This window comes from Varanus komodoensis, unplaced genomic scaffold (assembly GCF_004798865.1).
Source record: "Varanus komodoensis strain SLA01 unplaced genomic scaffold, ASM479886v1 scaffold1, whole genome shotgun sequence".
NCBI classification, from domain to species: domain Eukaryota; kingdom Metazoa; phylum Chordata; class Lepidosauria; order Squamata; family Varanidae; genus Varanus; species Varanus komodoensis.
In genome coordinates this window covers 52,983,909-53,242,838 of record NW_025335268.1, presented here as the reverse complement: position 1 = coordinate 53,242,838, position 258,930 = coordinate 52,983,909, and the positions used below count along the sequence as shown (strand labels likewise).

The 258,930-nt window shown below is 41.0% G+C and overlaps 4 protein-coding genes across 12 annotated transcripts in view; 1 reads left to right on the top strand and 3 right to left on the bottom strand.

The window, feature by feature from the left end:
* Nucleotides 1-62,601: 62,601 nt before the first annotated feature.
* MCM9 (minichromosome maintenance 9 homologous recombination repair factor) lies at nt 62,602-97,522 on the bottom strand. Its single transcript, XM_044425766.1, has 12 exons — nt 97,213-97,522; nt 95,256-95,572; nt 93,761-93,842; nt 91,643-91,843; nt 87,422-87,547; nt 83,856-83,975; nt 73,759-73,933; nt 69,120-69,322; nt 67,735-67,938; nt 66,342-66,424; nt 64,990-65,135; nt 62,602-64,531 (listed from the first exon to the last, which is right to left on the bottom strand). The coding sequence occupies exons 1-12, from the start codon at nt 97,520-97,522 to the stop codon at nt 63,082-63,084; spliced, it is 3,417 nt and encodes a 1,138-aa protein (XP_044281701.1). The 3' UTR covers nt 62,602-63,081.
* ASF1A (anti-silencing function 1A histone chaperone) lies at nt 75,985-82,015 on the top strand. Of its 2 annotated transcripts, none has more exons than XM_044425780.1 (4): nt 75,985-76,368; nt 77,588-77,703; nt 78,927-79,103; nt 81,607-82,015. In XM_044425780.1, the coding sequence occupies exons 1-4, from the start codon at nt 76,260-76,262 to the stop codon at nt 81,817-81,819; spliced, it is 615 nt and encodes a 204-aa protein (XP_044281715.1). In that variant the 5' UTR covers nt 75,985-76,259; the 3' UTR covers nt 81,820-82,015. The 2 variants fall into 2 exon arrangements, with proteins under 2 accessions (XP_044281715.1, XP_044281724.1); XM_044425789.1 differs by lacking the exon at nt 75,985-76,368 and adding an exon at nt 76,907-77,035.
* Nucleotides 97,523-104,965: 7,443 nt separating the features above from the next.
* Nucleotides 104,966-191,677, bottom strand: FAM184A (family with sequence similarity 184 member A). 5 transcript variants are annotated; one of them, XR_006414282.1, is made up of 19 exons: nt 190,869-191,677; nt 161,715-162,569; nt 157,362-157,497; nt 151,336-151,517; nt 149,827-150,024; nt 145,207-145,329; nt 140,611-140,772; nt 139,765-139,886; nt 139,454-139,604; nt 128,160-128,372; nt 126,723-126,876; nt 124,164-124,291; nt 121,900-122,084; nt 121,206-121,352; nt 112,018-112,135; nt 110,665-110,769; nt 106,868-107,067; nt 105,987-106,078; nt 105,263-105,327 (listed from the first exon to the last, which is right to left on the bottom strand). XR_006414282.1 is itself a non-coding variant. In XM_044425722.1 (18 exons), exons 1-18 carry the CDS (start codon nt 191,040-191,042, stop codon nt 105,246-105,248), a joined length of 3,435 nt encoding a protein of 1,144 aa, XP_044281657.1. In that variant the 5' UTR covers nt 191,043-191,677; the 3' UTR covers nt 104,966-105,245. The 5 variants fall into 5 exon arrangements, 4 of the variants coding, with proteins under 4 accessions (XP_044281657.1, XP_044281680.1, XP_044281670.1 ...); XM_044425722.1 differs by lacking the exon at nt 105,987-106,078 and having other exon boundaries at nt 104,966-105,327; XM_044425745.1 differs by lacking the exons at nt 105,987-106,078; nt 106,868-107,067 and having other exon boundaries at nt 104,966-105,327.
* Nucleotides 191,678-245,452: 53,775 nt separating this feature from the next.
* Nucleotides 245,453-258,930, bottom strand: part of MAN1A1 (mannosidase alpha class 1A member 1) — a 60,804-nt gene continuing 47,326 nt past the window's right edge. For 2 of the 4 annotated variants that reach the window (XM_044425690.1, XM_044425711.1), the window contains exons 8-12: nt 257,172-257,287; nt 254,463-254,682; nt 252,234-252,406; nt 246,328-246,443; nt 245,453-245,927 (exon numbers count right to left, since the gene is read on the bottom strand). In XM_044425690.1, the coding sequence (XP_044281625.1) occupies nt 245,804-245,927; nt 246,328-246,443; nt 252,234-252,406; nt 254,463-254,682; nt 257,172-257,287 (749 nt within the window). In that variant the 3' untranslated portion in view covers nt 245,453-245,803. Of the gene's footprint in view, nt 245,928-246,327; nt 246,444-248,214; nt 251,961-252,233; nt 252,407-254,462; nt 254,683-257,171; nt 257,288-258,930 lie in introns of those variants that run through there. The other 2 variants (XR_006414275.1, XM_044425699.1) reach the window with 2 other exon arrangements.

Sequence of the window (258,930 nt, the reverse complement as noted above, 5' to 3'; positions counted from 1 at the left end):
TCATCCTTTCAACATCTCCACTCAATCATTCTCAGAATATAAAACTTAAATAGAGAAGGAAAGGATGCTGCCACAAACAGTATCAGCTCCAGTGGGCTCCTCTATGGACATGACAGCCCAGGTACTGATTACAGTCCTGTTTGCCAGTCCTCCAATAATCTGCTGCTCTAGGGGTACTCTAGGTGTGGGCTTTGGCCCCAGGCCTGGCTCTAAATACACCATTTGTCACCACTGCATGAACAATATGATGTAGTTCCATTCACAAGACAGACTTGTCTCGTTTTCTTTTGTGTAAAAAGCTGCCTGCAAAAAGAAAGCACTGGCTATTTAATTCAGCCAGTTATAACCACAGCAAGCATAAAGGGGAGGACTGTTTAGCAAGTTTGCATAAACTGAACCTACATCAGGGCTACTTCAAACTAACCAAACTAATCTTGCCTTAAGGAAAAGCATGGTTGTTGTCATAAAAAGTGGAAGGGAATCACTTTAGCATGTTAGTAACCTGCCATGATAGTGTTCTTTATAGTAGCTGGCTTTACCACTGTGAGTGGCTCAGGTGTGAAGGATACTCCTTCCTGTTGTGAATTTGTGTGTGTGTGAGAGAGCGAGCGAGCGAGCAAATTGTATGTAGCCCCTGGCATCCCAGCAGGCATTCAGGGCATCCCTTGGGACCAAAAAGATGGCATTGGTGTAACAGGAGAATCAACATATCGAAGTTGTTTGAATACCATGGTAATCACACTACAATGACAATATTAGAATCAGGCCACAAATGGCTTCCAGCTTAAAAAGAAATTTAGGTTTTTTCGTGGCAGCATCTGCCAGAATTACAATTAAAGTAGTCCTGATGCCACTATTCTCTTGTATTTTACTTATTTGTCTCAGGAATGCACATCCAAAAGACACTGGAAGTGAGGTAAACATAGCACTGTGCCAAATTATTCACAAATTATTACTTCTAATTTTTTTCTTAGACGTGTCAAGATACAAGCAAGGTCTGGTATTCACTCATAAGCATAGAAAGATATACTCTCTCCCTGTCACCCACCCATGCAAGAGCATTACTAAACCTCTTAATAGCCAACACTATGGCAGAAAGCAGGCAGGTTACAGTCAGTGCAGTGAACAGTGTGTTGAGTCCTCACACAACTGAAATAGCCTGAGCTGGGGGCCCAGTAGAAACAAGCAGAAATGTAAATTCAGAAACAAAACAGGGCACAAAGGCAACAAAAAATAGTTCCCCCTTTGCAAACATCCAGGCAAGTTGCAGGCATGTCCTGGTTTGTATAATTCAAGCTGCTTTTGTGTATGCGTGGATACAGTGGTGTCTTGGCTCACGAACTTAATCTGTTCCAGGACTCTGGTCGTGACCCAAATTGGTCGTGACCCAAGTTAAATTTCCCCATAAGGTTCAATGTAAATAAGGTTAATCCATTCTGTAACGATTTGTTTTTAATCAGAAAAATGTGAAGCAAAGTGACAAAGAACAAAGATCACGGCTATCCCTCCCCCCCCCCCGAGCATGAGCACAGCCAGCACCCAGGCCCCCCAGCATGACCTGCACCCTTCATCCCAGCACGTGCCCGTCATCCTGGCCCACTGGGGGGGGAGAGACAGGTGTGATCCCAGGCATGCTCGCGGGGGGGAGAGACGGGTGCAAACGCAGGTGTGCTGGGAGGGGAGATGGGCACGATTGTGCTGGGGGGAGACAGGGCCGAGATCGCGGTTGCACTCGTGCAGGAAAGACAGGCATACTGTCGGCTGTCTCCCCCCACCCATCCCTAGCATGATCTTGGCTGGCTCCCCACTTGGGGGGGGGGGGCGGAAGATGGCCGCGATTGCGGTCACCACCCAATGCGGAGTTTGCGACCTGAGTCAAAATTTTAATGAAATTTTTGTCATGAACTGAGGCTTTTGTGAGCTGAGGTACCACTGTATAATGTCTCTGTATTTTCTGCTGTACTGCACACATGCATGACTCTATAAGAAATTTCAGAACACCAGAAACTAGCTAGAACAATCAAGATACCCTGACAGTTCATCTCTGTCAATGCTAGAAGGCTAAGGTGCTTTTTGCACCCTCTTTTATTCTTTGAATTGCAACTTTCACATAGATGCCTGAATAGACATATTAATCATCAAGTCATTAGCTAAGACAAAAAGGAAGGCATTGGACAGTGTTTAAGAAACACTAACATAAATTGCACAGTATTTTTTCAGTTCCCAAAATACTCTTTTGGTAAAGTACATTTTAAGGCATTTGCATTGGTGAAACCAGTATCTTACAGTTTAGATGTCCTGGATGAGTATGTACTGCTCAAAAAGTGTTACACTAAAGTTACTACAGTCTCTTTTGTGCTATGTGCACAAGCATCAATGAGTCTTAGGCTTGGATATTCCTCCCATCCTTTCCTTCTTCAACATGGCCACAAGGCGAGGAACTGTTCAGAATCTTTCATTTTTAAACTAACCAGAGTTCCTGAATATATCTAAGAGGAACTCACTCTCAAAAAACAGGATCAAAGTGAACTGGCTTGTTACCAAACTATAGTTTAAACTATAGCGGATCCACACCTCCTCTCCTACCTCTCTATCCAGCTCACTGTCTCACCCCCATGTTCTCCTCTCCAATGTTGCAATTGTGACTTCAGAAGAGAAGCCGCCCTGGAAATTTCAGCATGGCTGAATGGTGGGGAAGGTTAGTGGGAAATCCACAACCACAGTCATAGCATTGTCTACAGCTGCAGAAGAGGAATTCTGCACCATCTCCAAATGCCATCTGGTAGCCATACGATTGCTCTGTAAATTGATTTATAGTTTGCATAGGTCCACCTAGTAAAATATAATGAACAGAATATACAGACCATGGTAAAATAAGTGGAGATGTGAAAAAGCCAAACTTGGGCATTCTTAATGGATTATAACTACAACATTTGTAACTTCACGCAAATGTATGACTGCTGACATACATTAGAATGTATGTATCAGTATCAGAATGAACGGAGAAAGAAAGATAAGCATATCAACATATCGATCCCTAGACGAGTTTAACTGCAGTGGAACCAATGGAAAGCAACTGACCTAGAAATGCAAAATTATGCAATTGCATATGCTTTACTGCACTTTGGATTTCACTGAGCAGATGCAGTGACCATGCTGTTGATAAAATTCAGAATGATGCCTTGCCCTCAATGTCTTGCTTTGATTAAGAGAAGAAAAATCCAGACTGGATCCACCTGACCTTGAAAACAACATTATCCACCAAGAGAAGGTGACTATAATCTTTAAACCATTCAATATGCCCAGAAAAGTTGAGCTATGTCATAGCTGTATATTCACTATTTCTTAACCCAACCCCAGGCAATCTAACTGAACAAGCTTATTTTCTTAGATCCCATTTAGGATTTTTTTTAAGTGCAAATGGTAAGCTTTAATGAAAAGGAATATAGTAAAAAAAAGGAAAAAATACTTTCACTATAGAATTATTTTAAAGGAAAGGCTTTATCTGTCACACAACATAATCCCTTCTCCAAAAGGCTACAAAGTTACTCTGGAACTCCTCCTGGATGCAAAACTTGTTTTGTCTATACCAGTACTTTGAAGCAGGGCTTTTTATGTCTTCATGTATTTCAAATACATTTTTGCTGATTTTAGATGTTAGTGCAGGCATACCTCGTTTTAATGCACTTAATGCTTTGCAGATACTGTGATTTTTTACAAATTGAAGGTTTGTGGCAACCCTGTGTCAAGCAAGTGTTTTGGTGCCATTTTTCCAAGTGAGCATTGGCTCATTTCATGTCTTTGTGTCACATTTTTGTAATTCTTGCACTATTTCAAACTTTTTCATAATATATTTGTTATGGTGATCTGTGATCAGTGATCTTTGATATTACTTTTGTAACTGGGGCAGCATGAACCATGCCCATGTAAGACATCAGCTTAATTGTGAAATGTTGTGTGGGTTCTGACTGCTCTACTGCCCTGCCATTCCCCATCTCTCTCCCTCTCCTCAGGTTTCCCTACTCCCTGAGACACAACAGTATTGAAATTAGGCCAGTTAATAACCATGCAATGGCCCCTAAGTGTTCAAGTGAAAGGAAGAGTGGCTGAACTGCTGCAATCTCATGATAAAACTGTAATGGATGAGGAGTTTTCTATTCATTATTGTTTCTTATGGATGAGAAAAGAAAGTGGTTTATTTTATGAGGAATGTACTCCTGGTGAAGATGCTGCAAAGATTGTTGAAATGGCAACAAAGGATTTAGAATATTACATAAACTGAGTTGATAAAGCAGCAGCAGAGTTTGAGAGGAATGACTCCAACTGTGAATCAGATTTGACTGTGTAAAATGCTATCAAACAGCATTGCATGCTACAGAGAAATCTTTTGTGGAAGGAAGAATCAATCAACGCAGCAAACTTCACTGTTGTCTTATTTTAAGAAATTGCCACAGCCAACTCACTCTTCAACAACATCAAGGCAAGACCCTCCACCAGGAAAAAGATTATAACTTGCTGAGGGCTCAGGTTAGCATTTTCAGCAATGATTTTTTGAAATTAAGGTATGTGCGTTTTTAGACATAATGCTATTGCACACTAATACTTGTAAACATACACTGTACAGTAAACAGTATATTGTAAACATACCCTTTATATGTACTGGTAAACAAAAAAATGTGACTCGCTTTATTACAATATTTGCTTTATTGCAGTGGTCTGGAACCAAACATGCAGTATCTTGGAGGTACGCCTGTCCTTCAAATTATTGTTTGGTTCCTTCCACACTCTCCACTCAACATGGTATAAGCCAGTGGGGACCCATGTCACATGTGCTTATTAGCATAGGAATAAATGTTCCAGTATGTGCTTGTGAGCCATTCTCTAGCACTTTCAGCATTAAACTTGCCATATAGCAGGCGTCCCCAGCCTTTTTGAATCCATATGTATATGTGAGAATTTCAGAAACTGCTGCGGGTATCACCACAAAATATGTAATCAGTGGATCTCCACTTTGGTGTCCACCTGTTAAGTCTGTGGCTCTTTGACCACATTGTGTTCACAAAAACTTTTGTGTTGTGTCTACTGGACAGCATGTCATCCTTTAATGAGGGACTATCTAGTACAGCTAATTGCTGATGGTGCGATACAGTTAATGCTCCAAGTTCTAGCCTCTTTTCAGCCAGGAAGCTCGGTGGATGACTTTGGCCCAGTCACCGGCTCTCAGCCTAACCTATCTCACAGAGTTGTTGTTGTTGTGAGAATAAAAATGAGAGGAGGAGACTTGTGTAAGTCACCTTGTACAAGTCAAAAAAGGCAGGATATAAATATAATAAATATAGTATAATATATAAATAAAGCTTCTTTCACATATTTTAGCAATGTCCTGTAGTTGCACATTTTGTGGGAGATGTTATTACACAGATATTATTTGTTTTGGACAGTCTTCAATATTCACTGAGGCATATACTCTTAAATTATTTTAAATTTAACAAATGGAACAGGAAATGGATTCTCTGTGCTCCTTTGACACCTAAAATACTGATACTGCAAAACTGGAAAGAGAAACCCTTGCCTCATGTAATACAATAGCTTAAAGAACTTATAGCACTTTGGATATGTTAATAGATGGCACAGAGACACCAGCATCACATGGATGTTTATTTGTATATTTGGCCTGTGCTTGAAACTTACGTATAACTGCTAGAAAGTTGTATGCAGTTCATACAAATCCATGTGCATCTTTTTTTAATGGAAGCCTGTCAACAGCATGCAAGGGAACCCTTCATGGGCACCAAGCTCCCCTGTTAGGGACTCCTACCCTACAGAGTAGTTCATTGTGTTTTATTTCAGATGTGTAAAGTGGCTGCCAGTTACCCGAAGCTTAGAATTGTAGAGAAATTTCTTGTACTGTATATTGTATTATTTTCTTACATTTTTGCTGCTAGCTTATGTTCCTTTTGCTATGGCTGCTATATTTATTTTTATGAAACCTAAAAGTAGTTGTGAGAAGCTTGTTTTGGCACTTAGTCATGTGGCCATGAGAGTTGGTTATCTTTTTTTAAAGTGCTAAATAGGATCTAGTTTATCTTTCTTATACTTTGCTTCTGAGCATATTTTGCTTCTGTGTGCCATCAAGTATAACTTATGGAGACACTGTGAATGAAAGCCCACCAAAATGCCCTATCCATGACTGTTCTGCTGGACATAAATCACGTCAGTTTCAATCAGGCTTCTTTCCAAATAAATGCCCTGTAATTGGGATCATTACTTATGTATTGTACTGAGTTATGGATTCAGAATATTAGGATTAGCTGCTACTTCAGTACATGGAAATTCACATTTGTGCAGGCACAAACAATTCCCACTCTCTTTTCTTCCCGTGCTAAACTACTCAGCAATGAGATGGCCTTCATGCATGGGGATAACCACCTTAAAAAGATAAGCTATAGAAATTCTCTCCTGTTTCCTGGGCCTGTCAAAACTAATACAAATTGAATTCCCCTGGCATTCAGAAAGCCTAATGTATTGCTTATTGAACCATCTTCAAATGAAGATGGGTTGTTGCTTGTTAGTAATGATGTAACAGCAGAGCCTTAGTGAAAGCACACTGAAGTAGTGTGCAGTGCAGTCTCTGCACATCTGCTGAGACAAAAGTCTGATGAAGATCATTGACCTTATTCTCTCCTAAGTGTGCAAAAGATTTTGATATTAGGTTCTAATGAATTACAAATTATATTAGTTATCTTTAAAGTGTGACCTTAAAGTTCCAAGAAACAGCAAAAGCATAGAAAGGTGTTATTTGCTGCAAAGATGGCGCACTGGCTGTTTTGAATCTCTGATAAAGCAAAGCAGGGTACACATATATTGAAATCCATATGAACTGGCAGAAATTATCAAAAACACTCAGGAACAGCTCTTTTCCACTCATAATTCTTGCTTCTGAAAATGTTCCTTTTCTGGTATGCTGACTTTTGCACAACCATGTAACACTGTGTTGCTAACAATACAGAAAAGTACATTTCCACAGAGATAAACGACTGGATCTTGAATGCTGCAAAATGCATCCCTGCAACAGTAACACAGTTTGGAGGCGGGGGGGGGGGGGGATGTTTGAACCCTGCATACTAACAATCACACATCCATTGTCCTCTTGATTTATCATCTGGAAAGTTCATAAGATTCCTATGATCCATACAAGTCTGGTAGATAGTTAATATAAGAGAATTTATTTTAGTTAAACTGAAATGGTACTTTCGTTAACCATCTGTGGGGAAATGCTACATATAAAACTGCTGTTGCTGTATTCCATGTGGCCCTTGAAAGACTATAATGTCCAAATAGTAAGGCTTCCTAAATACTAAAACTATAGCATTTTAGTATTTAGAATATATTATTCAGTAAAGGCCTAATCCCCACCAGATTTTGAATTAGAAGTTATACACGAGTTATGCACAGCATCTTTGGGAAACACATGTTTAAAAGAATAGTCCTAAAAGTGAATTTTGTGTCTGGTTGGTATAAGAGTGAGGAGGTTATTGCTTTCGTACTTCTTGCCTAACATGGGCCTCAAAGATGACACTGTGCAAAGTGTCTATAGCACACAAGAAATAAAACTTACAGAAGGTTTAGGCTACACATCGTATCATTGCTCATCATTGGCTATGCTGCATAGAGCTGAAGGGAGTTGTGCATCTGGAACAGAACCGTGACAAACCTAGGAAGGACTTTTCTTCCTTGTCATTACGCAGAAGGAGGCAGCCTAAGCTGAGGGCAAGGAGTAGCAGAGAGATGTTAGAGGACAGGGCTGAGTGTGCCATGGATGCTGCCTGCTCCCCTAATGATCTCCCATTGCCTTTGTCAAGCTATGGGTCTGGTCAGCTTTATCGCCCACACACACACACACCAGAAGATTCACTCACTCTCACTCTTTCTCCGAATCATTCCCACTTACACTCAACACTTTGAACAGGCTGGCTCGCCTGCCCCTGTTGCTCTCCACAGCCTTCCTCACTTCCTCCTCCCACTCCATCAGGACAGCTCAGTCTGGTTGCCAGCTGCTAGAGTGACCCGTCCCCACCCCTCACTAGGCAGCTGCAGTCTGGTCCACCCATCCTTCGCCCCCCCCCCCCACTTCTTCTTCAGGTGCCTCAGAGCTAGCCTCCAACCATCTCTACTTCCTAAGGATCTCCCTGGGCCAATGTTGGAATCAGAGGCATTCAGGGATACAGGAAGCTGGAGATCATTGCTCCAATTTGAAGCCATTGTAGCCAAGTGAAAAAAATAAAAAAGTCATTAAAAACTCCAATGATCAGTAGGGCAATATGCAGATGGAGGAGTGTTCCTAGGCAGAATATTGCCTAACTCAGGGGAGGGTGGGTATAATAATCCTGTATTATTTTTCTCTTTAACAAGTAAGTATATGTGTTGAAGATAAAAGTCTTATTTTGGATGCTAAGAGGCATTTGAGCTAATTTCCCTATTTGCAGGAGCACAATACATAAATCTGCCATCTCTGCATTTCTGGTCAACGGCCCCTTTAGACTTGTAAAGGTTGTTCCATGTACATGCAAGTAGTATGTCCCTGTGAACTTTGTTTCCGACAAATGGCATATCATGGTTCTACCATTCAGAGTGTAGCAGATTGTAATCTCCCATAGAGATCGTAAAGAAAAAATGTACCATACGGTAATATAAAATAAAGATCGCCAGGGTTTGCAACATTTTAGTTCTGAAACAAGGGGGGGGGTCTTATGAAAGGTAGGTAAGTACTATAAGCTTGGTGGGGTAAGCATCCCTAGGCTTTTAATCACAGGATGCAGTTCAGAAAGGGCTGAATAAAAGCCCTGGTGTGAGGGCTAAATTAAATAACTTTGACACTTCTGAAAAATGTATCAGAACATGAGATGGAATATCTCAGAAAATGGGGTACATCTCCAAACAATGGTTAAAATGGAAAAAAGTTTGTTAAAACTTTTAACAGTTTGTTAAATATATGAATTGAATCACTTGATCTTGGAAATAATAGTATTCAGGCAGAGTTGAAATCTCCAGTAGGATTCCTAAACCAGCTAGAGAGAGATTTTATTGCTGTGGCTTCTGCAGTAGCCTTTATTTGTTGCATATAGAAGAAACAAGGGAGAATAGACTGCCTGCTGCCTATCTCAAACATTTATATTTAGGGGTAAAAGAATTTAAATGTTAGCTATCACCCTTAACAACAGCCTTGTAAAGTAGACTTCTACATCCGTTTCTAGTGGCCATACTGAAACAAAGGGAGGGAAAGGATTTGGAGGGGAAACATGGCCAAGGCCACATGTACCCAAGGGAGTGAGATCACATGCCTGTAAAATCCAATCAGAATCCCTGAGTTTAAGCATCAACTTTTACATTTGGTTAGGAGGTTCTTGGGTGGAAGAATAAATTATTGCATCCAATCATAGCTCCACAGTTCACACAATAGGACCTGAAGTTTTAAAAGCCCTGCATGTGGGAAACTTTTTCTCTTTCACCTGGGGCCAACCTGGGCACAAGTGGGATATCATCAACAAGTAAGTATACTTTAACATGCCCCTCCTGTTCCTCTAAATGAGTCTCATTTTAAAAATGCAACCTTTGTTGTTCAAAGCGAAGACATGATAATTTCCCTACCTGTTTATTCTCCCTCTCTCTTCACAGGATAGCAAAACTTAACAGATTGGCAGTAGGCAAGTTAATACATGCTTTTCTGGGGAAATAGATAAAATATCAAGCCCTGAGTTACTTAAAAAATTTAAAAGCCCTTGATTTTTTTCCCTTTTCCATAGAAAATTCTCCAAAAGCTGCTCCTCAGGTACGACTCCATGGAACTACAGGAAGTTTCCAACAATGAACAGCAAGGCATGTCTTTGATTTTAAACTGTTGCATGCATGTTTTGAGTTTTCAGAGAGTTGTTGTTGTTAACATAATCTGCACTACTATAGATTTATGTTCAAGTTTATTTAACAGAGACAGTTTTGCAGTGAGGATCTGATTATTTTAAAAATCCAGAGACAATAGTTTCCAGATCTGCAAAAAGCCATGTGCTTTTTGCTAATTCTGTTTCCTGGAATGCAAGCGCTTTATCTCACACACCTACCATGCATGTATGGCAGATTAATTTATGAAAAGTTCAGGTAGAGTAATGCCATAAGGGAGGTGGTTATCTTTTAAGGGGACTTTGGAGAAAATATGCTAAATTACAAATTGAAATGCTGGGTAATTTGAGTGAACTTTTAGTTTTAAGGTATTTTTTTTTAAATCTGAGAGTGAGGGAATTTGAAGGGGGCTGCAAAGTTAAAGTATTAAACAGTTACTCTGATTTTTAAAAGAACTAGCATTTAAGACAACTTACCCACAGGTACCATTCAACACTGCAGCTTTGGCTTCAGCTATAAATTTATCCCCCTTCCAGATACCACAAATTATACATATATATTTATAATTTAAGCTAATTTTGCCATATCCCTGGGCTATTCAGTTTTCCCCATCACGACATCCATTAATGTAGCCTTTTTGACTGAGCTGAAGATGTAACTTCCAGCTCTGGTTTACATTACTTAAGATTAGCAGTACAAATACGCTAATTGTTCCTTATTATTTAGTTTAATTCAAAGGAACAGTTGAAATTTCCATGAAGGGAACAGTCATTTGGTCCTTGTAAAAACCAAGCCATGATTTTTGTCTGCACCACTGTGAACTGGTAATTGTGGATTCTTCTGCTCAAACCTAACTACAAACCCATTTTCCTGAAATAGAGATAAAATAGTTTTATTCTATGACTTAACACAGATCTTTCTTTTCCAGTTCAGGATACTTATTTGCAATTTTCCAGTATCCTTATCCACTTCCTCGCCTATCAGTTCCTCGGAACAATGCAATTCTCTCGAGAATAAGTATTACAAGTCCTCGAATTTGTAGCAAAGGTTATAGTGGGAAGCCAAATCTGGCCCTTCTGAGTTCCCATAATGGCCGTGCTCCTTCCTGTGGCCCTGGCCATCTACAACTGAGACGGTTCCTGACTTTTGATCATTCCTCCCCATTCTAAAAGTTTGAAATGGGGATCTAGGGGTTATGAAATCACTGAGGTTTACCCTGCATACAGTATAGGATGGGATACAATGAGTAATGTGTCCCTTACTTTCTCATGTTGGAGATACTATGAATATTTGAAGCTTCTTTGCAATTTATCTTGCAAAATAAAAGAAATGTTAAAATCCTCCCCCAGTTGGTTTTACCAAGTTCAGCCTGCATCACTAAAGTAAAATGTTTGAAATGAAGCAGACAAAGAATGGCTTTGGACTGAATGGCTTTGGACCCTTTTTGAACATCCTTAATTGAAAAGCCTCCCTCCCATCCACATTCTGGTGTTTGACTGCATACAAATTTGGAATGACTTTTAAGCAGTCTGTATGTTTGACCTCCATTTGCTCTCAAGACCCTCATACCAGATGTATTGTTTGTGGGCTGGGGCAGGTCTTAATATGCCCTGCAGTCTTTAGAGCTCAATGAATAGTGTTCCTGCAGAAAATGCTCCAGACTTGGCTCAAAGGGTGCAATGCAGGGAAGATAGCATGCAGAGTCTGTTTCCAGCATCCATCAGCGATAAGGATACTGGTAAAACCAGAGAGAGGTGTGGGGGATAGGGAAAAATAGATTTTGTAGAGTAAAACCAACATTTTTGTTGCTGTTTCTGAGATGTTATTGAAGACAGCCCTAGCAGTGTTAGCATCTGGCATCTGGGGGAGCAGGTAAAGAAATATTTTACATACAGTCTGCAGGATTCTCATAACGTGTAAAACTGAAGATTGTCATGTCTGTTTGTAGGAAGCAAATTCAGGGTTCAGGAGACTGAAACACCTGGAGGGTCTGTGATGAATCTGCCCAAGAAAGCTACAAGGAAAAGCAAACATATAGCTTTACAACCCTCTGATGATAACATAGGTAAACTCCTTTTGGGACATGTGGGTCTAATAGGAAGACTAGCAATGCAGTTGTTATAGCAGACATCACTGTCAGTAGCTCCATATTGGAGAAAAAACCCAAGTCGGAAGGACACCAGGCCACGTGGTGGAAGGTGCTGTGACAGGGAGAGAAGAAGGGGATTACACATAACTGACATGGATGCTTTTCTTCCTTCCTTTGTTTTCAGACAACAAAAATGCAGTACAAAAAACTCCTAAAAATTGTGCCTGTGCAGAACATCAAGATGGAGCAAGCACTAAACCTGAGAGGAAAGGCCAGGAAGAATCCCCAGCATTTGTGATCCCAGAAGCTGGGCATGACATATGCACTCGTCTCAAGCAGTTTGAACTGAGGAGTAGGGTGCTTGCTAATTGTTGTGAATATATTAAGAATTTGATAGCTGTGGGTGATGAGCTCATAAAGAGGGGAAGGGAGTACGAGATGTCCATATACAGGTTTTGGGCTAAGCTGCTTGACAATGATTATGATGAATCAGCTGTTGCTGCTTTTTACAGTAATATTAAAAAACATAAGTATTCCATTTATGGTAGCAGGCTCCTCAAACATGCACAAATAGGTTGTAGTAAGCCCCAGCAAAGACTTCCAAAAAGGAAGAAGAGACTCAGCAAGGGGCAGCAGTACTGGAGAAGGAGAGTTGTTAATATATTAAGGCGGTCTAAAAAGCCACACCCAGCCAGTAAATATCTGGGGCATCCTAAACGAGTGATACTTCGTGGAATGACAAAGAGGCTCCTGTGTACAAGGGCGAAGCTGTAGCTTGGAGATGGGCCACGTGCAGCCCTCACTGCCACCATCCCCACCACCCTAGAATCTGTAGTTTTTAATCTGTTAAGAAAAACATCGTTTAATTTGTTAAGGAATCTATGGCACTATAGAAGCCAAGTGGGTTCTTTTTAGCTTGCAAATGTGCTAAATGTGGCTCTAGCAGTTACAGATGCCATTTTTCTTTAAAAAGTGTAATCATTTTTGTGGTCAAATGCAACTTGTAAGAGGAGTCCAGAGGTTGAGAATGCCCCGCTAGACCTCCCAAGCTTGCTTACCTGCTCTGCTTCCTATAGTGGGCAATTCTGCCAGTAGAGAAGTTTTGGATTGTTTCATAAAAAAGATAGGCCAGCATACCTGTCTGGCACAATTTATATTACTGTTTTGCAAACAAAAATAAAATGTGAAGCTTGTTTCATCTTATTGGAAGCCTCTGGATGATTGCTTTGAGACTAAAAAAGGAAACATAAATGATTTTTGGGATACCTTCACAGATGGGTATGAATAGCATCGCACAATATACAGCATTGGGCTAGTTCCATTGTGTCTGAGGCTGGCCTGAACAAGTTTTTCCATTCAATACTCTTTCTAAATCATAAGAATACTATTCTTAAATGTTAAGATGTGTACATGTTGGAAAGATTCACAGTGTTGGTATAAAAAACGCACACAATGGGAGCAATACCACAGAGTCAGGAGTCTGCTGTTGTGTGAAAGTGGTTATTGCAGAAAGGTGTGTTTACACATACCCTGTCAGTCAGGTAGGGCAGGCTGCAGGACACCTTTTGTCTATAATTGTAAGAGGGAGCTGCATCCCACTCCAGTTGCTTTTTACTATCCTGCCCTCAGAAGATAGGCTAATAGATTTTATATATGGAGAAGACCCCCTCTCCCTTTTCAGAGCTTCTGTTAAACTCCTTAACATCCTGGTTAGTCAGTTACCCATTGCAGGGTTTGGACATGGCATTACCAAAGAAGAAGCAAAAAAACCAAAACTGCACGAGCTTTTGCTTAGTATTTTCAAAAGAATTTGATTTAAATAGACATACAATGCATCTCAAGATAATGGGGATGACAGCTGAGGTGACTTGTGTGCCTACTCCATCAGCAATCTGATGTGCAGTATGGAGAGGCAAGCTTCCTGGCTAGGGAAGAGAAGTTTCCAGTTTCTAGTCCAATCTATGCATTAAAGAAATGAGAGAGAAGTTGAGAAATAATTTTAAAGAAGAACCACCAGACTAGCTCACTAAATGTCGCTTATCAAATTCTGACCTTGCCAACAAAGGGAGGGAAAGATCCATTCTGCGGCCTTCTTGGCATAGCTAGTCTAGTGCTGCCTCTTTGCTTTTGATGCACAGAGAGAAAATTGCACTTCTGAGAGGAGGAGGTGGAGCAAGGCCTGCCAGTCTCATGCATGATGTTTATCTTTCTTTTAATACACATCAGACTTGATGTCACTTCTGAGGACAGAGGGATCTTCTTTCAAAACTTCAGTAACATAATCATATCTTTAGGCATGTTATGGGCTGCTGTTTTTTGCAAGTGGTTCAGTGATACCAAGGCTTTTCTCAAAGGAGAGGGACTGTTTTTGAGGTAAGGGCTCTGAATACCCCTGGCCATCCATAACAGGACTGTCACTACCCTGGAAGATCCTTTTCTGCCTGAGCTCTGTATTTGCTCTTTTAGTTCCACCATAGTCAGGTGCTGTTGGCAAGTCCCCTCCCTTCGACCTGTCTGCTTGCTGAATCCCTACTTGGGCTCTGATTGCATAGCCATGGTAGCCATCCACATCCATATTAAAGGGGGAGAAGGACTCACCCCTCTTTTGTTTGTGGGAGTCTACCCTGGAGCCAGGCCTGGGCAACATCCCACAGTGCATGGTGATAATGGGCCAGATCACCATTCAAGCAGAGAACCAAAGAGACACAAATAGCCCCATGTTTCCCTGGCCACCCACAGTGCCCTATGAAGGTCCAAAAATAGGGCTGCTGCTCTGATAGACTTCTTACCCCAAAGCAGGTTCCAAACAATACATCTGTAATTTATGATCTTCCCCAGTTTTTGCCTATGAAACCACAAACCAAACTACAGCAAACATTGATGTTTAAACACAAATAAATGCAATGAGAATTTTTTAAAAAATGCTTTAACGACTGGCTTGCAGTGTTTTTTGCTGTGGCTTGTTGAAAACTCAGCTGTCCCTTTCTTTCAAAAATATGTCTTGATTTCTCAATGCTTTGCAATTGTACTGCTGCCTTCCACCCTTAAAAAAATCTTGGTCACAATAAACAGACAGATCTACTGAAAGCACAACAGCTGACTCTCATCACGGACTACAGTTTGTGCTCCGCAGGAATGAGAAACAGTGATTAAAGCAAATGGATTCAATAGCTGAATTTCCCTCTTTGGCCCCTGCTCTTTCCCCTTTATATGCATAGTATATGTCTGATTCTCTTTCCTTCCATGCAATTAACTGCAGGTTGTGAAAAAGAAACAATGGAAAGCAGCTGGGAAATATGCTGGGGGTTTCCTTTCAGGTAGTAGTAGTCCAATAGCACCTACTTTCATTACTGCACCCCAGGAGTTGACTGGCCCTGAGTGCATTATATGCCTATTTCCAGATGTTTACAGCTCAACTGCAAAGTCCTTCTGAACCAAACATTAACACAGTGATACATACATCCATCATTTATTTATTATAAACTTTATTACTAACCCTAACCCATTTACTGCGTTTTAGAGATCTATAAAAGGGGATCCAGAAAGGAAGTTGCTATTTTTTTTCTTGTGTGATTCAGGGATAGGCCACCTGGCCCTCTCCAGATGTTTTGGACTTCATGCTGATGGGAGCTGTAGTCCAAAACATTTGGAAGGCAACAGGTTGCCTATCCTTGTTACTCTACCTACAGGAGTTTCCGCTGCAAAAACAGCTGGAAGCAAGCAGGAAGTTGCTCTCATGGAACAACAGGGTGGAGCTGCTTTCAATTGCAAAGATTACATAATGGTCCCAAAATAGCAACTTGGACCCGTGTTTCACTTTTATGACTTGATAGGCAACACCTCCCCCTCAACTAGTATATGCATACTAATCCTAATAGCCAGCAGGAGATGGAAGTTATAAATGATGGGCAGGCAAGGTTCAAGAAGGGAAATGTTTAAAAGGCAGGATTGTCAACTAGCCCCTTTTTTGGAAGCCTAGGCAGAAACTAGCTAGCTAAACAGCTCTCCTCACTGCTGCAATAGTGTTGTGGTTGCTCCACCTTCTTTGTTGCAGTCTTGAGGATTCCCTGTTACTTGATTGTGGCCTTTTAAAATGTGGAACACGCCAGGGAGCAAGCCATTGTTTTAAGCTGGTTCAAACTATTTCCAGTGTATTACAGTAGAAAGGGTTTTATACTATACTTTATCATGCTAGACTTCATGTTTTTAATTTCCGTGAACCACTCAGAGTGCTTTGGCTAGCTGGTGGTATAGGAATGTAATAAATAGTCAGTGAAGAGGAAGAATGAAATTCACAAGGTAATGAAATGACTAGGGGAACCTGCCTGCAACAAATGTGGATAAGATAGCGGAAAAACTCTTGTGGGGATCCTTTAGCCCAAAATCAGTGAGGCTAGCCTATTGGCCACCTGAGAAGCAGCAGTTTCCATTCCAAAACCATTTTCTGAGCAATTTGTCCCATTCACCCAGCAACTTCTACAAAACACATTTTGAACTGCATGGTCTCAGCTGGCATAGAAACCATTGTGGTGGCACTTGTGCCTTGACACCCACAGCACTGCTATTGTCTGTGTGACATTTCACACTGAAAACAAAGGCTCCATTTGGCATTTGGCAGCCAATGGGAATTTTGTACACAAGCCATTACAAGGCAGCTTTGCAGATTCCCTAAGACTTTCGTTTGAAATACAGTGTGTTGGAAGGGTGCCCTATGAATGTAAATTGCGTGTGTGTCTCAGATACACTCATGCACAAGCCATAGGCAAAAATAGAACCCCCTACCCAAATAAGATTAACTGAAACCTTCTGCGAATTAACTAAAGCCACATTCAACTGTTGTTTCCATTACTTGGTCCTGTAGGGGAGGGAACAGAAATAAAGGGGGCCATATGATTTATACGATGTAGCCTATTTGCATTCTGAGTCTTCCTGAACCATCAATTCATACCACATGAATCTGCAGTTGTTACTCATTTATTACAAGGGTGACAGAGGTCTATTCCTTTCTTAGAACTACCCCTTTTATTGAGGGCATATCATGTTTTCCCAGCATAAAAAGACACAGTATAGTTTCATAATATGGTAGCAGAACCGGGCAATCATCCAAAGAGATTGACTGACAGGAGAGACAGGATAGAAACTACTTCTTCACACAGTGCACAAATAATTTATTGAATTCACACACTCAGGTGGTGCTGATGGCCACTGGCTTAGATATCTTTAAAAATAGAGACCAGTTAGTGTGGGCAAAGTCTATCAACCAGTATTAGTCAGGATGGGTGTATGAAACCCTGAACATTCAGCAATAACATCTATCTGAATACCAGCTGCTTTGGAGGACAACAGAAGAAGAGTATTATATGATCTGTTTGAAGGCTTGGAAGGCATCTCATTGGCCATTTCTGGGAAATAAGACTATGCAAGCTTTTGGCTTGATTCAGCAGGGCTCTTCTTAGATTCACATATCACTGGCGGATGAACTGGATTCTTCACAGAATTGTTTTGGCAACTGCCATGTGGAATTGGCTGCATGAGTCTGAGGCACCTGTTCTGCAGTGCAGCCATCTCCAATCTGGTGTCCGCCCAGATAGGTTGAATGAAATTTCGCATAATTCCCAGCCAGATTCCACTAAAAGACATTCTTGGCTGAAATCTGACTTGCTAGTGCTGCAGTTCAGTTTTGGGGGGTCCTTGGCCAAGACACGCCTAAGTGGGCTCCCTCTCTAGTGAGGCTGCCTTCTCCCCACCATGGTCATCGACTGCTACGGTTCCTCTTTTTCTTTCCCATCCTTGCTACCACTCACTCGCTTGAGAGGCAGAGAGCAAGCGGACAGTGACACCTGCTGCTCCTTCCCATTACCAGTGGTCAAGAGGAGTTGCAAAGCCAGGAGGCTCCTGGCAGTGAGCCCTTGCTGGAATATGGGCCTACACAAGTACTGAACCATGCCTACTGTTAATGCTGGTCCTGCTAATACCTGGAGACTTTAACCTTAACCCAAAGAGGGTTTTTGCCAAAATGACAGAAAACACGTTTGCAGCAATCCTTCCTTCCCAACACTTCTCTGTCATGTTGTGGACAATTTCTTTATATGTTTTAAATGTTCTATGCCTCTCTATTAAGAGGCTAGCTGTCCAATATGTACAGGAAAGATGGCATGTAACTCTTGCCAGATAAGGGTTAGCGCAAGCATGGACGTACCATAACAGAAACAGTCCATGTTTTAAAAACTTAGTGTCTGGGGGAGTTCTTACAGGGATTCAAGGCAGCAGAAGCAGCACATGTGAGACCAGGCTAAAGCTCCCTTCTGCAGCCTGCATGATGAGTGGGTGTGGAAGAGGCTCATTTTACGAGCAGCCCAAGATGGAATGGATCGTGACATGACAGGAAAGTGGGAGAGAGGGGGCTCCGTCCTTGACCTCCTCATGTTTTCAAGAAGTGGAGCTCACGTTGCAGCCTGCTAATGGCCATCACACACAGCACGTTCGGCAGCACGTGCTCATCGTGGAGCATTGTTGCTCTGCAGGGCTTCGAGTGAAAAGTAATGCCTGAGAAACTTAAGTAGGGCCAGGGCAGAGTAAACAGCTTTCTAATTATAGTCCCGCGTTCCTGGTATCAGAGGTGGCAGAGTTCTTAAGAGGTGTGGAATCTGCATTGGCGAAGCCGAGTTGCTTGCATACCCCCTCCTCTGTAGTACGGCATGCAAAGGCACTGAAAGAGAAGTTGTAGTGTGACTGGAGATCATCACTCCTGAACTGGTCACACGGGACAAGCCCATCTTGCTATCCTAGAAGAGAACAAACAGATACCCTTGCTGGCCTTCCAGAAAACTAGCAGAGCTATCCCAAGTTCCCTCCATCATCAGTCTCTCAAGGAGAGAGTCTCACGCAAGCAGCTGGAGAATATTTGATCTGATAAATTAATTACTGATATACTGACTTTTCATCAATGATTTCAAGGCACTTTGCAAAATATCAACTGCAATATCAGCAGAGGGAAGTGCTCAGGTACCAGTGCAGGGTCCTAAACTAGTCACATAATAGCAAGTTGTGAGTTAATTAACCCACAGTTTGCTGCACGTGTGAGCTCATTACAGTCCTCATTACCATTTTAATCACAATTTTGAAAAAGCCAAGACATAGGTTGTTGATCATGACTTGGAAACTGGGATAAAGAACCCAGTGGTTAAACAATACTTTCTTGCTGGGTCAATCGCTGGGTTGTTTAGCTCCAAAGCAACCCCATGTACCAAGTTTACACATCAGATTCAACAAACTATATTGATTTGGTTGTAGTTGATCGGCTATTGATTAAAAGTGGAAATGGCAGGTATTCATAAGGCAGCACACCCATTCACTTGTGCCAAATTGTGGGTTCCACAACCTACTCATCATGTTGTTTATAACCCATGAATTTGCCATTATATACAAACCAGCTTGTTGCTCTTAAGGGAAGGTCTACACTTGGGCTCAATACTATTTCTTTCTCAGGTGTCTCAATATTACTCGCTATCCCTTGATGGCACTGCATAACTCTTGTCCACCCAGTGGGTAGCACATGGGAAGTTGGATATTGCTGTGATGTCATGCAGCTTTGCTCTCCGTCTCCCTGGCCTTCTCCCTTTTTGTCTTTGTGGGCAGTATCAGTGACAACTTAAACTGACTAGTCCAATGGTTGTTTGTACTTAAAAGGGACTTTCAGTTCATAGTCTTTTTGTGGGCAGACTTGTTATCCAAACAATTGGCCATCAGACCAGCTTGAAAAATGCACATTTGACAGGACAAAGGGGTTGATGCTATTAGCACTTCATCTTTTGCTTGCACCTGCATAACTGTTTGCAGCAGACTTTAAAAAAATACATAAATCCAGAAAGGAACTCTGTGCGGTTGTGCACAGCTAATCAGAAAAAAGAAACAAAAAGCCAGAAACAAAAACAAACTGTTCATTGCTGCTTAAGTGCATACTTGAAATATCCCAGGAAGGAAAAAGTAAAAAGAGTAAATTGCCTAAGAAATTAACATCCAGAAGGAAAAACAGCAGCTGAAATAATAGTGCAAAATCTGTCCAAGGTGGGACAGCTGATGCTGTGGATGGTAAAGATGAGAAAATGGTGGAAGTTACATGGAAAGCGCTCCCCAGAGAGGTCTGCCTGGTGCTGACGTTATATGCTTTTCGGCGCCAGGTCAAGATCTTTTTATTCTTCTGCACTTTTAATGTTTAATCTTTTATCTATGTTTTATGCTCAGTCGTGGATTATTTTGTATTATTTGGGTATATATGTATTTATTGGATTTTGACTTGTAAGCCACCCAGAGACCCACAACTTATTGGATGGGGTAAAAATACCCAAATAAATAAATAAATAAAAACTTAATTGAAAGGAGAAAGAACGGCAGAAAAGCTATGAAGCTTTAGGCTGAACCATTCACACGGGGTAATAGTGCATCACTTGCCTATAACAGAAACATTTGTGCAACAGTGCAAAAGACAGAAAAACAGCTGCAGATCTGATCAGGAAAATGTTGGAATAGAAAGGTGGACATCACAGGAATGCAATGAGTTCGTGATTATCTTGTGTGGATTCAGAAAAAGGAAAGTTTTACAGTAATTTCATCCCGCTGCTTTCTCCAACTGCAGCACAATATGGGTCCTACCATAGGCAGACCAGCCTGGGAACCTGGAAGATCTGGGCTTTAGTCCCCACTAGGCCATGAAGCTCACTGGGTGACTTTGGGCCACTCACTCACTCTCACTCTGATCTACTTCAAAGGGTTGTTATGAGGATAAAATGAAGTGGAGGACTATGTAATCTGCCTTGGGTTTCTTGCAAGAGGAAGAAAGGAGGGGTATCAAAGTAACACAAAAATGATGAAGATGCCATCCTTCTAGGAAACCATTTTCTTGCTCTGCACAGTATAACTGTAAGGGTAGTCTCTCTTACTGCTTTGAGATTGTTTAAAAGTGGATTGTCAACAAACAGAGGGCGATTCCACCAGCCCTGCTGAACGATCACATGCTTGTTTTCTCTTCCCTCTCCTTCCCTTTTACCTTTTGTGTCCTCTTTCTTTCACCTGTATCTGCAGATAGTGACAGTCTTGTTTTTTATTGACTCTAGATTAATAATGTGTCAGTCGATACATAATGTCTTATATGTAAGTTTTAACACAGAAAATGAAGAAACCTAGTTATACAAAAATGTACAATATAAATTGTCCTAATGAAAACACTGAAAACATAGATTTTTCAATATGTGCAAATTAGAGTCAATATTACAAACTGCCAGCTATGGATTACTGCTAGAAACTGTTTCAGCCATAGAAAGCAAAGATAGTCACATTGGTCCACAAGGGAAAGACTCCAAAATTCATTGTTGAAACAGAATTTCTACTTGTGATCCTTAACAGGTGCTTTAGTCTACTATCTTATGCATGTTTAGGCAGAAAAAAATCATACCAACCATAGCATTTCCCAGCCAGCCATGCTGGACCAGAAAGGGTCCTTATAGTGTCTATTGTGAAATGCTATTTGCATGTATTTAATAATCTATATGTTTTGTACTGCTTATATTAATACAACATAGGTACTATTTGTATGCAATTGGGTTTATCTGCTGTAGTGCTTGTTGTGATTGCATTCTTACAACTTACATCTGTATGTGCAGGGCTGGTACAGTGTTTTAATCTCTCCCTCCCTCCCTCCCTCTCAATGTGTGTGCATGCATACACATGCACACCTGGAAACTTTGGAGGAGCATATGAGAGCCTTCCTTCTACCTCCAGTAGTGTCCAGCAGCCAGAGTCCTTAAGAAGGCTCACAAAACAGATCATCAAGGTAGCAATCTTCCTTCACTCTCTGTCCCTACCATCTAGCCTTCAGTGGTAAACTCCCGCTGGACTTGTAGGTTCACAGGATTCCCCACATTTGGCAAGTAATCCAAGCTTTCAGCAAAATGCTGACAGAGAAATATGCAGATTCAATTCAACTCAACCTGCCTTTTATGTAGTAGCTTTCAGCACAGCTGGGGATTCCTCATTTTTGTCAATTTACTTATAATAGGAGGACAGAAACAGTCTGAAGACACCACGGATCTCCTTTCCTGCTAGCAGGAGCCTAGCCCATACTGTGCCACCATTCAAATGCTTGCAACTGGATTTGTCACTGGATCGTGCATTTGAGCAGCTTCACAAAGGATTTCGTATGCTTGCTGCCATTTCACCATGTATCTGGCTGTACTCTTCTTCGTTCAGTTCTTTGTGAGGGAAACGCCAGAAAAGCAGCTAAAAATACTTTAAGGGCACAATCCTATCTATGGCTCACTGGGGAATGTTGGGAAGTACAGGACTTTTTTTCTCCTCTCTAAACAGGTATAGTCTTGCACCTTAAAAATATAAAAGTAAACTAGAGTTACACATGTTCCAAGAATAGCTTTACAGACTGGAATCAGAGCTTCTGAGTACACAGTATAAAAATCTGAGTGCAGCACCCTTCAGAATCCAGGAGGCACATTTGAGAATTCAACTGTGTGGAAGTAATATGCAAATTGTAAGTTTATCTAGCATGGAGGAGACCACACTTGCTAAAAAGACCAAGTGAAAATGTCATCCCTGCCAAATGATTATATAATTTCAACAGGCAATAAATGATCTCAGTTGGGACTTGACAACACAAAGCAGCAGATGGGGAGAAATTATGTTTGGCTTGAGTTCTCTGAAAGAAATCAAAATAATGATAAAGTCTTAGCCACACATATTTTTACTGAAAACCTTTGTGTGTTATATATAGTATACAATTTTGCCTGCCACATGTCAGCCTCAAGGCAATTTCAGAAGATTTATTGGGCTGGTTCACATGATCCAATAGCCCACCATGATTTACTTAAACCATGGCCATAGTGCGCATATTCAAAATGGCCACCCACACATTCCAGTATGTGCAGGAGACCATTTTGAATATTCATGCTGTGGCCACAGCTTATTGTGTCATCAGCAGGGATTGTGTGAGAGTAAACACCTATGGGGAGAAGAGCATTTAATTTTAATAATATCAGAACAAATGAAAAGTGTTAAATAAAAGCAAGTATTTTATTGACTTTTGCATTTTTAAACACTATTTCTTTTTAAATTGTGTTTTGGTATTAGATAGGGAATGTTGAGAATTCTTTCTGAAACACCAGTAGAGAAATATTGTGAGAACAAAACTTGGCCACAAATGTAAAAAAAAAATAAAAGTAATCTTTGATCAGTAAGTAGTAAGCTGTTATTTTTGGAGTTATTAAAATGGCAAGGTTTTTTTAGGGTGAATTCTTTAAACTGAACAATGCCTTCTAGTAATGATGATTTTCCCCTTTACCCACTAAAGAAGTTGGGGAGTATGTAAAAGCAGATGTAAAAATGGAGGGTGGTTTGGAAAAGCGAATGGGTCTGATGCTTGTTGTATCATGTGAACCTGGCAACTTGTGGGTTGAGGGGTTTTATTTTTACCCTTCCCCCAAGAGATTGTAAAAACTGACTATCAAACTGTCCCATGGGCCCCAGTTCAGAAACACCAATTTCCCAAACCAAACCCCCCTTTTAAACTTTGTAGCTAACTGTCAAAACTCCCTTTTCCCTAGAAAAGAGATTCTCCCTAAAAGGAATAACAGAAGGGGAGTACACATTTGCACTAGCCTGAGCAGCTACAAAGTCCAAAATGTTTATCCTGATGGGAACTAAATGGAGGTGGGAAGGATGAGGATCTCACTGTGAAAGGGGTACAAATCCCTTCCAATACTTTTTGGAGCAAAAGATCCTGCAAAGTTTTACTTCTCTTTACTTGACAGCTTGCTTTCTGACAGCTGTCAAGAGGAAGCAAAATGCAAGGGACAATGTGGAACCTTCTCTGGACAAGGTCCAGGGTTCATACATGCTTCTTCTTGGCAACAGGCATCCTCTGGACATTGCCCCAGCTGAGGTTTGAATCCCTGCAGTTGTGCTATTGTGCCCCCCCCCCCACATACACACACAAAGTTTGACTTCGAAAGGACTGCCCACACCTGTCAAAACAGGAATTCTGAAAACCAGCTTAACAGCGGGATTCTGTAATCTCCAGGGACAAAAGGTGCAACATGCCCAAATGGCTTGCAATTGCAGCAGGGGTGGTGGGGAGAGGCTTCATCCCTCACACATTCCCCACTATGATACCCCATGTGAGAATCTAGTGGGAAGGAGGGAGTCAAGAACCCACAGCTAGCTGGATTGACTGCTGGACTCACTAGGACTATTTACAGCACAACCAACCCACTGTGACTCATTGCCTATGATGGATTAATATGACATGCAAATGTGTCCAGTGAGTTTTATGCGCAGCAGTTAATGTTTTACTATTACACAGGATGGGGCCTTAATTTTGAATAGCAAAAGTGGGCTGGATCCAAAATTCTGCAAGTGGATGTTCAACTTGCTCAGCTGGGCTTTCCTGATACCTACAGCTTTTCATCACTGCCCAATTCCCGCCAGCTTCCCCTCCAACTACAACCTCTCAAGAACTGTTACATGACTGGGTCCCACCACAAGCAGCTGCACTGAAAAGGCAGGGAAACACTAGAGTGCAACTGGACTTTTCTCATATAAAGCTCTGGGCTCAATCAGCTAGGAAAAAGTCTTCTTCAAATAGCAATCCAGTTAAGAAAGCTACTTCTGATGTTCGGTTTACTTTCTAACTCTCTTGATCAAGATTACATTTCCAGTTCCATGACCAAAGAACTTCCTTTTCCAATTTGCAGAATTACATCAGGGTATTATCCAGGGACTGTGTTCTTACTCTGTGTTGTCTCAGAAATGGAAATTAGTTCCATTTAGGAAGCCACTTGCTAAAAGATTGCAGAGTGTTTTAATTCTGCACATCAAATGCAATGCCCCCTTTTGAGTCTATGCACCGCACTACATACAAAACTTTGGGTGATATAAAACTAATATATTTGACTGAAGAGCAATGTTCATTATTGGTTCAACTGAATTTCATGGCTGTTTTCTGCACAGCTCTGTTGCCGTTTTAAGAGGATTCCAGCAGCCACATCATATTCTCAAAATGAAACGTTCCATTCACAGAAGAGGTTTTCAGTCAAATCCAATAATGTTAGAAGCTTCAAACTCAGATGGTATTTTCCATGGAGCCCTTACAAAATGGGCCATTCTGTGATCTCAAAGCTTTATGGCCATTACTTGCTTCCCTGCTGTATTAAAGTCCCTGCTTAGAATGGCCATTGACATCTCGATGTTCCCCTCAAAAGAAAATGTACGATAACAAAAAACAGATCAGTATATACTTTGTATATGCTAATGTATGTATATATGCAAATGCAGAACTACTCAGAACAATTTCAATAGAAAGAGCATATCCCCTATAGTCAGATGATTGTGATCGGGCAACCCATGCCTCCCCATCAGCTGTCCAGTAGGGGCTAACCACCGATGGACCCACTTCAAGGCCCTTCCTGTGGAGACGGGGGCAGCTTCAGGCCTCCGCAATGGGCTCTTCAGATTCTGAGGAGGAGACATGGGACTAGGCTGGGCAGATGCCTTTGCAGTTTCAAGGTTACCAAGTGAAGCAACTCAGGTGGAGAGTGAGAACCAGCCCACCTTGGAAAAGGAGGGAGACATATTAGAACTGGGTGGGGAGGATATGGAGGGGAGTTCCGTGACTCTGTCAGGTGGCAACAGGTAAAAGGAGGGGGCCGATTACAAAGTGTCTGCCATTTCTACTATTGATGGACCTACTTCAAGCAGCAGGAGCCATCCAGAGGAGGGGAATCTTTCTGAAAGGGAGGGGATTTTTCTGTTTTGGACTGAATTCTTCACATGGGCAGATACTTCATCTCTGAGAATGTAACTTTAACTTATGCTGTTTTGTAACCGGTTGAGCTCTAATAAAGGGCTGTGCTTCTAAGGTTTCGTCTATGTTTGGAGAGGGGAAAGGGGAAGGGAGATACCTGCTCCTAACACTTCCCTTCCCTACATCTTTAAGTTGGACTTGGACTAGGCAGCCCTTTGGGGAATACCTTCAAATAGAGGACTGTCCTCTGACAGCTCTTTAGACAGTAAATTAGAATATAAGGCCAACTTTCCTTTCCTTCTTCCAAGTAGCATTCCCACACATAAGGACAGCTTTTTATCACTGAAAAAAAACTAGGTACTGATCCAGATTTTGCTCAATGTAAATACCAGGCTGTCCCCAGATTACGAACAAGCTCCATTCCTGAGAAAATGGATATTTGTCTTTAAGTCAAATTTGTATGTAAGTCAAATCATGCACAGTCAGCCCTCCACATTCATGGGGGTTAGGTGTGCAGGACCCTGTGAAAGTGGAAGAACCTCAAATATTTCTAGATACACACCCTCCCTGCTCAAACCCACCAGTGGCTGGAGACATTTCCCTCTCCAAATGGGCCGGGCATGCTTTGAAGGCATGTTCTCTCTCCCTTTGCTTCCTCTTTCTCTATGGTGATGCTTAGCAGGCCTTCCTCTCTACCCTTTCACTTCCTCCCTCCCTCTCTATGGTGATTCTTTGGAGGCCTCCTTTGTTTCTGTTTCACCTCCTCCCATTCTATGGTGATGACAATTTCCTGCAGTAATTAAAAAAATAATAGGCTTTATGGCAGTTCATTGTAACTTGGGAACTGCCTGTACTGCTGAGAGAGGTGAAAAATCAGTTTGTTCACCAGGAGTTATGATGCCTACGTAGCATCAGGTCCTCATCAAAGGAGAAACTGCGATTTAAGCTAATGTACAGACATTCAAAGTTTAGGAGTGTTCAGGAAACTATTCGGGTTTTGTGTTGTTACAAAAGCCAGTAAAAACAGCCTTCATGTCTCTTTCATTTGGCTTATTTTCCACATTGGCAGAGAAACATCTGTACAGCTACCCAATTTTTCCATTGCCACACAGACAAAAGGCATTCTTTTTGTTGTGGTGGTGGGTTGCTCAGCCTTCTGTTTTTGAAATATAGGTGTAATCTAAGTGCATTTATGAAATCGAACTGCTACGGCTGAGAGATTCACCTCTAAATGGGTTTGTATTGATAGCGTCTCCCCTGAAGAGCACCATAATTCAACGTGCAGGGAACTGTGTTATCTGAAGAGGTCAGACAGTGGGTCTGCTTGCCTTCCCCCTCCGCCCCATTTCCTGTTACCAAGTCAGGAAACCATTACCATTAAGCAAAAGGTACAAATAATATTCTTCATACCAAATGACGTGTTTTATGACCAAGGTTAGGAGAAGCCTGCACTCAAGCAGAGTATAAAGGCCTCATTAGGAGGCATAAATCATTCTTCTCACTACTTGGAAAACACACGTCTTCAGTCCCAGTTTTTAAGGAGCATTGATTCCTGTTCTACATATGCAACAGAATAAGACAGTAAGATTCTGAGTTGGCAGAGAGGATTGTACATCTTCAAACAATTTAAGAACAGTTCAATTAAAAAGAAAAAAAAAAGTATCTCACATGTAAATAGTTCCCTGCAGGTAAAAACATCCAATGCACACAACCTGTTTCCAGATGTTTTGAACTACAACTCCCAGCAGCACTAGCCAGTATGGGCACTAGTAATATATTATGGGGGTTGTAGTCCATCACATTTAGCAGGCACTGGATTGTCTGCTCCTGCCTTGACCATTGGGGGAAATGCGTTCTGATGCTCCAAACAGGTTCAGCCCAAAATATTTTGTTGCACGAGACAGAGAAGCAAAGGTTGCCACCTGCTCAAGGCAAGATGCAGACTACCCAAAGCCAACCAACCTATTTTTGTACATGACACGGAAAATCCTACAGACACTTCTCCCCAGCACTGGCAGTAAAACTACAGTCATAATACAGCATATAACTAATGATCTGCGGTCCTTTCATGTCATTCAAACTCTTGCTGTCTGTGGAACCCGCTTCACTTTGCCTAAAGGCAGGGCTAGCACTGTTGTGGCAGTGATTTAATATAAGGAAAGGATTAAAAATGTCCTTTTCACCTGTAGTGTGACACAGCACAGTCTCATTTACTGTGGCAGGACTGTTTTACCTCACTTTGCAGTATACATGGCCCCACCAGGCTGTGGTATTCTAGCGCAATTGGCTCTGTTCTCTTATTGGATATCCTCACTAGAGAAATATTTTACAGCCGACATGTTAAGTGTCACTTCACAGTTTCAGACTTACTATATGAAAATGCAATGGTACATTCTGAACCATGTGCTAAGGGAAAAAGCACACTTTACACCTTGAAACTGAAGTTACACATCTGCTCATTTGATCCACAACCCTTCTAACTCTAATGAAGTTGTAAAAGCATTTTAACTAAATTATGACAAGCAGAGCAAAGGGCAAAGAATACCTTATTCAAATATGTTCAAATGAATGCAACACCTTACTTTGTCTCAGTAACTTCCTCTGGAACATATTCAGTTGAGATGCCATTGACAGGAAGTTGTGGTAATCTTGTGCAAATTAAGAGAACCATTTCAGAGCCCAAACCACACACTCCAATTTGCAGGAGCAAATCAGCACTAAGCTGTGCAACATTATCTTTAGCCCCGCTTTGGTTGCACTTTACATACAAATTTTAAACTGACACATTAACAAGGCAACACATATCATGGTCTCCCTACAATCTGGTAAAAATCTGCATTGTTAATAAACATTTTGAGTAGAGCTTTTTTACAAAACTTTAACATTTCAATATAAGGAAGTAATCATACTGAAGAATAAGCACATGCTATCTTACCCAAAAGTTTCAGGGGGGAAAGTACATTTCAAAGAAATTATAAAGTCTATCCCAAACCTCTTTCACAGGGCTAGATTAATCCCTATCCTTTAGAAGGGCTGAACAAACAACAGCTGTGCAGTCCTGTGCATATCTACTCAGCTGGGATCAATGGCACTTACATCCAAGAATGCAGATAGGCAATTGCAACCCAAAATGACACAGTTTGTAGAATTTTAGCAGAGATGTTTGCAGCATGGCTGTCCCACTGCAGAACCTCATCCACGATTAGCACAGGTGGAACAATGCAATAATTTTTTTCTACCCATTGCTAACAATCTGTTTGCTGACTCCTAGTCAGCTGTACTTATGATGATCTTCCATAGCCTGTCTGTGCCACCAAATAAATGATCAAGGCATGGTTGACTCTTCAGGTTCAACAGTGCTAAAATACAATCAATATAAGTTTGCTCTGCAGGCAGTATTAGACAACATCCAGCTTTTGTAAAGAGAAACAATTATTAAACTGAAAAATAACTGAAGCAAAAGGAGGTCAGTGGAAGTAGCCATTTGAACAGGAAAATGCTGAGGTTTTCTATATGAGATTGCTAATAGTTGTATATACTTTCAGTTTCTTTGCAGAAGTGAAATCCCAGCTTTACTCAAAGATCTTACCTTCCCTGCTTTTCTGCTAGATAGCCTCCAGGTGGCCCCACACTATAGTGGAATATTGCCATTATACAAGTAGGAAAATGCCTCTGCTGTTGGTTTCAGAAATAATATCTCATTTCCCTCATTCTAAACAACCTAGGAAGGTGCTCTTAAAAATCAGAATCCAGACCAGATGATCACCATGACATCTAAACCCCCATGAGTAAAGAAACACAAATGCATGATAAATGAGTTATGGAAAAGCTTGTTGAGAAGCCTGCTTACAGGCAGTGTACTGGCACATTTTGAAACAAAGGTCTTCATCACGCTAGTTGTCATAGTAATACCCCACAGGGACTCCACAAATGCAGGCAGCTATGTTTAACCGCATTAAAACAGTCCTAGCAGTTTCTATCACCAGGAACGGGTCTTTCATGAAGCAAATAGGACTTCATTGCCCATTCAGAACAAAGCCACCCCAACATATTATGCATTACAATAGGGATAGATGGTCCCCTGTACTGTTACTGGGAAAATCAATTTCCGCTAGTGCTTTACAACAGAGAAGTGAGTGGAGGGAATCACTGAGAACTAAAACCAGGATGGAATCTTGAGTGGAGCAGAGGGACTTAAAGGAGGCAGCTAGCAGGAAGACACAGGAGTGGTCAATGAAGAAGGAAATTCTTCATCAGGATGGACTCAGAGAGTCTATCCTACATGGGCTACATACATGACTCCATGGGTTAATTCACCCATGGAGGCTTTGTGCATGTACAAGTCACACTGGGGATGTGTCAAGTCAAGAACCCTGGCAAGGGAGAATTGTTGGTATGGTCAATAAACCACCCACAACCCATGGTCTATTTCGGGCTGACCCTTGGTGACTTCTTGTGATGTGCTAACAGGCCCAGTACAAGGAATTAAGATTCAGAACAAGTTAATCAATGAGCAGAATGAGTTAATGCAGTGTTAGCATTTTAGAAATTGCTAATACTATTGATTAGTTAGTGATGCATCTGAGTGTTAGCCTATTAAATAAATGCACACTTGGCTATTTATGTAAAGCTGATCTGGGTGGAACTGAAGATTGGTCTATCTCAGGGGTCCTCAAACTTTTTCAGTAGGGAGCCAGTTGAAAGGCGGCAGCTGGTGTGGGCCAGTGAGGCGGTGCCGGGTGCACACATGGCGGCGGGCACGCGCGGTGGCAGCTTGCTCGCTTGGAGATCCCCCAGCGAGTCCAAAACCATCTTCGAGTGAGCAAGCCACCGCCTCCCCACCCGCGCGGCAAGGTGGCGGCAAGCGCGCGTGGAGGCAGTGGGTGGTGGCGTGGGCCGGATGAATGGGCATGGCAGGCTGGATCCATCCCATGGGCTGTAGTTTGAGGACCCATGGTCTATCTCATCCTGCATGCTAAGAATACAAAGAGAGTCCTACTGGTCTCTGTAAATCAGTAGGTGGCAGCTGATATTTTGGAAAAGTCCTGGTAAAGACTAGACTCAGTGATCTCAGAGGAGGGCTTTCTCGGCGGTGGCGCCCCATCTATGGAATGCGCTCCCCAGAGAGGTCCGCCTGGTGCCGTCATTATTTGTTTTTCGGCTCCAGGCGAAGACCTTTTTATTTAAACTTATTGTAATTGTTAAATTATTTGTATTTATAGGATTTTAAATTTTTAGCCGAAATGCACCGGGGGTTTTAAATAATTTTTTTATTGTTCTATTGTTATTTATTTATGTATTTTGTTTCTGTTGTGAGCCACCCTAAGGCTTCGTTGCGATGGGGGTGGCATAAAAATGTTTTAAATAAATAATAAATAAATAAATCTCTAGGAGCCAGAGTTTTATAGGGTCCTCTAGATGTCATGGCATTACAGCCTAAAGTAAATAGCCTTGAGCCCATTAAATCAACCACATTATTCCAGAATGAGTTTCTTGCAATACTTTCTCATATGTTTGCTTGTAGTTTCATGCCAGACAAGTGGTAAGCTCTAATCCTAGACACAAATCGGGGGACAGTCCCACAGAACTCAGTGGGCTTACTGCTGAGCAGATGACTAATGGATTGCCATAATCACTTTAACTATTATTCATCTGAAAGTGTGTGTAGATGCCTATAGTCAGTATCCATTTTGCACAATTATATAATTGCATTGTACTCCTGTGAATGACTTCTGGCACCACACAGTGATGAGTTCCTGGGAGAGCTACCCCACCAGCAACTGCTATTGGTGCTGCACCAGAGGTTGCCAATGCGACATCATTTCCGTTAGTGCTAGAGCTGAACTGGTAACTAACTGCCTTACAATTGATTAGTCAAGTAGAAATTGCATTTACTGTTCCCAAAGGTAATCTTACTACTTTTTATGCTGACATCTTTTATTGCTTAACAAGGTTATACTGGTTATAATTGCTCTAAAATGTTGACTTATAAGAGAATTAAGCTAAAAGGTGATCACACTGAAGGTTGAATAAGCTTTGCTTAAGGGAAAATACTAGCATTGGCTAGTGGTTTCTTTTGAGTAGACTTCAAGACAGAGTGGAATGTTAACTTAATCTGGGACTGTATAAGCAAAGGTTCGCTGCCTGTTTATGCTATTGGCATTTGTGGGTTTATCTTTGGTAGAAAGTAAGTTACACTTTCTTCGTTGCTTTTGTGGGAACATTTAAAATGTATTTCCTTTCAAGGAAGGCTATGTACTTGCCATCATGTACCCAGCTGGCCATAACAAAGATAAAAATGACAAGAATTACAGCACTGAAGAGATAATTCTTCAATCTTATACTGCTATAGCTCTGAAATGATCATGATGTATATTCACCTTTGAGGTAACTAAAAAAAGAAAGGGAAAACTCGGCATGTTGGCTAATGAATGTTGCACCATCAGAGGCTATTGCACTAATTAACCAATGTATAGCACTTCAGTACAGAAGTGGAGTGTAGCTCTACAGGATTTGACACTAACGGTCTTACCATACTTTCATACACAAATGTATAGAAAAAACAACATGCTAAGTCTATTGTGAAAATGGATTAAAAGACATGAAGTAGGTTGAAAATTTGTACTTTGAAATAAGTTTATCTGCCTTGTGGAGTAACTACCCCTTTCCCCCTGGTCTCTTCCCATCATGTTCTATTAACCTTATTTCTGTTGCCTCTTTCCCCATTACAACCCCATTGCTCTTTGACAATGACATGCAACATTGCAGAATGAAATACGGAATTTGGAAAGTAGCTGGCAGATTTATCCAGCTACTGCAAAACATTTTGAAAAAATCCCTTGGATAATTTTACAACAGGATATCCTACATTCTTTTGTGTGTGAATGTAGGATATGTTGCTGTAAAGTATATTAAAAATACAGAAATGTACAAAATTTAAGAAGAATTTTATAACCTATACTATAAGGATAAAGCTTGTCTCATAAGCAACTGAATGGGCCCTATTAACTAGGCCTATATAATACTGTTCAGGGTAGCATTTATTTCTCTTTTCATCAAACTTTAAGACGTGCCTACATTCCTATAATTGATTACGGTGAACACTGCCCAGTCACACATGTTTAGAACTGTAAAACAACTCCTGCAAATCAGGAGATTATGGGGGTATTAATCTCTGTGCTGATTAGGTTTCTTGGTACTTCGTTTTATCCAAACTGCAGCTTATTGATCCAAAGGGAAGGAATGTCAATACATCATCGATAAGCAATTGTTTAAAGCATTATGTCTAAGTTTCTGTTTATGTGGAGGATTTAAGTTGTGTAGTAAAAATAAAAATCAATAACTAAGCAGGGAGGAATGTGGGCTGGAGAGAAGTGAATGGAAATGGAGTGTTAAGCAGAACTAACAATGCTTGGAATGTATGACAGATGCAGTTGAATTGGGTCTTTTGCTCAGATGCAGGAAACGTAGGTCTGGCACATTTTTGGTGCATTGACTATTTAACCTTTGGTATTTAAGCTAAACAAATTTAAGATTTCTATCAACAATAATTATCTTTCTGATTAAAAATAAGGCAACTGTAAGCATATAGGATGCAGTAGAGTGTAAAGTGCCACCATTTGTATTTCTATTTAGAAGTATGTTGGAGGTTGTTATCCCCTATATACCAATGTAGCTCAACAGTGCCTCCTGGAGCATCCAGTCAATTGGCACCTTTCCATGCAAGTAGAAAGGGGCTTAGCTCACCTTAGCTTGCTTTTTCATCCCACCCCAAAAAAAGGGGGCAACTAAAACCTTATGCTGTTCAGTAGAATAGGCTGTCTGGTTCTAGCTACTGAGATGTAAGTTCAGTCATTAAGAAGGTGGGAGAGAGAAATCCTATGCATCTTTAGACAGAAAAGAAGACCTGTATCTCCTAGCATGCCCCAGCCCTAAGGACCTTTCTGATTTGGAAGCTGAACCACTGACATCAGAGAAAGAGGAGAGCACATAATTAGACAAAGCAAGCATCAGTCTCTGTGAAGTGGTTGCCTTTTATTGAACTAAGATCCCCCTAAACAAAGGGTTAATTTGTTCTTTCTAACACTTTCTATAATTGGATGCCAACATGCAGTTCATCAGACAATCCACTCTAAAATTCACTCTGTGCAGGCTCTGGAACACAAGACTCTACTCAGGTAGGTAAAAATCAATAAATTCCCTTTTGTATTTAGACATGTTATTTTAAAAATGATTTCTCATGAACCTTCCTCCAGCATGAATGACCACATGATTACAGAGCTACTGTATCCTTTTTTAGAACAGTTAAAAGGGGGCTGTTAAGCTTTTCTGGGCTTTTAGAAAGAAAGTCCAAAACACCTGCCTTATTCTTTCCTGGTTTGCAGGGAGGGGACCTTGACAATTGAGCCTGTACCATCCAACTAGCTGAATAGGCTAAGGTGTTTAAGGAGGCTCAGCCTGATTGGTGACAGCCTATTCATATTTCTTTCTCCTGGAGAACCTTGTAAAGAAGGGATTCACCAGGAGGAAAACTCCTGACCTCCCTGTCTTGTAACAGAGAAGAGTATAGTTAACAATGGGCTCTGCTAGCATAGAAAACATCATGAGAAGCTCCAGGGACAACACTGCAAAGTTTACAGTTTAACAATGTTCATATATATTCAGCAGTAAAAGCCCCCCTGAGTTCAGTGGAGCTTGCTTTGAGAAAAGTGCCTGCAGGATTGCCACTTAGCTTCTTTCAGATGACAGTGCAATGGAGACTTCAGGAGTCTTTTGTGACATTAGGTTTATTCACAGATAAAGAGCAAGGCCAATGAGAGGCAAAAAGGTGCTTTCAATGACAGCAAAAACTCCTCAGCTGTTAATCCTTTATCAGGCCTCTGAAGAGAGCAACAGCACCTCAAGGATGCTTCTGTTTCTGAGAACTCACAGCCTTCTTTGCTCTTCTCTTTTCTCCAAGTTCAAGCTGTCAATTGGCGCCAATTTTGTTTTCCCTTACCTGGAAGTATACCCTTTTTGTGATTCACATTCCAAAAGCTGGGAAGAGAGTCTGCAACAACAAGAAATCACCTCCTATCATCTTCACCCATTGCTGAAACACCAAGCAATTATCTTGGATCGCTAGCAAACCATCTGCCTAAGAAATTCTCAGGATGATCCTTGGAGAACACCGGAAACAGACCCCAGAACATTGGAAAGCAGCTTTCCCCAGATATGGAACAATTCTATTCCTGTCACATTGCCAGAATCCCCCTCTATAATGAGAATTAGAACTATATTTTACTAAAATTAAAGCAAGGCTAATAGATTCCCACAGGAATTTATGTAAGCTCCTTCCTGCCCATACATGATATTTCCTTAAAAGGCATACTTAGGATTGCCTTATCTAGAAGCAAACCCCAATGAAAGTCACCCAGGACGAGGACGAGAACCCAGATCATCTGAGTCCTAGTCCCACACTATTAACCACTATACCACACTGGATCTACCACTCAGAGATTTATCTTATATTATTGATTCATCTGAATGTTTGTTTCACTCCTTCCACTACCCCTTTACTCTCCTAAACAGATCATCTTTTTTAATAAGTTGCTCACTTCAAATGGATCCCCCCCCCTTTGCCCGCTCTGCATGTGTGCATATTATGGGCCAAAAATGAGAGATGAAGAATCTTAAATTTCCCCTCCCAAATTTCCACTGTGGCTATTGGAATGAGTCTCTGTGCTTACACAAAAGCACTTTGGCTTTAAACGGCATCCTGGGAGGCTTGATCTTCCACTGCTTTACCGCTTCAACTCCTGGCAAATAGATGGGGAAGAAATGGAGGTAGTGACAGATTTATTTTCCTGGGCTCCAAGATCACCGCAGACAGGGACTGCAGCCAAGAAATTAAACAACGCTTGCTCCTGGGGAGGAAAGCCATGGCAAATCTAGACAGCATACTAAAATGCAGAGACATCACCCTGCCAACAAAAGTGTGTATAGTCAAGGCTATGGTTTTCCCAGATACAATGTATGGCTGTGAAAGTTGGACCATAAGGAAGGCAAAGCGCCAAAGAACTGAGGCCTTTGAATTGTGGTGCTGGCGGAGACTCCTGCGAGTCCCTTGGACAGCAAGATGATCAAACCGGTCAGTCCTAGAGGAGATCAACCCTGACTGCTCTTTAGAAGGCCAGATCCTGAAGATGAAACTCAAATACTTTGGCCACCTAATGAGAAGGAAGGACTCCCTGGAGAAGAGCCTAATGTTGGGAACAATAGATGGCAAAAGAAGAAGGGGACGGCAGAGGATGAGGTGGCTAAATGGAGTCACTGAAGCAGTCGGCGTGAGCTTAAGTGGACTCCGGGGGATGGTGGAGGACAGGAAGGCCTGGAGGAATGTTGTCCATGGGGTCGCGATGGGTTGGACACGACTTCGCGACTAACAACAACCCCTTCATCTGTCCCTTTTTTAAAACATCAGCCAATCCTCCTCCTCTAGCTACATTTTCCATTTAATTTCCTGCATTCATTTGTTTGCAGTTGAAGTGTTATCAATGCAAATTTATATGTATGAACATTTGGATTGGAGATCAGTAGATACCTCAATAGGCACAGACCCAGTGCATATTGAGGTTAGAAGAGGAACTTGACAGCAGCAGTTCTCAACCCAAACTCAGGATGGGTTTGATTTTTTTCTTAACTGGCAGTATTTCTCTGTTAACTTGTATTCTGGCTGCTTTTGGGCCTGCCTCTAGAACTTGTGGCCCAGCACCTATGTTTCCAATGTCTGTCCTTATTTATTTCATTCCAATTCTTCTACTGTTTGTGTCTTCATTGTGTGACTGGCTGGAGACCCACTTTACAATGTTAATGTTGCTTCAGTTTGAATTCCAGAGGGCCCTCCTCAAGAGATGCGCACAACTGAAAAGTACATGCTGCCCTCAAGCACACTCAAAACGTGTCCATTAGTTCCTGTCAAGCACCCTGAAGGACAGCATTTAAGAGCAGCTTCTTACATAAGGTTTTGTTCTTAGGAACTGAGATGCAACTTTTGGGACCAGGCTGCCACTCCTGAAGGTTACACTCATGTATATAAATGCTTCTGTAATACTTAGAATTGATGATCAGGGAAGGATAACACTTCTGTTTTTCTCTTTCTATATGTTTAAAGAAACCAACTGGAAAATATCTCTCTCACTCACACCCAGCCTCCAGCCTTGCTTATTTTGTACTGAGATATCTGTCCAGAGCAGAGCACAAATCATTCTATGGAAAGCTACAGAGCACTACTTCATACATTACATTTGTCCGACAAGATTATTAATGTATATGCCACAACATATGCAGCATTTAACATACTATCATATAGCTAGAATTACCATTGTATTAAGATAAATGCAGAGTGAAATTTGCTGCTATGCAGTATATGAAACTGTCCTCTATGGTGAACCACTATTTCAGCTCTGAAAGGTAAATGTTCACCTTCCATTTTCATTTGCCCATAAATATTTGGATCTTGCCTGTACTTGCAATGTGGGCAGATTCACACTTGGCATTTTATACTGGGCACAGAGTTAATACAGGAATAGGTGAACACTTCTTAATGCATATTCTATTCTGTCTTCTGGATATAAAATAATATTTAGCTTTTTGGTTTGTTTATTTATTTAAAACATTTGTATGCTGCCCAATTGTGCTACAGCACCCCTGGGTGGCTCATTTTATTGCTATTGTTGATTATTTTATGGAGTGTTGTTACAATGTGTTATTTATTCTTATGCTGTTGTTTTTAAAATTGTAAACTGTCCTAAGAGCTGTTAGGCTAATTTGGTACAGTATAGGAATGTTTTAAATAAGAGTGGCCTGCAAGCCAAAAATAATAATCAAAAGCACACTCTCAAGTATACTTACCTGAAGTAAACAATGAAAACAGCAGGACTTGTTTCTGAGTAGAACTGCCCTTTAGCTGAATAAAACGAAGCCCAGCTCCCCAGTAAGACAGATTCTGTTAACTAAGAAATTGTCACCGAGATGCCAAAAGGCCTGCATAAGATCGCTCAGGAAAAGTTTGTCACAGCTTTCTTAAATCTCCGTCCACACATCTGTTGCTAATGTGAAACCCTCACTGGCTTGTGTCAGAATCCTGGGATCTCAATTTGAGAAGAGCGAATAAAACTTGGGTTCGGGGGAAAGATCAAGCGTCCAGACCATCTGAGGCTTTATTGTATTAACCCAGGTTCCTGCGGTACACTCACGATAATGCATTACTGGGCAGGCAGAGGTGAACTCTGCTGCAAAGCTTCAATACCATTGCTGGGTATTTTATAGGTACACAGGTACAGGGCAATTGATGACAGAATGCAGACATTGCAATAAGATTCTGAGGTCATCACATACAGAACAGATAAAGAAATGCCAGTCAATCACACTGTAACAATGAGATTACAATATGTCTAATTGCCGTGTATTGACACTTTAGTTCAGTAGCTCGAACCCATCTCCAGGTCTGCTTAGACATGTAAATTCAAGCTACTGAGAAACTATTCATGATAAGCTCAGACTCTTATCTAGACTCTAAACATTCTGGGTGACCAGGGCATATGAAGCCCTGGGCTAGGAAGATACTTCCTTGTAAAACTGAATTCCAACAATGATTATTTAATCATTGTGAAGGTATACAATGTAAATTTGGACTAAATGGCCTGTGTACTGTAGCTTGCAGCTAAAGGTGAGAGAAAGGAGCGGGGGAGGAAGGCCATTTGAAACAGTGACTTAGCTTGGTTTGAGAAGCACAGGATTTGATCCCACAATGCAAAAATCACACAGAAGTAATATTTTTCTGACAGGATTTATCCAAATTTTCCCAACACTTGAATGTACACTTGATTTTAAAATGGCTTTTGCCTACTTCCTGTTCCACATAACAACTTTCACACAAGTGCCCAGTATTAGATGAGGGATTTACAGCTTAATCCTGTACAGATTTACTGGACCTAAACTCTTTAGTTTTCAGTGGGGTTACTCTCTTCTAAGTGTAGGATTGCAATCATAAAGCTGTGTGTGAAAATGCTCACATAGGCGGATGGAGCTTATCACCTTTACAGGGCAGCTTGTGTGGCAACCCACTGGTGTGGTTATTGCAGGAAATACTCAGTTTCCACTGAGAAGCACCAGCTGTGAAGGCGAGGCAGCCCTATCAGTGGATGTATATGCTAATCTAGTTTGACAAATCTGCTAGATCTCCAAGACAGAAGTAGAGGGTGTAAACAGAAAAAGCCACACATCCTTCTGAACATCGCTAGCATCACCAACGATTTAGCAAATATGCCTCTGACAGTTTCTTATATCAAAATACATAAACAGCCACCTACATGAGTGAATGAAGAAGCAATGAGGCCAAAAAGAAAAGAGAATGGGATATAGAAATGGAGTACGTGGAGGTAGGCTGGGAGTAGGGCAGGGAGAAGAATCCTTTCGTAGGTCATTGCCAGAACAAATAAACAATCCCCAAAGATGCATACTTAACCTAAAGGCCCAATGCTTCTCTTCCATTCCAAAGGCTGTCCTTGAGTCTAGTTGCCCACAGGAGACTTGGTGGCTTTTGAAGAGGACTAAAAAATGAATGGGAAAGAGATTTCATTTAAATATCTATAAACCTATTTTGAAGTCAGTTTATTGACAGTTCCATAAAACTGTCTGTCAGGCAGCAACCCAATCTGGGTGAGAAATCTGTTCAATTAAAAAGGAAAGATCACTCCAGATGGAATTGGCTGGAATAAAGGACAAACAGCTTCTCAGAGATACAGTTTCACTCTTGGAGGGGAAGAAACTAGGAGAGTAAAAATAAAATAAAATAATGCATGCTAGTGCCAACAGTTTCTGGTTTATTTTGTGTGGGTTTTGTCTGAAGTCATGACAGATTTTGCAGCCAGCTGAGCCCCATTATCCTCAGGAGAGGGAATAGCCCTTCACATGCTAGCATCTACAAAAGGAAGGCAGGATGGCTAATTTGATATTTCTCCTCCATTAATATTAATCTTTTCATTCGAGTGACAGCAACTGTGACCTGTCAGATTCGCCTCCCATCCTGCTTTGTATTTTGGGTTGAAAAAGCTATGTTGAAAGGGCAGCTTCTGCTGATCTGCCTCACCTTTATTCTGCAAAAGGCTTTTGTCTAACCTTAAAAAAGGAATTAGGAAGGCCAGAGCATTCTGCCTTGCCCTCTGCAGAACCCCCATCTCTTCTCTGAGAAGCTGCATTTGGATCTGCCTGGAATTAGTTCCCTTTCATTCAATTTCATCATATGCATAAACAAAAATAAAGGTAATGAAATGCAGTGAAAAAATTCAATAGACTATAGAATACAATTTAAAATTTATGTTTAGAATAGAATTTAAATAGACAATAGAGCACAGAGGGTCTCTTTCAGCCCAAAGGGCAAATTCAGTTTGGAAGGAGCTCTCCAGGGCTGTATTCCAGTGATGGGCAAGACTGGAGGCAAAACAGATGAGGTTAAAACCACCATCATATTATAATATAGTTTTTCTGCTAGAAACTAAACCTTAGGAAAGGCATTTTGGCCTCTTAGGATGAGGAGAACCTGCCACAAGTGGCGGGTGAGTGAGAAGGCGTTTGGCTGTCTGGAGGGCCTGCAAGGGGCTCTCTCCTACTCTTGAGACGGGCAATAAAAACATGTTGCAAATGTTGTCTTCCGGAGTGAGAGCAAGCCCTTGAAGCCATCTCCACAGGCTTTCATCATAAAAGGTGCCTTCTTCCTCATGCAGCTTGCTGCAAGTGCAAAACTTCATAGTTGTAAAACCACAGACACGCTCAATGTGAGCATCCCCTTTATGAGCAGGCTACTGACGATATACCTTTCTGGATGTATGACTGAAGCTAGAACAGTTTTGGACAGGGACCCTGAGAAGTGCAAAAGTGCTTCATAACTGATGGAGCAGGGCCTGCGCTGCAGCATAGCATAGCCTTATGGATAGGACCAGCCCCAGGTTTGGGCGCAAAGGGTCCTCAGGTGCCCTCACGCCCTCCAGTGGGCACCTGTGAGTCGAGACACACTGTGCCCAATGCGTTGCTACATAAAGGGCTCTATGGGAAATCAACAGGGTGGCTTGACCAAGGGTCTCTTTCTGGCCCAGGACAGGCAGCAGCAGTAGGCCCCAGGCCCCCCACCCCCACCTCCCATTAACGGCAGGTGCTGATGCTGCAACTCTTGATGAAACATGATTCACAGGTAAGGCCTACTGTATCTAATGTGGCTTTCTCCTTCGTTAAGAAGTCCTGCTCCATTTATTGCTAGGGAGGCTGCTTAGGCATTCCTAGAAGCAGAGAAACCAACCTTCGTTGGTTTGCCATGTCGTTTGCTTTGCATGGCAATTGCTTCTGCTGATTTCTGTCTCTAGGTGCAAATAGCATAACTTGCATGGGGATGCAGTCCATCTCATCCTACTGTGGAAACTAGTCTCCAGATACCCTTTGTGCTGGCCCACCTCAGCCTGTTGCCCAGGACTTCACAGCTGAGGGACACTGGTGGCTCCTGCTCATCTTGAGGTTTCAGTAGGAATGGAAATGGATTGAAGAACCCTTCAAACAGAGGAGCTACAATCTTGTGTACATATATACTCAGATGTATGCCCCAATTAGTTGAACAGAATGTACTCTCCAGAAAATGTACACAGGACTGCAGGCTAAAAGTGATGTAACTTTTGTGCTTTCTACATGTGAGTCATTCAGAGTTTGTGTGTGTGGTGTAGATCTGACAGAATTTTAAATAAATATTTCAAAAACCCATTTTCTGTAAAACCCTTTCTTACGGTCAATACAACTAACCTTTGCTTGCAAAATAACAATTAGATTCTTAATCAACATTAGTTTTGTTGATTTTCAAACTAACCCCCTACCTTAAGCCTAAGTCAACAATTCCATTAAAAGAACATTTCCTGAGCAAGGTGCTGAGCTCTATGAAGGGCACAACTGAAGTGAAATGTAACAACAGATGCACCAAGAAAAGAAGGGCAGCCCTTGGGAAGAGGATGTCAGCTCCCAAGGCCAGGGAAGGGGGTGTGACTACGGTTCCATATGCTAATAGATCCCTTTGTCCATGTAACACTAAAAGTTGCAGTACATCTCTGTCTGTGAAGAGTGAGTCAGTGATTTGAGTCACAGGTACGTCAGTAAACTTGATTTTTTGTCTGAGTGGGTAGAAAGTAGAACTGGAAGATTATCCTGATGTTTTGTACATTTTTGAGTAGCTAGCAAGAGTTCCAGGCCCCACTGAATCGCTGTCAGTGAGGAAGCAAACTGAACGTAGCATTGGGATGTGTGAGACTCCTTTCAGTGTCATTGTGAAGACATCTACCAAGGTTTTATGGAAAACGTCTCTAAGATTATTCAAGAAGAAAGCACAGATTTGTTAATTTTCCTCAACCAAACACGGAGCAAGCAACTTGTGGCCTACAGCTCCCACCAGATCTAGCCAGTATATCCAATGGTGAGGGTTGATGGGATTTGTAGGCCAAGGCACCTAGAGGGCCACAAATTGGCCACTCTTTATCTAGACATCCTGGTGCCCTCTAAATGTTTTGGGCTACAACTCCTAGGATTCCTGAGCACTAGCCATGCTCGCTGGGACTGATGGCAGCTGCAGTAGGACATCTGGTCGGCAACTTGTAAGGAAGACTTATCTAAGTTCCCCTATCCTTAACACTAACAGCTGGTAGTAACCTTGTAACAATAACATACCAGCCAGCTTATGTTTGAACAAATCCTATGAGACTCTAAAAATTGTACCTCTTCTGTATGCCCATTATCCATTTATGCACTCAGAATGTCCCACACACTTCAATCACATGTGCAGCTCCCAACTGATTTGTATACCATCCACTCAACCTATTCACACATTTAAGCTGTTTAAACAATGCCAGAGACTACGGTATCTCAGTAAATGTTATCTACAAATTACAGACCAGATCCAATGAGCTTATTGGTGCAGGGTCCTCTTGTATTAAGTTCCTTTTGTGTTTAGTTTCACTTTTCAATATAATGATGCATTCAGATGACATGAGAACACACATTCAAGGGCTATGTATGAGCTGAGTGTAGGTGGTTGTTGAAACATGGCTTGTTGTGTTGTCTGAACCCAGCTGTGCTTACAAGCTATGGCTCTTTAACCGTGAACATCCTATGAAGAGGGTCCATGTTTTATTGTTGAGCTGTTCATCACAATTCATTACCTTGGCTGGGTTAGGCAATACAACAACCCACATTTCAATAATAAGCCACACTCCACCCCTAAGTGTGGGCTATCTTTGTCTGAACACAGACATTGGCCCAGTTTGCACTATCACAGGGTGGTTAATAAGTCATGGGAGGCATGTTAACAACCCTGAATATGGTGGTCAAATGCAGGGGTGATTAGCTAGTTATAATTATTGTGGCAAGGGAGAAAGAAAAAGATACACCCAACTGAATGCAGAATTCCAGAGAATAGCTAGAGGAGATAAGAATGCCTTCTTAAATGAACAGTGCAAAGAAATAGAAGAAAACAATAGAATAGGGAGGACCAGAGATCTCTTCAAGAAAATTGGAGATATGAAGGGAATGTTTCATGCAAAAATGGGCATGATAAAGGACCAAAATGGCAGGGACCTAACAGAGGCAGAGGAGATTAAGAAGAGGTGGCAAAATTACACAGAAGAACTATACAAAAAAGAGCTTAACGTCCCTGATAACCACGATGGGGTGGTCACTGACCTCGAGCCAGACATCCTGGAATGTGAAGTCAAATGGGCCTTAGGAAGTCTGAGCAACAACAAAGCTAGTGGAAGTGACAGTATTCCAGCTGAGCTATGCAAAATCTTAAAAGACGATGCAGTAAAGTGTTACACTCAACAACCTCAGATATGCAGATGATACCACTCTAATGGCAGAAAGTGAAGAGGAACTAAAGAGCCTCTTGATGCGGGTGAAGGAGGAGAGAGCAAAAATTGGCTTGAAACTCAACATTAAGAAAACTAAGATCATGGCATCCAGTCCTATCACTTCCTGGCAAATAGATGGAGAAGAAATGGAGGTAGTGACAGATTTTATTTTCCTGGGCTCCAAGATCATCACAGACGGGGACTGCAGCCAAGAAATTAAAAGACGTTTGCTCCTTGAGAGGAAAGGTATGGCAAATCTAGACAGCATACTAAAAAGCAGAGACATCACCCTGGTGACAAAAGTGCGTATAGTCAAGGCTATGGTTTTCCCAGTTGCAATGTATGGCTGTGAAAGTTGGACCATAAGGAAGGCTGAGTGCCAAAGAATTGAGGCCTTTGAAGTGTGGTGCTGGAGGAGACTCCTGTGAGTCCCTTGGACAGCAAGGTGATCAAACCAGTCAGTCCTAGAGATCAACCCTGACTGCTCTTTAGAAGGCCAGATAATGAAGATGAAACTCAAATACTTTGGCCACCTAATGAGAAGGAAGGACTCCCTGGAGAAGAGCCTAATGTTGGGAACAATAGATGGCAAAAGAAGAAGGGGACGGCAGAGGATGAGGTGGCTAAATGGAGTCATTGAAGCAGTCGGCGTGAGCTTAAGTGGACTCCGGGGGATGGTGGAGGACAGGAAGGCCTGGAGGAATGTTGTCCATGGATTCGCAATGGGTCGGACACAACTTCGCGACTAACAACAACAACAACAACAACAATTGTGTTGTGTGAACACAGCCAGGGTGATTTGCTTCTGTGGTTAATAAGCCATCCCAAATCCTACAACAATTCATGGATACTGGGTGGTTTGTTGGCCATAGTTACAAGCCATCCTGTCTGAGTTTGCATGACAAGGAAGCTACACTCTTAAGCATAGTTATGTCATCCTCCCAGCATGTCCGTCACACACTTGCGGGTGGGATAAGCTAGTGTGGTTTATTTTCTCTGCTGAGATCATGCAAACTGGCCCAGTGTCTCTCAGTTGCTATTAAGGAATGCATTTCACCACAGCTGCAGTTCTATATCCACTTTCTTTGGAGTAATTCCCACTGAATTCAGTGGTACTTACTTCTGAGGAAACACAGACAGCATTGCACTGGCAGAGGTCACAAGTGATCATCATTTTTGAGTTTCCACTTGTAACTGGGAGCAGATCATGTGCTTCCTTCATTGAACTTATACATCTCAAATTGTCAATTTTCCAGTTCACAAAAGGACAGAGACAAGTTTTGTGAGTCGCTTGCGTGTCACACCAGTCATGTGAGTAGATGACTTGAACACTGGGTGGTGTAGTCACACTCTTTACCTTTTACTGAAACCAACTAACTTACTTTACAGGGTTGTTGTGAAAATGAAAGAAACTCACAGCCCTAAGCTTTTTGGAGGAAGAGAGAAATCAAATATAACAATGCTGTAATCTCTGTGCAGACTCTCAGTGATTTATGGTGAGAGTACTGTTTTTAAACAGTAAAAATACAATAGCAGTATGCTTTACTTATGTTGCCCAGAGAACTTGGGTTATGGAAGGGCATAAAAACAACAGAAACACCTTCATTATTTAGAAAGGACTTTATTTCATGATTAGGATAGAACTGCGCCAGTTTCTTTACACACATTTTTTTCTGAAGGGAGATTTACAAAGGGAGGCTTGCATCAAGATCTTCTACATTTCTCCCTGCTTTGTGCCAGTTTGCAGTTTTTCCACTGCTCATTCTGATGCTGCTTCTATGCTTTAAAAAAAAAAATCACTCTACTTGCTGCCTATGTAATTCTAGCCAATCAGGGATCATGTCGCCCTCTTAATGCCATGGCAGCACGGAGCCAATCAGATTCAACTGTGTAACAATATCAGCCCTGGCAAAGGAAGCTCTTGTGTTGTCCTCACTTTGAAAGGAGGTGGGAAAATGGAGAGAACACTTTGGCCTGTTACCAAGACAACCAGGCTGATGATGCCTATCATCCCACTCTGTACTTTGTTTATGTTGCCCGCTACCAAAATAAAAATACAGGGAGTGTTGGCCCAGTTTCTTGGCAACCAGAACAATGCACTCCCTCTTCCCTCCCAAAACATATCCACAAGGACTTGTACTCCCAAATAGCCAAAGGTGGGAGGAAAAAGGAAAGCAAACACGTGTGCCCATCAATTCTCATTTCAGCTTGGCTCTACTTCTCGTCAGGTTCTGATGTGATTCCAGTGAGAATGATGGCACAACAGTCTAGCAATCCGGATAGAGAATTTAGAGCAGAAAGCAGCTATCCCTCCTCAGTAGGCCCCACAAGGATCCAGACCGTGTTCTGGCTGAGATGATGTGCCCCAAAAGCCAGAGCAAGACGAAGTGAAGTGGGGTGAGGATGCACACGGGTAGAAACAAGGCTGAGAGAGGTGTGATGAAGCTGATGCACAAAAGAGAAGGGCTGGGTGAGCCGTGCCTGTGGCAGGGATGTATGGACTTCGCGGAATCCACGTCATCTTCATTTTGTGGATGAATAGGTTTCTTTTGTTCTACCATGCATGCAGTGATAGAATTTGAATTTTAAAGTGAAATTCTATTTGTGTGAATTTGTGTTACTACTGATGTGCACTTGCATAAATGTGCTAAAGCAAATTAGCACTAATGTACACAAACTAATGGGAATTAGCACATTTATGCAAGTGCACACTGTGCACTTATGCTAAGGCACATTAGCACTAATGCCATCCAAAGTGAGAAACTGGACTACAAATCTGTAGAAAAAGCCAAGTAGCTGCAGAATCTGCAGGTCAGATTCATAGAAATCCAAACACATATGAACCTGTTGTGGCATCCCTGCCATCCCTGCTGCAAGCAGTCTCTTTGCTGCGGACACTAATGCCCCACTTTAGCTTAAGCCGACTCTGAGTGAGAGCAAGAAAGACAGCTGAAAAGGCAAATGTTCAGACACAAAAGTTCCAGCCCAGCAGGGATTGGGCTAAGGCAGAAGGGCTCCTAAAGGTCCCAAGCAGAGTTCAAAACATGGCTAGACAGATAACATCAGAGCAGCCCGGTTGGCTCAGGCCACGGGCCCATCTAGGCCAGTATTCTGTCCACACAATAGCCAAGCAGCCACACATGGGAGGCCTGCAAGCTGGACCTGAGTGCAACAGCCCCCTCATGCCTGTTGCCCAGCAACTGGTATGCCAAGGCATACTGGCCTTGCTACTGGAGGCAGCATATGGCCATCAGGACCGATAGCGATGGATAGCCTTCGCCTCCATGAATTTGTCAGTCCTCTTTGGAAGCCATCCACCTGGTTGGCGGTGGATCACCACCTCCTGGGGAAGTGAATTCCATTGCTGAACCACGTGCTGTGTGAAGAAGTACTTTCTTGTTTCTGTCTTTAATCTCCCACCAATCAGCTCCGCAGAATGACCTCAGGTTCTAATGTTATGGCCAAAGAAGAGAAATGTCTCCCTATCCTCTAACATGCATAATTCTGCACAGCTCTATCATGCTTTGTATGACTTGCTTTTTTTCTAAGCTAATCTCAGCTGTTGTAACATTTCCTTATAGGTGAGTTGCTCCAACCCTTCAATCATTTTTGTTGACCTTTTCTGTACTTTTTCCAGCTCCTCAGTACCCCTTTTTAGGTGAAGTGACCAAAACTGAACACAATATTCTAAGGGTGGTTGCATCATACATTTTATACGGGCAGAATGAGAGAGGACGTTTTGCTTTCAGTGCCTTCCTTAACTGGAATTTGCCTTTTTCACATCAGCAGCACACTGGGTTGACATTTTTACTTAGCCACAACCCCAAGATCCCTTTCTTAATAGGTCACTACTAACTCCGATCCCATCAACCTATATTTGACATTGGGAATTTTTGCCCCAATATCTATTACTTTACACTTGCTAATATTGAGCAGCATTTGCCATTTTAATGCCCATTCTTCCAATCTGGGTGGATAATTTTAGAGTTTCTCACAACCGCTTTGGGTTTTGTCCCTGATAACTAGACGTATTACATAGACCAGAAGCACAACCAAGCAAGCAGAAGGAATTACAGGACAAAGTCTGAGAGACAAAGTGGAAGAACGGCATTGCTTCCACCATTAGGCAGGCACTGGATATGGTATATCTTCAGACACTGCTGAGCCCTGTCCACTGCTCTCCAGCCAGAGCCTGCCTTATAAGGAACTGCTTTTTCCTTCTTTCTTTGCAAGTGAGCACTGTTCCTCACAAGAAACTGCTGACCTGCCACTTGACGTGACAGTGCTTCTAGGATCCAGGGGGTTGCTTATTCTCTGCCTCAGCGATGGAGTCCCACCCTCTGAAAGGAATGGACTTGCAGCCATCTTCCCTGAGAGACTAGGCTTCTCCTGGTCTGCTGGCACTGGCTATCTGGCGCACTCTTGGGTTTTGGAGACTTGGGGCCTTCCTCTGGGGCATGGGTGGGGCATGGTGGCTAAATTGCCACGGAGATTCAGGATGTGCACACATCTGAAGGAGGCTCCTGCTGTGGACCATTTGGCTGGCTCACTCAGCAGGACCATCTTTCCTCTACGCTCAAGTTTCCTCCTCTTGCCAGCTGCCATGGCAATGGAAAAAGAAAGCACCTGCCACCTGCTGCTCAGAGTCTCTGGGCAAGTCTACACGCAGTGGGGGTCCACTGTGGTGATTCATCACATGGTTAGTTGAACTGTGAAGCACCCATGATGCACCCAGCAAACCATGGCGAGTGCCTCCTTCCCATGATATCCCAGGAGATACAGCAGGAGCAACATGTGCCTCTCCCTGGCAGCTATGACCACGCGCTGAGTTCAGCTCACTGGGTGTTCCTTTCATTCTCCCCCCACCTTCAGAGTGCCCAGCAGCCCTTGGAGGGGCTGCCCAGACCTGCCTTTTCCATTTTCTTTCTGTGCCCTCAAAGTGGCTTGTTTGCTGCAGTGCCATGGAGGCAGCTTCCATGCTTAGCCTGGATGAGGCAAGAGGAAAGCAAGGAGAGGAACGGCTTTCCAGCTAAGGCTGGGGCAACAGGATGTGGGAAGCCCATTGCAAGGCCACCGAGCCAGCCCCCTGCAACTTGCCCTAGCTGAGGCTGAAGGCTGCTCTAGGGAATTAGCCCTGTTTGGACAATGGTGACAATGAAGAATTTAAATTAATCTTTCTGGCCTCTTTGCTGACACCAAAATAACTAACTAACTAAATGACGACACCTGGGCATATCAGTCCCCCAAGAACCACTGAGTGAGAGCAGCAAGGGATTTCTGCCACTTCGCCCAAGAGGCTTGCTGGCTGTTGGTGCTCACCCAAGTGGTGTCATATTGGTCAGAAGACATGAGAGCCCACCACGGGTGAAACAAACCCTGGAATAGTTTGTGGGTTCTCATAACTGGTAATTATAAGCTGCTCTTGCAGGGTTCCTGCAACACAGCAAACAACTGATGACTGTTCTAGTTGGCCGGTCGTTGTATTGTGGAACCCAGTCATGATTCCTAGTACCTTGACAACCTGCTTTCTTTGCTCAGACAAATCGGGCACAAGTGAACTTTTAGGTATTCAAATTCAGGGAAGTAATTTAATGTTCTTAGCTATCCAGGTTAAGTAAGGACCAGTTCATAGTCTCACATTCCTCTGTATGATATCGATATACTACATTTTCTGAACATTCTCCTTTTTTTTTTTTGGCAAGTGACAAAAAGTGAATTAGGAAAATCCCACTCTAGAAAAGCTGCCAAGAAAGTGACGGATGCAGAAACAAGAGCATTGGAGTGGCACACATTTTAAGTAAAGTCCATCAGCATGATGTTGGCATGAAGAGCATGAGAAAGAGAGAGGGAGAGAGAGAATGTTAATTAGAGTGCTTGTTTTAGAGTGCTTGTTTTAAGAAGATGGAATGGTGTCTTGATCTGGAAGTTAAACACATTTTTTTACTTTTGCAAAATGCTTATTTTAGTGAAACTGCTCCTGTAATAACCAGAAAATAGCGGGCCACTGTGGTGTGGTAGTTTGACCAGGACATGGGAAATCCAGGTTCTAGTCCCGGCTCAGCCAGGAAGCTCACCTGGTGGCTTTGGGTCAGTCACAAACTCTCAGTTGTGAGGACAAAATGGAAAGGAGGAGAAACTTCTAAGCTGCCTTGGATTCCTTGCAAAAGGAAGAAAGGTGAGGTATAAATGTAATGTAGTAATAATAATAATTCTAAAAAAATATTGAGGTGGCTTTGCAGCGAAATTTGAAGATGTCCTCTAATCATTGGAGTCTAACAGACTTCTAGCATAGTGCAGTAGCCTGCAGTCTAAATAAAACAGAGCCACGATATATTTATGACATTTACATTTATGCACAAAAATCCAAATTAAATTCTCCAAAGCAATAACAGTGGTGATGTGAATTAAACAGGCTTTCAGACCACATAATGAACTATGGACATCCATGCAGCAAGGATGGCGTGCATTAATTTATTTAATCATTAGGCAACTCAAACACAGCTTTAATCACAGCCTAACACTTATGGTCAATTACAGGTTGGCCTGAAGACAGAGAAAAGGCAGTACTTCTGCAAGGCACGCCATTGTGCCAGCTCTGCGGAGGTCCTGCCAGACCCTCCCTGAACTAACTGTGACTGCATCCTACCCCCTGCCATCCCCACTTTGCAGATCTAAAGGTGGACGTGGCCTCTGAGGCAGAAATTCCTGCTTTGTTATTAATACTAGAAACTACGAGCAATGGAAGCAGACAAGGCTGTGCTGAAACATGTTAGTTCTGCTGCGTATTCATCCACTGAAAAACAGATGAGGGGTGAAGGAATTAAAGTTAAATATGAGCATTTAGCTTTCCTTGGTCTGTTACAATTTGATTTTAAGAGTTCATTAAGTGACTGGCTAGGTGTAATAACTAATAACTGACTTAGGTGTAATCCACACAGGCACCTTGACAAACTTGCTTCTTGTAGTGGCAGCTCCTCTGGGGTTCCTGATATATGAATGTTATTGATCACACAGAAGGGGCCTATCTCAGGAGAACGCCGGAGTTACACCTCCTTCAGCACCACTAGCCCTAGGTTGCTCAAATTACATCTGAAGGAGGTTCACCCTTGCTCAATTTTAAATGGACTCATAAGCCTATTTTACCCTATTAACCATTTTTTCCACCAGAGGCTATGCTGATATGCAATTGCCAACTGCTGCAGCTCCATTTTCTTATGAGGCCACTGTTTATGACTTTCTGTTTTCCTGCTTTTTATTACCAGGGCTGTTTTAACTGGCTGTGAAATATTTATTTGCACAACACCATGCATATGCCTTGTCATACTGATCTTTGTAGAAGTGCCTTTACCAGTGACGGACTGAACCGGCCAGTGGTGGGGCCTACAAGAAAACTTGCATGGTAGCCTGCTCATGTTCCCCAGTGCCCTCTTCCAGGCGAAAGGGGCTGGTGATTCCCCCTTTGCTTCCGCAGCAACAGCCGGCTACAGCCACTGAGCATGCTCAGGCCTAACCAGGCTGGGTTTTCTTGTGGGATGGGGGTGAGGGTGTTGTTCCTTGTTTAAAAGTTTCATTTACGAACTTTTTCATGTGCTTACAACCCTTGGAATTTTCGCAAGCCTTCTGATACCTTCCACTTGGCTGTGAATGGCACCAATTTGGCTGTATAAGATCTGTATTTGGACAACAAATTCATTTTTGTTATATATGCAATCGTGTCTCTTTCCATGCTCTGGAAAATATCACCTGCTGTTTGAATAAGTTGTCCTGTCCCAGGCCCGGCCTCCCACCCATTTCCAAACAGTTGGATGAGCTCTCTCTAGCATGAAGAGACTATAAACTGTTCGCTGGCCTACAGCTTTTAAACATTACGGCAGGCGTGCAGAAGCCAGGCCTGCGGGGTGCAAATTTGGCCCCATGGGGTTCCCTATGGGGAGCTCCCTTCCCCTGGCCTCACCACTTTCCACAATTGCCCATCATACACCCCATTCTAAAAGGTTTCTAAAAGGTTGCAGGGCCACGCTTAAGGCTTAGCACTAGCGCTAGGAGTTTACGCTGCATAATACTTAACAATTTGAGGTCATTTGCCCTGGCCCCTTTTGCCTTCAGTTTTGTCCACCACTAGAATGCCCCTCAGAGCTTCCCTGAGATGGGATTCAGGCTCTTTCAACTGAAAGAGATTTTGAACCCCACATTAAGGCCTTCACATTGAGCTAGCACAATTGAGGAAGTGTTAATTCTGCCACAAATATATGAAGCAGCCCCCAAAGCCATATACAGATGTATCAACAACAAGCTTTCTCTTCACTTCAGTGGTTTCAGAATGAGACAGTATAGATTGAAAAGGACATGTTCTAAAACCTTTAGACAATGTCAAACAGTGGGGGCTGCAGACATTCCCCCATGTTACTTAATGTGCACAATAGAACGGACAAGATTTGATGCACACTATAAATTACCCTGCACTTATTATGTCAGCTCAGGTTAGATTCTGCTTTTCAGCTTGAACTGGAAAAATAAGATCTAACTAGAAGTAGATTTCCCTCCCCTCCCTACCCGTCCGCTGCTAGAGGAACTAAGGAGGCCTTCCTTTATGAAAAGGACTGGTTTTGCTTTTCCTCCAGCAACCATTAGCACAATGGGTTGTGGGTGGCAAATAGCTTTTAAGTGAAAAGGGCCTAAAGCAAAAGTTCATGTACTTGCTGGAAAAGGCCAGGAAAATTTCTGACACAAAAATGCTTTCCCCAGAAATGGAAATATCAACCTCAATCCAGAAGCAAAGAACCATCATATTTTACTGCCCCAAGAATGGCTCAGTGTTGCTATTAATAATCATATTTATGTATTATTATATTTATATCCTTGTGCAAGGAACCCCGGGTGAATGACTTGGTGCTCTCCATTTTATCCTTGCAATACCCCTATGAGGTAGGATTGATTCCAGCGAGCTTCTTCACCAAGAAGGGACCAAAACCAGGACTCCGAAGTCCCAGTTCAGCTCTCCTGGCTGCACAACACATGCTGTGTTACAGATATGTGACAAAACACATTTTAAGTATTTGCATAACATCACCATTCACACCAATAGCGACTTCAGTCTTCTGAGTGCCAATACTTAGTGGCCAAAATTATACCACCTGTACACAAGCAGGGCTATTAACAGACTGTTAAAAGATCTCTGATAGTTGCAGAAATACAAGATACTTCCAGAAAACACCCTGAGAGGCAGGGGAGCCTCAAAACATCCCAAAGAGGCACAGCAGCTCAGTGGCCCCAGTGTGCATGTGTGCGCGTGCATGGATGTGTGTGTAGTGGTGGGAAAAGATTGCAGACTGAGACGGAGCAAGGGGGAGAGAAGAGAGCTGCTGGAATCTCAAACATGGATTCCATATTAGGGAAACAGAATGGTGCGCCATGGAGGAAAGCATGGCTGCCTGCCTGCCTCAAACAGTGAACACAACAACTCCATGCTGCAACATTTTGTTGCAGATTCAACTTCTGTATGCACTAACGGTGGACTTACATGCTGGATTGTGATGGCTTTGTAGGCTAAAGTGACTACAGAGGGGAGTATCGGGACACTTGGAGTAACCCCATGGCTTGCAGTGCAAAAACAATTTTGGAATCTCTCCCTGCTCCCTTATGCAAAGGTGAAAAACACACACACATTCCAAGGTAGCCCAATGAGGACTGAGCATGCTCAGTGGCCACAGACTGCAGAGTATTGGTTGGGCAGGGGAGTGGGATGAATGGAATATGTTTAAAAATGGTATGTTTGATAGTCCAGCACAGGACTCCACACTGCTGTTTTGTGCGATCATATGTGTGCATACATGTACATGTGCATCAGGGGATGTTTGCCAGTGCTGGAACAAGGTGTATTTGCAAACCATCAATTAAGGTGGAATCTCATAAATGCTGTTAAATTGCTTGTGGGGGGGGGGGTGTCACACTCAGATTTCTACAGGTCCCTGTGTTGCTTGCACAGCTTGCAATAAAATTGCTCCAGGGAAACTGCTTTTCATTGTCTTTCTTTCAGTCCAACCGTTTTTATTTCCCCATCCCCTCCCAATCTCAGGAAGCAGGAATTCGTCAAGGTCTACGGTGGCATGAAGACAAGGAGAGCTGAAAGTGATCTGATGTTGGAGAAAGTGCTACAAATTTACTTGGCTCAGCACTTTCTGCCTTTTGGCAAACAGGATCCTTTTACATAGGCATAAGCAAAGTAGATATTGTTCAATGACACTTTCTCCTTGGACAAAAGGGTGGGAGGAGGGAATTCTGTTGTCTTGTACAGGTTTACTTGAAAGAATCCCTATTCAATGCTTGAGATCAGAAAGTGGAGACCAGCACCCTTCTGGGTTGTTCTCTGAAGTTTGCATCCAGTGTTGTCCTACATCAGGTGTGATTTTTTTTGTTTGGTTATTTAACAGATTTATGAGCTGTCTTTTGAAATTCACTATTTCCTCAAGACATCCTATGGTATATAATAAAATTAAGAGGTATCTAAGATATCAGAAAAATATGCTATGGGTTCAGACTATTAGAAAAATATCAACTGTTAAAGTAAGATTACAGGTAAAATTTTATTTCTACTAAAAGTTTGGGGTGGTGGGGGTTATTTTCTAATCCATAACAACTCTGTTAAGTAAATGTTCTCCAATCAAATCCTATAGTTTGTGCCAACTTACCAACACTCAGAGTGCTTAAATTTGCTCCTGTTTTCTTTGGAAAATCTATGGGACATGTTCATCCTCCTGGTTCATTGTCTGACTTGGGACATAAAAATAGATTCTGCAGATAGTTTATGCCACACGTCCAGGTTTCTTTCCAGAAAGAAAACAGTAAATGGCAGGAGGCTGAAACTTGGTTGTGCGGAGTTCCTGCCCTGCTTGCGGGTTTCTATGGGCAGCTGCTTGGCACTGCGTGAACAGACTGCTGACAAAACAGACCTTGGGAATGACCTAGCCTGGACCTTCTTTTATTCTTATGACTGTTGGTTCATCTAGTTCAGAACTGGCCACTCTGAATGGTAACAGGTCACAGGCTTCACCCGTCTATCGCAAGCGTTCTGGGCTCCTCATGGACAACACAGTAAGCAAGTGGAAGGGGAGATTTCTGGCCTAGAACTGGCAGGAGAAGCCATGGCTGCTTTGTCTCCTGCGGCAACAGAAAAAAGCGGAGGAGTTCGATCTTTGGCTTTCAGCACCGTCTCAAAGACAGGGAAAAGATGCAGGTAACTGTGCAAGAACAATGCTGGTAATTGTGCGCTAGGCAAGAACAATGATCTAGATTCAGAACTCTTCAGCAACTTGCTCACAGACAACTGTGTGACAAACTAAAACTTCTAGCTAAGGGACACTGAAGTCATCCTCTCATCAAAATTAAGAAGCAGTTTGATGGCAGAACAGGAGGATTGCCAAGTTTTTCAGTTGGCCCCTTCAGTGCAGCCTTGAACAAATATCTGATCCATAGCCACAAGCAAGCAATGATGTCCTGTATGATGCAGAGTGTCATCAACCGACTCCTGCTCAGCAATGGCTGTCAAAAGGAACGAGGGCAGGCTTTTCGATCACTTGGCAGCCTAGAGAGCACATGCACATCTTCTAGTACCTTGGCAGATGCAAAGGATAATGCTGCTGAATCTCCCCACCTCACTCGCTACCCAGTTCCATAAGTCCCTCCAGGACCAGTCCAACACTAATTTATTCTGCAGGGAGTGGTCAGGAAAAATAGACATAGCAATTGCGGGAGAAGTGAAGTTAGGGGAAACTATGGCACCATTGGATTTCTTTGGCAGTGAAATCTTGAAAGACTCTCCAGATGTTGACCTGACAACCTCTGGACAGTGCTGTGCAATGACCACTGATGTACAGATTTTGCGCTTCACAGATTGTTTGGTGCCTTCATTCCATCATCTGCGCACGGATGGCTTGTTAAAAATATCCCCATATTATGTTTACAGTGGATATGTTTTCTTCCATAAATGTGCACTTCAGAAAATGTGAAAATTCCCCCCAAACCTGTAAGGAAATCCTCCATGTACAATTTTGCACCTCAGTCTATGGTGAAAATTGTACAATTTCATCTCCTATATATTGTAAACATCAGAAACAACCCAGGGTGCAATCCTGTGCATGCTTAGACAGAAAAAAAATGCTACAGTCCCAGCATTCTGCAGCCAGAAATTTCTCTCTCCAAAATATACACACTCAAGATTGTGCCCTGAGGCTTGTGGCACGACAAAAGCTAACAAATTTATATGCTTTCATACACTAAAATGTACCTCAATAGGCACAACATTGTAGGCGATGCAAGCTTGCATCGTAATATACCCACGGGTCTTTCCTGTTTTTGTTGCAACGGGCCCACACTGCATAGCTACGCTTCTGGAACTTGAAGCTTGAACTCGAAACATTAAAGCACCCTCTGGTGGCCAGAAACTAACTTCTTAAGACAACTCTTTGTTTCCTGCCTCTGTTTTCATCAGGAGCGGTGAAAGGATTTAATGAATTAAAGATTTAATCGCTAGATGCGATTGGCTTGCGATGGATCAAGATTCTCTTTTGACGGGAGGAAGATAAAGGACCACCTAGTTCATCCCTCCTTTTCCTTCCATTTATGCCTGGTCCCAGGCAGAACAGCCCTGCGGGACTGTGGGAAAGCGCCGTTACTTCCAAAGTACTTGCAGGCCCACCCAGACCAGAGCAGGAAAGGAAGAGTGGCTTGCTCCTCTTTCCCTTTCTTCTTTACAAGTTCACGTTTTGAGATTTTTGTCTCATTGCTTTCAAGGAGAGGGAAGTCACTGTGAGCATTCTGGGTCCGCACCTGGGGAAAAAAGCTTTGGATCGGGTGGATATGAACTTTGCTTTGCTCTGCTCCTGGCATGTTTTTAATGAGCCTTACTGAGCAGAGCATTGCCAGCAGGGCTGCTACAATGGCAGAAAGATCCAGGTGAAAGTCTCCACACAGGTGCACAGCCCACATGTATGATGCACAGAGACCACGAAGAAGTGGCCATCCCGATTTCTGCCCCTCACACAGCGATTTAAAGGCACCGAGGGCAGTTTCATGCTGCCTGTGCATGAGCAGGATGTGTTGATACTTCAGCTCTGTGAGTGGCCAGCTATTTCTTTCCACAAACAGCAGCCACCACTCGTAGAATGGCGCTTGGGTGCTTCTGGAGCAGAGCACCTGCTGCTGACTGGGGCAGGCTGGCAAGCCTTATGTGGGCTCTGCCAAGCTGCCCAACTCCATTTTACAAATGGTAGGTACTACTTGGTAGGTACTACTTGCAAGGATGCTGATGGAGCTGGCTTCACCCTGGCTACTGTGCAGAGCCTCCATTTGTGAAGGGACAAGTTGAAATCTCTGCTCAATATTCAGGACAGGGGCATGAATATGAGCATTAAGGCAGTTTTGATAACTTAGTGTTCAAAAGGGCCTCTCAGACAGAACATAGGTAGCAGTCAATTTTACCATTGCCAGTGCCCAACTCCCAAAAGTTTCTGTGCCCACACTAACAGTATGGGAGAGAAGTCCACTTGTATAACTTTTCCATAACTTTTTGAGGCAGGACAACAGAGAAGGATGCATCTAGCCCGAACAAATATTGTGTAGCTCGTTCCAGTGCATGTTTGCCCAAGAGTGACTCTCACTTTGTTCAGCCTCTAAAGCAAGCTGTGACTTGTTGCTTTAAAAGTGCAGAGGCATCTTATGGAGAGGCTACGTAGGAAACGCAGTGAGACAAACTGTGGGGAGTATCAAGGACACACAGTGTTCTTACACAAGTTCTGTCGAGGAAGAACAGTAGCATTTCAAGGAGATTGTTTTGCAATTCTCATGTGTAACAGAAAGCAATCTGGTCTGAAAACTGATAATACAGGAAATATTAGTAACCAGTGGATAAAAAGCATAGTATTTATTATTAATGAAATTAGTGATCCCATTACAACAAATACCGAGTGGTAAGTGCATTCCCTACGATATGCAATACTGTTCAGTGTGGTTGGGAGACCCAGTTGATGATTTATTAATTCACTAAGAATTCTAGCTTTGCCTTTCAGCATGACCCCATGTTCTCTGCTCACAGATCCCCCCTTCCCCATGTACCTAAATAGGCTGCTTCAAGGAATGGATTGCTGTGACTGACATATATCCATCTACTTTTAAACCAACAAGAAATCAAGCTTTCATACTGAATTTCACACAACCAGAAAAAGCTTCAGGCCAAAGCCTAGGCAATAAAAGGAAAGCAAGGGCTGTCATTCATAAGATTTTTCAAAGACAAAGCCACATTATTTGTAGAAATGCATCTGAATGCTTGACCTGAGAGTTTTCCCCTTTTTCTTTGGAGTATATTTATGCATGTACCACAGGGATGGGCAACTTGTGGCTCTCGACTATCAGTTTATAAAACCCACCAGCTCCAGTTAGCAGATCAGTACTGATGGGTGGAACTTGCAGGGAAATTCTGGAAACCAACTGGGGGTCGCAAGATGCTCACCTGCCTGGCATCCTTGAAGAGCAGCTGCTGGACTGCAGGCCGGAAACTGCAACTAGGGCTGCCTGATTGAAAGCAAATGATGCCCTCTGCCCCCTGAACTGTATTACCACCAGATACTGGAAATCTTCAGTGTCTGCAAAATCTTTTCATTTTGTTTGCTATAGACATTCCAAAATAACTGCCCTAATTCTAACTGGAGAAGCCTGTGGAAGCGATTAAAACCATTAGAATGGGTGATGGCGCTGATGCCTCTCCTTGATTTTGTATGAACAACAGATCAGGCTTTTTTGCTTAAGGGCCTTCTACCACAAGTGCATTATCACCAGTTCTCGAAGTCTGCATGGCTTTGGACACAACAAGAATATGAAATCCTCTTGAGGTGGATGTGCTCCGGTCCGCTGTTTGGCAAAGTGACAATGTAGAGTTGCTGGGAGTATCCTTTTATTTGAGAAATTTCTAAGCTTTCTTTCCAAGGTTTTGCAACATGTAGCACAGTAATCATCATTTTAAGTTGTAAAACACCCAGCTAACATTAAAATGCATATGAACTAGAATAACCAGACACCAATCTAGGGCTCAGAGTGCTTGCCAGAGCCAGGGTCAGTCACTGGATTGCCAGCTATTTGTTTCACAAATGGGAATTGCAAATTAACAATGGCTGGAGGCCAGTGAGATTAGATCAGGCTGATTGCTAGATGGCCCAGAGCCAATGACAATTTGGAGTGACTTGAAGATGCAAAGTTCAGTAACCTCAATATTCAGGACATAGGCCCACTCAGAACTAAGTCCAATGAAATTCTATGGGACTTGCTCCCAGGGAAGCAGGCAAAGCATTCCAGCCAGCCAGTTTAGTTTCTGTTATTGTAAAGATTGTAAAGCGCTTTGCAAATAAAATGAATATGAAAAAATAATTTCAGTAACAGAAAACTCAAGCTTAATCTCTCCTATAGTTAACCTATGTCTTTGTATGTTTGCAAGGGGGAAAAGGTTTTTGGTCCCCCCTGCCTGCTAAATTCTGGCACGAATTCTTCTAAAGTTCAGAAGTGTCATTAAAATAATATACTCCAAATTTGCTGGCAGGTGAGCACAGAAGTTTTGGGCTTTCAGGTAATAAGTATTCATTGCATAGTGTAGCTTAGGAATCAAAGCCAATATCCTAAAATACATTCCATGACTGTGCCAGTAACATCAAATCATATCTTTAAGTCAGTAAGCAATTCCATGGGTAGTGATCTTACTTAGAATCAGGGTACTCTTTCACTGATTGTTGTACCGTATTGTCACTGATTGGTTTCTTGCAAGAATCAAGGAAGCACATGTATAATAAATAAGCAAGCCCCATTTGGAAAATTACATAATTTATGGAACTCATGATTAACTGTAGATTTAATTTCTTCATGTCTAGACTAGTGTGTTCAGGCTGCTAATTCGGAGACACATTTATATGAAATATAGATATAATACATCAATTAAAATAGCTGCAGTCTTCTCTTTAAAATCACAGAATTGGTGTCTTTCAAAGAATCAGCTCCCACCTGCATGCATTTTAAAGGGAAAGGACTTTAGTTGGAATATGCATGCATCCTTCATAATGAATGCAACATGTGTCAATTTTGTAATATACTACTCTAAACTCTCATGTAAAACGCTTTGAGAAAATGAACTGCTAAATGAAAATTTATCTTGTTACTTTCTTCTAGTGTCTTCCCTGGAACATTGGATAAAAGTATGTGTAAATGTCAAGTTTGTTCTTTTCCATGACTGCTAGGAACGAAAACTTTTTTTTTCCTCAGTAAATCAAATGTGTATTTCAGGAAGGAGCATATTTCATTGAGTTGATTTTTACTACTATTCATGGGAATATGTAACTGATCGTTCATGTGCTTATTCTAGAAGTACTCTAAATAGTATTAAAGCTAGATTATGTCTTGGTTCAGAAACTTATCTCCTGGACAGTCCATTCATTTGGTGAAGGATCAGGCATCTGTCCCACAAACCTAATGTAATATATGATCCAGCTCCCATTATGCACATGGGCCCAGTTAATAACCTTCTTCTCTTGTTGCAAAGTGGGATGGCAGGGGCAGAAATGACTCTGTCTCTGCATGTATATGCTATTATGGAGAGCCAGTGTGGTGCAGCGGTTAAGAGCATGGGACTGGGACTCAGACGATCTGGGTTCTAGTCCCCACTCAGCCATGGAGCCAACTGGGTGACTTGGGCCAGTCACAGACTCTCAGCCCAACCTACCTCACAGAGTTGCTGTTGTGGTGATAAGATGGAGGAGGAGATGTAAGCTGCCTTGAGCCCTTTGTAGGAAAAAGGCAGGATATAAATCAGAAAATAAATAAATGGAGGGCCCACATCAGGTTAATTTAAGTGCAGGAGAAGAAAGGCAGCCATCTGTTCCTTCCCCGTGCAAAAGGAGCAGCTGATTAAGCAACCAGGAAAGCATCCATAACCTTTAAAAAAGGCGGAGCTCTTACTGTTTCATAATAATCTTTTCTTATGCATTCATCTTTACCAGTAACCTAGTCTTTGCTCTTGCTCTGTCTTCTACATAGCAAATAAAAGCCTGCATGCAACAAAGCAGCATCTTGTTTCTAGCAAGCACAGGAAGAGCCTTCTTACTACTGGTTACCACACAACAGTGTGAGAGTTTAGGTCTTCATGGTGTTAAGCACTGAATGGAAATTCCAACTGACCCACCTTGACCACCTCCAAGCCCATAACCATCCCCCTTCCATACATGTTCCTGGGTTAAAGGGCTGCTGTTCCCTGTGATCATGCAGCAATACTGACGGGTAAACAGGGCAACATGCGCACACGGATCGAGGTTTTAGGTGTGCCTCTTCCTCTGCTGCCACAGCAGAGCAGAGCATAAAGCTAGGCTGCTGGTTGTGCTTCAGTAATTCAAACGCATTGAACATCAGATGAAAAAATGATTAAAAGGTTGTATAATTTTCTTTTGGATATGAAAATGGTAGATGAACAAGTTAAAGAAACTATAACATGGGCACAAAACTTTGGATATAATATTGAGTTACAGAAATGGCAAAAGCTGTGGGAAAGAAATATTAAGATAACCCTAGCAACCTTATATAAACATTAGAAACATTAAAAATGTTTTATAGATGGTATTTATCACCAAACAGATTAGCAAAAATGTTTCCAAATATGTCAAATAGATGTTGGAAATGTAAACACAAGCCTGGTACTTTTTATCATTTGTGGTGGGCTTGTGTCAGGCAAAAAAAATACTGGGTTAAAATACACAAATGGCTTGAGGAAATGCTGCAAAAACCTTTAACATTTAAACCTTAAGTTTTTCTATTAGGTATTATCCCTGATGACTTCAATAAACAAGCTATATATTTGACTTTACATATAATTACTGCAGCGAGGATTGCATTTGCCCAGCATTAGAGACTCAAAGAGCCACCTACTGAAGAGTTGATTTTAAAAAAGATTTTGGATTGTGCGGAGATGGACAGATTGACTTTGTCTTTTAAGGAGAAGGAAGATACATACTTCTATCAAACTTGGAACACTTTTTATCATTGGTTAGAGAAACGGGACTATGCGTAGAATTGAATATGGTTGTTGAGTATAAAAAAGAATGAGATGTCGACCCAGTATGTCCGATGACCTGAATAATTGTTGTTTTAGTTTTGGATTTATATGCACTTTTAATAAAATTACATGGTTATGTTGTTATCCTTTACACAACCACTGATTATGCGTTTCACAATACAAATAAGAGCACCTTTCTTTCAACACCTGTACAATATTTATTTACTTTTTCATTCATATAGATATGACATGGTTTGTATTTACTAAATAACTGGATTGAAAAATCTGCTAATTGATATTCACTGAAAGGAAATTACAAAAATTGCAAATTTTAATTGAAGTACACATGGGACTTAGGTCATTTTAAGATCTACAGTGCCTAGCCATTTCTGTTTCTTTCTGTCTGACAAAAAATGCAAGCTCTTGGTTGACCAAAAATGCATGGAGATAATCTATTTTCTTTAAATAATAGTGCAAAAAAATATGTTGAGCCCTTTAGCAAAACAAGCCAACAATGCCCTCCCCTGTAATTTTCCAGTTAAATATGAACAATAACTTCTTGGGTTAGTCTGCACCATATGTTATTATCTCCATCAAAAGCTGCATTGCAACAAGAGATCAGAGGAAATGCTCATGTTGTTTATGCCTAATAAATATGATTTGTTGGATGGTCTGAACATCCCTATTACTTAAGTAACATAGTTTGAAGACAGCATGAAAGCCATAGACCTAAAGTCACTTAGCAATGGATCAGCCCGAGATAAAGAAATAATAAAGAACATAAAAGGACAATAGTGGAAAAAATCACTTACGACAGTTATTTTCTAAGATATGAGTTTTGTTAATTTATTTGGGTGAGGGACCAAAATGGATCTAACGGATTCAAGCATTTGTGTAGTAAGCTGACTGAAGAAAAAAGTGGTGGCAGGGGATTGTGCTACATTATCAGGGATTATGTCTCCCTCACTTTTACTAAAATACATCAGCTGATTGGTCAATGGAGTTAGACATCGCGAAAAGAATTAGCTGCAGCAGCATCTGACCTACTACAGTCTTCACAGTTATCCTCCATTGTAATCTTGCTAACTTCAACATAGTTATGTTATTTGAGGCCAGAAAGGATTGTGTTTTAGGTATCTGGAATTTAGAAGTCTCCTAATTCTTGCACCTGATACAATATTTGTAAAGAAGCTCATTATTTTAGGTATAATTAATCTAGATGTTATTACAGCATTTTGCCAAGTCCAGAAAATACACTGTCACGGTCTCTTTTGAGGAGCTGGTCAGAGGCATAAGTAAATTAAGATCTGGGGTTCTCGTCATCCCAATCGAAGTCTAACACAGCATCATCTAAATCAGCTATTGAGAACAAAGATTTGCCTGTACCCATGCTGCCTTCTGTCAGTTCAAAGGACTTCTTTGTGAGGCCTACGCTGTCTGTTTGAGCCTTGAGTGGCTGCCTTTTTCTGTCCTCATTACTGGGGACATGCACAGTGACGGGAGGCTCTGGCTTCGATTCAGGTGGTGGCACAAAGGCAAACCTAGCTAACCTAGCCAATGTACTAGAGCACACTTGTTTTGTGTTCAGACCATCCAACTTTCCCCCTCCTATTCCTGCCTTTTTTGTGGGCGAAGGAGGAAAAGCTTTATTTTGATGCTTGGCCTCTCGTTTGTCACCACAGGATTGTTCCTCCGCACTCTTATATCCTGTATTAGCATTGTGTTCTTTTTCATATTGCTCTGGACATTCTTCTCTTAGGCTCTCTCCATCTGATACATTTCTGGTAACGGTTTGGTTACTCTCAAACTTGGGCAATTTGGCGTGATCTACATGTTCAGGAGAATGAGCAAGCTTTGGCTTCTGCTTAAAGGAAAACTTCGCTAGTTTAGCAGGTGCAGGTCCTGAGTTCTCAAGGAGTTCAGGTTCATTGGAACTTTTTACTATGCTTCCTTCCTTTGTTGAATCTCTCTTTCTCTTCCTGTTTGAAAATACCATTTTAGGATGCCTTAAAAACATACTGTGAGATGGGGACGCATTCATGTCTGCTAAAGAGCTTTCTTGGGTGACTGCTGGCTGAGCAGATAATGAAGCTGGAGAACCCTTTGCCTTGGGATCTGGTGTACTTGCACAAAATCCACGAGCCTTTTCGGTGTTGATCTTGTGCCATTTCTTAGAGGCCTTCTGCATAATCACTGAGTCAGGTAGAGTAGAACATGAAATATTTGCATCCTGGTTGCTGGCTTCTGAAGGGACACTTGTGGGCTTGTCTACCCCCTCCGGACCAGAAGCAACCTGTCTACCAAGATTTCCTGAGGCTACTGTTTTCAGTGATTCCACCTTCTCAGCTTGCTTGGCTTCCCTTAAGCAATTTCTCTCTTTTGAACAGGGTTTGTTGCTTGGTGCTTTCAAAGTCAAACTGTCTTGAGATGTAACTGGAGACTCATAAATGCTCTTCTCACTCCCACCCACTATACTATCAAACCAGTCCAAGCTGCTCTCACCGCTGCTCTCACCAGGTTTGTTGCTCTGCTCTGTTACTCTGGTTTCTTCAGATTTTTGGCTGCTTAACAAAACTGGATGCATATCAGCTGCAGGGTTTGTTTTAGCTGAGACTGGTTGCAACTCAGTATTATTTCCCACTTTGTCTGAATGCTGGGGATGAGACAGCTGCTCTGATTTCCCAGATGTGCCATTCTTTGGAGATGTTGCTTTTGACTGCAGAACCTGACATGAATTTTCATTCCGTAATCTACAAATCAGAACAACATACTTTACAAAGGCAAGCTGCAATTTTTTAAAGAACCTTTGAATGCAGAATGGGCAGCACTTCAAAGGCAAAAAATAGTAACTACAAAACTTTTCACAGCTGAAAAACTTTACAGGACTTTTTACTTCATATATAAATAAACATTCTTAAACATTCTTTACTCATGTTTACACAGAAGTTAAGTTTGCTGTCTTTAGAAGGTCTTTAGAAAGTATTTTTGGGATTGCTAGTAAATCATGGTGATTTTGTATATAAAAAACAAGTAAATAAAGGTAAGCAACTTCCTACTGAGGCATTCATCCTTCAGCATCAGATCCCTCCAGGACATTCCCTAGGGTTAGTGGTTGTCATGGGGCATTGTCTGTTCTTGCAACCTGTATGTGGCCCGAATCCACCCTAACTGGAAAAACCTTTTGTTTTCCCTCCCTCATGTCTATTACCTGTCAAGCCTTTTCAGCTCTTTATTCAGGAGGTCTTGCAGGTCCAACCTTTCCAGAATTAGTCCACACTGCACTCGGTATTGCTCCACTGGATTTTCAGGAAATGATGTGTGCAGTGCATTGACACCTCCAAGAAGTGTTCCACCCTACAGAAATAAAGGAAGTATGGTGTAAAAGACTTTCATTGGATAGATGCATGCAACTCCAGGAGTAATTGGTGTAACTGCAGTATGGTGACTTGCAGATTTTCTAGCATCAGATAAAATTATTTGCCTCTGAGAGCCTGTACCCTGAGTGTATATAAAGAAACATTAAGAGAAAAAGCCTTGTGGAAATTCTGGCTTCTTTGGATTGGATTCAAAAGTAAGTTAACTGAGGGTGCAATGCTGTGCATGTTTAACAGAAAGAGGCCATGCAGTTCCCCTCGTGTCCCAACTAGAACTGCTAAGACTCGCAGGACTCTTTTCTGTCTAAACGTACACATGGTTGTGCCTGTAAAGAAGTTCCAGGAAGACCAGTTTCAAGACTTCTCACCGCTTCCCCTTATAGGCCACTTGGGAAGACTGGGAGATCCTCATAAACAATGTGGGAGGACCAGGAGAGAGAGGGGCATTTTCCTTCCTTACCCTTGAGCAATACCCCACCCCACATCAATTATACTTTTTAATAACTACTTTTTAAATATTACCTGCTATTCAATATGTAATTATCATAACATAAAGATATGCAGTTATCTTAATTAATAACCACAGAAAACCTCTGAAACCTTCATTTGGAATACATCATAATTATCCAAAGATTGTGCTATGGACACAGTGTATTCACACCCACCCTTTTCCAAAATGTACATGACTAGAAATACAGCACTTGAATGGGAAGAAGGGAGGGGAAATTCAAGAAAAAAGGGAGACATCTGCAAGTATGAGGGGCACTCCCAGTTTATTGGCCAGAGTTAAGAGACTGGGAAACCTTATATCACTAATGAGCCACAATGGGACAGTTCATACAACATGGCAATCCACCCTGAAGAAGACACCGTAGGTTGGTTGTTTGCTTGACAACCCATGTTACTGTTGGCAGACAATGCTAAATGGAAAGAGAAATGTGCCATGAAGGCATTTGGGTATGACTTAAGGCAGAGGCATCTTATTTCCATACTCAGACATGCATAACAGAGGTCAAACATCTGAACAACACCTAAAAGACTGGTACACAGTAGCAAGGCAAGGCCTCTTTGTACAGTTGCTCTCTAAAATGAAGTAGGCGAACCAAGTAGTGCTCTGAAAAGGGGCAGCAGCTGGAGCTTGTGATCATATCTTTCCCAGAGTTATAGTCTGTAAAAGGAAACTTACTTGCATAGAAGATTCCATCACTGAAACCACAATTATTGCATCTTCCACAGTTACAGTCTCTCTAAACATCAACCGAGCATGTGCTAAAAGATCGTTAAAGAAAGAAGTTCAGCCAATGTTGCTGAAGTTGATAAGCAAAGAATGACATTAAACGCATTGAATCCAGGGGCCATGACTCAGAAATTTTAGGTAGGATTGTAATAGCAATCATTATCTTCCTAACTAATCCTTAAAACATGACTTTAGTGTGAAAGATTGCATAGAACTAGAAGTACAGTGGGAAAATAGATACGCTGGGTAGCCTTTCAGAAAAACTGGCAGCCATTTGTCATATACACCAATGTCTGGGTATGCTGCTGATATTTTCTACTTCTTAGGCTAGACGAATAGTACCGCAAGTCTGCTCTTTCCACAGTGGCTTATTTTAAAAGCTCCCTCTGGGTCAAGCTGTGATTGTGGATATCCAGATCTGGTTGAATCTGCTCTGTGTATATCAGGTGTCATTCATTCTACCATTCATTCATCAACAGTGTTGGATTCATTTTTCTGGGATGTGGAAAAAACTGCAATTTTCAACTATAAGTTTTGTGGCAATTTACATAATTTTCATTAGTATGTAACATTTAGCAAACTTCCCCCCATTCCATCCAGTTCCCATGAACAGACCACACACAAAAAAATGCTGAATGGAGCCTGAAAAGATATTGGAAAGTACAGAATGTGTGTTTTTTACAAAATGTTGTATATATTTGTGTATTTTTGAAAAATGGCATGTATGTTTCTATGGTGCATGTATCAGGGAAAACCTTCATAATTTACAACAAATAAATCTGCATACATTTTAAGAAGGTAAAAAATGGTCTGAATGTCCTTGGACCACACGACCCAAGAAAAGCAGTCTTCTGTGGAATCTGCAGGTCAAATACATGAAAGCTCATTTTCATCCATCTTGAATATTTCCAGCATCCTTAGTCATCATCCAGCAAGTCCTCCCTTTGGGCCTGTTATGACTGGCTCAGAAGCTACAGTAAGCTTTATACATGGTGAAGCTTGGGCAACTTAATACATCTTGGAGTTCCACGTGGTAGATTCAATATTTAAAAGCCTTCTAATCCATGATCCAGCTTGCACACGGGAAACCAGAATGCTCACTGCCTGGAACATACAGGATGGAAGGGGAACACCTCATGTGCATGAGCTGGTCCAGGATAAGAGACTTTTGCTATATATACACCACATGGTGTGCCAATACATAGATGTTTTTGCCTCTGGATGGAAGTGTCAAGCCTGTTCATGCACTTAGGAATTAAGCCTAATGAGTGGATAAACTGTGGCTCCAGAGGCTTCAGTGAATGTTTTGTAACTACTAGGATAGAAAAGGCCAAAGTCTCACCTTCAGCCAGTCGTATCAAACTCTCCAATAAGCGAATGGTAGTTCGGGCAGCATTTCTGCAATCACTCTGCCTTTGCATCTGATAATAGCGGAGAAGGATCAGGTTGCTTTCATCAGTCAATACTGGCTGTAGGCTCTTTACAAGGCAGAAGTATGTCTTCATTTTTTCCATAGTCCACAGCTTTTCAGACATGTTTGGGCAGCCTGCAAAAGAAGAATTTTTGAAAGCAGTCAGATTGCTCAATAAAATAACATATGCAAATTTTCAACAAAGTTTAGGATACAGATTATTTGGGCAGAAGTGCATTGGAATGTTGGAAAAATCCAGTGAGGCAATAACACTCACATTTTATCTACTCAATCTCTCTCATTTAATTAGTCTTCAGATATTTTGTACATATGTTCATACAACCGCAAACAGGACTTTTCAGGTGTGATCCCAGTGTTTGTTCAATTTAGTGGGAGCAAGACTGTAATACATCCATCCGAATTTAGCCAATAACACTATTTGGGATATCCCAGAATATTCAAAGTTCTTCTGTGTTACCTCTCTCTCTTGGTGTCTCCCTCCCTCTCTCACACACACAGAGGCAGAAAGTGTTTTGAACTGTCCAATATTCTCACGTATGAAAGTGCACAAGGCTTTAGGCAGCCTCATCCACCTGCACTGCCTGAGTTCCACTGCTAAAAGTTACATCTTGAAATGACTACAGAGATTTTTTGGTGCAAAACTTCGAGATAATTTCATAGATTTTTAAAATGCCAGTGCTGATTGTAAATAGCAAGGTCAAATTAAATCTCATATCACACTGCATTTAAACTTTTGTCACAACTCTTTTACTATTGGAGTGGAAAAAAACCCACACTTGCTCATGCCAGTACTGAAAATACGAATGCTTTAAAAAGATGTGTAAGTGCATGCATTTTCTTTCTGAAGAACACAAGAATACTTCTCTTGGCAAAAGTCTTTTTAAAATAGCAGCAGACAAATGAAATTTTAGACACAGGAAAACATACTAGATCTTCCTGGCTGGCAATATCCAAAGTTTGCTTTTAATCATGTTTAAAAGTTTTATTTATTACATTAAAAGCCTGTTTCTTTTCCTCCAAAGGTGCAAAGGCAGCGTATCTTTTCCTCCTCCTCTCCATTTGATCCTTACAATGACGTGTGAGGTTTGTTAGGAGGGAGCAATCTCAAAGCACCCCCGGCGCTCCAAAGACAGTCGGGTGCGTGTACAGCGTCAGCTACATTTTATAGCAACCTTCCCCAAAGTGGCGCCCTCTAGAAGGCCATGCTGACTGAGGGCTACGGTGTTGTGGTCCACTTCTCAAAAGGACAACAGACTGAGAAAGCCTTTGCATATAATTAACTGAAACCAGATTACCTTTATTTTCCAATACAAAGGAAGAAATGATGCGATCCCATTCTTCATTTCTTGTATCCAGCAACACCAAAACAAGATCAAACCTGCTAAGTAGGGGACTTCCGAGGGCTATGTTCACAGAGACAGATTCATTAGGGTCATATTGGCCCTTTGGATTGGCTGCTGCCAAAATACTTGTCCTTGTGTTCAGTTTGCACACCAAGCTGAGAAAGAAAATCTACATTAGCTCCAGCGGCAAACAGAAACAAGCTATCAAAAATAAAATAAAAAGATGTTAAGCACATGCAGGAGTCACATAAAAGAAAAAGAAATAGCAAATAATAAAAAGACTTTCAGTTAGCAGTGAACCTTGCAGTAAATTCTAGACACATTCTTTCTGTCATTTCTGCCTCTGACCATCCAACCTCCAACAGCATTCAGCTACCTTTTTATTTTGAAAGGCAAATACAGCTCCTGGTGTCCAGCCATCCTTCCTTCATATGACTTCCAGGGCTAATATTGAGCATGGACACGGGGCATGCACACCCAGTTGTTTCCAGCAGCCTCCCCAGCATAGGTGCATCACAGTGGAAAAGGCGCAGGCTGGAAGGGAGCTGCACACAGTGCCGCATTGGTGCGCCCCAGGTAATGCAGTGCCAGGTGAAGGCAGAGGCAGTCCTACTTGGCAGGGCCGCTCGGTGGGGAAGGGCTGGCCCCAGCACATCAGATCGGAGCCGCAGGGCTGCACAGGGCAGAGGACAAAGGCGGAGCGGGAGCTACACCCATGGTTTAAAAAGCAAACATGTTTTTCTTGCATGAAGGAGAAAGCAGCACACAGGAGAGAGCGCTTGCTCCTATTTGTTTTCTCAGCGTATGTGTGGACCAAGAGGCAGGAGGGTCTGAGTGAACAGTCAGCATGCAGGGTTAAAAGTTTTTAAAAGCCAAGTGCATTTGTATGAATGAGAGTGCTACCGTGGCTGCTGTGCCCCCCACCGATGCGTCTACATTTAAGACTTAGAAAATGGTTCCCTCTTTCTTTGGAGCATTTCCCTTTTCTTTGTTGCACAAGTCTTTATATGTCTACTCAGAAGAAAGCCCCACTGAATTCCACTAGGAATGGTTCCTAGGTAAGTGTGTATAGAGCTGCAGCCTTGATTCCTCCATGTCCTAGTTACGGGGGCACACGTTGTTTTTGTTTAGATGGGATGCTCTTTAGAAGTGGAAAGGGGTGTATTCTGGATGCTCAGACCTTGTGTAATCCATGCTTAAGCTTGCTTCCTCAGTGGCACGGGGGGCTGTGCAGGGTGGGGAAGGATGATCACCTAAAGGCAGGTATTTTTTGATACTCGGAAATTGGTGCCCAACGCTTGCCAGAATTTTGGATGTTTTTCTGTGTGGCTTTAGGGATATTATCATCATCAACATCTTGGGGTCCTGTTTTGCAATACACTGCTCCTGAGTTCCATTTCTGCGATTTCTGGGTGGATGTGTATGCCTTTTTGGGGGGAGGCTGAATGACGGGGTGCCTGTGCGTACTGTGCGTGTGTAAAGGGGGTGTTTGTGTGTGTCTGGCAATGGGATTACCTGTGGCTGTGCACAGAACCTGCCATGCTTTTCCCTGAACAATCCAGTCCTCCTTACTTCTTACAAGATATGCGTAAACTTCAATTTTGTACTGTGCTGGTTCTCAGCAGGCCTGCTCTGCTGGATGCTTTTGGATGGGTTTACAAATACATGGGGCTTTGGATGCTCTTGGTGCCTGCGCTTGTCTTCCAAAGGCTGCTTTTCTATGGGGCTCTGCAAATATCTATTATTGTTGTTGTTGTTATGTAATAATAACATCCCCTCCCACTCATCATCTTAAGAGTCTTTTCATTCACGGTGGAAGGGGAGTTGTTGGTGGAACAGGAGAACGTGGGTCCGAAGGAGGACTTCTGTGCGGCTGAGTGAATGCTTTGTGCCTCAGTTTACTCAGCTCTGCCTCTGGAAGCCCCTTGGCTCCACCTCTCTGGACCTGCCTCTGCCCCACCCACCAGACCGGCCAGTGGTCTCCACGGAGTGTATGCACGTGGAAACTGATGAAATCCTCCACAGGGAAAACTCATGCGGCATTGAGGCCACGCTAACAATTTTAAATTGGCACAGTCTCATGCAGGGATGGGCAACTTGTGGCCCTCCAGCAGTTTGGACTACACTCTCATTTCCCCTGATGGATGTGAGTTATCCCACAATATCTGGAGGGTCACAATCGCCCCTCTTTAACTGGTTAGCTTTTGATCTGTCTGACCAGTATTTTTTTTCCAGATAGCTAGAATATAAGCCTGAAAGACTAGCACAGACACCAGAAAATTCCAGATTCAGCCAGGATCGGCCCATAACTCATCTAGTCCCATCCTAACTCCACAGCAACCTAGCAGGTGATAATCTGGCTTCAGCACCTAGCCTTACCCAAAGGATCAATAATTAAATAATTCACCAATAATAATTAACTAACCGGTAATTAAATATGGACAAACCTAAAACTTGATTATGTGCAGATTGTCACATACAAAAACATTCTCTTATGCTCTTCTCTCTGACACTCATATATATTACTCGATGCCTGACCATACATACTCTCTTCCTCTCACATACCCAGTTGCAAACATGCAGATCACTGTATGCAAACTCAGAGTTTTAGTGTACAAAGAATGTGTAAAACAACCCTGTTCATGAGTAAATCTGTGACAACATTTTATCACAGTGTATATATTTTTCCTCCCCATTTCACTTGACCTTGACCCAAGGTTTGTTTTCAGAGCTCCAGAAGGGTGTTTTTGTCCAAGGAGTCACAGCATAGGACTTTTGCTGCAGACATCTACACAGCTGTTCTAAATCTAACTTAGAAGTAATCTATTTCTAGTTGGTGCCATCCTAGCTCTTTCCTCATGCATCAAGCGGAAACAAGTGCAGCACCAATAATCTTAGCTTTCATATTGGTACTACGTAACATGGGAAAAGTATTTTGATCCCTTGCCAGTAACAACACAGATTCAAAAAAGAAATCAGTGTTGATCCTGCTCCATAATGCCTTCAGGATTTCTAAATATGGAAGTAAAAGGTTGAAGCCCTAGAACACATACTTGAAATGGAAGAAGGGTCTAAAATTCCATCTGTAACACTAAAATGTTTCATTGCTCTTCTGACTAAAAATGGCTTTTCCCTGAAAATAGTATCCAGTAATGGTTATTTTAAGGCGGTGTTTATGTCCAATCTTATATTGGTACATGGAAGACATAAACAGGAGATCAAAGAATGTTTTTCCCCCATCAGTGCTGCTTTTGTGTACACCATTCAGAATAAACACCAAACAGCACAATCAACTCTTGAAGTACAATCCTATGATGGGGCTAGCCCTAGTAGGTATATTTCAGATTACAGCTTTTTGGTGAGTATACATTTCACCAGTTTGTTGGGATAGTAGTGAGACAAAGAGGGAGAAAACAGCCAAATCAACAGAATGTATTTTGAACATGGATGGTTTGTAATTTTGAAAATCGCCGGAAAAAATATATTTGTACTCATCACCATAAAGTAGCGTATTACAATGGGTAAAACTTTATGAGAACAGCTTAATCAAATAACAAGGCTGGGATTGTCACAAAGGAGGAAGAGAACAGAAATCAATGTCAATATTTTTGTATTCCATTGGGCTTGTATTCCACACATCCAGTTGTGTCCTTCCATCATGGGGCAGACAATGTTGGTGGACTGAACTTCCCCTCCTTTCCGCAGTCTTCCATACAGGCCCCCAATTTGCTTCATATTTTGGGGATTGTTTTGAAGCAGGTCTGGAGCGTGTGTGTGTGAAGGCATGCAACAGGGGGGCAATGGGAAGGGACACTTCCACCGTGTGAGCAGAAGTCCACTTATGTAACTTTGAATTTAGCCCTTTGTATTCTGCTTCACGGGTATTTCTGAGCATATGCAAATTTCGTTGGATGATCTGAGAGTACTCATGCCATGTTCACTTTTGCTGAACAGGTTGCAGGTTTGTCATTTCACAACCCCACAACACCTGTTTCTATAGAAGCAACAATGGGACTACACAAACATGTATGAACACCACAGGAAATGAAGCCATGCTTCCAGACTTCACCTCTCTCTGAAAAACAATTGGTTGTTTCCAGATTCAGCCAAAAACTATGGTAGGCAGAAAAAAGATCAGTTCACCTATAGCCCACATTTGGGGATATGTGTGCTGTCCCCCACTTTTGAAATATTTTGGTTGGCTTAAAACACACAAAATAAATTGATGTGCCTGTCGTATCTTACTTGTGTGTGAAAGTATGGAATACACACAGATGAAATTTTAGCAAATTTTGAGTTGAGTTGAGATTTGCGTGACCTGTTGGGTGACACAACTCGGAACTATTTTCTTGCAAAACTACGTACACAGGCCTTTGCTTTTTACCTAGAAATTTCACTGAATTGTCTTTGACATCAGCAGGCACGCTGAGATATCATACTACATTTATATAATACCTTTCTTACAATGTAAGGTTTGGTATTCAAAAACTTTCACAGCATTTTGTCATTTTTGAACTTGCCTAGTAAAGGCGAATGTTGCTTTAGACAGACACAGATGTAAGTTCAACGCACCAGCTGATAAGCCACTTACCCAGCCTTGGCTACGCTGATGGTCTGTTGCTCCATTGCCTCGTGAATGCTCGTTCTGTCATGCTCCTTGATGCTGTTAAACTCATCAATGCAGCAAAGCCCTCCATCAGCCAGCACCAGTGCTCCAGCCTCCAAATTCCATTCTCCAGAATCCTTCACAGCAGTCACTGTCAAACCTGCAGAACAAAACGTTCCTTGTGAAATGTGTGCAGAGCCACATTTGTGCTTTGCAGAGCCACTGTGATGGGGGGAAGGATTGCTTCCCACCAGCCCTCTGCAGGCTGAATGTCATTAGTAGATGCAGATACACATGCTAATATAATCACCTTGCCCATGTTCCGCAGAGGGCTGTGCCTTTCTCCACAAAGAACAAGAGACTTGGATATCACTGGGAAGCAATCTTGTTCAAAGTTCCATCTGAGTAAGACTTACTTAGGCTCAGACCTAAAATATGCCAAGGTGACCATGCAATTTACTATGGATGAACACAGATATGACAAAGGAACATCTTTATCAATCCCCACACAAAATCTATGTGGAAAACATTTTAATTAACAAAATAATGATGATAATTGCTAAACATACCTGCAGACATTAATTTTTGAAAGGTAGGCAGCCTACTTGAAGCATGAGCAAGAGGGAAAATTGGGGGAGAAACCAGGAAGTGCCTCACCAGCAATGTACGTCCATCTTTCTAAAGGTAAAGACTGGAAGAAGGCAGGGTGCCTGCATGGTCTCTTTTCATACGGTACCTACTTTTGGCCTAAATCTGATATCTGTGATATTCCATAACATACACAAGATGGAACCCTGCACATCTTCTCCCTGGGCTTCTGTGAGTAAAAAGGAAGGCTTTGCAATCAGTGCATCAACGATGGGGGAGCTACAGCAACACCACATATGCTATGGGGAATCCATGTAATAATGGGGCAATGCAGGTGTGGAAAGTAACCATCTTGTCAGGCCACTTAATTGGCTTCCTTTGGAGGTTACTGGAATTACATGAGAGCAACCACACCCCAATGGCTCCCACACCCTTATGGATAGTGTATGACTCACACCCCCAGTTTTGGTGTAAAGTGGTACACAAGGTGGCCCAGAGCATTTTGCTGCCTGAGGCAAAGGATGTGATGGTGCCCTCTCCCATCCTATGTCCAAAACCTAACTAGACTGACGACTGAATCTTTCTCCACCTTGGTCCTCAGCTGGATCTGAAGGCATCAAGTTAGTTTACCGGCGGCAGGGCAAGCCACATGGTGCATTGCTCTTTCCTTCAACACCTTGCTACTGTCCCCAGGCATCTTCTGTCTGAGGCTACCACTTACTCTGCCCGTGGAAGAGCTGAACCTGGGCAATGCAAGCATCAAATCCACTCCAGCAGCAACATGCTGTCAGCTTCTCCTCCGTGTCCCATCTTCTCATCTGGTGCAAGGGGACATTTCAACTTTCAAATGTCAAAACACTTGAAGCCCCAGTGACTTCTGTTAGACTAAGGCACAATTAGGCACTCCGAGTGATGGCGGAGGACAGGAGAGCTTGTAGGAATGTAGTCCATGGGGTTGTGATGGGTCAGGCACGACTTTGCGACTAAACAACAATTAATTTCACTGGGCTGGGCCTGTTATCTCATGGAATACTATCCAGCCCTTAGAACAAAAGTAAATGGGATGCACGCAATGGCTGCTTTGCACTAGCCAAAGGCAGGACACCCCTTTTTGTACCCTACCTAATGCAGCTCTCCACAACATGCCTTGTACACCAAAGGATCCGCAGACCTACAGAAGTGCCTCTTGCGGGGTGATCCTGGTGCAGAGGTAATTTTTGCTAGGGGAAAAGCCACTGTGGGACACAATGCTACCAGTGCAGTTCAAAAATTACACAACATAAAGCAACACCCGAAGGCCAACACTGTTAAGGAATCACGAGGCACGCAAAACACCTCAAAGCAAATCCCTTTCGAAGCACTCCTCCTTCCGCCTCTCCTCGCCTCCTCCCTGTGGCTCCCCGCCAAGATGGCCCTGCAGCCACTTCTTCCCCGCCGCACTCTCCGCAAGCACCTCTGGGGCGCCTCTCGAAACCCTTCGCCCTGCTCTGGTCCAGCAGGTGGAGCACCAGCTAATATTTCCCAGTCGGTTCCAGCCACGGAAGCCCATCTTGCTCTGTCAGGGAAGCCTCGGCGGCGAGGAGGAGGGTCATAGCTCAGGGTGCAGCCAATCCGCGCTGGCGCTGCCACTTAGCCGAGCAGAATGGGCTTGTAGTTGAGTGTTCGCAGGAAAGCTGCAAAACCGTGTGGAGCGCGGCTTGGTGGTGTAAAAACACGCAAAGGGGCGAGCGAGCAGGAGCGGGGGGCGAGAGAGAAAGTTTCCCAACTCCCCGCGAGCTCCTCCGCCGGCGCTGGGGGTCGCCCGCTGCACGGGGAGAGCCCGCGGGACTTTCTGGGGCTGCAGGGACGCGCCGCCACTATTGTTCGCGGCTCCCCCCTCCCCCTGCCCGCCGCCAAACATGGCAAAGGTTCAGGTGAACAACGTCGTGGTGCTGGACAACCCGTCTCCCTTCTACAACCCGTTCCAGTTCGAAATCACCTTCGAGTGCATAGAGGACCTGTCCGAAGGTGAGCGCCGCTCGGCTCGGCCCGGGGCGAGGGGCTTCCCGAGCGCGGGGCCAGCCCTTTCGGGGGGCTTTGCAGGCTCAAACTTTGCCAAGGCCTGCTAGTGCCGCCGCCGCCGAGCAGCTGCTCTTCCTCCGGCTCCTCCGCCGCCGGCTGCACGAAGTGGGAGGGCTGGAGGCTGAGGGGTGGCGCGGCTAGCTGCTCCCCGGAGTGCCGCCTCCGCGGGGGGGAGCGAAGGGAGGCGGGCGGGAGCGCGGCGGGGTCTTCCGCCGCGCGGGTCGCTTTTCAGGGGGAAGCCCCGTTAAGTTGCAAGGAACTTGTTTGAGTGCTGGGAGCAGCCATGTTGCCAGCATTGTGGCGATCCGGGGCTGCCGGGGCGCGTACGGGGGGGGGGGGGGGGCGTAACGGGGCAGCGCTCGCACGTTTCGAAATGGGGGGGGGGGGGGCGAGGGGGGTGGGAGGCGAGCCGCGTTTGAGCGGTGCAGAGAAGGCGGGCGGGCATCCGCAAGTTACGTGGTTTCTCTCCGTCCGGGGCTTGGAGCCTCCTTTAAGCTACGATTCGGCGGAAGGCGTATTATTGTTAGTCATATGCATAGTAAGAATGCTAACGTAGAGCTGGACATTACACACGTTTCTCTCCCTTGGTATCGCTTGGAAAGTATCAGGAAAGGTACTTTTTAATGCATGCATAGCTTCCGTGTGCCATTTTCCTTTCAGAGCATTATACAATTTGGGGAACTCTCTCGTAAATTACTGCCCATTCTTTGGGACCTCTTCCTCCCCTGCTATACATTGGGATATGCTGTGCCGGTAGTGAAGTCAGCAGTGCTTTCCCTCCCAAAACCAGGGCAGGCAGACAACTTCTGATGACAAGCCTCAACAGTGGCTCCTCCCCAAGTGAATTACCTGAGCGCACTTCATGCCACCAGATACTAGAAAATTAAGCAGTAATTGAACAGGCTCCTACAGTTCCTTAGAGTAACATGAAATTGTTGGACATTGGTGCCTGTCATAAAAATAAATGCACCTCCTCTGAAAATTACAGTAATTTTCATTAAGTACTAGTAATTTTCAATAATTGTGGTTAAGATCACTTTCTCAATTTTCCTTTGGTGTGAGACCAGGGGAGTGAGGTTGTTGGGTGCAATTCTGGTGAATTGTTGCATTTCTTAACCCAAAGTACTTAATGCTACTTCATTTAAGTGTTCTTCTTCTGATGCAGATTTGGAATGGAAAATTATCTATGTGGGCTCAGCAGAAAGTGAAGAATATGATCAAGTTTTAGATTCTGTTTTGGTGGGTCCTGTTCCCGCAGGAAGGCACATGTTTGTATTTCAGGTAAGTCTTTCTTAAAATACTATACTATATATTGCTATGTGTTTATCTTTAGATGCTGCTCTTAAAAATTCTAGTCACAAATCCTGATGTCAGATGCAATTGAAGTTCAGGGTTGTTCTGTGTTTAAAGAGGGTAGCAAATCCAAGCTTTAGCCTGAGCTTCAGCATCCGTCATTTTCCACATGTTGATTTTAGATCAGAAACGTGTGGGTGTGTGCACACACCCACACAGCATAAAAACAGTAAGTGATCTGGCTGCAGAACAGAGAGAGATGCTAAAGAAGAAAATGTTCTAGCAACAGAAGACAAGGAAATTGGTATATGGAATAAATTGGTATAAATTGGTGTAACTTATCAATTAGAAGCTGCCTTACTTTGATGTGTTTAGGGATGTGTGTTAGAAGAGAGAGAATACTCACAAAAGCATATCTATAAGCTGCCTTTATCCAATCCAGGGTACAATCTGGTTAATTTGTTTATGCCTGCTCACCCATTAAGATCTTCAGAGGAGGCCCCCCTGTAAATCCCTCCACCCCTTGATATGCAATTGGTTGGCAGCATGCAGGATTGTCTCAGTGGAGGTGCTTAAGTTTCAGGACTTCCTTCCCCATAAAGCCATCTAACCATCCTAAACTTTTAAAGTAGGGTATCTATTTAGGAGATACTTGGAAAAACATGTCAGTCTAACCCCCTAAATTCTGTGATGTTTGGGTCATTTTGAGTACATAGCTATTTTGTTTTTTACTATTTTATATTTATCACTGATATGTACTAGGGCCCTGTAAGGCCAAGAAATGCTCAAAAATATAGTACAAATATAAATAATGCGAGTGTACTGGTTTGCTTATCTTGCACTGGATCTAGAATAGTGATGTTCACTGTTTCAACAGACAGGAACACTGCTTAAGTAAGCCACTATTGGGTGATCTTTGCCCTCAGGTATTTATTTTGGCCATTGTCTACTTTTGAAACAAACTTGAAGTCCTCACAGTAGTAAAAGATTGTCTTTAGAGAATAATTGAGGAGTCAAAACAATTGGATAGTTCTGTTGAACCTTGAAATATCTGTTTCTCTGGATGTATATTTGTACTGGCTTCTCTACTTGAGGGAGTTGAACAATACCATAATGCTCTAATTAGACATGCATAATAGCTTCTTTCCTTTAAAACAAATGGTGGGAGAGTTTTAGTTAATCTCATTCTAACTTTGTTGTTGTTGTTGCAGGCAGATGCTCCTAATCCAGGACTTATTCCTGATGCAGATGCTGTAGGAGTAACAGTTGTGTTAATCACCTGCACCTATAGAGGTCAAGAATTTATTAGAGTTGGCTATTATGTAAACAATGAATATACTGAAACAGAGCTGAGAGAAAACCCTCCAGTAAAGCCAGACTTTTCTAAGGTAGGTACCACTGGGTGCAATCCAGTGAACTGATTCCACTGCTTCTATTGCTCCATCAAGAGGGAGTGATTCCTCCTCCTCCCTGAGTATCCACAAAATTTGCTACAGAGGGCTTGGAGACCCTCCGAAGTAAACTTTCCAGGAGTATTGCAGACTCAGAAGAGAGAGGAGAAGAGCAAGCAAACTCCCATCCATTCTGCTTGCCTATTTTTAAATTTACTTTAACTGAAGTATCAAAAGAACTCAAAATGATTAGCAAGTCACACTTACGTAAACAAAAATTAAATGCCTTGTTCCAAGAATTCTAAGAGGGAAAGAATCCTGTCAATTGATAGGAGGTGTTCTTGGATTATCAACTATTTTTTGCTTCCTCTTTAGTTATCGGTTGTTATGACAACTTCGTTTTCCCCTTTAGGGGGCTGGGCAGAAGATAGATCAGGACATATGAGTAGCTGTTTTGGTGATTTGGAATTGATTGGCAAGAGTTACCGACTCCTATTTTTCTAAGAATGGCAACCGTCCACACCCCCATCCAAAAACTATTTTGTTGAAAAAGAACACTTGACAAATGTGTTCCTCTAACCCCACAGCAGTGCTGTTTGCATAAAAGGGCTGCTGAACTTGGTCCACATACCAGTTCACATGCACCTAGAGGCATGCTCTTCCTCACTTCTTGGTGTATCTGTCCCTGATTGTGCCAATATTTTGCACCTGCTCTGTGCTTGGGCTCATGGGACCTGTTGATGTTATGTGCTTTCAAGGCTTCTCCAAGTTAGGAAATCCTATGAATGAAAGCCCTCCAGAATCTACTTTGGGACAGACCTTTTGTCTCTCATTTCACGGCCTCCTGAACTGGTCTTCCCCAGCTTTCTAGGGAAAGTGTGATTCTGATTATAATACAGCCAAAGTTTAGTTTGTGTTAGTGATCAGCCCCAGGGCCTGTGTGTTAATGCTGGGTTCAGCTGAGAAATGTATGAAAAAGTGACACTGAACATATGTAAAGACTCATGTTTCTTTTGCAGAGTAAGCACAGACTGTCCCAACTACTAAGATATTGTGCTTTCTGTTTTAAAACTATCTGTATACTGGTTAGTGTTCGTTTTATAAAAGAAGTGTCTGCATGTATATAAACTATCAATAATAAACTATGATTAAGATGCCTGTTTTCTAGGCTTCAGAATAAGATTTTCACGCAGGCTTAAGTTTTTCATTTTTTAAGTTTTAGCTGAGGACTAAAACTTCATTTAGCTGTAATGAAGTCCTCCCAAGCATTGCCATTAACTGAATATTTCAGCTGGCAAAATTCAAATGTCCGTATCTGTCAGAACAGTTAATCTTCCTGTATTAATTTTATTCTGCTTGCTTCAAGCAAGAGCACATTGGTTCTACTGCTTGGTTTCATTCAAAATGACATGTGTTGACATTCAAACAGTAAAGCTACATGTAACTTGTGAAAATAAGTTTTATCAAGTAAAGTGTAGACACTATGGTGGAAACACTTTTTCCATCTAACTGTTAACACAGTTATGAAATGTTATGTCAGTTTGGGAAATAATATGTTCTGTCACCAAGTAATTATTGAGAAAATAAGGTCACCTTTAAGTAACTGCACAAAATTATTTCGTATTTGTTTAACAGTTGTCTGTACCTGGTGTTGGAATGGTGGAACAGAGTAATCCAACATTCCTTAATCTGTTGCCTGCTAGATATGTTGGACTGCAACTCCCATAATTCTTAAAAGGCTGCAGTCCAACACAACGAGGGTACTGGGTTGGGGAAGGCTGCTGTAGTCTGTTTACTTTTTGACCCTGTTTAGACAACAACCATGGCTTCTGGCAACAATTGGTGGGTTAATGGTTAGGCCCACATTTGGACATCACGAAAAACAACATATGAATGCCATATATGCAGGTAATTCCTGGAAACCGGAAGCTGCTCATACTTTGCACACATTCCTGCAAACCATTGGTCAGTTAACCCATGAATTACAGCCTAAAGCTGCCATTATGTCTGGTATTAGGGGTACGAAGATCTAAACCACAAACTAAAATAGCCAAGGCAATTTAACACTAAGTGAAAAGTCTGAATCGACAGTGGAAAAAAAAAAGTAACGGGACTAGAGGGCAATGGTTAGCAGGTGTGTGTGTGTATTTTATCCAGGAACAGGGAAAGGCAGCACTCCCAGGGGAAATCTTTTGGGGTGAATACCTGCACTGGACTGGACCACCCATATTTCTCTCTATTCTAACCATATCTGTACAAATTAGTTCCTTTTTAACTGCATCACAGAGCAGAGCTGAGGGGAAGAATGGACCTATTCTGAATTCTGGCTTTTAAACTGTTCTAACAATTTGTCCACATCTGTTCTTAACCTTCAATTCGATAGAGCTACAAGGACAGCAGTGTTTAGAATATCGGCAGCTACTGAAATTATAAGAGGGTTTTAGGTACCCAGTGTCTAATTCCACATGTTAATGAACGAGTGCCCTTGTTTTCCTTCTAGCTCCAAAGGAATATTTTGGCATCTAACCCCAGGGTCACAAGATTCCACATCAACTGGGAGGACAACACTGAAAAACTGACAGATGCAGAGAGCAGCAACCCAAATCTTCAGTCACTCCTTTCTACAGACGCACTGCCTTCTGCTTCAAAAGGGTGGTCAACATCAGAAAACTCCCTAAATGTCATGTTAGAATCTCATATGGACTGCATGTGACAGCCTCCCCTTCAGTGCTATGTACGTGTTATGCTGTAGACACACACACAAACACCCATCATCAGAACTTGCTTCGTTGGAACTACATACTCAACAATGTGCAAATCTTGTTTTGAAAAAAAATCCCATTCCCTGTAGAAAGTTTATAAGGAAAAAGTATTTGAGTGGATGTATAAATAAACCTATTTTTAAGTAATTTTCTGAGTTTTTCTTTGGTTCATATTAATTTAATTTGCTGTTATGGTATGCATGATTCCTTTCCCCTAGATGTAAATACAGCAGCGGGGGAGGATGGGAAGTTACATCTTTTTAGCTGCTAATAATAGGCAGATTTTTCAACACGTCTGTAAGACTGGCCCCTGCTTGGAAAGCAGGGAGCATGGCATGATCTGCAAGGAGGCCTGTATGCATGCATGTGGTGGCAGGGTTGCCCCAAGCCAGCACACCACCTGCCATGCAGCGCCACTGCTGCCAACAGCTGGCATGTGTGAGAGCTGCAGGGAAGCCACTCATGGTGCGCAAGCCTTGGAGAGTCTTCTATAAGGCCTCCAAATGTGAGACGGAGTGACTCCATAAAGAAAGCCATAGCCTTGAACTTGGAAGAGCTGAGCAGGACTGCCATGGACAGGACATCCTGCAGGGCTTCCATTCTGGCCATTGTCCTGCCTGGAGCTGTAGCTGCTGGCTTGCATCGCTGCACGTGGGCAACTACTGGGCTTGCTTTGTGGTGGCTCCACTTGGAAAGGGAAAGTGACCCACCGGGCTGCCTGGGCAGAGGCCTAACTGTAGAACCTCTGCCCAGCAGTGGAGAACCAGTCATATGGCATGGGATTACCCTGGCCCCAGGTAGCCACTGGTTATGAAGTGACAGCCATTGTTAGAAAGGTGGTGTTAGTTCTAACATAGCAACTACATGGTGGCTTGAGCAGGTGGTGGCATCTTCATTTCAGTCCCCCATTCACTGCCTGAGACAAGATGCTCAGTGTGCCTTATGGCAGGACCCTTAAGGGACCCTTCTCCCTTAACCTGAGTGGCATGGAGTGCTACCATGGGAAGATATTGAAGAGAAGCAAGCCATAAATGTCCATAAGTGCAGTTCCTTGCAGGATGATTGCCGTATTCTAACTCCACAAACACTACAGTATTCCTTATCAAGCAGTAGATGTGAATGTTTTACATAAATCATGACTTCCTGCTAAGTGACAAATCCTTGCAGGTGCTCCAAAGTAGAGGTTTATAGAGTCCCCCGAGGGTCACCAGATGTGAATAGTGTAGTGTGTTTGGCTGGTTGCACAGAGTGCAGAACTAAATTAGAATTTCTTAGATGCCATTAATGCAATAAAAGATCCCAGTATGAGTGACTACGTATACACAGAAATGATAGCTGGCTGTGGGACCTAGCAAGCTATGTTGGACACCAGAAAACATGCATAATACTTAGGTCCTTCCAAAAAGCAAACCCAACCTGGGCTGGAATCCTTGAAAAATTACAGGAAACAATGCTTTTTACTGTATCAGGCTACCAGTGCATCTATCGCAGTTGTGTTTGATGGGCATGGACTTTCCAGGGTCCAACCTCAGAACTAGGAATGAAATGCTTTGTGGGGAAAAGGGATAACCTACCAAGAGTGGCTACTGCCTCAGCACTTGCCCTTTCCCCCATCCCTGTCTTCAGCCAAGGAAGAGATGGGGTGCACAGAATAGATGGTATCAGTTGCACAGTGGGAAAAAGACCTAGTTGATGGGTGTTCTGGCTTGTAGAATTGGGGGCAAATGCTTTGCAGAATGACTGTGGAAGTCCAGAAATAACACAAGGGAAGGGAAAATAGAGTTATAAATGGAAGGTAGGGTCTCAAACCAGTGAGGACTTGACAAAGGGGATGGTGACCAGCAAAACGCAGGTGTCTGGATAACAGAGAGATGTTCTGAAATGTATTCACTGCTCCACCTTCCACTGAAACCCATGTCAAAAAATTACTAGTCTGGCACCAGGTACTGGGTGAGGAACTTGGTTCTCACCAGCTTATTTCAGTTACCTGCTCTTGTAGATCCAATTCCTGCGGTAAGTACCGATCGTGGTGTAATCTTTGCTGCATATTTCAGAAATTGAGATTTCCCTGTTCCAGGATCTCCAACCAGCAAAAGATGTGATTCACCTTACAAGGAAACACAAATGTAACTTTTTTTAAAAAAATGTACATTTTGATTTAAGTTAAGTACACTGTAGGGTCAAGAATTAATGTAATTGAATGGATTGATTGCAAAACTTAGTCATGACTAACTCTGGATCTTACATGACATCCATCTACAGGTATACCAACATGCAATATCCAATTTATGTCAAGTCCAGTAATTGAAATACTAAGGTTTTGTTGAGTAAGGATCGTATTTTTCTTAGGTATAGTGACAGGTTGTTTGAAATTCATTATTAGAATAATTATAATATTTGTGTTGATAACATTTTTTTAGCTTCATCGTTAACATGGGAAAGAGAATGCATTGACCTCTGTTAAACTATTACAGTTTTCCCATCTTTTTGATATTATGCAAGAAGAACATGTACTAACTTGTGTTTTCTAAATGGAAAAATAGCTACCTGATAAAAATGTAGAATGAATAGCCTGTGTTTCAGAAAATCTTGCCTTAATAGCCTTCTACAAGAATGACACTCTAGTGATATATAAGCCCATAAACAAAGCCTCTTAGGATTTTGACTACCTACTCCAGTGGTAACACGTACCATTTCACATGTCATTAGTTTTGCCCTTCAACAGCACAAAGAAAAGCGGTTTGCTAAAAGTTTACAGTACTAGGTCTTAGCAAAATGTGCAGACAGCTAAGAAAGGAAAAGGCTAGAATTAAATCAGATCAATAAAAATTATGGGCTATTAGTCATACTTTTTTTTTCCATGCCTGGTTTGAACCTCTTTTAGTATGTTACTAATTTCCTGGACAAATTAATCTTAGTAAAGGTTTATAATAGTAATCAGGAATATTTATTTACTTAAAGCACCTGCAGCAAACAATATCACAAATGAGGTACTGTGAAGAGCAGGATATAAAAGCTATACATTTTTAGATAGATAGTTTAGGTGGCAAGATTATTTCATTTTTTTTTACTGCCCTATAGCTAAAGGCTCCCTGGGAGGTTAAAAAAAGTTAAACACATATATACAAAAAACCAGAGAAACAACATATGAAACAAACAGTAAAATTTGAATTTCAATCAAATCAGTGGAGAGGTATAGCAGCAATACATCATAAAATGTAGTACAGGCAGTCCCCAAGTTATGAACATCTGAGTTATGAACAATTTGTACTGATGAACAAACAGCCGTAAGGCCTATTATCTTTAAAAAAAAAATACTGCAGGAAATTGACATCACTGCAGAAAGGGAGGAAGTGAGAGGGGAGAGAGGGAAAGCCTCCAAAGCATCACCAGAGAGTGAGCGAGCGAAGGCTTCCAAAGCATGCCTTCCTGCTCTTCCCACCCAGAGAAGGAAATCTGTTCTTGCTTGCTTGCTGCAAAGAGGCGGCACTGGTGAGCTGGGGCGGGGTAGATATATTCATGTTTTTTCCACTTTCCTAGGGGCCCTGTGCCCTAAACCCCATGAATGTGGAGGGCAGAGTATATGTGATCTGACTTACATACACATTTGACTTAAAGATGAATTTCTGTTTTCTTAGGAACAGAACTCATTTGTAACCCAGGGACTGCCTGTATTAAAAGTTAATTGTTAAAACATTGGGAAAATAAAAAGGTTTTCACCTGACACCAAAAGGAAAAGGAGGGGGCTCCCAGAGAAGTGCCCCAGAAGGCGTCCTTAACACCACGATAGGTACACATGGGACTAGGTGTTCCTTCAGATAACCTGGCCACAAGCCGTTTAGGGCTTCAATGTTAATACTAGCACTCTGGCTTGGGCCTCATCTTCAACTGGGAGCTAGTGCAACTGAAAGAGGCCTGATGCAGTAATTTCTCATGAGCCAGTTCCCATTAACCACCTTGTGGCTCTGCTTTAGATCAGCTGAATTCTCCAGACTGTTTTCAAACACAGATCCACGTACGGCACATTGCAGTAGTCCAAACAAGAGGTTACCAGAGCGTGGATTACCGTGGCTAGGCCTGTGTCCAAATAGGGTCGTGGTTGGTATATCAGCCTAAGTTGATCTTATCAGCCTAGAGACCTGCATGGAAAGTGTGAGGACCAGCCCTGCGGCATCCAACCTGCAGCAGTAGCAGCAGCACTGGCAGTGGAGGGAGACTGGAGGACGCTGATACAGCACTAGCTGCTTTGTGTGCACAAAGCTGGCTCACCCCGTGGAGCGCTGTGGATAGTGCGCGAGCGCAAACGGAAGAGCTAGCAATCTCAGGCAGCCAAACTACTTTGCATTAGCACTGCAGACTTCCTGGCTAGTTGTGCCATTGCCACACAAAATAAATAAATAAAGCCTAAGTTGATGGTCCATGCCATTGAGCCCACCTGCGCCTCAAATAACCATTCTGGACCCAGCAGCACCCCCAAACTATGAACCTTGTCTTTTAGGGGGAGTGCAACCCCATCCAGAACAGGTTGAATACCATCCAACTGAACAGCCAAATCACTCACTATCAGGACCTCTGTTATTGACCCTGTTATTGCATTATTAACCCTCATCCAGATTTAAATCCAAAGCTTTATGAGCTTTGGTATTGCGTCCTGAGATGCACAAGCCTCATTCCCTTACACTAAGTTTAGACCCAGTGGCCCCTTGTATGATTCTTTCTGTTGCTTCAGTTTTCTTCTCCATTGCCTTCTCCCCATTTTTCTTTTGTTTGTGGTGGATGTGCATGGTTCATGGTGACAAAGCCAAAAAGGGAAAGCTTGCTTTTACAATTTCCTTTTTGGATCTTTGTTCTCAGACACTGCCTACCAGTAGTAGAAGCAGGTGTTTTCAGAGGCTTGCCTAGATGCTACTTACAATGTAAATGCAGGAATGGAGCCAAAATTGTCTCTGTCCTTCCCTTGCTTTGCCTGGCTTTTGCTGGAATAGGCAGAGGGCACTAACCTCAAAGTATAACTCAGAATTGCACTGCACAATTCTAAGCATTTTTAGGCAGAAAAAAGCCCTAAAACTTCCAGCATAGCCCAGCTAAACTTGCATAGGATTGTGTCCTTAGAAAGTAACAAAATAGTTGATTGAGAAATGCAGTTATTTATTACACATTGGAACGATATAGTCTAAGTTGCAGCACAACGTCGTTTGTTATTGGCTGCATTGTGAGAAAATATTATTGATGTATTATTTAAGAGTATATGTATTTTCTTTTCATTATTATAAAGCATATTTTAATTTTAAATGTGGTAAAGCGCAGGTCATATTTTTTCTTTTTGTCTGAATTTTGTTTGTGGCTGTTTTAATTTATTCTTTGTCTTGTACAACATGAATCAAAACCACTTTGAATAGAGGGAGGATACAACTTTCAACTTTACATGAAGGCTTTGAACAGGGTGACTTTACCAAAGGAGGAAAAATAATCTGATAGTAGCTCTTTTGCTGCTGCATTTCAGGCTACTGTCTTATGAGTATAGTGATGAAGAATGGAGTTTAATATACTAACCTCTAACGCGGGTGCCTGCAGCATCTGTTCTCTCCACGCCTCCTGCGAGCACCATGGCTACAGCCAGCTTCACGACATACAACCCAAAAATCTGAGGGCACAAGCTGGCTAAAATTGCATTCCTCCCTGGAAAGGTTGTGGGGGGACGGGGTGAGGGGGAGAGAGAAAGTAAGTATACAGGTACTCCTTAGGTTACAGATGAGTTACATTCCTGAGAACATCTTTAGGTTGAATTTCTATGCAAGTCAGATCACATGAGTAAGCCAAATGTTTGTCTGTGTATATATTTTACCTTTCTATGCATGCAAAACACTTAAACACTTCCATATTCACTAAAACTTCTTAAACACAATACAACACTGTAATAATGAGAATAATACAGTAATAATAAAGTAACTTCAGATACTGAAGAGTAAGCTAGAGAGAGAATCTGTATGTATGCATGTATGTGTGTAGGTATACAGTATTGATGATGATGATGATGATGATGACTGTTTCTATCATCATCATCTGGGCATCTCTGCTTCTGCCCTTTCCAGAAACTGTTTTGCCATGGCAATGTTTCATCCTTGAGGCCCTACACACGCCCCAGAACTCACTGGCCTGGGTATACTTGAGCTGACAGCGTGGGAAAAAAGCATGATTACTATATCTCTAGGGAACCAGGCTGCCACTGATGATGCTCACCAAACACATTGCAGTGTCCTCGTGATACGTCATGTAGTTTCTAGAGATAGCTATGACTGTCTCTAGTGAACCTCTCTCTTTCTACAAGAAGCCATGAATATCTCTAGGGAACTACATGGCCACTGATGACACATCGCCAATGCTGTTGCGTAGTTCCCTAAAAATGTTCACAACTTTTCTCTAGAGGTATTTCTACAAGGGTTATGGCAGTCTGCACATTTGTAAGTACAGATTAACTGTAATCTGGGGACTACTTGTACTAGCCAAAAAAGTTAGCACTGATGACACATGCAGTTTCCAAGTGAGCTGCTTACAGTTTACTGATCATCTGTTATCTTTGGTGTAAGTGAGAGATAATTACAGTCAGTGGCTTTTAAAAAATCAGATGTGGCTTCTTTTTAAGCTCCATTTTATGTGGAGTGGTCTTACATGATGCTAGAAGGAAAAAGGCCAGATTCAATGCTTTGCAAGAGGGATTCAAAAGCACAAAATGCTTTATAAATTAGATGTATTATTGAATTATGCACTACAATTCACATCATTCTGTCCACTGTTTGTACTGACTTCAGTACACTTCAGTAGTAGCCCTCATGGATGAAGCTATGGCTTTGGGAAACTGGATATGGCATTGGGAGCTTTGTTGCATGTGAAGAGTTCCCCACCAACAAAAGTTTTCTATATTCATTTCAGTGGAATAATGATTGCACTAATCCAGTTTCTCCATTGAAAAGAATGGGCCTGTCTTCGTAGATGAAAGTTTTATGGGCATATTGAATGCACATGCTACTCTGATTGAAGAAATAACAAAAAAACTAACTTTCTAGCTACTTTCAAGCTGATATGCCTTTCCAATCCATCAACTTGGATGGACATGGTTTGCTCCATCAGTTAAAAGTTACTATGACATTAAACTAAACACCACATACTGCATGTTAAGCATAAACCTAGCTTGCCTTCATTTTTCTGATAAGACCGAAGCAACTCTTGTCACTCGTTTTAGTATTTTCTTTCATGTCCCCTTTTCTGCCCCTTTCTGCACTATCCCTTCATGCTGATTTTTCGGGCAGAGAGATATAGCAGAACGAATTCTACCTCCTGATAGACTGATTCTTGTAGTGCACCAGAGACCAAATTTTCCATGGTACATCCTGTCACTTTTAGCAATGCAAAACTCAACCTCCATGGCTGGACAAAAGAAAACACCTTTTATCTCTAAAACAGGTCAGTTCTGCCCTGAAGCAAGAATATACAAATACAGAGCGACTTTACATTCATTGCATTTCTATTGCAGAAAATTAATATGAAAAAGCATTAAAATGGGCTAACTTTGTGTAACTAAAAAGAGGAGGAACAGTGATTGACTTATGGGACCCAGTGACCATGCAGAGAGAGATTCTTGCAGGACTCTATAGTAACCCATTTACCCTACTCCTGAGCAACCCCACCAGCATTCACCAAAGCAGTACACCAGGGTATTGTAGGGAGCAGGAGTCTGTGTGTCCCTCCTGGATCTCCAGTCAGCCTTCTCTAGCTGCATGCTGCCCATTAGCCATATTTCACAAGAGTGCTTTTAAAGGCAGGTAAGGCAGTCTGTGGCCTTCCAGACTCTGTCCAGCTTCCACCATCTCTAACTATTTACCATGCTAGCTGGAGCAATGGGAGATTCCTACCCTTTTACAAATACAAACCTGAATGCAAAGATGCCCAACATGCCCTATTATATGGCAAATCAGTAGGCCACTGTGTTTTTGATGTCATGCTTTTAAATTGTAAACATGGCAGGAAGGCTGCTTTTTCCCAGCAGCTATGCAAAGTCAAATATGATCTGGTGACTTAATACAGACTCAAGGAAATTGCACCCAGTTTCCTGTGAGTTTGAAACAATGTAAGCATAGCTCTTTCTACAACATTATTGGAAAATGGCAATATTTTGCAATGATACAGATTCAGAGCAATGGAAGAGACTGGGACTCTAGGCCCACGAATCAGCAGGCACTGATGCAACCCAGGCACAGATGTGTAGCACAGAAGCTGTAAAATGCTGTCCAAAAAGCCCCTATCCATATTCCGCTCTCAATTACATTCAGTGCAGCTTTGCATTAGTCTTCATGACCACAAAAGGACATCTTAATCATTCTGCTGATTCTGCTCATCCCTTATTATGCAGGGGCTGGGGAAAAGGGAAGGAGGTCCTAAGTCAGGACCTTATTCTGGTACTGCCAAGCACAGGTTTTGCTTGCAGTGGCTGTATCAGAATCTGTTCTTTTAGCAGGCCCTAGATCAGACCCATACAAACTGTGATCCACAGCCCCAAGGAATATGTAGCTATTATGTCTCCCGTTTCTTGTGGTTTGTCTGGGAGTGCAAAAATAGGTGAACTGTCAAACATTTGAGGGCACAATATGTGGCTGGTGGTGAGCTGTATTCAACTTTGTGGTCAGAAGCTACACAGGCCTCATCGCAAACTGGGAAGCCCCGTATTCCCTCCACCCAAACCTGCATTCCAATGGAGGACATGGCCAAGACAACAGTGGTCACCCCTCGGTTGGTCTAGAATATTCCTACTTTATATTAGCAGAAATGTTCTAGGAGAAAGAGATTATAGGTTGCTTCATAACAAATTTGTCCCCTTCTTTTAAAAGAACCAAGTGTATAGCATCATGAAGACAATTGCATTAAACACGACAAGCAGCTTAGATATTTCAGTTTAATGAGGGATATTCAAGTGCGTAGAGAGGCTAATCAACAAACGAGCTTTTCTGCACTATTATTTAAGTGCGCAGAAACTCTGCATAAACCCCACTGTAGCAAAGCAAAAATTGTGCAACGGAGCTTAGTAGAGGACAGACTTTCTCCATTAATGTTCTTTACATTTCAATCATCACGTCACATCAAAATGAAGTTGGTGGAGGAGAAAGACTTGCTGACTGCATAGGCATTCCTCATACATAAACTATTTAACTGGGGAATGTGCAGCAGTCTAAGCAGACTGAAAATAACATAATGGAAAAAGGCTCACGACATGGAAAGCACGAGAGCGCGATGAAAGAAAAGCTCTTCAATAATATGCAAAAGCTCTTTTCATTTAATTGAAGGCGCCTCTGTCATTTTCATGCCTCCATTCAGTACAGAACTTGCGAAGAATTGGTTATGAATTTGTTATTTGGAGAAAGCATTGCAGTTTTTTTAGTCGCATGTTTTAGTGCTTTTAATTCTAGACTCACAACCAAATTGCTCCTGAGAAGAAAGGCTTGCTGACAGCATGCAGGAAATATGAATTAAATGTGCATTTGTCAAGCCAACAACTGATAGTGCAGAAAGGCCCTATGAGAGAAAACACTGCAGACGCTCTTAATGAGCTATCTTCCTAGATACTGCCCGAGAGGGGCAATGGTTGAACCCTTTCCCTGCTGCAAAACCAGGTGAATCAGCAAGAAATACAGTTCAAAAGATGGTGGCAGTGTGTTGGTTATAATCACAATATCGCTATCAGCAGTTCCTTAATCTACTGGCTATTTTATCCCTTTTGCATACCTGCTAAAGGATCAGTCTTATGCTTTTCCCAAAACTCTTCAAACTCCTTGCGGACCTCCTCATCAATTTTAACTCCTGCCATCTGCTCGTTGTTTACATGAATATAGTTAGCTTTCAAGACAATCTCTACATTGCAGCGTGATTCCTGGCAAAAGGGCTTCCACCTCTGCATGACTACTCCATAAACTGTTATGTCATCACCTGAGGATGAAAACAGGAGCGGTCACGATCATATTGCCATATACGACAGTCTAAAAGTATGACGCTCCCTCATGTTAAATACTGCACATATATTGATTCTTCCATTTCTCAGCCAAGATAACAAGGTGGAGAAAGGACTGGAGCACAATTCTGTCTTTTCCCTGCTGCTGGAGCACCGCTGTCTCCCACCAGACATCTCTCCCACCAGGTGATGGGACACCTTAAAACGACTGATGGGCCAGGCACCTGAAGTGTGTGGACCAGAACTCTCTTGAGTTCTACAAGAAGTTCAGAAGAGTCACATTCTGATGCTTCTTTCAAACCCCAAGCCCCTCAGGAAATGAAACTTCCGTCCTTTTGATGAGAGTAGTGAGGCTCAAACCAGAAATCCTGACAGAAAAAAGTTGGCTTGGGGTAGCTAGTGGGCTTGTGGCTATCTTACATGTTTTGGCCTACCGTTTCCAACATCTCTCACCATTGATTTTCCTGGTGAACACGGATGGGAATTGTATGCCAAAACTTCTGGAACATCACATCCTTATTTTAGGGGTAGCTCAAGATTAATTAACAGTTCATTTTTAATCAAGCCACTGAACTTTACTCAATTAACAGGTTTGCTTAATCATGTCAATATTGGAACCCTATTAAGATACACAGACATATTTCTGCTTCTTGGGAACTCACTAAGATAAAGCGCACCACCAAAACCAGAAGCTTCACTTGTACAGAGGTTGGAAAAGCGGGATTTCCATGGATGCCTATAAAAGGTGATTCAAAGAGTGTGTCTAAGGGCATTAAAATGCTGCATACAAGGATGCTTTTCTCCTTTATCCTATATAGTAGCACAAAGAATATGAACAAACAACTGGAAAGATAATGTGTTACTAGTCTTAACAGATGGATCCAAATCCTGGGAACATGTTTTAGCATGGAGGAGGATGCGGGGGGGGGGGGGGGGATATGTGATCTATGGGTTGCATGCAGCCCGAGGCCTTGTTCTGCAGCCCTCTTGCCACTCAGAGCCCACCCCCCATTCTTCCCCACTTGGGTTCCAGTGATGGCGCAGGCATAATTGTGGCAAGCTCTCCCGAGGCTGCCAGCCCATCCTGCTTTCTCCTGGACGTTCAGAAGGAGAGTGGGCTGGGCTGGTGGCCTTGTAAGAACTTGCCCTGGCATGCCCCATGCTGCTCCAGCTGCCAAGCACAAAGGGGCTCAGGAGTAGGAGTGGGCAGGGCGTGCTGGGAAGAGTTCATGGCTCAAGTACAGGGGGCTCAGTGTGCCAGGTCCGAGGAGGAGGGGGGACTTGGGGGGCTTCACATGGGAGAGTCTCTGGGTGGGAGAAACAGGGAAGAGGGTGGTCATTGTGCTTGGGCTGTGGTCTGAGGAGGAGCTGCTTGTGATCCCTGCAGCGTGGGCTGTCATTCGATTAGTCCTAAAATCGTCTTAAAATCAAGCAAGGGTTTTCTCCCTTGTTTAGTGGCTAAATATATTAATTGTATATATTAAATAAAATAAATATTTTGCGAACACTTCTATTTACGATATGAAAATGTAATTCATTGTGTGGCCCAGGTTCTGTGTTGAAGTCCTCATGTGGCCCTCGAGGTACCAAAAGTTGGACCGCCCTGGCCTAAGATGTACTCTGGAGCCCACAACATTATCTCGGAATAGTCTCTTGCAACCTGGAAACTTGAAATGGAGAAGTTATATGAGTTGATGTTTTGGCATAAGGTGATGACATTTCCCCACTGTATGACCACACATTGATTTCAGCACCAACAAAACAAGATGGCATACACCTGTATACTATCAGGCAAGAACCTCAATTGCAACACTTTAGTAAAACATAAGCCTCTCTTAAAAAATGGTCTCCCCTAAAAAGAAAGTATTTTCAAAAGAAAATCTGCCAATGCTCACCAGATTTGCAACTGTCAACTAAGTCATCTTCTAGGACAACCATCATAGAACGAGGGATGCTTCCAACAGATAGTCTTTGAACCTAGACAACAATGAGAACCATATTTGTTTGGTTTCAAGATAAACAATGCTCCAAAGTTGAGTCTAGAGCCTTGCAGAAATTACCAGACAGTCCTCTGCTACACAACTGTGTTGGCTAGTTGTGGCCAATTATTAAAAAGCTTTCTTGCTGGGTTATCTAAAAGGATTTTTATCTACATGCAGGAGACCAGACAAGTGCCTGTTTGCAACTCTGCTTTCATCTAGTCTCTATCTGAATCAGATTTGAACAAGTACTACAAAAGCACTTTCCCAAACTATGTGCAGCCTAACCCTAGGCAAGTTTTCTCAGTAGTAAGTCCCACTGTGTTCAATGGGGCTTACTCCTTAATCACCCTGTACAGAATTGCAGCCTTAATTAGACACGGACTGTTACAACAGGAAGGTTCTTTGATACATTAAATCAATTAGAACAAGATAGAGCGGCAATGAGATACTGGCTGGACCATTACGGCAACGATGGCTGGGTAGGGGGGTTAGGAATAAACTTAACGGCCACCTGATTGGCAGTTTGCTCTTATACCTCAGTATCATGTATTGTGATATCAGTCTCCATATCAATGTCTTCATAAAAGTATGCTGCACATTAGCAAGCTATTATAAATGTCGCAATTATGCAAAGGGAAGAAAAACTGTAACATCAGATTGCAAACTGTACTGAGGCTTCTGATCCTGGAGCAGGGTCCTGATGGGGGATTGAAGGCAACCGTTTTCATCCGTCCTCCCTCTAGCTGCAGTCCCCTATGCCCCTCTCCCTTCCTGTTCTGATGGGTTGGACTTCCACTAAAACTGGGGGATACAGCACAGGGTCCCACTAGAACAGTGGGAAAGGGAGGTGGCAGAAGCAGGAACAATCGGCAAAGATCACTTCTTCCCGTCAGAAAGAGCATTCTGAACTGACTCTGCCCAGGAAATACTCCTGTCCATGGAAAAGAAGCTGGATCAAGCCCACTAAGTGTTTTGGTAATTGTGGTACCCCTTTGGGCCTCTGGAGAGGATTCAGTACAGTCTCATAGTGGCTGTTAATGTAATAGGATATTGTACAGGTAGAATAGTAAAGCAATAAATGTTGCCTACTTTTGCATCCTGGTTAGTATATTGGCTATGGCAGATACCAGTTCAGAGAACCCATTTATTTATTTGTTTAGTCAGCTTATATGAGCCCTACTGTATGGTCATAATTCTGCAGCTCTGAGATAGATGGGCAGTAATGGACCACACCACTAAACCATGTTCTACTTCTCTCTGCCAGTTATCCAGAAATTAAATTGCATGACACAGAACCAATGTCAAAAGGGGAAATGATCTTTCATTGCGCCTAACATTTATCCATTAATCCCCTCATCACTTTCAGGTCCCAGAAAATTCCTAATTTTAACTCAAATATGTTTGAAACCTGCTCTTGTATCTTGATTTCTTGATAGTCTCTGCAACTGTTTGGCGCATGGGATGTTCCAGACAGGCAAGTGAACTTAGAGGAGTTGCAGCCTTCTTCATTAGGGCAGGCCGACGGACGGCAGAATGCATAGTACTGTTCAAAGTCGGCCTTGACCACAAAAACACGCTTGCACTTGTTACAGATGTAATCCCGTTCAAACTCCAGCACCTTTGTCAGGCTGGTACGAATAACAGTGCCAGTAACTGAAAGGAAGTGTCCTACATCTCTAGTTTTTGGTATGTGTTCTCTGGTTAGCTCTGGACAGACAGGTAAACCTGGTAAATTGGAACACAGAAAACATTTACCACACCACTTATAAGAACAGTTCCTTTGATTACATTGTTGATTATCCCACCCACTCTGAATGATCTATTATTATGCAGTACAAGGTAGCAATGCATTCTCTGAACAGAGACGGCACACACACAGTTGTTGGTTGCAACTTGGGCTGCAGTCCAACCTGGCCAAAAATGCCACTGAATTCAGTGGGCCATTTCTGACCCACTCATGCAAGAGAGACCAAAAATAGTAACTTTCAGGAAAACAATTGAATACATGTTTTGTACATGCAAGGTATCATTTGCTTCATATAATTCACTGAGTAAAAGTCAATTTCAAAAGAAAGAGCCATGCCAGTGCAATCCATCCTAAATACATCTATTCAGAAGCAAGCACCATTGAGCTTACTGGAACTTACATTTGCCAAACTGTTCTGTTTACCTTTGTGTATTTATCAACTAACCCAACAGGTACTATTTCATATAAATTACATCAGATGTGCCTGCTGAAGCATTTTCTACCTGTATGTCTTTGTCCAAAACTTAAATAAAAAGATTCACTGGATATGACATAGAAAGAGCTATGAATGTGTAATTGGCTAAAATATGGCAAACATAAGTACATGTGTCTAACAAGAATAAAACACTTTAAGACAGCAAACAAATGCAGATGTGCATTCCAGTGCTGAATTCCTACAGTTCCCTGTATTCTTCAGCATATATAGGTTCCTACAAGAGGAAAATGATTGATGGAATTTTAATATAACAGTAGATCACAAAACAAGCTGTTTTTAAAAAAGCTAAATCCTCCTCCATCACTTAGAACCTAGAGTGGTGTGTACTAAAAATTATTCTGTATTTATGTAAATTTGGATCTATTATATTCTTAACAAAAACTGAGAGTATTAAATTGTGTTTTCCTACAATTTAGCCTGCAGCATCTATTTTCTATGAATAGACCTAAACTCGATGACCTTCTTAAAGTACAGCTACAGAGCTTCAATGAGCTACTGCACATCTTTTTGGCATGATTGTCAGACAAAGCATCAGACAAGAAAGCAATTGGGATTTCAAAGTACAATTTATGCATTTGGAAAATCAAGGGCGGCCTTGCTCCGCTGTTTGTTAAACACTATGCAAGATGAGAGATATGGAAGCCACCAAGGAAAGAATACAGTCAAGCAGAGAGAAAATAGTGAGATCATGGACTAGATAATAAGCATATTAGGATCAGAAAATAAACTATAACTCAATCACACCAGTGGGAAAAAGTTTGTAAAATCTAGGAGTTGGTGAAATTTACTAGGAAACACCTCAGAGAGAGGGAAAGATGGAAATGTGTTTGTTTCTTTGTAGCAAATCCATACCTTACTCACTTAAGCAACACATCCAATCTCCCTTCACACTTTTTTTGGCACTGCATAATTCAGGATGGGCAGCCAATGGCCTTGTAAGTGTTGGACTTCATTTTCCACTAGCCCCAGTTAGCATGACCAATGGGTAAGGTTGGCAGAAATTGTAGTCCCAGAGGGGCACACGTTCCTCACCCCTACTAGAATCATTAATCATTTTTAAGAAGAAGTTATTGAGCAATAGAACCCAAACATAGGCATGCCATTTCATGACATTAGCCTTACCTGATATTCTGGCATGAAGATGCTGCTTAATGATGAAGTCATGAGCTTGAGAAATAGACTGGGAAAGTGTCACGGCTGCCCTGCGCAATGCATTATCAAATATGGGGAGCACTTCACTGGGAAATGCATTAAAATATTCACCAATTTCCATGTTGGTTTCAAAAAGTGTCAGAGCATCAACTATAACTGGGTAATGAGCAGCAGCATCCTTTTCTCTTAAAATCTGTAATAGGTCATTTTTGTGGTATTCCAAAATATATGACTCAAATACTTGTCCAATTAAAGCAATCTGTTCAGTATTTAGAAGCATCATGAATCTATAATTGAAAGACAGGGAAAATTATATTAATGTTAATTACAGTATCATGTTTTTGGTGAACAACAGTTCTCAAATCTGTCTTCCAGGCACATCTGGATTTATTTCTGTACTTAATTTTGAGCCCTCCACCTAAACTTCAATTACATGTTCTGTTTTAAACAGTTTCATCTGTGAAATCTCTACATTTTTCCACTACTGGACAATTAAGTTACAGTGTTCATGCATAGAGCTAGTTAATATTATTTTCCCACCAACATTTAGTTACACATAGGCAAATCCAAAAGCAAGTCAGGTGTTCATTGGATTGCTCAGATCTAAAACAGCTTTTCCCCATCCCGTGGCCTCCAGATGCTTTGGATTTCAACTTGCAGCAGTTCTCACAATTGGCCATATTGGCTGGAGCTGGTGGAAAGAAACTGAAGGTCAAGCTGTCTGGGGGGCACTAGGCTGGGATACAAGGGCCCTGCTGTTTGAAAATGAACAAACTTAGAAGGTGCATTTGGTTTGCTGCCTTTTTACATTCCTAGAAATAGTTTCAGAAGATATAACAGGAAAGAAATCAGTCAAATGTCAAACATTTGTTGAATACCTACCATAACAGGTAACCTAAAGAATTAAGGGCCAGAAGAGCTAATACAATAGGACTGGGCCAGATTGAAAAGGACAAGGCTCTTGCATTTTTAAAGGCTGTAAAACAGGGGACTGCAGTGGGTTTAATTTGCAAGCTAATGCCTGCTGACGTGCCCTCTTTTCTACAACAGATGCACAAATGCAGCTGCCCCGTCATTTTCTGTGCCTGGCCAAACTACATATGGAGAAACTACATAAGGATGACTACTACAATAAAGGGTCATCCAGTTTAAGGGCAGAGCATATATTAGTTGAGCAGATGGATGGATGGATGGATGGATGGAGGCAGGCAGCGATCCTGCGCCTGTTCAGGCAGAAAAACGCCCCACGCTGCCCAACATCCCCTCGCCAGGCACGCTGGGCGAACTGCAGCGCTTCCACCGCGCGTTCAGGAGCCCGTGCCGCTCTCCAAGCAGCGCCAGCGGGGGCGCGGCAAGCGTCTTATGCGGTCTTCCGACGCACGCCGGAGGGGCGGGGAGGCCCCGTCGGCCGCATCCGCTGCACAGAGCAAGGGGGCTTCCTCGCCTCCCCGCCTGGGGTCTTCTAGATGCGTTGGGGCTGCAACGGCCGGTACCCGCTCCCCGCAGGCGGCATCACTCGCGGCCGAAACGCAGCGGCCACCAGCCAACCTCTCCTCCCGGGCCCGCCCCCGGCGCTCATGGCGCCAAAATCCCGGGGATTTGATTGCTCGCGCGCCGAGACTCCGCCTCGAACGAGACGCCGGAGAGGGCCGAGCGGAGCAGGGCGGCAGCATCCAGCAAGCCCTTCTGGCAGTGGGGCTGTGATCCGTGCGCGTCCGTGCGAGGCAGCCTGCTGCCAGGGTGGCGGGGCTGGGGTGGTGCCGCGAGGCAAGGCCAGGGGGCTCTGCGGAGGGCAGTCCCTTGTTTCCCGCACGCAGCACGCCTTTCCGCAGGAGGAAGTTACGAGTTGGCGGGCGAATGCCAGGCCAGGCGCGGGAGCGGAAGCAGCGCCACAGGTTCCTCCCCACCGGCTCCTCTGCGCGCGGGGAGGCTACCCCTTACCTGGGCGAGCGGGCACGAGAGACCCTTGCGGCTTACCTGGTCTGCGGTGCGGTGCGGAGCCGGCCAGCTGGCCGTGCGGTCTCTGCCGCGGGGCGGGGGAATGCCGCTGGCTGGCGGCGTGTCTGGATCTCCGCCTTCTCCCCAAGTTGAAGCTGATAGGTTAAGCCCGCTGAAGTTTTGGTGTCAGCCTGTTGTGGGTTATTGGTGGTTTTACGTTTGATTTTTTAGAATCTGCTGTAAGCCACTCTAAAAGTGTTAGAATAGGGGTGGGAAACTTGTGGCCCTCCGGTTACTTTTTGGGACTGCAACTCCCGTCATGTCTCATCATTGGCTATGCTGGCTAGGGCTGATGGGAGGTGTAATTGAACATCTGGGGGGCACGGCTTGCCTATGCCTGGTTTAGGTCGAGAGCCGTACCTGTAGGTGGGTGTCGCCCTTTTGATTGAAAGCAAGCTGATGAAGTCAATTATATTGGTTGACTTGTAAAGAATATTAGAGCAGCAATAAGTTTGTATGTTATCATTTGATGTAAGCTGCTTTTGTGGATCCTTCCAGATTGGAATTAAATAAAGTCTGTACAGCATTGCTTGCACTTGGGTGGGAAATAAGGCCTACTGGACTTTATGCTAAATATGCTTATGATTTCAGTGTAAGAAAAGATACTGTGCTTGCAGTTTTAATGAGGTGGGAATAATCCTGTATTACTGCTCTGTGTTAAAGACCCAACAAAGAGGTCCCTTGTGAACAAAAAGTGGAGATGATAGAGTGCTGGGTAAACTCTTAGACATGGGTCCTCAAACTATGGCCCATGGGCTGGATCTGGCCTGCCTGAGAGGTTTTGGGCTCACCTCGCCACAAGTCTAACGATCTAGTAACAATCTGGTGGTGAGAGAGGTTTTGAAGTTCCAACATCCTATTCGATTAATACTTTTATGGAACCAACTCAGTGCAAACTTCTGAATTCTCCAGATTCTTCATCAGGTAGATGGAAAACAAAGAAAAAAATAGAGGAAAAGTGTTGGGTGCTGCAGCCATTTAATCTACATTTGTTTCAATCTGCTGATGGACTGTGAAAGGAGACCAGAGACATCTATCAAATGCTGTGCTACTTTCAGGTTGCACTGAAGACCAACAATGGTTGATCCCCCATTTTAGACATTTTCAAAATTTAGCTTGTTACTCAGATCCATTTTAATCCTTAGATAAAACACACAGGTTCCTTGGCAGGTAGAAAACACGTACTTTTTAAAAAAAGAAAATGTTAATAGAAGACACATTGGGTATTTTTTCCTAGTAGCAGAATGGGACATCCTTTCAGAGAATTAGGTCCCAGGTATACAATCTCTGTCCATGGAAATTTCCTTCTGTTGAAAGGCTAAATCCTTTCCTTAGAGAATCCAGTGTTCTCTAAGTCACACAAAGCTAAATTTTCAGAACTAAATGCAGATTGTAAGGGCTTCAACATAGCTATTTTCTCTCTCTCTCCCCTCCCTACTTTTTACTGTTTGCCTTGTTAAGATCTCTGAAAATTCTGGAAACTTGGCCACTATTTTGTGACCTGTGAGTTGGCCTAATAAAGTTTTGAGAATTTTTCTTTTAATCAACATGCCTACCTTTGTTTTTTCTATTTTATACCTGTTTTTAAAGAAATGTGTTAAATTTTCAGAAATGGTTACAAGTTCATTTTTATGCTCTTAAATTTGGCTGATGAGGAAAAAAGAAAGTTTACATATTCATATTCTGAAAAAATAGTGGCAGAAGAATTAAATGCTGCTTCAATGGTATTCCATTCATACACTTGTTTTGTTTGTATTTCAAATTAGTGCATTGTAGGCCAATTAAATTGTATCAAATACTAGTGCTCCATTCCAGTTGGGAATAAACAATATATGATCAAAAATTTCAGGAGCAATTTTTAAAACTTGTCCGGTCAAAATATATACCCTAGTTCTTTTTTCAATTTAGCACTTTTCAAACTTGCAAACATGCATATTGGTGAGAATCATTTCATATGTGTTTGAGAGTATTATTATAATAATAATTTCATTTCTATACCACTCCACAGCTGAATATCTCTGGGTGGTTTACAGTCCATAAAACTGATGATAAAATACAATAAAAGCTAACAAAATCTGAAAAAAGCTTGAAACAGATTGAAAAGATAAAAACAATCACATGGAATAAAGAGTGACTCTGCGAAACAGCTTTGAGTAGCCAAAGTCTTTAAAAAGGAGGCCTTGTGCCAAAAAGATGACAAGATACAGTGCCAGCTGGGTCACAGTGGTTATTCTATAGATGAGGGGCCACCACTGAGTAAGCTCTCCCCCTTGTTACCCTTCACACTTCCCTTGAAGTTGGCACTTGAAGGAAGGCCCCTGAGGTTGAGCATAGTGTCCAAGTATTTCATGGTTAGGGGAGGTGCTTCAATAGGTATTGTGATCCTAAGCCGTTTAAGGCTTTATAGTTTAAAACCAGCATCTTGAATTGGGACCAGAAGCATACAGGTAGCCAATGCAAGTTAACTTGTGAATGTGTGATGGCAAGTTCATGTGGTTGGACGCTATGGCTATGACCAACAGATTGTGCAAGTGGGCTTCCTGCTGACTCCATCCAGGTATGGCCTCTCGCACCCCTTGAAAAAGTTGTTTCTGATAGTTGGGACAAGGTGGAATTCTCCAGTGGGCAGGACCCTCCCTACCAACTGACCCACCTCCAGAGTGTCAGGACTCATTGGAAACCACAGTCTGCCTTCAGCTGACCTATGAAGTGCTTTGTCGTGTGCACACTGTCCCAGGATGCCTGTGTGTGCACAAGCAGCTGCCCGGATGGATGAGAACTCAAGCCCAGATGATGAGGATAAGATTGTTGTGGAATTTTGGCATGTTGAAGCAGTAGACCAAGGTTGGGAAAAGGCTGGAGAGAGAGAGAGGGGGAGAAGTTGACAGTTTGGGCTGATGAGAGCCCCTGTTGATCTACCTGTGGGAATAGGGGAATGCGGAGGAGGAGGGGTTGACAGTTCAGGCTGATGTCAACCAACCCATGGAGAGGAGGTGGAACTGGAGGCTGGACATGTCTCAGCAGTGGAGAGGGGATGGAGGGCTTGGTAGCTTGGACATAGAAGTCCCTCCTGAAGAGGTGGTGCTGGTTGCCAGGCAACAGCACCGGCAGGCACTTCAATTGGGTGAGAAACGATTTCACAGTCAGGCACTTCAATTGGGTGAGAAACGATTTCACAGTGCTCCACTCTCGGAAGCGAGAGGCCAAAGGGGTTAGAAAGAAGCAAGGGAATGATGGATGTTACAGTGGCTCAACATTTCACTCTGGCTTGTACCAATAAAGTTTATTGGAAAAAGAGTTATGGAGACGCATGCTTATTCAGGAGGAGAGCCACAGTTCACGACATGCTTTTGAGGTGATACATTATTGCATGTGACTCAAAGCATTTTGAGGAAATTAAAATGCAGGGCAGCTGGATACTGTACCAATACTGTGCACTGGTATATACCAAACTTCCCTGGAAGAAAGCCCTTTTCCAGGGTCTAGGGGGAAGGAGCTATGAAGCATCATGGGGGTAGTGGGGGAGGGCTGGGGTGGTACTTGGGCAGTGGGAGCCACAGGCTGGACTAAGGGACATGTATCAGCTGCAACTGGATGGCATTGCATGCTTATGAACGTGTGGATTGTATGTGCATAAATGTGTATGTCTAAAACAGAGCACATGCACACATGTATGTATGACTAGATGATCTGTGGGCAAGGAACTGTGTGTGGGGCGGATAACAGCTCCAAAAGGAGAGAGATGAGATTTCAGTTGGATGTGAGTTGACTGTTAAAAAAGAAATGCTTTACAAGTCAGAGGAATAGGTTTGGGTAATAAATTGAGGGAAAATGGTCTTGGACTGGTTTAGGGACCGGTGTCACATGTACCCTGGAATTCTATGCAATATGCAGGGATTCCATGGAAGGTGAACCTCACTGGTCCAACTGATGTGGAAAGGGTTCAATAATCAAGACATTTGGAAGAAGAACAATGCTGTATAACATCAGTGCAACAGAACAATGCAGCTCTCATTCTAAGATAACAATGTTCTAGAAAAATTAGCAAGCATGACCTTAATAACCAGTGGATACAATCCTTCCCATATCCTAATGTAATGTCTCCAAATTCCCAGAGTAGACTATTATAGAAGATGTAAGTACGGGAATAAAGCTGATGGCTTCTTCCCTGTTCTTACTACGGAAGACTGATACTAGATTTTACTAACATAACATGTATTAGAAATAAAAATATTTCACCAAGCAGAAAATTGAAGTAGACACTAAATATTGCTATGAGAAGTGAACCCTATCACTCTTTGCACTGTTCTAATCAGACAAAGTAAACCTTAGAGAAGAAAAACAAACCACACAACAAATACTTCAGAACATAATAGCAAAATCATCCAGTGTGTTTTATTTCAGGTAATAGCCAAGAAATCTGACTTTGACTCAATATGGCTTTCTTTTAATGTAAAGGTTGCATATACCTACAGTTAAATCCATCAACCATAGAGTACCTGCCAAATACTGCTTTTTATTAGCAGGAGAGCATTAGAACACTGCTTCCAGTGAAGGTTTCAGGCTGAGTTTACAGGAGACACATTTTTAAAATTTTAATTTAGAATATTTTATATTTTATATGAAAACATACAAATTATTCTTTTATACATATGCTACATATAAAACTTATTGTAACTAGTGATGGTACTTTTGACTGATTAATTATGCTTTGCATAATGGGAAGACGTAGTTTAGGGCTTCGGCAGAAATAATGAAGAGCTATACTTTTGTATCGAAGGATAAAAATCTTATTTAAAATAACCAAGCCATCTCCCCCCCTCCCCCTTTAAAGATACAAAGATCAGGTCTTAAAGTACATTCATAAAACAACTTTTTCCCTGAGATTACCAGTTGGTTACATTGTGGTAATCTTGGAATTAACAGCAACAGCATTAACAAAAGTATATAAACCAAATTTGCCAGTGTATTGCATCTTTTCTGCCAGAGAACGTGTACAACTGTTAAACAGGTGTAATAAAGTGGAAAGTCAGGCTCACTCTCCACATGAAAAATGGTCATGGGGTCCCTGGCTCAATTTTTGATGGAAGAAGGAACATCTTTCTTTGTAAGTTAAGTGTGCTGGAGCTCTAATGAAAAATGTACATGTTTTATTATGCATAACTGGTTTAGCACTATTTTTGTAAAGCCTGAGTTTTGCCCAAAGGATGAAAATGCCCTGAAAATGCAGATTTTCATAAATGATTCTTCATTTATACAAGATTATATAGTGTAGTACCCCAGATGTTCTAAAGAGCATTGTATCTGTAGGTCTTTATAAAATATTAATGACAAAACTTGATGAAATTCAAGATTAAAATATAGTAATTATAATTATTAGAGGGTAGATAAATTGTAGTTGAGAAATAAGGATCCCATTTTTCTTAATATGATCTTAAAACCACTCAGCTCTAAAGACCATCAGCTATACTACTATAAACTTATTTATTTTGCATTCTTCACTTTAGAGTAAACACAAATTTTAAAGTCAGTGCTACAATATAACTAAATAAAATAGGATTTAAACATCTTGCCACAGTCTGATTTTTTTAAAAAAAAACTGTTGACAGTTTATTTTGATACACAATAACCATGCAACTGATTGCATTTAGGGTATGAGACAGGAAGGAAAAGCTTTTCCTGAAACAAAAGAAAATACATCTTCATAGGAAAAGCAGAGGGAAGCTTTTAAGTTTCTTCTATGAAAATTTATTATGCAATAATTACAAAGTTTAAATACTTTTCCATTTTAAATAAAAATAAGTGTCATTAAGCACATTTATATTACCATGTCAAGTGGTTCCATGAATATCACATAAAATACAGTGCAAATCAGAGAGACAAATACTTTCTCATTCACAGTGTTTGACATATTACAGGAAAGCTTGTTCACGTAAGGGTTTAGTTTAAGGTCATGCTCTTATGAACAGTCCACATCACGCTGTGCCACACACAAAAATAATCTCTCAGAATGTGAAGTAACGGGCAAACCATTCCTGGCGCTGTGGATCTGGTGAAGCCATTGGAGAAGCTTCAATCTGAGGAGGGCTAAATTCACAAAAAGAAAAGACAGATTTAACCCACAAGCAACAGCGAGAGTCCAAAAGGCCTGGAAAAAGCACAAAGCAGCCAAGGCATGGCACACAATGTTTACAGTTCAATATCACATTTCAGGAGCTCGTGATGCAGGTTAATGTCACCTCGTTCTCCCTTTGATCATCCACTCCATTGGAGAGCATCAGCAGCACAGACAAACTCACTAAGCCACATGACAGGGTGGAAAAATAGTATTTTGTGAAGAAGAAGAAGAAGAAAAAAAGAATGGGTTTGCTGCTTTTCTTTAAAAATAAGTGCTTGGAGCAAAAGTGGTTTTGGAAGATCCTCTTTTAGCATCCTTTTCCTCTGGTCATGTTAGTTGTTAGAAATATGATGCAAGCATCATATTCTTAAAGACGTGTTGAACAAAGACTTAGTCAATAACTAAACAATTACATATTTTAAATCTTATGTAATTCAGACTGAATTATTGCAGCTGCATGCAGGTGGCACTGAATACATAATAACAAGAAATTTAGTGCAAAGCAAGCACAACTTTTCACCCACAAATATAATTCCCAAATAAACCTACACAATGTAATCTCTATATGAATTTTAAAGCTTTAAAAATGAAATGATTTGGCTAGAAAAACAAAGAGAACAATCCCTACCGTTCTGAGAGCAATACAAGGTGTGACATAATTTGCAATGGAAACTGCAGCATCACAATCCATGAATTCATGCACATGCATGTTAGTGACGTCTGAATATGTATGCATACCACATGCACAGGGAAAAATAAGGAACAGTATATGTTACAGGAACTCACTTTGCCTTTAGAAATAAAATGCTATTACTTTGTAATCTTACTGTTCTATCCCCTGCCCCCAATTATATTTTACAGTTGGCACCCAAGTGGAATTAAAAGCAGACTGGAGAAAGGATTTACGCTCTCCAGGATATGAAGGATTACATCCGTTTTAGTCTGGTATTGAAACCCATTCTACCACTTCCTAAAGCAGGGCTAAATGTGGGTATTTTAATGCTGAAGCATAGCATTAAATAATACCTGATGCATGCACTTATTCTAAGTTTGCATTCATTTTTTTTCCTGAAGTAAGAAAAAGAATAAACCAACACATATTTATCTAATATGGTAAACAATTTTGTCAGGTAAAAGCATTACACAACAACAAATTTTAATATGGGGATTGTAACATGTTCCTAAAGGGCAGCTAGTAATAACACAAACATTTCACACAATTGTTCATAAAGGTAAACAATTGAAAACACATGGATCGTACTAATAGTGTAGCTCCTTAAAAATTGAAAAGAAGGGTTCAAGACTTACTAGGCAGGGGGAAGTCACATTTCAACAAGTTTAACAATAAAAAGGGATACTGTAAAGAGGTTTAAAATATAGTGTGAAAATTAAAATTCAAAGATAAGAGTAGTCTTGAGTTGTTCTTAAGATAGGTGGGGTTCAGCTAAAAATAAATCATTTTTCTTTCTCCAAGTTAAGAAAAACAAAAACTGGTGAGGCAATGCTCACCTCAAAACCGTCTTGGGCTCTTTGGGTGGTATTGGCTGTGGAAGTGGTCTGCTGCTGTTGAACTCAATATCGTGGATGGGTGAATTAGGAATAGGGTCCAGGCGGTTAGCATGTCCATTGCCCACTCCGCTAGATTCCAGAGCACTTAGATTGGGGACACTCACAAACCTGTTTGTTGATTTATCATTCTTCTTCTTTTGCTGCATTAAAAATAACAAATGTGAGGAAGGGCCTGTACAAGTAAGGACATTGCTGTTTTTAATGTTTGTTTTACATGGAAGTTAGGACTGGGGGATCATTAATTCATTGCAATTTTATTTCTGCTGCATTTGCACCATTTCTCAGGAGGGGGTATGAAAGTGAAATGCTTCACCTCATTTACTGCAGTATTAAGGTGTCAGGTCTAGCTTTGAATAATGTTGGCAATTTAGTCTAAGTACTGAGTAGTGCAAGCTACTTTTCTGTTAAAAATAACATGATAGGCACTAATTCAGTACCAACTGTATGAATGTAGCAGTAGAAGGGAGGGTTCCCTTCCATTAATCCAGAATGTAATGACAGCCACTTCCCCAGTCTGATATGATTAAATAGAAAACTAGACAGCAAAAAGCTTCTGATCTAGTAAATTTTACTTCTATGGGGAAATTAAATGAAGCTCTTTCTAAGTTCATAATGTGTTAAACATTTTAATTTTCATCTATATTATTTCTCTGGGGTCTACAAATGCTCTGACAAATGTAATCTTGAATTCATTGAAGAAAGCACAGTTGTTTACTGGTTCCAATCCTTGCACACTCAGCCAGGCACACTGAAAGCGCAGTGGTGGAGTGCATAAATTATTTTTCTCTACCAGTGTATAATGGGGGATCACCATCTCATTTCACTACTGTTTGCCATGTATTTCCAGTCGCAGAACCATTTAATGTCATTTCCACCCTCTGTCCTAGGGTGTCCTTACAAAGCAAGGATAGTTCCTACTGAACATCGTATCTCACTGTGAAGCTACAATCCTCATAGTCGGTACTCAATCCATTCTTTAAAACATAAATTCCCATCCATTCTTTTTCACCATCTAGCCCAAGAGCTGGCACCCTGAAGGCCAAAACATCTGGAGGGCCGTAAGTTGCTAACCCTGACCCAGCCTGATCAAGGGGTCTGGAGGACTTGAAAGCCTGCACAATTTTATTTATTTGGTGGAATTTTAACTGGCTCTAATAAAGACAATGCCCAGCTGCTGATTGCATTTTTTCTCTCTCATGGACCAGTACAGCCATCTTTGTTTTTCAGTTGCCCTGAAAATACCATGTTTGGCCATTCAGGGCAGAATCTACTAGAAAGGAAGATGATCTTTTACTACCTGCAGAGAGACTTTGCACCGGAGGTTCCATTCCTTCCAACCCACTAGGGTACACACTTTGGTTTTAACTATTTAACCTAGTCCATCTCCTAAGATTAATCTCCAGCTTTGCTAATATAAAATCATGTTTCATTTGTTGGTTTTAATTCTTCTAAACCACCCAGAGTCTATGGGAGTTAGGCAGAATAAAATAAATGAACAAATAAATAATTTTTCTCTTTCTTTTTTATACCTATCCTATCCAGAAACTTGTGTTTTTGCCCAGAACAAAGGACAGATCTGAATTACATCTGGCCTTTAAGTTTTTAGAAATGGAGGTTCAAATTGCTTTCCTGTTCCAGAATGTAATATGATAACTGCAACACCTACCAGTTATTGATTCAGTCAGATTGTATCCACTACAACATCTGGCCTAATCTTTGGATTTTTCTGTTCTTCCGTCATTCCCTACTTTTTACCACCTAGCTTGAAAAAGAATTCTGGATAACTCAAAAGCTTGTACAATCTTTTGTGACATTTTGATTGGTCCTAACAAAGGTCTTATTTTAAAATTTCAAAATTGCACTGTTCTTGAAAAAGGCATTCTGAAATTGTACAAAAGCTGCCTATGCTAAAAAGAAGGAGGAAAGACAGGAAGATGAAAGTGATGTAACATCTTATTAATTTCAAATGTTGCCTCCCCTTTGCCTTTCGTAGAAACACCTGAAAAATCAAAGGGTGAGTTTGAAATTGACAAGAAAAGGCAAAGTTGTGAAACTGTTGGGAAAAATGTCAGGATTACCATCTCCTCTTAAGTATGTTTATTCAGATGCAGGGCTGCAATTCACCTGCACTGTGCATCAGGCACTCTTAAAAAAATGTAAACACACAGAAAAGTAGGGGCTAAGGAACATCCTGTTCAAAATGTCAAGATATTTGTAACAATCATGCAGGGCATAGTGAGATACATATACTTTAAAAAGTGCTAGATCTGAAGTGTGCACGGTGAGTGGGAAGCCTGTCTTTAACTGACAGAAGAACATTAGTAACACGAATAGTCTGGAAGCATCTGTCATGTGGATTTTGTGTGACAAGTGACTGAACAAAGGATAGCAATTCCAGAAAAGGACTAATGTGGCCCCTGTAATCTGTCATCTAATATACCAGCTTTTTCCCAGGAAGTAGGAAAATGATAGTTCTTTCCACTAGATGGCATACATGAATCCCTTTTGCAGAAAAACACTGCAGCAGTACATGGAGAGAGATGAGCTGGTGAGGTCATTGATAATATTTTATCACAAACCAATTATCATAGAAGGCATGGTTGCATGGGGAAGGGCCTTTGGATCCCATGTAGCAACTTAGGAATGGCTGCATGTTCCATGCACAAGGGAACTGTCATCTTAAAATGGTCTAAGAGTCCAAACTGCAAAAAGGACAATGGCTTGATTCAGGACTTGCCCCTATGTGAATGGAAGGGCTCCGGTGGGCACTTGAGGTGGAGAACTGAAGGAGAAGCCATTTTTGTCGATTTTTCTTTCCCCTATGTGCCAACTTGAACCCTGTGGGAAGACTATTAGTAATCACGGTTGTATATTAACTTTGGTGGCAGAGGCAGTATGCCTGTGAATACCAACCAGTTGCTGGGATTCTGAGTGGGAGGGCACTACTGCTTGCATATGCTACTCATGAGGAGAGGACTAAACAGGTCTTTGGCTGATCCTGCACGGCTCTTCTTAAGTTCTTGTTCTAGATGGCCCTCAAGCTCTTCAAATGAAGCTTCTGGAGGAAGGGGGAATTGACCCCCTTCTGCCCACAGAAGTGTCCAGGTAAATGTGGGGTTCCCTTATGTTTAGACTGCAGGGAAGGAGGCCTGCAGTAATGGTACGAACATCTGAACGTGATCTTAATAAGTGCCTAACAATCTTAACATGTAATAATGGCTCATCACTATATATAATTATTTATGAGTGACTGTCCAACGAAACAGCAAAACTTGGTTTTCAAAGGGAACACTGTTAATCCAAAACCCAAAAAGAGACCTGCACAGGTGGATATAATTCCCAAAGCATTTCAAGGAAATTCTTTATCAAGGGAAAAACAAATAAGGAATCTAAAACACAGAGTATTTAATATGATATACAACATTAAACAAATACAGTGGCATCTGACCCTAAAAGATAATACATGCAGCTTAAGAACTTAATGTTTAAGCAACACCCATTACAAATAATATATACGAAGATAACAGCACTAAAACCCAAAGTGTAATAGTAGTTATAACTTTGCAATTTATGCAAAATGTCACTTTTACTGACACTATTGGAGGGTATATACACCTATACAGATGTCTTTACAAATCAGGGTATTTTCCCCATATGACTGTTTCAGATCCTTTGCTCTTCTATAATATTAGCAATCTATTTCCCCCCAGTTTTAATAGGATAACAGTGATGCCTACCTTCACCAGAGGGTTAATAACACCAACATTAGGACTTGCATTAAACACCTTGTTGAAGTTAGTCTCCCTATTGACTAATTCCAATTGATAGAATTTTTTGTCATCCTAGAAGAGAACAAACAATGAAAGTCCGTATTATTTTAAACATACTCACTCACTACTGTATTTCCCAGAATGCCAAGTGAATGTGGCCAGAAAATAATAACTAAAGAGTCATGAATAGAAATTCAGCTGTGATGGTGCTAAACCTGAAAATTGGTAACTTATAACCAGAAGACTGGAAGCTGCCAGTCCTTATGTGGTAAATGAGATAGAGCAATCTAACTCTGTTCCCTGCCATGGAAACTTTCACCTTGTTCCTTAATTCATTGAAAATTGTGCATTCTGTTGTTTTGGCGTTCCTAACTTTCTAATAGAAGAATCATTCCTATTGGTTCTATGTCCTACTTTGCCATATTTCACCTTAACAAGTCACTTTCCTGTCACAGCATGGAAAAGCCTTCAGTGGAGAACTGGGCTGTGATGGGAACTTAATCTCCCATTCTCAGTTGTGGCCCTGTGCTAGGATTGAGAATCTAGCTATCATTTCAGCAACTGAAGTGACATAATTGATTCAGGTAATTAACTACTCAGGAGTCAGCTGAAGAAGGCAGTGAGCATGAGCCCAACACCTGAACAGCCCTGCCATTCTCGTTTTACAGGGAACACCAAGGAAGTTTAGAGGTACAGTAAGAAAGTGTTCATTCCCATGTTTGGGAAGCCCACTGGACCTTACTTGTTGGTTGGCCCCCAAATTCTGAAGACAACAACAAAAGTATTAAATTCTTTTAGGAACACATTAACATTATTTCAACATTCAAGAAAGTTTCCTGTTATTTCAACTCACCTACACTTTTGTAATTGTAATCTATATACATATAATACGATGCCCCCTTCTTTTGCTCTGTTTGGGATTGTGTATAATATACAGTCTAAGTGATTAGGGGTATCACATTCAATTCAAGTGCTCTGTCTTAAGTGGTTTGTGGATTGCAGAGACAAAACAAAACTTAAATAAATAAATAATTTTATGACTAGGTTAAATTCTTGGGCAAGCAAAATAATTCTAAAATGAATTATTCTTCAAGAACACAAAAGCAGATCACAGATTAATTGGAATGTCTTAAGTTTATGCAATCAAAGTTAAAATAGTTCGGAGTAATCCTTTTTCCTTCATACATATGGGCTTTGTAGACTGACTATGTTCTCTTATGTTTTAACTTGTAAGTCTGCTTGAACAGAACTATATCTCAGGAGTTTAGACAAGGGTTATTAGCCTTTGGCTTACAACAAATCATTTCTGAACTCTCTTACAATCAGTTTCTTTATAAGCTGGTCCCTTTCAGCAATCAAGTCTTTCAATTCTGCAATAAGCTGTAAGTCTTCTGGTCGTGATTCCCTGTTCTGATATTTTTCTTCCATTTCTTCTAAACTTTAAAGGAGACAAAAACAAGACCCATGGGTTAATAACAGTCCCAAATTCAAATATAATGCCACAAAATCATATTAAAACACCAACTCAATTAAGGAATGAAACACAAGGGCTGTGACAGAAACTTCTACATATAAGCAGGCCTCTTGCATTGTCAACTGTGATAAAGGAAATAGCTTTCTAAGCTTGCTAATCTCTATCTGATATAATCAGGAACTGAAACTACAGCAAAGAGACAATAAATACAATTGAAATAAATCAACTAATGTGTAAGACAGTATCAAATTAACTGATGAATAACAACTTAGCTCAAATAGTATAAAAGCCACAAAGAACACAGCAATTAAGACAAGAAAAATTGGGAAAAAGTTTTAAACAGAGTGTGAAGAAGCATTAAAGGAGAAAATGGAAATAAGTACAAGAATTTACAAAAAAAAAAAGCCAAGAAAACAAAGCCTTGCCTTTGTAGAAAGTTTGGTAGAGTTTCAATCCAACTACAGATGGAAATTTGGTATTCAGTCTATTACTCAAGATCGAAAGAGATGTGCAGAAGCAGTTTGGGTATGCCTGATGGTGAAAAAGGTAAAGCTAAATCCAGATAAGATGGAGGTCTTGTCTGGAAAATCGGTTAATCTGGATGAAGGTGTGCATCTTATCTTAGATGAAGTTAAACTAAAGGACCACTGAACCCACACAAGGCTGTTTTGTCTTTATAGGTCTCTGGTCTATTTATAAGAGATATTAATGGCTACCAGCAACAGGGACTCACTGAGAACTACAGGAAATACAAAAGGATCCACCTTTGGAAACCTTAAAGAAATAACATTTGTATTTTAGTTATTTATTAATTGTGGGTGCTTTTATTAATTGCTGTGGCTGTTTTAACTGCTACTGATTGATTTTAAGGGGATATAATGTGGTTTTAATTGGATCATGTTTTGTTGTGATTATTGTGTTTTATGAAACATTTAAGTGGGTATCTATGACCTGGATGTGGCATATAAATCAGACAATAAGTAAATGAATAATGCAAATTTCTAGATTCCTGAACAGCAATCAGATTCATAATATTAATTTCCAGATAATCATGAACTGATGGGTTAGTTCATACATGGCTTAGGCATATGAGCTATGCGGTGAGGTTCATGGAGGTGAGTTGGGGTTTACACATCTGGCTGTGAACCTGCCCTGATCTACCATAGCCAATTATGTTAAGATGACACTTTCTTAAAGAATCTAGAATACTTCTTTCAGTTTCAGAAAAAAATAAGAAATCAAAAATGGGAATGATACATTAGAAAAACCCTTCAATGTTAGTTAGCCAGCCCAAATTTGACTTCAAAAGGGGGTCTTGGATTACATATAATTTAGGAGCATTTTTCAAAGGAGCATCTTTACAGAAGTAGAAATTTGATTTTAATCATAAATTACCATCTAAGCTTGGATGAATGACAGCTGATGAACAAGAACTTATTCCTTCAACTTTATATCCTCAAACTGAGATGTTATCCCCTGGCTAGCTGCTGTTAGTCTGCTGATGTGCAAAGTTGACAAGGGTCACATAGTTCCAATTTCATAACTCTGATTCCTATTTGGTCATTTTTCCAAGGACACATTTTATTTTCCTCTGATGGTAGGAGCTCCTTCAACAAGATACTAAAAAGCATAAAAACTATTTTGGGAAAAGGGAGTAGCCCATTGAAATTGCTGCTAGAGCTTGCAATGCGGTAAAAAGAAATGTATGGAACAAATGTTTGGCTCCCTTTCTATGGATATGATGACTTGTTGAATAGGATATGCTTTATCCACAAAAGCTTGTGTCATGAGAAATATATTACTGTTTATGTCCTTTTAAATCTTACCATAATAACATGTACAAAAATAGTATAGAACAAGCTCACAGGTATCTTTAATAGGGGTGGGCAACTTTGGAGGGAGAGAGGGAGGGAGGGAGGGTTGGTATATTGCCACCCCCACAAAGCCCACTGGGGAGATGTACCCCACCAGTGGAAGTGGCTGCAGCGCTGGGATACCAGAGATTGTGCTAAGAAACAAGGTATATAGGGAGTGCGTTCCCTTCCCATAACCCATTAAACAGCTGCTTGGCAGGATGGGTGGAGCACAGGGGGAGCAGAGAATATTGGGAGTCTGCTAGGAAATGTGCTCATTCATGCTGCTAGGAAACAGGGCACACCACTTCCTGCACACTTGGTTCCTCAGCAGAACTGGCTGATGGTTTCTAGCAGCACAGGAACCGGCTGCGTAAATGGCCTTGGTGAGCCACATGTGGCCTACCTCTGGCCTTGAGTATGCTACTTGAAAATGTGCTAATGAAAATATGCGTTAAGTACTGTGCTGGAGACGAGCAGTGATACAGATTTTCCAGAGGGAGGGAAACTGGACAGCAACATTCTATATAATTAGGCTAATGCTCACAGAGTTACTTTCATAGGAAAATGTTATATTTGCATTAGGTAGCATATTTATTTTAATAAAAAAGGTAAAGGTTTCCCCTTGATGTTAAGTCCAGTCATGCCTGACTCTAGGGGGCGGTGCTCATCTCCATTTCCTAGCCGAGGGAGCCAGCGTTTGTCTGCAGACAGTCTCCGTGGTCATGTGGAACTGGGATGGAGCAACAGGAACTCACCCCATTGTGCAGATTCGAATCGGCAACCTTTCGATCAACCAGCCCAGCAGCACAGCAGTTACAACCACTGCGCCACCTGCATCCCATTTATTTTAATAGTACTTAGTAAAAAGAAAAACTAAAAAGTACCCAATATTACTTTTCTCAGTACACCACAAATATTTGCCGTTAATATTTGAGGAAAAAAATAAAGCACAGTTCATGTTTATTGTCTGGTAACTGTTATTAGAATGCTTCCATAAGGTATTAATTTTAATAATCCAAAGAACTAGGTATTCTGACAACCACTGATGTATTTCAACGGAGTTCAACTCTCTTTCACAACAGTTGCTGGAGCAGCTTCAGTTTCACTTTACTACTTATTAAATTCATTCCATATAGAGACATATAAGTGTATATACTGTATGTTTACATACATATTTGCACATATATAGCATGATATGTATGCATTCTTTCACACACTTGCTAAAAATAAAAGCCTTAATTGCAACCATATTGACTAATGCATTGTTGGTGCTTAAAGTATGGATCGGCTGTGGAAGCAAGGCTGGAGGAGGAGCCAGAAACAATCTGCTAGAGGGTAAGAACTGTAGCTGATGGTGCATGTTGGTACCAAGCAGGGAAGATGAGGCTTGGATAGCAAGGACAATCTTAGCTAGTTTATCCAGTGTCTGCCCTCCAGATCTAGAGTGCAGCTTGTCCCAACAGTGGTTGTGTCAAGGTGGTAAATGCTGGCTTGAATGCTTATCCCAGTCAGACAGTGACAACCAGGGACTGTATCAGGGATGTTCATCTGATCTCTCCAACTTGAGAGAAGATAGCTAAGCACACAGAATACAGAAATCTACTCTGACCTGGAGATCAGTGACCCTGGCTACAGGGAGCCCTGTCCTGGTTATGAGCCTGCAAGTGCTGGAACTAGTGATACCTTCAGATGTAGACACATCTTGTTCCATATATGAAGCTTGAAGGGCTATCTGTGAATGGAGCAACCATAGAAGTGCCAGTAAGGTCAACACTACAATTGGTAACAAAATGGGTAATCGCTACATCAGATCCATAGTTGATTTGACTGCTGCCTTTTTCAATTTCTTTTATTTGGCTCTGGAAAGAATTATTGTGTTCTGGACTATCTTGATAATTTCTTTGCTACTCTAAGTTTCAGGAAGGTTTCCACAATGGCTGGACAATCTGAAGCAGGGTCGGCAGGAACAGGATAGCAACTGGCATCAACTCCTCAGTCTGCACAGTATCCAAGAACAGATCCAACACCTTCTCCAGCTGCTGCAATGCTGAGAGCATGGGCCATCTGCTGCACTTGTTCTGCAAAGTGGTCCATGTTCACCAATGGTGAGGTGGGGTCACCAACATCCACAACCACATCCAGAGAAGAGGAGTTGGGGTTGCCATCTTGGCATTGGACTCATAGTCCTTGATGTCTGTTGGCAAGTATGGATTGCAGAGCCCAGGAAAGCTGGTGCAGCAGTGGAAGCAGACCTCAAGGGATCCATAAAATTGCAGAGGTGATGAAATTGGCATTGGTGGAGTTGGTGGGCCATGAAAAGGTGGTAGCAGCTCAGTGAAGTACTCCCATCTGCCACAGAAGTCAGGACAGCAGACTGGCCTGTACTAAGGGCTGTAAGTGGGGCCATGCTGGTAAATGCTCCAAGGACTGAAGAACTCTTGGTAGGGACAGAGAACACAGACCATCCATCCCAGTCCAAGACAGAAGAACTAGAGCAATTCCATCAGTTGTCAGGTCTGAGTGGCCCCAGTGACTGTCAGGCCAGTGATGATGTGGTTGGCTACCTCAAAACCATATCCCTGGTCTGGTATATCTGGTGGTATATCTCTGATGAGAAGGTGGTATATCTCTGATCTGCCCCTCTGGCACCAAGGCTGAGATGGATTCAAACTCTGGTGCTGATGTGATGTCTTCATGGGTGATTGGTTCTGAAGTGGCTGCTACTGGCCAAGAGTCCATTTGGCACCACTTAGTTTTGGTGTCTGAAGGTTCTGCCACTTTCACCTCTTGGTCCCCTGGCCAGCTCCTTTCACTGTCTTGAATTTTATTGACTTTCCTGTAGTTGGTAGAGGTGATGAAGCCACAGATGGCCATGGCTGAAGATGGGGTCCTCTGAGGAGGTGGCAGTGGACAGGCAGAAAAGTTCAGGCTTGGTCAAGGCATTGACCACTCTGAGAACTTTGTTCCACAGCTCAGGGTGGAGTTGGTCACCATGATGCTTCCAGGCCTGCTTTGTGAAGGTGTGACAGTGGGAGCACTGTTTAACTATGTGCCCCTCACCCAAGCAGAGCAAACACAAAGAATGCTGTCCATCACTGGCAACCTTAAGCCACACAGCACACATTTCCAGAATGGTGTAGTCAATGCCATTGAGAAGACAAAGATGGAGAGATAAAAATGTACAAAAATGGAAGAAAGAATACAGTAGGCTTGGAATAGCAAAGGAACATGAAGAAAGCTGCTGCTGCTTTGTCGTCATCCTCATTGTCTTCTTTTCCTCCTCCTCCTCTTGGTGGGTAGGTAAGAAATAGGGGAATTGTTGTGGGGGAAAGCTTGCAAAGGGAGAAGAAAATCAGGTTATAGAAAAAGATGCGAAGATTGTTTTGAGAATAAAAGCATTACGGAGGAAAAGACTCAAAGAAAAGAACTTCCCAAAGCACTGAAAGTGGTTGAAGAACAACTGAGGGAAAGGGTGGGAATTCCTCCCTTTTATAATGGATGCCAGGGTGGGGGAGGGGCTTCCTCCAAAATGCTCTTAGCTACTCAACCTTCTTGATAACAGGCTTCATGCAAGTGCAAAACTTTTATGTGTGATGCCCAGAGACCACAAAGAAGAATCAGTAATGCTTCTCTAATCTTGCCTTATGATGTAGACACTTCTGGCACAAGATTTTGCAGGGAGTTGGTTCCAAGCTCCTATTGCATAGGTGGAGCTTGAAATGGCAAATAGAGTGACATTAGTGGGGCCACTAAGATCAATAGTACAGGCTGACCTGACTGCTGCCCCCTTTCAGTTTCTTTTATTTGCTCTGAAGAGGCCTGTTGTGCTTTGGCCTTTCTCAGTAGTTTCTCTACTGCTCTAAATTGCAGTAAGAGCCCAAGTGTGAGTGGCTTGGCACAAAATGAAATCAGGGCTTGAGCAGGGGAGGAGGAAGTCTCTGAAGCTTCCACGGGCCAGGGCAAGTGGGGAAGGGTCTCTCATGTTCCAAGGTGCAAAAGTGTCCTGTAACACCTGAGCTATAATGGACGTGTTCACTGATTGCTCCATTGCTTCAAGGGCTTTCCTTCACAAAGCAGTCTACAGTCCTGTCAGAAGAGATTATGTGTTGCTTGTTTTGTAAAGGCTCGAGAATGAATGTGACCAGAAAGGTCACAAGAGCTCTTCAGGAGGAGGTGCTTAACTACCACAGCAGGTATGCTTCTGAAATGGGTCCCTCACAGCCATATCCCCATAGGTGATTGCAGAGATTGTTAACACAAAAGAATAATATCCAATACAGTAAAAGGAAGAAAAAGCAAGAGTGGAAGAAGAGGAAGGAGCAGGAGGAAATCCACACCAGCAATTGTATAATGGATAGCAAATGCTGAGAGCAGAAAAGTATGCGGCTACTGCAATGGCAGCTGGAACAGAACTGAGGGGATAAGTAGAAATTTGCTAGGGCCAAACATGCTGGAATGATGGGAGAGGGTTTCTCTCAGAAATTCCTCAGCTATAGATGTTTTCTAAATAACGCTCTGCACAAGCAGAGAATCCATATGCATGATGTGTATGGATACCACAAGGAAGAATCCGTGCCTGTGCTTGCTTCCTTCTTTCATGAAGATACATTTGTCAAGTTGTTTTACTAAAAGATTAGTTCAGTAAGATTTATTGACATGAGAGGTTCTGCTATTCAAAGCATTGGGATCAAAAGGCTTAAAACTGACTCTGTTGTAATCTGTTCTGGTATCTTCTCCACACCCCAGTATCAAAGTTAGTCTGACCAATCTGTAGTTTTCTTGTCCTTCCTTCTTCCCCCCCTTCTGTAGACTTGAGTGTCTGTCAATCTCCAGTCATTCACCCATTCCTCAAGATTTTGCAAAGGTAAAAGGCAGTGAAAGTAATCCAACAACTTCCTTATATAGAAGGTGGTCAACATGGTCTTCCAGATTTTCCAGACTACAATTCCCATCATCTCTCACTATTCACTATGCTTGTTAGGGTTTATAGGAGTTGGAGTCTGGCTTCATGCAGAGTAGCCAAACTGAGATCCTGTCATCCTACAAGTCACACTACTTAAGTGAGGCTGCACCTAGTTTCCTTTCTGGAAGAAAACAGGCAACAAAGAAATGTAGCAGTTCTTCCTTCTCTTTGCTAATACTTAATATTTCACCATCCTTACAGAGCAGCAGGACTGCTTCTTTGTTCCATACCTGTAAAAGCGTTTTTTGTTGTTCTTGACATCCCTCACCAGTTACAGCTCATCCTGAGATTTAGCTTTCTTGACACAATCCCTGCAAGTCTGAGCTATTCATCTGTACTTGTCCTTGGTGACCTGTCCTTCCTTCTATTTCTTTTATATGTCCTTTTTTATTTTCAGCTCCTAACTAAGCTTTTTATGAAACCATGTCAACTTCTTTAGATGTCTATTTTTCTTTCACATTGGAAGTATGCTTAAGCTAGATCTGAGTGTTTACTTATTTAATATGGTGCAGAACTAGTCTACAGAAACAGCAACTAAGACAATGAAGCTTACTGAACTGTACCATTCAGGCTGCAGTAGTGGAGAAGGAAATCATGCAGTAAATACTCTCCTATGCACACAGAAAATGAGCACCTCAGAAAAAAGTACAACCATCTCCAGATATATTGTTTTTTTCCCACTAATTTTTTTTAACCTGGAGAAGAATTCAAGTATGCAAGATACTACACCTAAACCTGAACTGTTCTTCCAAATATTTTTATAAATTTGTATTGAAAGTCTGAATATTTATGTTAAAAATAGTAATATCCTTAAAAGGGGAAACAATCATCTGAAGAACTGTGAACCCTATCTAGCAAGGATTTCCACTCCCCACCATGCCCTTTTCACAAGGGCTCAAGGAAAATTAGACAAAACCAAGATAGGGACAACTAGTACAAAAGAGATCACGAGGATGATACAGAAGGAAATTCAATCAGACACAGCTTTCAAGGAGCTGTTTTGCACAATCAAAACAAGCTAATGTTGCTTAAACAAATCCTTTGAGTTGTTGAGAGCCATGCTGCAGGTCAGGCATGAATTACATAATCACCACCTGACCACTGCTTGTTGCATCATCTGAATCTTGGTAACAAAACTTGTTGGAGGGCTAAACAGCCCTCATATAACCAATAAACTCTAGCAGGGTTATTTTGAGTATTGTTTAACTCTCCAAGAAGTCACAACTGCCCAGATTTGAACAACACACTACGGTATGTTGTTTAAATGCAAATTGTTTGAATGCAGAGAGTGGCTTGCTTTCATTGTGTAAACTGGGCCAATTTAATTAATCTTCAGGGGTCACAAAACACCTTCTTATTTTCTCTAGCTGTTGTTCAATTGGTACTACGAATGCTGAGAGAAGCTGGTCAGTGCTAGCACCCTGTTTATTAAATTTCCTGTCCAGGCAGGCCAGCCTGGTGCCATCTTCGCTTCCAATCTTGAAATCCTACACACATTTTCCCTGGAAAAAGTTCCACTGAAGTCCATTACTTCTGAGTAGACATGAAAAGGATTGCACTACAAATGTCTTATTGTCTCTCAATATATTGTTATATTTTATTTCTATTCTACCATGTTTGAGTAAACCACCCTGGAAACTCTGCTGAAGGGTGAAATACAAATATTTTACTTAAAATTCTGAAAATGAGTCCTGTAACTGTTTTTTGGACAAATTCTCAAATTATAGCATGGAAAAAGGTGATACATTTTAAAGATGAGCCAACATGGAAGCTGGCAATGCTTAAATGAAATTAACTTTGCTTATCAAAAATTTAGGACATGGATAGGTCATTTTGGAGGACTTTTATTTATAGGGTTGTCATAAGTCAGAGACAACTTGTTGGACTATAACAATGGGATATAAAAACATAAACAAACAAACAAACAGCAACAACTAAACTGTGCTTGCTTATAACTGGCTTTTAAAGTTTTGTTAAAAATTTTAAAACAGAGATCTCTCAACTTTTCCAATATACTAAGAGTTGGGCATCTTGCATGTGGGTTCAGTTTTGTACTCACTGTAAATTTAAATGTTTGCAGTTAGTATACAAAGACAGATAGCTTTAGTACTCTCATTTAAAATGTATATGGCTCCAATATCTGTTGTAATATTTTATACATCACTCCACTCAAACTCAGCCCACATACGAAAGTGTTTAATGTAATAAAACTTACGAAACTTGCAAAGCTGAATTAATTTCCTTGAGCAGTTCTTGGGTCTTATTAAAATCTGCCAGCATGCTTTGTTTCTCTCTGATGTGGTCTGCTGTCATGACATCCAGCTCTTTCTCATGTTTCTTGTTTAAATCTTGTTCATGCATCCTGTTTAATTTATTTTATGTTAAAAAGGTTATTCTCACAACAGTCAGCTTTGTTCATCTTGACTTCCTGCCACGTTTGCAAAGGCTTTGTGCACAGTAACACATAGCTTCAGCTATGGATGGTACAGAAATGAAATTAATAATAATAATAATAATAGCTACAGAATCTAATTTTGCTATTTGTGTTTCTCTAACTTTTTAGCTTATTTCACTAAAAAAATCACCTCCTTTAATGCTTTATAAATAAACATTTTGAAATATAAACAAAAGGGCATTTTAATTAGCATAAATTCAATAGTTAATATTGTACTTTACTAAGAGCTAGTGTCTAAATTGTGCAGTTTATAGTATCATTTAATGTACAGTCCTGAAATTAAACTGCACTGTTCAAAGCATCTGCTATCAAATGGGTTTATATGGATGTAGCAGTTTGAATCTGATGCCAAAAATATTCTATGTAGGTCTCAAAAAACCTAGTGCTGTCCCTTAATAGCTTTAGGTTGATGGATTAATGAGAACATGTTACCTGGCATCACAAATATTCATACCTAATATGTTGGTTAGATTCACTACGTATTCTAAGAACCTCCTTCCCTTTGAACTCCAGTTCCTTGGTTAAAGCACTTATATTCTCATGCAGTGAAAGTATCTCCTTATCCAATTCAGATATATGGCGGTCTCGATGCCTCAGTTCATCCTGTAGGTCTGATATCCGGCACACAAATTCTTTTTCCTATTAAGCAAGCATAGAAAAGGAAACAAAATGTTATTGCATTCTGTGCAGCACACTTGCCTTCTATTCAGCAGTAAATAGTTCAAGTTCAGGCTATAGGGAACTAGGGGGGCCAAAGATTTGTTCTTTCCTTTCCCACTTCTTTTTCTTCTCTGTGACAAATCAAATACATCTATCACTTTGGAGCTAAAGGAAAGACTGAACAATGATCATGGAAATGCAACTTGACCAAGTGACTCTATCTGTGTCTTCTCAGTTCCCAAGCCCTCTGCAATCCCAAGTTAATGCAAGCACGCCACCTTCCATTGTTAGGGTGGTCCCCAGTTGCCTAAAGAAAGTGCCCATGGAGCACCTTCAGATAAGGTGACATGGAAGAGGTACTGGCGATCATTCTGACCCATTTGCTTTTTTCAGCAAGATTAGGTGGTCTTTGTCATTAGTATAAAACCTCCTCGTTGCATTTGACCATATTAGGCACTTGCAGTATCTCAGTATAATGGCTCTGATCCAGACTTACTTTTCTACCCATAAAAGAGTTTTTTCTTTGTTGCACAAGAGATCTTGTTTTCCAGAAAGAGGGGGATGGGGATGAAGAGATTTTTGCCTATTCCCATTATAAACTCTTGGACTACACACAAGGCTCTGGGGAATCTCCCAACCCCTACAGCAAAGGGATGCAGAGGGAAGGAAAAGTAATTAAAAATCATATCTATCCCTTCCACCAGGGAGTGAAGCTCACAGAATCCCTGGATCAAAGCCTGTTGGTGTTAATACAAAGTATAAAGGTTATGAAAATAGGGAAATTAGGGAATGTAAAACAAAACAGTAACAGTAGACAAAAAACCCAATCCAAAACAGTTGGATAGATTCTAGGATTCTAAAGTCATGTGCATTGTCCTGTTCTCCAAGCCTTCGGAAGTAAACAAATAAACCAGTTCATCTAAATTCTAGAAGTAAGGCAGCTAACTAGATAGCCAGAGTGAACAGGGATGGAAGCCTCAACAAAATGCTGTGCTGTATTCCTGGGTGTGTCCTATTCCTGCTTTGCATATGTGTGTGCGCACATTCAGCCTCTCCTGTCACTACTGGTCAGTGTGGGTAGCAGAATCCCTTTTTCTCCCTGCCCCTTTCCTCCTCCTCTAAATAGCTGGAGCATAGCAAGATTTGCAACAAAAAGTGGCAAGTGTGGTTCTGCTTTGTCCACATGGAGGTCAATTCCAACCCTTCCCTACTGAGTCTGATTCTATTTCTTGCTACTGCTTCCGTTTTTTACAGTCTTGCTATCCTTCCTTCCTTCCTCCTACACATTGTCTCTCCTCCATGTCTAGTCTTCTTGTTTACTTGGTTCCATCATTGCCTACTTGGTTTCTTTGTTCATTTTGACATCCTGCCATGTTTGCACAGTATCACTGATAAAAGCTACAGATTCTAATTTTGCTGTGTTTTCTAACCCTTTAGCTTATTTCACTAGAAAACCATATCTTTAATGCTTTATAAACAAATATGTTAAAAGGTAAACAAAGGTATCTTCTCAGCTCCATTATTGCCTATTTGCTGGTACTATTCAAGGGCCATGAACTTAATTCAGTATGCAGGGAAATGGTCATGGAGCAGTTTTTCTGTGCCTCTGTGTTTCCCTGAGCATGCTGTTATCTCCTTTCTGTGCTTCAGTGGAGTTATTTTAACCACTGGCACTCACCAAATGAAGTTGGTTGATGGAATGATATGAAAAATATGAACCTATGTACCTTTGAAATATTATTTTTTTCAAAGGTTTATTAGAGGAGCTATTATCTTTACTTAGTAGAGACAAAATACTCTGTGCCCTAACTGAAAGCATGTTTAGGAAGCAATCCTGTCTGAGAGGCCATATAATTTTTCAGATCCCCAAATCTGAAGTTAGCAGCCCACTTGCAGCTGGCACAGGAAGAACTGCACTGACTGCTCTGCATGGTTACAAAAGTGACTTCAGAGAGGGACAGAAGGGGGTGGGGAGAGAAGGGAATGGGAAGAGCAGCCTGGGTATAAGGTATTCTGCAACTGCTCCACACAGAGCAAGAAAATAGGAAAGATATGTACCTGGTGTCTACTCAGTTCTATGCTTCTTTCAAGTTCCATTTTAGCAGCCGCTAGTTCCTGTTGGTGATTATGCCGTAGTTGATCAATTGCTGCAGCATGCTGATGATTTAGTTCTGAGCGCAAAGATGCTGGGAAATACAAATAAACAGAATCACATTTTAAAAATTGCACTCCAAATAATTAAAAAAATCCCACAACCCTATTTACAAATCTTTATTACTTTTTGAAAAGATGACAATCCTAACTTTTACCAAATGTGTTTTCCTGTTATTTTCTGACCTTTAGTTTGGAAAATGAAATATTTGGATATTAATATATTTGTACCAAAATGCAAATTAAACATTAGAAAGCTTAAATGAATTACAGCGGAATCTAAATGCACTACACATTTTCTTGACATCAAACAGCAAAGTTTTATTGCTATAAAAATACAAACAATTTCTTGTAAGTACTTCATGGAATTTTGCTTACATAAGTGTCACCTGCGCAATTTATTTTAAAAAGTAACACAGCTCCTCCCTCCCAGACTTGTACTGCTTTTGTGTCCCCTTCAAGTTTTATTTCAGTATTTAATATTTATGGACTTCTTCAGAGGCTTAATGCTCTCTTGCTGTACCACTCAAGCAGGGAAACACTGATGTAATTTTTAAAAACATGTAAGCACCAATAAATGGCTTGCAGCTGTACATTTACTCCTCATACAGGAGAACAGTACATATCATTACTGATTATGGAATGAAGATAGCCAGGGTACAATTTGAAAGGAAGGAAAGCGTATATTTGTAAAAAGCACATTTCTCTTCTTGTGCCATTTCAACTTCAAGAAGTTATATTTACATTGGTTCCCAGTTTCATCCTATCAACTTCAACTATTCCAGCATTCATGAGTTTCAACTCAAGAAATAGTAAGTTACATTTAATTTTTGTTTTGTTATATGCTGCCTTGATAGTAATCTTATTGCTCCTGCAGATATACAAACAGAAATTTCCTTCAGAAATTGTAGGTACATTTGCTTTTTTAATTCCTTCACTACCACACACAAGTATACAACTCTGCATTTGTACAATTATATTATATATTAATATGAACTTGCACAAACTTCCAAAACATCTTTTGAACAGTATATGAAAAAGGAAGGTGGGGTCATGAGATAACCAGGTTTTGCTTCTCCTAAAGCAGAAGGCATTAAAATATAAGGCCTGAAGCAAAATGCTATAGTATTTTGTGACCCCAATCAGAACAGAATTAATTTAAAATGCCTATGTCCTGCTTTTATCTGCCATGCGGACTCAAAGCAACTCACAAAGTAGGCATTTTAAAAACAATAATAAACCCCGAAAATTTTACAACTATGTGAAATGAAAATAAGAACAGCATAACAATTAGTATAACAGAGTCAGAAAAAGGAAAGGATTCTATAAGCTGTTAGGAATTTGGGCAAGTCAATTCACTCTTACCCCTCAGCCTATCTGTTTATTGTTTTTGTGTTCGAACTAACATGACAATCTCACCTCTGGAGAGACTACTTCAGAAGAATATTGGGATTTGGCAGATAATATCACTCTCACAATAGATGGGGCACAGCGTGAGGAGATGTATCACAAGGATGTCCTGCCTAGGGTCCTGAAGAACCCCTGTGAACCCATCCTGAGCCCTGCTGCCTTGTTTCATAGCTGACTGGAGTACAGGTGTAAGAAACAAGGTTCTCCTTGGCATAAGAGAAAAGATCCAGCTGCAGAAAGTAAGAGTGTAAACCATGTTGAAGCTGCTGCATCAAACCGACAGCAAGCGTAGTTTTTTTTTGCAGACCTTTGCTGAGTTAACAGTGCTGATCAAGCCATTACTCCAGCTCCAGGTCAGTGCTCAGAGCCCACCTTGTGTCCATTTAGTATGTTCATCCCTTACTCAGTAACTGGGGGATATCCCCCTTTATTTTTTAAATACTTTTGTGCACATCTGCAAACCTTGGGGTTCTCCCAACCATGCTGTTACCTCTTCTCTTGTTTCTCAGTGGTACCATTTTGATTTGTGTTCTGTTAGCATGGGGGCCAATAAAAGGAGTGCTTGATGGCTAATAGGCATGAATCTCATTGTATAAAATGTATGATAATGAAAGATAAGAGGAAAGACAAAATTTAGGAATAGGGATAGTGCAACACATCTGTCCCAACAAACCATGGGAAAGTTTTATTTCTTAGTTGTACTTCCTTAGTTTGCCACATATAGAAAGCCCGGAACAGAAGGATACATATAAGCAAGGGATATGAAATCGCAAGATGTGGTACTAAGTGCACTTCATGGCTATAAACTATGGGATGTTTACAGCCCTTCAGAGCATGGTCCAAGTTTTCATGTAAAAGGGCTCAATGTATCACGACATATGGAAAACAGTTCACGTTTATTTTATATTAGGCAGCACAAGCTTTCTGCCCTCTGCAGAAAAAGAAATGGCCTAAATTTTAAGCATTAATTTTTAATCCACTTAGAGAGACTTTGGACTAGTTACAGCGGAATGTAAGTTGAATAAATAAACAAACAATGGCATGAAAGTACAGTACCTAGCATAGCTTTCCCTTCATCTTCCAGCTCAAAACGAAGGGTTTGTAGTTCCTGCTCCATTTCTAGTTTGAAAGCATCCATAGCTTGTCTATGTGCTTCTTTTAGGGCCTGAAGTTCTTCTGAGTGCTTCTGTTGCAAACGATCCTCAAGTTCCTAAGAAATTTAAAAAGAAAATGGCTCTACATATATAATATACATGTTTTTAGTGATGGCAGAATTATGTTTAATTCACCTAAAGAAACATAATCATTGAGTTCCTCCATGTATTTATTTACTTAGTTAATTCAATCTAGCTGTAAAAAGTTTTGTTTCCTAACTTTATCAAACTGAGATATTCAAATTGTAAAACACAGTGTTCTGTCTCCCATTTTTTACATGAAAGTGAAGGTACTACTGCCATAAGCCATGCAAATGTGTTTTTACCCCTTTCTCAATTAAAATAATCAAATATAAAACCCTATTTTTTCTGGGCAAGGTGAAGATATTATTAAAAACAAAACCTGGAAGCTTTAAATCAATGTGAAGTAAATGAAACTAGCTGAAAAATAAGGAGATATGCATGAGAAAAAGAAAATAAACCTCATTAATTTTTTTCAAAAAGAAACAAACCAATAAAGAATATTCTCTGTGAAACTGCCACAATGGTGATCAAAAGAGAACAGATAAAACAGATGGACACCCACTACAGACATGCACACTGGAATGGTGGGAGTCTTGGCCAAAATTCCTCAGAAAATTCCTGACCAAGGTTTCTTACAGGCATAGAAAGAAGGCATGACTGGCTAGCTGGTTTGCCAGGTACTCTGCAACATTTTGCTGCAGGTTCTAGTTGTGGGGCTGTACAGCTCTATGGTATTTAATCAGAAAAAAAACAGTTTTAGAAAGGAAGATTATAAACTGGTATATAAAAAATCAGAAATATTAGTGCAGTGGAACTGTATGGCTATTATATTTGTTTCTAGATCCAGCTGTATGGCATGTCAACAATAACAACTGATCATTTAAGGAGAAAATGTAAGCAATAGTATAAGGGCTAATTCATTCTCTTTCATCATGTAATTCCCCCATCTTTGCAATCTAAGCACTAGCATATTCAGTAGAATCTCCCCCTTTCTATTTCCTCACATTGTGAACAAATCTTATGGGTAGACTTTTGGTTAGGTTAGGTTAGTGCATATCTACATCCCCTGCCATTACTCTTCAGGGGAGGATGAAGCACACAGATACAGGTCTTTCTGTGCCTCTCTACTCTTAGCTTTCACCTGTCCCATGTTTCCTAAAGACAGTGTTGAAACTTACACAGCTTTTTGAGATATTGGATAAGTGGATAAAAAAGGACTTACCCTGGCAAACCTTTTGGGTGTCTAAGTGAAGATGTATCAAAACAAAGCTCATGTTTCTACTTTTCTTCTGGTATTTTTAAAAATATCACATACCTTTTGCTCTTGTTCTTTTGTTTCTTCCATGTTCTGAAATGCCAGGATATGTGCTTCTTTCATGGACTTGTGTCTCTGCTGGTGCTCTTCTTCTAGCTCTACAATTTCTTGAGCCAGTCTCTGCCGCTCCTGATTAAACTGTGCCTGCAGTTGCTGCATTGAGGTCTGAGACTGGGAAAGCTGCATTTCTAGATTCTGCTTTAACAGGGAGATCTAGTTCACCGAAAAGCAAAGATAATTAGAAATGTCAAATTATAAAAATACAGCAGTTATATTCATTTATAAATTTGGGTCACAATCTAGAGAAATACACAGATCTACAAATATACTGCCCACCCTGCCAAACAGGTGGCATCCCAAAGTAATGCAGGGATATAGCCAATAAATGATTATACTTAACTAAATGAAATTATTACAAATGAACTAAAAGGTGAATTATAGCTACCAAATTGATTACCAGCTTGCATTTTATGGACTACCATAGCATCACTTGCCTCTGTAGGTTTTGTTTGTCTAAAAAGTAGGTTCTGAAAACACTCCCAGCTTTTGGGATTTTCCCCCTGCTGACCCAGACAAAAAAAGGGAGTACTAAAATCCTATATCCGCTTAGCTAGAAGTAAGTCCGATTGAGTTGAATGAGACTTGCCTTTGACTAGAAATGTTTAGATGGCACTATAAGGTTGCAATCCTACACACAGTTATGTGAGAGTAAATCAATGCAATTTTCTTCTGAATAGACAAACATAGGATAGTGCTACAAATTACAGTAGCATATTCAAGAAACTAAATATAGTTTTTAATTCTAAAATTGTCTAACATTACTCTGTGCCAAATAAACAGTATTTTTTTAAAAGTTTGTGCTTTCTAAAGAAAATCTGTGCTCTTTTAATTCAGCTGCAATCTATTATGACTCCATGGCACAGTTCATGCCTTTCTAGACCAATGATAGCCAACTGGAAGCCTTCAGTTTGCCAGATAATTTCCCACACACCCTGTAAACCTACTTGCCAAACAGGGTGAAAGGACTGCATGGGAGCTACCCATGGAGAAAATAATGTACTTTGCATACACAGTAATTCTGGTGAGTTATGAGGGAAATGTAACCACCCAAATTAAGATCAGTAGGTAACAAATGGGAGGGTGCCATTTTAAATTGAGCAGTGGATCCAGCACTTTTCTTAGCAAAGTATGAAAGTAAACTGCAGAGGCCTCTGGGGTATTAATCACTTTGTGCAGTTGTGAGCTAAGTCATTTTAACATTGATAAGAGAAAATTCACATGAAGAGCATGGACCAATTCTTACAGCAATGTTGTAATGGCTCACAAATGGCTTAGTAACAGGACAATGCTCCACCAGACTGAAAAGTTATCATTTATATGCTCTGCACCAGAAGGTAACCGTTCACAGCATGAAAAACAGTGAACATCAATATACCAAAGAAGGATTATATATATGCAGAAGTAATACTATCATGCCTGAATTCACAGGTGTTAAAGTGAAGCTACATGTACATTGTGACTGAGTAAAATCCTGAATTAACCATTCTATTAATTATCTGTTTTTATGTTTTGATATTAATATAAATAATGCACATATAATCCAGCAACCTGAAAGGTTATTGCAACAATACAATCTCTATACAAAAAAATCACCTACACTCATGTTATATTTTTAATTTGAGCTTTTCCTCCTGTCTCTAATCTTGATTTTCATTATATATCTATGGGAGCAAATACCTTGAACAAAGAGCTTATCCTTGGAGCCCTGACAATAAAAGGGTCTTAGGTAGCCTAAGCTTAAATTTGTTATTGCCATCGTTATTGTACTGTGTCTCCACATCAGATTACAGGCATATCCAACATTACATAATTATACTAAAGTGCTAAATAGTTATTCATATCCATCCCTTCTCCCACACACACACTTATGCCCCTGCTCCCCAGTTTCTTATCTTAGTAATACAAAGGAAGTTTCTTTTTTATCTGGATGGCTTGAAGAAATAGCTTGGTAGGCCACATGTAGCGGATGAGTTGCATTTTTGCACTTTCTATAAAGTATTTTTGCTATTTCTCCCCTTTAATGAATGAAACCTGCCCATTGAAGAATATAAATTTTTGCTGATGACCCAACAAGGGTCAGTTATTTAGGATTCTATCATACAGACATAAGATAGTTGAAAATATAAAATAAACTTATGCCAAGAAGGTCAGAATGTGTAAAGATAAGCCTAAAACCAGATGTTTTCACAACAGAAGTGTAGGTCAAGATAACAATGTACAAAAGCTAGCATAATGTTTTTTGCTGTGATGTTTTCTGTTACTAATCAGTGCAAAATGCTTAAACATATAAATTAGCTGTGCATGATGGCTGTGGCAGCTGGTCTTGGCTGGAGGTGGGCTCACTCTGTATTGTTAGTGTGTACCTAAAATAAAGACACTGTTTTTATTACTTGCCTGTCTTTCTCAGGGTAAGACAACAAACAAGGACATCTTTTTTTGCCCTCAACACCATCTTGACTTTGTAAAGGCTTGGGTTTTTATGGAGAACTTTCCAAAACACAAAAAATCAGCCCTGGAAGTCTCCCCCACTATTGCCATTCCTGTTATTAACTAATTTCTTTTTTGCCACAAGATACAAAACTCTCTGTCGAGGGGAAATTGACTCTTTTTAAATTTCAGCTCTCTTAAACAGAGACTTCTAAACATACTTGAGCATTCGCCATACCTGAGCCTTCAAATTGTGGGAGTTTGTTCCCGTATCCATGTACATTTCTAAAATACCTCTCAATCCATAAATATTATTTATCTCAGCAGTTACCCTACTCCTTGTTATTGCTGTATTTTATTTTGCCTGTCCCACAGGGACAAAGAATTGACTTATACAGTGCTTGAGCAGAGTCCACTTTTGACTTTTATCCTCCTCCACTTTAAATCATACTTACCATAATAGTCTGGAAGGTGTGGTCCTAAGGAAGCTAATTTAGTCGCAGTGACATGTTCCTTGATTATACTCAGGTTGGGTTACTGTAATTCACTATACTCATGGCTGCCCTTGAAGACAATGTGGAAACTGCAACTATAGCAGCTAGAATCCTTGTGGGAGTCACTTACTTGGATCCCATTATTCCTATTCTGCAGGGGTAAACAGCATTCTGCCCCCATGCTCCCCCCCCCCCACAAATGTAACCTTTTAAAAATGAAAATGTTATATCCAGAGCACGAATGCTTCAAAAAGTAAAATCTACTTTGTATACAAGCAAGCTAGAGTTGACCCAGGAATTTATTTTTGAGAGGCTGTGGCTTATGGGGGAAAGGGGGCAAGAATGGGCCCTGGACCTCACCAAATTGTCCAGCCTGAATTGTTTACATTGTCTACCTGTTAGTTTTTGGACCCAAGGTGCAGGATTAAGCCTTTAAAGCCATACATAGTTTGAAAACATATTACCCATCTGAGCCTGCCCAAGCATTAAAGTTTAAAGTCCCTTCTCTTCATTCACCAACTAGAATGGATAAGCTGACAGGTAGTAGGGATAAGGCTTTCTCCGTGGCAGTGCCACACCTTTGAAATGTTCTCTCTCAGAGAGAGTTTCACCAGTGTTTCATCAGAAGGTTTAAAAACCTTCCCAAAGACCGATCTACTCTGCATTTGTCTTCCAAATGCATTAGTTATGGCAACTCCTCTGTGTGCGCGTGTGTGTTAATGGGAATTGCATATGCATAGTGTGTAACATTGTAAACCAACTTGTAAGGGCAGCTATGTCCTGAAAGCCAGGTTAAAATTCTTTCTAAAATAATCACTAATTTAATCATTCTTCCCTAGTTAATTCCAATATCTGGTAACTCAGCATTGCTCAGGCTTGGACATAAAAGCCCTACTCTCTAAAGATATAAAGACTCTTTCTTTAAAATAACGTATTTATTATTTAAATTAATTAATCATTACCAAATCAAGGCACATATCTTTTATGCAAAGAACATACAGGCATACCTCAGAGTTATTGAAGGTTCGGTTAAAGACCGCCGCAATAAAGCGAGTCATACAAATTTTTTGAAGGTTGAAATTACTCCTTGATCCATGGGCTGCAGAATGGATGTTGTGTTAACAAGCATGAAAACAACATTAAGCTTGTTGTACATCTCTGTCAGAGCTCTTGGGTGACCAGGTGCATTGTCAATGACAGTAACATTTTGAAAGAAATCTGTTTTTCCTGAGCAGTAGATCTCAACAGTGGGCTAAAAATATTCAGTAAACCATGTTGTAAAAAGATGTGATGTCATCCAGGCTTTATTGTTCCATTTCTAGAGCACAGGCAGATTAGATTAGCATAATTCTTAAGGGCTCTAGGATTTCTGGAATGGTATGTGAGCATTGACTGCAGCTTAGAATCACCATCTGCATTAGCCCCTAACAAGAGAGTCAGCCTGTCCTTTGAAGCCAGACATTGACTTCTCCTCTAGCTTTCAAAGTCCTAGATGGCATCTTCTTCCAATATAAGGCTGTTTCATCTACACTGTAGATGTTGTTCACTGTACCTACCTTCATTAATTATCTTAGCTAGAGCTGGATAACTTGCTGCTTCACTTTGTACTTTTATGTTATGGAGATGGCATCTTTCCTTAAACCTCATGAAGCAACCTCTGCTACTTTTCTTCTGCAGCTTCCTCACCTCTCCCAGCCTTCACAGAATTGAAGAGAGTTAGGGTCTTGCTCTGGATTAGGCTTTAGTTGTGGTTGGTTTTATCTTCTATCCAGACCACTAAAACTTGCTCCATACCAGCAATAAGGTTGTTTTGGTTTCCTTTCATTCACTAGAGTAGCAATTTTAATTTTCTTCAAGAACTTTTCCTTTGCATTTACAGCTATACTAACTGCTTAGCATAAGAAGCCTAGCTATCAATTAGCCTTCCTCACTAAGTTTAATCATTTCTACCATTTGATTTAAAGTGAGAGACGTGCAACTCTTCCTTTCTCTTGAACATTTAGAGGTCACTGTAGAGTTATTAATTGGCCTAATTTCAAGATTGTTTTTCTCTGGGAATAGAGAGACCCAAGGAGAGGGAGACAGATGGGGGACCGGCCAATCAGTGGAAAAGTCAGAAGACACACAACATATATTGATTAAGTTTGCCGTTTTATATGGGCATGGATCATGGCACCCCAAAACAATTACAACAGTAACATTAAAGATCACAGATCACCATAACAATAGAATAGCAACAAAAAAGTTTGAAATATTGCAAGAATTACCAAAATGTAGCACAGTGACATGAAGTTAGCAAATACTGTTGGAAAAATGGTGCCAATAGACTTGCTCAGCGCAGGGTTGCCACAAACCTTCAATTTGTAAAAAATGTAATATCTGCAAGCACAATAAAGCGAAGTGCAATAAAATGAGGTATGCCTGTATTTTGTTGCAAATAGAAATACAAAAGTGATGCATCCACACTGTATTCCATAAAAAGTAGCAGAACTAAGGACAAGGGTTGAATCCAGAATTAGGTGCTTGCAATTTAGCTAGTGGAAACTGAACTTTGCCCCCACCCCTCTGTAGTTCCATACAACTTCCAGAAAATGCTACACAGAGGGTTATGGTACCCTGCTGAATGGGGCACTGATATAAAGAGATCCCAGGCAGAGGTACCTTCTATAACCATGTCCATGGAAGGCTGCTGGATCCAACCCTTAATATTTTATGTGCAATGTGACCATGCATGAAATCAGTTGTTTTAAGCAAATATAACTATCTTAGAATTTTACTTTCTAACTCCTTTTCAAATGGAGAGCTCAGTTTGGTCATCTAAATAAGTGGCCTGAATTATACAAGTTACCTAGCTTTTAATATGACAAATATGAATATATATAACATACGTTTAGCTTCCTTGTTTTAAAATAGTATTGCTTCAATTCTATTAGTTATAAATAATAATATCCTATTTCATTTCTTTGCATTATACAGATGATAACAGAATCTGTTAGGAAATTCTTAAATTCCACTCACCATGTAACTGTGTACAGCTCTAAATGATTGATTCATATTTTATTAGATATGGAGCTCTATTAACAGCTGCACAAAATATCTCATTTTGTCCAGAATTAGTGCTTTATATTTATTCTATCCAATATTGGTGTGATCTTAGAAGAAAGAGCTTCAGTTTACACAGGCTAGGACACCCAATTTTTGTTGATCTTTCCTGCCTTCTTCAATTTTTCTCACTATACCACCATTCTGTTCCTCCAGCCCTCAGGAGCAGCTTTTCAGGGGGTGTCAGGGTCACATGAGTAAAAGTGAGTAATTAATTTGAGTTAATCAAGCTGCTTCATCTCACTACTCTTTGTATTGTTCTGTACTATTACTGTAATTGGAACTGGTTTTAATAATGCATTTTAAATGTAATTTTAATATTTATAAATAAACCATTTAGGGATTTCATTATATTAAATGGTATAGATGCTACCATATCACAAATAAATAAAGCTGTATTTTGCTAAGACAATGCTACTATTATGTACAGCTCCTAAGCATTTAGTTAAGAGTAGATCTCCAGAACAGCATACAGTGATAGAAATAATACAGTTGTGTTAATCATTATAGACATCTTGAATAGTCTCCTTTTTTTCCTACTGTAATTTTCCCATTTGGGAACTAAAGAAATAATAGTTGGCTTTAATTTAAGGCTTATTAAGGTTTTAGAAAGGTGAAGATGTGAATAAACAATGCTATTTTCATTATTTACCATTGCTACAACCAAACAGCCTTACATGCAAATGGCAGAGAAACACATATATATCCTAATATATTTTGATCATTTCTATTGCAGCCAAACTCCCATCTGTACTGACACGTGGTTTTAAAAACCAGCAAGGCGCGTCTTCCAGATGTGTGTGCTTCTCCATCTATGTATATGGCTAGGACTAAAGCCCACGGCTGTAATTTTGCCTAGCGTTACAACCATGGAGATACTAAAGCTGCAGTCCTATATACACTGACTTGGGAATAAGTGAGATCTAATTATCAATCAGCAGAAATCTATAGTCTTGCGCTGTAAGAGAGTATTCCAGTAGCAGATCCTTGCCGTTACATAATACATGCAGTTTTAGCAAACAGTGGCATAGCCATAAAGGCTTCCCCATACATTCTTTATCACTATACGTAATTCACTGCCAGAGAGCAGCCTTCCTTAGCCTAGTGCTTTCTAGATGTTTTGGAAAACAATGTGCAGCATTCCTCATCTTTGGCCATGCTGGTGGGGGCTGATGGAAGTCCAACATGTTTGGAGGCTACAAGTTTGGGGAAGACTGTGATACAGGATCTTCAATTGCTTTGATAGTCATGAAGATAAAATACATTAATAGTCTTCAATGTATTCAAGTATTTCTTGCAAATGTTAGCTGGGATCCAAACAGCCCCAAATGTGAGAGAACAACACTTCCATATGCACACAGAGAAAATGTCGATACCACCACTTGCTGCCCACCTCTGCTGCATTACAACATGACTACCACACATCTCTTTAGAAGGTCTGTTGACCTGGTGGAGTGGTTTTACAATTGCACATGCAATTATAAAATAAGCACGCATGCATGTATGCATGAGAGAGGGAGGAACTACACTGTGCATATGCACAATATTCTACAGATGGCTATTTGGATCCCACTGACTGTCTTTCACATCCTTGTAAAAACGGAAGAACATATAAAAGAGAAACTATAATTGAGTTGCATTATTTTTTAAAATTGTAGCATGATACAATGCTTATAAAAAGCTTTATAATGTGCAAATAATTCTGCCTGGAAGCTTGCTTTTACATTACATAAAAGACCATGTGATGCTTGATGTCAAATGATATGAACACATATACATATGAATGAATGCAGCACAGAGCTTTTTATGAAATTAATGTGTAATCTCTTCCCTTGAACATCTTTTCCCCCCAAAGGCTAATGCTTTAAAGCAGCACTGGCTAGTATGCAAGCTGAAAAGTGCGAGCATGCCTTCATGTATAAATTGTAAGTGCAACTCACTTACATTGCTGATAGATTTATGCAAAGCTTCACCGAGACAGTGCCGCTATGAAGGAAAGATCACAGAAATAAAGGGAAACTTTCAGAAATAATTAAGAAGATGAGAAAAAAGGGACAGTAAAACACATAACATTCATACTAAATTGGCAAGGAAAAGTATGTTGAAAACTGACTGGAAAAAATCCATAGAATGTTTTGCTATGGTTTGTTATATAAAGTTGCTGAACACATAGAAATTGTATCAATGAAGTATTTTGTCACTTTTTAAAAAAATTGAATAAAAACTGGGAGAAATGATATATATCAAATTTACTATGTTCCTATATTAAATAATTTTCCTGAATTCAAATTAAAATATCTGATCTTTCAGTAAAGTTATTCTGGAAGTACAGTCAATTATCCATTACTTTTATTATAATATCTTTTTAAATATTTTAATAAATGTTCAATTGTATTTTTGAAATAGTGAACAGAGCCATAATGGAGTGACATAATAAAATATCTAAGCTTATTTCATTGCCAACTCCAAACCAATCCATAATGGACTGGAATTCTACAGAATCATTTTTTAAAATTCTTATGAATGAATTTTACTTAACATATTTTACTTAAGATTTTTTAATTTACTGGTCCATAGCAAAATTTAACAATACAGTGCCATTTACTAACAAGCTGGAAATGTACTATCAACATGTATAAGTGGTACATCACCATATACATCAGATGTAACATATATATGAGCAATACAATTGTTAAAATTGAATGATGGGAATTTTCTTTGCTGGATACATGATTTATGATTCAGACATCAGTCAGTTTAGATCATTTCAACTTTCAATCAAACCAGTACATGTCTCAATAATAAAGAAGATGTATGTACTCACTTCCTTAATGTTTTTGCTGCAGAAGTATAAATCATATTTCTTAAAGTCTAAATTTCAAAGTGAAACTTCCAGTATGCAAATTCAACAGACTAATCAAAATACTGTTTCCAAAGACTGAGACAAACTCAGTTATGAAATAAAGGCATAATTGAATTAAGCCCAGAAAACATAAAGCTATTAGATAAATACTCCAGTTTACAGAATGCAGGAACTTACTCCTGTACTTATGGCAAAACCAGTTTGTTGTACTAGAATCCATATTCTGCATTTACCCCTTACTAAATCCTAGTCCTATTCAGGCATCCAGAGAGGCATTAAAATCAACCACTGAGAAGTACCCCAGCCCCATCCCTCTCTCTTGTTGTATTTATTGCCCTTAACTTGTAGAAGGTGACAGTTTGAAGAAGAGAAAACCCTGTATACATGAAGGCTTTCCGTGTGAGGCAGGATACTGAAAAATCCATACTAAACGCTAATATAGGTAACTGTGTTATATATTCTAAAACAAAGTTACTTTATATTCTAAAGTTCTATTTTTTCCTCTTGGTATGAAAATCATAGGTAAACTACCTATTATTTAATAATCTAACAATATAATCTATGCATGTCTGCTCAGAAGCGAGCACTACTAAGTTCAATGAGATGTATTTCTACACTACATTTTGTTGTTATTACATTTCTAAAATGTGCATATAAATGGATTGCATGCTGAACACACCAAAATGCAGAGCTTATCCTATTTAATCTTTGTGTGTGTTCCTACACAAGACTAGTGTGCATCACTTGGGATTTAAATCCATACTCCATCTGTCTACAACCACTGGGCTCATGGATGATGCTTTCCAGTTCTGAAGCATGAGAGGAGTCCCTGATAAAATTGAATCACTTTTAAGTGGGGCCTGGCTTGAAAAAGGAATTGGCCCATGGTTGGTTAGGGAAAAGAACTAAAATGTCCATAGCCAGAACCTGGTGATTACAGTAAGATCATTAAAACTTTTTAAAGAAACAGTTACGATAATTTAGAAAAGTATCTTGCTTATAAATCCTTAGTAAACATTTAACCATACCTTTGTTTTAAACTACATGGACTTCTAATTTGTTTGATTTCATCCCTATGATTTTAGCTATAAAAAGGAGTTTAATAAATAGGAGGGTGGACGCTTCCTAGTGGCAACAGTTTTGGTTAAAGAAGAGAAATATATTTGGGGATTATCCCTAGGGAAGAATTTGTTCCTGTCTCCATGTGGTTCGTTTGTTCTTTCGTTCTTTCTAGCTTTTATGTACCATCCTTCACTAAAAGTCCTCGGATGGTAGTACAATGAAGTAAAAGTACAGCATCAGGCAACAGATTCAAATAAATCCCATCTTAGAACACTTTAACACTTTAAAAAATCAGGAAAATAAAAAGGCTTTGGCCTGGTGCCAAAATGAAACATGTCAGTGTCAGACACAGCTCTCTAGGGAGCATGTTTCATAACTGGGGCACCACCACAGGGAAGGCCCTTCTCCAGGTAGCCACTCCACTTTTGGCAGCATTGCTGAAAGAATTCTGAAAAGATTGAGTTGTTTCATTTGATATCTCATGTTCTTCCTATTTAATCTAAAGCACAGTAATTTTTAAAAGTACTGGTTTTTATTTATTCACTATCTCTTTAATAGTCTAGAGCCTACTATAATGGTTTGGTAATTTTAGGCAGCATTTTAAAGTATGAAGGGTTCAATAAAAAATTTCATACAGAAAACCAAGTGGTTTTTATTATGAACAGATATTTCAGTATGTGTTGCAATCAAGACAGGTCTTACAGGATGCTCTTCAGGTCAGCATATATGTCTACCACCTTTGCTTCCTCTCTGAAAACAATGCAAAAAACATTAATTTCAAATGCTTTTGCAAATTCAGAGTTGGGGTTTTGTTTGTGTAACCTTTACTGCTCAGAATATTAGACATATTTGTTTTAATGGATAATTAAATTATTATGTATGCTTTCATATTTCAAATTTTATTGTTATGCTTCATACTCTGAGTAGCGCTGAGCTTTTGAAACAGACAGATGCAAACAGATTGTTGAATAAAAACATGCTGTTCAGTTTTTAAACTAAATTCCTCTTGATCCTGGATCACACAGGAATACAGCTTTTATTTCAAAGTTGTACACTGAAGAGAGCAGAACCATGATTTTTAGTTTGTACAGGCATTTCCAGTTCATTACGTATGCATGTCATGTCATGTCAAATTATTCAGTAGAATATCAGCATAACAGACAGAACAACCACAAAGTTGTGCATTTTTTATTTCTCTTCCCTAAACAATTTCTGAAACAGTGTGTCTCACTTCAGACATACTTTAAAGAAGATCATTAACACATGGATGTAATAATTCCAGTTACCTGATCCAGAAGATCTTCCACTTTCTTCTGCCAGCTGTCTCTGGCAGCATTTTTCTCTCTCTCTTTTAGCTGTAAGAGTTGAGTCATTGCTGATTTCTTATCTTCTTCATGTTGAAGCCTCAACTCTTCCCGAAGTTTACTACATTCCTGCCTGAGAAGAACAAGAACAGAGAACTAAAATACATTCTGGTCTTTAACAACAGTACAAAATCACTGTTGATAAACTGTTGACAAATATTAAATTATTACACTTCATACATGCTTTGCTTTAAAAAAGAAAGTGGGCAGTGGGAGGGGGAAGAAACACTTGCCGAAGATTTTCTGTCCATTTTATTTCAAGATCATGGGCCATTCTGTCAACTTTGAATTTCTCCTCTTCTCTCATGGCTACAATCATAGCCTCATGCTGTTGTCTTTCCTGGTCTAATTCCCCCTAGAAACACATAAATTAAATAAAGATTTGAAGTACAGCAAAATAATTTCATGCCAATCTTTGCTCTGAAGCAATATCAAAGGCCAAGCAGTAGCAGTGATTTGTTTAATGTGGCTGCTCAAAGATAGACTTTAGTTCATTTTTTTCTTAATTAACATCCTGATTCCTGAAAAATTAGTGTTTTTAAAAATACTTGGTCATATGAACTAGGTGTCTTTTTCCCATGAACTAGTCATTTAAAAGCATGGGTTTTCAGCATATGAAAAGGAGATAAAACAATGTCAAGCAGATATAATCTAAAGTTCTATTTGACATGCACACCAAACGCAAGAAAAGTTCTGCTGGACCAGACCAAAAATCCATGTACTAAAACATTTTGTTTTTCATTGTGGTCAACTGGGCACTCACAAGCATGATATGAAAGTAATAACCATGTCTTGTTATTGCTTCCCACAGCTGGAATTAAATGTCATGTTGGCTCTGAATTTAGAGGTTGCATATAGCCGTAACCATCATAAAGAACAGCCATGACTAGACTTAACCTCCATTAATTTGCCTAATTAATTTGCCATTACTTTGCCTAAAGCTGGAAACATATCACAATAGTGATAGTGAATTTGGAGTAAATGACACTGTAGTTAATGGGAAACAGTGTGTGAAAGGCGGAATGTTCCTATGTGTATCTTAACTGAGGATGGACATATTCTAAAATTTATGCAATTACCTCAACATTATACAGGGAATCTGTGGTCTCCCTCAGTCTTGTCCTGGTTAATTCCAGTTCTTTTTGTAGTATTTCCTGGGTTTCTTGGAGATTAGAGATATGTCCCTCAGCAGTACCAAGACCCTGTTCACTTTTTCTTACTAGATCTTGTAGTCGGTCCATCTACAGAAGGTAAGAAAGAGGTATCATACCATAACAAAAGAAATGCAGCATATGTACTTGTGGTGGTTGCTAAATGCTCTTCAGCCTCTTAGAAACTGCATTATTTATCTTGTTTTCATTTAAATATCATTTTGACACAGAGAAAGCAATGTCCCAGTTCACTTTCTTATTCACTATTGCTTTAAAAACACTCAAACACAAATATATCAAACTCTTAATATGTATAGTTTCCTAAGATTTGCTTTGGTTCTAGCTCTTGGTAATCCCATAATCCTTCTCCTCTACACTGCAAGGAGAAGAACTTAATTTTCTGAGGACTATGTTTTGAAACATTTGCTGCACCATCATAATTTGGTGGAAAGTAATTCTTTTATATATTTTTTATACACAATGTTATCTCACATATAGAAAAAAGAGCACACTTTACCCTAATCACTGTTGCAGGAATTGAGAGCAGGAGAAGAAGAATTATGTAAACTTACTTTTAGTTCTTTGTAAGAAAAAAGGTGGGACATAAATCTAATCAATCAATCAATCAACATATAAGACAATTTGATTCCTCTCTTCAAGACCTATTGACCGTATCAATCATATTAGATTGTTATGAACAAGGCAACATTGCCCTTATATACAACTCAGATTTGCCTGACTTTTGAGCTGTCTATACCAGCACCATCCATATGGAATGACTTTCAAATGACAATATCCATCAACGTTTTTAGCATGATTAGCTATAATTTGTTCGTTCTGCTTAATAAAACAAGGATATTGTTTCTTACACAAATCATCAATACCACCCTTTTAAGGAGAGGTAATTTATCTACAATTGTTTATCATCTGTATATGCATTCTCACATTAAGTTTGCAACCAGTAAAAACTCTGAAGTCTAAATTCTATTTTGCAAGGAAAGCTGTTGAGCTGGTCAGGCTGTGGTCTTTTACTGATGTTAATAAGCCATGCCAAGAGCCATTTGACTAAGGATTGGGGAAAATATTCTAAATCAATACAAACCATTTCTCTCTCTCATCATTTTTGTTGTGCCTTTTACAAAAGATTCCTCCTATAATTAGACACTTTGCTTCAAAAATATTATTGAGTTACATAGTTATGTTTTTCAGGATGTAAAACTTGAAAAACTTGTAAGGCTTTCACACAGAGGAAGGTCAAGATCTCTTCACAAACATCCCAGAGTGCAGGAGTCAGAATAACCGGCTCAAGTTTCAGGTAGTCAAGTTCCAGCTGAACATAAGGAAAACCTTCCTGAGTGTTCAGGCAATATGACAATGGAAGCAATTACCTAGGGAGGTTGTGGGCTCTCCCACATTCAAGGCTTTCAAGATGCAGCTGGACAGCCATCTGTTAGGAATGTTTTATCTGGAATCCTGCATTGAATAGGGGATTGGGCCCAATGGCCTTATTGTCTCCATTCAACCCTACTGTTCTTGCCACTTATCTGTATCTACTGTGAAGTAAGCCCCATTCAATTCAATAGAAGTAACCAGCTTTTATTTTGAGCAGCTCCTAATCCATTTAAAAGCTGTTTATTATTATGTGTATAAATAATGTATAACTTATTAATGTATAGTCTTGAAATTATTGTCTGGATTTTTTCCAGGGTATAGAATAGTAACAATTATTTCTACAGCAAACTATTAGGAATTTAATTATTTATAAAGCTGATTTTTTTTTTAACATTTCAGTTTACTACCTGATGTGAAACATAAAACAAGTTTTCAAAAGACTACTGAATAGGGTCATAAAAAATATAAGTAGCAATACTTCAATAAATTGGGCAATATTATATCTGTATAAGCATTTCAGGACAGCAGTAACAAGATGTTAAGATTTTTATATTACTAACACAAATATCTCTCTTTCAGAAAAATAACCCCTGGTCAGGAAAGCTGCATAGCATCTTTAAAATAAATGTCACTTACACTTATAGACTTTTCCTTGTAAAAAGGGGTGGCCAGCAGATCACCTACTTCATAGCAAGATCCTTTAAGGTGTGCTTGGGTGTGTGTAACTTCATCCAATGCAATTCCTTCAGCAAAGCTGTCACATGCTGAAAAGGGGCAGGTCCTCACAACAGCCAAGCTGCTGCATTCTGTACTAGCTCCAGCTTCCAGAGAAGCTTTACAGGCAATCCCACACAGAATGCATTGCAGCAATCCAGTCTTAAGTTTATCAGTCCTTGATACCTGTGGCCAAGCTATCCCTGCCCAGGAAAGGATGTAACTGGTGAACCAATCAAAGATGGTAAAGGGTACTCAGTGATACAGTGGACATCTGGGGCTCCAGCAACAGCAGCTAGGGTGCCAAGGATTATTCAGCTCAAAGTGGATTTTTTTTTCAGGAGTAGTTAAGGACAAATTCACAGTGATGAATTTCAAACTGTAATGCAATGCAAAAAGGTCGTAGTGAGTCTTCGTAGTCAGCTAGGACCCCATTTGCTGGTAAGGGTGAGAGTGTTAACAGCTTTGGGGACACCCTAAAGAGCTCGACTGGATAACTACTCAAGAATGCCTTGGAGGCAACTAACAAAAACTTCTTTGATGCCTGTATTGTCATGCAACACATATGTTTGGTCACTTCGAATCTTACACAATTTGTACTCTAGCCAATGCTCAGTCTGTTTTATTGATTGCAGTTTCCTGGCATAGCAAAGAGCAGAGTAGGCTACTGTACCACACAGGAAGGGGCATTTAGGTGCAGTACAGTTGAAGGCCTCCTCAGCTCACTGGTCCATAACAGGACTAAGACCTTGGCTGGATCATCAGCAATATCTACTGGAAAACCTGCAAGAACACTGAGAAATCTGATGGATTCCGTGAGTCCTCTGAGGCAAACTATCCAAATGGGCCTGCACCCCAAAATGGAGGAAGTAATGCTGCAAATTCCAATTTCCCCGGGAAGCACTCTGATTATGTCAATGGGGTTACTTGGATTCTAGTCCTCCATTTTTCAGACTACTTGTCTCACAGCTTGGAGCAAAGACCAAGACAAGGGGTATGCCTTACTTCATGTCATGGGCTGATGACTAGTTGAGATGGAGGCATTCAGTCTTAAGCTGGGCAGCCTCAGGAAGGAAATTAAAGTCACCAAGGACCACAGTGATCTAACCAGTGTTTGGTCAACTTCAGAGTGAGATTTCCACCATCCATCCTGCAGTCTTCAAACAGCCTAGATAAAATAAGACTTCTCCCCACCAAAAATAACTCTAGCATTACTTCTGGCAGAATAGGTATAATGAAGCCCTCACTTAATAACAAAAAGTAATTAAAGCCCTGTTATCATAGCATGTAAAAAACAAAGTTATAGCAGGGCCTAATAGTTGGTGTGGTTACTGTAGCAGATATTGGATTTGGCCATGAAATTTAGTGATTGATCTTCAGCCAATCATTTACTCACAGCTTATAGAACAAGAGTAAAACAGGAAAGGTTAAAATAAAAACAACTTTTTAGATCTGCCCAAACTCTTTGAAGGAAGGATGTGGTACAAATCCAATCAATAAATAAGTATCTCAAACATTTTTCTGTGCACATGAATTCTTAAAATAAGCAGCTACCTCAGAAGATAATTTTAGGGTTTTTTTGCCAAATTATATCAAAGCATTATGGTTTCAACAGTGGATACTTTTTACAGGTAGGTTTTCCACTTTTTGTTCCTAGCATCTGGTATTCAGCAGCATAGTGCCTTTGAATGTTCACATTTTATATGAAGCTATTACATTAGCTATTGTTGTTCACAGCCATTGGTAGCTATATCCTCAATTTGACTAATGCCTTTTAGAATTATCTAAGCTAGTGGCCCCTGCCCTCTCTTGTGGTACTGAATTCTATATGTAAATTATGTATTGTGTGGAAAACAAATCAGCTTTCTGGGAACCCAATGAAGCACCTTGAGAGCGAACAATTTCTCTTACTCTGCTGTGGTGTTGAGTGAGTGTTGAGTAATAGACATCATTAATGTAGTGCGATATGTTTTGAAGTTTAAAAACACTTTCCTTTGCGCCTCTGGTTTTCCTAAATTGGGTTTTAAAGGTTTTTACATATTTAGAAAGCAATATAGCTTCCTACTTTTCTACATTTTTCTTGCAAACTCTTGAAGGCCATTCTTTACTTCAAAATGTGTAGAGCTATATTAAAGATTTCTGTTATCACTCAGCACTAGAATCTTTTTCTCCTTTCTGCAATAACCAGTCAAGGTACTGTTTTTCCTCCTATTCCACATCTCACTCTACTATACCATTTATATGTACAAGTTGTAAATACAAAAATTGTGTATATATTGTAAAACTTTGCAGAATGCTTCCTTTAAGTAAGCAAGTAGAACATACCAAATCTTAATATGCAACACTAAAACATCATTATTGAGGAAATGTGTTCGAAGGTACATGACAGTTAGTGGATATGACTAAGTTAATTCTTGCCTCTTGATTGGATGAAGTCAGCTTGCTTGTCAGTTCTTCCCTCAGGTTTTCCAACTGCTGTCGAAGCTGATTCTTCTCATCTTCAAAATGTAGTTTCTCTTTTTCAAATTGCTGCTCCAGTTCCTTAAGAAAATGAAATTGAATAGATAAATATTATTAAATTTCATTGTCCATTATGTACTGAAGTTGTGGTCATGATCAAAACCACCAAGAGAGACCCAAAGAACTTCAGATATGTTTTTCTCTTTGTCATATGGCAAAATGCCTTTAAAACTGAGGAGAGTTTCAAAAATAGTTTTGTGAAATGGTTTGGGAATCAGGATTTGAAAAAATTCCCCTGGGCTTTTGCAAGTCCTTGCATGAAAAGTAGGTTATTAGCAAGTGTAGCTCTTTGAGTGATCATCTTTACATTTACATATATGAGTTTGAGCTTGAGCACAACTTTTATCAGGAACCTTCTAGAGCTGAAACATTTAGGTGGGAAAGCCTGCGCCATCCTACTGCAATTACTTAAGTGGACAGCTCCCATCCCTCAGTTTCTGAAGACCCCACTGTCACCTGTAAACACTGTATGGCAGAAGAACACTTGCACCAGGGAGGGAAGTGGAAGGTGGAGTTGTGTGAATGCACAGATGACCATGCAAAGAACTACAGTCAAGGTAAGCAACATGTCCTGTTTCATGATCTTTCTGCCTCAGACTTACAGATAGTGCGGCAGGGTATCACAACAATAGCAGCATTGTACATATGAATGCAGAATCTCCCTGCATGTAAACATCACCAAAAATGCAATTGCTTTGGTGAAGTGCATTCTCTCTTGGAAATAGGAAGCTGGGCTAGAGTGTAGCTTAGCTTTACAAATGTAAACACCTATCATAAGAATATCAGTGTTCATGAGGACAGAATGGAGACAGCACCTTAGGAGCCCAGCAAGAGTAGCCAATGCTAAAGAGATGTAAACTAATGTTATAATCACCGAAGTGAAAACTATGATCATGACCTGGCCTCCAGAAATGACATCAACTGCAGTTTCTAAAATGCAGACATAATTGGCAATGGCATCAGGATGGCGCTTGAGAAATGAAAGCAGGTGATGCTGAAAATGAAATTGGAAGCCCTTCTTTGTTGGAGTGTATGGAACAGCTTAATTAGGAACAGTAACAGAAGTATTAGAAAATAGTTGTATTGTCTGGACCGGATCAGCTTTGCTTGTGCCACAGTAACTTTTCAAATACTTGAGGACATATTCCTCTGTATCAAGGGACACTGAGAACGCTTCGATTCTCATTGTGAAAGAAGTTCAAAGTACCTCGGCCTTCTCTGCAGGAGCAACTCGGGGAACCATGGCCCCATTGACAAGAAAGTTGTATTCAGGACTCTGTCCCTATTTCAGTCACCTTTTGTTTTTGTTTCTCACCTTTCCTTTACAGCTGTGTTTCTTCTGTCATCCAGATAGGCTTTTTCTTTCTTGCTGCTACAGGAATGATCTTTTGGCATTTTTCCCTAATAATGTGTGTGGCTTCAGGACACAGTTCTTCTGGCTCACAGTCAATTAAGTTGAGCAATGCAAATATGTTCTTTATGTGGACTTTAAGTTAATTCTTCAGGGATGTTACTTAAGTTATATTTTGGCACTACATTTCTCTTGGTTATCTTTTTTAGCTTGACTCTGATTGTTAAATTAAGAGCTGATGGCCACTACTGCAGTCTGTTCCTGGTCTTGTTTTGGCAGCAAAAATACAGTTTCGCCACCTTCTGCTTCTAATTACATGCTGTATTGACCATCTGGTGAAGTCCATGTATACAATCATCTGAGTGGTTTGAAGTATGTGTTTGCAATGAACAGTTTCACAAAATTCTACTCCTGCTTGATTTCTTACCCCAGGCCAAATTTTCCTACAACACTTGATTTTGTTTTATTTCTTAATTTTGCATTCCAGTCACCTGGGTTTAGCAGCATGTCTTGTTTTGGTGTGTTATTAGTTTCCAGTTATCTGACCACATATCTATACTAGATGACCAAAAATCTGATAACTTGTAACCAGATAAAAGATTTTTCAGGAGGTTGGAAATATTCCAAATCCACTGCCACTCATTTACAGTGGTGCCTCATAGTTCAAACGACTCTAACTTCAAATGATCCAGAGTTTGAACGTTAAGGTTGAGATAAGATCGCTCTGAAGTTCAAATGATGCTTCTGTGTTCAAACTGCATGCAGAGTGAAAAAAAAAACACCAGTCGCTGCGTAAACATCTTCTGTTGTGCACCCAAGTCGTCTCTTGCTTGCGAATTTTCAGTGCATGAGTTTTCACACATTTTTTCACTTTATTTTTTCGTTCTCTTACTGGCATGGACATTGTAAGATTGCTTTGTTATGTATGCTTTTTTGTAGCTAGAATTTTAAAAAATGCTCTCTTTTTTTCCCTTTTTTTGGTTATATATATAACTCCTACAAGTGACCCATGGCATCCAAGAAGAATGTGGAAGCAATGAAGCGTAAGAAGAAGGTTGTAGTATCGATGATTGAGGTGGAAAAGGAACTTATTGTGATGCATGGAAGTGGTATGCATGTGGTAAATCTGGTGGCCATGTTTTAGATGTCAAAGTTGACTGTGTGCAACATTCTTAAGAATACGGAAGCAATAAAAGCTGCAAATGTGGCTAACGGTGTGACGTTGACCTTCAGGAGATTGCATATTATTGAGGAGATAAAAAACTCCTCCTACTGTGGATAAATCAGAAGTAATTGGCTGGTGGTATCATTTCAGAAAGGATTAGTTGTGAGAAAGCAAATTGTGTTTCCTTAAGGTCCTCACTGCTGTATAGTGACCTTAAGAAACACTCACCTGGAACCAGTGCTGAAAGTGAGTTTAAAGGAAGCAGTGGTTCAATAAATTTAGGCAAACAACTGGTACCCTAGTGTTGCGATGCATGGGGAGGCTGCTAGTGCTAATGTGAGCAAAGCTGAAAAGTTTGTGAAAACCTTTAAGCAGTATGTCAAAAGTGAGACATTTGTGCCTCAGAAAGTGTTCAATTGTGATGAGACACAGGCCTTTTCTGGAAGAGAATGCCTAAGAGAACCTTATATTGCAAAAGAAGAGAAGGCTATATCAGGACATAAGCCTATGAAAGATAGCCTTACTCTGCTGCTTTGTGGTAATGCTAGTGGGAAGTGTAAGATAAAGTCTTTGCTTATGTACCACTCTGAAAAACCATGTGTGCCAAAAAGAACAATGTAATAAAGAGCAGACTCAAAGTTATGTGGAGGGCAAACATGAAAGTGTGGGTTACCAGACAGTTCTTCACTGAGTGGATTCATGAGGAGTTTGCTCCTTCTGTGAAGGCTTATCTCACCGAAAAGGACCTGCCACTGAAGTCTCTGCTGGTGATGGACAACACTCTTGCTCATCCTCCAGGCATAGAGAAAGAATGGGTAGGTGAATCCATCTTTAAGATGATGTTCTTGCCCCCCAATACCACCTCTCTCATCCAACTCATGGACCAGCAATTCATCGTGAATTTCAAGAAACTGTACAGCAAGACTATGTTTCAGAGGTGCTTTGAGGTGACCAATGAGACTGAACTGACCCTCAGAGACATTTTGAAGGATCACTGCAATCATTGATAAATGGAGGGAAGTTTCCAGAGACAAAACACTCTGCTTGGAAGAAACTCTGGCCAGATTGTATTTCAGCCTGAGACTTTGAAGGCTTTGAGCCAGTGTCTGTAGTGAATAAAGAGGGAGCCAAGAGGAACATTTCCAGTGCTGAAATTAAAGGAACTGTGCTCTGTTTGGGCTAGAACACAGGCCATTGTTGAAAAGTGGCATCCTAACATAGCAGTGGTGAATAGGAGGATTAGGTTGTTCGATGACAATGTGATGGCCTATTTTGGGAACATTTAAAAAAGTCACCAACACCAGACTACATTGGAAAGCTTCTCTGTAGAAAAGTGAACCAATACGCTCAACCAGTGATGCTAAGAGGCAGAAGAGAAAGAGAACACCATAAGACATCACCACTCCTCACTAGGTTGTAGTAAATGAAATTTTCATTTTATTATACAGTACATACTTATATATTTGTTTTCAATATTTAATTAATAAATTTGGCATGTCATTGTGTTATTTTTATCTTAAATTATGTGTATTGTTTAGGGTCTAGGGACAGATTAATTCACTTTCCATTTTTTCTAATGGGGAAAACTGATTTGGACTTTGAACAATTCAGAGTTCAAATGGCAACCTGAAATGAATTAAGTTTGAAGTAGGAGGCACCACTGTACTTTCCCCTGCTTTCTTCCTACTTGACTTATCCGTCAATGGAAATGATGCAAAAGCTAGAAACAGGAATGGAACCATCCTTAGTCAATACTGTGAAACATTTAAAAAGCCAATTATTGTAACCAATGAGAAATCTGAGGAAATGGCTGCCTAATATTTTGTTTAAGTAAAAGTAATATACAATCTCTCTTTTCTATGAGAAATAGTATGTTTAGCTGAAGGTTTTGACAATATTTTAAGTGAAAATATGTGGAACAATTAATGTATGTTATACTTAATTTTTTTTTTGCTTTTATAAGCAAAAAGGTGGAATGGTTCTCACATCATAGTTGTCTTACCATTTGAAGTTTCTTTTTCTCTTTGTTAGCATTGCTATGTGCTGCCTCAAGAGCAGTATGATGTTTCCATGCCAACTCCTCCAAGGTCTTAGAATGAGCCTCATTTAATTGTGCAGCCTCCCCTTCCAGCCTGGCTTGCAGCTTTATCAGCTCCTTCTCATAATATTCTCTTTGTGTTTCTCTTGCTTCATTCACTTTCTGTTAATGCAAACAATATATCATTTTCAAAACCACCTCAGCTTACTCAATACTCAGATTACATGTATTTTTTTTAAATGCATATATTGTAGTCTTTCTTTCTATCTGTCACAGTCACTTTTGCAACATTACCATCCCTACTGTTGAAAGGTCTCATGCTCCCCTAAAGGGCTCAACTCATACTGTCTTGGTTCCCTTATGTCTGGAAATCTGTTTCTGAACATGTATGTTATGGTCCCCCTTCTTTACTTTCTTCTGACCCTGTTTCAAAATTCACTTCTTTCATAATGCAGTTCACTTAATCCAGGATGCAACCATTCATTCATACAATTAATTCCCTTTCTTCCTTCTGTTAACTTGCTCACTGTCAACATTTAGTTTTTAAGCCACTTGGACATAGGAATCTGTCTTTATTGCATATAGAATTCTGTAAAATCTCATGTTCATTTGTGACACTAAAATAACAAAATATATTCATCATGACACTAGCTAAAAAAAAAGTATAAAAAGTTGCATTATACCACTAGTGTTGCATGTTCAATTATTTATTTAGGAAGCTTCTATGCCGCCCCTTTTGCCGAAGCCTTGGGGTGGCTCACATCAATAAATAAATAATCACAATATAAAAACAATATAATCTGAGTCGACCTGGCCAAGGATATAAAATAAATAAATAATTTTAACAATTAAAATGACGTTTAAATAAAAAAGGTCTTCGCCTGGCACCGAAAAACGAATAATGACGGCGCCAGGTGGACCTCTCTGGGGAGTGCATTCCATAGATTGGGCACCACCGCAGAGAAAGCCCTCCTCCGAGTACTTACCCTCCTAATGTCCTTCACTGAGAGTTCCCGGAGAAGGGCCTCTCCCGCTGATCTCAAGGGGCGGGCGGGCATATAATTAGTACTTGCATGTTCCACTAGCAGTTGTGCAAGCACTAGATAAACAACTAGCACAAGAATTAGCTTTCAAGGAAGTTGCAATGAGTTGTGAAAGTGCTTGTCTGACAGCTTGGGCAAGCAGAATCAAAATACTGAGCTGACACTTTTACAAGGATGAAAATAATGTTTCTGCAAGCAGTTCTAGTCTTACATTAGCATGACACCATTAGTTATAGGACAGTATGTTTTAAAATAGTTGGATATTACGCAAATGGAGACATGAACAAGTAATCATCTTGCATACCATATGTTAATGTCATAAATGGATACCCTGTTGCATTTACAGATCTTGGTGGTTTTCCATGTATTTGCTACTGACAGTGCATTCTGAATGAGGTTTTTCTTTTTGAAAGTGCATTATTTCATTTACCTTCTCCAGTGCAAGAATTTGCTGCCTTTGTCTTTCATCCAGGCTTTGTGTTTTGCTTTGTAATAGACTTCTTTCCTCTTCAAGCTGAGCTAGTTTCTCCTTTAATCTAGATTTTTCTGATTCTAGATCCCTTATTGTAACTTCCTGGGTCATTTGAGTAGCTTGAAGCATTCCAATGTGACCTGCAAGAATAAAATATAAATTAGAATCTCAGGTATAACCAGCATCTTTTTACAGAATCTAAGTATGTTTAGATTATTTTAGATCTTAAATGATGGTTTAAATTTGGTTTAAGTTCCTGATTTTTTCTAAATCTGGAAGTTACCGTTTCCTCATTTGATTTAACAGGTTTTTTATGGACATGTAGTTTATTAAAGAAACATGGATTTAACTGCAATATGCTGAGAAGAGATGTGGGAAGGAGCTATGTGCACGGGTCTAAAGCTTGTTCAAATCTTGCTTTATTAAGCCATGGCATCTTATTTAACCAAGATATTTATTTAATTTTTATACCACCCAATAGCCAAGGCACTCTGGGTGGTTAACAAACATTAAAAACACGCAAACAAGAAAGTGGAAAAAAAAAATAACATAAGACAATAAAGCTCCAGCTATTGCAACCAAATCAGCACACAGGTATAGCAACAGTACAGGAAAAATGCCATATTAAAAGGTGATAAAATTCTGGTTTGCACGTGGTGCCAAAAAAATATATAGTAGTCATCAGATGCACCTCATTGAAGAACTCATTTCATAGCTGTGGTGCCACAACCAAAAAGGCCCTTCTCCAGGTAGCTACCCTGCTTACTTCCTTTGGCAGGAGCTCCCAAAGGACCCCTGAGGATGATCTTAGGGTGTGGGTAGGCCACCTCATATGAGATGAGGTGTTCCTTCAGATAACCTGGCCCCAAGCTGTTTAGGGTTGTATATTAATACTAGCACTTTGATTTGGGCCCGGGCTTCAACTGGCATCTTCAACTGCAGCTGGAAGAGAACTGGCATATGTTCTTATAAGCCAGTCTCCATTAACAATCTCGCTGCCCTATTTTGGATCACTTGAAGCCTTTGGATCATTTTCAAGGGCAGTCCCATGTATAGCGCATTACAGTAATCCAAACAAGAGGTTACCAGAGCATGGATTACTGTAGCTAGGCTGTCTATCTAAATAGGATCATAGTTGGCATCACGAGCTTAAGCTGATAAAAGGTGCTCCATGCCACTGAATCCACTTGTGCCTTAAGTCAGTGGTTTTCAACAAGCAGTCTGCAGACTGGCACTGGTCCATCAGCACTTCCTGCTGGTTTGTGAAGAGCCACTGTGGTATGCACACACGACAGTGGCGTCTCACTTGCCAGGACCAGTGATGTGCTCTTGCTGCTGATTCCCTACCTCTTCCTTGGTGGAGGAGGCTGGGGAGAGGAGAGACAGCTCAGTAGGAGCTAGCTGGAAGCTGAGCCATGCCGTGCCGGGTCCACCCTCTCGGCATTTTCCTTTTTCTGCTGTGTTTTCTACTGGGAAGGGAATGCTGAGGCGGGGTTGCACTGAGAGTGTTTTCTCAGCCAGTCTGTGCTGGTGTATATGGGGGTTTGAGTGGGTGAGGTTCGTTGTATTTTATTATTTAACATTATGAATATTATCATATTAAGTAACTTTGATTTTGTATTGTTCTGCTGTTAATATTATATTTGAATTTATATTTGGTATGAGCATAGTATTGCATTTATACTGATTTTGTATTTTGCTATTGTAAATTTTTGATCGAGTATTCTTGAAATAAGCATCAGCAGATTGCACTGTAGTCTTATTTGAATTACATATTGCTCTCTAAAAATTTCAGTTGTATTCAATTACATTTAATTTCAATACTTTATTCTTTTATTAGTATTTTTACTGCTTAGTTTCTGGTTATTTTAGAGAATTTTCATTTTTGGTACTATATTTAAAAACTAATATACAAAATACTATATTATGTATATAATGCTTTTTATTTACGCTTCAGCGGTCCCCAAAATAATTTCCCTATTTTTGCCAGTCCCCAACTGTAAAAAGGTTGAAAACCACTGCCTTAAGTGACAGTTTTGAATCCAGGAGCACCCCCAACTACAAACTTTGTCCTTTAGGGGGAGTGCAACCCCATCCAGAACAGGTTGAATATCATCCAACTGAACAGACAAATCACCCACTAATGGGACCGCTGTCTTTTCTAGATTGAGTCTCAGCTTATTGATCCTCATCCACTCTATTACTGAGCCTAGACACTGGTTCAGAATGGTCACTGCCTCATCTGGATTTGACGAAAGAGAGAGATATGTCTGACTTTCCAAGCACAGTCATACAATCCAAATGTTAGAAATATTTAATGTATTTTTTAAAAAATCAAATACCCCACTATATACATTATTCAAATAAATATTCTAAGCCACAACTAATGTCTCATTGACTATGGGAGAACAGTTAACTTCTCTCTTAGAAATTTAATAGTTATGAATTGTCATTTGGTCCTCAGCATCCCTGAACATTACATCAAATGATCACTATCATCATTATCCTAAATATTTTGCTATCACCAAGAATAGCTAAATAATGTGTATCTTCTCTACTAAATATTCCACTAGCACAAGAGTCAATTCTGCAATGCAGAGGTCCCATAAATCCTAACACAAACTAGTCTTGGCAATTTTCCAGAAAAAGAAACTTACCAAAACTAATCTATTAATAACTAGCCATCTTTAAAATTATATTTTCTTCAGAACTTAAATGGTAATTAAACTAAAGATGCAATCACCCTTATCCTCCATAATTCTTGAGCTTGCAGGACCTAATTTCCTAAGGCAGATATGTCTATCTTTTCTTTTCAGAACAAGGGCCAATTTCAGTTTCAGAAAAGTTATCAGGGGCATCATTCCAGTGGTGGGTGAGTGTGGCCAAAAGCAAGCAGGCTTTAAGGCAAAAGAGCTTGGGGCCAAGATAAAACCCTTTATTTATAAAGATTTTGCCCTGGTTTGTACGGAAGTAGTGGAAGAACAGCAGCTATGATGCCACTGTTTCAGTCATGCAAGTTGCTGGCTATGAATTCTTACCACAGTGGGACTGGTCATTTGGGTACAGTCAACCAACTGTTGACTGTTATTGTTGGTTGGTTGTTGTGTTAGGAGAACTCAATCAGAGTAATAGATGGCAAATTTGGAAGTTTTGCTGCATTACTCTTTATTACTTGTGTTATTCCAGTGTTCTGCTACTGTTAATTTGTGATGTTAGGTGCTTGCAATTAGGAAATCTCTTTTAAAAGAAGTTTTCATGTGGACTGGTATACAGAAGAATTTGTACTGCAGATTTCATAGAACTTTGAGATGAACATAGAGAAAAAGCATTTTAAGCAAGTGTCAGTTTGAAAGTAATAGACTTTTGAATTGTGAAACAAGGAACAGAGCATGTAACCAAAAACAATCAGTAGAACTGCAGCAAGTTCATTTATATTTACTGTTTAGGAACTCTACAGTTCAATAGCTTGTCACAAATCTGAGCTATATAATGACTGATCAGATTATACCCTCTCCCCCATTAACAGAATGTAACTATCTGATGTAATTTTCATTTCTGTGGACAGAAATTCTAATATATAACATAAAAGATATAGTGAGTTATTGCTTTCTGCACTTATTGCACAAGCTGTATAAAACACTCAAAAACATACTAAGTGCCATGTTGGATCAGCCCAATAAAATACAGCAATCTGTCCCAAAGTGACCACTCAGATGCCTATGGGAAGTCTACAAGCTGGACAGAAGGGCAATAACACCTCCCCAGAGAGGTTTGCCTGGCGCCGTCACTTTATTCTTTTCCACACCAGGCCAAAACCTTTCTATTTTCCCAATGTTTTAAGACCTGTTTTAATTGGGGTTTTATTATTAAATTTTGGGATATTATTATTATTATACATATTGTTTTGTTAAACCGTCCTGAGATTTCAGTAATAGGATGGTCTACAAAAGTTTTAAATAAATAAACAATAAATAAATAAAATAACATCCTCCTGCTCATGTTCTAAAACAGCTGGTATACAGCTGCACTATCTGATACTGGAGATCATGTGGCTATTTGCATGAATTAAAAGCCCACCACAGGTGAGCCTGTGTCATATGCAGGACACATGTGGCCACTATTTTGAATATGTACACCGTTCAGAGGTTGTTGAATTGTGCAAATTCAGTGAGCATGAGTTATATAAGGGTAGTCCACTACACATTCCTACCCCAGAGCACTGCATTTATGCACTGCAGCTGCTGCATATTTAGGCACTGAGTTGCATTGTCATCCAAATCCAGTCAGTGCAATTTGTAGTCACTGAAAGCCTAATTCTCCATGAAAGCAATTTACTGCTTATTTGTGATGTTCCCCATGTGATGAATACAGTGGCCTATTCTTCATAAGCAACTGAAAAAATCAATTTCTATGTTGCAACTTGGGCTTAATCAGGAATTCTTGATGGTCAAAAAAGTAGTAGTACTGAGACATTTCTTTGATTTGATATTTGACTCTTCAGTGGAAACTACAAGAAGTACAAGGAAAGAAAAGGAGGAACCACTAAGTGATCAAGAAAGAATCAGAAACCCAATTAAGGCACCAGCTAATTTAGTCTTGTGATAATTAATTTAGACCAATTAAAATGTTTTTTCAACACTAACAAGGACATTCTCAAGGGCAACACTTTAAGGGATGCAGATATTGATGAGCTGAGTAATCAATCACCTAATCCACAGCAGAGCCCAGCTGGCATACTACAATGGAAAGTGTGGCATATCTGAGTACAGTCAGATGTTTAATCCTACATGAAATCATTGGGAGAGGTCATCCAGAAGTTTGGGCTGCAGAGCCACCAGTATGCTGATGACACCCAGCTCTACCTCTCTCACACATCTAATCCAAGTGAGGCAGTGGCTGTCCTTAACCAGTGTCTGTCCAATGTGATGGGCTGGATGAGGGTGAATAAACTGAGGCTTAATGCAGACTAGATGGCGGTCCTGTTGATAGGTGGTTCAACTCTCCAGGTAAGTGATCTTTGCCCTGTTCTGGACAGGGTTGCACTCCTTCTAAAGGGGGGAGGGTGCACAATTTGGGAGTTCTCCTCAACCCAGAGCTGTCCCTGGAACTTCAGGTGGCTTCTGTGGTGGAGTGCTTTCCTTCAGCTTTGGCTGGTTCATCAACTGCGCCCTTTCCTGGATGAGCAGAGCCTAGCAATGGTGACGCATGCTCTGGTAAACCCCTAGTTGGACTATTCTAACATGCTCTATGTGGGGCTGCCCTTGAAGATGGTCCAGATAGTTCAGTTGGTACAAAGAGAACAGCCAGGATGTTAACAAGGACTGGCAGATATGCACACATAATGCTGGTCCTTTACCATATGCACTGGCTACCAATTGAAGTCCGGGCCCATTTAAAGTGTTGGTGATAACCTATAAAGCCCTAGGACCTGGATATCTGAAGGAGCATCTCCTTCCCTACATGCCTGCCAGTCCTCTAATATCTGGGTCAGAGGTTCTTCTTCAGGAGCTCTCTTTGAAGATTAAGAGACTGGCTACCCGGAGAAAGGCCTTCTCCATGGTGGTGCCCTGGCTGTGGAACCAGCTCCCCAGAAAAGTGCACCTGGCTCTGACTCTTTATTCTGTCCAGCGCCAGGCCAAAACCTTTTTATTTTCCCATTATTTTAAGACCTAATTTCTATTTTAATCAGGTTTTTATTTATAGATGTGATGCTGTGCCTTTGTTGTTGGACCATCCTGAGACTTCTATGTATAGGATGTGATATAAGTTTTAAATAAATAAATAAATCAGTTCACTTAAAAGATCAAGCATATGGCACATAAAATTCTACACATGAACACATCATTTCATACATACAGTGGCAAATGCAAAGGCTCATGCCAATGTGTGGACCAGCCTGCAAAATCTTCAAAAAAAACTAATACTTTAAATAATTACTTTAGTGAGATTGCATACAAAGCACATGGAAACACATATACACATACTGGCTTTCAGTACTAGATCTGTGGCCTGTTGCTGCAAGCGTTCTCTAGCAGCTGCTAGCTCACTTTCAACCTCTTTGTGTTTGCTTAACAATGACATTTCCTCTTCTTTGACGTCATCTAGCTGTTTCTGAAGAGCCTAAGAGAATAGAGAACCTTATTAAAAGGACAAACTAACATTCATAACAGTGGACAAGTATGAATGAAATTTGGTAATGCAGATGACATTTGAGCTTGGTTTTATAAATTACCCAAATTATAAAACAAAAACATAAAGGGTGTTTTTAATCTGTGCTTTAATCTTACAATTCTGTGATGTTGACAAATTGTATGTTACTTTTACATATAAAGACCATGTCTACTCTTTTGAGAGTAAATAATTTGCAGATATTTTCATAAATTATTTTATAGCAGATAGTTCATTGTCTCCTATTACACAAAATCAGCTGGTGAAACAGCAAGTGCGTTCTTTTCAAACAGTGTGTTGAATCCAACTACCATGACTAGCAAAAAGTCCAATAGTATTGTTCTGCCTAAATAAGTGTGAACACAGTGTTATGAAAGGGTTTACAGCAGTTCTCATGCTTCCCCGTATGAATAAATCCTTTCACATACTTAAGGAATAAAACAGATTTTCATTTCATTTCTGGTATTGCACTCTACAGCAAAGTATAAAATGGTTCTTTTATGCGTAGAAGATAACTTCTGAATGCAGAAAAATATTCAAGATACGGCCTACTGACCTTCCAGACAGAAGGTTCCTTCTATTACTAATTGAAAGGCATAGCAGAGCTTTTTGGTTTTTGTCTGTCTGTTTTATATAGGTCTTTTGTAATTAAGATAGAAAAATAATGAGAAACACAGGACAGTGATGAATGAAGACAACAATTCAGGATAATCTATGAAATTCCATGGATGGGTCATTTATTGCGCAATAAAAGGCTCATCTGAAGGCACCCCTAAAGAATGTAGGAAGCAATGCCATGCTAAATGAAATCCTTTGCTTTTACCTTTGATGCGCGTAAAATATACAGAAACTCACAGACCAAGTGAATTGATCCAATTCTGCATGGTTAGAAATAGCTTGTAGTTTGATGCAGCAAAGCCTTCAAGCAATATTACACAATTGTCAGAGCTGTTTGAATGAAGCCAGGGCTGCGGGCACCCCTAGGTATGACCGCTGCCATGCTACACCCCACAGTTCCCTGAAGGTTCTGTTCAGGCCACTCCCTCGAGAGGGGGGCTACACAACAGCAGTGGGGGAACAAGCCAACATATAACTCTTGTCACTCTTCTCTCCTGACATAACACTGTATGAACTGTGAAGGTATATGCTGGCTAGGGAAGTCTGCCCTATGTCTGCGCTGAAGTTGGTGCTACAAGCTCTAAACACATGAAAATGTTCACACTAAAATTAATGAGTTTTAAAGCAAACAACCCAGAGATGCACACCACTAGGCTCTCCTTAGTATCAATTCCAACTTTCAGGTGTCTAGGTTTTGTAATCTTGGCACTATGGTGCTTAAAGACAGACACATATCTTCTTGTACTATTACAGATGTGTGTGGTGCTTTTTTGTCCATCATAGACCTGCAATGTGAGTCACAAATTATGATAAAATAACGGATACAACTACATGGAATGCTTCTCTCAGCAGAACAGAAAAAGGTGAGATTATCACTGATTTTTCCTCTCCTGCAGGCCCCTAAAATCTACCCTGGGGGGGGGGTCCCCCAGCAATCCAAAGCTGCTCCCCAAATTATGCTACTCCCCATAATTCTGATAAAAAACCTAGTTGGATTTTTCCTGATAACAATGTAGAGCACAGTTAACACACACACACCAGCAGCATTAAAACATTAATCTGAGATCTGATAATATCAAAAGCACACCTAAAAAGCACTTTTGACAGACAGTCTTTCTGTAGGAAGAGGACAAATGAGCTTCCCCAAAGGAAGGCATTAAGAACTTTGTGCCACTATCCAAAAGGCCCTGTCCCACATACTAACCAAGAAATGGTACTTTAGAAATATTCATAATAAATGCATACATATTACAATGTATGACATTCTCCCCTAACAAAGAAAGTTCATTTCTTATGACAAAGATGTACCGTATTTTTTGCTCTATAAGACACTCTTTTTCCCCCCTCAAAAGTAAGGGGAAATGTCTGTGCGTCTTATACAGCGAATGTGTGTGTGCCCGACGCCCGGGACGCTGCCGGCCCGCCTGCACCACGTGGCAGCACCTGGCCGGCACGCACTCAGCACGCCCTGCTCCGTGCCCCCCCCCCGCGCAGGTGAGAGCTGTGCCGCTCAGGGGGAAAGATGCGGAGGAGGAGCCGCGGCCTTTAACCCGCCGGCTGCACAGAGAGATGGACTGCTCACTCCCACCGCCCGGGAAGACCTGCCGCTGCGCCGCCCAGAAGACCATCGCCAGCATGCTGCCGGCCGCCTGCCCCACGTGGCACCACCTGGCCGGCACGCGCTTGGCGCGCCCTGCTCCGCCCCCCTCCTCCAGCGCAGGTGAGAGCTGTTAATCACAGGTCGGTGTGAGTTTTCAAATGGCAACCCGTCTTTTAATGAAGCCCATGAGGAAGTGATGGGGAATGTGCCTGTGATTATCAGGAAGCTTTCCATGGATCAGTTATCTGTTAGTTGATCAGACACTTTTTTTTAGGATCAGTGGATATTTGAACAGCATTACCTTCATGTATGAAGTTTATTCTTCAAAGGCGACTTAATCCGCTGTGTATTTGATTTACCGTACAATATCTCATTTTTTGTCAGAAGTTTTTTTCTATTATTTACTAGTAGGGCAGCATGGACATTACTGGCTTTTTTAGACTTGTTATTGAATTGTCTGCAGCAGCTCTTGTATAACTGGTGTAGATTGTGGATTCCTTCAATAATTCCACTACTGACTAAGAAAGTGATGTTAGCGATTCTGAGCAACAGAGCTTCATAAATTCTGACTCTAGTGATGATGAGTTCTATGGGTTCAACGAAAACTAGAAGAGTACTCGAACTTTAAAGTCTCTCTTTTGTTAATGACAGTGATGATGGTTCTTAATGCCACTGTTGACTGCTGTTCACTTTACAAGGTTGAAATACGGTATTACTGTATTCTGTTATAGTTTATTAAATAGTTTAGTAAACCATTTGATTCAGAATATTTTCTTCTTGTTTTCCTCCTCTAAAAACTAGGTGCGTCTTATGGTCAGGTGCGTCTTATAGAGTGAAAAATACGGTAACTTAATTAGGCAATATATTGAATTCCTGTTTCAAAAACCAACTTTATTAAAGAAAATATGTGAATTTAATGATCAGCTTACCAGCTAAGAGAAAAGGGAATGACTAAGCTATCTGCCACCCACTGCAAATGAGTGTCATTTATTATGCATGCATAATATATAGTTTTTATCCTTCCTTCAAGCCTTCAGCTATATTAAATGACAGTCATAGAAAATTGATAAGTGCTTAGAATGCGTAGAGACAGTAGACTGAAAATGCTAATGCACTAAATATTAATGATTGTATTACTTAGCACAATATATGCCAAAGTTTCAGAAAGAATGTAAGTACTTCACTTCTTAGTGTTCTAGAAGAAAGGAAATTAACTATGCAGTAGCATTTCATTTCAGAATGAGAAACATATGCATTTTTCCTATCAGTAGCAAAGGGCAACGAATTTAGAACACTTAGCTGGTAAGAAATTAGGAAAATGTAATAAAAAGCTGATGGAGTTCATGATTACGCAACTTCACATAATACTGAAATGAGAGAAACTACTGATTTGAATGAAAAGCCCATAATGCTATGGTTTATCGAACCCAGAGTTTGCTGCCCTCCCCTTGTCTGGCACATGACTGTAGTTTACTTTCTCAATCTCTGGGTTGCTTGTTTTTTCCTCCTTTGCCTGCTCCTTCCCTGTATCCCTAATGCCTTTGTGAAATACTTTAGTACTGACATATAGAGTAGCAGGTTTTTGTTTTGTTTGATCAATTCAGAGTTTACAACTGAACAACCATGGATTCTTTTTCTGGGTTGCTTGCAGTTAATAAACCATAGTTTATTGGGGCAGATACATTTGCGTATCACAGCATCACCGAATTCAAGAACCCAGTGTCTTATTTATGCTTTTTCCTGCATGCAAGTATGTAGGAAATGCTAACTGGAAATGCTGATTGGCTTTGAGATTAAATATTCAAGAAATGACTTATCAAGAAGGTAGGAAAGATGGAAATCTTCAACTGACAGTCATAAAGAATCTTCATAAACAATTCGTATACAGTTAGATCTTACTTCTAGTAAGCATCATCGTTCTAAAGAAATAGTTTAGCAATGCTTATCTCACCTGCACATTGTTTTCTGCTGTACTTAGTGCTACTTGAAGCTTCTGGCACTTTTCTCGTAGACTGCCAGCTTCATCCTGAACCATCTGCAATTCAGTCTTAAGCTTCCCCAGATTTTTTCGCAAAATAGATTCTTGGCTTTGAAACTCCTTTCTTAGTTCTGCTTCTTTCTCTTTGCAGGTTTTCAGGCTTTCAGCTGTAAACAGCTGTGACCTTTTCATAGTATCAAGTTCATGTTCATAAAAAGATTGAGCTTTGCTGAGTTTACCTTCATAGTCCTCAATAAGCTTTTTTCTTTCCAATCGTAGCTCTTCGACTTTGGCATTCATTTCTTCCACATCCCGTCTGTGTAATTCTTCTAACTTTTCCTGTCCCTTGCTTAAGGTAGCATTTTGATTCTGATGGGTCTTCATAAGTTCTTGGATCTCAGCTCTATGTGCAGCCCTCAGTTCTTCAAGAGCTGAACGTTTATCCTTCTCAAACTGTACCTGAAGTTGTATAAAACTCCGTAATCTCTCCTCAAACTTCTTTCTAATCTCTTCTACTTCCCGTGACATAGTTACTACACGCTGGACATGCTGCGCTTCTGCACAAAGTTGCATATCTTCAACTCTGTCCTTATATGCTTCAAACTCAGTTAAAGCTTGATGCTTCATCTTTTTATGATCTTCCAATGACTCTTCTAAAACCTGGATCTTTCTTTTCAAGTCCATTTCCTCAGAAACTTTACTCTTATACTGCAGAATCTTTTCTCTAGTTTCCGCAAGAATTTGTTGGATTTCTTCTTCATGAGCATCCTTAAGGGCTTGAATAGCAGCTTCATGTTCATCGTTCTTCGTGTTCAAAGCATATATTACCTGCACATGTAGACACAGAAAAGATTATTCCCTCTCTCATATATAATTTTTAAAAATAATCTGACATAGAACATTTTGTGGTACATCTCAGGACACTCCATGTTGTTACAAGTGATGTCTTATCATGATGCTGAAATTAATATTAATATAAAGACTATATTACTATTAAATAATTAGCACATTAGCAAGCAATACCCTAATGGCCTAACTACTGTCATGAAGGTAAGCAGCAATATAAACAACATATAGATTAGAAGCTACATCCTGCATAACAGAGTAACTGTATGTCCTCTCCTTTCCTGCCTTCCCATATTTCCCCCTACCTTGAGAAATTAGGTCTGCAGCTTAGGATTGCTCTTGGACAGCCAGATCAAGCTATGGCCCGAAGTGCTGCTGTCTATCTTAAGATAGCATGCAAGCTGCATTTTCTTCTGCAGAAGGTGGACTTGGCTACCACCACATCTGCTGCATTTACAAATTATGGCAATATTTATTTATTTATTTAGTTAGTTAGTTATATTTATTTTCTATACCGTCTAACAGCCAAACTTTTCTAAATGTTTCATATAGGGCTGCATTTGAAAAATGTTTGAAAATGTAGTTGATGCAAAACATGACAGAAAGAATTCCAAGTGGAACTTTTTAAAAAGATCATGAAACCATGCTGTTCAAACTAGTTTCATTAACTCTCTGTTTTTAAATCCAATTCAAAGTGCTGGTCCCTAATCATGGTCCTACCAATCCACTCATATCCTTGGCGGACATCGCTGTCTGTTGTTATGCCCAAAATCCAGAACTCCTTGCTCTAAGAGACTTGAATTACCCCATCCTTGAGATGTTTACTTGATATAAACTTTACTGCCACAAGTTTTTGTCTTGTTCCATTATGATTTTGTTTCATTTAAAAAGCTTCTTTGAAATGGAAAGTGCAGGATACTATTACAGATCTCTATGAAAAAAAACACATACATAATCACTCAAGTCAGTTTACATGCAAGCCCAAATCATGTACTTGAACATTCTCTCCTTTGGTCATGTGCTCTAATTAGTGACTTTCTAGTTTATGGCACAGCAGTTTGCATTTACATCTGAACCAAAGGCCATGCTTGCTGGGGATTCTGTATTGCAGTCCAACATATCTGGAAAGCATTAGGTTGGAGAAGGTTGTTATGAATAATTACCTATTTAATTGTTTTATGCTGTCTCAAATGTTGTGAGGACTGGCTGTAGTTTTTTCTTTCTCTCTTTCTCACATACATGTATCACACCTGCCCTTTGGTTCTATATTATGGTTTGAAGTTGCTCTATTTAAACCTAGTTTTAAAAAAGCTTGACACCTTTTTGGGATAAATGCACATTTTGCACATTTATCTACCTACCGGCATGTGTAAGTGTTACACACAGCATATAAAAAGCCACTACCACAAATTATTATAAGGTTTATTGGGTTTATATCCCACCTCATTCCATTATCTCTGAGTGCCTTGCAAGAGTTTTTTATTTAGGTTTTGTTTTTTGTTTTTTTTTACAAATGTCAACATTTCCTTCCCCAAGGGATTTTTACATATAAAAACATGTTTTTTAGATTTAGACCACTGTATGCCTTGGGATAATTCTACATAAACTAGCTTAGCTATTTTAACATTCAAGAAGTCTTAAGAATTTTTTTTTTGGGCAGAGAGACCATTTTGACTCTACAGCAGATGGTTAATTCATGCATGATCTACTATAGAAGGGCCATTATCTGCTGCTAGCAATCTCATCAGCAAGATGCTTTTTATCCTGACTAAATTCTGTGTTTTTCTGCCTAAACATGCTACAGAGTGCCAACCATATGGCAAAATGCAATTATTCCAGGCAAGACTCAAAACGTAGGTACCCACCTGTATACCAGTATCAAGTTGAGTAACTTGGAGTTGAATAATATGTCTAGTATAGCAATTCATAGTAAGACTACATCACATGCTATGTGGAATAGACTGCCTCCCCTTGCAGTTTGGCCTCGAACGTGATTTTTCATGCCATCTAAGCTGCAGTAACCTAAGTACAGAAGTAGGCCTGGGTGGCTAGGCATCCTATATGGAGATGTAAGGCACTGATCACCAAAACACTGTGTAGGATTCAGCTAGAATTTTTCTGTGTAGATGCTAAAAAACCAGAAGCTGAATCATGGCTTTATACTAGAGAGACTTTTGACACACACATATATTTTCTTCATAATTTATGCTCCAATACAGGTATATTTCCAGGTTTTACTCTTTTCAATCAAGTACACAGAAATTGTACCATTGTTGGTAACATTACATTCTTAAATTTAGTTTCTGAGCTGCAATATTGAATTAATAAATGGACTGACAGACAGCCACTGAGGCCAAGTTTTTAATTTAAAAAAGCTATTTGTAAAACACACTTTTAAAAGATTTCATGTCTGATACCTTACAATGAATGCCTTGTGTTATGCTTTTTTAACAACGACACATGATGCCTACTAATATGTAGAGTATGGCGGGGCAGGGGTGGAGACATGGTAGAGGTCCACTTACCCTGTGGAGTCCATAGTTGAAATAATAATTAATCAGACATTTAGCACATAAGAACCTGCTAGAATAGAAATGTCTTCACCCACCAGCAAAGGATGTCCAAAGAGGTGGCTGCCTGCACTTCACAGGGGAAGCTGTTCCACAAATAAGTGTTTATGCTGTTTGTATATTTTCAAATAAAGAAGCTATTGCAGATATTGAAGATATTAAGTCTTGACTGTTAGTGTATCCGAAAAAAAATTGTTATTGAAATGACTCAACACCCAAGAATATAGGATATAGAGTGCACTAAACGATCATAGTAACTGACACTTTTCAGTCCAGTATTCACCTCTGGGACGGTTGCCTAGCTCTATCCAGGGGTGGGCAACACATTGTCTTGGATGATATGCAACCTTCACTTTCTTGTTTGATCCGCAGTGCCCCTCCCAAAATACTGCTGAATCTGATGATATGGCAGCAGGAAAAAAAATCCAGTAGTAAATGGCTAACGTATTTCCTAGCAAATTTGGGCCTTCCTGAAGCTCTACTGTGGTTTGCAGAAGAATTCTGATGACAAAACTTGTGCAGATGTTTTTGCTGTGGCATGTTTATGCTGGTGGCAACAGTTTGTAGCCTGGGGGATGGGGTCCGGGGACCGGAAAGAGGCCTTCAGACTGCCCAAACTTTCCTCTCTATCCAGTCCATTGCCTGCAAAATTTTCTAGCACCTGCCATAGTTTACTAAGTCATGTAGGAAAAACAAAGGAAGTCCTGTGTGACTAAGAAGTGAAAAGTAAAAAGTGAAAGTGAAAAGTAAATTCACAAACAAAAAGAATTCAGGGCTTGCACCTGATATGAATATTGGAAATAAGAAAACATAGCTCATAATCATATGTAGTCCATTTCATGCACTTTTTCCTTCTACTCAGCAATAATAGATAATATATGCACTTTTAGATTTTAAAAGTTTTTCCATGGAACATTTTAAAAGAATAAACCTTTGCTGAAATTAAAGAGGGCTCTGAATGTTTAGTTTCATGAAGGATTTCCTCAGATATTTTAAAAGATTTAGGTAAACTTGCTTTGGGTCAGTTCTGTTTCTATCGTACTTCTTTCCAATCTAGTCTTTACCTCAGCCTGAACTTTAAGTTTGAAGACTACAAACTGAGACAGAACGAAGTAGTCTACTTGGAATTTTGGCTACTTACAGGTATCTATCTTGCAAGGTATACACATACGCAATGTACCAATAGGTATGTTTATTTCATATTTGATATTAATAAAATAGTATCAGACATTGCTTCATATTTTACTGAAATAGAATCAAAACTTCACATATACATTAAATGAGTGTACAAATACAATAATGTACAAATATTGTCTAAAATACAATTTTTAAGCAATTCTTGCAATAGAATTATAGAACTGTGGCTTAATCACTGGGCAAATGCTTCTAGGCAAAAGATTTCATCCAAAAATTCAGGTTTTTCCTTGGAGGTATTTATCCAAGTATGTGATGTGCAAGTTTTATAGCTGCTGTTTGCACCGCATGCTGTTTGCATGCTATTAGTATCTATATGAGGAGCAAATAGCTTGATGCCTTTGGCATCTTTGGACCAGAGAGGTCCACCTGGCGCCATCATTATATGCTTTTCGGTGCCAGGTCAAGACCTTTTTATTTAATCAATATTTTAATATGTTTTAAAGGGAACTGGATTTTATTGTATGTATTTTATTAATTTGCAGCCAGAGTGGATTTGTCAGTTTATCTGTTTTATTTTGTTCTGTGTTGCAAGCCATCCAGAGACACAAGTAATGGACGGCATACAAATTCTATAAATAAATAAATGAATGAATGAATGAATGAATGAATGAATGAATGCTTAAACCTCTGTACAAGACGTACATTTTGGCCTCTGCCAAGAATGACCTGTTCCTTCTCTGGCAGCTTGTGGGGGGAGGGGGGAGGGAGGGAGAAAAGGTGGCTCTGGTCTAGTTTTGGCTCTCGTCTTGCCAATTGCCGGCTTTGGCTAAGTCCAACATGGGCATACAACCCCCAGAAGGTATTGTGCTCCTTGACAGAAGAAAAGATCCCCTGACTTAATATACTTAGGCTAACTGGTCTATTTTGATATCTTAAAACTGCAATATTTTGAGATATTTAACTGGAAATAACTATGCTGTACAGCTTATTAATTTACTATTATTTTAATTATTAACTGTTTTAATCTCACTTTTCAGCAAAATCTTTTCTCCTAAAGCAGCTTTCAGCCATTTATCTATCTAAACAGGCAGACCCTGCTATCAGACTAAGAGAGCAAGTGCAACACTTTCTGGTTGTGGAGATCAGTTTTTCTAGGTCAGAACAAGGTGGTAAGCTGGAATGTCAGGCCAATGTTCCCTTGCTGCTCCTGCTTGAATAACAATAGTTGACTATAAACAATGAATGGGGCCCAGAGTGGTCTTTCTCTTAATCACAGCAGCAGGGTTGTAAAGAAGCCTATACTTCCAGCATGCCTCCACATACAAAACTGGTTTGCCATTTTCCCTTCCAGCAACAGCCTCTTGCACTTTGGGAGGTGCTGTTCTAGAGGATTTCTTGACCTTCTGGAGATGGCATTTTTGTGTGAGAGCTACAATTAGGACACTATAAATACTCATAGCATTTCTTCTATTCATTTCTATACCACCCCATATCTTAAGTTTTTAGGGTAGTTTGCATGAAAGGCAATAACATTTGGATCCTGATATTTGAGTATTACTCCCAAGACTGTTAAACAGCACTTATGCAATAAGCATGCACAGAACACCAGCTTAAGTATCTCTACTTAAGCAATTTATCCTACTGATTTATATGGTGAATCAAGCCCATATTTTGTGCTTTCCTGTGATGTGTATAAATGAATAGTGAGGATACCTATTCATCCTTATTGAAAAAATGCAATTTATTATGGGATGACAAAAGCAATTGGCAGGCAGATAGTAAAATATTGCTTAGATGTAAGGATTGACAGTTTTGAAAAGAGTTCAAGAGAAACTGAAAATATACTCAAAATCTGACTGAAAATTATAGCAATACTAGAGTAGTTTGAACACAAATATTAGCCAGCTCTGATCTTAAGTATGAAGATTATCCAGTTTCAATCATACCAAACTACTTCCTAATGAGCGTAAGTCTCCAGCCCCTTGGCTATGGAAGGGAGAAGTCTGGAAGGCTGGCTTCTCTTATGAAAGGGGGCTGCAGTACAATGGTAGAGCACATGCTTTACAGAAAGAAGGCCCCAGGTTCAGTCTCATTTGAATTCTTGGAAAGTCACTGCCCATCATAGTTGACAATACTCGCCTAGATGGACTAGTGCAGGGGTCCTCAAACTTTTAAAACAGGGGGTCAGTTCACTGTCCCTCAGACTGTTGGAGGGCTGGACTATAGTTTGGGGAAAAATGAACGAATTCCTATGCACATTGCACATTAAAAATTAATTAAAAGTAAAAATAATTAAAAATAATTGAAAAATGAAATATGTTGGCTCCACTCCTGCTGCTTGCCGGGGGCAGCAGCTCCCCCATTGAAGGCTGTGGCTCCTGCGTGTCCACTGCAAGCCACCTCGCCAAGCCCGGGGGCAGCTGCTCAACTATATACCCACCTGTTCTAACAATATGATTCTTTCTGAAAACATTGGGAGCGCTTGTCCAAATTTCTGGTAGATCTAGAGAGAAGATTTCCATTGGCTGATTTTATGCTTTCTGGTGATTTTAATCCTAGAGTGGACAGTGACAGTACAATATTCTCCAAGGCTATGAAGGTAAGAGTTGGATGCTTCACTGCTGCTAATATTCTAAGGAGAAGCTTAGCCTTGCCAAGTTCTATGTACTATTTAGCAGCATCTGGCTAAATGCTTAACTAATTTTACCAACTCTGGTAAATTCACATTTACACCCCCAAGAGGCTTGAGTGTCTATGTGAAAACTGCCTTTGAATGGTCTTGGCATTTCAACTAATTCAAAACAGAGCAGCATGGTTATTAACAAGGACTGGCCCTAGGGAGCATACCATGCTAGTCCTTCACGAACTCCACCAGCTGCCTGCTACTGCCTGGGCCCAATTCAAAGTGCTTATGCTAGCATATAAAGCCTTAAACAGCTTGGAACCAGGATATCTAAAGGAATGGCTGTCTCCATATATCCCCACCAGACCACTCAGATAATCAGCAGAGCCCCCTCCTCCATAAACCTCCCCCAAATGAAGTGAGGGGAGAATTAGCTAAAAAAGGGCCTTCTCTGTTACTGTGCCTCATCTTTGAAATTCTTGTATGAAAAAGGTGCAACTGGCACCCTCATTACTTTGCTTTTGTCACCAAGTAAAGGCCTTTTTATTTAGTTGGTTTTTTTTTTAGAATCATGCTTTTGGGGGGCTGGTCTACCTGAGGGCTGAGGTGGAAGCTTTTGGGTGAGAGATTGTTTAATCTCCAGCCATTAACAATTTTCAGTTGTTGTGTAACTGCACTGTAGGTTCTCTACTGTTGTGTGTATGTTTGGGACATGACTTTCTGGCTTCTAATGCCAGCCAGCTGATTATGTCCTACAATATGAACCCATCTAATTACAGTCCTATAAGTCTGTTATCCATCATAGGTAAGCTATATACAAAGCACTTATTAAATAAACTCACCTCCTGGGTGGAGCAGTTGGAAATACTAGGACCAGAAAGATGGGATTCAGGCAAGAGAAATCCACACTGGACCATTTTACCATCTTATCTCATCTGATCAAAAAACACGCAAAGAAATTTGGGTCTAAACTATATACAGTGGTACCTTGGCTCACGAACTTAATCCATTCCACAACTCTGGTCAGGACCCAAATTAGTCATGATCCAAGTCAAATTTCCCAATAAAGTTCAATGTAAATAAGGCTAATCCGTTGTGTAACCATTTTTTTAATCACAAAAATTTGAAGCAAAGTGACAAAGAACAACAAAGTAACAAAGAACAACAAAGACTGCGATCATCTCCCCCCCGCAAGCAGGATCATGGCCACCTCCCTCCCCGATGAGCACGATTGCGCCTGTCTTCCCTTCATGAGCACAACCACAATCATGGCCATCTCCCCACCCTGCCCCAAGCACAATCGTGGCCATCTCCTTCCCTTGAGCACGACCGTGACTGTGCCCATCTTCCCTGCACAAGCATGACTGTGGCCATCTCCTCCCCCTCCCCTAGCACAATTGTGCAGGGAAGACAGGCGCAATCACGATCTTCACCCAATGTGGCATTCGCGACCTGAGGCAATTTTTTTCTGAAATTTCTGTTCGCAACCTGATTTGGTTGTGAACTGAGGTGTCCATGAGCCGAGGTACCACTGTACAGCCTTTTTGAATTTAAACAGGGTTTTGATTCAGTTGATAGAAAATCTTGTAGGATAAGCTTAGTAAATTGAAGATAGATAAACAGCTGTTATTCCTCATTAGAAAGTTGTATTCTGTAGCAACTTGTTAAATTAAATGTTCTTTGACAGGGGAATTAACAGCACCAATTCTCACTAATAGGGGTGTTAAACAGGGCTGTATATTAGTCCCTATGTTAACATCTTTTTAAACAACTTAGCTCCCTATTTTGATGGTGTGGAGGGTCATTGTCCTAAACTTGGGCCCGTTCGTGTCCCAGTATTGCTTCATGCAGATGATGCAGTGTTATTACCTTGTACATGGATTTCATCTTCAAGCGAACAAATCATTTTATGAATTACTACATTATTGACAGAATTTCTGTGGGAAGAGGTCACAGACCAACTTTCAGATGCCATAGTTTGAATTTAAGACACTCTATAGGGAAACAGGGGAACATTAACTAGAATTCAGAATGCTATGTTCAGACATGTTAAGCCACCATGGTTTATAAACCATGGCACAGTGGGTTATTGTGTCATCTGAACCCAGTGTTATTCCCATGTGGTGGTTTATAAGCCACCCTGAAGGTTACAAGTCAACCCAGTTACATATGGCTTGATGTGGGTTAAACAACCCACAGATGCTTAATGTGTCATGCAAATTAAGATAATGTGCTATGCCATGGTCAAGCCAAAAATTAAGAGAGCCCCTTGACCAAAGTATTGATGTTCTGGCCAAGGGGCTCCAGCTCATGGAAGCTGGCAAAATGCATCTATTATCAGTTTTTCCCAGGCTCCTGCTAATGCTGGAGGGAGAGCTGTCCCTGTAGCATTGGTGGGAGATCAAGAGATGTTGCAGGTTTCTGCAGCATGCCACCTCTCCAGGTCCATGGTGGGAAAACTTGACACTTGTTCTTGCTACCTGGTAAGGCCAAGCAGCTGGATCTTTCCTCCACTGCTGCAATAGCAGTGAGAGGGAAGGGACCACTCTGCTTGCCTTTCCCAAGTCAATGGGCACAAGTCATCCTGCCCTGTCATCACCCCAGTGGGAAATGGGAGGCATCCTTTCCCATTGCCGGTCTTATGTACCACTTCCTTTCCAAAGAAGGAAGTGCCAGGGCCTGCCCATGCTGTTTCATAAGCCCCAGCTGGTACTGGGAAAGGGCACAAGCTGGATCCCACCCACTGCCTTCACTGTGGCAGGAGTACACAGGTACAATTTCCAGGAATTTGATGTGTCATGCAAAGCTGCCCACAGAGGCCTGAGACAGAATTGGCTAAATAGTAGAGTAGTAGTACATTCTAGTATGAACGTACTACTCTCCTAATTTATACTGCACAGTGGTATGACAGACACATGAAGAGAGGCGTCTGGAAGCCTGAAACTGAATTTTTACCAATGAACAATATTAAAAATTCAACTTTTTCCAGAAGCATAGAAGCATTATGTTTAGACTGGCTTTAGTTGCTACATTCTAGCTGGGATTGTTTTTAAAAATGGAAATACTACGACCTGTTTAAGCTTTTAAGAGAGATAGAGAGCAGATCATTATTTTTTGAAAGGCGGCACAGGAAAAAGTACCATACATGCAATATCCCTTCAAGCAATGTGTAACTGCCCAAAATTCAAGCTTGCAAATTACATTTCCAGTGATACTCACCTTTCCAGTAATATTCACAAGAGTAAATCCATCAGGCTGAAAAAACTCTCAGAAAAAATAAATGGATTATCTCAATTTGTATGCCTCTTTGGGACATGAAACAATCCATCCAGATAATTTCTGCCTATAGGCAGGAAAGCTAAAACTATCAAAACTAAGGAAAAGGAGCCTTTTTGAAAGACATCCAGCTTCCAGTTGATTTAAGCCTCTTTATCTCAGTAGCATTTTGTTTTAGAGTCTTTGGCATAATGAAAAACATTTTTGTGTTGAAAAATGTTAGTTTATAGCTGGCACTATAGAACAGTTTTGAAATGTGGAATGCACATATATGAGTTAAGGAGACAAGCACATAAGACAGATGTATTCCCATTTTCATTATAAATATTGGAGGCACATGATTTCACAGCTTTCAGTGTATGACATTCTTCAGGCTTCAACGTTTACTCCATGATGCTTGCATATGAATGTATCTATCTTTAAAACAAAGGGATGACACATATACCATTTCTATAAGCTTTCCAAAAAGATCCAGATATTTATAAAACCAACAGAGAAAAAGAATGTTTTAGCACTGTTTACAAACTTTTGCAATCCAGAGGTACAAACAGTACTTTTTGACTTCCCCTATCACAATTGTAATGCATAAACACACAAGTACAAAGTGAGATATCATATACCTTTTAACAAAGAGCTTATATGCAAGAACTAATCATGCTATTCCAAGATGACAAGCTATCTTTTAAAAGAAAATTGCAGTCTACCAACAGACACTGCAAGTGTTCTGAAGTGGATCTACACAAAATATTAAAACTATGCCATTTAAAATTAAGGAACATATCTTTTACCATATTTCATGGTGGTACTTTCCCTTCCAAATCCTGCTAAGTGATCTGAAATCTCAGTAGTATTTTGATGCTTGTCAAAAGCAAAGCCTAATACTAATACTACTGCTAATAATAATTCCTCGCCGACATGAGTCAGACATTTAACAGAAAATATGTCACACACTTTCAAAAACCTTGTAACCCTACATTCCCATTAGGGAGTACAAATACATGTTTCAATTATTTAATATCACCTGATATTCAAGGAATACATTTTAATGTCCATTGCAAAATTACTCATTACATGTAAAAAATGATGTTGACAAATTTTATAATTCATTGGTTTGTTGGTTAAACCCCTTCCATTTGTAATGCTCACCTTTATAACAACCCAGAAAAAAATGTATTATGAATTCACTATTAGGTTAATAACTGATTGAGAATTTTGTAACATGTGCAAATATCACCCAACAGTGCCAATTCTGTATATGCACTAAGCTGGTTTATTGTGTTAAAGATCTAGTATGTCCATTGTTGCTTCCCTTAATATTGCTGCCAGAGCTCTGACTCCAGAAGGCAGAGAACTCTGTAGGTCCACCTCTTTTCCTCCATATACCTACAATCAGCAAGTAAATGTCATTATGTAGGTAGGCCATATGAAAACAACCAATCTGGAAGAGGGTACATAACACGTTGATGCATCATTCCACAATACATGATTGAAAAGTACAGTTTCCAAGATGTACTTTCATACAGTACATGCACAAAGACATGTTGGGGGGGCCATTCGGGGGGGCCGAGTGGGGGGCTGGTCTGGTCAGGGGGCTTTCACTTTCACTGTGTAAAGCCCTCCTGCTGAGCACTGAATTTTTAAATGTTTTTATAATTTTATAGTGTTTTATATTGTTTTATGGAGTCGTCCCTGGCCATGCTGCCGCTTGCATTTCCTGGGGAGCACACCGGCGCTGCCATTGGTGTGGTGATGGGCAGATGACGTAACAGTGGTGGGAGCTTAACGTGTCCGCATAGAAGAAGGAGGGACAGCTGGCTGACACCTGTCCCTACTTCTGGTTTTGCTCCCAGCCAGAGGGTGCCAGGGAGTCTTGTCAGTCGCCCCTCAGGCCTGACAGTGCTGTTGCTTAATGCCAGGTTGGTCAATAACAAATCTGCCCTCATCCATGACTTGATTGTGGATGAGGGGGCCGACCTGGCCTGTATAACGGAGACCTGGGCAGGAGAGGGGGGGAATGTTGCCCTCTCTCAAATGTGCCCGCCCGGGTATCTGGTCCAGCACCGTTCACGGCCAGAGGGGAGGGGAGGGGGGTTGCTTTAGTTTACCGAGCCTCCATCTCCCTCATGGGACTTCCTGTCCCTTCGAGACCAGGGCTGGAGTGTCTCTACTTGGTGTTGGGCGACCGAGACAGATTGGGGATTCTGTTGTTGTACCGTGCACCCTTCTGCCCAACAATCTCCCTGCCTGAGCTGACGGAGACTGCCTCGGACCTGGTGTTGAGGACCCCCAGGATGTTGGTCCTGGGGGACTTCAATCTCCATGCCGAGGCTAGTCTGACCAGGGCGGCTCAGGACTTCATGGCCTCCATGACGGCCATGGGGCTGTCTCAACATGTCACCGGCCCGACCCATGAACGTGGACACACTCTGGATCTGGTTTTCTCGACGGGGCAGGAAGAGGGAGGTCTGAGGGTGAGGGATTTATGCTTCACTCCCCTGTCATGATCAGATCACTTCCTGGTGACGTTTGTGCTCGAGAGCGACCTCTCCCTCTGTAAGGGTGCGGACCCGATTGTGTGGGTCCGCCCCCAGAGCCGGATGGATCCGGAAGGATTCCTGAAGGCTCTGGGGGAGTTTCCGGCTGACAAGATGGGTGCTCCTGTTGTGGCTCTGGTTGAACTGTGGAACAGGGAGATGACCAGGGCTGTAGACACGATCGCTCCTAAGTGCCCTCTCCCACCGGGCAGAGCCCGCTCTTCCCCTTGGTATACTCCTGAACTGAGGGCGATGAAGCAGGTTGGGAGACGGCTAGAGCGTAGGTGGAGGAAATCACGGGATGAATCTGACCGAACACACTTAAGAGCCCACTATCGGGCCTATGCTGTGGCGGTGAGGGTGGCGAAAAAGAGATTTTTTTCCGCTTCCATTGCCTCCTCACAATGCCGTCCGGCGGAGCTCTTTCGAGTGGTGCAAGGCCTGGTCCGCCCAGGCCCGAAAGAAGATCCGATGCCACCCTCAAAGGCCCGCTGTGACGACTTTGCCAGGCATTTCAGGGAGAAAATCGCTCAGATTCGTCACGAGCTGGATTCCACTATTGAGTCAGAGGTCTTAAGGGAGACACCGATCCCACCGTCTGGTCCAGAATTATTGGATGAATTTCAGTTACTGCGGCCCGATGATGTGGACAAGGTGCTTGGACGAGTACGTCCCACCACTTGCCTATTGGACCCTTGGCCGTCTTGGTTAATAAAGGATTCCAAGCACGGGATTGGAACCTGGATCTTGGAAGTGGTTAACGCTTCTCTGAAGGAGGGTCGGGTGCCTGCCCCTTTAAAGGAGGCGGTAGTCCGACCAGTCCTGAAGAAGGCGTCACTGGATCCAGAGATGGCCACTAATTATAGACCAGTGGCCAACATCCCGTTTCTGGGCAAGGTGTCAGAGCGAGTGGTGGCGGGACAACTCCAAGCACTCTTGGATGAAACTGATTATCTGGACCCATTTCAGTCCGGCTTCAGACCCGGGTATGGTACTGAATCTGCCTTGGTCGCCCTGTATGATGACCTGTGCAGGGAGAAGGACAGGGGGAGTGCGTCCCTGTTGGTTCTCCTGGACCTCTCAGCGGCTTTCGATACCATCGACCATGGTATCCTTCTGGATAGGCTTGCGGGACTGGGGGTCAGAGGCACTGCTTTGCAGTGGTTCCGCTCCTATCTCAATGGCCGATTCCAGAAGGTGGTGCTGGGGGACTATGGCTCTGCGCCATGGCAGCTATGCCATGGAGTACCACAGGGCTCCATTTTGTCCCCTTTGCTGTTTAACATCTATATGAAAACGCTGGGAGAGGTCATCAGGAGGTGTGGGCTGCGGAATCATCAGTACGCTGACGATACCCAGCTCTACCTCTCGTTTTCCACCAATCCAGGTGAGGCAGTGGCTGTGCTGAACTGGTGCCTGGCCGAGGTAATGGGCTGGATGAGGGCCAATAAACTGAAGCTCAATCCAGACAAGATGGAGGTCCTGTTGGTAGGTGGTTCAGGCTTCGGAGAAGGTGAATTGAACCTTGTCCTGAACGGGGTTGCACTCCCTCCTAGGGATAAGGTTCGCAACTTGGGAGTGCTCCTCGACCCGGAGCTTTCACTCGAAGCTCAGGTAACAGCAGTGGCGAGGAGCGCTTTCCTCCAGCTTCGGCTGATTCATCAGCTGCGCCCCTATCTGGAGTGCGACTGCCTCGCAACAGTGACTCATGCACTGGTGACTTCCCGTCTTGACTTCTGTAACGTGCTCTACGTGGGGCTACCCTTGAAGACGGTCCGGATACTTCAACTGGTTCAAAATAGAGCTGCCAGGCTGCTGACGGGGACTGGACGTTATGTTCACATGACTCCAGTTCTCCGTCAGCTTCACTGGCTCCCCATTGAAGTCCGGGCCCAATTCAAGGTGTTGGTGATGACCTATAAAGCCCTAAACGGCTTGGGTCCTGGTTACCTGAAGGAGCGCTTACATCCATATATGCCCAGCCACCCCCTGAGATCAGCGGGAGAGGCCCTCCTCCGGGAGCCCTCAGTGAAGGAAATTAGGAGGGTGGTTACTCGGACGAGGGCTTTCTCAGCGGTGGCGCCTAAGTTATGGAATGCGCTCCCCAGAGAGGTCCGCCTGGCGCCGTCGTTATTTGTTTTTCGGCGCCAGGCGAAGACCTTTTTATTTAAGCAGCATTTTAAATGTTAATATCATTGAATTTTATTTGGCCAGGGCAGCTTATTTTATTCCAATGTATATATTTTAATTGTTATTGTTTTAATTTATTGTGTATTTTATTATGTTGTGAGCCGCCCCGAGGCTACGGCAAGGGGCAGCATAGAAATGTTTTAATAAATAAATAAATATTCATGGAATAAGATACTGCATTAAAGAAGAGCTTTCATTTGAATTTACATGGATGGATATGTTGCTTTCTGTGTAAATAATGAATTCACTTGAGGTAAGCTGGTCATTGTGTGTCATTTACTTAAAATGATCCAATATGGGTCACACAAAACATCAAATGAAATGGTGAGGGTGGTTAAAGGAAATGTAATTAGTGACACAAATATTGTGCAGGAAAAAACAAACATAAAAGTGATATGGAATCTTTATCAATAGTTCTTTGTCTTCCTCTCACAAATTTGCTACTTGCTTCATGTGTAGCATACTATATGAACATTGATCCCTTTGCTTCATTCTGCCGCCATCAGATCCATTTCACTCCCATATTCATTCCCCCCTTCATTGTTTTTTAAATGAGACAAATCTTTTGTCACTTCTTCAAATCATAATTAAATTTAAAATATTAAATCAACGTGCTAATCAGAAGTAATAATAATTCATTTTTACACCAATCAACGATTAGCAGTCTGCATACCCAAAGGCTTTAATTGCAGCCCACTCTGTGTATCCTGACTGTAAAATTCCACCTTAGTGAATTCCTACCAATTGGAACACTGCTACCAGCAATACAAATTGATCCTGTCAGTGAGGAAAGAGAAAAACAAGAATTTCTGGAGAAGGGAGTAGAGAACTTTTATCATATGTGAGGGGATCTACCGAAGATCTTCCATTCCTTCCCTCCTAGTGATCTTCATACAGATCACTCTATTCCTGCTACTATGAAAGAGCGATTCTCTCTATCAGGATTATTGTTATACATAGTAATTAAATGCATACTAGAAGGGAAAAGGTAAAGGTTTCCCCATGACATTAAAGTCCAGTCACGGCTGACTCTAGGGGGTGATGCTCATCTCTGTTTTCTAACCGTGGGAGCCAGCGTTTGTCTGCAGACAGTTTCTGTGGTCATGTGGGCAGCATGACTAAACACCGAGGTGCACGGAATGCTGTTTCCGTGAAGAAGGGAAAACCAAGCACTAATTTAGCTGAAGTATAGTTAGCCTTGAGTCTTAAGAGGTCATAGCAAGGAAACACTTCCTCACTATGGACTGACATTAAACTGATATCAGAAGATTTGGGGCCTAGAAGCCAATGCCAGTGAGCAGCTTCCAGTAAATTAAACTATGTGAATACTACCATATGCTTACATTACTATCACTGCTTCGGGATAAATGACACTTTCTGTTTACACTGCAGATAATCCTATAATCAAACAGATAATCAGTCTTTGATGAGATTTAAGATTAAGTACATCATTAAAGCTAACATTCAGTAATCAAAGAAACTACTCTACCTTGGAGAGAAACTTGAGAAGAAGAGGCACTGCTTGCCTCTAGTAGTGCCTGAGCAGGTATAGAAGGTGGAGCTGCCAGAGGTGTAACACATTGAGAGGGAGTGGAGCTATATTTAGCTTTACTTAACAGCTTTCTGTCTTCAAAATGGTCATTACTATTAGTACATATGAATGCATAAAGTTTTATCTTGAAACATCCCAAGTATCCTTCCCTGGTTTTGGCCACAACAAATTTGTTAGTTTAGGCTTATTGTGTAAGTTTATTTAAAATCTGCAGCAAATTTATTTTAAAGACGTATATAAGATATATAAGGCTTTTAAATGAAGTTACTTTTAGAAATTTATATTTATTACCTCTGGACTTTACTTAATCAGGATTTTGGTTATTGTCAATATTTTCTATATCTTGCTTATATAAAATGGTCATTACTCAGGCCCAGCATCAGTGAGCCTTATCTAAAAAAATCATTACCCAAACTAGCCCAGAAATCTGTGTTAGATTATTATGACTCTATGCTTGGGAAACAGGGATTGAAGAGGACCAGTATTGGATGAACCAAGAATCTGTAGATTTGCCCCTAAACAAGAACTCTGGGGCACTAACTAGTGCAGAGCCTGAAGTTGGAGATGCAATCTTTCAGAAGGGAGATTCTGTGTTACACTGCCATGATTATGCAGTTAACTGGTCAACTGATCCAGCACTGATAGAAATGGCAGATTGCCTATCACCTCATACCGCCTCATATAAGAAACATACCACCTCATATAAAAAATATTAAACACACTCAAAAAGAATCTAGGTGAAGCTGAGTTAGTAGATGCAGAGACTAAAACCTCTGCATTGTGCAGTTTATCAAGAGTTCAGTGCTTTTATCTAAACAAACAGCATAAATAATTTTTAAATCAATTTTTAATGAAAATTTTTAAAATGAAATTGATGTGTTGCAACACATCCATTCCAGGCAGTTTTGGGTCTGAAAGCTATTATCAGAACTCTGGTTGGGCAAGCTGGGATTGAGATCTTGGCACCAGCTCCCCAGACAAGCTCACCTACACACAGCTGGCAGGATGAAGAGAACATGATGGATCACCAGCAAAAGGATAAAGGTTGATAAGTTTTTTGCGGACTCAGTACTTAAAAAATTCAAAGACTGGAAACTCAAAGATTGGACAAGGAACATTGGGAGAGATGAGGGAAAGGCAGCCACTAAAAAAAGGCAGCCGCTTACCCTGGCAGCTCCTCCCTGCAACACACTAGAGCATATTGGAAATGCAACCAGCTGATCATCCTGATGATTTTTGGGTGGGGGGGGGGGCAGGGAGAAGTGCCACATTTATTCTTCCTGGCATCTGGGCAGCTTTCAATATCAGCCCTGGATTCCCTTTCAGAGCAAGTGTTACTTTGTTGTTTCAGTCTTTTCTGCAGGAGAGAGTCTAGAAAGCAGTGTTAGGAGACTTTATTATTCTCCACCATAGGGATTATCCTATGGGACTCCTCAAGGATTAATCTGGTGTCACTTTTTAAAGACTCCTCTCAAAATCACTCTAATCAGTATACCAATTTTCATCAGATTCAAGTGAAGCACCAACCTGAAGTCAGGGCAAATAAACTCAAACTCTAGACAAAGTTGGGGATGGGAAAATCAACTAACCAGAACATGCTAATTTTGGAGTTAGTTGCTCTTTCTAAGGATCAGGTAAGTAGACTGTGGGTACTCTGGGACTCTTTGCTTTTGAAACGCCAGATTTGGCATTCTTTCCAGCTTGGGTAAGTATGTTGGCTATGCCCCCTTCAGGGAACATCGATATCTAGTAACCACCGTTTATACTTTGGTAAAATGGTGTAAACCATTGCTGTAAACCATCCTGAGATGCTAGTAATGGGACAGTATATAAAAGCTTTGAATGAATGAATGAATGAATGAATGAGGACAGTAAAAAAAGCTGACAGGAAGAAAATTTATGCAATTGAAACATGGTGCTGGAGGAGAGCTTCGTGAATACCTTGAACTGACAGAAAAATGAACAAGTAGGTCCTAGATCAGATCAAGCCGGAGCAAAAATGACAAAACTGAGGCTGTCATACTTTGGGTCTACCACAAGAAGGTAAAACTCCTCAGAGAGGACAAGCATGCTAAGGTAAGTCAAAGATAAAAGAAGAAAAGGAAGATCAAATATGAGATGGATTGATTCCATAAAGGAAGACACAGCCTTGAATTACTCAAACTGAGCATGGCTGTCATGAATAGGACATTTTGGAGGGCTTTCATTCATAAGGTCGCCATAAGTCAAAGATGATGGCATATAACAACAATATGCAAATTATTGTACTATATATTATTGTTTTGCACTTTACAATGCACTGCCCATAAAGAGTGCAGGGAGGAAATGAGTCTGAACACTCTATTTTTACCATACATTAAAACAAGGTATGTATTAGGCCCATTCTTAGTTAAATAGGTTTGGGTTGGTTTACCCATGGACAATGAGGGTTGTAATGTCATAACTATGAATGGGCTACTGGAGGCTGCATAGTCAAATAGGAAGCATCTTGTATGCAGTACACAAGCCATCAAATCAATTTGTCTCTGTTACATGAAAATCAGGTCTTTTTTTATTTTCCCTCAAATAGCTATTGCACGTATATTTGCTTAAGACTACTACAACGGCATGCAGACTGACCTTGCAAGTCACTATACTGAGCACTGACTTTGGGCCATTGACTCCCTCTCAGCCTAACCTACCTCATGTGGGTGCTGTTGTGAAGATAAAATGCAACTATGTAAGTTGCCTTGGGTTCCTGACAAGAGGGGAAAAAGGTGGGATATAAATGCAAAAACCTCCACCACCTGGGATTAAGTACTTCTGAGTAGAGTTAATTTTTGAAAAAACACACACAGGATTTATTTATGAATTTATTAACCTAGATGCTCATCACAGACACACATACATACTTTTAGATCTAGTTGTTAATTATTTTCATTGACTTGGTTTGGAAGATATGCTAGCCACCCTTGTTTGTTATCACTGGTGGGATGTCATGAAAACAGGTGCTGCTTCACCAAAGATGACTTGTTTTTTCAAAAACACCTCTCTGCAGTGTTTATGGGCTATTCTAGACTGTTTGTCACCCATAATGTGTTATTGTGCCATCTGAAACTGGACAACATGATCAACTGTTGGTGAGCCCTGACAGCTAGGCAGCTGCTTGCTGAGAAAGCATCAGAAATCCCTTTGCCACACTTAACAAATAGCTGCCACGTCAGCATTGCTGATAGCAACCTCCAAGATATCCAAGAAGCATGGAGTAGTGATCCTTGCCAGCAGATCAAGAGTAGGCATTTTAAGTCACCAGCAGGACACTGGGATCTCCTCTTCCTTGATGAGGAGCCCCCTTGCAAGAATTAGTGGTTATCCTTGCCAGTGGAAAGGACAACCCCTGAACCACTGGCAATGATGCCTGAGAGGCAAAAACCAACATTGCAATGCTGCCCTGTGTGTTGGGTAGTGATGCAGACTGGTACAGGCAACCCAGCTTCCTCTTGCCCCAAAGCAGACTTCCCAGGTAGAAGGTGGGAGCCAGCAATCTGCTTAGCCGCACTGCTACTCTTAAGGAAGTATCACTTTTGAGTGGACTGGGTACTCCTGCCTCCTGCCTGAGAATGGACCTCTCAGGCATAACCTGGGAGCCAACTATCCACTTGCTGGTGCTGCCCTGTGTTCAAGGAAGAAATGGATTGGGCATTTCTACACGCTGCTCACTCTGGAGTGCGAGGTGGGGTGCTTGATCAGCTCCTCCTTCCTCCCTGCCAGATTTCAGAGCATGAGCACCAGGGAGATAAATACTTTTTAAAAGATTTTGTCTTTCTGCCTCTAGATCAAATAAGCCTCCTGTTGATCTCATTGAGCTTCAGGGTAGGAGCCCTGCTGGAATGAAAGGGACAAATAAGAATTTAAAAGAAATCTTTATCCATCTAGAGCAAACATGGCTCATGTCCTGATGCTCAATGAATTCAACTTGGAGCCTGGGCTGGGGTATAAATTCACTGTGCTACAGAGAATTCCTGGTAGCTGCAGCAAACTGAAGTCAATTATTAGTGGTGGATGTCAGAGAGAGAAGAGTGGCTCCTCCTCTCTGAGTTGTCCCCTGGGATATCCCCTAGTGAAAGAGGGGGCTGTAGAGAATAAAGTAGCCATGATGAGGCCAATTCTATATAGGTCTTATGGCTACTTCACAAAATCAACCCATCCCAGATTATTATTGCGTCATGGGAGCTCAGCCATCATGTTACACAATGCAGACTGGATTATTTGTTTCTGTGCCCCAGATAAATCAGTATTTTGGGGAAATTCATACTGTGTCTACAAGCTATAACTTCAATCATCTGTCACAAGAGATTACTTTGGGCTAAACAGAAAGGAGAGAGAAAGAGAAACTTAAAAGAGAATTGCTAAAGTATTTTAGAGCAGCTGGCATACTAAACTTAATACAAGTAGCTGTTATCAGTGGATAACTATCCAACTAAAGAACTACCCACCTCCAAAACGCTATGTACTATTTAAAAAATAAAAAAATATGGCTTATTGAAGACCTTATCTTATTGTAGTGCACCAAGAAGGGAAGGAGCTATGTACACAGCCACAAGTCTAATTTACATCACTGCTTAATAAAGTAAGATAAGACTATCCAAGCAGGTCAATTTTGTTATCTTCAGAAAGCCAGTCTGTTCCATATTCATTTAACTGCAGAAACTATAACTATTTACATGATATACAGAACTATAACTAGGTATATACATGACTGGAAAAACTTGCGTTTTGTGATACAGCCATAAAAATCCAGCATTGTGAATTATGTAATGTTTAATAATCAAGTTGTTCATCAGAAATCTGACAGCACAGTATTTGCATTTATAAACAATTACTCCAATATAATTCTGAAATTGAACATGTTAAAATATGTATAAGTTGGATACAGAATTTTGAGAAGAAATATCTTTCAATCAATGGGAAACTTGTGGACAAAAGCTATAAAATTTACAGCTAGTCAAGCACTAAGAGAAGATTGGTACAAGATGTTTTTTTCATTGGTATATTACAGCAAAAGATATTGAGAAAATAGATAAGAATTATAATGTTAAGTGTTAGAGACGTAAAGAAGTGGATAGAACATTTTACTATATGTGGTGGACATTTAATAAAGTTTTAATTTTTTTGAAGGAAACACGTGTACACAAATACAGAAATTTTTGAAAATTAACTTTCCTATGAACATTAAGAAAATGCTACTGAGTATTGTACCAGAAACTCTGCTAAGGAATATGGTAGAGTGATTTAAATCTATGATAGCAGCTAGAGTTATAATAGTATCAAAATGGAAAGCAGGAGACTACCTAACTAGTAGGAAAAACAAGCTAGCTGAATATGCAGTAATGGCAAAGCTAACTAATTATATAAATAGGCCAGCTGAAAAATTTAACAATAAATGGAAGACTTATTATATACAATTTACTTAACAGAGCTTGTAAAAATATCATCAGTGAATTATAATTTTAACACAAATGCTTTGTTATTTAAAATCAATTTAAAAGGAATAGAAAATAGGTCAGTATTAAGAATTATAAATTAAAATAATTGCTCTAAAAGTTTCAGTTAAGTACTAATTAATTTAATTGAGATAACCATTACTGATTTTTTTCTGAAATTTTTCAATTTTGATATCATATGTAATGTTTGTATAAGATCCCTTGGTATCTTTCCCCCCCTGTATTCTAGTTTTTTATGAAAATAATAAAAAGAAAAAAATGGATAGCATTTTAAATTAAATATATTGCATTGAAAGCTTTCTGGACTATACCTGAGTAAACAGACTTTTGGATCTTAAGATGTAGGAAACTGCTGAATCTTACCACCCACCTGCCAACAACTTGACAATTCTTCAGAAACAATAGTGCAATTTTTCAGGTGGGTGCTATGATGGCTTTCTCTTTCCATCTACCCTTTGCATGGTGACTTTTCCACAGTGGTTGAAACAGAGCAGCAGAAAAGCAAAACGTGTGTTGATTTGATCATGCACGTATTAAATACACCTCTGAATATGGTTAACTGTTTTTTGTTGAATGTAGTATTTTTCTAGGTATTATAGCAAAGCCATTATAACAGGCAATGAGAATACCAGTGTGTACTTGGTTCCATATTTTCTTCTGTATTTTAACATTCATCTGGGTACATTTAACTTGCTAAATCTACTTTTTATGTATACTGAAATGCAGTTCTCTTTCTAAAGCAACTGTGTGACAGTAACCTAAACAAGAGCTGGATCGGAGCCACTGATTTGGAAAGAAACGTCAAAGTAAAAATTCTTGGTGTTTTTGTTCATATGAATATGTTTTCAGTTTATATGATCACTTGTGCATCTGACTGACCTTAGAAGCAAAGCATGAATACTAACAAAGGATCAGAAACCTGTCAAGAGTTAACACTACATGCTCAGTTGTCTTTGTATTGTACAGAAACCTAAACTAAAGGAATCATTCACATATAATGTAACATTGTTGTTCCATTATTAGAAACAAGTAATATGAACCCCCAAATTGAAGTAACTTGAGAGAAAATGTTTTGGAAGCATCCTTAATTCTACCATCCCTACTATCAAGCACCAAGGAACATGGAATAGGATTCAGGCTGTGCTACAGTAACTCCTAATATTAGAGCCATAATTCCTTAGGTGGTAAATTAATACAGTCTTCATCTTCTAACTGTGGGGTTTTCCAGAAGTATCCATTGGGCCAGTTGAACTGGATAGGCTTTGTGTCTGATTTAAGCAAGGCTCTTCATCTGCCCTTACGGTTTTGCTGGGTGGCAGTGCTAGCCATAACCACAATTTAGACAGATCTAGTTTAACAAAATTGGTTTTCCTGCCCCACTTACATGACATTTTATCAGGTTAGAAATTTTACAATAAACAGGGTTGGGAAGTTTACTTTGTTCACAAATTTCTGAAAGTTGTCAAAGCATTGAAGCTGGCAGGAACTCTTCCAGGAAAAAAAAGTAATATTTTTGGGTAACTGCCTGACCTAAATCCTACCATTGTTCGAGGGACTAAAATTCCTAGCCACAATAGATATATGGCACACTGCAGCAGCAGATAAAAAACCCTCAAGAAAGCTTTTCACATACTGCTTAGAGATTCATTTATCTCCTCTGCATGGAAAAAAGGGTTTGGTTTCCTAAGTGTTTGATTACTAAAGATAACTGGGCGAATGCAATCTCATTAAAATTTTGGATGTACACAGATTTAGCTGTCTAGAAGATAAATAACCTTGATCCAAAGATACTTGTGTAAGAAAACACTGCATGTTAATACTACAAAGTGTGATACCTTGATCCTGGATATACTTCCCCTTGCATTAGGTTGCTGATGGAAAGACACATTTAGCTGTCCACAAAGCATCTGTTGTGCTTACTTTAACTATGAACACCAGCTTAATCATGCAGGAATGAATCTGCCAACACACACAAGCTTCCTTTACTGCTTACCTATATACTACATGGTTTTCACAAGAAAAAGGAATACAGGCAGCCTAGCTTATTTTCCATATGCAGCAAGATACTGTATTGTTTGCACATGCTCAACCACTAGTCTGCACTCATCAATAGAAGGGGTCTGCTGGATTAGGGAAATCTGTTTTATCTTAATATTAATAATAATTTAAATATTTTCCCTTACACCTACAAGCTAGATCACAATTACGATCTCCATGAGATAGATGCTGCGCCTCCAAACACCATGGCTCATGATAGGTTAAATAGCCCATGACAAGCAGCACCGTATCCTACAAACTGGGAAACTGAGTTTTGAGCGCCTTCACCACTCAAGATTTCCACCAAACACTAGGGGCAAAGATCCTAAAAATGAACATAGGGTCTATTGAAGCAATTTTGAATTTTGTAGGTACATGCACTTGCTCATACCAGTACAGAAAGGTGAAGGCTGCCATGCTGTCAGTCTGAAAATGGCACAGCACTTTTTGCATTGATATTGCGGACCAATACAGTTATTCTTTTGAAATTTTTCTTTGGGGAGATGTCTACATTCATTACAGCTGAACTACAAGCAACAAAAAGAAAAGCAACTCTATCATAAGCATTTTCATGTAAATAAGCCCTTTAGTCTGAAGTAATGTATGTTATATTCCAGGCAAGTTGCCAGCACTTCCACTCCAGTGATTGCCTTGTTAAAACAACAACACAACCTAAGAACAACCTTCTACAGAAGGAGTAGTGTTTACTTCCCATCTCTCTCAAGAAGGGCTAAGAAATACTAAATAAAGCTGAACTTGTATTTGTTTGCTTGTAATGCTTGTATTTAAGTGTTTCAGTGTACACCCCTAAATTTATTCAGTGGGTATATTCAACAATGTGTAAGGCCTCATCATTTGTGTAACCTTGGGACAGCAGCAGTTGTTACGATTTATTAACTTTGAGCCTAAAGTTTATCAAGTTAGGTGTACATACTATGTTAGACCATAAAGTTTCCTTGCGTACAAATGAAACCACTTCAGCTTCTACAAGTAAGGTGGATTCTCCCCTTGGCTCTGACCTCCCCCCATATACATACCTAGTACATGTTATTTCTCCTGAGCCTCCCCACCTTAGAGGAGTGTCAAGAAGCAGGGACACGAATCCATACTAGAATGAGGGAATAAGCCCACATTTCTTCTCAAATTCTTAGAATGCAATCAACTGTGAAGACAGTCATGTTATTTTTCAAATTTATCAACTTCTGGTTGTTTTCGCAGACTTTGAATTATTGCTATTACAGCTAAATGTAGTAGTAACAGTGCTCTGTCATATTGCCCCATCTAGGAGAGTTTATACTCTTAAATTGCCATAGAATAAACACATCAATGGAGATTACACATGCATCTTCACAAACTTGGCAATGCATATGTAGTCCTCCTACTCCAGGCAAAGCAAGTTATGACTGAGTAAGTTTTCTTTGAGTTGAACATGATTTGCTACAGAACTGACTGCATCTATTTTATTCTGAAAATTGTTTTAACAAAATTTAGTTTGAAGCAGGACTATATAAAAGTGTGTTTTGTAATCCATACAAGACAGTCCATCAAGATATATTTCAAATATGTAATTGAAATTCATTAACAGGAAAATGTCTGAAATCTCAAATGCAAGTGTCATTATATCCATAATATATGCCTAGAGTACATATTTATTCAATATGTGTTATGGTAACATAGAAATTTAATTACATTTATACCTCACTCTTTTTCTCTTAGGAGGAATCCAAGAAGCTTAGATAGCTGAAAAATGGAGTTGAAAAAACATGTTATTCTCACAACAAGCCCTCTGTGAAGTAGGTTAGGATGAGAGGGAATGGCTAGCCCAAAGTCACCCACTAAACCTCATGGCCTAGTGGGGACTAGAACCTGGATTTCTAGGTTCACACCACTCCAACTACCATGCCAGAGGAATGGCTTTCATACCTGTGATTTTAATTGTTTGGGGGTTTATCTGTAATTTTATATGAACTTAACATACAAAGCGGAAGGAGAAATAAAACCTTTCACATGTGTTTATTTTTATACTATAATACTGTGTGCAGGGCCTATGCTTTTCACTTTGTTCTATAAAGCTTAAAATGGACCTTGCTTTTTAAATAATAGTACATCACTTCTATGCAAACATGTTTAAGACTGCACAGTTACAACTCACTGAGCTCAAGAGAACTTACTTCCTGTTAAGTACACGTAGTATACCAGCCTTAATCTGGCAACAGATGCTGTCTTCCCTAGTGGGCAATGGCAGCTACAACAAACTAAATTAGTTAAGGAGAACTAGGGCCATTGCTTCAGTTTCTCCTCTTAAGTGCAGAACTATGTTGCTTTCAAGAGGATCACAGCAAATCAATGCCAGTTCTGCAAGGCCTGTCAGAGTCTGTCTGTTATAGCTGTTGGTAGAGAAGAGGCTAGAAAAAAGGATTCCAACAGATGTGTTCCTTCATCAAGAGGGCAATGTGTGAACCTAAGCCAGGCATGCTGGACTTAGAACAGTGGTACTGAAGAAACAGTGCATACAAGGAATTGCAACTGATGGTAGGCTGCTATGCAAGAGATACTTTGTTCACCAAATGCTGGACAGTATGAACATCTGAGGCCTGAGACCTGCTAGATATCAATTCCAGTATTTATTATTTAAATTATATTCTACCTTTCCACCATAAATAGCATTCAAGGCAGCTAAGAATAATACATGTTAGCAACAAAATCTTAATTAAACCTACCATAAAAACAGGCCCATGAAAACAATTAGAAACACAATAATAAACATTCAACCAGTTAAAACTCCCTTCAGTAACTAACCAGTTTACATGCCAAAGGCTGCCTGAATTTTTTTTTAAAAAGCCTTCCAGTAGAAAAAAAACAAAGAGGACAAACTCAGCTCCTCTTGGCAGGGAATTCCAGAAAGTTGAGTTGTAATATCCATATATTTACCAGAAAAAAACCAAGCAAACAAGAATAAGAAGCAGAATTTCTTACAATACCTATAATTGTTTCTTCACAGGGCACAATTGATACAGTTACACTAAATATCTATACATTTTATTTTTCAATAAGCATCAAACTTACCCAAGTATTCTCACATGACATAGAGATGAAGCTACAAAGTTAATTTCTTAGGCACTTAATTGTTTTTGAAAACAAAACGCAAGTTATTTTAGAGATCCATGCTGTTTATTTTTTGTATTGCAGTTTAGACTTCTAAATATGTTACATTTTAGCCTTTTAATGGTGTAATCTGCACAGATAATGTTTTTCATTGATTGACTCATTAGATTTTTAATCCAGTCAATCAGGTGCACTGCTGGATCACAGTTAGTTCTACCCTAGTCCAACAACCAGCTTCCCACAGTGGCCACTAGATGACTTGGTGAAATGCACAAGCAGGGTTTGAAGGAAAAAACAGTGTCTCACTGTTGTTCCCCCAGCAACAGCATCCAGAGAGAGATTGCCTGAAGTTCCACACAACCTATCCACCATCAAATTGTCTTAACTTCTCTTTAAAGTCATCGCAGTTTGTGAACTAGCTACAGGAAGCCTCTGCAGTAGTAATTGTGAATTCATAATACTATACTTGTATTGGGAGTTAATACTCTTAATGAACATTAGTTTAATCTGACAGAAATTAATGAAAGTTAAACCTAGACTTTGAGGAAGCAACCTATCTTCTCTTATGGATGCCAGCTTACACCAAGCTACATGATCAAATAAAACTAGCCTCCAACACTATCAGTTGCCATTGCGATGTGTGCAGACAATTTGTCACATCACAGGCAAGTATTAACTTCTCTCAAGAAATGTTAACATGTTTTACTATAAATATACTACCATGCTACCTAATACTCCCTCTTTTCAGACACAGTTGCCCAACAATACCAGGCCCTTCACAGCTTATTTGGCAGAGGCAAGTGCAGTTCATATGGCAACCTTAGAGTTTCTAGCAAACAGAACTATTACTGTACATATTAAGAGAGCTTAGTTAATGTCCTTTCCAAAATCTACCAAACTAGGGCTTGGATTGAATGAACATTCTTATCTCCTTAAGAAAATGCTGCACCCTGTGAAGCATATTTAAAGGCAGTTAAAGAATAGGGTTACCTGACTGAAAGTAAAGACATGTTTTTGTAACTATCAATAAACACTAAACTGTCTGGAGCAGTATTACCAAATCTAATTAATATATACATACACACTCCTGCATAGCCACACACATACACTAGAAAGGCATACTTGAGTGGAATTATCCCAATCTCTCAGTAGTGATTGCAAGTGAACATAAAGCAGTGACTGACAGAATACATTATTCAAGTTCGTTCAATGAGGCTCCACCCTGCATTTCATCTAAAAGACAGGCTAAATTAGCCTCCAGCATAAGTACAGCCTTTTACACAGCAGCCCTGAGACTGCCTAACCCTCTTCCAAGAGGTTTTCTGAAAGGAAGTAAAAACTTTTGTTCCAGTCGGCCTTTGAGAACAAACTAGTATGACCCACTCTGTATTATTTTGCAGTATTGCTACTAGTGAGGGACCATGGACAGGACTGCAATTTCCACGCCTAGCATCTGTTTATTCCTATCTACTCTATTATAAAGTGGATCAGGAGAAAGACCTAGAATACAGGGTATGGAGGCAGCTTACCCTCTCTAAAGGGTCCCTCTGCAATAACTGATGGAATGGGCAGTGTGACATTAATATAGTATTCTGTGAGTTTTAGTAATCTAAATGGTATACAGAGTAGGGATTTGTCTCCTCTCCAATCTATGAAAGGTTTTAAGTGAATACTTGCAAAATACATGCATCAAGAAAAGGTGGAAATAATGGCCTTGTGTGACCAAAAGAATGCACTACAAAAGAGTCTTAGAGGATGGAGGGCGCCCCCCTACCTTGGTGAGCTGAGCGATTTTCTTGCTCATTTTGAGATGGAGATCCTGATTATATTCCATGCCAAGCTGGGAGGAGGTGGTCGAGGAAGAAGAGGAGGTGTTGAATTTCCCAGCGCTCGCAGAAGAGCTGCCGCTATAGTAGTGCTGCTGCCAGCTCATCCCTGGTGTCGCCATCTTCCACAGCAAAAAGACCCTGTCAACCGCGCTGCCAGCCACCGGGTGGAAGAGGGGGCACAGGCAGGGAAACGGGAAGGAGGGATTATTAGGATGAGAGAGACGCGAAGCGGGTGTTCGTGGCGAGGGTGGGAAGAGGGGAAAGGAAGGCAGTGGGGGCAGATCGAGCTACCTCTTCAGCCCCACTACCACCTCCTCACACCGGTGCGCGCGCGCGCACACACAGCACCTGGCATTCGCAGCGTCTCTCTCTCTCTCTCTCTCTCTCTCTCTCTCTCTCTTTCTCCCGGCCGAATTTGTCACTGTGGCTCTTTCTGCCTCATTTTCCTCCGGGGGTGGCAGAAGGGGAGGGGGCAGGAGGCCCCCTCCCCTGCCCTCCCCTCGATCCAGGTGAGGGAAAGCGGGATCGGGGGAGAGGAGAGCGAGAGGAATCCCACTTCTTCTAAGGCAATGACAAGCCGCCTTCCGCTCCTCAGAGGATTCCTGCCATCCTTTCTCCTTCCGGCAGCAAAAGCTGGGCAGGGGAGGGGGATGAGCGACCGAGAGCCCGACCCCGTCTCCGCTGTCCCCTCACAGGAGCGCTTTCCTCCAGGAATGGCGCTTCTCGAGGGATCCTTTGCCAGGCGTCGCGAGGGGAGGGGGAGCCCGAGCGGTGCAACCCCCTGCGTCCTGCGACGCCCACAGGGCTCCCCCTCCCCTCGACGCTCGTCTCCCCGCGCGGAACAGGGGAAAAAAGTGGCGGCAGGCTGCCGGGCGGGCGGGCGGGCGGGCGAGCGAGCAGCGGCGACAGTTAGCCACCGCGTACCGCTCTTAGCCACCGACGCGAATACTCTGTTACCAGGCTCGCACCAAACTGTTTACACCATGCATGGGACGTCATTTCCGGGCGGAGCTAGTCCCCGCCCCCTTTCAGAACCTCGGAAAGGGGCTTTACACTCCCCCTCCCCGCGCGCACACATAGAGGCACTTTCTGCCACCCGAGGTGATGAGTTTAAAAGCTTCTGGCAGAGGACGCACGCGCAATTCGCGGCCGAGGTGGGGGTGTAAAGCGCGGGTCCTGCGTGCCAAAGACGTAAGAAGCGACCGGAGTCTTTTCATAAGCATCTCCCGCCCTTCCTGCGGTCATGCGCGGGAGCTGCGTCTTTTGCTCGTCAGTAGCGGCGGGCCGCGTGGCCTTAACAGCAGGTGGTTGCTAGGCTCAGCGAGACTCGGCTGGGAGCGAGTGTCAGTCCCTCGTAGCCCCGCGCTTCCTTGTGATGACGGACAGACCTTGGGAGGGTATTTGAACAAGCTTCCCAAGCATCTGCCGAGGACCTCGGCCGTTGTTCACAGGGGGGAGAGAGACCAAAAGCCCAGCCTCTTACTGAGCAGCTGCGGTGGAAAAGCAAACTCTGTGCTATGCATTCCATTTTACACGTGTTAGTGAGGGCCTCCAATTTGGATGGCTTTAAAAGGAGATTGGACAAATTCATGAAGGGAAGGAAGCTATCAGTGGCTACCAGCCTTGTTGGTATGTGCTAACTGTATTACCAGAGGTGGCTTATACCAGTTGCTGAGGCACTTGGCCAGGGGGAGCTTTTGTACCCAACCTGGTTGAGGGATCCAGTTTGTGTGTAGCTGGCTTGCCACTGAAAGAACGGAGTGCTGGTCCGGCAAGGCCTTTCTTATGTTCTTTTATCTACTATATAAGGAAATATTTACAGAGGAAATATTTGGTGGCAAGGATTGTACTTAAACTTGCCTACTGCTTGAGCAGCCCTGTTGTACATAGGTTCTGTTAGAGCAAATCTGTATTCATTAGCTATTTTTGTACCTATACCACTAGCTTTGTAATATTCTTAAAATTATCATTACATTAGTAGCTCGCCTTTTTTCCTCCAGCCAGTCCATAACTGATTACATTCTCCTGTCCCCCTCCATTTTAACTGTAGAACAATGCTATGTGATAAGTTAGGCTGAGAGGGACTACTTTCCTGGCCAGTCCTTCATACTGGCTCTCATTAAATTGTTTCATTATAATCCAAATTCTTTCAATATGGACACCATCATTCAATGCTAAGAAAGCTGGTGACAGTTGAAAACCAGTTCATGATTAGTATTTATTATTCTAATGATCCTAGTACTAAATCATATGCTTGCTTGCTTTGTGTCATACAGGTTTAAGAAGCCAACCAAGGAGGAAACCATCTTGATGCCTAATGAAATAAAATTTGCCGTAAATTGTAAGACAAGATTATATTTATATGATTAGTATAGTTCTATTAACATTTTAATCTGATTAAGTTGATGGGACACTGCTGTTTAGGAGAATAAGGTACTGCAATGAAAGAGAGCTGCATTTTTAAAATTAATGAGGATATTTTGCTGTCCTTTCTGCCATGCTGGGTGGTTTGTCACCAACTGGTAACTGTTGCATGAGCAGGCAGCTGTCCCATGTGTATGCAAACATTCCCAATAAATGCAAAGAAGCCCAATGCAAGGTAAAAATGAGTAATGAAACAACACTATTGTCTTTCACTGAGGGCAGAACAACTGATAAACGAAAAGTACCTTGATCATGTTTTAGTGAAGTAGATGACCTTGTTACCTCTGCTATGAAGACTCAAAAGCTGACAAGTTAAAGTACTGCCATAAGTGCTCTCCAAGGGATAAGGAGAAATTTCAGGGACAATGCTGAGAGTTTAATTTCTTTGGATGAGAGTGGATATGGAACACATGGTGTCTTGGTGATATATGTGTTGTTTACAGATACAAAAGCAGAAGCAAATAAATACTTCTATAAATATGATAATTAGTAGTAAATCGGCTAATCCTACATAAAATTTCAGTAAATAAACCATGTATCACTTTATGTAGCCAGCTTCCATCACTCATCTTTCTTTAGATTCAAGCTGACAACTGGTCCCAAAAAGTTGCTCTGAACTCTTCCTGCTACATACCAAACTCAGGTGGTTATTACTACAAGGAGGTAATATGGGATAATATAAATATTCTTTTATTAATTTCCTAACTTCCATCAAGAGGTGGATTTTGCTAAACTATAGTGATAGGCTCATTCCCAGTAATTAACACAGCCAAAAATTTCCCAGCCATGATCTACTTGGACACTACATTCAATATCTGGGGCCTTCCTCCAAGTGCCAACCCCACAAGAGGTTCATAGCGTGGCAACATGGTGGAGGGCCTTTTCAGTGGTGGCCTCTCATTTTTTGGTACAACCTCCTTGCTACGGCCACCTGGCACCAAAATTCCCATCTTTTCAGGACTAGGTCTAGACAGCCCTTTGTGTGGAAGCCATTAAAGATCTCCTTGGTTATCCAGGGGCCTCAGGGGATTATCTAAGTTATTTTTTTCCTTTGCAGGGCCTTTTTTTGCTGTATTTCAAAGCTATTTTAAATTCATTTTGTTGTTATTGTTATGGTATTTGTATTGTATTTTATGGTTTTATTTTATACATTGTTGTAAACCACCCAGGAAACTTCAGCTATGGGGCAGTACAGAAGTGAAATAAATGACTAATTACGTATAAGACTGTGCCCTAAATCATAGCCAGTGCATGTTATTGCTACCTTCTCTTTTTGTTCCACTTTCCCCCAAATAAATTGTCACATACATGGACATTTAACTTGCTTGGTTTTAAAAGGTACTCTTTTGTAATGTCTCACTAAAAATTTCCACAAGTATTAAGACTGCATAGTTATTAAGCTTCATCTTGTGTTCATAGGATATTTTGTAAGACGTAGCTAATTGCATATCTGATGGGCTTTGGGCGCATTTAAAAATTTAAAATATTAAAAATATTAAAGGGAAATCAATACATTGTATAGATTTTTCATAACTTTTAATCCCATGTAGGAATAAAATTTTCCAATATTTATTTTAAAGGCTCTATACTTTTGATTGGATTTTCAAGAAGGGGAAGCATATCATGTACCTACCAAAGAATATGCCTATTTTTATTCCAGTAATATTAATATTTTCTCTAAGGGCAGCTGTCAGTGCCTCTATCTCTAAGGGAAATATCAGTGAGGATAAAGAATTACCCTGCCATGTACCTATATAGCATTAAATGTTTTTAGAGTCCAGTCCATCACTATCAAACCTGCACCTTCATATACATAGTTTTTTAATAGCTGTAATGAATATCTCACTTGTATCCATCATTTGCATAAGATCAAATATACTTTTCCATTCCAGTTAATCAAATGCTCTAAGCACACCATGTGAAAACACAGCAGTTTTTTGTTTCTTCAATTTAACCTTTTACAAAAGATTTAACACTCTGTGTATTGCATCTGGCATATGCCTTTCCATACTGTACTGTTAAAATAGATAAAAAATTATCCTGGTTTGGTAAGGCAATTGGTTGAAACATAGAGGGAAAAATCTCATCATTTCCTGATTTTGGAATAACTAGTATGCTCACTGACTTCCAAGATTCCAGTACCTTATCTCCACTTAATATTGAATTATGCACTTTTTTAAAAAACGTGGGACAGTTTTAACCTCTGCTTATAGAAATGAGTTGTAAAACAATCAAAGTCTGAGGTTTCCTTTTTTAATTTTTAAGTATTGCTTTTATTTAAATAGATGCTATTGTAGAGTTGAGATGTTGTTTACATTCTTTGGAAACTGGAGTAATTGATTATGAGTCTAAAATTTTTATGGTGTCCTCATCTGGAAGTATCACTAATTTATACAATGCTTCATAATTGTCTTAAACATGTGAAGCTACCAGTATGCATTCTCTTATTTTAATAGAATTAATTGTCCTTTTAGAGGCTTGGAATTTTTATTTCCCTATTCACAGTAATTCTATTTTAAATAAATCATGCTGCTTGCGTTTTTTCTGATAGTATATTTTACCTTGCAAATTCATTCTTTCTTTAATCGTGATCCCTCCTCTTGAATTTGCTTTAAGACTATCCCTTAATAATGCTGCCTTCACTTCCCAAGTAACAGTCATTTTATTAAAAATTAGTCTCATGGATTCATGAATAAACTTGTGTTTAATCGCCAAATTATAGATTTTTTTAAAAAATCAGATTATTATTAGTAGCCCAGTGCACTTTTATTGGAGCATGATCATATACCAAAATAGTTGCTAAGTCTGTTGTGGACAATAGCAATGTGAGCAATTCCAAGTTAAATATATGATCTATATGTGTGAACAGGCTGATGATTTTTTTGGGAGAAAGTATAGTTTTTAGTTATAGGGTTTTAAAACTTCCATCCATCCACTAAGTATAATTTTTAGTTATGGGGTTTTAAAACTTCCATCCATCCACTAAACCCATTTTCAGTAACCTCTGAATTCTTGTCCCATCTGTAGCTAATTTTCTAATTTTTGATATTGTATGTGTTTTATATTCTAAGAACAACTGGTACCCATTCCTAACCCTAACCCCTTGCATATTTCTCACATGCAAATTGTCTAAAGTTAGCCAAAAATTATCACATGAATTCAGCTTGAGCTTTGTTAGCAGTGTAAGAAAAACCAGAGTACCAATTTTCCTTCCAATTTTCTGTCTATTATTATATGCCCACCATCTGGTTCAGTTAATTGATCTACAACTTGAAATCTAGAGCTTTTCATAACTGTTGTGGCTACCTTCCTTGATTCTGATGGTCCACTGGGGCTGTATTCTCTTAAGGTATAACTGTATGAAGAGTGTGTGCAGTCTTGACTCTGCAATAAATGAGGCTAGATGGGCGGATGCTCTGTCCAGCGATGCCATGCTTTTCTGTGGCAGGCTGGTCACACGTTGGTCATGCATCCACTATAGCATCCTGAAACATATTATAGAAACAATTTTCTCTTTTGTTATTTGTTGAGAGGTAAAACATTTTTACCTAAATAAAGCTTATATCTTGCAATAGCTTTCATGTTTTAGAACTTAAGAGGGCCATTTTTATGTACTAAAGGATTTTTAATACCGTTTTGAGATATAGCATGAGTATTTCTTCTGTTATTTGTAGCAATGAGCATACTTCACTTAAGACAATGTAATAAATGTTAAGACATATTACAGTCAAAGGGCTGTTTTAACAGGGCATACTAACTTGTAGCTAATTGCAGTCTCAGCTTTGGCCAGATCAAATCAATTAATTATGAATGAAGACAATGCTTGGGATATTCTATTGACTGTATTTATGAAGTAGCAGAAGTAATGCCATTGGTTTGAGACCCAATAAAAAGTAATGAGTGCATGATACTGAAAAGAGGTAAGGAAATGTTAAAGAGCAAAACTAAATCAGGTGAGTAATTTGATTAGAAACTGACTGGGTTAATACGACACAACAGCCCCGTTTGGGTTGCAAGCCCAGACTGAATTTCTGCTGGGTAGTGTGTTTGAAGGCAACAAACTACGCTGACATAGCTTGTAGTAGATGTTACCATCTGACCTGGGACAGCTAACCCCATCATGGGTGCAGGGAATCAGCTAATGACTCACTTGACAATGGCAACCAACCTGCCTTAGCTTATTTTCAGAGTGTGTTCTCATGGCATATAGATATATCCCCTGTGGCAAAGGTGGTTTTGTTAAGACTTGAGAACCTTAGAGGGGGTGTAGAGCAGTGGTAGAGCACAGGCTTTACAAACAAAAGTCCTGAGATCAATCTGTGTCCTCTCCAGTTAAAAGAATTCGGAAGCAGGTGATGGGGAAGACAGTTGCCTAAGACTTTGCAGAGCCCCTGACCTTATTCACAGACTAGAAAGGAATGACAGTGCGGAGATTACAATTGCAGCATGCCAGAAATGAGGTGCATCACTGTCATGGTGGAAGCAGCTCAGTTTCCCAAATACTTCAATAGATACATGAGCAAAAGCCAAAGTTAAGCATTTTTGAACATATTGATTCCTAGCACATTTTACAGTAATTGCTGTTGGCTGCATTGTGGCTTAAGTCAACCCTTATGCTAAATGCGTTCAGTCATTAATAGTCTGAGGACGATTTTGCAGAATTCTGGATGAGACCAAAGAGTGCTATTTCAGTGTATAGTAAAGTAGCAGGTTTCTTCCAATTAAACACGTTTTATTTTGATTTTTCCCATCATCATCATCATTACCAGCACCAGCACAACCACCACCACCACCAGACCTAGAAAGTTAATTTCAGTGTGAAGGAAAAAACTTGCTGGTGTACTTTGGTGTCGTCATCTTGCATCATCATTTTTAAGGGGTGAGCAACTAGAATGCTAATTATTCTGAGATTTTAATCCTTTTCAAAGCTGTATAGCAGTAAACCACACTGAACACAGTCAGACTTAATTGCCGGCGCACGTATGTATAAGACTGTGTTCTTAGGCGACTCTTTGTATATTCAGATTCCTTGCAACATCTTGTACCAACGAGCCACATGTATTTTGGCTAGAGGTGGTTATAGGGGTCAGAGCACAGTCTGGAGTTCTGAATCTTTCATTTAGAGCCCTGAATCCCTGGGATGCCACCTGCCCCAACACCCTATTGTTCATGGACACTTGCTGAAATAAAGGTTCTCCATTGCTGGCCTTGGAGAACCTGAAGGTGAATTAGCTGGCCTTTTGCCCACATGTGCTGGTCCTCCTGCTGTGCCCCCACCACAACCCTTCTGCCTAAGACTTGGAAAATCAAATGCTCTCCATATATCCCTTTTCCATACAGGGATGTCCTAGGAGAAAGAGTCTTTTAAAGACCTACATGTGCATGTACATGTACACAACATACAAGCATGTGCACACAAACACACACACAGAGGGAGAACCTTTATAACACATGTAAGTTAGCAAATTCAGATTTGTGCTTTTACCTTTTGACCTTAATGGTGTGAACCCCGGATCTTTTTGGTTCTTGGCACCAGCCCTGATTGTTTGGTGACACTCTTCTAAAACCTGAATGCTGTAAATGTTTAAAAATGGGCAAATACCTGGTACAGGTTCTTTGCTTCTATGTGTTTCAAACACATGGAAGCAAAGAATATCTGCCTTTTACTTGAGACTTCTCTAATAAGCCTATCTGCTCTTTCATCATCCATCATACAGTTTCTGGATCTCCTTCATTAATTTTTGAAGGACGTTATGAGCTGAGATTGAAAGCATCTAATTTATAATGCCCTGGAAAGTACATTTGGAGATAGCACAATCTAGCCATGGCACGTCTATTATGGCCTCTGCATTTCATGTTATTAGCAGATGCTTCTACTATACTACTCTCATCAGCATCTCCTCCTTCTGGGCTGTTTGCCAAGAAAAGGAGTTGACTTTTCCCCTGCAGCTCTGGAAGTCTAGCTTTGGGTCTACTATGATCAAAAAGGGTTTCTCATGCATAAACCAGTGGCACATGCCTTGGCCATTGCTTCAACAGTAGTGTTGTAAGCTTTAGGGGTTGGACAGGATAGGGTTAATGAAACTGGGAGGAGTGCTGGGGATTGCTTTAACCTTTTGCATGGCCAGCCTGCCATTCAGTCTGAGCAGACCAGGACAGGAAGCACTTTTTATGAGAGTGCCCATTTTCAAGTTTGCAAAATTTGCAAAATTGCAAAAGGTGACTGCCCAGTTCTTTTCTCCCTAAAATAATTTTGGCTCATCACCAAAACTGACCTGAAACAAAACAGCTGATTTCAAGGTGAATGAAACAATGGCCTTTGTCCATTCAGTATAGCTCAGACCTATTAATCTTTCTGTGTGTGACCTCACAAATGAATTTTGAAAGAGGATCTTGTTTAAAGGAGCTTGTTTTACCAGGAAAACTACTGTTGCTAACAACTATCAGGCTTCGTAAACATACCGTGGCTGCTGAGATTGTTACACATTTCTTGTAATGAGACAACTCATTTCTTTACAGTTTTGGGAATGGCAAGGGCAACTTTAGTGAACAGAAAGAGAACTGCTACCTGAATCAACTTTTAAGGTAGGTGTGTGTGTGTATTGCAAGTATACGTCTGCATCTTGTTCTAGGAGTTTGCCGACTCTCAGATTTGGGTTTGATCCAGCAGCTGTTAACAGACCTGATGTATGGGTGTGTCATTGATACAGGTCTGAATCCATGGGAACAATTCTGAAAACAATCCCATGAGCATAAATCTTTCAAGCAATGGATATTTCTCTCCTCAAGCGGCTGTTTTAATGGCTTTCAAGCTAGGGATGATTCTGCTTCCTAAGCTGTTCTGTTGGTTCGTGATCTGACTAGCAAGAAGTCCTTCCTCTTCTGAAGTCAATGGACAGGTAGTTACGGATATGCATCTGCTGGCACAGTCAGAAATCTAGTAGGCTAGATTTCTCCTGTGGTTATAAAATCTAGTACAGCACAAGCAGTTTTTCCTAGAGTATTTCTGCTCTTTAGCCACTGACCCTTAAGCCAGAGTGTGTATCACACTGCTTTCCAGCAAATGCCTTTGCAGTTATCTAATCACACACATCCATTGAAAGCATCTGTATATGGATTCCCCCTTCCCGCCCCCGCACATCATCACAGGCTGCAGGCCACTTTGGGCTAAATCCAGCATTACGTGAGAGGATTTCTGATCATGCAAGGAGCATTTCCTTTCCTCTCCTGCCTCAGGCAGTATCCTCCCACACCCAGAATCTGCTCCAAAGCTTCCCTAGATCTGCCTGAGCATAATTTGTAGGCTGGGGAGGGTGTATTTTATGCACCAGCAGTGTCAGCAAAAGAACTACAGTGTATATAACCCTCTGACACTACAATGTCTGCTTGGTTTTGTATGTTGTTGTTAATTTTGCAAAGACTTCTGATACCCTCATTCACTTGAGCAGAGAGATGGCCCCTCACCTGTGCACTGTGACCAGTTGCATTTGGGGAACAGAAATGCTTTGTAACTAATTCGATTTGGGTGCTCCTGTTACAGGGGCAGTCCATGTGAAGATGAATTATGTTTTCTCCATTCAAAATGGGATCTGCTTCAAACAGTTTCTTCTAAGGAGACAGATCAGCTGCTTGGAAATTTTGCCCACGTTTACCCCTGTTCATCTTGATTAATGAAGGCTGGTCAGGAGAGTGGTGGCCTCTTGCCAACAGGAATTGTTAATTTCTCTGATATAGAAGTTTATGATGCTTCTTATACCAACACTTACTCAGCTAATCCTCCAGTTGTTGGATGCAACTGGCGCAGATCAGTCTCGAATGTTCTGTATGTGAGCAAGGACAGAGCAGGGGCTTGCGGTTTTGGATGAGGTTAATTATCACAGAATCATAAATTTGAAAGAGATTTCAAAGGTCATCTAGTCTAAGCTGGTTCTATGCAGACAATCCACTACAGAAGGGTGACCATTCAGCCTCTGCAAAATCTCAAATGAAGGAGAATCTACTACCTTACAAGGTAATGACCATGTTTTCGATAAGTTGTGGTGTCCATATGAAATATGTGAGAGCTGCAAGCATAAACTATCTTTGTGTAACCCTGAAACTCTCACTGAGCACGTCCCAGTTTGTCAATATCCGTCTTAAACTAGAGAGTCCACATATTGATCCATGCCAATCAGGCTGGGTTTTAGAATTAAGACTGGTTAACAATCATCATCTAGAGGTGGACGTGGAAGTGTGGTTCTGAAAACGAGTATTGAGGAATGCATTCACTGTTTCTGTAGTTAGTTTGCTACAGTGATTTAGTCTTGTCTGCCAATCTTTGTAAAACATGTATATGCCCTCAAAAGGGTTGTTCATCCAGCAATCATCAGCAATGTGGTGATGTATTCAAAAAGACATTTTCAGCATATTCACCAAAACAAACTTTTGACACTACAAAATAATATGTAAGACAGACTTTTATTTTAAAATAGATTTTTAAAAAATATATATTTTCACTCTAGTTTAAGTCTCCCATCACAGGCCCTGTTTCTTTTTTTACAGAGGTCAAAGACAAAATTAGACAGTTTTAAATGTGTGCTTCACCAGCATTTAATACATAATGTGTCTTTTGAGTTAGAATCACAGACTCCCTTAGGTAAAGTTCAGGTGAGGAAGCAGTGAACCATGATGAAGTTGCCTTTGTCGCAACTCCAAGTGACCTACATTTGCCTGAGAATTGGAGGAATATTGTGGATTTTAAAAATACATCACTTTCATTAGTTTTGCTTGGCACAAACTACATGCAGCACTGCAGCATATGATCAAGAAAATAGCACTAAATAAGTGTGTAAGCGAACCTATTGAACAAATATGGAAATATATTTGGATTATACCTCTTACATACCAAGTAGTCCTTGAAAATATATTATTGGTTTGCATGATGTTTAATTTATTTTGATTTTATTATCTAAGTCATCGATTGTTGTTTTGTGAGTTGCCTAGAGAGTCCTTGGGCTATGGAGTAGCAAAAACTGTCATAAATAAATGCATAAATAAGCAATAATGATGGGCTTGCAGCCTCTGGATCAAGAAAAAGATAACTGACTGGTGGAGGCTAGGAAGAAATGCTGTATTTTACTTGTTTGTTTATGCCCATCTGTAACTCAGTGAGAGCATAAAGTAGATCTCCAGATGCTTTGACTTGCTCTCCCAGCATTCCGACCGCTAGCTGGCTTCTAGAAATTGAAGTCCAAAATGAGTGAAGAGCTACGTTCTGCTCACCTCTGCTATAAGGGAACCTTGAGTAAGGTTGACGTGTAATGGAGTAGACCAGAAGCCTGGCTTTGCTCTTGCATTTTAAGGCAGCAGTGGCTGTCTGGGTTAGGGTTGTCACCTCTCAGTTCTTCAGGCACCCTTCCTGAAAACAGTTGTGGGTATCTGTCCAAGTTTGTTTGTAGTAAAATCTAACACAGTTTATCTTTTCTGCATCTGCTCATCCTTATTTGCCCATCTTTCACTTAACTTTCCTGTCTACTCTCCTGTCTACTTTTTCCATTCTATAAAGTCACCAAAATAATTATAGGCTCCTGAACAGACAGCATGTAGGCTATCCCACCACTGTCATCACACATGATAAGGTAACATCCCATATTGTTGGGAGTAAGAAGGATGGTAGTCTTGGGCAATTGTCCCCATGGGCTGCTGGCTGCTCACATCAGAATGTGAGATTGGGGAGGATGGGCTAGGTCAAGATTCTGAGATGAAGGAGGTGGAGGTGATTAGAATCATAGAATGGCTGAGTTGGAAGGGTCTGGGGGGCCAATGGGTCCAACCCCCTGCTATTGCAGGACACTAAGTTACACCACCCCATTTAGATGACTGCCCAAATGCTTTTTGAATGTCTCCAGTGAGCCCACATAGGTTCCATTGTTGTAGTGCTCTGACCGTGAGGAAATCCTTCCAGGTGTCAAGTCTAAATCTGGTGTCTTTTAACATAAGCCCATTTTTCTGTGTCTTGCAGTCTGGGACGAACGAGAAGAGATCTTGTCCTTCTTTGTGACAGCCTTTGAGGTACTTGTAGAGTGCTATCACATCTCCCCTCAGTCTTCTCTTCTGGAGGCTGAACATGCCCAGTTTTTTCGATCTTTCCTCATAGGACTTTGCCTCCAGTCCCTGTGTTATCTTTGTTGCCCTCTCCTGCCCACTTTCTAGCTTCCCTGCATCTTTTTTAAACATTGGTGGCTAGAAATGGACAGTGAACTACAAGTGAGGTCTGGCTAGTACTTAATGTGTTTTGGAAGTAATGCTTTTGCCCTTTTTGCAGCTGCATCACATTGTTGGCTCATATTTAGCTTGTGATCTACCAGAACCCCAAGATCCTTCTCCTTTGCAGTACTGTGGAGCCAGATGTTCCCCATCTTGTAGTGGTGCATTTGCTTTCTTGTTCCTAAGTACAGGACTTGGCATTTGTCCTGATTGACTTTCAATGTGTTGTGCTCTGCCCATTTTTCTAACCTATTGAGATCACCCTGTATCTTATCTCTGTCTTCCAGGGTATTTGCTATTCCACCAAGCCTTACGTCATCTGCAGATTTAATTATCTTTCCTGGTACTTCCTCATCTAAATCATTAATAAAGATGTTGAAGAGTACTGGTCCCAGGACAGAACCCTGCAGCACCCCACTTGTCACTTCACCCCAATTTGAGAATGTGCCCTTGATGAACACTCTTTGAGTCTGATTTTGCAGCCAATTGTGGATCCACCTAATGGTTGCACTGTGTAGCCTTCTTTTTGCTACTTTGGTAGTGAGAATGTTCTGGGACATTATCTCAAGGCCAAGTGCTTCACTGAGCCAGGGAGTTTCTGGGAACAGCCAAGACGTACAGCCAGTGTAACAGATCTCTGAGGATGAGGAATTCTCAGACACAGACCAGGCCCTCCCTGCTCTTGACCCCATGGCAAGGCGACAGCAGATGTGGAAGGCCCAACTGAATGAGCAGTGCATGGACAGGAGGCACGCTCGCCTTCTCCCAAGCCCCTCCCCAGGCCCAGGCATGTTCATAAGGAGAGTTCCTGGAGGTAAACACTAGGTTGGGTTCAACAAATCACTCTGTGCATGTCAGAGATCTGTTCCGGGTTATTTGTGCTTGGGAGCAATAAAGAATGTTTCGCAAGGAAAATGGTCTGTGGCTCTTGACTACTTGAAGGAGAAACCCTGGCTCATGGCACATATGATGTTTCTATTGAAATAAACAAACAAATACCCAAACAAATAACAAACTTCAAGACTCGGTTCTATGGAACTCCTAACCAGCCTTTAACAAAGTTCCCTAGTAGACCTAACAATTAGGAAACACTATCTCAGCTATAAAACCTTTAACTCAGAGGTTGCAACTTATAGCCCTCCCAATGCTGTGACCTACAGTTCTCTCTTATAGCCCTCCTTTTCCATGGTGGGCTGGTTCTCCTGCTCTGAGGAACTTCATTAGGTGACTTTGAAACTTCAGACTCATCTGCCGATCTCCTGCCCTCCTACCCTCAGAATCAGATGAATCCATCTGAGCAGACCGCAGTGTGCAAGAGCGACCCCCCCCCCCCCCGGTTTGCACAGATATAGAACAAACCTCTGGTTCACTGAGAGAGTGTCTCAAGGAACACAGCATAGTTTAGATTCCTCCTCTGGAGACTGCCAACACTCCTATGACCCTGGTGGGTGGCGGAGGGGGGAGGCAGATCCAGGATCAGGCCACTCTGTTTCCCCTGTTCCTCACAGTCCCTATGGGAAGCAGTATAGCAGCCGTTCCTCTAGAGGTCAGAAGAGCAGGGGGATGTGCGGGGGGGGGGGGGGGGGGGGGGGGGGGGGGGCGTAAGGCCGAGAGGGCAGAGGAAAGGCCAAGATATAAAGCTTGCTATGGTCCCTCCTGTTGATATGTCTACCCATGCTGACCAGTCTACTAAATAGGCTGGGCAGCTGGCCTAGCTGAATCAGTTGTCTCAGTGCTGCCTCTTTTGCTCCTGCCATCCTGCCTGGCTCTTGCTGGAAGTGCTTTCGGTAGATGTGGGGGCTTTCATCTTGGATCCCTCCTCCTGTTGGGAGTTGAATTATAAGTAGCTGCAAAGCCAATCCTCCCTCCCTCCCTTCCGCTAAATATGTGTTGCAGAAGGTACCAAATGCAGATCCTGCTGTCCTTTCTCTAACTCCACTTTCATAATCTCAATTTGACATTTTGCAGGCATCTTCTCAATTGATCCACTGCTTTCATGTACAGTCTGCACTTGCAAGAGGAAGCAAGTCAGCAGGGAGGTGGTTTGACATTTGTGAATATTGGAAGCAACTGACTGGAAGCAGAATCATAATAGGTTTCATTTGCAAAGGGTAACATGAGTAAAAACATAGTATTTGCAAAGAAACTAAAAAAAATCAGGTGTTCAAGTTATTAAGAACTGTTCATGCAGAGAGGTTTGTGCTATGGATTTGTGCTACTTTTTATTAGTATTTTAAGCACTGAATGCAGAACAGTTTGATACAGAGGGTCCAGACACTTTCCTTTGAAGAAATACTGCTGTTATGGTCAAATCCCATATTTGCAGCTTACAAAAGGAAATACCTTGTTGCTGGGAAAATGTGACTCCTCCCCTTCTCCTTTTGCTGCAGTTCCTGCCTCTATGAGCTGTCGTTATGGATATTTTCTCTTTCTCATTACAGTAGAACCCAGGTTTGAAAAGAAGTACTTTTTCACTCAGTGTGCAAAGGAATATGCCGTTACAGGCTATGGGAATGGCCAGTGGCAGAGATGGCATTATAGAGGAAATAGACAAACTTGCAGAGGGTAGGTCTATCAGTGGCTATTGCCCAGAACAGCCAAATGTTTAGAGGCAGTATGCCGCTGAATACCAACCAGACAGATGCAGGGAAATATAGGATAATGCAGGTGCATTCATGCCCAGTTCATGGGCTCCCGAGAAGCATCTGGATGACCACTGTGAGAACAACCATTGACCCGATGCGGCAGGGATCTCTTCCCCCCTTTATGGTGTCCACAGTGGCACAAAGGACAAATAGCGGAATCTTCTCCCACCAGAAGTTGTAAAGAAGTTGAGTGCTTCCCTGCTGTAACAAGAAGTGCTTGGTTTGGTGCATAACAGCAGGAGCTCGAGGTGCAATCAAAGCTACTTGCTTCCTTGTCTCTCCCCAGGAATCCACATTCTTCATACACACCAGAACCACATGGCAATTCAGCAGTTCTCTGGTGTCTTTACAAATGGCAGCTGTGTGTAAAGCTGCCAAATCAACCTCCTACTATTCCTGGGATCAATAGCTTTTTTCAAAAGTAGGGAGAAATATTCCATGATTTTTGGCAGGTGGGCAAAATTCTAAAGATTTCAGGAGGTCTCATTTTGAAAATACAAGGCGGCTAAAGTATGTTCTTTCTGTATTTTATTGGAAAACCACCATCACCACAACCCTCGCTGCTGCTTCAGGTACAAGCTTGACTGCTTTGAGCAATTAGTCATCTTCATGGAACATACTACTCCTAGAATGATGCTTCATCATCTGGACATAGTATTTTTCTCAGCAGAGATATTGGGGTTGCAGGAAACACAGCTCTTCCTGCTGGCCACAATTCTTTTTGGGAACTGATTGTTACATGACTGTCCTTCTTTAAATTGTTACCCTGGTGAAGCTACTGGTTGACCTGAAAATAAATGCACAAAAGGTACACATTTTAAAATGAGACAACTGTGCAATAGCCAAGGCAACGGAACAGTGACTGAATGGGAGGAGCACTGCAGCATCATGAGTCATTGCACTGAGTGGGAACCGATTTGTAAAGAGATCTTCATTTCCTTTTTCATGCTATGCGTACCTCCTGAGATGTTACTTACAGCCCCATCACAGGGAGCTGCCTCACTATGAAACCCACGGCTAAAATGAAGCAGAATGGATGGTGCACCAGTGCAGTGCCATCAGCTGGTTTTGTATCAGTGTGGCCCCTGCAGCGGACTGAAAGGTTTTTGGAATCCCAGGGAGATTATATTGCAAGCTCCAGTTTTGTTTACAAGAAGATTTATCTGTCGGTTGAATACAATGCTAGCATGTTCTCAGTCAGTAATCACTGGGGCTTCCATCAGCTGGAACAGACCAAAAAGAAAACTGATCCAAGAAGCTTGAATGAAGGGCTGGGCTCAGCACCCACTGTATATACTCTCTGTTGTTTACAGTGAAAGCATGCACTGTTTACATAGTACCTTGCTCTGCTAATTGGCAAACTACTCCTGCATAGCATTCTCACCATAATCTAGTATAGCACTTGATTGGCAAGGTCATACTGGTTAATGAGCAAAGTTATGCTGCAGTTAATGGGGGTAAGAGCAATCTGCGCCACAATCTAGTTAACAAGGCATCAACTTAGAATGCAAGCTCATTAGCGACCCTGATAATGACACCCTTGCTCATTTTTTTCACATGATGCAATGTCCCTGTTCTTTGTCCACCTTCCCTGCCAAGGGGCATAATCCCAGCCTGGCAAGATGGAGACACTGCCAGCCTACACAACCAGCCATGGGAGTCAGCTGAGGACAGTGCCCCGGACTTGCAGCGTTGGCTAACATTATTCTGCTGGGATCACTCATCCACATGCGTTCCTTTAAAATGGGCAAGGCATATTATGATGGCTCAGAAACATCAGCTGCAAGTGTATCCACCCGCAAAAAGCAAGTAGGGACTGCCTAGGCTTGAAGAACGGAAGTCCCATTGGGCTGCTTACCTCCATTAGCTGCTCTGAGTCACGTCAGACACTGTCTAATTTCTCAGCTGGGCATATGAGGATATATTAAAGGAAGGAGGCCTTTTCCCATGCAGCCATAAACACCACCACTATTTAGTAGTCCCTAACCTTTCTGTCCAGAGAGCAAACCTATCGTCATGTGTCACTCATGCACAAAGGGCATTCTCCTGACTTATAAGGTGATACTATCTCTCTCATTCTCTCTCCCTGCAATGTCTTTTGCTCCAATGACTTCTTTGCTGGAACCACTATTCTAGAGTGGAAGAAAAACTGCTGAGTTTCTTACTGTACTATCATTCATAATTAAGCATGGCTGATTCTGATTATGCTCTCTAAAGAAATCCACTCATTTCCAGCGAATGTGAAGGCAGCCACTCCTTGGTGATGTAGCTGACTGAGACTCTCAGTGATCTGCAGCATGGATGTTGTCCACATCTGTGTGGAAAATCCCCAGATCTTCCAGACTCTGGGTGAGGCAAAGCCCCTAAGGATTGGCAGAACCCTAACCTGACCTTCATGAAGCCGAGATGTACAGCAAAAGGACCATCTTGGCTAATGGGCAGGACAGAAATTTAATAAATAATAAATCATTAAAATTATATAAGCTCCTCTTTGAAGAACCACCATTCTCATCATTACTGGAAGACCACTGGTTATTTCATGCAAAAAAGTTGTGGGAAAGATTAAAAGCATAGATATTAAAAAAACAAGAAACAAGAGCTTTTATTTTCTCTTATTTTAATTTGTGTAACAAAATCACCTACCTTATAAATAAAGCAAATATGTAAAATGCAGCCACAACATTGATGCCAAATGTAGCCAAACATTTTACAACTGAAGTCTGTGTATTCTGACTGCCTGTTTCCCACTACTCAATAGTGTTTGGGTGCAAAGAGCCTTGAGATAGGTGATTTCTGAGGAGCTTAATATTCAGAGTAAAGATTCAGGTGCCTTGCGAAACTTACTTTTCTTAAGTTCCCTAGTGCCTGGAATCTCGATGTTGCAGCATTAAATGTGCTACTGAGGGAAATAAGGAGATAGTGTGAGAACTATTGGCCCCTAGAAGCCTTGTAAAACTTCTAGCAAGACTTCTGCACCAGCCTGCGTAATAAGCTATCTTGCAAATGTTTATCCAAAATCAAAATAACATGTTTCTACAGTTCTCCCATCAATTACTAAACTCTACTAAGCCACAATTTTTATAGCAGCCCCTCCAGGAGATCATGTCCCATCATTTGGGTTAGCAGCCCCCAGCTTTTTTGGCACCAGGGACCAGTTTCATGGAAGACCATTTTTCCATGGACCGATAGGAGGGGGATGATTTCAGGATGATTCAAACGTATTACAGTGATGCCTCATACTTCAGACTTAATTCATTTCAGGAGGCTGTTTGAACTATGAATTGTTCAAAGTCAGAATCAATTTTCTGCATTAGAAATAATGGAAAGTGAATTAATCCATTCCCTAAACAATACCCATTTTGATAAATTTAAACAGCAAATATGGACTCCTGAAATGAATTAAGTTTGAGGTTATATACGAGGTGTGATCAAATATGGCATATGTTTAAAAAAATTACTACAGTAAAAGACACATTGCCATTAACCCCCCTCAAAATGCTCTCCCTCGCTTCAAACACATTTGCCCCACCGTTCCTGAGTGTCTTTAGTTGCACTGCCATGGTTGGCTCTATGTCCTGAATCAGTGTAAGGTGAATGGATTCAAGACAAGACAAATTAATTCAAGCCAAATGGACTCAATAAAAGACGAATCAGTTCAGGACGTTGAGGCAACGTGTCTTTTACTGTAATGTATTGTTTTCAGCTTGGGTGCACAACCAATGATGTTTTCACCACATCTGCATTTTTTTCGCTTAGAAACATCGTTTGAACTGCAGAGCGATCTTATCTTGACTCTCATTCATACTCTGGATCGTTCAAAGTTAGAGTCCTGCTGTGCGGCCTGGTTCCTAACAGGCCAAGGACCAGTACCAGTCTGTGGCCCAGGGGCTGAGGACCCCCTGCCTTGGGGAACCCAAGTGGGATGAGCAGACCAGTAGATTTAGCAGACCAGATATGGAACCTCCATCTGCCAGTGAACCCTGCATTATTTCTCTGCATTATATGCTCTCTCTCTTGGTTAAAAAAGTTGCATGCCAGGCCTTCAAACTCTGTCCTGATCTTTCCTTCAAAGGTTGCTTACTCACCCCCACCTTCTTCACTGATTCCCCTCAAATGCCTCTTCATCTTCTCATCTCTCTTGAGTCTTTTGTATTGCTTTTGGTCACTCCATGATTGCTAGCCTTGCAAATCTCTGTCACCTACCTAATAACACAGCTGGCCTTGTGCTAATATTGACATCCTATTTTAGTCCCTGATGCCATGTCTGTTCAGTTAGACTAAGGTGTAATGCCATCTACTAGAATAGATATCTAATGCTTTTCCTTAGACATAACACAGAAGGAGTTTACTTTCTACATTCTTCTTAGCTCAGAGCTGTACAACTGATGCTCCCCTATTGGTATGTTGCTCACCTCACCATGGACTTGAACACCTGATTTAATTGACAGGGGGAGCAAAAACAGATTATCTCATCTCAGGCAGGTCCTGAACTTAGCTAATGGACTCTATTCCTCTGGGTGAGTTTCAACTTGTGCAGACCCATCTTGGCTATTAGCAGTCACATTTTTTATTTCTTTTTGTAGGCTAGATATAAATGTGTATAATAAGCATTCAAAGCACCACGATATTTCTTTCCTGTTTCTTATAACACCCTGATATTTTCATTGTTAGAGGAAGAGGAAGACCTTGAGATCATGCTATCTGAAGAAGGTACAGGGCACCACCACTATTGCAGGAGAAGCTCTGCTAGGACTATCTGCAGCAGAGAAACCCATGGACAGGGTCTTTGGGGCACCCACAGAAGCTTTGCTTAGGGAATCAGGGGGAGAGGTTGAATGCTCTTGCAGCCCCAGGAAGCACTGGCATAAGAAGGCGCAAGTGCTACTTGTCAATGGAGCAGATGTATCATGGCCCAGAAGAGCCCTGCTCCTCAGGAGAAGACAACCTTGATGGTCTGACTAATGGATTGCATCTGCATCTGGGGAAACAGGATATAAGCGCTTGGTTGAAGTCTACTAGTTGGGACAACACAGGTCTTTTGCTCTGTGTTACTCAGTTTCTTTTTGCCCCGATTGAGCTCTTGGTCATTCCAATCAGTACCTGGCTCCAGGAAGTCTTCCTGCTCTTACACTGCCCCATTGCATTTTTCCTTGGCTTTAGCTGAGAACACTGCTATTGGGCCACAGTGATTTAGGGACGACCTCACCATGTTTGAGCTCACTTTCTCCTTAAGCTCCTGCATTTCTGGATTGCTCCGATCTTCTATTCAAACCATAACAGAAAAGGTAGGTCAGCCCCTTTTCTTGTGGCCTGGCTTCCTCCTGCTCAGAGACCAATAAAGGGCATAGGCCTGTGTAAATGTGTATTGGGGTGAGGAGCTTCTTTTTATTTCCCTGCAACAGGGTTGCATCCTGTTGTTGGCTCAAGCTGGTGGAGAGTGAGGACCACCCCTTGCTCTCTCCCTACCCCCAAGCAGGATGCTGAATGAAGGACAGATTACTTTTGGCAGAGGTCTGAACGGATTGCTTACAGAGGGTTTAAAAAATTATGTGGAGGGTTGCATAAAATTAGGTCTGTAGCCTAATTAGGCTGCTGGCTTATATGCAAGCGATATATTCTTCTACCAGTGTAGTGGACTGTTTTAATACTCTGTGTTACTCTGCCAGCTTTGATAGACAAGATCATGAATTAATGCACAGACATGTTAATGACCAGGCTTTAATTTTGCTGTCATCCGTGATGTCTTCGTGCTACTTAGACAGAGGGATGACAAGCCATAGAACCTAACATACTGATAGGAAGCTTTTCTTGCAAAGATTTCTTTTCTTAAGAGGACTATGGATCAGCTGAAGTTACCATGCCTAGTTTAATTTTCTGCAAAATTATTCCCTTTAGCAGTGATATGGAATTCTAGTTTTGGGGGGAAATAGGTGGTAAATGAGTTTGACTGACATATGATTGCATCCTATGCCCTGTCATTCAAGATTTAGAACACAACATTATGGACTTAAGTTATAGGAAGGGATAATTTAGTTGAACGTCAGGGAAATTTTCTTAATGGACAGAGTGGTCAGACTATGGAACCAACTTTCTAAAGAGGTGGTGAGCTCTATGTCACTAGAGGCATTCAAACAGAGATTAGACAGCCACCACCGTCAGGGATCCTTTAAAGTAGTGTCTGTCTTGAGCAGAGGGTTGGACCTGATGACCTAAATGGCTCTTTCAAATCTGTGGTTATATACAGGGCTTTTTTTGTCATAGAATGCACCAGAACAGCGTTCCGGCACCTTTTTTTTCAATGGATAAGTGATTTTGAATCTCCTGTCAGCGTAGCAGGTCAGCAGCAAACATCATTAACATAGTGCCTGCGGGCTGTTTTTGTGTCCTTTTGTGTCTGTGCTGATAGTGAGATAGTGAGGGCGCTGCTGGGCTGGCTGCTCCACTGCTCGGCTTGGGATTGGTGTGTGTGGTCACGTGCTGCTTACTGCAGGCAGCGACCATTATGTTTATTTGTGTGACGTGAGTTCCTGCACCTTTTTTTTTTCTTTTTACAAAAAAGGCACTGGTTATATATAATATTGTAAATGAGTATTGTTAACGCTTGCTGTCTTACATCTACCTTATTCAAGCTGCATGGCCTATTCATTGATAAATTGTTAGTGTTTGCTGCCCTCTGCAGCTGAAGCTGCTTATTAACCTCTCAGCCATTCAAATGCATCCTTGCATTAGTTCCTTTCCAAGTGATCAAAGGCCTTGCATTTTCCCTTAATAACCTGCTGTGTTTTCTCTGCTGTGGATCCAGTAATACCTGCCTTGCATAAGAGAAACAGGAATCTTTAGAAAGGAAAGCACAGGGCTAGAGAAGTTACAGAAAAGTCTGAAATCATTTCATTGCAAGAATAGGCTAAAGAGTTGGAAAAACTGTTAGACTTGTTTTTACAAAATATCAAAACAAACAAAACCTTCTTTGTATAAAATTTCTGGCAAATCTAAAAACCAAGATTAGAAGATTGGTCTTGCAGTCAAGACATGAGAAAGTTATTTCATGTTCTGAGTTCCAGAAATGTCAGAAAAGTGTGGAATTGTGAAGGTTTTGCATCTGGACAACCCTCAAGAATCTAGGCTAGGGTTGAGCAACTTTTATGGGTTATGGGTGGGTGGGTTATGGGGCCCATTTTGGACCCTGTAATCCATCCGGAGCCGCCCTCTTGTACTAAAATTGCTCGAGCCATCTGCAAGCAAAGCATGGGCCCTGCTGCTGAGCCACAGCCCCCTGAAATGCTCCGTTTGCACAGTTAACTTCCTCAGGCCTTGGTTAGCTACCCTTTAACATACTTCAGTCCTCGTTTTGTGTATAGGATGAATGCTTTAAAAGTAAGTTCTTTGGCACATCATATTTAGAATGGTGATTGTAGTTGGGATTGGTGGCTGTGAGGGTGTCAAAATCCCTCCCCTTCCCTCAGAATAACAGCTTGCATGCAAAGTGAGTGGGATTTGCTATGTGTGTCTGAGGTTGTTGCTATGATATGATTTTCAGGTGTTTGGACTCTTCTGAAAAAGGGCTCACAAAAGCACTAGAAGCAAAGGACCAGGATATTTTTGTCATAGGCCATAACTTTGTGCACCAGCAGCCGTATCGCTGGCAAGGGCTCCTGATATGACAAGGCACAATGAAAGGCATGTCCTATTTCAGCCTAAGGACAAGCCATCCACCTGCCCCCCTCTTCACTGCTTTGAATTTGATGTGTGACAAGAGACAGACAGGCCTCTCTGCAATTTCACAGCAGGAAATTGACAATAGTACAGCCATTCCTGGCAAGTAGAATTGTAGTAGAATAGTGGATCTCCCTCTGTCCCTCCATCCCTCTCATTCTCATTCTTTATTTTCTGCGTTTTTCCTTCCCTGTCTGACCCTTGGGGTGCCTGACTTCTGAGATCCTCTCTAAAAGGTGAGCCCACTGTAGTGGGAAAATAGCAATAAATGGCAGACATGCAGGAGCCCCGTTGCACAGTGGTTGCTCTTGTAAGGATCAGGAAAGAGGACCAGGCTCTTTGGAGACTACCCTAAAACCACACTTTCTGGGAAGCAGTTCCCATGCAGTGGGCTAACTTCTGAAGCCAGATGTTTAGGATCATACTCTGTGCCCCTTGCTTATGGAAGTATAATTACTTTTGAGTCAAGGGCTGTTCACGCAAATATGTTTTTGAAGATTGTTGGTGTGTAAATCAAATTTTAGAATTTTAGCCAGGTGTAATGGTAAACCGTGGTCTAGTGCTATGTACATAAGTTTCAATGTCCCCTTCTCTGTCATGTCTCATGAGGAGATGGGAAGCTTCTGTGTAAAAGGTCAGCCCTTTTATGTGTCTGATCTTGTAGAATTCTGGTTAATTTAAACTATGGTTAGTGAACAAGCTAGTATTGTAACCATATTTGGATTCATTTGGTTAGCTTAAACCATCAAACCATGTTTTATGGACTTGATTTATTAATTAGCCACAGTTTAAGCTAACTAGAATATCTCAGTTCAAACATTTCAAGAACTCTGCCTAATTTAAAAGTGCAAATGAAAGATTCTGATCTTTTCCTCATGGCTGCACTAGAGGAGGAAGGAGCATGTGAGCCTCCAGTTTCAACATAACATTAAAACCATAGCTGCCTTTCAGAGAGACTTGTTGAATATGCATAATCTTGTTTCCGCACTCGCGTACATGGAGGTGTCCATGCGCAACTAAGTTTTGCAGTGTGGGGTTCTCCTTTTGACAGTGCCAGCCAGCCCGCCCGCCAGCCAGTCTGCACATGAAACTCTGTTCCAGTCCTCTCACCTCAGACATTCTGTCTCTCCCCACCCTGCCCCATCAGCCACTCAGTACTGTGTGACTGCTAAGCCTGCTCAGTCCGCATTGGCCTCTTTTCTATCCCCTTGCCCTTCAGGTGTTTTATGCTCTTCTTGGTTTTTCTGTAAACCTTGGGCTTTCTTTAAGCCTATTGATACCTCTTAAGCATTGATGATGCCATTTCGGCAGCATAAGCAATAGCACTTAGCACATGAGATTTCTCCTTTGAGTTTTCTCAAAGGAGCTGGCAGAACTCTCAGAATGACTGTCAAGTATCTTTGAGAAATCATGGAGGACAGGGGAAGTGTCAGATCACTGGAACAGGGCTAATGTCGTCCCTAACTTCAAGAAAGGGAAAAAAGAAGAACCTGGGAACTACAGACCAGTCAGTCTGACATCAATCCCTGGGAAAATTCTGGGGCAGATTATAAAGCAGTCATTTTTCAAGCAGCTTGAAAGCAATGCAGTGACTACTAGAAGCCAAGAACAAATGCTGCCAGACTAATCTGATTTCATTTTTTGATTGGGTGACCTCCCTGATGGACTGTGGGAATAGTGTGGACATATATCTTGATTTCAGCAAAGCTTTTGACAAAGTGCCCTATGATACTCTGATTAGTACACTAGCTAGAAGTGGGCTAGATGGAACAACTAGCAGGTGGATCCACAGTTGGCTGCAGAATTGGACTCAAAATGTGCTTATCCTTGGCACCTTCTCAAACTGGGGGGAGGTAACAAGTATCACAGCATTCACAGCATTCAGTCCTGGGCCCAGTGCATAAACATTTTTATTAATGATTTGGATTTGGATGAGAAAGTACAGGGATTGATTATCAGTTTTGCAGAGGACACAAAATGGGGTGGGAGAGCTAATACCCTGGAAGACAGAAAGAAGATTCAAGAAAATTGTGTTAGGTTGCAACACTGGGCTGAAAACAACAGAATGAAATTCAGTAGGGACAAATGTTAAGTTCTGTACATAAGCAAAAGAAACCTAATGCATCGTTACAAGATGGGGAATACTTGATTCAACCATGCTGCAAGTGAGAAGGATCTTGGAAGTGTTGTAGATCACAAGCTAAAGATAAGTCAACAATGTGATGTGGCTGCAAAAAGGGCAAATGCTGTTTTAGGCTGCAGCCATCTGAGTGGGGGGTTGGGCCCAATGGGCCTTTGGCCCCTTTCAACTCTAATATTCTATGATTGTATTATAAATACAGGATAAATAATAGATATAAAATCTCTTTCTCAGGAGAAGGGATTATATACCATAGTACTCTAATAACCTTTTTATTTTCAGGAATCAAGTCTGCATTTGCCTTCTTTCATTACTTATGGTAGTATGCTTCATAATCACCTAGTTCAGTCCTATGCATGTCCTTTACAGAATGACATGCCTGAAGTCCTGCAAAGCAAATTATCAACTGTCTGTTTTGTTTTGTTAGCAACCAATTTCCTTATGAAGGTCAGTTGACATGATAGTGTGTGTGATAACTTGGAAATAAGTCTCACTAAATTCAATAGATCCTCCCAGCAGGTCCATTTCAGATTGTAGCTTTAGCATAGAAAACTGATAGAATGCAACATACAAATAGTATGTAGTAGCATGTAGACGGTAGGAATGAAAGACATTGTCAACAGAGCCCCTTTCACTTTTAAAAAAATGTTGCAACACTAACAAGACCTTCTGCACTCATCCAATTATCTCTGTAGTCTGCTTTAACCCCGCATGCATCTCGTTTTGTGGCACTTCTGAATCTTGTGTAGAGCTAACTTGCCAGCACCAGATGTTCCTGGAGGCCACCAAAGATGATGTGGGCAGTCTTCACATGGGTTGAGTGCAGTAGCAACCCACACTGAATCTTAAGGCATCATACATCATTCATCAACTTGCCAGGGGATAAGTCTAGTGTAGACTGGCTTCAACTTTGCTTGTTTATTTACACAACTTAATACCCCCTTTTCTATACAAAATAATCCCAAAGTGATGTTCCAAGTTAATACAACAAAATCGAACTATGCAGCATCCATTCAGATAAATAGTAAAATGGGAAAACCAAAACACAGATAAGAAGGTTTATAAGATTTGGATTCAGCCAAATGCCTGAGTGGACAAATAGGTCTCTAGTTGGGCCAAAAGGTTGTAAGACTCTCTATATAAGAGGGGAAGCAGTTCCACAATTGAGGCGCTTGTATCAGGAATGCTTCTCTTGGGTTCCTGAGTATCAAAACCAAGGCAAATTTATCAGCAGGCAGCCATCTTTATTTTGAAATTCTGGCAGGAACATCAGGGAGAAAGTGATCCATCAGGTGCCCTAAGCCATGTAAAGTGATCCATATCAGTACTGAAATTGGTGATATATTAGCAGCCAGTGCAACTCCTTCAGAGTGAGCATCATACATGTCTGGTCAGTATGCTCTTTCAGCATCCTAGCTGCGCATTTTGCATTGACTGCAACCTCTAGGTCAGACAGCCCCACAGTGTAATAGTGCACTCTTAAAGTTACAGAACATGAATCACATCACCAAGTAATCCTTGTCCAGCCGCTAAACCAATCAAATTTAGGAAGAGGCACTCATTATGGAGGCCACATGGTTGGATTTAGGAGCGCCTTCAAGCTATATACCTTCCTCAGAAGAGTGCAAACCTTTCTGGAGCAGGGAACTTTCCTAGTTCCTGAATGAGGAAACCAGCTATCCATTGTGTCTGCATCTTGTTGGGATTCAGCTGCAGGTTAACAGCTCTCATCCAGCCCTCCACTGCATTTGGTCCCTGGTTGAAGGACTCAACAACCTCTCTTTACTCAGATGATGCAAAGAAATAGAGTTGGATATCAAAAGTCTACTGGTAACATTTTACTCTGAGTCTCCTCAGTAGTTGGAACTGATCCTACAAAACCAAACCAGATGGAACACTCGACGTTCCATCAACTTGCTTGGACTGTAACAGCAAGTTGCTTTCTTTTCAATCAGTAACTGCCTCATTTTAATCATGTTAAAGAGCATTAAAGGATCTGCAGTAAGTATATGCTATATAAAAATACAGCTTTTTGAAGTGCATTCTTCATTAGTTCTACTTCAGGATCTGAGGTTATAACTGTATGATATCAGCATATTTTATTTGCTTTTTAAAATACTGTTGTCACATTAACTGCTTAAACTGAGGCAGGTGCAGAATGTGGATGGTCTATGAGTATTAATGAAACCATGATATTTGATGTGTCAGCTGAACAGGCAGTTGTAAGGCATGGTTTATGGAAGAGAAAATGATTATTAAGAACAACAACCAGGGCTTATTTTAATTTTCCTTTCAGAATACATATAAATGTCACATAGTTCAGGCCATCTGAAAGGCTGAATTAATTAACCTGACACCTGAGAGAATCATCATCTTTTCTGCAAAGGAATGGAGTGTTTTTAAAGTGCAGTAGACACATCCCTTGTGGTACTTGACCTTTCCAGAAATGGGGTAGAAGGATCAACGGGTAAATGACTGCAACAAGCCGAAACAGAGTAGTTAGGCTGCACGAACGGAAGAGAGGAATGGCCTAGGAGCAACAGAAAACATCATTTTCATAAACATTGAAGAAATACTTCAGTTTGTATGGAATAGGGGAGAAGCAGCCATCCACTTATGTGGCTTCGTGTCTTGAATTTGAGTGAAATCCATTAAGCTTCCCATTAAGCTTCAGACTTCAGATTACTGAGGCATCCGCTATATGAATTCAGATTGGGTGCACACGTCCCTCCAAAGGTTGCATTTAATGCACCAACCAACGCTTGAGGCCTTGCTTTGAGTGCCACTGTCAGATAAAGCTTGGCAGGGAACTACCACAAATTGGGTCTTTTGGAGAGAAGCAGCAGCTGTGTGGAATGAGTGCCTCTCCAAGGAGATCATCCAGGCCCACACTGCTTTCTTTCAGGTGCCAGGCTAAATCTTGTCCCTTTCCAAAACCTTAGGCTAGTCCACTGTAAGAATGCTCTTGCTTGTTGTCCTCTGTTGTTGTGACTGGGGCCTGTGTTTTTCCCACAGGTGAGCAGCGATTTAGATCTTTCATGGCTTGAGTATGGTACTATGATTCTATGATTTGTCTTCCGTTATTGGAAGGTCTCTGCTTATGGAAGGTGCCTCACCTAATTTTCAAGGATCCCTCATCCATAGTATCTTGGTTCAACCCATTCAGCAAGGGCCCCTGGCACTCCGGGTAGCATTTTCAGTGGCTGAAAGGACTGCTGTGAGGAGAAGGGATCAGGGAAGAATGGAGTTCTTGTGAGGGGGGGGGGGGTGGAAGACCCAGAGAACCAAAGCCCTCCATATAGGTCCATAACCCAAGGACTAATTCTTGATTTTCTGCCTCCCACCACTTAATTATGTGATACTTGGTGCCTGGCAGCTGAGTGTGTGACATAAGAAGAGCATCACATCTGGGGATGATAGGAAAATTGTCCCTGTGGCATTTGGTTTGCAGAAATACATTTACATCCAGAGCTTGCCACATAATTCTGTAGTCATTTTCCAGGTGATGAGCATACATGGATGAACCAGCCCCAGTAAAGACCAAGTGCTCGGATTTTAGTTACCTTACAGAGCATTCACTTTGGGGCTTCCTCAGGGTGGTCATAGCCTCACTGCTTGGTCCTGACCTAAGAGAAAACAGAAATCTGTTGGAGGGAGCTACCTGTAAAAGGGCTGGGATTGAAAGTAGGCCTTTGTTGCTAAGGGGCTGAACTTTGTGGCATGCTGCAGGTGGTTGCTGTGGATAATTTTTTTGACCAGACATTTCAACCAAGGCTTTCTCCATGTCCCAAAAAGGTATTTTGCAGAATAGCAGAGCTGGAAAGTAACAAACAGACTCCTAGTATACAATTCATCTGGTGCACTGGTGTCCCTTTATCCTGTGGAGTTGTTCTGTCACTACTGGTGGGTCTGACTGGTCAGGCAAAAACACTAAATTATGTGACCAATCTAAAGAGAGAGAGCGTTGCCCATCAGAACAGCCAGTCCACTTCATTTCCTTTCTAGATATACACAAATGGGACCTTGCACAAATAAAAATGCAGTATGGAGTGCCTTTGTTTTGAATTCCAGCCTCTCTGGCTTCTTTTCTTCATTTGGGGCTTTTTTTTCCCTGTGGGTTAGATGAACTTGTTTGTGTCCACACCCAGCTGTATTAGCATCTTTGATTTCCCACTGATATCCATGGGCAGGTCTCCTGTCACATCTGAGCCTGGGGACATTTTAAAATAGCATCTCAATGGATCTCTAAGTCAGGATGAATAACACACAAGCTCAGACTCCACAGGTACAGAGAGTCTAATGACTGTGACATGACCAATCCAGATAATAAGATATCTCCCTACCCTTTTAATCAGTGTATGTCTCTGCCTTCCTCTTCTTGTCAAGACCCAGACAATCCAGGTGAACTAACTTTCATGGCAGAAAGTTGATCTGAACTTGGCTTTCTAGCCCTAGTCTTTCTAAACACCGCAGTGGATAAGTAGTTATTTGAACCTGTGTTAGTTACTCTCCTTCAGCATAACCTACATATCTCACAGGGTTGATTATGAGGATAAAATGGACAGGGCAGAAAAGGGCTGTAGTGAACTTCTTAAAGAGAGAGGGGGATATTGCATGCAATAAATACAGTGAGCTTTTCTCTGCCAGGTATGCTTCTTTCTTCCAGGTTAGAAAATCTTTGCAAAGGTGAAACGCTTCAGTGGCAATATTGCTCTAGGGACGGCTACACCTGCTTGCCTGCCACGATTCTTCTGGGGACACACTGGTGAGAGATGCACTACATCTCTCAGAGATACAAGTCTTTCTGCCTTACACATTTACCCATCATACGTACAGGCAGGTCAAGCTAACTTTAAAGGCCAGTCCTCTTGCTTCTCTGTTTGTCATGGTGCTGAGTGACAGGACTTGGTTGTTCAGTGAAGCCTGTTTAAGACAGATTTATCCAAGCTAATGCTGTGTATGGCCTGGAATGACTGGAAAGTGCAGCTAAAAATCAGGCTTTGACTGTATCTACGCAACGTACCAGAAACAGCAGAGGCATTCATGCATTTCCCATCAAATTCCTAACAAGATCAAACAGCCCAATGAAAATACTATATATAACCACCCCTCACCCTCAGCAGTCTTGGATGAAATACTGTTAATCTAGTTGTCAGGGGAATCCAGATCTGATTTAAGAAGCTGCTTATTAGCTGCTAAATGCCATGCTGGAATACACAAAATAAATTGCCCTGCGTTAGTCATCATTTCCTGCTGCTTCTGTCATCTTTCCTTGCTCCAGCCTTTACCTTTCAAAAGTGCTGACAAGCAGCCTGTTAATGACATTGAGGTCCTGTTCAGAGGCAAACTCCTCTCAAGGTGCAGTGGGCAGACAAATTATGAGGTTAGAGTCCAAGTGTACTTCTGATGGCAAGAAAATGTAAATGATTGCTTCTAAAAATAAATGCTTTTTCCATAGAACCATCGAGCACCTGTTGCTGTTGTTGAACATTCTCAGATGCAAGCAGCATGCTATTTGTCGATGTTACATCTGATGTATTCCATTTAGGGCACAATGCTATGGCATGTCCATAAGCCCCTGAACTGAGAGGTGGATGGGCACCTAAATGCAGAGCGGGAGGAGCTGTGGAGGCTACCTTAGTCCGCTCACCCCTCTCCTCCTGCATTTGGGCTGTCTACATGGGGTATTCAGAAGGGCAGGGAATGAGGCTGCGGCAGCTGCAGAATGCCGTCCATCCTCTCTGCCCCCAAAGCATCCCCTTTACCACTTGCCAAGGTAGCCGTCATGGCCTTGGGATCAGCAGATGTGGTTCTTTCCATGCCAGCGGTGACTGGGTGGTGGTGGTGGTGGGATTGGAGCTCAGATTCCCAGCTCCAAGGCCTGCATGCTGTCCTCAACCCTGGGGCGAGGTGTAGCCAGCAAACCAGAAAAATGGCCTGATGGCTGGGCCCACCTTCTTAAGGTTGTAACCTGATCCTCAAAAGCTCAGGGTGGTTGGAACCAGTCAGCGTATTGGAGAAAAAGGGATTATGGTTTTTGTCTAGAGAAGTGTGAGTAGGCCAGGTGAAATTATTTAGGTTGCTCACAAGATGCTCTAAGAGCCACTGTGGATGTATATTAGAAGTTGGGGAATATCAAACTCCAAATACATTTTGGAGATATTTTTACATGTAAGTCTATAACAAACCTTTATCTATTGCAAGCAAAAGATGAGACAAGCAATTAATTCCAGTTACTCTTGCCTTTTTTCCAACAAAGCTTGGTGCACTGAAAACATCTGTAAGCTCCATTGAAACCAGTGGCTTCCAAGTTAGATAACCAGTATAAGATTATTGCTCACTCTTCTGTGTTGTTTCAAAATTTGAGGTCTTTCTTGGTGTTGCTTTCCCAAGCACTTTCTTCAACAGCAAAAGCAAAACAACAACAACAGAACCTTCTGTTTGGAATAACATACTAGAAAGGGGGTGTTTTAAACTTCTAGAGTGAGTGATAATGCAAAGGAAGAGTCCTGTGGAAAAGAGTTAGTTCTTTTGCTTCTGCTTTCTTACCTTTATATGTACTGCTTAGCAACACAACAAAATGAGCACATTTCCTTTCACTTGAGTGGTCATGCGTCTTGTAAAATGAAATCTTCTATTTGAGCTGTAGGTAATGTAGGGCACCAATGTGTCCCTGGACACTTCTTGGTATCTCCTGATGTATGCTGTCCCTCCCATTTATTTATTTTTAATTAGCAGATTTTCTTATTGGCAACTAGGATCACTTCAAGGCAATATGTCTAGATGTATGAATGGAGGATTGATGACTGTGTATGCGGGGGGGGGGGGCTATCTATCTATCTATCTATCTATCTATCTATCTATCTATCTATGGGTGACCACTCAAGTGAATTAGACTTTCCCCATTCCCCTCTGCAGTAGCTGTGGATGGAAAAGACTGAGATGAAGATACAGAAAAAACAAAATAGCCCCAAGAGTGTGGAAAGTTGTCCCACTACAAGCCACCTATTTGGAAGCAGTCAGAGGATGCAGCTCTATCCCACTTTCCTGGGAGTAAGCTCAACTGAATTCAATAGGATTTTTTTTTCTGAGTAGACACGTATGGGATTGCAGCTGGACAACATGTTTTCTACAGAAAACAACAGTGTTCTCTGTAAACAAAACAGAAGTATTAGTGTAATTGCCTTTTGTAAATTTAGAATTGAATATTCTTCTCCACGCCTCATAATTGGAAAGCTGGAAGAAATGACTTTCTTTTATTTCATCTGATCGAGGGCTGAAGAGTTGGCTGAGGGGAATTTTGCATTAGCATTTTGTGGCGACCTTTGTCCACTTATTAACCTTCTCTCCGCACTGCAAAGGAAGGGCCAGAACATACCCAGCTGTTTTCCTTGTGCTAAGCACTTCTGCAATGTTTTCTTCTCTCACACTAGACGCATCGGCGGTATGAGTCATTTTAGACTTACAGCAATTTTCTGCTGAGAGCTTAATGAGTGCAAAAGGGCACTTTGGACTTACAAACATCATAAGGTGAAATAAGTGCTATGTGGAAGCCAAGAGAATTAAATACAAAATTGAGATTAAAAATAGACAGAACACAAGGCGGGAAAGTGATGGTACTGGAACAGCATAAAAAGAAAGAAATGTGGTTTTGGGATGACTTGCGATGATCTCTTGTGACTGACAACTGCAGTGTGATTTTAAAATCATATTTGGTCAATGTGCTCTCAAGATATTGTAATATGCCTGTGACATAAAGCACTTTGTGCTTTGCTGCAGTGTGAAATAATTTCAAAATGCAATTGCTGCTCCGCGGTAGAAGATGTCTAATATTTTGAGACATCTTGAGAAAATCACATTGTCTTCTGCTTTCTGGATGAAAATGGATGAAGAAAGAAACATTTTTGCTGGCAAAAACAGAAAAGGAGAGGAAAGAAAGAAAAAGAAAAGAAGGAAAAAGCATTTTCCCTTTCCTAATTGCAGTTTGCTTTTTTTCCTGTTGTGTTTAGAGACAGAGGAGATAATGACAGCTCCAGAAGGCCCTGAAATTAAGCACCATGGCCATTTTTCACACAACAAAGAAAAGTGTATTAGTTAAGGCAAAGTTGCTTTTTGACATGCCATCCTTATAAGCTTTCACAACCTGGTACCTATTTTTCATTTTCTTCAGGCCTCCCACATAACCCACTAGCATAGTGATTCCTCCTTGATACGGGGAATAAAGGGTGTAATTATAAAGTATATATGTTAAGAGTATAAAATCCTGCTTTTTTGACATATTATTTGTGTACATATAAAATGAGCATGTGACCTTTTTCATGGGTTGGGCCAGTGATATGTTGAGACAGGCTCATGGCTGCCATGGAAGCCATGAAGTCCTGAGCTGCCCCAGATAGAAGTGCCTCAGCATGGAAATTGAAGTCCCCCAGGACCAACACCCTGGGGGTCCCCAACATCAGATCTGAGACGATCTCCATCAGCTCAGGCAGGGAGTCTGCTGGGAAGTAGGATGCATGGTACACCAGCAGAGTCCCTAATCTGTTTCGATTGCCCAACATCAGGTACAAATAATCAAGACCTGGCCTCGAAGGGACAGGAAGCCTCATGAGGGGAATGTCGGCTCGGTGAATTAATGCGACCCCCCCTCCCCTCCCCTCCGGGTGTGATCAGTGTTGTACCAAGTACCCAGGAGGCATAATTGCATGAGGGAGACATCTCCCCCTTCTCCTGCCCAGGTCTTGGTAATACATGCCAGGTCAGCCCCCTCATCCGAGATCAAGTCATGAATGAGGGATGTCTTATTATGGACCGACCTGGCATTCAACAGCAACACCGTCGGGCCCAGGGAGCGGCTGACATTGCTGCCAGGATCCTTCTGGTTGGAGGATTAACCAGAAGAGGGTACCGGTATCAAACATCGGTCCCTCCTTCTCCTATGCTGGCCAGTTAGACCCCCAACGCCATAGCTCCCCCTGCCCTTCACCACCCCAATGGTGACACCCTCATACTCCCCAGGTAAAACCATTCCAAGATAAAACCAAATAAATCACCGTCACTCAAAAGAAGAAAAGAAAGAAAGAAAGAAAGAAAGAAAGAAAGAAAGAAAGAAAGAAAGAATTACCTGAAACACACTCTCTCACCCCCACTTAGGCTAACCCAAGGAAGACCACTTAGCCAGAGAACTGCAGCCATGTTGTATTTCCTGTCCAGGAGGGGGAATGGAGAATAGTGAACCCTGTGTGAACTTCTGGGACAGGACAACTGGATGTCAAAAAGGGCAAGTGGGAAGAATCCTTGGCGCCTGGGACTGGTTGGAATCGCAATAAAACTAGCAAAGTGCATTATAAATTATTAGTAGGTGAGAAACATAAAGCGAGTATGAATAGTTTAGAGATAATCAACAGACACATGCGAAGGGGAGTCTTTGGATAAATAAAGAGTTTTCTGTAAACTAACAAATAGAACAAAGAATAATGGGGAAATGGATTTCCTTTGTATCTGGATAACATGTTTATGATGCAGGGTATATAATGTATGTTCACTGTACCTTTTTCGAGACTCTGATTTGGGAAGCATCCCCCCTTTGTCTCCGTTTATTCTAATAGTGCACTAGAATAAAACTGCTTTTAGCTCTAAGTCTCGTCTCAGGCTCTGTTTGGCTTGGGGTCTGGGGTCCACCTAGGTTTGCCCTGGCTGTTGACTGGCTGAGCTTGGTAACAAAAGAAAAAAGAAAAGAAAAAGGCAGATGCTCTGCCCCAGCCCAGTCCCTTGTGGCCCCAAATGGCAGCACACTGCCCTTTGGCTGTCACCCTTCGGCTGCTGGCATGATGTCCAGCGTGAGTCTCCCAGGGGTCCCTGGGCTGCCTGGCAGGAAAAGAGCTCCATCCACCCCGCCCATGGCAGCTCTGCCCCCAGCACAGCACAGCTCTCACCTGTGCCTACTGAAGCAAAGGGAGCACGGGCGAGAGTGTGGAGTCTCTTCCACAGTGCAGATGACAGTGGCAGCATCTCTGTCCCTGCACTGCCCCCGACAGCGCAGGTCGGCACGGCGAGGTGCAGGGGGCCAGTCTCTCGACATGATCCTCCTAAGCACCCTCTCCCACCTAGCAGAGCCCACTTGGCACCATGGTATATGCTTGAGTTGTGGGTGATGAAGCAGGCTGGGAGACGATGAAAGCACAGGTGGAGGAAATCTTGGGACAAATCTGACCGAATACACTTACACGCTCATTATCGAGCCTGTGCTGTGGCAGCGAGGGCGGCGAAGAGGCAGTTCTTCTCTGCTTCCATTGCTTCCTTCCAGTGCCGTCCAGCAGAGCTTTACCGAATAGTGTGAGGCCTAACACAAGCTGGCCAGGAAAATGGTGGTCACACCTTTGGCAGCCCGCTGGGCTGACTTTGCCCAGCACTTTAAGGAAAAAAATTGCTCAGATTCGCCACAATCTGGACTCCACAGTTGATACTGTTCTAGTATGGGAAGTGTCCAGAGCTCCGTCTGGTATATCTTTAATGGAAGAGTTTCAGTTATTGTGGCCTGATGAGGTGGACAAGGTGCTTGGGATGGTACGTCCTACCACCTGTCTTCTTGACCCTTGCCCTTCCTGGCTACTTAAGGAGGCCAGTTATGGCATCGGTCCCTGGGTCCAGGAGGTTATTAATGGCTCACAGAGGGAGGGCTGGGTCCCAGCCCCCTTGAAGGAGGCAGTGATCCGGCCTGTCCTGAAGAAGGCATCCCTGGACGCAGAGGTGGCCGCCAACTTTAGACCGGTGGCCAATACTCCATTTTTGGGCAAGGTGTTAGAGTGGGTAGTGGTGGGACAACTCCAGGCACTCTTGGATGAAACTGACTATCTGGACCCATTTCAGTCTGGCTTCAGACCCGGTTATGTACTGAATCTGCCTTGGTCACCCTGTATGATGGCCTGTGCAGAGAGAGGGACAGGGGGAGTGCATCCCTGTTGGTTCAGCTGGACCTCTCAGTGCCTTTCAATACCATCGACCATGGTATCCTTCTGGATAGGCTGGCTGACTTGGGAGTAGGAGGCACTGCGTGGCAGTGGTTCCCCTCCTATCTGGCCGGCCGATTCCAGATGGTGGTGCTGGGGGACTATAGCTCTGCACCATGGCAGCTTTGCCATGGAGTTCCACAGGGCTCTATTTTGTCCCCCATGCTATTTAACATCTACATGAAACCGCTGGGAGAGGTCATCAGGAGGTTTGGGCTGGGGAGTCATCAGTGTGCTGATGACACTCAGCTCTACCTCTCACTTACATCTGTTCCAGGTGAGGCGGTGGCTGTACTGAACTGGTGCCTGGCCGAGATAATGGACTGGATGAGGGCCAATGAACTGAGCCTCAATCCAGATAAGACAGAAGTCCTGTTGGTGGGCGGTGCGGGTCTCCAGGTATGTGATTTTGACCCAGTTCTGGACGGGGTATGACTTCCTCTAAAGGACAGGGTCCACAGCTTGGCGGCAGTGGCAAGGAGTGTTTTCCTACAACTTCGACTGATCCATCAGCTGCGTCCTTACCTGGATGAGCACTCCCTAGCAACAGTGATACATGCTCGGGTAACTGCCCACTTGGATTACTGTAACATGCTCTATGTGGGGCTGCCCTTGAAAACGGTCTGGATACTGCAACTAGTATAGAATAGAGCTGCCAGGCTGCTGACTGGGACTGGCTGTTACTCTCACATAATGTTGGTCCTCTACCAGCTCCACTGGCTTCCAGTTGAAGTCCGGGCCCAATTCAAGGTGCTGGTTTTGACCTATAAAGCCCTAAATGGCTTGGGGCCAGGATACCTGAAGGAACATCTCCTTCCTTATATGCCCTCACGCCCCTTAAGATCCATGGGAGAAGCCCTGCTCTGAGAACCCTCTGTAAGAGAGGTAAAAAGGTCATCAGCTCGGAGTAGGGCCTTCTCTGCTCTGGTGCCCAGACTCTGGAATGTACTCTCCAGAGAGGTATACCTGGTGCCAAGTTTATACTCTTTTTGGTGCCAGGCCAAAACCTTTTTATTTAAACAGTACTTTAAAATTTAATAGCTTTTAAGTTTAGTCGCTCTGTTTATTTTGTGATTTATTGTTTTGTTCTGTTTTATTATTTATTGAAATTGTTGTTTTAAATGTCTTTTTAAATATTGTAAGCTGTCCTGAGATCTTGTATGATATGACGGCATACAAAAGCTTTTAATAAATAAATACATACATGCATACATATGGGAAACAGTGCTGTCAGAAGCTGTGATTTGCAGAACCCCATGATGAGGGGTGAAGTCTTGGACTGGTTTAGACCTCTTGTTGCAGCCCCAGCTTCCATTCAAGCATTATATATCATTTCATAGAATCATCAAGCTTCATGGAAATAAAAGTTTAGAGATCACTCTTCATCAGAAATAGTTTAAGTATTTCTTTCAGTGTGGAAAATTATGGCACATATTAGCAAAATGGAAAGGCATTTTGAGGAAAAATCTAATTGTGGAAGTCATCAATTATTTGTATTAAATGGATTTGAACCCAAATGGATGTTGAGAAGGTTTGGATGGTGATATGGGACATTCATTAGCAGTATTGCAGGAAGCTTGAGCTTCTCCAGGAAGCCAGGAGGTGGCAGCCTAGAGCTATCTGTTCGCCTAGTTTGCTTCAATAGCAAAGGCAAGCTACCATAGCATGCCTGAACAGCAAGTTTTTCCTTCCTTTTCATAGATTACATTCTAGTCAGTGCCCAGCATTTAATCTTGTCTTATAATGTGGGAATTGCCTAATCTTCACATGGTTCAATTGTGGTGGAGATGCATTTTATTCCATTCATTAATAAATTAATTGTACTAATATATTTGAGGAGCAATCATATTACTCCTAGGCAGTATCTGGGGGGCCATAGGGTATTTCAGATGCCCCAGTCGGAAGCTGAGGCAGTGCCCCAGCCTCAGTGGGAGAAGCAGAGCTCCAAAGCCCCGACCCGAGGCAAGCTGGTATGGAGAGAACTGCATACAGTTACTCTTTTTTTGAATAAGTTTTATTCTTAATAGATCTAACAAAAAAGGAACTAAAAAGTCATCAGTCATCAAACACATCAGACCTACTGGGTCAGCCCTCCACATTTTTTATTTTTATGTTAAACTATAAACATATTTAAATTTATGCATAGTCCCGTTTCTCTAGCCAATAATAAAAAGAGTCCCAGGTTTGATAGAAGTCTGTATCTTCTTTCTCCTTCAGCGACAAAGTCAATCTGTCCATTTCGGCACAGTCCAAGATCTTTTTTGGAATCATTGGTAGGTAGGTAGGAGGTACGTGACTCTTCACTCTTCCAACATACAGTTACTCTGAGGTTGGGACCTTGGGAGCCGAGAGAGGCTGAGGAAGAGGTTTTGGTGGGTGAGAAAGCGGGTGGGAAGCGGAAGAGGCCACAGTGTAGGTTGTCCTGTCATCCCCGCATGCTGTCCCCCCCCCCCCAAATGTGCTTCATCTCAATGAGTAAAAAGCCTTCGAGAAAAAAATGCAGGGCTGGACAATGGGGGGGGGGTGGCTGCAAAGCACCCCCTGCCGCTCCCACTAGCCTGCACAGGCAGCTCATGAGCCCCCAGGTTGGGGGGACTTTGAACATTGTGGGCGTCACCCCTCCAGGCTTGCTCCTTGTCCATTCACTGGAGTGAGAAGAGCAGTTCTTAAGGGCGATGCGTCATTGCAGTGTGTCTGGCCAAATTGCTATTTGCCGGGAACCCAAATGACAAAGACCTTGTTTGTAAAGAAGATTCTTAATTTGAATGCAGTTGAAAGATATGTGTGAAATTACTTTGGCCTTTTTTGTAATTGTCATTATGAAATGTTTAGTTCTAAAGAACAACAAACCCTGACAATGTGATGTGTCATTTTATGTAAACCCCTTTTGTGCTGGCACGTTCGGCCTTCATTCAAGCTGAGCTGTTTAACTGGCCCCAATCCATGGCAGTGGTATCAGAGCAACCATTAGAATAAGTAACACTCTCTTTGTCTTCCTATCTATTGTATATCGTATTATTAATATTAATATTGTACATTAATACTTCTTTTGGAAGGAACCTTAGATGGCTTATCAGTTCCTCCACCTTTCCAGTGTATCTCACAACAACAAGCCTGTAAGGTAGGTTAGGGAGAAAGTCAGTGACTGGCCCAAAGTCACCCAATGACTGAGTGGGAACTGGAATCCAGATCTATCAAGGCTAAGTCCAGTGCTCTAACCACCAGGCCACACTGGCTCTCTGAATACCAATCAGCCCTGCAAAAGAGGATCCTGATTAGCCCAGGGTCTCTCTTGTTAGGAAGGAAATCTTTGCACCCAGACCTGTAAACACAAAAGGCCCTTTTGCACAGCCACTGAGACTGACATTTTGCCGCCCAAGAGATTTTGCTGCCTGAGCAGAAGGACTCAGCATCCTCCTCTCGCTACCGAGGTTGATGGGACACTGCTGATGTGAGAGCATCCTGTGCCTGAGGACAGCAAGCTAACTAACTAAGGGGCTGCAAAGTGGGCCACATTGCAATCAGGTCTCTCCTGCTGCCTGGGGCGATTGCATCCGTCTGTCAGCATCAGCAGATAAGACTAGCCCATGTGACCCCATAACCCTTCCCTTATGTTCCGAATGCCTAAAATGTAGCACATGCTGAAAGTCAGCATTCTCTTCTAGTCTTTGCCAATCCATGCATCAAAATCTGTCCAGAAGTTGTCTAACCCAAAAGGCTCCAAGACTCCAAGAACCAGACCCTCATTGTTGTTTCTGTCCTAGAAGCTCTGTGTAGATCATAGCGGAGCTTCTATAGCGGAGCTTCTGTTCCTGCTGCCACAGAGGTAAGCTAGTTGTATCCTCAGGCAACTCTTGACTACAGGCCAAAACAGCCTCATAGGGAATTGGAATATTTAAAAGCTGGGCTGGAGGAATAACGGGATAAATTTTCCTGCCATCACACTGTTTTTACTAACTGAACACTCTCATAAGATTAGGCTAAACTGTTTCAATTCCTTCTGTTGTTTTAATACAAAACCTAATTATAATTTCAGATTTCTGACTCTTTGGAAATTAGATTAGATCAATATTTTCCTGCAACTGTTGAAAAGTCTGCCTTGATCAGCATTCTATTTTTCCTCTCTGGAAGTCAGTCATAGTCTTATTTACTCCCAAATGAGCAGACTTACCCGCCTCTTCCACTGGTTCCTCTGTAACATTTCAACCCTCCTCCTCCCCCCCCCTTCCTCCTCCTCTATAATTAAATATTTTAAATGGGTATCTATGATGTTGCAGCCTGAGAGCAGAAACTGCAGTAATGATTTTAGAGAAATTCAATGGAATAATTCTTCTGGGGATTTCTGTCTGTTTTCAGAAGCTTCTGTCCCTCACACACACCATGCAGTGGTAGCCTGCAAGTCAGCTGGGAAGACAAAGTTGTTAGCCTGATTTCTGCAGTTAAATATTTTCCAAATTCAGAGGTGTTCTTTAAAAGAGAGGGAGAGGGAGAGAGGAGACCCCTGTGACATCCCATATTTAAATACATATTGAATGTTTTTTTGTTTATTCTTAAGTCTACACAGAACCAAAACACATGTGGAACAAATTGTTATAATTCAGGTTACTTGTGAAGGTGTCAAAGAAGAAAATATTTTGAAAATGCTCACCATCTGAACATTTATTGCAAGGCAATGTTCATGAGAGGCATTCAATGGCAGGATTCTCTTCATCTCCACATATAAAAGCTGAGGTTAGGCCCCACTGACTCCTGCATTTGACTGGAAGTGTCTGTCTGACACCTGTGAAAAGGCTGAAGCAGTAAAGTCACCTAATTAGTAGGAAGTATAAGCCAGTAATTAAAAAGAAAGAAATGATTTTGTTACGTGCACAATAAAGTTGCTTAACTGCCTATTACTAATCCCTCTTTTTCTGGATAATATCCCAGCCCAGGCCTATGGATTAATGGGCCCCCATTATGTCACATGCCCACACTGGGCTTCCTCAGACAGACTCACCACACCGGATTCCTGGCATTCAGAACCTGGAGGATGCGTGTGATGCTGGCCTACTTCAGATGATCATATCTTGACTTAATAAGCTGCTCTGCTTGAGTCTTCTGTCTGCCCACATAGGACCTTTGGCCAAGCCACAGTTAAGCCAGGAAATGCCTGGTTAACCAGTTTCACATTTTGCCCACACCAAGAAACTAGGGCAAACAACATTGAAACAAGTTTTGGTTTCATATCCTGACCTGTTTTGAAACTGGCAACCAATGTCATCTTTAGTTCAGATGAAAGAGGAAAGAAAAGATGGGTAATTAAAGAAATCTTGGTTTAAACCATGGAAAGGGTGATGGTCTGCAAAAGGATATGTATGGTGGCTTATTTAGCAGAGAGATGTCTAAATGTGGTTCTGAGTATGGATGAACTGGGTACTGCTTCATACTTCAGTAAACTGAGATTGCTGGGATTGCTGAGTGGGAAGAGAGATTCTGTGCTGTCTAGAGGGCAGATATTCAGGCTTTGCTTTAAGAATATTTGCTTCCTTTTTTCTGCTCAGTATAGCTCATGTTTACTGTGTTATGAAAGGGAGGGGGGGAAAGGTATTAAACATGCTCCCATGGAAATCTCATTCACCATGACCAGCCCTTGCTGGGCCTAAAGTAATTCTTTGGATCAGGTTCAGTGCCATATGCCCACGTGCAAAAAGTACTCACTGCATGTGTATGACCAAAGAGACAGCCAGCCTATAGGTGACGCCAAGGAAAAGAATCATTCATGTGTGATCCGAAACACCGCGGGACGTCCTTTCCTTGTCTCTGCTCCTTCGCACCCGTCAGTATTTAAGATTCTGTGAGATTCATTCATGCTTCGCTGTTCGATACGTCTGTAGAAATATAATGCATTGTAGTCCCCAGGGGCTGGTGTGGAGCTTTAAGTAATGCCATCTTAAACAGCACAAATAGTCCTGCAAATAAATGCCTGTGTCTTTTTAAAGTGTCCACAGTGCTTTATAGCCCAATTAATAACATTTTGGTCATGTAAATAAGGTGGCATTTTAAACTGAATGTGAATGCTGGAATGAGGGGGGTATACAACCCGAAGAGGAGCTCCAACTCCCTTCACAGCTGTTCCCCTATTTGTTCAATTTACATTTTTAAATTAATTCCATTATTCTTATGAAACCCCCGCCTCCCCTCCTGTCCTTTCAGCATCTGTACTTCTGACACCTTTTGTTGATTCTGTGCACAGAGAAATAACAGCAACTTTGTGGACCAGCTGGTGGAAGAGAACTTTGTAGCCTTTCTTCAATTCCCTCCTGGGCCCCCTGAGTGATCGGCTTTTGAAACACTAATGGCATCCTCTGGCTTGCTTCAGATTTTTGATTAAATCCTGCCTTTCTATGCAACATCTGAAAAGGACAACATCTTTAATAATTTCTTTAATTCCTTTTTGGTTGGGAAAGTGGAATATCAAAGTCCATCAAGTCTGTGTTCCTTGGAGAGAGCTTCAGCTTTCATGTGTCCATTAAAAGGAAAGCAGTAATACATTATTTTGAATATATACCCCCATATACAATATTATAACAAATTGTAAGCAGTCCAAAGGTTTTGCAAGAGGAACATTCAAGAGGGAGCTATGGTTTAGCAAACGAATAGCTGTAGTGATAAGGATTTATATAGTGACTGAGCGCAGTCCATACAGTTATTATATTTGTGCAATTTTTGTATAACCTTCAGTACAAGAGCTCTCAGAGCAGCTAAGAAATATAAATGTGCTCCCATGCTCCTTGTACTTTCATAACCATTCTCTGTGAGGTAGGTTAGACTGAAAGAGATGGTGACTGGGCCAAGTTCACCCAATGATGAAGCCCTGAGCTCAGCCTGGCATCTTGACCACTACCCTGATGTTATACAATCCAAGCCATGGCTGAAGCAGATCATGGAAGGGGTGGGCTTTGCAAGGCACTGCACTGGATTTGTCTCCAAGGTGTTGCATGGTGTGATTTCATTTTGGAAAGAGCTGGAAACCAAAGGATGTTAGAACAGTGTATTAGCCGTATTCAAGTGTCAGCACTGGGGAGGGTTAGCATGGGAGCAAAGGGAGAACGGTGGTGCCACTTCCCCCTTCTGGTTGCATGCCAACCTCTGGGCATTGGGCAAAGGTCAGAAGAAGGACCTGACTGTATTTGTGTAGGATTCCTTATGTAAATAGGAGTCCTGTTTACAGAACTTACATAAAAACGGGTTTTCCTTAAGAGTTTCACTCAACAGAGATCACAGATTGGAGGTGAGTGGATATGCAAGTGCTGCAGACAACCTCTGGATGCAGAGTCCTACTTCCTTTCCCTGTTCCAGACCTGTGTGTGGTGGGTAATGGCTGAATAGGGCTAATACTGTGTTCTTGCCCTGGAACAGGCTGAAAGATTCCCTTGTTGGCTTTACCACTGGCTTACTCTGTAGCACTTGTCAAGGAAATGCTCATTGTGTTTTCCCCAAGATCTTCTCAGCTGGGTACTTTTATACTGGGCTTTAAACTTAAAGGAAAAATTAATATGAAGGCAAATTATCATAGTATGCAACACATCCTTGAGAATTTATTTCTCACTGCAACGCAGTGGTTTTACAACTTTGGAATTTGAGATGGAGAAAACAGACAATCTGAATGCTGACTAAAAGGCAAGAAAACAAATCAGTTCAAGCCAGCAGCAATTAACTCGGTCCCAGGCAGGTATTTATACAGGTCATTCAAACGCTATTCAGAGGGGTCAGGCCTGTTTCTGGGAAGGTGCACAGAGGATTGTTGCCTAAGGGACTTTTCACAAGGGAGCTTAAATTGGCTGCAGCTGCTTGAATTGATAAATTTAAATTGCAAATGTTGAACCTACATTGGCTAGAGTGTACACCGCACCCTTGCTTTGCTGTTTTTGTCTGTCTTGTCCTATATTAACACATGGGAGCATGGCAGAAAGAATGTACCCAAGGCAGATAGGCATATGTAAACCTCAGGTGTGAAAATCCTTTCAGAGGACCGTCACCGACTAATGATGAAATTATGTGATGTGATTGCTTTCCAGTTCTGAAGGAAATCTTTCTAGGCAATCATGGACAGCAGAAACCCAGATTCCTCCCCATTCAGTTTGGGGAATTTAACCTAGCTAGGTGCAGTGAAGGCGGTCTGACCTCTCCTGTGCCAGTGCCATGAATGTTCTGGCAAAGAACTACTGTATAGGACAGGGGTCCTCAAACGTTTTCACCAGGGGGCCAGTTGAAAGGTGCCGATGCTGGGCACGGGCCAGAAGGGTGGTGCCAGAGCTGCATGCGGGCTGGCGAGGGGGTGGGGGCAGCGTGTGCGGGGTGTGCGGCAAGGGAAAGCAAGGTGAGGCGGGTGCACTAGGCAGCAGCTCGCTCACTTGAAGATCGTTTTCTCCAGGTGAGCAAACCGCTGCCTCTCTAAGGGCAGGGGCGAGGTGGGCGGTGGTGGATGTGTGCGTGGGTGCAGGTGCTCACACGGCAGGTCCAAATGGGCATGGCGGGCCAGATCTGGCCCCTGGGCCGTAGTTCGAGGACCCATGGTATAGGACGTGTTTCCCCCTCCAGTTCTGTGACACATGGCACCTTCCTTCAGCGTACTGCAGGGGCACAAGACACTACACAACTTTGCTGACGCCGGGTCTCTCATGAAGGGCAAGCAACAGGGTGCGGCATTTTGTGGCTTTGCTTTTGATGGTCAAGAAGCTCTGTAAGAGCAGGTGAATGTGCATGGAATCGCTTTCCATTGAGTATGAGAGGATTGGAGATGATATGGAATTAAGCTAAGATTTAATGCTTAAAATCATTCCTTTTGCTGGAGAACTTGGAAAACTGATATTTTGCACCTTGAATTTTGAAGCCATAATAGGGTTATCATTTGGTTAAATGGATATTATTTAAGTGTTTAACCTTTTTTTTTTTTAATTGCAGGAATGAAACACTAGGGAGATGCCCGATATCATACAAATATTATATTATTATGTGTCTTATTAATTTATGTTATCACTGTCCTGAGACACTGTAAAGGGCAGGATATAAAAATTAGATAGATAGATAGATAGATAGATAGATAGATAATCTGCTTGTACAGTGATTTCTTGATCTCTTTTCCGTGCCTCCCCCTAGTGCATCCTTCAAATTTGTACCAGAATAGCTTCTGGAGCAGATCTGAGGGTGTGCAGGGAGAAGATGGATCTGTTCTCAGTCCTCTCTGTTCATCTGGTGGACAGGCAGAACTGGATACAGCTGTTTAAGCAAGGTGCAATGATTTAAATCAGCAAAGTGGGGGTGGGGGAGGTTAATTTAAACTTTAGTCAGATAGAACGAAACTGAAAGTTCTGGACTGAAAGTCCTCAGAGCATTGCTCATGAGATGACAACCTAAAAAAGAAAGCCCACGTTTGACTGAACGTTGTGCCAGTGTGTGTGAAACTGTCACAGTCTGCACAGAAACTGCAACAGACTATAAATGTCAGTTTAGCGTGATTATAAGTCTTAATTGAAATTTTGTTGTTTTTAAAGAAGGAATTTAGTACGTGTGCTATTTAATACAAATTAATAATCCAGTTTAAATTCTATTTTAAAACATCCCCTCCAAACTTATCAATTCTATTATTAAACATACTTAGGTTTGGATTATATCCATGAGTGTTATAGGAGGCATAAACGAAAAGGCTTCCCATTTGCTCTATCATGCAAGAAAGAGCATCTTTTCTTAGATGCTGTTTGCCATCTGTGCTTTTAGAAATAAGCATTTGCATTAAAATTATATCATTAACACATACACAAACTATAGGAAAACCCAGATGAAACCTCCACTCTGTGCATGTATCAGTAGTTGAAACTGTACAGCCATGTATATTAAGGATGCACACAAAGCCTCTTCAGTGGAGGCAGGACAAGTCTTGTGGCGCAGAGGCAATACCTTGTCTGTTATGTGTGTATGCTGATGCATGTCTATCAGCGGGTCCCTACACATGGATGCTCCTTGCTGCATTGGGGCATTTCTGTTTGGAAATCTTGTATCTTTTGCTCATGGGTCTAATAAGCAGTTCTTTACTGATGCAAACTCATTAAAGCCACCGAAAACCAAAACCACCCACCCTGGCTTCTGAATAGAATTTCATTTTTCATATTTCAAATGTTCTTATAAACCATGGAGGAAAAAAATGAAAATGTAGTTTTTGAGCAGTCCAGCTCAGGTCCATACTCTGATTAGCTCTGTCATGCTAATGCCATGGTCTGTACCAGGACCAAATCCTGTTTACGGGCAAGCAGGCAGTTTCATTGTTTCTCACCATGTTTTAAGCCAGATACTGGGATCCATGCAGGTTGAGAGTATAAACCAGGGGTCCTCAAGCTTTTCAGACAGGGGACCAGTTCACTGTCCCTCAGACTGTTGTGGGGGCAGACTATAGTTTGAAAAAAATATGAACAAATTCCTATGCACACTGCACATTAAAAATTAAAATTAAAATTAATCTAAATTAATTAAAAAATTAATTAAATCAATTAAAATTTAAAAAATAATTAAAAATTAAAAAATGTTTGCTCTGCTCCCTTGGGGTGCAGCAGAAGCCCAAGATGAGGTGGGGAAGAGCATGTCCATATTCAAGAGACATAGCTACAACACAAAGCACTAAATTCAGTATTTTGCATAATACAGGTGATGACTGCAACTGGCATTTACAAAGAATGAAACAAAAATACTAAGGATAAATACTGTTAGCGCCACTATTAGTATTTGAAGCAAGTCAGCCCAGAACAATTCCCACAATACACAATAGCTGTATTTGGATGCAGAGGTAATGACTACCATATTTATTATTATTATTATTATTATTATTATTATTATTATTATTATTATTATTATTTTAGTGCAACCTTGCCAAAACTGGTACTATCCGGATGAGTTGGACTACAACTTCCATTGGCCATGCTGGTTGGGCATGATGGAAATTATCGTCCTCACTGCTGCCCTGCTTCTGAGGGAGTGGGAGTGGGAGGCCAGAGAGGTGAGTGTAGGGTGGCTCCCCCAGCCGGGAGAGGGCCATGAGGAGGAAGGTAAGGGCTGCTTTCCGAGGCGAGGCAAGGTGAGGGATGGGGCTTCTCCTGACCGAGGGGTGCCTCCTGCCTCTCTCCGCCACAGGGGGAAGCATGGCAGCTGCTCGACGGTGGCGGCTTGCTCAAAGAAGGCCGTGGCAGAGGGGCGGGAGCCACCCGGGAACATGGCTCACATCATTAAAAATAGATTTAAAAAGTTATATTTTTCTTACCTTCAATCCTTGTTTAGTGTCTTCATTTCTCTCTCTTCTGCCCTCCTCTCTTCTGTTTCCTGCTCTGTATTCAGAGCCAATGCATGCGTGCAATAGGGGGGAAGAGCTGGCGCACGCACAGTTTGAAGGGAGCTGTTACAATTTGGCGCATGCGCTTGCTCTCTGCTCAGTTTCAGAGAATGCCTGCGCTGGCTCAGAGCTTTCATTCTCCGAACGAGTCCAAAAGCTCTGAGGCGGGCCAGGTAAATGACCATGGTGGCCGTATCCAGCCCGCAGGCCATAGTTTGAGGACCCATGGTATAAACCTAAAAAGAATGGCCTTGTTTGACTGAATTTCCTGCCAGCATGTGTCATCTCTTCTGCAAGTGGATTGAGAGTTTTCTATATATTGCTCTGCAGCATCAGGTCTACTCTACCCTGTAAGGAGATGTCGAGGCAACATGTTGCCTGTTGCCATCATGCTGTAAATCTGTTAAGGGCACAATTCCATGTATGCTTAGGAAAGTCCTACAACCCCCAGGATTCTGGCTGGGGAATACTATGAATTATATAACTTTTCCCCTTTTCTAAACAGGATCAGGATTGTGCCTTTAGAGATTTAAACCACCCTTGTGAAGAATTTGTGCAACAGGTCAGCAAAAAGTCCCAAAACTGGTTTTAGCATGACATGTACTGAAATTTACACTAAACATTGAAAGTAGTGCATGAATATCATGATAACAGGGACAAATATGAGCAAATTTCTGCAGAAGTGAAAGCTGTTTAGTTTCTTTTCCCAGAATCTTCATCTTAATGTAGCTGTTTCATTATTAATCCACTCAATCTTAATTGCACTTCCCACACCTCTGTACATTCCCATACAGATGGTGTGAAGACTGTGGCTCCCCACATGGTCCTGCTGTGCCGTGCCTGAGCACTCCCTAGGGAAGGAAGAGGAAGGGACCATCACTCACTGACAGAATGACTGGGTTTACATGACCTGCCAACTCATGGATAATCAACCATGGTGGGTTGTGTTCTCTGAACGCAGAGCACTTTCCACAGGCTATCAACCCCCCTGACAAGCCATGGTATGTTCTAGGGTTGTTTGACTCAAAATGGGTTGTCCTGTTGTCTGAATGTAGCAGATTGATTCAACCATGATTGTGGCCATTTTTGCCATCTTGCCAGTGATACTGCCAGTGACTGCCTCTCCACCCATGCCCAAGTGTCACTTTGGAACAGCTGTTACTGCACAAATGTCTGTCTGTCTGTCTGTCTCACACACAGAGCACGAGAGTGCACAGAACAGAATGGAACAAATAGGGTGCTAGCACAATCAGCATTTTCACCTCCCCACACTAAACTGGCCCCATTCATTCTGACCCCTGAATGGTTTTGTTAGTTAACATCTGCCAGGAACTGCAGCAATCCCAGCATCAACTGCTCCAAAAGGAGGAGGCTGATATCTCCCTTCTGTGGTAGCTGGGGACCCAGGGAAGTGTTGAAAATGTGGAGTGCTGCGAACTGGCAGTTTAACACTTGAAATGCAGAGGATTGTTGTTCATGGGGAGATCTTGTCTGCCCTCCATTTTTGGCGCAGCTGGTACAACTTCTCCCACTCCTTCCTGCACTTGATTGTTTCACTGTGGGCACTTCTGCAAATAACCAGAGCGCTGTGGCTTATTTTTCAAGGTGACTTGGTGTGTCATGGGAGCCTGCCCAATGCAGTGTTAATATTGTCAGGTAGCAGGTTTGGAGAAAATCTATTCTGGGTTGCTGGAGGACTGCTGCTGATTAGGGGTGACAAATACTGGGCAAGAGGATGCATGCTGTGACTAAGGAGACAAGTCCATGTGTTCATTTAGTAAGCATTGCAGTGGAAATAACCTATCAACAAACAGGGTTCACTAACTTCCCAACCACCACCAACCTTATGCCTTTAAAAGAAGTTCCACACTGGTACAGTTTCAACAATCATAAAGAAAAAAAATCTGCCAAAATAAAATAAGGTATTAAAAGGCTTTATTCACAATAGATTTTTTTTTACAAATATAGTTTTTAAAAATTAAGCATTTGATATCTCATAACTTCAGAGATTTCTATAAAGGTGGAAAAAGACAAAGTGGCATATGCACAAATTGAAAAAAAAAACATTTTAAGTACACAAAATGACTGCATGATAAATCTACTATATCAACCAGGTGTCAATGCAAATCATAGAGCTGTTGCACAACACATGGCATTTAAATTAGTAATTTCCAGGATTCCGCATATATTTGAACAACTGTGTTGTGATATGTGGAGGAGCCGTGGAAGTTTAGTTGCTGTCAAATCAGGCAAAAACTTAACAAGCAAGCAGTCTTTCTTTAATTGTAAATGGCATACACATAGGTCACTATTAATCCAGTCACCCTTTAGTTAGCATCAGTGGAATGTCAAGGGTAAACGCATTACTTCCAGCTTGGGTGTGTAACAATTGCAGTAAATCAAAAAGGTCATTCTGAAACCATTTACATTACTGTAATAAATAATATTAGGATTGTAGCCATAACTTTTAAAAATGGTGATCACTCTGAAGTTTTATACTTTGGTGTTTTTGTGGTAAACACAACATCACTGCTTCTGAAGATATAAAACACTCTTCTCTTATATTTTGCAATTCTACAGGGTATACAATCTTCTTGTCTACGTACATCACTTTACAAAAGGTACATTATAGTGCAGCTTGTACATACAACCTGATTACCATATATTATAGAACCATAGAAATTTTGTGCTCTATTAAATAATAATACCAATGAGAAAAATGTCTATATGCAACCCATCAAAACACTTGTGTTGATGAATTCAAGGAGTTTTCATTCAGTTCTCTCTGAACTGACTCCATGGGATAGAGAAAATAGTTCAAATCATGCTGAATTTATGAACTTATTTCCCCCATTGCTTACAGTGATAGGTAGAGTTTTGTCATTGGTGAACTGTAACCATTTCAAACACAGTCAGGATTCTTCATAATAGCTGTTGGGGCTTGGTGGGGACACAGTAGAGGCTCGCAATGAAAAATGGGGCATTTTAGAAAATAAAATAGGTCAAGTATACCTCAATTGCAACTTAAGTATTACCACCAGACAGAGTGTGGTACAGAGTTCCTTTTAAAAAGCTATCTTTTAAACAGGATGCTTAAGATGCTGATTACCCTGTCTTAGGGACTGACTTTTTTAATTAAATGTGGAATTCATCACATATGGCATTAGTCGGTCCTTAAAAATGGACCAATACTTATTTTGAGGGCTACAGGTCTCACTGAGCTTTGCTTCAGCAAACTAGACATTTCTTTGCATGAAAATCTTCAAAACTTCAGCTGCCAAGCCACAGCAGAAAATTTCTGCAAAGGCCACTTAAGTCTAATGATATACATACTCTTGGAACATCCAAAAGCAGAACCTTTTAAAACATGAAATATTCTAAATTTATATGCTAGGAGAAGCAACTGAGTTGCACACAAAAGGATGAGATGATACAAGACGGCCTATCAAAATGGAGGCTGGAAGGACTTCACACAGAAATGGAACACTGTATTAGAGAACTGAAAACCATACTAGATAATGAAATAAGTTACTTCCCTTTGTATTGGTTTGGTCTTAGGCAAGAAGAGCATTCAGACAGGGCACTCCCACCCTTTGACTTTCACCCTTTTGTAGAATCTCAAATAGATTGTGGTATTTCATGCTTATTGAGGTGACCTATACTAGCAGAGGGTTGAAGCTACAAAATGACCATTCGTGGATCGAGCTAAAATGTAGACCTATGAGAATGGTATTTTACTGTGTCTATGGTGGGAAGGATCTTGAGGAGAGATGAACCATGATTGTACCATAGACTCCATCCTCAATAGGTTCCACAGTAAGAAAGAATGGTGCATCATCTGAAACATCATCTTAAGCTTAGGAAACAAATAAAAGTCATCTTTAATTAAAGCTGCTACACAGGTTGCAACATTTTAGAATTGAGATTTTGCGTGTCTCCAGCCAATAGAATTGCACATGGTTAGTCAGCACAAGTAATTGCGGCCCTACATTTGCTTTTGAAAAATGCATTTACCTTAAAAAAACAGGTTTGTCAATATCAGTAGACACACCAAATTACAAGAAAACATATACAGCAGTATATATTTTGATCCTGTTTGTTGCACAGGTATGTATTGCAGTTCTTTTACATGAAGTGTTGTGAGGCTACAGAAGCCACCATTACTTGCTCACAAATTGTAGACCATTTAATTTCAGGAATTAAATCTACTTTGAATCTATACATGGTGTTTTCTGTGATAAAATAGAATATTGTCTGAGAAACATTTCAGTAATGTTTCTATATAGTTCCCAACTAAAAATAAAGTTAGATGTGGGTTTTTTAAAAAAAGAAGTTAAATTAAATCATGTTTTTTAGGTAATACTTATATAAATATGAAAATTCAGTAACATACCAGAAATGAATTTGTTCCTAATGCCCCCCACTGCTAAAACAGATAGTTAGGTAAATTAAAGCAACATGCTTCTCATCTCAGAGATGCATGCAAGAAATTTTAGATTAATTTACCAGAAGATAGGTTTTTTTGTGCCTATGAGACTTGTAAACAACAAGTGTATTTTTTTATAACATGAAAATAATAAATTAGTAAAGGATTAAGCAAATGCAAGCTTTTTTCAAATTTGACATTTTCTGAATTATGAGGATCTTACACAGGAATCCAGAATCAGAAATGGATATTGGCTCTAATTAAATAATATATATATATTTAAAAAACACATGTATTTTCAGGATTATACTTCATTATATTGGTTCTTGTGATGGCCAAAATGAGCTGCAACCAATGCCATATCCAACTATTTTCATTACAGTCTTGAACAAATAAGTCGTAAGCAGCATTAATTCACTAACCAGGTGCTACAAAACAGTCATGACCTAGAGATGCATGCACGCTAGCTCTCCCTTCATATTTGTTCTCTTCTGATTCTTCAGCTACCATGTATCAGCCATCAAAACAGCTTTTTAAAATTTTGATGGGTAGGAACTGGTTCAATGACTTGGCATGGAGAGACACAGAACAGGAAGAGATAAAAACTGGAGTGAGGGAAGGAGATTATTGCTTGTGTGTTCTCAGTCAGATTGACACAGCACAGATAATACAGATGTCATGGCCCAGTCCTGCATACAGCATTGCACACCAGCAAATGGATCCATGATGATGCAGTAGCTTTACAGCACAGCTGATGTTGAGCTTGAGAGACTCTATTACATTGAGATGTGGCTTTCTGGAAAGGCCTTCAGCAGGAGACCAAAAAAACCTGACACAGATTATGTAGGATTCAGTTGTCTCTGTAGTTTGCTCATTTTATACACAGTTCCAACAAGTCACTGATGTTGACTCAAACCTATGGTTCTGTATTTGACAGCATAAACCCCCTTTGCAAGGGAGCAGAATGGCAGGGCTGAGCTGTTTCAGTTTTCTTACAGGATACTGCAGTGGCTACATGGTGTACAGAGCGTCAACTATTAAAAAGTACACCTATCTTTTAGGAATTGATAGGCAAAATAGAGTTTTAAAAGCAACTGATGCACCTTTGACAATTTCCCTCCCATTTATTAGTCCATCTCCCTCTAACCTTTCAACATTTCCTGAAATGTTGAAACTAGTTTTCTCTAGTGATATGGCCTGTTTCTATTTTGCTTGTGCATGAAAGCTGTTGAAAGTTACTGATCGTACATCACCCTGTAGCTATGCTTAATTATCATTCATTAAATTTATTCTGCTCACAGAAGCATCCTAAATGGTAAGCAAGAAAAGGATTTGTTTCATGACAAAATTGGTCCATACCAAACAACATTTCATTTGTCACTTTAATCAACAAGCACACAGAGTAGATGGTTTATTTAAACAAACCACTTGAAGCAATAGCTGTCCTCTTTCAAAAGCTGACTGAAACTGAAAGGCTGATGTCTATAAGAAGTTATTCTCCTCCTACATTCACAGCATTGTTTCTGAAATCTGCCAGGTATATGTACAATGGAATGTGTGAAATGACAATAACAGACTTAGAATGGAATCCCATAATCTCCCAACATCCACTGGGGATGATAGGATTATTCAGAGACCTAGCTCTGAGGTCCTCCCACCACAGAGTTGGGACTGTCTGAATGCAGAGCCCCCCTTGACAAGTGGCACAGAAAAAGCAGCACTGACTGCCTCTCTGAAGACGCACTGACCTCAGAGAGGGCTAAGGCAGTGTGCTGGGGGTGGGGAGCAGCCTGAAGCCTGGGATGATGCCAAATCCAAGCAGCTTCCCAGCCTCCTGTCTTCCCTCTCCGCAGTGTTTCATCTAGATGGATGAAAATGACTCCTGAGATGAAATAGAGGGTGCGAGGGGCCAGAGCAGTTGGAATTGCCACTGTGGTGCCTTGCACTTGCATTGGAGGCATGGAAATTGCTGTGTTTGCAAGCTTATATCCACTGAGAAAGGACAACATAAAACAGTTCCCTCCAGCAGGCTTATCCAAATCTCCAAATAGGGAAAATTCAAAGCACATGAATTTCACACATTAGGTCAACCTACTTCACATTCAAAGTTTACAGTGGGGGAAAAAAGCGTATGCTTTCTGATGCAAACTCTGCTGAAGCTCCATTTGCACTAAGATGAGGACTTTGGGAATTGCAATCTCAAACTGCATATAGGTAAAGCTATGTCCAGATAGCAGCTTCCATACTCTCAGTATGGTGGCTGCTTGTGAAATTAAATAAAGACCAGAAAAACTGGGCACCCAAATCTATCTGTGGTTAGGTTTCATTTGCAATTATGTTCTAAAATTATATTAGAAAAGGTTTTCAAAATCCAGACACTGCTTTCAGGACAAGTCATAGTTTAACATAATATGCACAGGTAAGATGAAAATAGTTGTCAAGAACAGTACACCTTCTTAAATATTCAAATTACCAGTTAATGAGAGACCCGCATAAGAAGAGGCTGTCACAGTTAGATTTGTCTCTAGTGATCAGAGAAACCACATTAACACAGATTAAACAAAGAAAAAGCTCTTCATACTTAATTCTTTATGGCTTTTTGCAACACAGCAAAGTATTACAGCTTAAAGCAGACATCTCCTCACAGAGGAGGAAAGAATTTTGCAGTCAAAAATAAAATAGAAAACAACTAGTATGCTGACCCCTGTGTTCCTTTTGGCCAGATGCCCACTATAGCCTAATAAAAATTAGAAATGAACAATTACTATATTTGTCAAAAGTGAAAGAAAATGAATTATACTTAAGAACTTTAGGTCCCTTAAAGTATTGTACAGATAGACTGCAAAAATAGTTCATAACTAAAGAATGACAATTCTGGAATACTAATACCTACATAATATGCCCCAAACAGAATTCAGCATTATTTTATTTGCTTTTACTTTTTTCCTCTTCACCTCTTGTGAGAACTGGGAGGGGATGTGCCTCAGTGTTAAAGACCCAGTGTTCAAATGGAAGAAGATCATCTTCAGAGAATAGTAAGTATAGGTACCTGGTAAGAAATAAAAAGCGTATTCAACATGCTACAAAATTAGGAGGCTACACAGGAACATTAATGGAATTATTTTAACTATACATTAAAATGACTCTTTATATACAAAAATAATTACACAGCAATGAATGTACAAATAAGAATATAAATAGGAGCATGTGCTCTTGTGTGAATCTACATTTTAGTTCTATTCCTTTGCATCTTCTAGCTAGCGAAGTTCACAAAATTCCATTGTAAATTGGAAACCCAACAGAAAGCTGTTCTTCCTGACAAATTATTCCCCACAACAAGCATCCCAACTCCTTTCTGTTTGTAAGATCTCTTTCTGCTGCCCACTATCTTAACCCAAATAATTATTAAAGCATATTAACTTTTCAGTTGAAGAGTTTTAATTGCTTACTTGAGCGTTTCTGAAAGGAAGAAACTTTGTTGTACATCATCGTGGCTCTGATGGTTGCTGTAAACATCCCTAATGCCAGAATATCCTCCATCTACTTTGCAGTATTTTTCTAATGCCTAAATTTCAAAAAGAAAGAATTTGATGAGACAAAATTTTATAAAGCACCATGTCCTTCAATGTAAAACAATTCCAGGATAGCTTACAGCAAAGTAATAAAAGTCAAAGGTCAGGATCCAGCACCGCCTGCATGTTAGTGGGACTCAGTGCTAGTGCAACATGAAGCTAGTGCAACATGAAGCTAGTGCAACATGAACATGAATTGTGCAGCAATGGGAAATGAGTGTGGCCCTCATTTCCAGGGAGTCAAGAGGGCTTGCAGAAGTGAGATCTTCTGACTTGTCCCATTCTGGAAATGGACACTGCCGCTTGTTTCTGGAATTATACTGCAAGTGTTAGTTCCTATTTTCCACCAATGCAATGGAAACAGTGGAGGCACAGTAGGAGTACTGGATAGTGTCCAAAGTAATAAAGTGGTAATCACAACAGAAGCAGATAAAACAGAAGGATTAAAACTAATTCTTTCCAGCAATCAAATCCAGCTGCAATCAATAGAACAAGTTAATCATGACTATCTCAAGTTCCATTTGCAATTTAAGCTTGATTATCTTTCTCTGGATCTGTATGATATAATGGGCTCAAGGTAAATAACGGCCCACATCAGACTCAACAACTGTCCAGGCTTTTTTTCTTTTAACCATGAGATGTTGTGAACTAAGCAGCATGTGCAAGCAGGAGGAGCTAAACAACCTATGGGTTCCAACCCGTGCTAGTTTTCCCAAACAACCCAGAATTCCTAGTTTGAACATTTCAAAAAAAAAAAAAATCAGGGATACAGTGTGTTGTGTCATCCCAGACAGGCAGCCTTTTATGCAGGAACTGTCAACACTTAACTGCCTAAGCATGACAAGACACTGCCTGGGATCTTGGCCCTGTAAGTTATCATCAATTATATTAACTTAGACTGAATGAGGTTCATGAAGATGAAATGGTTAAGTGATAATATTAGTTAGTTTGAATTAATAGGGGAAAAGATTGAAAAGATTTTTTGTGGTATAGGGGAAGTTGGTATGATTATCTTATTACATGTTTATGCTCTTAATCAGAAGCAAGGAAAGTGCTAGCACATTTTTGAGGTTTTAAACTGCTATTAGAGGAAGAAATAATCATGATAGATTATTTCAGTGGTTTACTTAATCCTAAAATTGATCATTTCAAAGAATCTGCAAAGAATTCTGTACCTTGTTTTCTTAGAGGGATACAACTTTTCCACTTAATAAACCCAGAATCCTTATTTATTTATTCCACACCTAGACAAAGCTGAGTATCACTGTAGTTAAGAGTGTGAGGGACTGACGTGTCTTTGGAACTGGTCATTTTTCAAAGAAAATTTAATAGGGGATGTACAGAACTACATGGGGACACCTCCGAAGTTTCTTCAAGGCGAATATTTCTTTCTAGTTACTATAGTAGAGAGAGGGGGCTAAAGATGAATGTAAGTAAACTCAAAGGGTTAGAAGCTATGATTGAAGACACACGTAAGAGGAATTATTTATAGAACTAGGTAATTATAAAAACATTGGATCTATGGAATACACATTAGCCAAAAACATTACTAGATAGTTTTACAGTAAAACAGGAAATAAAGTAGACAAGCTGTTAACCAACAGACTCGAAGAAGAACAGAGATTCTAAGAGAGAGAGAAAGACAGAGAATATGAGAGCCAGTGTGGTGTAGTGGTTAAGAGCATGGGAAGACGATCTGGGTTCTAGTCCCTACTCAGCCATGGAGACAACTGGGTGACTTTGGGCCAATCACAGACTCTCAGTCCAACCTACCTCACAGGGTTGCTGTTGTGGGGATAAGATGGAGGAGGAGATGTAAGCTGCCTTGAGCCCTTTGTAGGAAAAAGGCAGGATATCAATCAATCAATCAATCATGATCCTGTGGAAAACTCAACAATTTTCTTAGAAACTGAATGGTGGTGAACAGTCATGAACCTTGGGAATAATTTGTGTCTTACTATAAAAGTTTACTTATGTCACTCAAACCAGATCTATGAAGAATTAAATAACTTTTAGTTAAGTTAAATGTCATTTCACTAACTGAGGAAGACAGAAATGAACTAAATCCTGAAAAGAAGTCCAAGAGGTTCAAGCCCTAATGAGATCATTAAATACAAATAAGTTTCCAGAAAGAGATGGACTTCTTCAAATTTGTAAGATTTTTAAAGATCCGTTCATAATGCCATTAAGGCTAGAGTCCTATTCACAGTTAACTGTGTAAGAACTACTGAACTCAACAGTACTTATTCCCGTTGCATTGTAAGGCTCCTAATTAAGATTTAAGGTCGCGTAAAATACTAGATTCACAGGAAGAGGCTAATATTGCCTTGGCACAGAAGGAAAGTAAGGTTAGCTTCTTCAGAATGTTGTACCGATCTTTCTTCATAATAAGGGCTCTAAGATTTTAGCTGCAATACTAACAAAAACTTTGAACAGTTATAGCAAAATATGATCAGAAACATTTCATAAGAGGGAAACTACTTCCAGACAATGCAAGAGAAGCAATTAACACCTTAGCAATTGGTACCAGAAGGAAAGGGAGAGTGGGGAAAAAGATATTGCCTTTTTAGATGTTTTTTTTTAAATGTTAAGGTGAAGTTATTTTTTTAAATTTAAAATCCAAGAAGAATTTAATTTTGGGGAGACATGAATTATGTTGAAGTTTTATTATCAAATACTGTGAGCACCTATTATCAGGCATCAGGATTTCTGAAACTACAGAGCAGGTATGAGAAAGGCTCGTTTCCCTCAGTGTTGCATTTGTAATGTGTTATTAAGAAGATCAGAGGATAGAAGATGAGTCAGGACAGGAGACAATGGATGTAAAATCAGTTTGGATGCAGCTGACAAAGTTATTGCTAATAAAACTGAAAATTTCAGTTCTGGAGGCAGTCATTCAAAAAGATATTAGCATATAGAACAATTTCATGATATAAAGTATGTTGGTATGTGTCTACTGGAAGAAACAAAGGACTTTTTAAAAAATCACAGTGTATTATACAATTGTTCAGTAAATCACGAAGACATTCAGAGATTAATCTGTCTCTAGTGGATCTATTAACATTAAATTACCAATATCTAATAAGAGAGTAGCTACCTATATGGTCTAAGTTAGTGTTTTGTGGCTGGAATAATCTGTATAAAAATGAATCTCATCTAGATTGCCTTTCCTTTTCAAAAATGTTTCTGTTGAAAGATTCTTAGCTGACAGTTTGAGAAGCTGGCAGAACATATGGCTGAGGTGTATTTGGAAAACCAAAATGTCAAGGGTAGAGGAAAGCATTTCAGAAAAGAATCCTATGAAAATGGGATTATGAGTTCCTAATGTAACATTTTATTATGCAGCCATGTTAAATTCTATTGCTTATGGGAACATAAGAAGAATTAACTCCAAAACAAATTATAACAGGAATGTTGCCAGCATCCTACTAGTGGTTCTGCGATGGTCACAAGACACATATGATACAAACTAAAGCTATTAAAAGAGTCAATACATATATTGAGGCTGTACTGGCAATTTTATAGGGAAAGTCCTCTCTAGGGCTTTATTGGCATTGCCTATAATGGCCTTATTAATTTAAGAGAGAATTGTAGAAAATTAATTACTACAGATGTAGTTCTACGTAAAGACCTAATAGGAGAAGCAAAGTGTCTCTCTTGTACAGTCATCAATTGGCTTTTTAAAGGAGATGCACCATTTTGGTTCCTGTATTCTCATGGTAGAGAGGGGGCCCACCTCTTGCACATTATAGTCTGCTCAGATGGATTTGTCAGATTCGGAGGTGGTGGTGGAGAGCAAGAGGGATGGGGCTGTTGACAGTTTCAAAGTTATTTAGTGAAGTTTCTCAGGCAGAGTATAAGAATCTTCCCACCTTGGAAAAGGAGGATGATTTTTCAGTGTGGGAGGCTCAGCAGATGCAGGAAGAGCTTCTTGACTCAAGCAGCAAGAGCCATCCTCAGGGTGGCCAAGTCAGAAGCTTTTCAGAATGGGAAGAAAGGCATGGAAGTTTCAGTTTTCAGATCCAACTCTTTACATGGGCAGATGCTTTTCCCACTGCTCTTGCAGAAGGCTATATTGATTTATACTCTTCCGCAAACCAGATTTCTGTTCAGTTTGATAATGAAAAGGAAAGTGAGAAGTGATCTGCTCATCACACTCACTTAAGAAATTGTTAGTAGAAGTTTAAGAAGTGTGTGGTTATTTTTTTTGTAAAGATTGTCAAATTCTGGTAGTTAATCTGGATTGTCCAGTTTGAAGCACTACTGCATAGCAGGGTTTCTTTTGCACTTGTTCTTCCAAGTACAAATCCCCAAGAACCCCGGTTTTAAAGGAATACAGATTTTGATAGTCACCAGTCAGATTTTGTTTCCCTTTAAAAAAAGTGTGTGTGTGTGGGGGGGGGGGTCACTTTTACATTCTTCTAAGCCAAGCCCCTAGAGGGTCAGGGAAAAGTATAAAATTTAGTGCCTCCCTGTGGGCACTAAATTAAGTGGAAGCCCACTTGAAAATATAAGGATCTTGCTAAGAGGGAAACTTATCTTCCAAACAAATTCTTCTCAGCTGAAATACTTTCATGGTTTAGGTCGCTCCTGACCAACTGGATTTTACAAACCCAGGGTGGAGGAAGTAAAAAAAAGGTTCTCAAGTCTCTGCTGAACATGGTACAGGGAACACGGTACCTGCTGCCTCTGGCCAGTGAGAACCCTCACTCCATGGGGTCTCACAGCAGAGGCTTAGAAATGTAATAATAATAATAATAATAATAATAATAATAATAATAATAATAATAATACTCTTCCTATGTGTGCTTCTGTGAATGGAGCATATTTGGACAAAAAGGTATAAACAAATGTGTGTGTGTGTGTATGCACTTTTCTGAGTGCACATAAATAAATGGGCAGCCTGTGGCAGCCTCTCCAAGGAGCTGCTATGGAACCTGGAAGGGGGAACTGGTAGCTGTCCAAAGGTTGATGGCAAAACTGACTAGCAAGCTGGTTTAATCTGATCACTGAAAAAAATAAAAAGCCAAAACAGCTGTGGTACTGTTGCAACAAGTCAGAATTATAGTTACAACTTCTTTAACAATATTAATTTTATTAATATTTAACATTAACACATATTAATAATGTAACAAGCATTGGATAAATGTGTAATATCGGAACACTAATTATAACACTACACAAGGACTTAGTTTTCAGGTCACACAAGTGAAGCTGGTTGACTGCAGGATTAAACTCAATTGTTTAACCTGTAAATAAGTCCGAATCTCAAATTCAGATCTCACAATAACAAACATATTCTTGGGTTGCTGATTAGAGCTGATTCAGAGTAAAAGTGATAAGCGCATGGCATGAAGCATGAAGCACATGAAGCACACTTGCTACTGCTCAGCCTCACCCAATTCCTGGGCTAAAGAGCTAAGGAACTGGCTTGATGTTCAAGCTAGTGCAAGTTCTTAATCATAATTTTTGTAGTGCTTTGAATCCCCAGGACATACTGCTTGCATCACCTGTACAGTGAGACAGATAATTAAGTGAGCACATTTATCTGCCATGGAGAATATCTAAAAATCACCATGTCTAGTTATATTTTAATTAGTTAACTTGATGTAGCTGTAGGTCCACACACAGCTGCAATCATATATAGATATAAGCACAATATTATTTGTTGCTAGTACTTAAATATATTTCTTGAAAGTGAAAAATATAACTGATACTACTTTTTGAAATAAATGCCTTGTAGAAAATCAAACCTTTAACAAAATGAGCCTAGAATATATTACCTCAACAGCTTCCCAGCCCCACTGCCGGTACTTTGGGTCATGAGTGAATCGCCACATATACATGTAGGTTTCTATAACTTCGGGCCGCAAAATATAGTATTTTTCATTCTGTCTGGTAGCAATTGCCTCAACTCCACCATCAAACCTAAAAGCTTCTGGTCCCAGCTTCATGCCTAGACAGAAAATGCAATAATCAACAGAGTTAGTGCTTGCTTGAGGGAATTTCAACTTTCTAACATACAAAAAGGATTCTTAATTTAAGTGAAATGTTGATTAGCTTATTACTACACTACAAAAAATATTCTGGCCTTTCCAAACTCCAGCATTCAATGTACGTGCTCTTGAACTAAGTTCCAGTCCTTGGTATGAGGGCATTGATTTTCTGAAAAGCATCTCAATAAAACAAAGCACATCTATCCTATCACAATTACTGACATGCTTAATATAGAATACAAAGGGAGGCTGCACATCATTTTACTTATTTATTTACACTTACAACCCGCATTTTTCTTTTTTGCAAGGACCTCAAGTGGTTTACATAGTCCTCCTCTTCTCTATTCTATCTTCACAACAACCCTGCGAAGTTGGTTAGCCTGTGTGCCACTGACTGGCCCAAATACACTCATGGTACATAGAATTAGGGAACCTGGGACTCCTGAGTCCCAATCCAACACTCGAGCACTATTCTGCACTGGCATTCCTTTATGTGGGATATTTAATAAAATGCTCCAGAGGCAATGTGGTTGAAACAAAACCAAAAGAAACCAATCATATTAAAACTACAGGCAACATTACTTGGCTCAGATGTAACACTAAGCCATGAACTGGTATGATTGAATAACCCCATTTCTTCTATTGAGATTAGAAGGGACTTATGCTAAGCTAAAGGAATATGTGCTTGAAAAAAATGTTTGGGAATATCAAATCTTACTTCGTTGAGTATGTAAGGTCAATAGGTAAAAGAAGATGATATGCAATTAGCAGCATTTGTTCATGTTGATCTGTTTGTTTCAAGTGTGAGACATTGATAGTTATGCTATAGTATGCAATGATCATACTTGCCAAAGTTATTACAAAAGTTTCCATTTTGCCCCAAATACTTCAGTGTACATGGCAATTGACTATTTCTTGTTCAACTGGTTTCTTTGGAACCCTACTAGAAACCAGATAGTTGTAATCAGGAATCAACCTAATCCCAGATATAAGAATGCAGAAAATCTACTTAGGTACATGTTGCATCTTTATTTTATTGTCAAAACAAGCATTTTATATAACTATTTGACTTAATGTTTATGTATATTGGAAAACTGTTTGCAATCTATGGAACTTGTTTTAAAAGGGACAAAATATAATTGTATATTCTATCTGCATGAAACTATGGCTCAAACAATAGATCGAGAGTCCTTTCTACACTTGTGAATCTGCTTATTCAAATTATCCATCCCGTGTTCTGCAGAGCAAAACAGCAAAGGGTCTTCTCTGTGGTGACCCCTATTTCTGGAATGACCTTTCTCTGTGATACCTAATGTTCTGACAATCATGTGCTCTCAATGATTAATGAGTTGTCTGCCCTGGCTTTTCTGAAACATCAACTTGTCTAAATGTTATTGTTCTTTGATGATGATGCATTGTTTTATAATTTGCCATAAAAAAGCTCTCTTGCTCCCTAGTGCATTCCTACAGTGGGCTCCAAACTTAGGCCATCCTTAAGATGGTGCAGGTTTTTTCTTTCTACTTGGTTTCAATGGGAGGGAAAAGACAAGCTGCAAGAAGAATAAAGGGAAAAAAGCCACCATTTCTACACTTTCCACCCTTCTTGCTGTGGAAAGAGCTTTGGATGTGGTGGTGATTCCATGGCAGACACCTCTCCCTCTCATAATCAGAATGCTCTGTTGGTTAAAAAATAGTTTTTGGGAGAGCCATATAGTACTCCTAGCAATCTTAGCTTCAGACTACTCTGCAGGGGGTATTGGTGTCAAAGACATGATATAATCACTAAAAGCAACTTTGCCACTTTTCTCTGGCAGCACAAAGCACACTGCTCTTTCTATCCATTGACACAGGAAAGTAGAAATTATACGCATCAGGAATTCAGTGCAGAAGCTCTTAAGGTATCCATTGGGTACAAAATGCAGAACCAAAATGTACAACATTAAGCATAAGTATAGAAATAAGCTAGTTTGAAAGAATACTCTGGAACAAAGCACTCCAAAGTTATAAAATGCTTACTTGTGCGATCATAAGACTCATGACATGTACGGGCAATTTCGGCACCAAGTTCAATGTGTCGTCCAGTTTTATCATCTGGTGCTCCATCTGCACCCAGAACAAACATCCCTCCAGCAAAACAAGTGAGGTGGCCCATTTTGTGTTCAAGCAGGCCACCCTTCCACTCAGCAATATACATCAAACCAGTGCTAGATTTCCTGATCAGATGGGTCTCTATGGACTAGAAAAGTTTAAAACTGTGTATCAGTATGTGTATCAAAAAATTAAGACAAGCAAAACTAATATCTAAATGCATTTGTTTGTATGCATTATTACTTCAGTACAATATTGTATATGATTTTTATGTTACTTGTACAATACCTATCTACAGAAAACAATGCTAAAGATGCAGAAGAGATATAAAAAACACTCCAAGAAACATATATTGCTGTCATGGAAACCTGAACTGCAAGATTTCACAGGTTTGCAGTCTTGGTGGAGGGCACCTATACATTCAGAGCCCAGTAACAATCCTGAGGATACCGATGAAAAAATATTATGTGCATCATCGGAACATTTTAATATTGTAGATACATACCAGTTTAAGGAGCAGCACTTGCAGAAAGCTTGTCACAAGTATAAAAGTTACGGATATCTGTAAGTTTAGCAACAACCCAAAGAGTCCGGTACAGGCAATCCTCCCCGTTTTTTATCTCACCTCAATCTCAACTTTCCAAATGAAAAACCCAACAAATAAAACATTTATGATGGTCGAAAAACCCACTAGGGAGACTGAGGACAGATGTTCTGGATGCATGCTTGGTACAATGAACTTTTGGCTTTAAAGGAGCAAAATTGTTCCTTAATTACAAAAGCAGCTCACCCTGAGATGCTGAGAAAAGGAGAGCGCTATGACTTTCAGCCATAGCTGCATGTGATTTCCAGGGTTCTGGATCTTCTGCACTTAATGAGGATGTCACATCAAAAGGAAGGGGAAAACTGTCATTTAGAAGGGACTCCTTTCCTGGAGGATGAAATGATGGCCTCTCACACTGTGGATATGCTTCTAAAGGTGAGGGCTCTTAATAGTGGTTGAACCGAACGTAAGAATGAGCTTCCCTTGCTAAGCAGAACATATGTATAATTAGGGCTGCCTACTAATTAAATAGTCCTGGTTAAAATTGAACCTCATTGGCCAAGGCATTTTCTAGGTTCCTTTGCCGGGAAAGCTTGTTGAGAAGAAAGCAGGCAGAGGGCCTTGTATGTGGCAGCACCAAATCTCCACTGAAGCTTGACTGGTGCCATCATTTTGGTGCCAGCTTGAAACATATTTGTCCATGTAATTTAAAATGCTAAGATGGTTTAGTTTGCTTTGTTTACTGCAGTATAATGAAAAATATTTTTATGCCTCTGCTATACCACAATGATAATTATGAAGCGTGGGTTAAACATATTTTTTACTAGCTAAATAAAGCAGGAGGCTTGGATCTAAAAGGCCACTGCATAAACGGGCATTTTTCATTGTCTGGCAGCAGTCCTCACACCAGCTGCTTGAGGGACATCAAGAGCTGCATTATAGAGGAATGAGTGACTGCTACAGCAAGTTCCAGAAGCGCGTTCGCAGAAGCGCACTGCATGTGCTGTGGTCTCTTTTGAGTCTGGCCTTAGTTGAGATTCTGATTAAATTACTTAAGAAGTGGCAGCCTAACTTATTATGCTTTCTTTTATTTGACAGCAAGAGCCATATTTAGTACAGTCTTTCAGAATCTTACATGTATTTTCTTTTTGCTTAATCAATCCCCCCTCCAAGCTCTATCTTCATTGAACAGCCATAAAAATACATCTTAGTCACAACAGCCACATAGGGCTTCATTCAAAAATAAAGATTTTCAATATTCAGTTATTTTTCTTCCCTGCAGAGATGGAGAAAACAATGCTGCAAGGTCACTGCTGGTATTTTGAAGAGTAAAGATATTTTAATGTAGAAGCGATTGAAAAGGCTAAGTGTCACCATAAAATGTAAAGGCTACATCTTAACTGGCAAATTCTTCACACTTTTGTTAAATTTACAATACTTCCCCTTTTGCCAAGCAGCATATAGAAGCAAGCCACATGCTTTATTACTACTGCATATCTTTGGGCAGATCGGGAGTCTTGAACCAGTCATACAACTGAGGAACACAGGGAAGGACCTCTAGGTAAATAGTCACTGCAATGTTAAGAAAGATGTAGGAGTGTTGTTCTCCAACTCCATTCCACATTCATGTGGTTAGGTTCAGATATCAACAACTGTAAATGGAAAATCCTTTTCCATCCATGGGATCTTCCTGGCAGAAGGTGGGGAGGGTGATGTAACTGATCCTCTTTTCTACAAAGGAACCCAGTGCCATTTCCAACACTATTTCAGAGGGGTTGATACGGGACTAAGAAAGGTAATTTTTCTCCTTCCATCAGTGAGAATGCCCCTAAGTGGAGCTATGTTCAGGAGAAGCTCCAGTTGGTGGAAGGTAGGTTTGGAGGCAGACTTCCAATGAGGAAAAAGGACGAATTTACAGAAAGTTAATACTGGTAGATGAAGCTATGCAAAATATTTGTAGAAGAAATGTATATTTAAGGCATTTAATTTTGAAGCCATTTAAAAAATACAGATACCCTACTACTGTCCTAATCTTATTTCTTTAGCAGCAGCTATATTAGATCATCTTAAGTAGATTTATGTATTTTTATTACCTGAACAGCATCATAATACATTTGCTTGCCTTCCTCATCTGTCTTATCTGACATCAGCCATGCCTTAAGCAAGTATTCATAAAAGCTATCTCCAAGCCCTCCAATGGAGACATGATCTGAAAAAAAGCAGTGGAAAGCACTCTATAGTAATTTCACTTTCAATTTAGGCATGCACATAGATACCTAATTCCAAAGTAAGATAGAGGAACTGCACTATAACTTCATATAGCAAAATCTGAGATCAGCAAGAGGTCCTTCACACAAAACAGGTTTTGTATGATAAGCTGATTCTGTATAAATCCAATTATACCATGTTACTTTACAACATAGCGTTCTATGAATGTAAAAGAACTCAACGCATTTGGCCTATTTACTTAAACTCTTTCCCTCCCAGAAAAGTGTTCACATTGGACCAACTTATTTTATTATCTTTAACATGTTAGTGGAAGCAAATGACAATCAAATGCAGTGTACAGAGTTATCTGAGACCAAATGCTGAACAAATATTAATTTTTGACTCAGCTTTTTAGGCTTGATTTTAAGTTCTGTGGTACTAAAGGAGGAAAGAGTACTCATGTTCCAAATCTATATACTGGATAAAATCTTAGAAGTTATTAGAGGTAGACAGACAGTACTGCCTTAAGCATGTCAAGATGAAGATCCAGAACTGCAAACTGACAAAATGGAAATAAATCCTTATTAACTGCTAACAATGAAGAATTCTGATGAAATACTGTATCACATGCATTCTGTTTCAGTTCAGCAACATCCTGAGGGCCACACATTCCCCAAGTTTGCATTAAAAATCCTCAAGGCTATGGAAAGACATGCTTTAAAATGTTGGATACAAACATATGCACAATCTACTTTTTCTCCTATTAAAGGTTTCGACTTTAGGTGTGTTTCTCTGTCCATCAGCCTGTGACCTGGTATTTAGTTTTCTTAAATGTTACCTTTGATATCCCTTTCCAAAGAAATGTTCTGTGATGGTAAGATAGGATTACAAAGAGCTAATGAAAGAGGACAGTTTTTAAAAGTAAAGAAATACCTCATTAATTACACAAGTGTCCACAGTATAAAGAGGAAAGAAACTCTCCTCAAAGGCATGAGAGCGTCTGTGTGATGGAAGGCTGATCTCTGAATAGCAGCATTTAAATGACCTTTACAGTTTCCTAAATGAATTACCTCAGAAACTCTTGACATTTGCAGACTAAATAGCACAAGCAGAGTCTCATCAATAATAAGTCCTGCTATTATATCCATTATTGGTAGAGACAAATCTAATTGACCCATGATGCGGCAAATCACTTTCAATTTACTACCAAAGCAACAAAGGCTAAATAAATGTACAGGAACGATAGCAATAAAACCACTGCTGACCTTCGGAGATCTAATGCAGCTAATCTAACAGTAAGAGAAGGTACTAGCCTGGTTCAGATGTTAGGAAAACCAAGATTTTGGGTTGCCACATAAAAACTCCAACATGATGGTTTAACTTTAGGCTTAAAGTTAACCCTGGAAAAGAACTCATCTACCAATGGTTTTTTAGTAGGTTGTGGATGCTAAGCTATTCATCGTTAAAGGTAAAAGGTAAAGGTTCCCCCTTGACATTAAGCCCAGTCATGCCTGACTCTAGGGGGCAGTGCTCATCTCCATTTCCTAGCTGAGGGAGCCAGCGTTTGTCCACAGACAGTCTCCGTGGTCATGCGGCCAGCATGACTAAACACCGAAGTGCACGGAATGCTGTTACCTGCCCACC

Excerpts from the sequence above, each read along its gene's own strand:
- FAM184A (XM_044425722.1), bottom strand. The coding sequence starts at position 191,042 with ATGGCGACACCAGGGATGAGCTGGCAGCAGCACTACTATAGCGGCAGC. Across the intron at positions 150,025-151,335 it reads AAATTCTTGCACTGGAGAAG|AAAGTGAATGAAGCAAGAGA; the intron begins GTAAATGAAATA and ends TTGCATTAACAG. Across the intron at positions 126,877-128,159 it reads CAAAAGAACAAGAGCAAAAG|GAACTTGAGGATCGTTTGCA; the intron begins GTATGTGATATT and ends TAAATTTCTTAG.
- MCM9 (XM_044425766.1), bottom strand. The coding sequence starts at position 97,522 with ATGCTTCTAAATACTGAACAGATTGCTTTAATTGGACAAGTATTTGAG. Across the intron at positions 95,573-97,212 it reads TCTTCATGCCAGAATATCAG|GTTTACCTGTCTGTCCAGAG; the intron begins GTAAGGCTAATG and ends CCAATTTACCAG. Across the intron at positions 65,136-66,341 it reads TGATGGAATCTTCTATGCAA|GGTGGAACACTTCTTGGAGG; the intron begins GTAAGTTTCCTT and ends TTATTTCTGTAG.
- ASF1A (XM_044425780.1), top strand. The coding sequence starts at position 76,260 with ATGGCAAAGGTTCAGGTGAACAACGTCGTGGTGCTGGACAACCCGTCT. Across the intron at positions 76,369-77,587 it reads CATAGAGGACCTGTCCGAAG|ATTTGGAATGGAAAATTATC; the intron begins GTGAGCGCCGCT and ends CTTCTGATGCAG. Across the intron at positions 77,704-78,926 it reads GGCACATGTTTGTATTTCAG|GCAGATGCTCCTAATCCAGG; the intron begins GTAAGTCTTTCT and ends TTGTTGTTGCAG.